Here is a 277,271-nt window from a genome sequence, read left to right on the forward strand (position 1 = left end):
GTGATGCTGTTCCCACTTCTACCTGGATAATGTACATGACTGTAAGTTTAATTCATACAACATACAGTTTTTCAACTATTTCGTCATTTTTTTCAGTTAAGACTTGAGGGATGTATTAATACCAGGACAGAATTGGCTGCAGTGAGGTAATTTCAAGTCTTAAAGTCTAGATGGCAGCTTCAAATTTTATAAACATTGTGATTAAAAAATGATGCAAACTAGTACAGCCACTATGGAGAACAGTGTGGAGATTCCTTAAAAAACTGGAAATAGAACTGCCTTATGATCCAGCAATCCCACTGCTGGGCATACACACTGAGGAAACCAGAAGGGAAAGAGACACGTGTACCCCAATGTTCATCGCAGCACTGTTTATAATAGCCAGGACATGGAAGCAACCTAGATGTCCATCAGCAGATGAATGGATAAGAAAGCTGTTGGTACATATACACAATGGAGTATTCCTCAGCCATTAAAAGAATACATTTGAATCAGTTCTAATGAGGTGGATGAAACTGGAGCCTATTATACAGAGTGAAGTAAGCCAGAAGGAAAAACATAAATACAGTGTAATAACGCATATATATGGAATTTAGAAAGATGGTAACAATAACCCGGTGTACGAGACAACAAAAGAGACACTGATGTATGGAACGGTCTTGTGGACTCTGTGGGAGAGGGAGAGGGTGGGAAGCTTTGGGAGAATGATATTGAGGCGTGTAAAGTATCATGTGGGAGGCGAGTTGCCAGTCCAGGTTCGATGCACGATGCTGGATGCTTGGGGCTGGTGCACTGGGACGACCCAGAGGGATGGTGTGGGGAGGGAGGAGGGAGGGGGTTCGGGATGGGGAGCGCATGTGTACCTGTGGCGGATTCATTTTGATGTTTGGCAAAACTAGTGCAGTTATGTAGAGTTTAAAAATAAAAAATTAAAAAAAAAAAGATTTTATTAAACTTTGAGACACAATAGCACATATAGATGGAGTAAACCAGATACTGTTGTTCCACTGTAATAATTTTCTTATCTGTACACATTAAAAGGTCAGCAGGAATGTAATCTGTTCACATTTCCATCTGTTCCTTTATGCAACTTAATAATGACTCTTCTCTGATATGGTTTCCTTTTTTTTATGTTAGGCATTTCATACGCTTTGTAAAACCATGTCTGCAAACTTTCAGTTCCATTCTCAATGTGAGAGGCAGAAATGTACAATTAGCATCAAAGGTAGAATTGTGATTTTTAATAAGTTTATTAATTTATTAAGTACTAACACATATTTGATTCTTAGCCAGAATACGGAGCTGGAGGGTGTTCTTCCATACTGAAAAATCAACTACATAATATGGTACATTATGTGCAAATGTAAATACTGAAAAACTCTCCAAAAATTTAATCAAAATCTGCTTTGTTTGCTAATGATTTTCCCAGAAAACCACTGATGAGAACACCATGAATCTCTTCAGAATTAATGTTTATAATGGCAGTTTTGATTATGTTGATCCAAGTAATGCAGTGGTGGCAAGTTGGGTAAAGGCAAAGGTTTACTTTTCATTTCCCCAAATGTCGTCTCACTTGATTTAGGAGGGCTTGGGAATACCCAGGAATTATCTTCCAGGGAATTTCTACTGTAAGAGTTGTGTTCCTGAAAGTTTGTGCCATCGTGAGGAATGGATCGCTCGTGATCTGTCCACGACTGGAGAGCTGCCTTCTCTGATAAAACCTTTGCGTCTCCTGGTAAGGGGGAAGGCGTGGCATGACAGAGCGTTTTGCCATTTGGTGAGAGGGGGGCATGTCTTTTGTAAGCTGCAGTAAAATTCGACAAGTGCAGTTTTGTGCTGTCTTTACCCAGGTCTTCCATGCATCCTGCTGGGGCGCAAGCTGAAAAGAAAACACAGGCTAAGCATCAGCTGTCTGGCAGTTAGAATCATAAAATAGTAAACATCTGGTTAATCTGGTCACTCTAGAACTGGAAATGGACATTGCCAAATCAGTGCAATCACCATGGCCCTGGGACTTGAGGGATGACAGATGCCCTCAGTTCAAATTTACCTCTTGGTAAATAGCTCATCTCTCATCTGCAAAATGGACACTGTAATCTTGCCCTGCCCGTATCACAGTGAAGTTGAAGAAATTACTATTTTAAAAAACTGGAAGGTGGTCCAAAAGTAAATTTTCCGAGGAATGATTATACTGTGAATTGTTGAGACCTAAATCAAGTTTATATATATATATATATATATAAATATAGGTATTGTTATATATATATATATAAAGGCTTTTATGAATAAAATAGTTTAAAAGCTATAAAATCATCTTTTTTCTTATAAATGGTAAATGTTAAATCTGCTATGGTCACAATATAGTTCAAGTTAAAAAAAAAGCAAAAAACCCCCTGTGTTTAGTAACATGTCATGGCTTAGAATACAGACCACAGATGGCACAGAGGCAGCGAGGGCCTGCCCCTCTGCCTGCACCTGCCCGGGGACGCAAAGCTGAAGCTCTCCCTGAGCCAAGGGGGCACCATGTGCAATCAGTGCCTGACTCCAGTTTTAAAGAAAAGAAACTCAACCACATGATACGGTAAGCTTGCTACTGCCCTTTCTCATGGGAGGTGACAGTGCTCAGCTTCTGGGCTGTGGTGACACGTGGCTCTAGAGAAAGGTGACCGCAGCTCGTCTCGTCCACTCCGCAGAAGACTGAGTTCTGTGGAGCAGAGTGGTGGCCCCAGGCCTGGCGCTGCTGTTGGAAACGTCCAGCTCAGAAGCGACACGACAGTGAGCCGTTTCCACACAAGAGGACAGCACTGCTCCTTTACTACTTTCTGGAAGTTAGAAGAGTTACAGGAGAACTCACTGAAGAATTACTCTATGAGTCTCTCTCAAGAGAAATGCTATTTCTACCATCAACTTAAAGTTGTCTCCTGTGTAACCCTGGCCGCTGGAAAATCTAAAAACAGAATGAATCATAAATTAAGTTGGAGCCTGCCAAAGCACCTTATTGCTCTGCTGATCTGTAATAACTAACCGTAGAAAGGGAAAGGAATTCTCAACTTCTTTCCTGTCTCATCCTGTCCCACTGTCTCCCGCCCCACAGTAAACATTCCAGAGAACGAGTCATAATTCTCTTGTGCCCTCTTTGTTTCTGAGGTGCAAATAATAATTTTAAATTAACGATTTTTAAAAAAATATCAAGTTACTCTCATGCCTTGAAAGTTTAGGACATTCAAATTTACACTGCACAACTGTACAGAACTACATTATGTAATGAAAGGTACAAATGCACTGATTTTTCTCTGAGGTATAAAAAGTAGCTTTGGCAAAGTACCCACTACTAGTTAACACAAAACTCAAAAGGTTTAGTCAGCTAAGCAGTTAAATATGAAAAAGCAATGAAAATTTTTGTTTGGTTAGAAGGGCTAAATGAATAGCATCTAGTCTCCATTCGAAATTATCGTTTATGGAGAGAAAAATTAAGTTTACAAAAATGGAAATAACCAAACAAGCAATTAGTTATCTTTTTGAAAACAATGTAAAGAGCTAAGTCTTTGGCATATTTTGAAGCACGGGAATGAAAACAGCTTTTGGTGTCTTGCTGTCTTTTTATTTTAATATATGAAGTAGTTGTGGTAAAAGGTCAACTAGAGCAAACTTCACACCTCAGCCTTGAACACATAAGCAACACTCGGCTGCGAAGAAAGCCACAAGGGGAAAAGAATGCAGTGCTGAAGAAACACATCAGCAACACCTTCATGTGTGAAGCTGACCGGTCTGAGGCTGAAGACAGAACAGAGAATGGGAGGCTGTGAACACACTACATAACTTGCGCTTATCAAACCCATTTGATAAGATTTCGATAAGATACGATCAAGAGCTGCTCTTCGGGTAGTTCGGCTGGAATCAGCGGTTTCCGGCAAACACTGACTTGCCTTTCTTGATTGCAGCTGGGGTTTTCAGCTTTCTCAGTAGTTCGGCTTGTACTTGAGTCACCAGATGCAAGTTAGACATTTCTCTCTTCAGTTCCCAGTATGCACTTTGCATATTGTCACTGAAATACAGGGTTTTATTTTTTAATGGTGGTTATTCTATATGGACAGAAGGGAAAAACTTTAACAGAGAAATGAACTTACCTGCATTTCTGCTAAAATTAGTTTTGAAATAACAAAATAAAACCTCCCCATTAAATATTAGTTGAAATATTTAATTAGAGCATTTTATAACAAACGAAAAAGATCTTATTCACAATAATAATGACCTAATTTTTATCAATGAACTGAACTGTGTTAAACAGAATGGTAATATAAAAAGTATTTTAAACGAATTTAATAGTTCTCAGTATTCAGATTTTATGATAGTCTACAAGGTGCAGTGGTGTTTAATAGTAAGGGCTATGTTCTTCATTTCCAAGTCTGACCAAGAATTCAGTGATGTTCATTCATGTATGGATTTTAAGTTTATTAATATAGTTATCTTTTAATTGTTGTTTTGATGTTGTGAATGCTGTTACCAATTGCTGAGTGTATACCCAAGTCCACATTAAAATACAATCGCGGTCTCATGCGTCCCCTTCTCTCTCGTCTGACTGGGCTGTCTCAGATGCCGGCTCTAACCAGCGTGACACGACAGCAGAAGTCACGAAGGGCTGCTGACTCCTGGCCGAGAGGAGGCGCTGCAGAGGCTCGCAGAGACAAGGACTGCACATAGCCCCATTTCTGCCTTTCAAAGCATTTTCTGCAGTTACCTGGGAGGTCATAAATCAGATATTTTAAACCTAATTTTATTGAGTTTTATCTTCCACTAAGCATTCTTATTTGGATAGTCATGATTTTTTTTTTTTAGGTTCTTAGTTGCCAGCTAAATAAATTGAAATCCTCAACACATATTCTTGCTTTGTTGCATGAGAATACATAAAATGTTAACTGTAAGAACAAATGATCTCATATTGTTCAAACAAGCACTACTGCCTCTTAAAGATATTAGTGTGTAATTTTAGCAATCAAATCAAATTAAACAAACATGTCACTTCAGGTTCAGTTTTTGTCTAGCATAAACAAAAACCTTTGAGCAAACTTCAAGGATAACACTCTTGATATCTAAATCTAATATCCTAACTATGAAAACAACAGATATAATAAAAAAGTTATTTTAATTATGTAAGGCTACATACATTTTTGGTCAAAATATTCCCATTCCATTCAGACTATAATTCTTTCAATAGAAGCAGGAGAATAAACTTTACATTGCTTTTGAGAATAATCTACTTACTTGTTTTAATCTGTTGTAAACATCGTTTGTTAACCAGTAGTCTAGTTTTTCAGGTTTTTGACAGGTGTGAGAGAATCACAAAAATTAGTGAACCGCCTCTGCTTCAGCAGTCAGCATCTGAGCTGTGTGCCACTCTGCGTGTCTCACATAGGCACTGTCTTAAGTGTGAAGAGCCGTGGGTTCCTGGCTGCAATTCTGGGCATCACTGTGCTTCCCCAAAAGAGTTACTCAAGTTACACAGCAGCTAAGTGTGTGTAAACACTGTACATGTGCTAATACATGCAGTCATGACATGAATCATACAGCTTACAAACAGCATTTATTATTGACGTGCGATGGTCAATCAGTACCTGACTTGGAGAAAAGCAAACACAGTACTCAAGACAATGTATGGATACTGGAGTATCGGACACCTCATCATTCAACAAGGCTACTTGAATAAAGTAAGAGAAACAAAAATAATGGAGGTGTTGGGGCAGCTCTAATACACATTTTCCAATTCAATTTAGTAAAGACTGCTTATAAACTAGATTAAACTAGAAACTAGGTCACCAAGTTTAACATACGTCTACTAATCTTTTTCTTTTGCCTTGAGTGTCACCTGAATTGAAAACTACAGATATAAAGATCTAATTATTACTAAGTGTAAGCTCTCCCTCTTGTGGATAGCAAAGTAATGGCAGTTACTTTACGCTTTACAGTTAATATTAAAGTCTTCAGCAAAATCCTAATGATATAATTGTCTATAAAGAACTCATAAAAACGACCTTAACAGTGAGATGCAACACCCAAGTATCCTGAACGAGAACCATAAATGACAAAGCAGAAGCGACATGAGACATGAGGGTAACAGTGGCTGGGCAGGTCCCACATGCTGGACAGGCAGTTCACCCCTCACCCCAGCCTGGCGGCCTGGGGGCTCGCTGGACACAAGGAAGCCGGGGCGGGAGAACTTCCCGACTCCGACAAGCTCCAGTCCCGTGACTGACTGCCACCATTTTAGGGTCACATTTTCACACCATCCTCAGCTTCATCTTCATCACACTGACTGCTGACACAACCTTCTTGGTCCCACACCAAGAAGGTATGTAATTCCACACCATAATGAAGCCTGCCTTATCCACATCTCAAGGGGTGGACAGACGTCCAGCTTACATGGTAAAAACGGTAAAAGCTCAATTTTCTTAACTGACACTGTCCATTCAACTCTTTAATACTGAAATGAATGTGCCTTCTACAAGAAAATCTTTTTACTTCAGTCCTATTTTTCTTTAGCTTTTGAAAATTTACTGAACTACGCGATTCCCCAGAGGAATTAAAATACAAGTACGGGAAAGTCTCAGCCCAGAACTCAGGACTTAGGAAAGCACGTTTAGATGACTGATTTCCTCAAAAAAGCTTCTTTCAAATATTTTTAGTTGTAAGGCACAACAGGCAATCATTTTACCCTGCATCCCACACTCTGGTATGTTCTATTCTGTTTTATTCTCTATTTTTAAAATGCTTAACTCATAAAATTTCACGATCATTAAGGCAACACAGCACAGTGTGAAAAACACCAACATATTCCCTATCTTGGAAACCAAGAATGTGCATTGAAGTGACCCCACACCTACATCTGGCTTCAGAATTGAGGGCAATAACCTACAGGTAACCCTAGCCAGCACACTGGCAGGGCAGTGGCCAAGTTTCTGACAGGTAGGGCAATTTTTGTTGAATGACATGTATACAACGAGGACCATAAAAAGGCCTCCAGTAATTCAAAGGTTCACTCAGGAATAATACTGTATCACCTCGTTCACCCTGCAACATGATGAGGACGTGCAAAAAAAAAAAAAAAGTTTTCCAAATAAATGGAAAATAATCCTTAAAAATACCTAAACTGGTAGCTAATGGTTTTATGGAAACATGCTATGTACTTCTCTCTCCTTATATAGTAGACTTATCATCTGAATTATTCCATTTAAAAGTGGATGCCGTAACTTGCAAAGATTAATAAAACAGGACTATAAACTGGACATAGGTATAAATGATAAATTGAAGGAAAAAACAAGACGCAGTTAGGAATGAGACTACATAAAATTTTATGCATGATATTAAGTTTACCAAAGGTAAGTCACAAATCAGGTTATTAATTTTCTAGCTGCTTAACCAGAAGATGGAAAAGCGGTCAGTTTCCACAATCCACACTGCTACAGGTTTGCAAAAAAGCACAAACGGGCCTGGGCATGGGGAGCCATTAGGGCTCGCTTTAATCATACAGTTCTTTATCACAGAAAAACTCTTAGACTGAACTGAATTCTAAACTCTGTTTCTCTTAGTTGATATCCCCTGAATTACTACTGAGCTTTAGAAAACTCAAAACAGTACTCTGAAGCCACAATTATACAGTTCTATAGCCTCAGAAGTCAGACTCACCTCCTGCGGCTGCCTCCCTCTTCCAAAGCCTGCAGAGAGCCTTCTCTGTCTTGTCAGTGCTACGGTGCCTTCAAACACACATCTTTTTGGTGGGTGGGGGGCAGCTTTTCCCGTTATTCTCAAAAGAAGTGACCCCAATCATGTAACATTGCCCATGAACGGATACAGAAGCCTGTTCTATACCATGCACTTCTAAGAAAGTATTTACATAAGCCCCTTTATTTGACCTACTCTGATTCTAACATGCCTCTTTCCAAAAAACGGTTTAAGAAAGCTTGTAAAAATGACAAATACAATAAATTAGTACGGGGAAACCTAGGTTGACAGGAAAAATGGGAAGTCTGACACAGAAGACATCTTTGAAGAATAATTCACAAGGACAGGGTACTAGGCGTGTGTTTTAGAAAGGAAAGGCTTCCTTGCTGTGAGTGTAGACAGAGGTGGAAGGCGTCAAGTGGAGGCAGGGCAGGGCTGAGCAGCTTCCAGCCTACGGCGCCTACAGCACCGCCAGCCCCCACACCTGCAGAGGGGCAGCCCTGCCTCTGGAGAGGGGCTACACGGGCTTTCATTCAGCTCTTTTCCCAACTGAGCGTTTCTCTCCACTGGGTGTTTGATAGGAAGAATAGGTATGAGATCATTCAGTAAATTCTGGAAGCCGAACAATCCAACAATGAAGTCAAATGTGTGTGTTTCATTGGGTGGACGTGTCCATGAAGAGGGGGTGCTAAGACAGCACAAAAAAATCATCAGATAAAACAATGCACTTACGTTGATGAAATTAAAATGAGATAAGTACTTAAGAAACAAATGGCTAAAGTAACATGTATACACCCTGACAGCTACTTTTAGTCTTACCCTAAGAAGATGGCTCTCTTAAAATTCATGTCACAGTAAAGACTAAGGCTGTCCACGTTTGGCCCTAAAACAAAGTGATACTGCCACGTATGGAAATGCATAATCTTCATGTAAAACTCAGAATTTACTACAGAATACTTCTGCACAGCTAGCTCCCTAATATTCTATCTAAAACAGTACTGAATGTTCAAAAATTTTATCTAAGGCATCATAATAATATGCATCCTTCTACTGCTCAAGTTCAAGCCCATTGTTAAGGAACAGTTAAATATTTTCATAAATACACAGTGATCAGAGATTTCATGCAGCACTCAACAGTGTCAACCTGTTTTAAGGTTAAATCGTAACAGAAGCAACCTAACACAGTGCCCGGCAGAACAAGGTGTGGCTTCTAAATGCTGGAGAATGTTCGTACCTTGAAACGCTCAGTCTCTGCAGATCTCTGCAGTTCAGATTGTCATCCAGAGATGGATCCTGTCATTGTTTAAAAAAGTTTAAAAGTTGTCATCATTACCTTCTATTAATTCTCAGTACTTTACTACTCTACACATGCTTCAGCTTTTACAGAATACATCTATAACCGTAGATCTTATATTCAATGTTAATAAAGTAACTCCAAATCTGCCAGATATTTCTAAATCATTTCTAATTATTTAAAGTCATTAATGCTTTAATTTTCTTTAAAAAATACACTTGCTTTCACATAAAAGACCTTTAAGTTGTACAAAATATATTTCTGAAGATACTAACCTGAAATCTATACTAAAAAAATGGTAACATTTATCAAATTACTGTTTGTTCAAGGTATAGCTCAGTGAATTCCATCAGAAAATGGAAGTTTGTTGGTATTTCACTTTTGGTATTATTACAAAAAAGTACTCAAATTTAACAGGTTACTGTTTAAACGATCAGCATAAATGTCCTCTTTCCCTAATAAAATGATAGGGAGAGGATTTTATATAAAGTCCTTATATACTTTCAAGTTTTAGTAATTTAGGTTACAGACGACAAAAAGAACCTATGAAAGGTATTTAAAAGTGAACTTAATACATTTAAGATAATTCTATAACACACTATTTGCAATGCGTTTCAATTTGAGGTCTAGAACAAATGAAAATGACTAGCACAGGCAGCCATTCTATTAGCGGAAGTGGCCCGTATAAACTGAGAGAATAAAACTTCATTTTACCATTTCTTGTATCATTTAATGATATAAGTGGAACACTAAAAAGCACAAAAGGAATTCATGAGTCCTCTGAATCTGGGAGTGTAAATCATCAATATGTATCATAGAAGTTAAAGTGTCTTTGGATCTGACTGTTCAGAAAACAGCAGCTGAACACGGCAAATGATTAGCTGCATCCCAAGGAGTCCTATGGAACGGGGACACAGAACTGGTCCCTGAGTCAGAGGAAGTCTGACCACGAGTAAAGGACATAACCCTGGACCTTTTCCTTTCCATTTCCTCACAGGAAATGAAGGAATCAGATCAAGTCACTTTTAGTTTCTCTGTATAATTAATTAAAAATACATGTTTTACTTACAGTATTAATTACAGTATAGTTATTTGTTCAGTCGCCAAGTTGTGTCTGACTCTTATACATATATGCATAATGGAAACCTTCCTTGTTTTTTAAAACCAATTAAAAAAAACACCAAACACCAAGCAGTTTGGGTTGGTAAAGTATTTCTCCAGCTATCACCTAACAATCCAGAAAAGCCTAATGTAAAGTAACAAAAAGCACAAAGGAATTGTCTCTAACATGCACAGACCCTGTCCTGGCCAGTTCTTCACCGCCATGTTCTAAAAGCAGATCTGCTTCTCCACTCCTGCCATCTGATGTTTGAAGCTTTGCATGAATAGGCTCAGAGCTACAAAATCCTGGGAGACACTGTTCCAGTTAAACAGGTCCCCGTGCTTCAGGACTGCGCAGAACCTCCAATCCACACAGCAAACCGGGACTCTAACGGGGCTGATGCCAGCCACCACAGACGTCTATGCCAACTCCATTCGACCAGGGTTCCCAACACTTTGGCCCTAGTGTCTTCTTCTCAAAGGCCCCACTGTTCTGAATACAAATGGCTTGAAAACCAGAGGATATAAGAAGTAAAGAAGGCCCACAGTGGAACTGACCCAAACCCTGACCCCATTAATATCAAACACTATCTACCAAGCTCATGAAGTACTTAAAAAAAAGTAAGCCCACCAAAGCCCCACTATTCTTTCATGTAGGATGTTATTTCATACTTCAGAGATGTTACTATTTCACAGGAAGTACCATCTTAAAAATATTTTTAAGTATGGCTGCAGAAGATTTAAGATTAGTCATATGAACATAAATTTCTCTCGTTGGCTTGCTCTTTGACTCCCACGTTCAAGAGGACTCTGATAGCAACACCTTTGAAACAAGACTGAAATGTGCACATCCCACAACATCAAGATTTAAACTTGGAACCCTTGATAAATTTCCACTCCATCTCTCTCTGGTTTGTCTTTGGTTGTGAACACTGTTTACTTTAAACTTCCCTTCCCCTAACCATTCTTATGAAGGAAGGATCTTAAATTCCTTTTTCAAAAAATAAAAATTCCTCCCTTATGTCACCTTCAACTCTTAGAGTTTCTTAGTCTCTGAGATTCAATTTCATCAGCAGTAAGACAAGTGATTTCTAACGTTTCTTCTATCTTTAAAGTACGTTAAAAGTCTTTCTGGGATTTGTGAAAGATGAATTAAGCTAAAAGCAAATTTAATCCCCTAGCGCCACCTAGTGGAAAACGTTAAATAGTGAGGATTTAACTGTCTAACACTAGTACACAGTCACACCCCTTTGGACCCCTACAGTGCTGCTTTTCTGGATTAACCTAACTGGATTTTTTGGAAACACACTTCCTTATTGAATAAACTATGTAATAGGCACCATGCTGCTTTATATATTACCTCACTTAACTTTCATAAAAAGTAGCTAGTTAGTGTCATTAGAACAGTTAAATGACTTTGCTAATGTCACAATTAATAAGCAACACAATTAAGAACCAAGTTTTTATGACTCTATGGTACTGCTTTCTACTCTATAAGGAGATATCCATTATTTATTAAAGCTACTGAATTATTTCAAGTAGAATGTATATGCTGACAATTGTAATTCAGAGCTTCAAGGTGCCAATCTTTTCTTGCAAGCACAGAAGCAGAACTGGGCTTGTGGGACAAGATGCTGGAGCTGCTGAAGGAATTGTGTATGCGGTCACAGGTGCAAAGCTAGGAAAACCAATTTCAGATGTCAAGTAGGAAAAATCTTTCTTTTGGTTCTAACAGGAGTTGAGGCTAATTTTTATAGGTGGTATTTTCCCTTTATCAGGCCTGGGGGCTGCAAATCAGGTTCTCCCTGTCCAGTGCAGAGGAATTCACTGGGTAAAGGCCAAGGCAGGATGCTGTATTATTCTTAATGCCCATCTCCTTCTTAACCAGTGGTCACCTTCAGTAAAGACCACAGTACAGAAGGGCCTGTTAGCTCATCTAAGGACACGTGGGCTTGGGGCAGAGTGCCGGCGGGCAGCCAGGCAACATGGGGGAAGCAGTGGCTGCCCAGGAGAGCCGAGGGTGGGGGCCCAGCTACTCAGGAGTGCCAGGTACTCTGATGGGCAGAAAGGCTGACCCTGAGAAACAACTGTCCAAGAGGCTACCTTAGATTGCAATATATGAGTGTACAGAATGTATATAGTGGCCACTGAACTCTAGAGAGTAGTTAACTTTTCAATTTATTGCAATAATTTTTTTAAACTTTGCATCTAGAGCATTGCTCTCACTCTGCTTTGCTTCTCTATCATTCCTTCTTTTTACCCTCAGCCCCTTCTGTCATGACATCTGAAGACACATATCCAAGCTTTTAAGAACTCAATGTAAAGCTGTCCCTCAGTGTCCATGGTGGTCTGGTTCCAAAATTCACAGTGGGTACCAAAACGACTTGGAAGTCCAAGTCCCACGTTCGCCCCTGCATATCTTCAGGTCAGCGCCCATGGACTCAACCAACAACCGGCGGCCCAGTCGGCAGCCACCTCTGGAGGCCTCGATCCACAGATGTGCAACCTGCAGATTTACCAAAGACTGACTGCATGTTTCTTGGAAAAAATCTCTGTAAAGTGGACCTCCACCGGTCACACCCACACTGTCCAGGGGTCACTGTAATAGCAGACAGACCCTGAATGATCTGAGAGGCAACTTGTGTTTCAGTGGGTGACTTCAGGCTACACACACCTTAGCAGCTCAGCAGGGTTTTCTGTTTTGCTTTCCCTGCCCCTAATTCTTGAATTCTCAGTTATCTGCTGAAAACTAAAGTTGTTCTGAAAGTATTAGACTTCTGAGAATTAGTGGATGCTCAAAAGTTTTGTTTTAATAATTATAAAAATCAAGTTTCTTGTATGTCTAAATTAATCAAATTATTAAAGTGGAAAACTTAAAACTTGAATTCTCTTTAAACTTTACAGAGAAAAAAATGATTTAAGGAGATTGAAAGAAAGGAAGCTGAAAGAACAACTTTAATTAACTAATAAGGTTTTTAAAAATTAGCTTTTAAACAACAGAAGCATGTAATTCTGGAATTATGATAAAAGCATACAGTTACCACATTTTAGCAAAAATGATTAAAGAGGAAGATAAAGGTGAATTTTCACAGAATATAATAATTTTCTAAGTAGTTACAATTTACGCTGACTCTGTGGTCTAACACCTAGTTATAAATCCTAAATAGGACGCACGCAGCACGCTGGGCTTCTCAATTCAGTGATTCGGTAGTACCGTTTGTTTGGCTTTCTGCAGCTCTATTCTGAGATCTCTACATTCTTTCCTCAGCAGTTCCAGTTCCTGTTCCAAACCATGGATCTTCAGGTCGCAGCTTAACTTTTCCACCTCCCAGTTTGATGAAGGAGGATTTAAATTTCTTATCACTACAAAAAGGATGGACATTAAAATTGTTATTTCTGACTTCTACATGGGTTGCAGTTCAAAAAAGATTATGTTAGTAAAATGGAGGTAAAAGAAAAACCAATATAAAACACCTACAATTAAAGTGTTTTTGAAAGACAGTAAGTACTTTCAAGTGTCTAAGATATTAGCAATCTTATTTTATACAACACAATAGAACGTGTTCTATTGTGTCATCATCCCTATTTCTGATTTCTGTTTAGATAACAGCAAATCTGTCAGCCTGAAACTTTAAAATACACAGCACATATCAAGCATACGCTGAAATGACAGATCAATTACATATACATGTGAAGGTTAAGACAGTGATTAAGAATGAAATGAAGTGAGTAAGCTGAGGCTCACTCAGCTAATCATCCCACCCAGTCCTTGTAGAGAGGACAAAGCTTGACCATCAGGCCTACAGCATGACTTCTGAACAATTTCATTCATAAACATTCCACTGTACAAATGCAACAGCACTGGACACGGACTAACCCTTCTCCGTATTAAGGGATACCCTTAATAAGGAACCCTTACCCTCATTAAGGAACTAAAGACTTAGTTCCTTAGACTCTGTCCATAGAAAAAGGCCCACTCACCCGCCATGAGAGAGCCCCCCTCAACCTCCCGTCAGGCCTCTCAGAGGCCGCGTCTTGAGCTGTCCCCTCAGAGCCTTCTTGCATGGAGGCAGGCTAGCACCCACCCCCACTCCTAACTTCTCAGAAGCATAGCATCTCAGCGGCACATTTTAACAACCTTCAGAAACTGGATTAAAATAAACAAAAAAGCAACTGTAACTACTCCATGACAGGGTGTCCAATGTGGGCAAGAGGCTTTATAGAATATGGGATTGTATTCCTTTCTTCATCTACTTCATCACAAACCAGCCCTGAATCAACCATCAAATTTTCTCTAGGAAAAGTGCAATTTACATCTAAGGAAAAGTTAAGAAGGATTTGATATTTGGTAAAAGCAGAACACAGAAATTAACATAAGCCCCCAAATTAAAAAGTCAGTCCTTAGCACACAGACAGAGAAAACTGATCATGGCTATAACACATGAATGGAAAACCGTATTGATCGCAGTAGAATATTTGTAACAAATAAGCGGCCTACCCTGCTGAGTTTCCACCTCTGTCCTCAGCTGGAGGAGTTCTACTTCTTTAGATTGTAGCTGCTCATTCAACACTTTCAAAGATTCAGAGTTGTCTTTATTCTAGTTAAGTAGGGAAAATGCCACATTACAGTCAATAAAATCTAAAGATTGGTATTACATTATATATTCATTTTCAGGCAGATTTGAAAAAACAGATTCCAGCCTTTTAAAAGCAAGGTGGGAAACTGAATGCAGTTTTCACCAATCTTTTTCTAACTTAGGACATTTTTTCACTGGCTTAAAAAAAAAAAAAAAAAAAGAAAAGTGATAAACTCTACTACTACTACTACTACTACTAAGTCACTTCAGTCGTGTCCGACTCTGTGCGACCCCATAGACGGCAGCCCACCAGGCTCCCCCGTCCCTGGGATTCTCCAGGCAAGAACACTGGAGTGGGTTGCCATTTCCTTCTCCAGTGCATGAAAGTGAAAAGTGGAAGTGAAGTCGCTCAGTCATGTCTGACTCTTCTCGACCCCATGGACTGCAGCCTACCAGGCTCCTCCGCCCATGGGATTTTCCAGGCAAGAGTACTGGAGTGCGGTGCCATTGCCTTCTCCGGGTGATAAACTCTACTGAGTCACAATTTTTCAAAATAAGTTAGTGGTGTTAGATGTACTTAAGACCTAAACATCATTACAAACCAACTACTTATTTTGTATAGAAGTAAGTAACAAATATTCCTACTAAAAGTTTTCTGCTTTTGCCTTGAGCAGGCAAATTTTTTGTCTAATAAATGTAAATATCTCGTATTTCTAATTTTAAACCTCCTGAAGGAGAAAATTCATTTGCAACACACAGATGCCATTCTTTACAGACCAGCCTACCATTTTATCCAGCTTGCTTTTCAGATTATCTCTATCGATGCAGACCTCTCGGTACGCGTGGTAGGCTTTATTTACTTGTTCCCGTCCCACAGAGCTTGTTTCTTCATCCTTTCGAGCTCCTATAAGCTAAAGGCATAAAATCAGAAGACAAAGCTTAAGAGGATGTTCGACATCAGCGAATAAGTCAGTCTTCTGATGGCTACGCATCTCAGTTTAATTACACTAATGCAGGGAATAAAGCCTGAACTACAATTAAGTGAACATTTCACTTCCATACATTTATGCTTTAGTGATTAAGAAAGTAAAAAGCACAGAATAGATATTTTAAAAAATCTTCGTTTATGCTTTTCCTTAATCAGTATCTTATACTTCGCTGTACCTTTTATAATTCATCATACTAAAATACTATCATTCTTTCATGGTGCTTCTCTGTTTTCCAAGCTAGAACATACTATTTAATTTCTATCATCGGAAAAGTGAATATCAATTTAGTGTGTACTTGACACTTTAAGGAATAGAAGTGTTAGTTCATTAAGTGCTGTATTAATGCAGAACAAATTATTAGGATTGTTGATCACAAAGTAAATACTTCCAATATTACTTATCACATTTTTCTATTGACTTTTAAAATAAAATTAGAGAAGGAAATGGCAACCCACTCCAGTGTTCTTGCCTGGAGAATCCCATGGATGGAGAAGCCAGGTAGGCTGCAGTCCATGGGGTTGCACAGAGTTGGACACGACTGAAGCGACTTAGCAGCAGCAGCAGCAACAACGCCAAACTCCAAAATGTTATCTTGTTTCACTCTATCCCAGTATGTCACAAATTTATTTAATAGTCATTAAAGAAAATTCATATGAATACTAAGAAATCAATTATTTTTACAACCGAGTCCTCCTTTTCTTACTTCCTGCAAATGAGTCAATCTCTACCAAACTCCATCCTCAAGTCTGTACAGTTGGATCATTCCTTCTCATTTTGTGGAAACTGTTGTCTGTAACACACTACACGGAAGAGCTGAGGATCATAAACTATGATCTGAAGAAACGTGAACTGAGTTAAACTTTAAAAGTAAAGGATGAGTGAGGAAGATTTCCCAATACATAAGCAAAGCAGATCTGAGGATTTATAACTGAATTAGCTACCTGGCTTATGTATTCCGTAACATGTAGGATATACAGTTTCTGCGTGAGAAAGGTGCAAACAGAGGACGTTAATTCATCAGATACACACTTTCTTATTAACGTGTGTATGAGAACAAAGAGAATGCTGAGGTAAAGATGTCAGTCCTGGTGAAATTTCAGTCCTGACAAAAACACTATTAAACATATTGGAACAATGTTCCAGGAACTTCTTCCCTTCTTGATACATAATTGTTTGCATAGGTTTAAACATCCTGAATGAAATACACACAGCTAGGAAGGTAAGGCAATCTGAAAGAGGTAAGAAAAACATTTGAACTTTAATCCCTTCATGTTGCTAAATCGTCTTCTGCACACATTCACCAAGCATGATAATATGTGAAACACAGAAGGCCAAGTAAAATGTCCAGGGTTTTGAGATTAGCAGTGACTTGTCTTTGGAAATTTGCTACACTCATGGATGACAGAGCAGAGAAATATTTAAAATTTCAAATACTTTGAGTTATTAAGTCGTAAACATAATGAAGGTGATAGACAAATTACCTTTTCTTCCAAAATTCTGATTCTTTTTTTTAAGAAAGAGTTCTCTTTCTCTGAATCCTTAAGTCGTTTTTTGATGTCTTCATATGCAGTGACGAGGGCAAAATGTGAAGCAACAGATTCATCTCCTGAATATATTGAGACTGGAGTCACTGGGTCTCTCCTGTGGGCTTTTTCATGATTCAGAATACAGATGTCATCTTCCACCAGTGCATCCATGACAGCTGTTTAAAAATAAAGACATAAAATAGCAATGTCTCACTGAATAAATAAGCAGAAAAAAGTATATTGAGAGCATAATACGAACACTGCTGAAACGTTTAAAAACTGCCATTTCTTTTTTCTTACCGAAACACAGTTGATGTATATGTAAGTTTCAGGTGTACAACATAGTGATTCACGGTTTTAAAGGTTATATTCCATTTACAGTTATAATACATTGGGTATATTTCCTGTGTTGTATATGTTCCTTCAGGTCATTTATTTTATACACAGCAGTCTGTATCTCCTGTCCCGGTCTGGCCCATCCCCCGTTCCCTCTCCTCCCTGGTAACCACTAGCTTTCTCTCTCTACCTGTGAGCTTGTTTCTTACCTGTCATATATTCACCAGTTCATTTCTTAGATTCCCCACGTGAGTGACGCCGTACAGATTTCGTCTTTCTCTGACTTATTTCACTAAGCATAACACCCTCCAAGTTCATCAATATTGTTGCAAATGGCAGAATCCCCTTCTTTTCTATGGCTGAGTCGTATCCCATTGTCCACATGCACCATATCTTTTTTCTCCATTGAGTCAATGGACACAGGCTACTCCCGTATCTTGACTATTGTAAATAGCGCTGCTATGAACACTGGGGTGCATGTTATCTTTCTTCATTAGCGCTTTTACCTTTTTGGGATATACACTCAAGAGACTTGCTGGTTCCTATGGTACCTCTATTGTTACTTTTTTGAGAAAGCTTCATACTCTTTTCCACAGTGGCGGCACCAATTTGCATTCCCACCAATGCTGTACAAATGATCTCTTTTCTCTACATCCTCGCCAACATTTGTCATTTGTGGTCTTTTTGATGATGGCCATTCTGACGATGTCAGAATTGTGGTCTCATTCTATCCCACTGTAGTTTGAATTTGCATTTCTCTAATTAATGATGCTGAGCATCTTTCCCCATGTCTGCTGGCCATCTGTGTATCTTCTTTGGAGAACTGTCTATTCAGGTCTTCTGTCCATTTTAAAATAAGGTTGTTTCTTTGATGCTGAGTTGTGCTATTCTGGATGTTATCATTATTGATTTTATCATTTGCAAATATTTTCTCCCATTCAGTACACTGTCTTTTCATTTTGTGAATGATTTCCTTTGCTGTGAAATTAAGTCCCACTTGTTAACTTTTGCTTTTGTTTCCTTTGCTTTAGGAGACAGATCCAAAAAAAAAAGAAAAATTGCTATGGTCTATGTCAAAGACCATTCTGCCTGTTTTCTTCTTTTATAGTTTCAGGTCTTACGTTTAGGTCTTTAATCTATTTTATTTTTTGGATATGATGTTCGAGAATGTTGTAACTTCACTCTTTTACATGAATTGTCCACTTTTCTTAGCACCACTTACTGAAGACACTGTCTTTTCTCCACTGTATAGTTTATTAAAATTTTTTTTACTGAACTATAGTTGATTTACACATGTTCTGTTAGTTTCAGCTATACAACTAAATGATCCAGCCTGTAAAGTTCGTTTTGCTTTATTTCAGACAACATGAGCATTAAGGAAAGGGTGTGTGTGTGTTTTTCTGGGTCTGTTCTGTCATCGTGTATTTGCTTTTCTGATTTTATGATCGAAAGCTTCAAATTGCTCCCAAGTCCGATGCTGTAAAGAGCAATATTGCATAGGAACCTGGAATGTCAGGTCCATGAATCAAGGCAAATTGGAAGTGGTCAAATAAGAGATGGCAAGAGTGAATGCCGACATTCTAGGAATCAGCGAACTCAAATGGACTGGAATGGGTGAATTTAACTCAGATGACCATTGTATCTACTACTATGGACAGGAATCCCTCAGAAGAAATGGAGTAGCCATCAAGGTCAACAAAATAGTCCGAAATGCAGTACTTGGATGCAATCTCAAAAACGACAGAATGGTCTCTGTTCGTTTCCAAGGGAAACCATTCAATATCACAGTAATCCAAGTCAATGCCCCAACCAGTAACGCTGAAGAAGCTGAAGTTGAATGGTTCTACGAAGACCTACAAGACCTTTGAGAACTAACACCCAAAAAAGATGTCCTTTTCATTATAGGGGCCTGGACGCAAAAGTAGGAAGTCAAGAAACACCTGGAAGTAACAGGCAAATTTGGCCTTGGAATATGGAATGAAGCAGGGCAAAGATTAATAGAGTTTTGCCAAGAAAATGCACTGGTCCTAGCAAACACGCTCTTCCAACAGCACAAGAGAAGACTCTACACATGGACATCACCAGATGGTCAACTCCGAAATCAGGCTGATTATATTCTTTGCAACCAAAGATGGAGAAGCTCTATACAGTCAACAAAAACAAGACCAGGAGCTGACTGTGGCTCAGATCATGAACTCCTTATTACCAAATTCAGACTTAAATTGAAGAAAGTAGGGAAAACCACTAGACCATTCAGGTATGACCTAAATCAAATCCCTTATGATTATACAGTGGAAGTGAGAAATAGATTTAAGGGCCTAGATCTGATAGATAGAGTGCCTGATGAACTATGGATGGAGGTTCGTGACACTGTACAGGAGACAGGGATCAAGACCATCCCCATGGAAAAGAAATGCAAAAAAGCAAAATGGCTGTCTGAGGAGGCCTTAGAAATAGCTGTGAAAAGAAGACAAGCAGAAAAGCAAAGGAGAAAAGGAAAGATATAAACATCTGAACGCAGAGTTCCAAAGAATAGCAAAAAGAGATAAGAAAGCCTTCCTCAGCGATCAATGCAAAGAAATAGAGGAAAACAACAGAATGGGAAAGACTAGAGATCTCTTCAAGAAAATTAGAGATACCAAGGGAACATTTCATGCAAAGATGGGCTCGATAAAGGACAGAAATGGCATGGACCTAACAGAAGCAGAAGATATTAAGAAGAGGTGGCAAGAATACACAGAAGAACTATACAAAAAAGATCTTCATGTCCCAGATAATCACAATGGTGTGATCACTCACCTAGAGCCAGACATCCTGGAATGTGAAGTCAAGTGGGCCTTAGAAAGCATCACTACGAACAAAGCTAGTGGAAGTGATGGAATTCCAGTGGAGCTATTTCAAATCCTGAAAGATGATGCTGTGAAAGTGCTGCACTCAATATGCCAGCAAATTTGGGAAACTCAGCAGTGGCCAGAGGACTGGAAAAGGTCAGTTTTCATTCCAATCCCAAAGAAAGGCAATGCCAAAGAATGCTCAAACTACCGCACAATTGCACTCATCTCACACGCTAGTAAAATAATGCTCAAAATTCTCTAAGCCAGGCTTCAGCAATATGTGAACTGTGAACTTCCTGATGTTCAAGCTGGTTTTAGAAAAGGCAGAGGAACCAGAGATCAAATTGCCAACATCTGCTGGATCATGGAAAAAGCAAGAGAGTTCCAGAAAAACATCTATTTCTGCTTTATTGACTATGCCAAAGCCTTTGACTGTGTGGATCATAATAAACTGTGGAAAATTCTGAAAGAGATGGGAATACCAGACCACCTGACCTGCTTCTTGAGAAACCCACATGCAGGTCAGGAAGCAACAGTTAGAACTGGACATGGAACAGACTGGTTCCAAATAGGAAAAGGAGTACATCAAGGCTGTATATTGTCACCCTGTTTATTTAACTTACATGCAGAGTACTTCATGAGAAATGCTGGACTGGAAGAAACACAAGCTGGAATCAAGACTGGTAGGAGAAATATCAATAACCTCAGATATGCAGATGATACCACCCTTATGGCAGAAAGTGAAGAGGAACTCAAAAGCCTCTTGATGAAAGTGAAAGTGGAGAGTGAAAAAGTTGGCTTAAAGCTCAACATTCAGAAAATGAAGATCATGGCATCCGGTCCCATCACTTCATGGGAAATAGATGGGGAAACAGTGGAAACAGTGTCAGACTTTATTTTTGGGGGCTCCAAAATCACTGCAGATGGTGATTGCAGCCATGAAATTAAAAGATGCTTAGTCCTTAGAAGGAAAGTTATGTCCAACCTAGATAGCATATTCAAAAGCAAAGACATTACTTTGCCAACAAAGTCAAGGCTATGGTTTTTCCAGTGGTCATGTATGGATGTGAAAGTTGGACTGTGAAGAAGGCTGAGCACTGAAGAATTGATGCTTTTGAACTGTGGTGTTGGAGAAGACTCTTGAGAGTCCCTTGGACTGCAAGGAGGTCCAACCAGTCCATCCTAAAGGAGATCATTCCTGGGAGTTCATTGGAATTACTGATGCTAAAGCTGAAACTCCAGTACTTTGGCCATCTCATGCGAAGAGCTGACTCACTGGAAAAGATTCTGATGCTGGGAGGGATTGGGGGCAGGAGGAGAAGGGGACGACAGAAGTTGAGATGGCTGGATGGCATCACTGACTCGATGGATGTGAGTCTGAGTGAACTCCGGGAGTTGATGATAGACAGGGAGGCCTGATGTGCTGTGATTCATGGGGTCAAAAAGAGTCGGATACAACTGAGTGACTGAACTGAACTGAAAGTCAGAGTTTGACATGTCCAGTGATTTGTTTATACCAAGGATTATAGGAAAGTTAGGCAAAAATAAATGTGTTTTACTACAAGTCCGAGTAGGTTAAAGCTACTATTCAATCATTCTTCACCAAGACCAATTTAAAAACTTCTAACCATGTAGGGCAACTCCTGTTCTTAAGTTAGATTCTTTCTCAGTTTATTTAAAAAGTTAAGAAGTAAGACCTGCTATATTCCCCCCAACGTGGGAGATCCTCATGACCATAATTAACTCCTGCTGTTTCCAGCGCTAACTGCACTTTCTCCTAATGATGGATAAAGAGGTAAAGTTTTCTTCCCCTGAAGGGTTTACTTTCTTCTCTCTGGATTCAACTCTATTCCAAAATAACAGTAAACATCATTCCAATCACGCTGCTAGTAGTTGAAATCCTCCTATTTCCTGTCGAAAAAGAAATATGATACTGTAACCTCAAGTGGGCATGTACGTTTCCATCTAAGACTCTGTCACACACACGTTATGTCTTAAAAGAGGAACAGCAGAGTAAGAGTAACGGCTAGGTGAGTTGACAGGCTGCAGTCTAGTGTAAGGAGGTGAAACTGTGCTCATCTTAGACATCTGATACACATAATATCTTAACAGCCAACCGAATGGACAGGATTTATTCAACTGCAATATTTTTTTTCCCCGCTAAAGGAGTAAGTCAAATCGCTGTACAGAGTTGAAACAGATGGTGACGCACAGTTTGTGCACCTTGAGGATCCGAGCCTTTATGCCTTTGCTTTGCACAAAGTTCTAATTAGATCAGTGGTGTGATTTCCTACACACGCATTTTTATCACAAAATAATGCTTTACTCAGCAAGGAAAACCCAGTGTGGGAGATAGCTGTGCAGTAAAATAGTTATTATGCCATAAAGGGGAGGAATATAGTTGCAACAATGCAGAATGCTATAGAGACTGAGAGGTGGGGAGGAGGAGGAGTTTCCAAAGGTAATAGGGAATATCCAGTCACTCTCAATCCTGCTATAGGTGAAGAGGGCAGTTATGTTTACTGTACTTACAGCACTTAGACTTTAACCCTTTGCTGCCAGCACTGGTAACAAGGTCAAAGGCTTTAAAGAGTATGGGGAGAAGGGACGAGGGGAGAATAACAGGAGATGAGACTGGAAAAGCAGAACAGAAACCAATGAAGATGGTCCTTTATAATAAAGAGACTGTAGGATTTGATCCTTGTTCTGTGGAATTTAAGAAAAACTTGGAGATGAGCCAAGACTGTGAAGAACACATATACAACAACTATACAACATTCATAATCAAATGAACTACTGAGCACTGCACAACGTCGTTCACAGATGCTATCCCAGTTAATTCTCATGATCACCTATGAGGTAGGAAAATCCTGTTGGACCCATTTCACATCTGGGAAAACGGGGGCCCATAAAGATTATCAAGTTTAACCAAGATGAGCACAAACATATGGATTTTAGAGCCTGAACTATTTAGAGCCTGAAATATTTTCCCTCCCCAATGAACCATTTATACACTAAATTCATCAAGAACTACAAAACTAGTATCTTAAATGGAAGGGAGTGTAACGACTTAACAATGTCACATTCGATAAAGTATGATAACTGGTCATTTTAAAGACAAAATATGTAGTCAGATAGCTTATTTTATATAGTTACATCTGTTGCCTATTTATTATTTATAAATCACCCAAGTTGCATATAGCCTCCCTCTAAATATAAGACAGTATTATTTGCCTAAAAATGATTTTCAAGTTTTGTATCATTATTCTATGTATTTATTCTACGTACTCTAAACATGACTTAGAATCCGCTGTCCTGAGAAACTACTTATCTGTCCTAAAAAGTATGAGAAATAGCCAAGCACAGCAAAGAGAAAATTCACTATTGCCACGCAGTAAGCTTACTGTTCCAGTGACTGCCATTCAAATTTATTATGAATGAAAATGAAAGATTTGATTCCTATCCTTGCCATAATAAATATAAGATCAAGTAAGTATTAGAAACATTAATGCTTATCATTAATGCTTATTAATTGGTGTGACTCCATACACACCCAATTTCTAGAGAGTGAAAGCTGCGGGGCCAGGGAAAAATGAGATCTTAGAAAGACACCAAATAATACAAGGCAGGCATCCCACTGTATTTATCCCCATACTGAAAGGAAAACTGCTTTCAAAGTAACAAAATAGGCCACGTGTGGCCTTTGGCTTTATTGCTTATGCAAGCAGCCTTCCTCGACCTCACTGCGACAGAGAAGTTAAAGGGAGCTTCAGCAGTCCACATACAGCAAAGTCAGATTCAGGTTCACGTACTTTGTGATGTAAAAAGCATTTGTGATAGTCACAAATATCCAAAGTACTGGCCTGGGGAAATCTGATTTTCTGGATAAAGGGTAAAAGCCTAACTGGCTATTATAAACCTAATGAACTAGACTAAGGCAGCTTTAACACTTGTCAAATTTTACCGTATACTGTAATCTAAGTTTATTTATCATAACTTAAATTATCTTAAACAAACCTGTGTTTATTTTAATCTTTACAAAGTGAGTGCCATGAGCAGGATATCATTATCAAACATAAGAAAGATCAACTAAAAAAACTGTCTTGTATAATAACATTCTAAAAAAACTGAGCTGACCTAGAGTAGTGTTTGCAAAGTGATGAATGGACAACTACCTTAGAATCATTTGGGGTTCTCTTCAAAATTACTGATCGCCAGGCTCCAATACAGATCTATGCAAATCAGAATGTTGGAGTAAAAAATGTTAAGCTGAATTGTCAGTAATCAGTCCTTGTAATTTTAAGTCCCATTCCAATTTAAGGAATATACTCTGCAGTATTAAACAATGAAACTCCCAAGAACGATTAAAAGGAGTTCTGGTCACCCAATTCCAATGTGGAGGCAGCGGCATCTCCACACCATCAACTGCCAGTGCTCTGGACACCAGCTGGGGGCCCACAACTCAACTCAGACACTGTTTACTGGACACGGCATCAGACTCCACAGGTAAAGGGCTCAGTCCCACGGTACCTGCCTCCACTTCAGAAGCCAATGGCAAGCCCAGGATGCTACCTGTACTTCTGAGGGACCAGCTACAAGCTAGAGGTTCCACTGGTTCCCTCCAGTTCAGGATGCCAATCACCAAGTCCAGATTGTTACCTGTGCTTCTGACCAACTGGCTATAAAGCAGAGGTGCTCGTGACTTTCTTATATTTGATTACTCAAACCCATTTACTCACTTGATTACTATTAAAATATATGAACCAACAGCAGATGTAGAGACAGACAGGGTGAGGTGCTGAACAAAGGAGCCTCTGCCCTTGTGGGGTTGGCGGCCAGCACCAGGCACTGAAAACATTCTGGTTCACCCACGTGGAAGCTCTCTGACCATATCGTCTTTAGGTTTTTAATAGAGGTCATAAGCACGACCGACTGAATCCCTGGAAACTGACTCAGCCTCTCTGACACCCACCTCAATAGCCCAGGTCAGGGGGACTAAAAGTGCTAACCCGCTAATCAGCTGGTGAGATCCTCTGGCAAACAGCCCCCATCCCTAGGCGGTTTCCAAAAGTCACCTCACTAACATAAATCCAGGCGAGGTGGAAGCTCTGCTCTGCGTAACGAGACCACCATTCGGACAGAAGATGCTCCCAGGAGTCACGGAACCATGGATAAGACCAAACGTACGTGTGAAATATACTTTGGGCATCTGAGTGACTACGTGTGCATTTCTTACAAATCACAGCATCGCCAATGTTAACAGAGAAAGATGGAGACAACTTGCCAGAGGAGGTGGTAGAAAAGAGAGCAGTAGTTTCTAAAGACTACAGGAGAGACATAAAGGGAAAAAAATTCAAGCGTTACTCATCAGAATTATTTTAGGAGACCTTGAATTTCAGTCTTGACTACAGTCAACACCAAGAGGATCCTCAGTTGAGATATGCTATATATAATGAGGTAAGAGACTAGAAAAAATAGAATTATCTTCCGACACCAGATTAGTCTTTTTTCCAGAAAAAAATGATTATCCTGTCATATTTAAACACCCTAATATTTACTATTTATTAATCACTAACCATATGCCGCGTACAAGTGTGTTTCCCCATAGTAGGAAAGCAGAATTTGCCACCAAAATATGTCTCTTTGGTCATTTCCTAAGAAACTGCAGAAGTAGGGGGAAAAACTATGAAAACCAAGTAGTGGTTATCCTTTTGTAAGAAACATTTACATTTATATGGGAAATCTCCATCTGTAAGGCTGCCGCCCTCTCTCTTTGCCCTTCCTCTCTCAGTGAGGGCTTTGGGTACTCTGTCAAGTTACTCAGTTCTCCTGGGTCTCTCCCGTGTATATACGTGTTATTAAATTTTTGTTTGATTTTCTCCTGTTAAACTACCTCGTGTCAATTTAATTCTTAGATCAGCCAGAGAAACCTGGAAGGTGTTAAGGCAAGACAAAAAAATTCAAACATGAACATTTCTTCAGCCCCTCCGGACCTCCTCCCTTCCCTGTGCATGTATATTAGCCAGACCTCCTTAGGAGAGAACTTCCTTCCTAAATTTTCCTAGGGGCCAGCATGACCCACGACCTACTACTCACTCTGCATCTGCAGATTTAGACTGTATGCTGCTGCTAAGTCGCCTCAGTCGTGTCCGACTCTGTGTGACCCCACAGATGGCAGCCCACTAGGCTCCCCCGTCCCTGGGATTCTCCAGGCAAGAACACTGGAGTGGGTCGCCATTTCCTTCTCCAATGCATGAAAGTGAAGAGTGAAAGTGAAGTCGCTCAGTCGTGCCTGACTCTGTGCGACCCCATGGACTGCAGCCTACCAGGCTCCTCCATCCATGGGATTTTCCAGGCAAGACTACTGGAGTGGGGTGCCACTGCCTTTTCCTTAGACTAATACATCACTTAAAGTATAACCTTTTGTTTCAAAAACGTGATCATGCTCTGACCTCTAATAGGTGGAGCAGTCCTTAAAGCGTTCTGAAAGAATGTCTCCCGGTACAAACTCCAGGTTGGCTCAAATAACATTTTCCATTTCTTTCTTAGATAGACTTGCTCATCTTTTCATTGACATGCATATATTACCACTAGAGGACACCTGGAATCTACCTTGAACCAGTGCTCAGAACCAGCATAGGCTCCCTGAGCCCCACTAGCTCAGGTATTCTGGTGAGTTCTCCTGATATATGGGTCTCATCACTTTTAAGTGATGATCTTAAAAATGTTATTCAAGCTGCTTTACGTTATTAAGTCTGAAGGATGACTGTGAATTTCCTAGGCGGGGGACCTAAGGTTTTTGTCAGATTTAAATTTTAAAAAAAAGTCAATATATGGTCTGACCAAACTTTTGCTAGTGAAATGAGAGAATGAATGAATCCCGCTCTGAAGAAGAAGGGTCACCTGCTCCTAAAGACCTAGTGGAAGTATCTGAGGACCAACCATCACGATGCTGCAGTCCTACGAGGTAACCCACTACAACCATTATGGAAGTACAGCTCTTCCAAGGGTGCATGCTGCAAACTCCCATCGTCTTGTGCTTCAGATGCCAAAAACTTGGCTTCTGTGAACTAGTGCTAAATCAAATCTCGGAGACAGGGTTTTGGGTGAAGAATGGGGTTAGTCAAAAAGTAAGTTTGGGTTTTTTCCACAACATCTTACAGAAAAATCTAAATGAACCTCTTGGCCAACCCAACAGAATAGAATAGCTTTACTGCTTTGCCAGGGAAAAGGACACAGAAGGCTCCTGCCCTGAAAACTGTCTGTCTCCCAAACGAAGATTTAATGAGGCACTTCAGGGCAATGGTTCAAGGGCAGAGCTGCTGGTAAGATTAGGGAGTGTGCAGGGCCTGTACTCCACTAATCTGGCCTCAGGTAACTGAGGCTGCTGAGATCCCCCAGTTCTTCCGTGGTCTTTCTCTGGTACGAATGCTGACATCTTGAAGAACTTGAAGACACTGTTACTGTGCCCCCGAGGTGGAACCGGGGCCCTGCTCCAAGGCTGCGCTACTGTTTCTTGGTTGCCCATCCCCTGTCTTTAAACCCATTCCCTTCCGGGATCACTGCATTAGCAACAGTTCAGAATCTGCCCTTTGGAATTCACAGCAGAGGCTGGCATCAAGAAAGCCTTCCTGCCCGGGAGCCCCACAGAGACCTGTTTCATCCTGAGCACTCTCAGAGGATACACTGTAGGAGGGAAAAACCGAGAAATGTTAAGAGTGGAACTGGTCCAAGGATGAACAGCACACGTCGCATCCACAGTCCCATCTTTACAGAGCTGTTCAGAGCATGTCTCACATCTGCACTAAAGCACCAACCTGATAACGGGGAACTTCGCCTTAAAGACCAAACGGCTTCTAGACAGACTGCCATCTATGGGAATACGGCTGGGCTCAGACACGATTACAAGGGCTTCCTTAATTAGGAAATAAAGTAATCCTGCCCATAACAGCCAAGATGGGGCTCTTTTTTGGCATTCCAAACCTGATCTTTGCACGCACAGTTAGAGAGGCCAGCAGAAGGTAAACTTTTACCTTGTCAGTCTGTTGCCTGGAACCCTGCCTGCAAGGTCTACTAGAAACAAGGGTGGTAAGAGTTCTTCTCATTTCTAGAGAGATCAAAGAAAGATGGTGGAGAGAAGGATGTGTGCTCATCTTCTCCTCCAAAGGCACCGAAATCACAACTAGCAGCTGAACCACCATCAACAGAATGACACTGGAAGCCACCAAAGAGCGATACCCACGTCCACAGGCAGAGGAGAAGCCACACCAGGACGGGGGTGGGGGGGGGCACAATCAGATAAAATCACTTCCACGCTTGCCAGATGGGTGACCTACAAACTGCAGAACAGTAACACCAAAGAAGTTCTCCCACTCTTGTAAAGATCTGGAGCCCTATGTCAGGCTTCCCAGCCTGGGGATCCAGCAAAGGAACGTCCACTACAAACTGGCAGTCGCCAAGAGCATTTTCCAGCAAGTAAGCGACAACAAGGGCATCTGGCATCTGCCTCTGCGGAGGCTGAAGCCTGTGCTGCTGCAGCTGCTGACCTGCAACACCCCTTGAATTCAGGGTGGAGAGTGGGGCCCTCTGTGCTCCAGGGAAACTGGTATAACAGGTCTTTAGATACTTATTTTCAGGAACTTCTTTCATGATCCCAAGAGATCCTTAGATCTCTTCCTATCTAGAAAAGCACTCAATCCCTTTGTGGTGACATTAGCTCCTTATATAAAGTAAGAGTTTGATTGCACTGAACTCCCCTTTCACCAAAATCTCTTATATTGACTTTCCCCCACTGCCTCTAACTTTCTCAGAGCTACCTGAGGTGCTGTCTCCCGGGCTGTAGTCCTCATTTTGCCCCAGTTACAACTTACCTTGGAACTCTCATGCTGTGCATCTTTTTAGTCAACAGCGACTAGGAGTCTCAGGGAATCTGACTTTGAAGGCCAGCGGGATTTGATTTCGTGACTTCCGAAGGACGGGGGGAAACAGACACTCCGGTCTCGGAGGGCACAAACAAAATCCTGCATGCACCAGGACCCAGGGGGAAGGAGACTGAACCAGACCCACCTGCTAGTGTTGGAGGGTCTCTTGTGAAGGTGTGCGTCAGCAGTGGCTGCCACAGGGACAGGGGAACTGGCAGCCGCAGTCCTAGGAGGTGCCCCTTGGTAAGTGAGACCTCTTGGAGGTCAATACTGAGCATACCACAGAGCTCATCACCTCAGGCTGAACAATCAACAAGGAGGGAGCACAGCCGCACCCATCAGCAGATCCTGGATTAAGGTTTTACTGAGCATAAGCCTGCCCAGATTTCCCCACCAGGCCCTCCCATCAGCCTCATCCACCAGGGGGCAGACAGAAGAAGCAAGAAGACCTGCAATCCCACAGGTTCCAGACTGAAAACTACAACCACAGAATAATTGAAATGAAAAGGCAGAGGATTAACTCCCAGGAGAAAGAACAGGACAAACTTCCACAAAAAGAACTAAATGAAGGAGAGCTAGGCAACATTCCAGAAAAAGAATTCCAAATAACGATAGTGAAGATGACCCAGGATCTCAGAAAAAGAATGAAGAAGATACAAGAAATGTTTACCACAGACCTAGAAGAATGGAAGAACAAATAGAGATGAACAATACATTCAGTTCAGTTCAGTTGCTCAGTCATGTCCAACTCATTGCGATCCCATGAATCGCAGCACGCCAGGCCTCCCTGTCCATCACCAACTCCCGGAGTTCACTCAAAGTCACATCCATCAAGTTGGTGATGCCATCCAGCCATCTCATCCTCTGTCGTCCCCTTTTCCCCCTTCCCCCAATCCCTCTCAGTATCAGAGTCTTTTCCAATGAGTCAACTCTTCACATGAGGTGGCCAAAGTACTGGAGTTTCAGCTTTAGCATCATTCCTTCCAAACAACACCCAGGACTGATCTCCTTTAGAATGGACTGGCTGGATCTCCTTGCAGTCCAAGGAGTCTTCTCAAACACCACAGTTCAAAAGCATCAATTCTTCAGTGCTCAGCTTTCTTCACAGTCCAACTCACATCCATACATGACCACTGGAAAAACCATAGCTTTGACTAGACGGACCTTTGTTGGCAAATTAATGTCTCTGCTTTTGAATATGCTATCTAGGTTGGCCATGGATGTCTGGGGAGGCCTTACAAATAGCTGTGAAAAGAAGACAAGCAGAAAAGCAAAGAAGAAAAGGAAAGATATAAACATTTGAATGCAGAGTTCCAAAGAACAGCAAGAAGAGATAAGAAAACCTTCTTCAGCGATCAATGCAAAGAAATAGAGGAAAACAACAGAATGGGAAAGACTAGGGATCTCTTCAAGAAAATCAGAGATAGCAAAGGAACATTTCATGCAAAGATAGGCTCAATAAAGGACAGAAATGGTATGGACCTAACAGAAGCAGAAGATATTAAGAAGAGATGGCAAGAATACACAGAAGAATTGTACAAAAAAGATCTTCATGTCCCAGATAATCAAGATGGTGTGATCACTCACCTAGAGCCAGACATCCTGGAATGTGAAGTCAAGTGGGCCTTAGAAAGCATCACTACGAACAAAGCTAGTGGAAGTGATGGAATTCCAGTGGAACTATTTCAAATCCTGAAAGATGATGCTGTGAAAGTGTTGCATTCAATATGCCAGCAAATTTGGGAAACTCAGCAGTGGCCAGAGGACTGGAAAAGGTCAGTTTTCATTCCAATCCCAAAGAAAGGCAATGCCAAAGAATGCTCAAACTATCGCACAATTGCACTCATCTCACACGCTAGTAAAGTAATGCTCAAAATTCTCCAAGCCAGGCTTCAGCAATATGTGAACTGTGAACTTCCTGATGTTCAAGCTGGTTTTAGAAAAGGCAGAGGAACCAGAGATCAAATTGCCAACATCCGCTGGATCATGGAAAAAGCAAGAGAGTTCCAGAAAAACATCTATTTCTGCTTTATTGACTATGCCAAAGCTTTTGACTGTGTGGATCATAATAAACTGTGGAAAATTCTGAAAGAGATGGGAATACCAGACCACCTGATCTGCCTCTTGAGAAATTTGTATGCAGGTCAAGAAGCAACAGTTAGAACTGGACATGGAACAACAGACTGGTTCCAAATAGGAAAAGGAGTACGTCAAGGCTGTATATTGTCACCCTGTTATTTAATTTAACTTATATGCAGAGTACATCATGAGAAACGCTGGGCTGGAAGAAACACAAGCTGGAATCAAGATTGCAGGGAGAAATATCAATAACCTCAGATATGCAGATGACACCACCCTTATGGCAGAAAGTGAAGAGGAACTCAAAAGCCTCTTGATGAAAGTCAAAGTGGAGAGTGAAAAAGTTGGCTTAAAGCTTAACATTCAGAAAACGAAGATCATGGCATCCGGTCCCATCACTTCATGGGAAATAGATGGGGAAACAGTGGAAACAGTGTCAGACTTTATTTTTCTGGGCTCCAAAATCACTGCAGATGGTGACCGCAGCCATGAAATTAAAAGACGCTTACTCCTTAGAAGGAAAGTTATGACCAACCTAGATAGCATATTCAAAAGCAGAGACATTACTTTGCCAACAAAGTACCGTCTAGTCAAGGCTATGGTTTTTCCTGTGGTCATGTATGGATGTGAGAGTTGGACTGTGAAGAAGGCTGAGTGCCAAAGAATTGATGCTTTTGAACTGTGGTGTTGGAGAAGACTCTTGAGAGTCCCTTGGACTGCAAGGAGATCCAACCTGTCCATTCTGAAGGAGATCAGCCCTGGGATTTCTTTGGAAGGAATGATGCTAAAGCTGAAACTCCAGTACTTTAGCCACCTCATGCGAAGAGTTGACTCATTGGAAAAGACCCTGATGCTGGGAGGGATTGGGGGCAGGAGGAGAAGGGGACAACAGAGGATGAGATGGCTGGATGGCATCACTGACTCGATGGACGTGAGTCTCAGTGAACCCTGGGAGTTGGTGATGGACAGGGAGGCCTGGTGTGCTGCGATTCATGGGGTCGCAGAGAGTCGGACACGACTGAACGACTGATCTGATCTGATCTAGGTTGGCCATAACTTTTCTTCCAGGAATTAAGCGTCTTTTAATTTCATGGCTGCAGTCACCACCTGCAGTGATTTTGGAGCCCAAAAAAATAAAGTCTGACACTGTTTCCCCATCTATTTCCCATGAAATGATGGGACCAGATGCCATAATCTTCGTTTTCTGAATGTTGAGCTTTAAGCCAACTTTTCCACTCTCCTCTTTCACTTTCATCAAGAGATTTTTTAGTTCCTCTTCACTTTCTGCCATAAGGGTGGTGTCATCTGCATATCTGAGGTTATTGATATTTCTCCTACCAATCTTGATTCCAGCTTGTGCTTCTTCCAGCCCAGCATTTTTCATGATGTACTCTGCATATAAGTTAAATAAATAACAGGGTGACAATATACAGCCTTGACAAACTCCTTTTCCTGTTTGGAACCAGTCTGTTGTTCCACGTTCAGGTCTAACTGTTGCCTCCTGACCTGCATACAGGTCTCAAGAGGCAGGTCAGGTGGTCTGGTATTCCCATCTCTTTCAGAATTTTCCACAGTTTATTGTGATCCGCACAGTCAAAGGCTTTGGCATAGTCAATAAAGCAGAAATAGATGTTTTTTTGGAACTCTCTTGCTTTTTCCATGATGCAGCGGATGTTGGCAATTTGATCTCTGGTTCCTCTGCCTTTTCTAAAACCAGCTTGAACATCTGGAAGTTCACGGTTCACGTATTGCTGAAGCCTGCTTGGAGAATTTTGAGCATTACTTTACTAGCATGTGAGAGGAGTGCAGTTGTGCGGTAGTTTGAGCATTCTTTGGCATTGCCTTTCTTTGGGATTGGAATGAAAACTGACCTTTTCCAGTCCTGTGGCACTGCTGAGTTTTCCAAATTTGCTGGCATATTGAGTGCAGCACTTTTACAGCATCATCTTAAGGAATCAAGAGCAGAATAACTGAGGCAGCAGACCAGATGAGTGACCCAGAAGACAGAGTGGTGGAAACCACTGCTGCAAAACAGAATATTGAAAAAAGAATGGGGGGAAAAAAATGAAGACAGCCTACGAGTCCTCTGGGAGAACGTTAAATGCAACAACATTCACATTCTAGGGGTCCCAGAAGGGGAAGAGAGAGAGAGAGAGAGAAAGGACCTGAGAAAATATGTGAAGAGATAATAGCTGAAAACTTCTCAAACACGGGAAAGGAAATAGTCAACCCAGCTCAGGAAGTGCAGAGAGTTCCAGGCAAGATAAACCCAAGGAAGACCCCACTAAGACACATAGTAATCAAACTGACAGAAATTTAAGACAAAGATAAAATCTTAGAAGAAACAAGGAAAAACAACAAACAGCAGACAATGGAACTCTCATAAGGTTTTCAGCTGATTTCTCAACACTTTTCAAGCCAGAAGGGAATGGTATGATATATTTAAAGTGATAAAAGTGAAGAACTTAAAACCATGAATACTTTACCCAGCAAGACTCTTGTTCAAATTTGACAGAGAAATCAAAAGGTTTTCAGACAAGCAAAAGTTAAAGAGAATTTAGCACCACCAAACAACCTTTACAACAAAGGCTAAAGGAACTTCTCTAGGCAGGAAACACAAGAGAAGGTAAAGACCTACAAAGAATAAACTCCAAACAATTAAGAAAATGGTAATAGGATCATATAGGTCGATAATTACCTTACATGTAAGTGGATTAAATGTACCAAAGACACACAGTGGCTGTGTGGATGAAAACATATGCATTTATGTACTTCCACTTACATCACTCTACTTAACCCCTCCAATTGTAATTATTTTATACTGTTAGGATAATCATGTTTCCATTATGGTTGGCAATTTTATTTTTTGTGAAAACTGATTAACATCTTTTACTATTGTGATTATATAACTATTGTTCATTTTTAATACCACTGTATCATGATTGATCAACAGAAAATAATAGAATTCTGTATCACAAAAGCTACCATTTAATAGAAAAACCTATAATCACTTTTTAAAATCTGGATGTACATTAGCATTATCTTGGAATTTTTTGAAAAATACAGGTGCCTAGGTATTGTTTTTCCTCCAAAGCTCTAGGTAGGACTCTAATGAGCAGCCATGTTTATGAACAACAGGACTATATGATGATCTTTATTTCTAGTTCTTTCCACTTTGTTTCACTTTTTCTATTTCATATTCAGTGCTCCCATTTCATTTAGTTTATATTTTCCAGTTTCTCCATCTTTTGTTTGTTATTCTTCTTCCTCAAGCCTTTATCAAGTGTAGAAGAAAAGCTTTTGCATACATATATACATACCTATATGTACAGTATAATATATATACTAAAGAATCTTATGAATTTTTGCTTAGCTAAAAAATTTATGATATTTTGATTCCACTTGTTTGACCAAGTATGAACAGAATGATAGATTTGTAACTATATTCACTCAAAATTTTGATAATAGTTCCATTTATTCTGGCATCTAGTATTACTGTTAAAAGTCTAGAATGCTTATTATTTTTAAAAAAACTATTTGAATGAGGCTTGAAACTTCTAATCCAATTCTGAGAATATCAAGAAATGCTATGTCATTAAAAAAAACAACAACAACTATTAACTAAAGTACAGATTCTATTCAAGCCCACAAACTTTATGCGAGTGCCCATCACTGCTTTCCCAGCTTAGTCAAGAGCCCACACTGCACTCAGCTGCACTGAGCACCTTCAGCGGCATACCACAAACTCTGATAAATTCTCTTTTCCTTTTTATTGTTACAAATATTTTCTAATTTTCCTTGTTATGGGTTTTTAGATACATCCATCATTTAAAAGTGGACATCTAATTTCCAAATACCTGAGGTTTTTAAAGTATCTTTCATATCAATTTCTCACTTAAATACTTTATTCTCTGCAATCACCCTCTGTGTTTGTTCAGTCTTTAAACCTTCTTGAGGTTTTCAATGGCTAAGTTAGAGATCTCTCTTGGAAAATGTCACATTGTACTTGAAAACACGTGGTTATTTTAAAATATCTTTTGATACTCATTTCTAACATAATTCCACGTGATAAGAGAACAGACTCTATGATTTAAAAATCTTTAGACCAAGACATTTTGCACCTTGTTTTATGTCCGTGGATATGTTCCAGTGTCTCCTGGGAACTTGAACAGAATTTGTATAAAACCTGTATAAATCTTAATTATGTTGAATTGGTTCATAGGGCTTTTCAGGTCTACTATATCCTTCTACTTTTCTGCCTACTCATTCTATTAATTTTTGAGAGTTTCACATTGAAATTCCAACTAAAAATCTTAGTTTAGCTACTTAAAAAATAATTGTAATATAAAGTGGAACTATATGTAACTTTGTTTTGTATTTTCCAAATCTCCTATAAATGTGTTATCATAATTTCACAATTTAAAAAATAAAAAATTTAAATAAAAGTTTTTCTCATTTCTAAAACTGAATTATAGCAGGAGAAAATATTTGTAGGGCTAGCTCCTTGGTTCCTTTGAATGAAAAAGATTTGAAAGCTGTTAAAATTCAGGAAAGCTCCCATTTCAAACTATTTTATCTATTTTAACTGATATGCAAGAAGCCCCAGAAGGCTTCAACATTCCAAAATAGCCTCACTGAAAGATTTGTTGTAGAGGGCTAATTAAATATTAATGCTATAGACGGTAACTAAAATAAACAACAAAAAAACCTCTTTAAAACTGACAATCCTTGATTGGGAAACCAAGATCCCACGTATGTGGGCAAAGACTGATGTAACTACTGCTCCAGTCTATCCTGCTCTGAGTGCCCACCACAGGTATCCTCTGTCTGAACTGCCTTCCACCTGGGTGGCTCAGATAGTGAAGAATCTGCCTGCAATGTAGGAGACCCGGATTTGATCCCTGGGTTGGGGAAGATCCCCTGCAGAAGGGAATGGCAACCCACTCCAGTATTCTTGCCTGGAGAATCCCATGGACAGAGAAGCCTGGCGGGCTACAGTCCATGGAGTTGCAAAGTCAGAAATAAAATTCAACACAAGTAAGATTTATACATGTGTGCGACTGAGCACACATGCAACCACATCTTTTCTTTCTACCTGATCCCTCCAGGAACTGGAAACTCTTAGGTTTCCAGCACCTTTATCAGGTAAAGAGGTGCATGAACCTTACCTAAGAGGTGCATGAACCTCAGGTATTTTGGGGACCTCAAAGAGAGGAATTCACCCAAATCTATAGATATTGTAGGAAGAATATGTGGCAAACTCTTGGTGTTATTTATCTGGCCTTGAGAGGCCTTTAGAAGGTTTAATCTAAGATTCCTTACGAAAAGTTCTGATATAGCCTACTTATAAGAGGCTGTGTGGTCAATTGGGCTCCCCAGGTAGCTCGATGGTAAAGAATCCACCTGCCATTGCAGGAGATGTGGGTTTGATCCCTGGGTCAGGAAATTCCCTGGAAAAGGAAATGGCAATTCACTCCAGTATTCTTGCCTGAGAAATCCCAAGGACAGAGGAGCCTGACAGGCTACAGTCCAGGGGGTTACAAAGAGTCAGACACCACTGAGCAACTGAGCATGTGATCAATTAACCATACTTACTTCACAAATAAGTCTTAATTTGGCTATATTTGGTTGTTATGAAGGTAATTTCACAGAGAAAAAGATAATGCATCATTGGATATTAAATTCTAGTTTTGTTAACTGAGTTTTTTTTTTTTTTTTAATTTACTGCCTAAGACTTACTTCTTAGATGGCTTCTTGTTATATTACTGTAAAATTGAATCAAATTATTAAAACAACACTCTATGTTTGCTTCTAAAGCCTATCACAATAATCTATTTTTGAATGAAGATCTCACCATGACTTGCAACCAAAGGATTATGCACACTGGAAAAGACGTCAACAAAAGACTCTCTACAGCTATGGAGGACAGGGCCCATAGCAGGCCTCCACTCCTGAATGAACTGTAACGCCTGTTTCTGACACCCGACTTTGACTAACTAGGATCAGCACCACCAGACCAGGATGAGAAAACGACACCTGAAGTGGAGAGCTGACCCAAAGAGCCAGACCGGGCCTTCACACTATTACTTTGACAACTGCTCACACTTTTGCTTATAAACCCAATGGATTTCTTTCTTGGGCTCAATCATTTGCAAGTTTCAAAAATCAACCCAAACAAACCATAGGTTTGTGGACCTTTGTCCAATATTCCTAGGTTTCCTTGGTGGATTTCTCCTCTCCAAGGCTCTAACTGCTGTTAAGTTGCTTCAGTCGTGTCCGACTCTGTGGGACCCCATAGACAGCAGCCGACCAGGCTCCCCTGTCCCTGGGATTCTCCAGGCAAGAACACTGGAGTGGGTCGCCATTTCCTTCTCCAATCCATGAAAGTGAAGAGTGAAAGTGAAGTCGCTCAGTTGTGTCTGACTCTTCGAGACCCCATGGACAGCAGCCTACCAGGATCCTCCATCCATTGGATTTTCCAGGCAAGAGTACTGGAGTGGGGTGCCATTGCCTTCTCCAAGGCTCTAACTGGATGGTCCTTTTTTTATTTTAGAAGTAACCCTAATACTATACAAACTACCCACTGCTTCTAATGCCACTACGTGGGATCTTCTTACCTGGCCAGTTAATGACACGTGTTCTGAACCTGGCCACAAACACTCTTTTTCACTAGATGCTAAGTACTGGGTAGCTCCTAATGAACCTAATGGACTTATGGAACAAGTTTATGGCCCCAGCTCTCTCCAGGTTGGTTAGAGCGCTCACAATTGGTTTCCTCCGGCTTGAAGGTCGTCTATGGGTAGCCTTTGGAAACAAACCTTCCAATTTGCCTTTAATGCTTATATGCGGGGTTTCTATCAGTTTTCCAACGGTAAGACCATTTAGCCAAGATATTTGTTAACCCATCTTACAAAATATTCGAAAAGTCAAATTTCTACTCTGAATGTTCCTCTTCCCGGTTTAGAACCCATACTAGGAAAATGCTTCACTTTAGGGGGATCTTGGCTTAAACATTTACTACTGACACTGTTACTTCTATCGTCAATTCCTGCTCCTCTACATTTTTGGCCATGTAGCATGGTAGGCAGGATCCTGGTTTCCTGGTCAGGAATCCAACGCTGCAGTGGAAACTAGTGTACTAACCACTGGACTGCCAGGAAAGTTCTTCTATTGTCAGTTTGATCACATCGACAGTTTTCTATAGATTAATGAACATGCACAATGCACCTGCAAAAAGTCCTATCAGACACTGGAACTGACCATTAGTTCTTGCCAGACACCTTACTGGTACAACGCCCTAAAATGAGCTATTAAGACCCAACGCCAAAGGACATGATGGACCTAGGGCATGTAAGCACCCGCCCTGGCACCAGGGAACCAAATATTTGATCACCAAATGCTATCAAAAAATTAATGATCAAGCGGGGGGAAACTGATGAAATAACATTCATATTTTATGACAAGACGAGAAAAATTTAAACATAAAAATTTTTTCTACCCTTTTGAGCCTCCTCCCTTCCTTTAATGTGTGCTGTGCATTTGCATTAACCAGAACTCCTTAGGAAATAACTTCCTTCTTAATCTTGTAAAAGGGCACAATGACCCGTGACCACTTATTCACTTTGTACATTTAGATCTGGACTGTGTGAACTGTCAGTAATATGTCATCTGACGTATAATCTTCTGTCTCAAAAACATAGAACTATACTTTGACCTCTCAGAGCTTTCTGAAAGACTGTCTCTTGGATTGCAATCCCTAGTGGGGTCGAATAATATTAGGACAGAGGACTGTTTCTTCTGTGTATGCATTTTCCTATTTCTCAAGTAGGTACTATCATTCTAATACATAAACAAATCTTAGAAAAATTAAATACCTTACTTATACCTACATAAAGAATCAGCAGCGAAGGTCAAATGTGAACCCAAATAAGCCATCTTCCAAATGTGTGCTCTTAATACCACACTCTGAGAGGCAACACAAAATGGATTCTTATTTTCCCAATAAGAATCTGGACAAGGCAGAACTCAGTGGTAGTAAAAACACTGGCCTGAGATTCAGAAGCCCAGACTCTAAGATCTGGCACCTTGATTATTGATTAGTTTACCTATCCAGATCTAATTTTTCCCACTATTTGTGGGAAAATGCCAGGGTTGAAAAATATCACTCAGATGCTGCCTTTCTATATTGTGAAAACAAAGTGTTAATGCAAACATGGTGTGGCAACCTAAAACAGAATTCAGTTTTACTATGAATTGAGTAAAAGAGATACTACACATAATATGTCATGTCATCACCAAACTTGACTGAAAAGGTATTATCACACAAATGAGCACACAGAGCCTTAAAGAAGTGAGGTAAATTTGTCTATAATCACCTGGCAGTATAACAGAGCTAGGGTTTGAGTCAAGGCCTATTTAATAGGCTCTTTCCTCAACTTCAAATTGCCTCCTGAAGTGAATGTTACCTAGAATTTTCATCATCTTTCTAATCCTCAAAAGCCAGACTATCCCTACTTCATAAAATCAGCTCATAAGATCAGTCAATATACTACAGAACAAGGATTAAGTCTTACAGAGGAAAACCAACACTTACTTCTTTTTCTATTTTTAATGAAAGAATTAAGGGAAGGAATGGTCTAACTAGCTTAATAAAGAAGGGATCATCGAGTGCCTTTTTCAAGATACTATCACTCAATCTCAGAGGATGAGATGATTGGATGGCATCACTGACTCAATGGACATGAGTTTGAGCAAGCTCCGGGAGATGGTGAAGGACAGGGAAGCCTGGCCTGCTGCAGTCTATGGGGTCGCAAAGAGTCAGACGCAACTGAGCGACTAAACAATCACCACCACTTAATCTATGTACCTCACCACTCAAAAAGACCCTACAACCCAGTGAAAGCCCAAAAACGTTCTCGACATCAGATACACAGTAGGAAAAACCCCATTATCATTTTTATAACTGCTTTAGTTCAGAAATCAGTTTGTATGGCCAAGGAATCATAAGATTCTTTCTGGGTTAGCATAGGAGTGAAAGGCAGTCTACTTCTTCTCTTTCCTTTCATAAAGTACAATACATCTCAATGCAACTGAGCATATGCTCTCATAGTGATAAGACAACTGTATTTTAATCCAGAATACATGTACCAAAAGAAAGAAAAAACATTGTTTCACTGATTTCATTACTTCAAGGATTATGAAGTACTTCATAACATCATTTTATTTAATAATCATGACAACATTCTGTTTTGGCATGTCAGGCAGTGTGCTTTGACTTTTAGGGGACCTAGCTCATTTGCTTTCCATAACAATTTTTTAAATCTGCATAAGACCTACCAGGTGAGTAAGAATTTCCTTATATAACAGATGGAACGATTTAAACAGTGGAAGCCAGTAATGAAAAACTGCTAGCTGACTTCTACAGCCAGCAAACTCCAGGAAACTGCTTTGATGCCTTGGAGAGGAAGCATTATTCCCATTTCAGAGATAGGGAAAATGGAGAGATTTGGTTTCCTACCCAGTGTCAAGTGAGTAGAAAATTCAGCACTCAGATTTTGAGTTAATGTTCTTACTTAATCCAGTGCATTTCCCATTTCACTATATCTCTTTAACATTAAAACCTTACCTTTGTTTACAACTTCCCATTTTACAAACAACATCGCATTAAAATTTAACAAACCGGGGAAGAATGCACCATTCCCCCACAGGTTGGTGAATTAGATATGACAACTCTAGAGAAATGGAACGTAAACCATGCCTTGAGATCTTGTTCAAGCCAATTTAAAACTCCAAAACATAAAAAAAGCAAACGTCTTTTAGGTTTAAGAGGCATGGATCAATTTCAATCCTAGTAGGTCACTGACTTTGATAATCTCAGAGTATCTCTAACACAGGATGGACCAATCAGTTTTCATCTGTAATTCAGTTTCTGTATTCTCTTTCACTTCCGAGTATCTATCTGAGTTCCCTGTTGGTAGGGATGAGGGACTCAGTCTATCTGGCATGTGGCAGTCACTCAACAAATGATGGAAAACCATCCTGGGTACATAGGTCAGACACTGGAGAACCAACGACTACGGACTCTTAGTCCTGAGTAATGAAATGTACATCGCCCAAGGCAAGACCATCCAAGCCTCTCTTCGGTTTCCAATTTAAATGCGGTCTCACTGGATGACATAAAACTGAAGGGGCCCCTGTACAGCAGAGAACCGGCAGAAGACAAACACTCGGGAGAGGCGAGAACCAAGCGGGCCCGGCCCGGCTCACGCGAGGGGATGAGACTCGGGATGCCAGCTGGGCACCCCTGGTGGGCACCCGAGATGCCCAGCGGCTGGGTACCCCCGCCAAGGTTTGGAGAAACGACGCGTCTCTTTACACCGGCGCCGACAGCGGAGGGTGGTCCCACCATCCGCACCCTCTGCCGGACCAAAGCGGCTCACTCACCCAGAACACAGGCTCCGTGGGGCCGCCCAGTTTCGATTCCCCAGTGTTTGGAAACGGACCGAAAACAAACCGTGTCGCCAGGGGTCACCGCGGGCTTCCGGTTTCCTCGAAGACACAGCCGCTTCCCTGACGAATGCAGCTGCTCCGGGAACGCCGCGGAGGGACTCCCATTTCTCCTGCCTCGGCGGTGCCGGGGCCGGCGCGGCCGGCTAGTGGGCTGCGGCCCGGAGGCTCTGGAACGTGGGCCGAGCCGAGGCCGAATAAGACCTGTTACCCGGCCTCGTCAGCGTCCGCCCCTGCGGCGCGCCGCGCAGGGGAAACGCCGCAAAAGGGCCGGCGGGAGGGCGGGCGGCGCGCGCCGGAAACGCGGCCTCCGGCTGTCCGCAGCTCAGAGCCAGGGCCGAGCGGGCAAACCGGAAGTCAGGCCCGAGGGAGCACCGAGGGCGTTCGCTAAGCCGGTGCCGGGGCGGGGTCGGAGGGGGCGGTGTACTACGTGTCCCGTGAGCGTCCGCGGCGAAGTGGGCGGGGCCGTCGCGGCCGCGCGTCCCGTGAGCCTCTGCGGCGGGGTGGGCGGGGCGCGGCGACGCGGGAAGCGGAGGCGCTGTGGGGTAAGACTCTAGCTGCCGCGACCGCGGTTGAGCCGTAGGCCGCCTTCTGCGTCGTGTGTTTCCTTGAGCGTCCGCTTGGGGGTCCCCGAGCGTCGTGTCGTGTGGTGGCTCCGTAGGGTGACGCTATTTGGGGTTTCGGGCGCTCGCCTCGCCCTGGCCGGGAACGAGTAACCTGTAGCAGTGCACTCCTGTTGAGGAGGCTTTAACACCCCGCCGGGTTTCGGGGCGTTGCTCCGGATACCCTAACTGTTGGGAACGCGGCTCATATTAACTGTGAGGAAGCTGTTAACTTCGGGATGTAGCCTGCTGTGCTAGGGTTGTTTGTAGAACATGGACACATGTGCTCCGTCGCTTAGTCGTGTCTGAGTCTTTGCGACCCCACGGACGGTAGCTCACCAGACTCCTCTGTCCGTGGAATTTTCCAGGCAAGAATATTGGAGCGGGTCACCCTTTCCTTCTGCAGGGAATCTTGATGAATACCTAGGAAACGCTACCTCCGAAGCGTTTATAAACATATACTTGTTACAAAATGGCCATTTTGAACTGAGTTCAGCACTCTTGACACAAGACACTTTTTTCAAAGGTCTTGTTTACAGGCTGTGGTAAATAAAAACAGGTATCCCAAGAGATTCTCCCCCAGCTTTCCCCACCTCTTCCTGTTATCTCGCCAAGGTCATGATGTTCTCCATCAGGAGTTGCCCTTGAAAGCCCCAGAGTGAGGACTGGCTTCAGCGAGGTTTCCTTTGCCCTGGGGTAGAATGGATTTCAGAGCCATATCTGAACAAAGAATACGGTCCTTGGCACAACTCCTGACTGTGGCTCAGCCTGCTCCTCTCGTTTTTAAACAATCTTGCGTCTTTAGAGCTGCTTCAAATCTTTTGTTTAATTAGGCAATATGTTAAAACAGTAAAAAAGATAGTGCTGTTGTGTTTTGTTCTTTCTTAATGGGAGGTATATATATATCTAAGCTGTGAAGAGTAGATACTGATAGAGGAAAGAGAGTATGTCTTTTAAGAAAAATATATAAAGGGTATTTTGGGTTAGTGATTTAACTTTTGTATTATTAAAATCATACCATCCTAGGGATCGTGTTTACTGTGTCTCTGCCCTGTGTTTTGTGACTACTGTGTATGTGTGGCTCTTCAGTGTTAGCAGCATGGAATTAAGATGTCAGAACCTATAAGTTGAAATTGCAGTGTCTCTTCATGTATCAGCTTCAATGTCATTTCATCAGTATTGTCTTAAAACCATTTTTCTTCCCATCCCTCATATCCATCACATGTTCACATCTAGAGCTTTAGGGTAAGGGAGTGGTTTCAGTGGCAGAGATAACAAAGCAGATTCAAAGATACTACCAAAAATGAAAAATCTGGTGTCTGGACCTACATAGTCTGTTTTCCTTCTTTCTTCCCATACCTCATCACTCACCCTGCGCCGCGTCCCCACTCCCGACCCCAGACCTCCCCTCAGAATCAAAGTTCATGACTTCTGTTACACTGTGTGTATCTGAGATTGTGTGTATCCCTGAAACAGCAGTCCTCAGACTGGGCATCATGTAACCCAGACCCTTAACCTTGTAAGATACATGACGGCTTTCCAGGGGGTTACGTGCCTAGTCAGTCCTGTCTGACTCTTTGTGACCCCATAGACTGTAGCCCACCAGGCTCCTCTGTCCATGGGGATTCTCCAGGCAAGAATACTGGAGTGGGTTGCCACGCCCTCCTCCAGGGGATCTTCCTCAACCCAGGGATTGAACCCATGTCTCCCGCATTGCAGGTAGATTCTTTACCGTCTGCAGGTAGATTCTTTACCGTCTGAGCCACCAGGGAAGCCCAAATGATAGCTTTAAGTGTGTTAATTTTCAGGTTGTTAAATTGCATGTTTCTTCCTGAAAATTGATCTGCCTCCGACTGTGCCTGAACTCGAACACTTCTCCCCTTTCCTCTTCGGTAACTGTCTCTCTCCCACTCTATAATTAAAGTAGTACCTTTAATCTGACCTAAATCTGTTTAGAAAGTAAATGATTCTAATAACGGGATAGCTAATTGTTTCCTAAGAATAGTAATTTCCAGTGGTTTTCAAAAATGTTACAGAAGGACACAGTTGTCTGCTGATTAAGAATAATTTTATGGCATACTCCTATGTGATTTTTGGTCCATAGTTTAGTAGTTCAGAAGAGTGATTATTGATATAACCAGGAATCCTTCTTCTCCTAAATATTTGGAATGAAAGAATACAAAATGTAAGACTAGGATCAGCTTGAACCCTGTTTCTATTTAGCAACAAATAATATGATTCTGAAATGAATGACTTCATTGGAGGGAGGAGGAGCTATCCAATTCTAAATGAGATGCATTTCCAATACAAGCTGACTTAGAATATTTTATAATGATCATAATTAGAACTGTTTCTCATTTGATAAGTACTGCTCTAGTAAGTAGTATAACAATACTGATGACAGTTCTTAAATTTATGTTCTCAGGAATTTTTAAATATACTGTTTTATGTAGGGAAATATGACCAAAGTATTTGCAAACATGGAAATGTGTTGGGATAAGCTTATTTTGGGGAAGTGATACATAAATATGAGTTCAAGGAGAAAAGGAACAAGATCAATTTCCTAACTGTAGAAGGAGATCTTGTTCATGTGCTTTTCAAATGAATGGATTGATAGTAGATATCAAATTATTATGGCAGTTACATTCCATTTATAAAAGAAGATATATCCTTCTGTCTCTAGCAGCTAGCCTTGTCCTGAACAGACAGTGTGTACTTCATAATAACTTTTTAACCTGAAGTGCTTTATAGTCAGGAGGAATTAGCTTCTGACAGCTTTCATTAAAAAAAAAATAAACATGAATGTCATAATTATAAATGCAATGACTTTTTCTTTGAAACATATGTAGGTGAAGAAAAATTTAATATCGTAGGAAGTCTTTGATGTAAGGAGTAGGGAGAAGAAGTACGAGAGGAGCTGCCTAACAGAAGAACAGCAGCAGAGGCCCCAGGATGGGCTTGGTGGATTGTACAAAGGAGGGAAAAAGATCCAGTAGGGGGAATTCTGTACTTACAATGAAGTAAAAGCAACCGTTCTCTGAAGCTTGAGACTTAGACTCTTATTATCTGAGATATAAATTCATTAGTTTATTCAATACTTGGTGTTAGTCGCTCAGTCATGTCCGACTCTTTGTGACCCCATGGACTATAGCCCTCCAGGCTCCTCTGTCCATGGAATTCTCCATGCAGGAATACTGGAGTGAGTAGCCGTTTCCTTCTCCAGGGGATCTTCCTAACCCAGGGATTGAACCTGGTCTTCTGCATTGCAGGCAGAGTTTTGGAGGCAAGTTCTTTATCATCTGAGCCACCAGGGAAGCCCATTCAATACTTAACAAATATTTATTCAGAGCATGCTGTGTGTCATTGTTTTAGGCACTGAGATGAAACAGGCAAAGTAGCTTTTTAATTTATCACAGAGAAATCAGTCACATAGACAAGATCTATGAGAAATTTAACATGATAAGAAATTCTCTCCCGTTCAGTTTTGTCATGACAGTTTTTGTAAGTGTCTATGAAGAAAATAATCTTCTTTCCCCTATTTAAAATGGGAAGAGAGGAAGAAATAATTCTGTTTTGTGACTTGCACATATACACTATGAAAATCAGGAAGATTGAGTTTTTCAGAAGAAAGACATTTTTATAAAACTACCAAATAAACAACAGAGAAAGGATGACATTAAGCTTCAGTAAGATCCATAGAAAGATAGATTTTTCATAATCTATTTTTCAAACATTATGTAGCAAAAGAGAGGGAAAATTTCCAAACCCATTTCACAATCCATGATATAAAAGTGAAATCATTGATTTTTTTCATAGTTGCAGAATTAAGATCACAGTTTCCTACTGTAGATTTTTCAATTGTCTATGACTAGTCAGTTGATTATTAAAAGTCCAAAAACAAAATGATGTTTTTTTTTCATTGACTTACGTTCTTTCTTTTGAGAGTCTTTTTATGTCATTCCCTTTGACTTTTATAGCTCCTTCCCTCTCATCCTATAGTCAGTCTGTTCAACTGATTTTGTGTATTTTACCCGTTAGCTCATCTTTTAGATCTGTTTCATAGTCTCTACTGTGCCACGGTTTCCCATCTGTCTATTATAATAGTTTCTTCTAATTCTTTCTTTCTTTTTAGCTTCCAGGTCATTCTTTACAGGATAGCTAAATGATCTTTTAAAAATGTAAATCTTACCATTACTTTTCTCCTCTTAAACTCCTGAAATGACTCCTTTGCATGTTTTAAAAGTCCATTTGTAATCCAGCTCAGCCTGTTTACCACCAACTTCTATAAGCACTGCCAGCTCAGACATTGAAATTGGATATCTTTACTCCTTTATAAAGTTTTCATTCAGTTGACCCTGATTATAATTTTAGAATGTTTACTTTCTTAGATCATCATTTGACATTTTTGTAAATTTAAAAATTCTCAGATGGGAACTTCAGAAAAATTCTTCAACATTAGTTTTAGAATTATGGTTCTACTTTTTACTTGTTCTAAAATGATATCACATTTAAAAGAGGAACTTGTATCTTCAGATAATGGATATCAGCCTCAGAACATACAAAGCAAAACTGGACAGAACTAGGAGACACGCCCCCAGTACTGGAAGATGCTTCCATTTAACATGCTCCCCTCACTAGCTATAAAAAAATACATTAAGGAAATAGACAATTGGAATAAAATTATTAGTATCATACTTATTAGGATGGTTATTATCAGAAATAAAATCAAAATGGAAAATATTCCTCTTAAAATTAATATGGAATCCTAAGGGACCCGAAATAGCCAAAACAATCTTGAGAAAGAACAAAGCTATTTGCTGACCTCAAAATATATTACAAAGCTGTGGAATTAAAACATTATGGTACTGGCATCAAGACATACATTTAGCCCTATGGAATAGAATAAAGGGCACAAAAAATCCTCACATATATGGCCAACTGATTTCCAACGGATATGCTAAGACCCTCCAATGAAGTTGGACCCTATCTGAAACCATAAAAATTAAATGAAAATGGATCAAAGGCCTAAATTTAACAGCTAAAACTATAACACTCGTATAAGAAAATTAGGGAAGAGCTTCATGATACTAGATTTGGCAGTTTCTTGGATGTGACACCAAAAACATAGGCAACAAAACAAAAAACAGGTAAAGTTTTCTAAATCGGTCGCTAATAAAATATTTAAAAATCATTGTCTAGTGACTCCAATATTGAATACTGTGGTCTTTACTTTGAATTTCATTAGAATTGTCTGCATTCGTAAATAAAGTATAATTGTAACTTCAACACTAAAATCATGCCTATGCTTAAATAGTGTAGACATGTAATTATATGGGGAAATGTTCAGAATATATTGTTAAGGAAGCAAATTGTTGAGTTCCATTTGAAATTACAGATTGACTTATTTATATCTTTTCCTTCCATTAAGATTAGAATTAAAGAGTAAAAACTACACACAGAAAGAGTTGGGGAGACATCCAAGGACAAAGAATTTCAACAAATATTCTGAGAAACTTGGTTTGAATCTGTCATGAATTGAAGTGAAGCCCAGGAAGCTTTAGCACAGAATATACTGGACAAGAGACCGCAGTGGAAATAGGAATCACTCCTCCCTGAAAGATCGTGATGAGGCTCTGAAGGTCCTAAATGAAAGATGGAGGATGAATATAACATTTTTGGAAGTCTCTCGTGAAGCTTCTTTGCTTCCTTACACTTCCTGTTTCATCATGCAGAAAGACAATCTGTCCAGGCTTTCCTCTCAGGACAAAGAAGGAGAGGACCCTCTCCAAAGAAATTGAAAAGAAAATTAGAGAAAATGGTGAAAATGTTTGTGTGTTTCTTTCCAGAATAATTTCAACTTATTTCTGTTCTCAGTGTTTCATGCTTACTTTGCAATTTTAGATGTGATATGTGTAGTAGCATATTCTTAGTTTTGCATTATGCAATTTAAATTTAACTCCACATTCTCACTTAAAAACTCTTTATTGATGTATTTCTTAGTATTGGCATAGTGACTTTTGAAACATTATTTATATAGTTACTCGCTAGAACCCTGGACTGCCCTGGTGGCTCTGCTGGTACAGAATCCACCTGCAATGTGGGAGACCTAGGTTCTATCCCTGGGTTGGGAAGATCCCCTGGAGAAGGAAAAGGCTACCCACTCCAGTTTTCTGGCCTGGAGAATTCCAATTGGAATTCCTGTAAATTCCAGTTTACATTGGAGAGAAGATTAAGATTAAATGCATTTTAAAGTCTGGTGGTGTGGTGTGGAGAGGGAGGAGGGAGGAGGGTTCAGGATGGGGAACACATGTATACTAATTAAATAATTTTCTATTAAAGAAAAAAAAAAAAGAGGGAAAAAAAATAAATAAAGTCTGGTGGTGGTTTAGTCACTAAGGTGTGTCTGACTCTTGTGACTCCATGGACTCTAGCCTGCTGGCTCCTCTGTCCGTGGAATTCTTCAGGCAAGAATACTGGAGTGGGTTGCCATTTCCTTCTCCAGGGGATCTTCCTGACCCAGGAATCGAACCCTGGTCTCCTGCATTGCAGGCAGATTCTTTACCAACTGAGCTATGAGGGAAGCCTGGCATTTTAAAGTCTGTATACAAACTAAACAATCGTTTATTAAGTTGAGTGCTTGAGAAAAATCATGAATGAAAGACAATAGAGTGCTCTCATTCTGCACTGGTTTCTTCGTATTTTAATTTTCTTATCTAACTATAAATATTACTGATTTAAAAGCAGTCTAGAAAGAAAGTCAAACATTTATTATATTTAATGTACTAACTCTGAAATGTGTTTTTTCATATGCTGTTTCATTTCATCATTAAAACCATCCTATGAATTCAGTATTATTATTATCAGCATGTACAAATGATAAAATGATAGTCAAATTATTTAACTGACTTGCCTTAATTTTAAAATCTCATATAAAATGGAGTCAGAATTTAAATCCAGAGCTGCAAATGACATTCAGCTGATACACACAGCCATCCTAGTTTTTAAATAATTTGAATATCAGTACTGTCAAAGACAGACCTAACTTTAAAGTTCATACTATTTTCTTTATTGTATAATATAAATATTCTTTCAGTGCTTCTCTTTGGTAAGTATTTCATTAAATGCTAGGGATACAGTGGTTAACAAGATAAAATGACTTGCCATAGGATTTTCCTTGTCTTGTAGAGCACTTCATTTAAGTGTTAAGTGGAGTGTGTTAAGCGGCATGGAGTAGAGTAGAGACTCCTAGGGGCACATAACAGTGGCCTGACTCTACTTAGTAATTTTTCAGGTTGGCTTAAAAATCACCTCTTGGCAGTATCCTGACACTGCCTACCTGGAAGTCTTAGGTGTGCCCTGTATGCTTCCAAATCATTCTGTGTTGGTTTCATGATAGTACTTAATGTTACTTAAGGAGAAGAATCTTGTTTTTCCTTTAGCATTATGACTGGCTCATAGCAAATCCTCAAGAAGTATTTTAGAAGAAAATAGAATTGAGGTCTGAAATGGCAGCAAGGAAGTAAGAGAGCAGTTTCGGATAAGCTTTTTAGGTATTCAGGTGAGAAATGGCAAAGATAATCCTTGTGAAGTAAGAGGAAAGTTTATCTTTTGAGAATGAAGAGGTTGGTCTGAGATTGAGAAAAGTTTAGAATAATCACTGAAGAATTGCAAGAGGAAAGAGATAATACATAAAATGGATAGCCTTAAAGGTATACTGAGGGCTCATCTGAGACTGGAGTCTGAATTTGTAGCGTTACCTATATGCATGACTGTAATTTCCTCCAAGAAATTACCTCCTCCAACATAATGTATATCGCTATCATATCATCCTATGTTGCTCTTTAGCACTTATTATCTGACATTTATTTATTGGTTTGCTTTTATATACTGTCTGTGTCCTCTCTTACTGGAATGTTAACTCATGTATGCTGTATCTGTTTTGATTCACTGGTGTTTCCCTAGCATCTAGAACTTTTGTGCAACACATGACATGTACACAGTAAATATCTGGTTTAAAAAAAAATGAGTGAAGGAACAAATTAATACACAGCTGAAATATTGTCCATATTGCTATATTTAAATAAAACCAGATTTTTCCCCCAAAGGAATATGTTTTTGTAGGTTAAGGGGAATATTGCTTGACACTTCTTACATACATTATAATTACATTCCTAAGGATTAAAATTACTGAACTCTTTATTCATTTTCTAAGATTACTCTAAAATTAGCTATTATTGGGAATTCCCTGGTGGTCTGGTGTTTGGGACTCCACACGTTCACTGCCAGAGGCATGGGTTTGATCCCAGGTCAGGGAACTAAGATCCCACATGACCACAGTGGGACCAAAAAATTAATATTTAAAATGAAATAAAATTAGCCATTTGGGGCATATTTCCTGATACATCTTTACAGTTCTAAAATTTACAAGTCTATAAAACATTTTTACAATGTAATCTTTGCAACAAGAAGTTACAACTTAGCAAAGATTTAGGTACACAAGTGTGTAAATAAAGAGACAATGCAGATTGGAATCATTTTTATTGAAAATTTATACTGTTTAGTGGTTTATTTGGAAACTTGTTTTCATATTTTAAAAGTTCAGAGTTTTCAATAACTGATTTTAACTGAAAGACTGTTATTATGAACAGAATATACAGAAAAATAGTATTAAACCTGATAAATTAGTATTATTCAAAATTTTCTGTAGTTAGTCACCATTTTGATATATGTCAATCTGATACCAAGTATGTTTTTTTAAAAAATGCTTATCTCAAGAATAGGTACTGAGAAATAACTTTTAAATGTTAATTTTGTCCTTTTACATTTATGTTAGCCCTGAATAGACCACAATGAATACTTGTTTACATTATGAGAGCTGAAGCAAGAAGTCAGTGTTACCTTACAAAAGCCCAGCAAATATTGATATCAGAGGTTACAAATGATTTATAATGAGTAGACAGAATTGCAAATATGGTATCTGTAAGTAATGAAGAGTGACCTGTATAGTTATATGAAACTATAATTTTAAAACTTCCATTAAAAATGTTTGGAAGATAGAGGAAAAAACAGTTAATATTCTTCTTACCGTAAGATTTTTATTTTCTATATTTTCTTCCAGTTTTTGTCTCTGGTATGAGTATTTTCAAATAGCGCATGGATACCTACTGTTTTGTCTCCTACCCAGTTTACCTCTTCAAGTCCTCTTCCTCTACTGTATTTTGTCTGGAGCGGTGTCTACCCCTTGCTCCAGTAGTACGCACGTGACCTCTGCCTAAAAATTAGCACATGATATTCACCAGCTGTGGTCACTGACACTGGGAGAGACACATGCCCACTTAGAATCAGTGTGATGCTGTGAGGCTTTTGTGGACCTCTAGGGGAGACACACATGCTCTCAGTGGCCTTGTACTGGCTGCCATCTTCCTTCACATGGAACCTAATGCTTCACCTAATGCAGAAGCAGGCAAAGTAGAGAGACTAAGGGGAGACAAATCCTGATGAAATCAGTTACTCCTGAATTTATTTGTTTTTATAAGAATTGTTTGTATTTAAAATGTATAACAAGATGTTTTTGATGTACGTGTATTAATACATTGTGAAATGATTACTACAGTCACATTTATCAACATATCCATCATCTCCCATAGTTGCTGTACGTGTGTGGTAAGAACACTTAAGATTTACTCTCTTAAAAGACAAATATTTTATATTATCATTTATATGCAGAATCTATACAAATAAAACAAATGAATTACTGTAACAAAACAGAAGCAAACTCACAGATACAGAGAACAAACTGGTGGTTACCAGTGGGGAGAAGGACTGGGGAGGAGCAAGATAGGCATATTAAATTAACACGTACAAACTGCTACTTATAAAATAAATAAGCTGCAAGGATATATTGCATAGCACTGGGAATATAGCCAATATTTTATAATAACTCGAAATGGAGTATATAAAAATATTAAATCTATGTTGTACACCTGAAACTAATATTGTAAATCAACTGTAATTTAATAAAAGTAAAATTAAAATATAGGAGGATTAAAAAGACAAAAAGAATTCTCTGTAAATAAAAAAAAATATTTAGCTTCTATCTGGTATTTGGAGATTGCAAACAGTGCTTCTATCTTTGTTATTTTAGAAAAAGGTTTACTGTCTTATCAGATTTCTGCAGCAGCGTTATTAACTGTAGTCACCACCCTGTACTATAGGTCTAGAACTTAGTCATCCTGCATAACTGAAACTTTGTGCCCTTTGAGGAACAGAACCACGTTTCCTCTCCCCACCCCCACCTCTGGTAACCACAATTCTCTGCGCTTCTGAGTTTGACTTTTTTCAGACTAAGCAAGATCATGTGGTATTTTTCTTTCTATACCTTACTTATTTCATTCAGCCCAGTGCCCTTCTGGGTTCACCTATGTTGTCACATAGGACAAGACTTCCTTTTTTTTTTTTAAGGCTGAAAGATAATTTTTATATATATGTATATATGTGTATATCACTATTTCTTCATCAATTCATCAATCAATAGACACCTAGGTTGTTTTCTAATTCTTGGTTATTGTGACTAATGCTGCGATGAACATGGGAGTGCAGATACCTCAATGTTTTTATTTCCTTTGGATATATATCTAGAAGTGGGATTGTTGGATCATATCATAATTCTATGTTTAAGTTTTTGAAGAACCTTCATAATGTTTTCCACAATGGCTAGACCAATGTACATGTCCACTGACAGTGTGCAAGGATAACCTTATCCTCCATCCTTGTCAATGCTTGATTTGCATTTCCCTGATGGTTAATGACATTGAGCATTTTTTCATACTCTTGCTGGCTGTTTGTATGTCTTCTTTGAAAAAATGTCTATTTGGTCCTTTGCCCATTTCTTGATTGGATTATTTGATTTTTTCCTTTTGAGTTGTAGGAATTCCTAAGATATTTTGGATATTAACCCCTTATCAGATATGGTTTATGAATATTTTCTCTTCTTCAGGATGCCTTTTCACTCTGCTCTTTCCTTTGCTATGCAGAGCCTTTTAGTTTGATGCATTTCTACTTGTCTGTTTTTGCTTTTATTGCCTGTGTTTTTGGTATCATATCCATGAAATCATTCCCAAGACCAGTGTCATGAAGCTTTCCCCCTGTTTCCATCTAGTATCAGGTGTTACATTTTAAGCCTTTAATCCATTTTGAGTTAATTTCTGTGTATTTTGTAAGATAATTGATATTGAGTTTCCAAGCCTCACTTATTGGAGAGATTGTCCTTTCCTCATTATCTGTTCTTGATGCCCTTGTTGAAGATTAGTTGACCATATATTTGTGGATTTATTTCTCTGTTCTGTTTAGTTCAGTTGGTCTGTATGTATTTCTTCAATCAAACAACATAATCTTTTGGTTACTGTAGCTTTGTAACACTGTATTTTTGAAATCAGAAACTGTGATGCCTTCAACTTGTTCTTTCTCAAGATTACTTTCTCTATTTTGGATCTTTTGTGGTTCCATGGGAATTTTATGTTTTTTTCCCTGTGTTTGTGAAAAATACTATAGGGATTTGATAGCAATTGCATTGAATCTGTAGCTCACTTTGCATAGTATGGACATTTTAACAATATTCTTCCAATCCATGAACACTGAATATCTTTTCATTTACTTATGTCATCTTCAGTTTTTTTCACCAATGGTTTTTAAATTTTTTTTTTTAAGTAAATTGTTTTGGTTTTTAGTTGTGGCACTGGGATATTTGATCTTTATCTCAACACCCAGCATCTTTTAGTTGTGTCATGCGGGATCTACTTCCCTGACCGGGGATCATGCCTGGGCCCACTACATTGGGAGCACAGAGTCTTAGCCACTGGACCACCAGGGAAGTCCCTGCATCAGGGTTTTATAGTTTTCATTTAACTGATCTTTCACCTACTTGGTTAGATTTATCTGTAAGTATTTTATTATTTTTGGTGCTATTATAAATGAGAGTATTCTTGATTTCCTTTTTGGGTAGTTCATTGTTGGTGTAAAGAAATGCTGCTGATTTTGCTGTGTTGATTTAGTTCTGAATTTAGCTGTGCCTCATGTTATCTGACATACTTCTCTCTTTAACATATAAACCAATAGTTTTTTCTTTTTTCTTTCCTTTTTAATTTTAATTTTTTGGCTTAAGCCGTCACTTGCAACAAAATGAATTATAGCTGATACAATGTAGTTTCAGTCAGCTTCATATGCATTTATAATATTGCTTTTAACCTTGTAATGTTTTATTTGGATATCTAAATATAAAATTCACACTTTAAAAAATATACATCAATCTCACTTAATACAACAGTCATCAAAAGTAGGACTGGTTTGTGGTTTTTTTTTTTTTTTTGGTGTTTTGGCTGCACACCATGGCTTGTGGGATCTTTGTAAACTTGGGCCCACGGCAGTGAAAGCACCACGTCCTAACCAGGACCACCAGGGACTTCCTTGTTGCCGTTCAGTCACTCACTCATGTCTTGACTCTTTTCGACCCCATCCTTCACCGTGTCCTGCAGCTTGCTCAAATTCAAGTCCATTGAATCGGTGATGCCATCCAATCATCTCGACCTCTGTCGTTCCTTTCTCTTCCTACCATCAATCTTTCCCAGCGTCAGGGTCTTTTCTAAATAAGTCAGGTCTTCTCATCAGATAGCCAACGTATTGGAGCTTCAGCTTCAGCATCAGTCCTTCCAATGAATATTCAGAGTTGACTTCCTTTAGGATTGGCTGGTTTGATCTCCTTGCTGTCCTGGGGACTCTGAAGAGTCTCCAGCATCACAGTTTGAAAGTATCAGTTCTTTGGCACTCAGCCTTCTTTATGGTTCACCTCTCACATCCGTACATGACTACTGGAAAAACCATAGCTTTGACTGTACGGACCTTTGTTGTCAAAATGATGTCTCTGCTTTTTAATACACTGTCTAGGTTGGTCATAGCTTTTCTTCCAAGGAGCAAGCATCTTTTAATTTCATGGCGGAAGTTACCATCACAAGTGGTAAAGTGATTCCCTACACACTTTAATATAATTTAAAAAAATTAAATGTATCAACTTCAAATATATTCTAAGTCTCTATGTTTTCTTAAAAAACATTTCCTTTTTTATTTGACTTGGCTGTGTCTTAGTTGTGGCACGCAGGATCTTTGGTCTTTGTTGCAGCACGCAAGATCCTTTTGTTGTAGCATGCACACTGTTTAGCTGTGGCATGTGGGATCTAGTACCCTGACCCTGAATCCAGGTCCCCTTCATTGGGAGTGTGGAGTCTTAGCCACTGTACCACCAGAGAAGTCCCTAGATCTTTTAGCCTCTTACTGCAATATAAATCTTTTTACAACTTTTCCATTTCATTTTTCAGAGTTCATTTGCTTACTAGAATGCTCAGTGTTTGAAAATACAAGAAAACTGTCTCTTTAAATTTTTTTTTCTTCGATAATGTATCTAGTCAAACTACAAGTAAATGCTTTTGTTTACATGTTTGTGCTGCTCTCTGCTTTCTGGATTCAGCAACTTTTACTTTAGTCATGTCAGGATAAAAGCTGTGAGCCTTTTTTATGTGTCACATTTTCTTTTTGGCGTACCAAAAATAGTTTATATTAAAAATTAGTTATGAATTATTGCAGTTCATTATACAGTAGTAGGCTATTGCTACTATAGACTTTGAAATAATTGGTGTCTCATTTTAATAATTTTTAAAAAAGTTATAGTTTTGGACATAGAGACTATTCAGTTCTTATAGAACAATATTTATAATAATTTCAAATTTAGTAACACTAATTATGGCCATAAGTAATTAGAATACCAGTTAAATCATACCTAAAATTGTAAAGAAGTATTTTAAAACTTGGTATTGTATTGTATTCTTATTTTATCTATTAATCTTCCTATTTCTCTTTAACTTATTCACCATATCTTATGAACATATTAACAACACATATATTCTAACAATATATTGGTTATGACATTCAGTATTTAAAGTTAAGACTCACAAACATTAAATAGCCAGATTACTAGTAAAGTTTCAGTTCAGTTCAGTTCAGTCACTCAGTCGTGTCTGACTCTTTGCGACCCAATGGACTGCAGCATGCCAGGCCTCCCTGTCCATCACCAACTAGTAAGATTTAGTCCACTGTAATTTTTTATTAGTCAAAACTATTTTAAAATTTGTGTCTTTAATGCCAAGTTTCTATAATTGTACAAAATACTTGATAAACATATTTCAAGTATATTCTGCATATAAGAGCAGAAGACTCCATGATAGCTTGACACTGTGATCACATTATCCAGAATATTGAAAAATATAGCTTGGGAAGTATAATTTAAGGCAGATGAACAATTCCATTTTCATCACAAGAGGCTTAAATGTGGAGACAATAGGTTTGTTCTGATATATCTTCACATTAACCTAGCCTGTGAGCTAAGCTTAAGTCTTTGTGTATGTTTGTTTATGTGCTTGTGATTGATCCTAGATGAAAACAATAATCGAATTCATGGAAATATTTCCTAATTAGGGTCATTAGCTAAGGTGGGGAGGCAGAAGAGTATGTTTTCAATAGAGAAATTGTCTAGATGAACAGGAAAGTATACTTAAAGGCAACTATGGTAGAATTAGAGGGATTCCCTGGTGGCTCAGACATTAAAGTGTCTGCCTGCAATGCGGGAGACCCAGGTTCGGTCCCTGGGTCAGGAAGATCCCCTGGAGAAGGAAATGGCAACCCACTCCAGTACTCTTGCCTAGAAAATTCCATGGATGGAGGAGCCTGGTGGGCTACAGTCCATGGGGTCACAAAGAGTTGGACACGACTGAGCGACTTCGCCTAAATTGTTATGGTAGAATTATAAAGAAGTATTGAGTATCCTTTTAAGGTTTGTAATCACAGAATTTAAAATCAAATCCATCTACTCTGATACCAAAATCAGACATGATAAGAATAGACCATTATTTTTTACAAATGTAGAGACAAAAATCCTACACAAACTACTAGCAAACCAAGTCCAGCAACATATTAAAAAATGCCATACATGATGATTAAAGAAATTTGTCTCAGGAATTTAAAGTTAGTTTAACATCTGAAAATTAATTAGTATAGTATACCGTATCAGTATACTGATGATCAACCACATGATCATCTCAGTCAGTCAGTTCAGTTCAGTCGCTCAGTCGTGTCCGACTCTTTGTGAGGGAGCTACAGCACACCAGGCCTCCCTGTCCATTGCCAACTGCTGGAGTGTGCCCAAACCCATGTCCATTGAGTCGGTGATGCCATCCAATCATCTCATCCAATAGATGCAGAAAAAGCATTTAACAAAATTTTTTGGGGCTCCAAAATCACTGCAGGTGGTGATTGCAGCCATGAAATTAAAAGACGCTTACTCCTTGGAAGGAAAGTTATTACCAACTTAGATAGAATATTAAAGAGCAGAGACCTTACTTTGCCAACAAAGGTCTGTCTAGTCAAGGCTATGGTTTTTCCAGTAGTCATGTATGGATGTGGGAGTTGGACTGTGAAGAAGGCTGAGCGCTGAAGAATTAATGCTTTTGAACTGTGGTGTTGGAGAAGACTCTTGAGAGTCCCTTGGATTGCAAGGAGATCCAACCAGTCCATTCTAAAGAAGATCAGTCCTGGGTGTTCTTTGTTTGTTTGTTTTTAATTTAATTTAATTTTATTTTTTAACTTTACAATATTGTATCGGTTTTGCCATATATCAAAATGAATCCGCCACGGGTATACATGTGTTCCTCATCCTGAACCCTCTTCCCTCCTCCCTCCCCATACCATCCCTCTGGGTCGTCCCAGTGCACCAGCCCCAAGCATCCAGTGTCGTGCATCGAACCTGGCCTGGCAACTCGTTTCATATATGATATTATACAAGTTTCAATGCCATTCTCCCAAAACATCTCACCCTCTCCCTCTCCCACAGAGTCCAAAAAACTATTCTATACATCAGTGTCTCTTTTGCTGTCTTGTATACAGGGTTATTGTTACCATCTTTCTAAATTCCATATACGTTAGTATACTGTATTGGTGTTTTTCTTTCTGGCTTACTTCACTCTGTATAATAGGCTCCAGTTTCATCCACCTCATTAGAACTGATTCAAATGATTCTTTTTAATGGCTGAGTAATACTCCATTGTGTATATGTACCATAGCTTTCTTATCCATTCATCTGCTGATTGACTGGGTGTTCTTTGGAAGGACTGATGCTAAAGCTGAAACTCCAGTACTTTGGCCACCTCATGCGAAGAGTTGACTCATTGGAAAAGACTCTGATGCTGGGGGGGATTGGGGGCAGGGAGAAAAGGGGATGACAGAGGATGAGATGGCTGGATGGCATCACTGACTCAATGGACGTGAGTTTGAGTGAACTCCGGGAGTTGGTGATGGACAGGGAGGCCTGGCATGCTGCAGTTCATGGGGTCGCAAAGAGTCAGACAGACTGAGCAACTGAACTGAACACATTTTCCCGATTTAAAAACAAATTTCAACAAACTAGGAATAGAAAGGGCCTTCCTCAATCAGAAAGGGCCTTCCTCAATCAGAAAGGGCACCTGCACAAAACTCATAGACAACACTACACTTTATGATGAAATAAGGAACAAAGCAAGATGCTCAGTCTTCCCAGTTTTAACATTATAGTCCAGGTTCTAACCAGGGCAGTTAGGCAAGAGAATGAAATTAAAAGCATCCAGGTTGAAAGGGAAAGGTAAACTTTTCTATGTTTGTAGATGATTTGGTAAATAGAAAATCCTAAGGAGTCCAGTAAAAAACCACTAGAACTAATAAGCCAGTTCAGCAGAGTTATCAGAGGATCAATATACAAGTGTATATTTGTACACTAGCAATCAGCAATCCAAATGTGAAATTAAGAAAATTCTATCTACAATAGTATGAAAAGAATATAATACTTAGGAATAATTTCTACAAGAAGTGCAGAGCTTATATTCTGCAAATAATAAAACATTTTTGAGGAAGACCTAAATAAATGGAAAGATTTCTCATGTTCATGGATTGGAATACTTGATATTGTTAAGATGACAGTACTCCCTCAATTGATCTATAGATACAATGCAATCCTTGTCAAACCTTCCATTGACTTCTTTGTAGAAATTGGCAAGCTTCCAGATCTCATATGGAAGTTGAGGGACTCAGAAGAGCCAAACAATCTTGAAAAAGAACAAAGGTAGAAGACTCACACTTCCATTTTCAAAAATTACTAGAAAATTACAGTAATCAGGACAGTTCTATTCCATGATGCATTCTTCCGTTCATATGGTACTTTCATGGTATATTCTTATGTTAGTACTGTAAGAATGGAATACATCAGTGGAATAGAATGGTGTGTCCAGAAATAAACTCTTAGAATTAGACTTAATTGATTTTCAACAAGGATGCCAAGACAGTTTAATGGGAAAACAGTCTTCAACAAATGTTATACTGGGACAGCTGGATAGCCACATGAAAAGAATCAAGTTGTAAGAACGTCTTTGTAATATTTTAAATGATTAAATTAAAATGGATCATAGGGCTTAAATATAAAAGCTAAAACTATTAAATTCTTAGAAGAAAATACAGGAGTAAATTTTCCTGACTTCGGCTTGGGCAAAACCTTCTTATGTTGACTTCAAAATCATAGGTAACAAAAGAAAAAACAGAAAAATTGACTTCATCAAATTTAAAAACTCTTGTGCTGCTATCAAGAATGTGAAAAGACAACACACAGAATGAGAGTAAATATTTTCAAATATTTTTGAAAAGATATAACGGTCTAGTATCTAAAATATGTCTTAAAAATTAATAATAAAAAGCAAGTAACCCAATTTTAAACATTGGCAGAGAACAATTCTCTAAAGGTGATATAGCAATGGCCCAAAAGACACATGTAGATATTCAACATTAGATACAAGAAAAACAAATCAAAACTGAAATGAGAAAACACTTCTCACCTTCTAGAATGGCTGTAATAAAAAAGACAGATAGCAAGTGTTGGTGAGGATGCGAAGTGGAAACCCTCATACAGTCACTGCTGGGAATGTGAAATGGTGCAGCCACTGGAGAAGACACTTGGACAGTTCTTCAGAATGTTCAACATAGAGTCAGCCTATGACCAGGCTGTTAAAGTGCTGCACTCAATAAGCCAGCAAATCTGGAAAATTCAGCAGCAGCCACAGGACTGGAAAAGGTCCATTTTCATTCCAATCCCAAAGAGACGCAATGCCAAAGAATGTTCAAATTACCGTACAATTGCACTCATTTCACATGCTAACAAGGTTATGCTCAAAATCTGTCAAGCTAGGCTTCAGCAGTATATGAATCAAGAATTTCCAGATGTACAAGCTGGATTTAGAAAAGGTAGAGGAACCAGAGATCAAATTGCCTACATTCACTGGATCATAGAGAAAGCAAGGAATTCCAGAAAAACTTCTGCTTCACTGACTATGCTAAAACCTTTGACTGTTGATCACAACAGACTGTGGAAAATTCTTAAAAGAGATGGGAATATCCAACCACCTTTCCTGCCTCCTGCGAAACCTGTGTGCAGGACAAGAAGCAACAGTACTGGACGTGGAAGAACAGACTGGCTTAAAATTGGGAATGGAGTACATCAAGGCTGTATATTGTCCCCTGCTTATTTAACTTAAGTGCAGAGCACATCATGTGAAATGCCGGGCTGGATGAATCACAAGCTGGAATCAAGATTGCCAAAAGAAATATCAACAACCTCAGATATGCAAATAATACTACTTTAATGGCAGAAAGTGAAGAGAAACTAAAGAGCCTCTTGATGACAGTGAAAGGGGAGAGTGAAAAAGTTGGCTTAAAACTCGACATTCAAAAAACTAAGATCATGGCATCTTAGTCATGGCAAACAGATAGAGAAAAAGTAGAAACACTGACAGTATATCTTCTTGGGCTCCAAAATCACCATAGACAGTGACTGCAGCGATGAAATTAAAAGATGCTTGCTTCTTGGAAGAAAAGCTGTGAAAAACCTAGACAGTATTAAAAAGCAGAGACATCACTGTACTGACAGAGGCCTGTACAGTCAGAGTCATGGTTTTTCCAGTAATTGTGTATGGATGTGAGAGTTGGACCATAAGGAAGGCTGAGTGCTGAAGAATTGATGCTTTTGAATTGTGGTGCTGGAGAAGACTCTTTAGAGTCCCTTGGACATTAAGGAGATCAAACCAATCAATCCTAAAATATCAACCCTGAATATTCATTAGAAGAACTGATGCTGATGCTGAAGCTCCAGTCCTTTGGCCACCTGATGCAAAGAGCTGATTCACTGGAAAAGACCCTGATGCCAGGAAAGACTGAGAACAAGAGGAGAAGGGGGCAACAGAGGATAAGATGGTCGGATGGCATCACTGACTCAAGGGGCATGAATTTGAGCAAACTCAGGGTGCTAGTGAAGGACAGGGAAGCCTGGCATGCTGCAGTTCATTGAGTCCCAGAGAGTTGGACACTTCTTGACAACTGAACAACAACAATGACCAAGCTATTCCATTCCAAGTACATACCCAGGAGACACAAAAACATTTACACCTTTTTTTTTTTTTTTTCAACTTGACCAATCACTTCCTTACTTCATTCCCTCTCTTCTGCTGTAATCTTTCAAATATAATCTGATAGCACCTCCATGTTTTTTCTTCTACAAGGAGTGTTCTCAGCTCCCCCAGGTCTGCATTGTTAGCTATCTGCTAAAGTTCCCAGGAGGAAAGAAAAACTGAGAAATAGAAACTGAGGAGGGGAAGGTAAACTGTATGTTTAATCTCTGTGTCTTTACATGTATGTCCTGTCAAGTGTTTAGAATGCACTTACATACTAAATGTTCTTTAGCACCTTGGGCGGAGGAGCCTGGTCGGCTGCAGTCCATGGGGTCGCTGAGGGTCGGACATGACTGAGCGACTTCACTTTCACTTTTCACTTTCATGCATTGGAGAAGGAAATGGCAACCCACTCCAGTGTCCTTGCCTGGAGACTCCCAGGGATGGGGGAGCCTGGTGGGCTGCTGTCTATGGGGTCACACAGAGTCGGACACAACTGAAGCGACTTAGCAGCAGCAGCAGCAAATGCCAGTTTACTTCCCCCACAGCCATGGATTCTGCCCCTTCCTTGGGCTTTTGGAGCTTTGCTGTGTGCTGCTGCTTTGTTAAAATCAAAACCAAAAAAGTAGTCTGATGGAGAGCTACGGGAGGCAGTCATCCTAGATAACGCGGTTGAGGAGGGAGGGCCTGGATGTGGGCCGGGGGATGGCCTAGGGCACACGTCACACCACAGGAGCATTACTGAAGATAGGGGTGGAATGGCAGCTTTTGGAAGACTATTTCTAGAAGTAAAGATGTTGAGTTTCACAAGCCAAGGGTGTACTGCACTGTAGAAGGCTGCTATATTTGCAGAGCTCGGTTCTCTGGTTCTCACTTGAGTGGAAGTAAATGCTGAAAGGACTTCTAGAGCTGTCTAAGTTCCAGGAGACTCCTTCAGAACAGGTTTGCAGTGGTGGAGTGCTGCTTGTGAAAAGACAGGAAAAGCTGCCAGTGGGATGAAAAACCAAAATCTAGAGTCAGGTGATAGATATCAGGGCAGGCTGGTCTGAGCTCTGTGTTGAAGCCAAAGACAGTGTAAGCTCTGTCTAGAAAGGGATGAAGAAGCCATGAGATGACTAAACTGCAAGAAGAATCCCAGTGTCACAGTTCTGGTGCCTGCAGTTCCCTCTCAGGTACTGCTCCAGCCCAGGCTTTTGTTCCAGTTACCACTCAGATGATGGCCCTTGTGCAAAGATGGCTTCTGGTTTTAACAAGACAACTGTCTTTAATTTTCAGCCTCACATGTTGGGAAAGGCAGGAAGTATGTTGTGGGTTTATCTTTATAGGCATTTGGGAAAGTCCTCCTTAACACACATCTGTTTAAGCCGCTCTGCAACAGTGAGAAAGCAGTTTCTGAGAAGCTGGAGGAGCAGGGCCAGACCACCACCCTTTTCCACTGAGGAATGATGACTGAGGCTTACAGAAAAAGGGAACAAAAAACTACTTCAGTTTTGGAAAGACAGGAGTGGCTGTATATGTTTTCTGGGTCTGTCATGATAAAGTACTAAAGATAATGCCTTAAACAACAGAAATGTATTTTCTCAGGGTTCTGAAGGCCAGAGGTCTGCAATCAAGGTGTGGCGGGGCTGGCTCCTGAGATCCTGGGGGAAGGTTCTACTCCTTGGCTCCTAGACCTCTGTCTTCTCCTGTGCTCTGTGCTTGTCTGTGTCCAGATCGCCTCTTCTGATAGGGGCACCAGTCAGGCTGGATTAAGACTCACCCGGATGACTTCTTTTTAATTTAATTACCTCTTTAAGGACCTTGTCTCTTTTATTCTGAGATAACTGAAGTTTGCTGCAGCTGCTAAGTCACTTCAGTCGTGTCTGACTCTGTGTGACCCCATAGACAGCAGCTGACCAGGCTCCCCCGTCCCTGGGAATCTCCAGGCAACAACACTGGAGTGGGTTGCCATTTCCTTCTCCAATGCATGAAAGTGAAAAGTGAAAGTAAAGTCGCTCAGTCATGCCCGACTCTTAGCAACCCCATGGACCGCAGCCCAACAGGCTCCTCCATCCATGGGATTTTCCAGGCAAGAGTACTGGAGTGGGGTGCCATTGTCTTCTCCAAACTGAAGTTTAGGACTTCGACATATAAATTGGGGGTGGGAGGAACAGTTTAGGCCCTAGTAGTGCCTATCCTGTTTTTGATTTGTATACTTGATATTCTACCAAAAAATCATTTCTAGAATGATAATAGATGATGATTCTTTTTTTCCATTTCCACAAACTCTGAAGCTGGTATCAAGTTTACTAAGAGAAAACAGTATACATAGTGTTTAAGATAACTGAGTATTTCATAGGAAAGCTGAATGTAGCTATAAAGTGCTCTCACAACTGTAAATCCCCTTCTAATGAATGATACTAGGGAAATTTCAGAGGACAGAGATTATGGCTAATTATGGAGTTTTATCCTTCTATATTGAGTAGCAGTGACTGAGGCATTTTTTTTAAAGATGATTGCTTTCCCTCATAGTAATAAATTTGTAATAATTCCATTGTCTTATCACTAGAAATATTTGTTAACAATTTTTGAATTCTAGTTTTGCCAAGGTTCTGATCACTAAAAATTTTACCACTGAAATATTAATCAGGCCACACTAAGCTTTCCAGTGTAAATACCTCGAAGGAGAAAGTTATTCCTATATATGCAGAGAGGTGACTTGACTGTCTGTATTGTGTCCTGTGTCACCTCCCTCTATGTTAATATTTAATAAGGTGTTTAATTTAGATGAGATTTCTAAAGCAAAACCAAAGCTCCTCTTCTGGAAAACTCACATCATTTAAGATAAGGAATGCTATATGAACAGTATCAAAGCATCATCACCTAGCAGTTAATGTATTCTATTGAATTGTTGCACTATGTGAGCAAATAAGATGCACAGGTCTTCACGGTGGCACGGAACACAGGCTAATGCTGCTTGGGGTGCGTTCCGTGGAGGGCTCACCATGTATCTCTGCAGTTGCCTTTTGTTTGGATTGTATGACTTATGATTTCACTGAAAACTTGCACAATTTAGGTTTAACTCTGGATTTAGGTGACTCTAAGGTATTTATGTGTGTAGGGTGGGCATTTGGCTTGTTTTAACCTATTAAGATTTTATTTTCATTTTATATTAAAGAAAAATTCTACTAAAAGAAAAGAGATATGCATTAATACCAAGTGGTCTGGTTTGGGGAATCAATTTTAGTCAGGATTTCTAAACATTCAGGTGGATGCTGAAAGTCTAGCTCTTCAATTCTAAAATCTTCATTAAAAGTCTCTCATTTGCTCTCAAACAAAAGTATCTCACTGCTGCTTTTCTAAAAGTTCAAGGACAAAAAGTCTCCAGTTCAGACTTTTTCTAATGAGGAAAGAACATTTTGCATACCTTATAAAAATGTGACTCAGTGCTTAATTTTAAAACTGGATTTCAAAATTAGTATAAATAATAATAAGCAGTAAGCCATTTATGGGTGTACTATATAATTTTATAATTCCTAGTCTAAAAATTCGGTACTTTTTCCTTCTGGGAAAACCTACATGTCACAGTGTACACAAACTACATGGTGAGGTGGATGGACTCTCCCGTAACCTTTGAGATAAAGTGTACAAATCTTAAGGGATTTCCTGGTGGCTCAGATGGTAAAGAATTGCCCCACAATGTGGGAGACCTGTATTCGATCCCTGGGATGGAGAGATCCTCTGGAGAAGGAAATGTCAACCTACTCCAGTGTTCTTGCCTGGAGAATTCCATGAACAGAGGAGCCTGGTGGGTTACAGTTTATGGGGTCACGAAGAGTAGGACTTGACTGAGTGACTAACACAATATTTCCATATACAAATCTTAGCCATTATTCTCTCTCTTGAGTCATATTTGAGTTTTATTTTTTACACTTTGGACTTGGTAGAATATAATTGAATGTGGATCATCTCAAGTTTCATATTTATTATTAGATCCAATCACAGTCTTCTTTTCTCTTTTCCCCCTCTTTGCTTGTAGAATGCACTATATATTACATATGGTGATACAGTTTGTAATCATATATTAGAAATAAAAAATCTGTTTTGTGCTTTTTATGTTGTTAGATCCTGACACTCAAACTTTTACTAGGATATCAAATTAATTTAGTCCTTATTACAAAGTTTTAAAAATAATATAAACAGAAAAGCAATCTTGAGGCTTCCCTGCTTTCACGAAGCTCTTCTACCAAGTACACTCACTTTATATTGTGTATAGTCTGAATATTAATCCCTGTGTCTGTGTATTGAAAATATTCAACCTTGTCTTTTTCTTGCTTTTCAACTTATTTTATGGTTTTAATGTTTTTTTAAGTTTTATTTACACAGAACATTTAATCTCTACATTTTCAAAAGTCTTTTCTTTTATGACTTTTTTGTGTTCTGCATACAAATGCATTCTTATTTCAATTCTGTCTATGTTTGATACTTTTTACCTTACTATTTAGTCACCTCAGAATTTGTTTTAGTAAATGATGCTGGGCTGGGATTGAACTTTATTTTTTGCTGTAAAAATCGTGAATCGATGTTAAATTTCTCACTTGTTTGGGGGAGGTAAATATGAAGATGATCATAATGGTTTTCCTTCTCTAATCTGTAACATGGCATGTCATGCAAACAATGCGAGTAGCCCAGCAGCCCATGTGTCAGACTAGCTGGGTCAGTATTACTAGAGAGCCCTCACAAGGACGGAGTCAGTAATTTAATGGTGAGCCTCCCTTGCCTCATTTCACTCTGGAGCAGAATATAGCACAATCTATTCAGTCCATAGGGCAACTTATCATTATAGAGCCTTTGACCATTGAACTGCGGAGCTTCTAATGAATAATTAAAGAAACACATGATTCGCCCTGGCATGATTGGACCAGGATACAGTAGTAATAAAATGTGGCAGAACTTTGATTCTAGCACTGTCCTGACAGCATGGCATTGAGGATTGTTGGGCCATCTAAGACAAGTGGTTACAGTTGTGAGATGCTGCAAGTTAGCAGCAGGATCACCATGCTTAATTCACAGTCGACCACACCAGTATACAGATTGGGTTAGCAGCATCCCCTTCCCTGGCATGAAGGGGTAGAGGTGGCCCTGGTGTGCGCATGTTGTGGTTGATCAGTATTGATTGTTTTGGGCTCTGGGCTATAGCCAGTGTCCATGGAGCTTTGTATGATGCAACATGTGAGGGAAGTCAGGTTGGAGGGGACCAGTGTTGGAATAATTAACTATGACTTCTCACTGCCAATTTAGCCATGATCCCTTTTTCTCAATATTCTAATACATCTGACTTACTTTTCAGATCTGATCTGCTTTAGCTAGGATATTTAAAATCTACTTTCCTAAATGAGATTAACATAGATTTTTCTTTTTTACATTCTTTCTATCTGACTTTTAAACTATGTTAAATATATATAAGATATCCTCTAGGAACTTTTAAATTTTTCTATAGTTTGCAGGTAGGTTTCTAATATGGTTTATTTCTGAATTTTCTCCTTTTAAAGACCCAGCTTTTGTTTTACTGATTATTGTGGACAGAATGTTTTTGTGCTCCTAAATTTATATGGTAAAGCCGTAATCTCCAACTGTGTTTGGAGATCAGGCCTCTAAGGATAGTAGTTAGGGTGAAATGATATCATAAAAGGTACGGACTTGATCTTGTAGAATTGGTTGCTTTATCAGAAGAGACACCAGAAAGCTCGCTCTCTCTGGTCACGGACCAGAGAAAGGCTGTGTGAGAGAAAACACAGTGAGAAGGTAGCCGGTCACAGGCCGGGAGGCTCTCACCAGAAACCAGGTCAGCTAGAGCTTCAGCCACCAAAGCTGTGAGAAAGTCAGCTTGTTTTCTGTTGTTTAAGTCACCAGTCTATTTGTTGTTTGTTTTAATGGCAGCCTACACTGATCATAACCAACTCTGTTGGTTATTTATGTGCTTGTTTTTCACTTGTTTGTTTCCTAGCTTATTCATTTGTCTTATACATCATTTTTAAACTTTGGATTGCATTCTGTGAAAAACCCTTGGCTTTGTCTTGCAGTTTACTGATTTTTATTTGACCATTTTAATAGTGTATCATTTGATTTTTTTTATTTCAGTGGTCAAACTTTAAATTTCCATGATATTCTGTTATTCTTTTAAATAATATCGTTTCAAATATTTCTGAAGTTAGTGGCTATTCTAAAATGCCATCCTATTTAGTTTATTAAACATGCGTTTTTTACGTAATGAATTGTTTGTTTTGTTGGATTTGTATCCTCTCCTTCAGTTTTGGATTTTCTCTTTGCTGTGATTGAATGCTCAACTATATACTTGAGATTATTTATGAATTCTTGGTTTACTTTAGCTTTTCTCCAAATCTGAAAGAGTGGCTGACACAGAGCTCCTGGATGAGGTGAGCCAGCCACTGCTTCTGGGTAGTGAGAACCCTCTGTTTTTCCTGGGTTTTGCTGACCTCCTGAAGCTCTGTTTCCACCTTTACTCCTGGGATTGCCTGTCTCCCCCCATCTGACAATAGACATCTCTGTGGCTTAAAGCCTGACCTGAGCAGAGGTGACCCTGTGTGCTGTACTTAGTACTTCAGCAAGTCATTCTCTTGTCCCAGACTCTCCTGCATTCATTATTTTAGCACACCCTTGAACCAGCTTACATCTTTGTGGGAGTTTTTTTTTTTTTTTTTTCTGTGGGTGTGTTGGGCTGTGGTGTCCCCCTCTTCATTCCGTGTATTTTTTTTTTTTCATTCCATGTATTTTCTTTCTTGAAAGGATTTCTCATAGTTTCTGGAGACCTGAGGATTCTGCTTGTTTATTACTATTATTATATCTTTAAGGAGATATGGAGATCAGTTCAGTTCAGTCGCTCAGTCGTGTCTGACTCTTTGCGACCTCATGGACCTGCAGTACGCCAGGCTACCCTCTCCATCACCAACTCTCGGAGCTTGCTCAAACTCATGTTTGATGCCATCCAACTATCTCATCCTCTGCTATCCCCTTCTCCTCCTGCCTTTAATCCTCCCCAGCATCAGGGTCTTTTCCAGTGAGTCAGTACTTTGCATCAGGTGGCCCAAGTATTGGAGCTTCAGCTTCAGCATCAGTCCTTTTAATGAATATTCAGGACTGATTTTCTTTAGGGTTGGCTGGTTTGATTTTCTTGCAGTTCAGGGGACTCTCAAGAGTCTTCTCCAATACCACAGTTCAAAAGCATCAATTCTTTAGTGCTTAGCCTTCTTTATGGTCCAACTCTCGTATCCATACATGACCACTGGAAAAACCATAGCTTTGACTATACAGACCTTTGTAGGCAATATAATGTCTCTGCTTTCTAATATGCTATTCAGGTTGGTCATAGCTTTTCTTCCAAGGAGCAAGTGTCTTTTAATTTCATGGCTTCAGTCACCATCTGCAGTGATTTTGGAGCCAAAGAAAATGAAGTCTGTCACTGTTTCCATTGTTTCCCCACCTATTTGCCATGAAGTGATGGGCCCAGATGCCATGATCTTAGTTTTCTGAATGTTGAGTTTTAAGCCAACTTTTTCACTCTCTTCTTCATTTTCATCAAGAGGTTCTTTAGTTCCTCTTCACTTTCTGCTATAATGGTGGTGTCATCTGCATATCTGAGGTTATTGATATTTCTCCTGGCAATTTTGATTCCAGCCTGTGCTTCATCCAGCCTGGCATTTTGCATGATGTGCTCTGCATATAAGTTAAATAAGCAAGGTGACAGAAACAGCCTTGACGTACTCCTTTCCCAGTTTGGACCCAGTCTGTTGTTCCGTATCTGGTTCTAAATGTTGCTTCTTGACCTGCGTACAGATTTCTCAGGAGGCAGGTAAGGTGATCTGGAGATAAAATCTTCTTTAATTTCCAGGCACTTTGGGGTGGCGCGAGAAGGCTTTGGCTTGTATTCAGTTGCCCATCTTGAACCAGTCTCTAAAAAGGCTATATTTTAGAAATTGCTTTATTTTGATTTAATTAAAGACTTAGAGAAAAGTTTCAGAAACAGAAGAGAGAATATTTCCCAAATATTCTCAATGTTAACATTTGAAAGTAATGATTCTGGAAAATGTATAATTCACCATATATTTGAGAATCATTTAAGTAAGTTGTAGTGATATTACTGAAAATTGCAGATTAGGGAACTTTAAAAAGATCTGTTCCTCCACTGAAGCAATGATTAAACTAGGGGGAAAATACTGTTAAAATTAGCTCTTTTGGATCTCTGGAGTCTAATTTTGGAATCTGATAAAAACTTGACAATACCCAGAAGATTGCTTACTAAAGAAAGCAGCTGCTATATTTCATTAAGTGAGCTACTTTCCCATGTGTTAGGGTAATTCCTGAGTAACACAACCAACAGTGTGTGTGTGCAGAGAGAAATTTATTTTTAAGGAACTGGCTCATATGATTGTGGTGTCTTAATAAGTCCAATGTGATGGGTTAGGCCAGCAGGCTAGAGATTCAGGAAAGAGTTGCATTTCAAGTCCAAAGGCAGTTAGTTCTGCTACAAAATTCCTTCTTGTTTAGGAGAGGTCAGGTTTTTTTTTCTATTAATGCCTTTGACTGATTAAATGAGACCTGTCCACATTGTGAAGAGTAATCTGCTTTACTTAGAACCTATCAATTTAAAGGTTAATCTCATCTAAAAATAATCACCCTCACACAGCAACATCTAGAATAATACTTGACCAGATATCTAGGTACCCTGACCCAGCCAAGCTGACACATAAAACTAACAATGGTTAGTTTCAGTGCCCACCTGCTGTCGCCCATTCCCAGCTCACAGGTGGCCATGGGAGTGGCAGCTCACCTGTGTGCTGTGTTAGTGTCATGCTATTGCCCACACACAGCAGAGTACAGTCTTTACAAAAACTTGTAGATGCAATCTTTCAACCACTTGATACTTCAGTATGCTGTTTCCAAAAACAGACATTTTTATTCTTACATGACTACAATATAGATACCCAAATCATCAATTTAACTTTGATGAAATACTATTACTATGTGGATACATTTTAAAGGCTTTTGTTATATAGTTCAAAATTTCCTTCCCAAGGTTTCTACCAGTTTATATTTTGGTCAATAGTATGTGAGAATTTCAAATAATTCTTTACAATGTTAGAATTGTAGACTTACATAGTTTTAAACTTTGTAGACTGATACACAGTGTCTTCAGATTCATCCCAGTACAATCCTGTCTCTTTGTTACTATAGTCTTCACCTTCCTTATCTATATTTTGGATTTTCTTCATGGAATTTTCCTAAGAATAAAAAAGAAAAAGTCTACAACTCTGGAAGTGTTGGGGGAACTTCCAGACTTGACTGTCCCTGCCACAAAAGCACTTTTATTACTATAACTGTTCTTTATTACATATACTTATTTTTTAATGTATCTTTATAACCTCTTATAAAATATAATTTTACAGATACAATCATGAGGTTAAATGTCTTTCCCAGTTATACAACTATTAAATTGGTAGATTGTGCACTCCTCTTTGACTGCCTGACTTCAGAGCTGATAACATTATAATTATATTGGGCTGCTTAGGTGGGAAGAACAGTGAAACACTCTGTGAACATTTGCCAAAGAGAATTCATATCTGGTATATTTAATTGTCTTGAAGACAGTTATCAAAGCATCTCTCATGAAAGATGATAGAAGGTATCAGACTTCTATCAGAAGGCTCCAGATGGGGATTGAAAGTGATGAAGAATGTTGGATGTTAAAACTGGGTAAGAAATACAGCTTTTAGGCTTAATATGATTGCCAAATCAAAGGAGATTGTATGTGAACTGGAGACAGAATAAACACTGAAAACCAACACAGTATTAGCTTTACTGCAGAGCTAATAAAGTTTAGCAAGTCTTCAGAGCTGACAAGATTTAACACAGATATTATGAAAGGGTGGCTGGTGAAATTTGACTCTGATATATGGTTAAATACAGGAGACAAGCTGATAATTCAGCAAGGGGGAATAGAAGACTTTTGAGGAATAACAGCCAGAATGGCTAAATTAAGAAATATGGGAGATTGGTTCACAATAGAGGAGTAGAAGGACGTGTGCTCATCTTCTCCTGAAAGAGCACCAAAATCGCAACTAGCTGTTGACCAGCCATTGGCAGGCGGATGCTGGAACCCACCAAAAAGAGAAACCCCACGTCCAGAGAAAAAGGAGAAGCTACAGCAGGACAGTAGGTGGGGCGAAATCATGATAAAGTCGAACCCCATACCCACTGGGATCTCCTGGTGGCTCAGATGGTAAGGTATCTGCCTGGAGTGTGGGAGATCCAGACCTGATCTCTGGATCAAGAAGATCCCCTGGAGAAGGGAACGAATGGCTACCCACTGCAGTATTCTTGCCTGGAGAATCCCATGGACAGAGGAGCCTGGCAGGCTACGGTCCATGGAGTTGCTAAGAGTTGGACACGACTGAGCGACTTCACTTTCATACCCACTGATGGGCAACCCACAAACTGGAGAACAATAATACTAAAGAAGTTCTTCCCCTGTTGTAAAGGTTCTGAGCCTCGCAACAGACTTCCAAGCCTGGGGATCCAACAAAGAGATTGGGAATCCCCAGGGAATGTGACTCTGAAGACTAGCAGCATTTGATTACAGGACTTCCGCAGAACTGGGGAAAACAGAGACTTTACTCTTAGAGAGCACAAATAAAATCTTATGCACACCAGGACCCAGGAGAAAGGAGCGCTGACCCCACATTAAACTGAACCAGACCTACCTGCTAGTGTTAGAGGGTCTGCTGTGGAGGTGTGGGTCGGCAGTGACTTGCTGCAGGGACGGAGTCACTGGCAGCAGCAGTCTGGGAGGTGCCCCTTAGCATAAGCCATCTTGGAGGTTGCCATTAATCTTACCATAGAACGTGTAGACTCCAGGGCTGTGTTCCCTCAGGCTAAACAACTAACAGAGAGGAAGGGAAGCCCCATCCATCAGCAGATAACCAAATTAAAACTTTCCTGAGCAAGGCCCTGTCCACTAGAGCCAGACCTAGGTTTTCAACCAGAGGTCCCTTCCACCAGAAAACTTATACAGGCCTCTTTGCCTCATCCACCAGAGGGCAGACAGAAGAAGCAAGAAGAACCATGACTCCACAGCTGCTAAAATGAAAACCACATCACAGAAAGTTATTAAAAATGAACAGCCAGAAGGTTATATTCCAGATGAAGGGACAAGATAAACCCCAGAGAGACAGCTAAATGAAGAGGAGATAAACAACTTTCCAGAAAAAGAATGCAAAATACTGATAGTGAAGATGATCCAGGATCTTAGAAGAATAGAGAAGATGCAAGAAATGTTTACTAAAGACCTAGAAGAACAGAAGAACAAACAGAGATGAACAATTCACTAGAAGGAATCAATAGCAGAATAACTGAGCTGGAAGAATGGATGAGTGACCTGGAAGATAGGATGGAGGAAATCACTGCCACAAAACAGAATACTGAAAAAAGAATTTAAAAAAATGAAGACAGCCTAAGAGTCCTCTGGGACAACAGTAAATGCACTAACATTCACATTATATGGATCCCAGAAGGAGAAGAGACAGAAAGGACCTGAGAAAGTATTTGAAGAGATATAGTAGCTGAAAACTTCCTTAAATTGGGAAAGGAAATAGTTAACCAAATCCAGGAAGCACAGCGAGCCCCAGGCAGGATAAACTCAAGGAGGAACACACCAACACACACAGTAAACCAACTGACATAAAATATTAAAAGCAACAAGGGAAAAACATACAAGGGAACTCCTATCAGGTTATCAACTGATTTTTCAACAGAAACTCTACGAGCCTTAAGGGAATGGCACGATATATTCAAAGTGATAAAAGGGAAGAACCTACAACCAGGAATACTCTACCCAGCAAGACTCTCATTCAGATTTGACAGAGAAATCAAAAGCTTTCCAGACAAGCAAAAGTTAAGAGAATTCAGCACCACCAAACCAGCTTTACAACTAATGCTAAAGGAACTTCTCTAGGCAGGAAACACAGAGAAGGGAAAGATCTACAGAAAATAAACCCAAAATGATTAAGAAGATGGTAATAGAATCATACATATTGATATTTATCTTAAATGGAAAAAGATTAAATGCATCAGCCAAAAGACATAGACTGGCTAAGTGAATGAAAACACGTGCATGTATGTTATCACATCACTTCTACTTACCATGTCATTCTACCCCTCAGATTCTATGTAATTATTTTATATTGTTAGATTAATCCTCTTCCCATTACGGCTTGCAATTGTAATTATCTTTTTTTTTTGGTCTGGCTATTGCTTGTTAAAACTGATAAACATCTTCTACTATTGTGATTATGTAATTATTATTCATTTGATACCATGTATCATGACTGGTTAACAGAAAATAATAGAATATCACAAAACTAACATTTAATAGTGCCGGGGTCCAGCCCTGGTGGATCCAGGGAATTCGAAGTGGAGACGGCGTCGGTGAGATCAGAAAACAACTGCTTAATTAAACGTTTATTAAAGATATAAAGAGTGGTGAAATAAGGATAGCTCAGCGAAGAAAGTCAGTGAAGAAAAGAGGCTGAATAAAATTCCAAAGCAGGGAATTTATGTCACCTACGAAGGCTGCAGGCATCCTCCCGTTCTCCCGAAGGAGAGGAGACACTAAGGCCTCCCCGGTCAGATCTTAGAAGCCCAGGCAAAATTAGTAGGCTTGACGAGCTTCCCCGCCTCAGAGGAAAAATTCAGCCAGAAGGTGAAAGAATGGCATGGGGAGACCAAATTTCGGTGAATAAAAAGGCGTACTTTATTTTCCAGAGTAGTTTTATACCTTAAGTTGTGCATAGAGGATAATGGGGGAAGGGGTAGAATCATCCAAGGACAGCAGTTCCTGATCCTAATCGAAGCCAGGCTTTCAAACTTATCATATGCAAAAGTTTAGGTGATTTACATCATCTTCTGGCCAGGAGGCCTGTTAACATTTTAAGAAACTTATTTTTCTCTAAAGGTGATTATTCTAAAGTCAGGCACCAGCCTTCAAAAAAGCATTGGATAAAGTTGCATTCCTATAGGGCAAAGGTGAGGTGGGCTCAATCAAGAAAAGAATTAACTCAAGGGTCCAAGGTTACAAACATTGAAGCTACTACGTACATTTCTATACACCCATTATATCAAACAATACACTGCCAAGGACACAGTAGGTAAGGGGTATGGAGACTTAGCAGCAAACATTGGCCCAACAAGTGAAAAACCCTTCACCAATACAATTTCTAATCAATCTTTTAACTACTCAAAGGAATCTGTGTTTAGACAGTTCAGAACATCTCTTGCCTCTCACAGTTGGGAGGCTCTGAGCAATCACATGTGGCCGGAAAAACCTATTCAGGCAGGCTAGAGGACTTCCAAAGGAGTTTGTAGGTTGAAACACTGTCACACCCAGGAATTATTAACTGGAGCTGTAAGCTAACTCTTTTTTCAGAGAGAGGTAGTGGGGGACAGCCCCCCGTAAAGTCAGAGGTGTAGGTGAAAGCACAAAGCAGAAAGTAGGCAGACTCTGGTTTTGGGGGTAGATGCTCGAGAATTTCCAGGGGGACTCCTGAGGCTCGATCCCGCCTTTGTGTATGCTGAGCCTCCTTCCTCATGACCTTTGCCACGGGCAGAGTTCCTCACGCTGGCTCCTGGCAGTGATAGAATTCTAGTTGAGCTATTCCAGATCCTGAAAGATGATGCTGTGGAAAGTGCTGCACTCAATATGCAATATGCACTCAATATGCGGGCTCCCGGCATAATAGAAAAACTTGTAATCGCTTCTTAAAATCCAGATACATATTAGAATTATCTTGGAACTTTTTGAAAAATAAAAATGCCCAGATATTGTTTTCTTTCTCCAAACGTTCAGATACGATTCTTAAGAGCAGCCATGTTTAAGAACAACTGGACTATATGATAATCTTTTAGCTTTATCCAGTTTGTTTTACTTTTTCTATTCATGGTCAGTGCTCCCATTTCATTTAGTTTATGTTTTCTAATTTCTGTCTCTTTTTTTGTTGTTGTTCTTTCTCAAGCCTTTATCAAGTATAGTAGAAAAGCTTTTATATACATATATGTGTATATATATGTATAGTATGTATAATATACACATTTTAGAAAATGTATGAATTTTTGCCTAGATAAAAAATACATTTTGATTCCACTTGTTTGAGTGTGAATAGAATGCTAGATTTCTCATTTATATTCACTTAAAGCTTTGATATAGGTCCATTTATTCTGGCATCTCATATTACTGCTAAAAATCTAGAAAGCTTATAAGCTTAGTGATTTTTAAAAAATGTTGATGAGCCTTGAAACTTTTAATCCAATTCTGAGAATATAAAGAAATACTGTGTTGTAAAAAATAAGAAATTAATATGTGATACAGTATGATTAACTAAAGTACAGATATTGTTCAAATATCACACAATTTTATGCTAGTGTCCATTATTTGTTTCCATACATTGTATTTAGTTGCTTTAGCTTCATGTACCAAATTCTGATAAATTCTCTTTTTTTTATTCTGTTGTTAATATTTTCTAATTTTCCTTGTTATGACTTAGATACATCCATCATTTAAAAATGAACATTTAATTTCCAAATACATGAGATTTTTAAAGTATATTTGATATTAATTTTTCATTTGAATTCTTTCTTCTCTGAAATCACCGTCTGTGTTTTTCTACAGAGAAGGCAATGGTAGCCCACTCCAGTACTCTTGCCTGGAAAATCCCATGGACGGAGGAGCCTGGTAGTCTGCAGTCCATGGGGTCGCTGAGAGTCGGACACGACTGAGCAACTTCCCTTTCACTTTCCACTTACATGCATTGGAGAAGGAAGTGGCAACCCACTCCAGTGTTCTTGCCTGGAGAATCCCAGGGACAGGGAAGCCTGGTAGGCTGCCGTCTTGAGGCTTTCAGTGGCTAAATCAAAGATCTCTCTTGGTGAGTGTCACATTGCACTTGAGAATATGTGGGTTATTTTCAGATATCTTTTAGTATTGATTTCTAATACAATTCTACAGTACTGAGAGTAGACTCTGTATGAGTTCAAAACCTTTAGACCAAGAAATTTTTGCACCTTGTTTTATGTCCCTGGGTAGGTTCCAGAGCTAACGCCTCAAAAAAAACCAAAAAAACAAAAAACAAACAAAAAAAAAACCAATGTCCTTTTCATTATAGGGGACTGGAATGCAAAAGTAGGAAATCAAGAGATACCTAGAGTAATAGGCAAATATGGCCTTGGAGTACAGAATGAAGCAGGGCAAAGGCTAACAAAAGTATTGCCAAGAGAATGCACTGGTCATAGCAAACACCCTCTTCCAACAACACAAGAGAAGACTCTAAACATGGACATTGACCAGATGGTCAATACAGAAATTAGATTGATTATATTCTTTGCAGCCAAAGATGGAGAAACTCTATACAGTCAGCAAAAACAAGATGGGGAGCTGACTGTGGCTCAGATCATGAACACCTTATTGCCAGATTCGGACTTAAAAGTAGGGGAAAAGGTAGGGACTTGAAAAAAGTAGGGAAAGCCACTAGACCATTCAGGTATGACCTAAATCAAATCCCTTACGATTATACAATGAAAGTGACAAATAGATTCAAGGGATTAGATCTGATAGAGTGCCTGAAGAACTATGGGCAAAGGCTTGTGACATTGTACAAGAGGCAGTGATCAAGACCATCCCCAAGTAAAAGAAATGCAAAAAACCCAAAATGGTTGTCTGAGGCGGCCTTACAAATAGCTGAGAAAAGAAGAGAAGGTAAAGGCAAAGGGGAAAAGGAAAGATATAAGCATCTGAATGCAGAGTTCCAAAGAGCAAGGAGAGATAAGAAAGCCTTCCTCAGAGATCAATGCAAAGAAATAGAGGAAAACAACAGAATGGGAAAGACTAGAGATCTCTTCAAGAAAATTAGAGATACCAAGGGAACATTTCATGCAAAGATGGACACAATAAAGGACAGAAATGGTATGGACCTAACAGAAGCAGAAGATATTAACAAGAGGTGGCAAGAATACACAGAAGAACTGTACAAAAATTATCTTCATGATCCAGATAATCACAATGGTGTGATCACTCACCTACAGCCAGACATCCTGGAATGTAAAGTCAAGTGGGTCTTAGGAGGCATCGCTACAAACAAAGCTAGTGGAGGTGATGGAATTCCAGTTGAGCTATTTCAAATCCTAAAAGATGATGCTGCGAAAGTGCTGCACTCAATATGTAAGCAAATTTGGAAAACTCAGCAGTGGCTACAGAATTGGAAAAGGTGAGTTTTCATTCCAATCCCAAAGAAAGGTAATGCCACAGAATGTTCAGACTACTGCACAATTGCACTCATCTCACACGCCAGCAAAGTAATGCTCAAAGTCCTCCAAGCCAGGCTTCAACAGTACATGAACTGTGAACTTCAGATGTTCAAGCTGGATTTCGAAAAGACAGGAACCAGAGATCAAATTGCCAACACCCGTTGCATCATCAAAAAAACAGGAGAGTTCCAAAAAAACATCTACTTCTGCTTTATTGACTATGCCAAAGCCTTTGATTGTGTGGATCACAACAAACTGTGGAAAATTCTTAAAGAAATGGAAATACCAGACCACCTTACCTGCCTCCTGAGAAATCTGTATGCAGGTTAAGAAGCAACAGTTAGAACCAGACATGGAACAACAGACTAATTCCAGATCGGGAAAGGAGTATATTGAGGCTGTATATTGTCACCCTGCTTATTTAATTTATATGCGGAGTACATCATGTAAAATGCTGTGCTGGATGAAGTACAGGCTGGAATCAAGATTGCCAGGAGAAATATCAATAACCTCAGATATGCAGATGACACTACCCTTATGGCAGAAAGTGAGGAGGAACTCAAAAGCCTCTTGATGAAAGTGAAAGAAGAGAGCGAAAGAGTTGGCTTAAAGCTCAACATTCAGAAAACTAATATCATGGCATCCAGTCCCATTACTTCATGGCAAATAGATGAGGAAACAATGGAAACAGAGATAGACTTTATTTTTTGGAACTCTAGAATCACTGCAGATGGTGACGGCAGCCATGAAATTAAGAGACTTGCTCCTTAGAAGAAAAGTTATGGCCAACCTAGACAGCATATTATAAAACAGAGACATTACTTTGCCTACAAAGGTCCATCTAGTCAAAGCTATGGTTTTTCCAGTGGTCATGTATGGATGTGAGAGTTGGACTATAAAGAAAGCTGAGTGCCGAAGAATTGATGCTTTTGAACTGTGGTGTTGGAGAAGACTCTTGAGAGTCCCTTGAATTGCAAGGAGATCCAACCAGTCCGTTCTAAAGGAAATCAGTCCTGAATATTCATTGGAAGGACTGATGCTGAAGCTGAAGCTCCAATACTTGGGCCACCTGATGCAAAGAACTGACTCATTTGAAAAGATCCTGATGCTGGGAAAGATTGAAGCCAAGAGGAGCAGGGGACGAAAGAGGATGAGATAGTTGGATGGCATCACCGACTCGATGGATATGAGTTTGAGCAAGCTCTGGGAGTTGGTGATGGACAAGGAAGCCTGGCAATGCTGCAGCCAATGGGGTCACAAAGGGTCGGACATGACTCAGTGACTGAACTGAACTGAACTGATGTTCCAGTATCTGCTGGTTTATAGTCTGTGGGAACTTGAATAGAATTTGTATCCTACTGTTGTGTGAAAATTATATAAATCTTAATTATGTTGAATTGGTTCATAGTGCTTTTTAAGGTCTACTATATCCTTCTATTTTTCTGTCTATTCTATTACTTTTTGAGAGTTTTATATTGAAACTCCAACTAAAAATTCTTAATTTATCTGCTTAAAAAATAATTTTATGGTGAAACTCTGTGTAACTTTGTTCTCTATTTTCCAAATCTCCTGTAAATGTGTTGTCATACTTTCATAGTTTTAAAAATAAAGAATAAGAAAAAAATATAAAAGCCCAACAAATTTTTAGAGGTCATCCAGTCCTACTTATTTCCCTTATAGTTGAAAACACTGAGTGCTCTTGAGATTATAAATGTAAGAAGTTGCATGGTGACAGAAACTGCATTTTTTGACTCCTAAGTTCTGATGTTTTTTTACTGTCTCTTGAATATTATGAAATTTTAATCTATAGTATTAAAATTATCTTATTTTCTCTTTAAATTCTCTTTGAAAGTAAGCAGATTCGGCATTGTAGTCATACAGTCATTTTTTATGAGTGAGATATCAGGACTTCCCTCGTAGTACAATGGATAAGAATCGCCCTCCCAGTGCAGGGGAAACGGGTTTGGTCTCTGGTCTGGGAAGATTCGACATGATGCAAGGCAACTAAGCCCATGTACCACAACTGCAAAAGCCCTCACACTCTAGAGCCTGTATGCCACACTAATGAGCCCACAAGTTGCAGCTCCTGAAGCCCAAGTGCCTAGAGCTTTTGCTCAGCAACGAGAAACCACCACAGCGAGGAGTCTGCACCACAGCCAAGAGTAGCCCCGCTCACCACAACTAAAGAAAGCCCCCATGAAGCAACGAAACCCATCGCAGCCATTAATTAATCAAAAAGAAGGAGATATCATCTAGAAATGGACAAGACGAAAGTTGAAATTATAATGTTGAAATACCCCAAGTGTAAAGGTTGTGGTACAGATAGTTACTTTGCTCAAACTCAGAAGAGTTGCATCATCTGGGTTAGTCTGTATTTAAAATGTATGTACTTTCTATAACAACAGTGTTGGAGAGCAAAATAATAATGACAACTTTTTTGTTCAGAGGAACAATCATTATTTTTCTCAGTCACATACAAACAATAAAAGCAATTTCTATTATAAGTAGCCATTTGTCTTCATTCCTATTCTGTATGTATTTATTCACACTGTCTCATTAAATTCTGAGATTGTTCAGAACTCCTTGGGTATGTTGTAATTTTACCATCTGGGATACATCAGTCATAAAATACATATACATTGTAATAAAAACTGATGCTTCATAAGAATTCATATTGGCTATACTCCATATCTAAGACCTTTGTTCTGTTGAACAATGGAACTGTGTAATATTTCAATTCAAAAAGAATTGATCTTGTTTTCTAATTTTTTTCAGACTGTGCTATAACACTAAAGTAACATTCATAGAATGCAGAAATCTTTGGAGAATTTATGTAAAATCCATGTTATTTAGCTCATGAGTTTCACTTTAATGCTATAAATATCTATAATAATTGTACTATATTAAGTTATTTAGAACAGTTTAGTGGGGTTCTACAGACCTTGGTGGTCTTATTAAATTCCATGTAACTAGTAATACGTTGTGATGTATTGTGATAGATAAAAAATTGCTCACTAGCCCCTTTTTCATCTGTTAATATATACTCATTCCAGATGCTCCACAGATACAGAGAAGAAATAGAGAAAAATTAGGGAAGTGATACGAATGCTTCCTACATGTAAAATACTATTTGAGTGTTGGGGGATCAACAGACACAGAACAATGTTTCTAATATCAAATCATTTTTTACTGAAGATTGAAAATAATATCCCTATCCTTGGAGAGGATACAGTCAAGTGGTGGGAATTAGGTAGTAAACATCATTGTAATATGTCACACAATATTGTAAATACCAGAAGTTAAGAGGATGTGAATGTCAAGCAGGGAGAAATTGCAACTGGTTGAGGACTTCCAAGAAGACTTCTTGAAAGACATGGTATTTGAGGTGGGTCTTAAAAGTAGGCAGTTTACAGATTATACTAGAGTAAGGAGGATACATGAGCAAAGATAAAGAGAATACATTGGATATTTTGGGGGAATAACAAATAATGTAAATTGATGTTGTTTGGAAGATGAATAGTGATGCTAGCTAGCTACCGTTTAATGAACACATGCATGCTGTGCTTCTTGCCACATACCCTGCACGCATCATTTTATAGAACTTTCTGAATACTTTATGAGGTAGTACTAGTATTATTCCCACTTTCCGGATGGAAAGATATGAAATGATTTACTAAAGGTCATACAGTTATTAAATTGATGTTTTTAGATCTTGGTCTAAGTCTGACTGGTAATAAAATTCATAACCTTAAGTATTTCACTATAGAGTAACATTGTGGAAAATTGAAAGTGGGGACATTATTTCCAACTATGTTAGCAGTGGCAAACTATATATTTTTTAGCAAAAGTACCAATTATTGTGAGTTTCTAAGATTAATCTCTTATTGATGAGTTGAAATAATTAATATGGGGAGAGAGAGAGTAGACAGATTGGTTAGTAGGCTATTTCAGTTCAGTTCAGTTCAGTTCAGTCGCTCAGTCGTGTCTGACTCTTTGTGACCCCATGAATTGCAGCATGCCAGGGCTACCTGTCCATCACCAACTCCCACAGTTTACACAAACTCATGTCCATCAAGTCAGTGATGCCATCCAGCCATCTCATCCTCCGTCGTCCCCTTCTCCTCCTGCCCCCAATCCCTCCCAGCATCAGAGTCTTTTCCAATGAGTCAACTCTTTGCATGAGGTGGCCAGAGTATTGGAGTTTCAGCTTCAGCATCAGTCCTTCCAGTGAACACCCAGGACTGATCTCCTTTAGGATGGACTGGTTGGATCTCCTTGCAGTCCAAGGGACTCTCAAGAGTCTTCTCCAACACCACAGTTCAAAAGCACCAGTTCTTTGGCGCTCAGCTTTCTTCACAGTCCAACTCTCACATCCGTACATGACCACTGGAAAAACCATAGCCTTGACTAGATGGACCTTTGTTGGCAAAGTAATGTCTCTGCTTTTGAATATGCTATCTAGGTTGGTCATAACTTTCCTTCCAAGGAGTAAGCGTCTTGTAATTTCATGGCTGCAGTCACCATCTGGAGTGATTTTGGAACCCCCCAAAATAAAGTCTGCCACAGTTTCCACTGTTTCCTCATCTATTTGCCATGAAGTGATGGGACCAGATGCCATGATCTTAGTTTTCTGAATGTTGAGAAAGTTTAAGCCAACTCTTTCACTTTGCTCTTTCACTTTCATCAAGAGGCTCTTTAGTTTTTCTTGGCTTTCTGCCATAAGGGTGGTGTCATCTGCATATTTGAGGTTATTGATATTTCTCCTGCCAATCTTGATTCCAACTTGTGTTTCTTCCAGCCCAGTGTTTCTCATGATGTACTCTGCATAGAAGTTAAATAAGCAGGGTGACAATATACAGCCTTGACGTACTCCTTTTCCTATTTGGAACCAGTCTGTTGTTCCATGTCCAGTTCTAACTGTTGCTTCCTGACCTACATTAGGTTTCTCAAGAGGCAGGTCAGGTGGTCTGGTATTCCCATCTCTTTCAGCATTTTCCACAGTCTATTGTGATCCACACAGTCAAAGGCTTTGGCATAGTCAATAAAGCAGAAATAGATGTTTTTCTAGGACTCTCTTGCTTTTTCCATGATCCAGCGGATGTTGGCAATTTGATCTCTGGTTCCTCTGTCTTTTCTAAAACCAGCTTGAACATCTGGAAGTTCACAGTTCACGTATTGCTGAAGCCTGGCTTGTAGAATTTTGAGCATTACTTTACTATGTGAAATGAGTGCAATTGTGCGCTAGTTTGCGCATTCTTTGGCATTGCCTGTCTTTGGGATTGGAATGCCAACATAGGCTATTTAGAGCAGTCTAAATGAACTGGTGAGGAACTGAGCTGTGTTTGTAGCAGCAAGATTAGAAAGGGGGAAACACACACTTTTTAAATTTTGTAACTCATAACAAAATGACAACTATTTCAATGGAGGGGATAAGGAGGTAGGCATTTTCAAAGTTGACCCTTGCCGACACCCTTGCTGACATTTGAATCTAGGTAATGGATGGATGGTTGGATGACATTAGCAACGCAGTGGACATGAGTTTGAGTAGACTCTGGGAATTGGTGATGGACACAGGGAAGCCTGGCGTGCTGCAGTCCATGGGGTCGCAAAGAGCTGGACACGACTGAGCAACTGAACTGAACTGAACAGAACAGTAATGTGAAAGAGAAACTTCATATTCAAAACTTTGAAGGAAAAGAAAACTCAATTTGGCCCAAGTTCAGTGTGCTTGAGTAAATCCAGGTGTCAAAATTACATAGAATGTAGGTGTGCTGGTGAGACTTGAGATGGAATTCAGGGATTGAGGTGATTTGTTAGCCATTTGCATGGGAGAGAGAGTGGAAGCTATTTGAATGAAATCTCCAAGGACGAAAATATAAGAGAAGTTTGAAGACAGAGCCTTAGAAAGACTTATTCAGGGCCTTGGGAGAGAAAGAGCAACTGGTCAAGGAATCAGTAGTGGTTAGAGGTTTAAGAGTAAAGCCTTTGGATTAGGTGGTTATAAAACCTTTGGTTTCCTTTAAAAGAAACTTAGCAAAAACCAGGTGGTCAAGCATTTAAGAGTTGAATAGATGTCTAGGATTTATGGTACCTAGTTTATACTCTCACTTTTTGTGACTCTGGAGTTTTCTCTAGAGGAATAGACCCAAATTTCATATTGTGTATCTAGCTAACACACAAGCATTTTAAAATCAAGACCCAAAAGACTGTATTATTTCTGTTCGCTAAACTTCAAGCTTGCGCCATATTTGTGTCCCCCTACTTGGTTATTAACTCCACTTTTCATCCATTTACCCAAATGGATGTCTAAGATTTATGTGCCACTGTCTTCCCTTACCACTAAGACCCTTCCCCTTGCTTTCAAAACATTTTTAAAAATGTTTGACTGATTATTGTTATAGACTGAATGGTTGTGTCCCCCCCTAAAATGTGATGATAATAGGAAGTGTTAGGATGGTAATGGGGAGGTGATAATGTAGTGAGGGCAGAGCTCTCATGAATAGAATTAATTCACTTATAAAAAGAGAACCCCCAAACTACCTTGCCCATTCCTCCAAATGAGGTTACTATAGAAAGCAGCCATTTATGAACCAGCAGTGGGTACTTTCTAGATACCAGATATATCAGTGCCTTGATCTTGGATTTCTCAGCCTCCAGATCTGTGAGAAATAAATTTCTGTTGTTTATAAGTCACGGTCTATTTTTGTTACAGCAGTCCAAAAAGACAAAGACAGATATTGGTACTGAGAAAAGGGGATGCTGCTGTAATAAATACCTAAAAATGTGGAAGTGGCTTTGAAATTGGGTAAAAGGTAGAGGCTGGAAGAGTTTTGAGATTCATTCTAGAAAAAGCCTGTGCTGTGCTGTCTCTTCAGTCATGTCTGACTCTTTGTGACCCTATGGTCATAACCCACCAGGCTCCTTTGTCCATGGCATTCTCTGGGCAAGAAGACTGGAGTGAGTTGCCGTGCCCTCCTCCAGAGAGAAAAAGTCTGCATTGCCAAAAATGAATGGATTGTTAAGGGCAACTGTGATGCAAGCCCAGAAAGAAAAGGTGAGAACTGTAGAGAAAGCTTCAGTCTTTTTGGAGAATACCCAAGTAATTTTGAACAGAATTTTGGTAGAAACGTGGACAGTAAAGGGGGCATTCTGATGAGGTCTCTGATGGAAATGAGGAGCATGTTATTGTGCAATGGAGAAAAAAGGGTCCTTGTGATACAGTGGCAAAAACTTGGCTGATTTGTGTTCATGTGTAGTGTTTCATGAAAGGTAGAATTTGTGAGTAATGAAAGTGAATATGTGGCTGAGGAAATATCTAAGCAAGGCTTTGGAGGTACAGCTTAGCCTCGTTTGACTAAGTAAAATAATAAGTTCCTTTATCTCCACTGCACTGTGGAGCTGTGGGCCAGGGCCACCATCATGAAGCTGACCAGTAAAGCCCAGCTGATCTACAGGCACTTGACTCTAACATATGAGAGCTACTGTGTGGGATGCCTTCAAAGCCATATGGGGACAAGACCAGATACATCCTATAGGGCCCAACCCCTACTGGTAAAACTATGCGGTTACCTACCCTAGTAGGTCTGGAAGGGGTCCACAGCCCCGGTGTGCCTGGAGGGAGAGCATAGAGCCAAAGATTATTACCCCGGATTAATGTTTAGACTTGCTTGGAACCTTTCTTTTTTATTTCTCCCTTTGGAAAAGGGAGTGTCTGTCCTATGCCTGTCCCACCATTGTATTTTGGAAGCAGAGAACACATTTGATTTCACAGGTTCACAGATGGAGAGGAATTTGCCTCAAGATGAATCCTGCATTCAGTCTCACCCATGTCTGATTTAGGTGATATTTAGATGAGACTTTGGACTTCAGATTTTTGGGTTGATGCTGGAAGCAGTTAAAACTTCTGGGAACGGAATAAATGTATTTTTCATGTGAGAGGAATGTGAATTTTGGGGCCAGAGATGGAATGCTATAGACTGAATATTTGTGTCCCCTCAAATTCATATTGAAACCTAATCCTCAACGTGATGTTATTAGAAGGTAGATGCAGTGGGTGGTGATTAAATCTTAAAGACAGAGCCTTTATGAATGGGGATTAGTATCCCTATAAAAGAGGTTCCAGAGTGATAGTACTCTTGTTATCCCTAGAGTAGTGGTTAACTAATTTGCAAATTAAAAAGTGGTAGAGTTGTCTGACTGAAAATTGAGTGTCTGTAATCCCATGGTCGGAGGAGCCTGGTAGGCTGCAGCCCATGGGGTCGCTAAGAGTCAGGCACGACTGAGCGACTTGACTTTCACTTTTCACTTTCATGCACTGGAGAAGGAAATGGCAACCCACTCCAGTATTCTTGCCTGGAGAATCCCAGGGACAGAGGAGCCTAGTGGGCTGCCATCTATGGGGTCGCACAGAGTCGGACATGACTGAAGCGACTTAGCAGCAGCAGCAGCAACCATTCATAACTATTGCATTAAATGAATGAATGAATAAACTAATAGCCCAAACATGACTGCCTAATTTTGAATAGACATTCAATGTTTTCTATTTTCTAAAATGTAATTTTAAAATTTTCTTTTGAATTATCTAGCATAATAGCTAAGTTATGAAATAAAAAGTTAAAAACAGAAGTTGAGTAAGTCAAGTATACTCAGCACAGCTTTGCATTTGTCATCATCTCTTTAAACTGAAGTGTGGACTACTGTTGATTTTATAGGGCATCTCACAGACTCCAGCATTCTCCTCACCACAGTTTCTTTCTCCTCTTCATTTGTACCTTCTGTGCACATAGTAATCATGTTCTACTTTCTTTTATATTCCTTATTAGGTTGGTGAAAAAGTAATTGTGGTATTGAAACATGAATTTTAAATCATTAAAACTAGGCTCAAACACATCTTAATTAATCAAAATAGGAACCATTGCATTCAACACAGTTTTGCCAACAAGAAATAAGTTTGTTTATTCTTGTAGCATAAAAATCCATGCTTTGGAATTCCATGAACTCTTGGAAAGCATTTTCTGCCTCCTGCTGGTTTATGGAAGCATTTTCCCTGCAAAAAGTTGTCAAGATGCTTGAAGAAGTGGTAGTCGCTTGGTGAGAGGTAAGGTGAATATGACAGATGAGGCAAAACTTTGTAGCCCGATTTGTTCAACTTTTGAAGTGTTGGTTGTGCTATGTGTGGTTGGGTGTTGTCATGCAGAAAAACTGGGCCCATTCTATCCACCAATGCCAGCTGCAGTCATTGCAGTTTTTGGTGCATCTCACCAATTTGCTGAGCATACTTCTCAGATATAATGGTTTTGCCTGGATTCAGAAAGCTATAGTGGATCAAATCAGCAGATCACCAAACAGTGACCATGACCTTTTTTTGGGTGCAAGTTTGGCTTTGAAAAGTGCTTTGGAGCTTCTTCTTGGTCCAGCCACTGAGCTAATCATTGCTGATTTTCATATAAAATCCACTTTTCATTTTTTTAATATAAATTTATTTGTTTTAATTGGAAGATAATTTCTTTACAATATTGTATTGGTTTTGCCATACATCAACGTGAATCTGCCACGGGTGTACACGTGTTCCCCATCCTGAACCCCTCTCCCACGTCCCTCCCCATACCATCCCTCTGGGTCATCCCAGTGCACCAGCCCCGATATTCTGTATCATGCATCAAACCTGGACTGGCAATTTGTTTCACATATGATATTGTACATGTTTCAATGCCATTCTCCCATATCATCCCTCCCTCACCTGCTCCCACAGAGTCCAAAAGACTGTTTTATACATCTGTGTCTCTTTTGCTGTCTCACACAGGGTTATCGTTATCATCTTTCTAAATTCCATATATATGCTTTAGTATACTGTATTGGTTTTTATACTGTTTATAAACAGTATAAAACTGTTTTATAAATAAAAAATATTTATAAACAGTATAAAAATATGTTTACTATTTGTATACTGTATTGGTTTTTTTATACTGTTTATAAACAGTATATATTGGTTGCTGCTAAGTCACTTCAGTCGTGTCAGATTCTGTGCGACCCTATAGATGGCAGCCCACCAGGCTCCCATTCTTGGGATTCTCCAGGCAAGAATATGGAGTGGGTTGCCATTTCCTTCTACAGTGCATGAAAGTGAAAAGTGAAAGTGAAGTCACTCAGTCAAGTCTGACTCTTTGCGACCCCATGGACTATAGCCCACCAGGCTCCTCCATCCATGGGATTTCCCAGGCAAGAGTACTGGAGTGGGTTGCCATTGGTTAGTGTACTGTTTTCCTTTCTGGCTTACTTCAGTCTGTATAATAGGCTCCAGTTTCATCCACCTCATTAGAACTGATTCAAATGTATTCTTTTTAATGGCTGAGTAATACTCCATTGTGTATATGTACCACGGCTTTCTTATCCATTCATCTGCTGATGCACATCTAGGTTGCTTCCATGTCCTGGCTATTATAAACAGTGCTGCGATGAACATTGGGGTACATGTGTCTCTTTCAATTCTGCTTTCCTCCGTGTGAATGCTCAGCAGTGGGATTGCTGGGTCATATGGCAGTTCTATTTCCAGTTTTTTAAGGAATCTCCACACTGTTCTCCATAGTGGCTGTACTAGTTTGCATTCCCACCAACAGTGTAAGAGGGTTCCCTTTTCTCCACACCCTCTCCAGCATTTATTGCTTGTAGACTTTTGGATCGCAGCCATTCTGACTGGCGTGAAATGGTACCTCATAGTGGTTTTGATTTGCATTTCTCTGATAATGAGTGATGTTGAGCATCTTTTCATGTGTTTGTTAGCCATCTGTATGTCTTTTTTGGAGAAATGTCTGTTTAGTTCTTTGGCCCTTTTTTTGATTGGGTCGTTTATTTTTCTGGAATTGAGCTGCAGGAATTGCTTGAATATTTTTGAGATTAATTCTTCGTCAGTTGTTTCATTTGCTATTATTTTCTCCCATTCTGAAGGCTGTCTTTTCACCTTGCTTAGAGTTTCCTTTGTTGTGCAGAAGCTTTTAATTTTAGTTAGGTCCCATTTGTTTATTTTTACTTTTATTTCCAATATTCTGGGAGGTGGGTCATAGAGGATCCTGCTGTGAAAATCCACTTTTCATTACACGTCACAATCCAATAAGAAATGGTTCATTGTTGCTACATAGAGTAAAAGAAGATAACACTTCAAAATGACGATTTTTCTTTTTGATCAGCTCACAAGACACCCACTTATCAAGCTTTTTCACCTTTCCAATTTGCTTCAAATGCTGCATGACCATAGAATGGTTGACGCTGAGTTCTTTGGCAACTTCTCATGTTGTTGTAAGAGGATCAGTTTTGATGATCCTCTCAGTTGGTCATTGTCAGCTTCCAATGGCCTGCCACTGCACTCTTTCATCTTCACAGCTCTTATTTGCTCTGCAAAACTTCTCAAATCACCACTGCAGAGTATGTTTGTTAGCAGTCCCTAGGCCAGGTGTGTTGTTGATGTTGCGAGTTGTCTCCATAACATATTGTTTATGACCCATTTTGAACTCAATAAGAAAATCACTCGAATTTGCTTTTTGTCTAACATCGTTTCCTTAGTCTAAAATATATATAAAATAAACAGCAAGTAATACGTCATTAGCAAAAAAAAAAAGCAAAGCAAGAAATGAGCATTAAAGTGATGTATAACGTAATCACATTTATTTGAGAATATATTCCAGTATTGAACAGCAAAATTCAACAATCCAAAACTGCAAATTACTTTTGCATCAGCCTAAATACTTTATTTGTATTATCACTATTCTTTTCAATATGCTGTTTCTTTGTAGAAACATATTTTAATATTCATTTATTTCTTTACTTTTGGCTGAGCTGGGTCTTCATTGCTTCGCGTGGGCTTTCTATAGTTTCAGAGAGTGGGGGCTACTCTCTAGTTGCTGTGTGCAGGCTTCTCATCGCAGTGGCTTCTGTTGTTGCAGAGCATGGGCTGTAAGGCACAGGGACTTCAGTAGTTGCTATGTGCGGACTAAGCTGTTGCAGCTTGCAGGCTCCAGAGTGCAGGCTTAGTAGTTGTGGCCCAAGGACTCAGTTGCCCCGCAGCATGTGGGATCTTCCCAGACCAGGGGTCAAACTGGCATCCCCTGCAGTGCAAGGTGATTCTCAATCACTGGACCACTAGGAAAGCCCTGTAGAAATATTTTAAAGTGGCTTCATTTGTGAGGAAAATTCTGGATAATATAATCTGTATATATGTTTTAACTAGTTAAATATAACTGATGTAGCAATAATTTTTAAAACCAACCAAATGCTGGAGAAAAGGTAATAGAAATAATGAGAATCTGGTTTGAAAAGAGTAAGTATTGCATAACCTATATTATACATTCTATTAGCCTGGATAAACTATCAAATCTAAAATACCAAGAGGTTTAAGTTTGACACAATTGAAAATGAGTATCACTACTTAAATAATAATGACATTTTCTTGGTATTAATTTATCTTCTTAGTATTATCCACTGACTTCCTAAGAAAATCTGAAAACTTTATCTACCATTTAAAAGTAATCTTTTAATCCCCTTAACATATTATAATTGGCTATCATAATGGATTTTCCTAAGCTTTCCACTGATGCAGTGCAGTGAACTTAGAGTGCTTTCTCCAGTGGTTCTAGGATGGACAGGATCCTAGGCAATTGAGTGACAGATACTAATATCATGTTCTGCTTTCTTTTATACCTCTTAACTTTCATTATTTGTTATTAGTATTCTCTTCAATATGCTCTTTCTTTGTAGGAATATTTTAAAGTGACTTCACTTTGTGAGGAATAATCTAGATAATATAGCCTGTAGATCTGTTTAGCTAGTTAAAAATAATGGCAGTATGGTAAAAGTAAATGGATAACTGAAGGGCACCTGATACTCTACATGTGGTACCTCCCATCTTTCCAGCAGGAGGCCTCACATTCCATTTAGAACATATGACCTGCTTTTATATGGTCTGAGTGAGGGTTCTAGTGTCAATTTGATATTAAATACTAAGAAATCCTATTTTTCTTATTAAATAATAAATAGAAGGTTCTTGAATGAACTTGTAATCGATTATTTCACTGTTTGTAGACCTGTTCCCCAACTCCTTACCCTCAGCTTAGTTGTCCCAATACCTGCTTTAGACTTATGAATCTTCCTTGTCTCTCTTCATATTTGAACTTGGGGTTGGTTGACCAGTGTTATCCTACTGTTACCAAATCGCAAATCCGTGTGCCCGACACACAGTGAGGCCCATCAATACTAAAATGTTAAGAGTTTAGAACAGAGAAAGATTTATTACAGATCTATACAAAGAGATGGGTGGCTCATGCCCTAAGAACCCCAAAGTTACTGAAAACTTTCAGCAAACCCCTTTAAAAGCAAAAGGTGAGGGAAGGGCATGGTTAGTTGTTGCAAACTTTTTGGTGTCAAATCCTTTGCTGTTGAGGTCAGGTCATGGTGAGGTAACAGTCAGGTAATGGTATTCTTGTGATTCTCTACCAGACAACTTTTATTCTCGGTCCTGACAAAAAAAGGCAGGGTCTTAAGGCACAACTTTAACCCTCCAAGGTCCCAATCCTGTCTTTGAGAAGGTGGATTGCAGTTGGCTGTTCCTTTAGGGCCAGGTTCCCACATCCTGCCGAGCTGTCATTGCTGAGGAAGCCAGGTGCCCAACTCAGCTGGTCTTCAGTCTCCTCAGGTCACCCAAATGGGACAGACCAGGTCTCAGAGAGTGTGACCATGGCAGTAAGTCGCAGAAACAGGAAAGGGAGAGCGGTTCAATGCTGCCTCAAGGACTGGGACAAGGCTGGTGGAGGGCCTTAGTGAGGTCGCTGGAGCCCTGCGGGATGTAGTCCCCAATCTATTCCCTGGGCACTCCACCTCACCTGTTGGCCCAAGGCTAGGTGAGCTGGAGGGCCTCTAGGAGAAGGCCTGAATCTGCCTCTTACCTCACTCTCCACCTCGCAACCCCCCCCCCCCCCAACCTCTGTTGTCTAAATCCCCTCACTAACTCATTATTTTAACAGTTGGTTGCTTGTGGGCAGGGCCCACTGCTGCACTCTTCAGTGGCTGAGCAGGACCCCTAACAGTCGCTCACTGACAGTTGTTGAATGGGCGGGGCCCACTGAGGCACTGACTAATAGGTGAACGGGACACAGTGCCTGGTGACAGGGTACGAGGTAAAGATGCCTGGCAGTGGCTGCTGTGCTAAGGGCTGAGGTCACTGCGCTCTTTTATAACAAGGTAGAGATATTGCTATTACTGTTTAAAATTTTCTGGAGCTCATTAGAAGTAAAGAAAACAAAACACAAAGGACGCCACCAAGACAGCAGAGTAAATACAAGGCATCAGACTTTTCTTCCTCCCACAGATGCACTGAATGAGCAGCTCCACACAGATCAGTTCCTTTGGAGAGAAATATAGAAACTAGTTTAGTTCCTCCTACACATTGAGGTGACTGAGGAAATAACCACACTGAAATGAGTAGGAAAAGCTAAGATACATTCATGCCATAGACCTTTAGTTTAACCATGGAGGAACCCAGCAGTTTCTCCTGAGAAACAGATGGTTTGGACCACACAGCTAGTTCCTCAACTTTTATGGCTGCTACCCAAGGGACCAGCTCCTAGATCACCTAGCTCTGAGAGCCAATGGGAATCAGCATTTGTGCATCCACCAGGACCATGTTATGGTTTTAAACAGAAGTGCAAACACTTAACCTTGGCTGTATCCTTGGACTCAACACAGACGGACCAGAATAAAACACAAAATTACCATTTTCTCTATGGAAGGAATTTAACTGCATACTTTTCTAGTTGCTGCCCAAGAATTGGGCTTCTAACCAGCTTGCATCTGGAAGCTGATTGTCCTCTTCCAGGAGCCTGAAAGGGCTTGTGAGCAGTTTCCTCTCCCTCTCTCCAGTTATAAAAGTGAGTGTCCAGCTTCTTTCTGGAAGGAGCTTGTCTGTGCATCTAGCACCCCAACTTTTATGACTGCCACTCAAGGAACTGGCTCCCAAATCACCTAGCTTAGAGAACCAAAAGGGCTTCACATTCACAGTCCCCTTTCACCATGGAAAACAAGTAAGCAATTTCTAACAGATCTGTAAGCAGTCCTGCCAGGCTTATCACAGAGAGAGCAGGCAAAAGCACAAGTCTCAGTTTTCCCTAAAAGGGATTTGACTATATACTTTTTCAGCTGCTGCCTAATGGTTCTAATTAATCTGCATATGGGAGCTAATGGGGCACATAATTAGTAGTAGTTCTGTGAGATCCTAAATGGACATGTGGAAACTGGGGTGAGACGAGAGAAGGCAGAAAATCAAACAGAAGAAAGGATCAATGAGCTTGAAGATAGTTCACTGGAAATCATAAAGTCAGAGGAACAAAAAGGACAGAAAAAAGTGAGGAGAGGGAGTGGAATAATATATTGAAAGTTCTAAAAGAACTTATGAAAGAAAGAAAACTGCCAATCAAGAACAGTGTTTCTGGCAAAGTTGTTCTTCAGAATTGGTGGAGAAATAGAGATACTGATAAAAGGTCAAGGAATTCATCACCACTAAACCTGCCTTACAAGAAATGCTAAAGGAATTCTTTAAGCTCAAATGAAAGGATACTAATTAGAATATGAAAACATAAAAGTATAAAACTCACTGATACAGGTAAATATAAAGTTGTATTAAAAATAATATATGATGGCATTATGTAAATCACATATAGCTTTAGTATAAAGGCAAAAAGACAAAAGTATTGAAAATCTCTGTAGCTACAATAATTTGGGGGCTTCTGTAATAGCTCAGGTGGTAAACAATCTGCCTGCAATGAAAGAGATCCTGGTTCAATTCCTGGGTTGGGAAGACCCCCTGGAGAAAGGGATAGGCTACCCACTCCAGTATTCTTGGGCTTCCCTGGTGGCTCAGCTGGTAAAGAATCCTCCTGCAATGCAGGAGATCTGGGTTCAATCCCTGAGTTGGGAAGATCCCCTGGAGAAGGGAACAGCTCTCACTCCAGTATTCTGGCCTGGAGAATTCAATCGACCATATACTCCATGGGGTAGCAAAGAGTTGGACACTTAAATAATTTTTATTGGACACATAATACGGAAAGTTGTAAATTGTGACAACAGAACATAAAATGTAGGGACAAAGAGTAAACACGAGGAGCTTTTGTATGTTATTGAAGTTATCAACTTAAAATGAACTATTATAATTGTAGGATGTTTTAGGCAAGCCTCAAAGCAAAACCCTTTGTTAGATATGCATAAGATAATGCAAAAGGAATCGGAGTATACCACTACAGAAAACCATCAAATCATAAAAGATGAGAGAAAGAAGAGAAAGATCTATAAAACACTTAGAAAAAAATTAACAAAGGGGCAATAATAAGCTTTTACCTGTTAAAAATTACTCCAGATGTAAATGGACTAATTCTCTAATCATAGACTGAAAGTGAAGGGAAGGAAAAAGATACTCCACACAAATGAAAACCGAAAGAGACCCAGAAATAGCTATTCTTATATAAAACAGAAGTAAAAAAAAAAAATGTAAAAAACGTCAGGGTTGCTATACAATGATAAAGAGATCAATTCATCAAGAGAATATAATAACTGAAAATATTTATGCACCCAGTATTGGAGCGTCTAAATATATAAAGCAAATCTCTGAAGAGAGAAATAGACAGCAGTACAACAATACTTAAAATTGAAATTAAAAGATGCATGCTCCTTGAAATAACAGCTGTGACAAACCTAGACAGTGTATTAAAGCAGAGATATCACTTTGCTGACAAAGGTCCATATAGCCAAAGCTATGATTTTTCCAGTAGTCTTGTATGGATGTGAGAGCCGGACCATAAGGAAGGCTAAGTGCTGAGGAATTAATGCTTTTGAACAACAACAATAATAGGGGATTTCATTACCTGACTTTGAACAATGAATAGATCATCCAGACAGAAAATCAGTAAGAAAACTTTGGACTTAAATTACGCTTTAGATGAGGATTCCACAGATATATACAGAACATTCTAACAGCAGCAGAATGGACATTCTTCTCAAATGTACATGGAGCATTTTTCAGGATATATCATATTGCAATACTATCAGGCATCCTTTCTGACCATAATGGTGTGAAACTAGAAATTAATAACAGGAGAAAAACTGGAAAATTGACAAATACATAGAGATTAAACAACATGCTCCTGAAAAACCAGTTGGTCAAAGAAATCAGGAACCTGAAAATGTCATGAGACAAATGAAAATGAAATACAACGTACTGAAATTATGGGATATTGCGAAAGCAATTCTAAGAGGGAAGTTTATAATGATAAATGTTTACATTAAGAAGAAAGACCTCACGCAAACTAACTTTATATAGAAGGAACTAGAAAAAAGAAGAGCTACTAAGCCTAAATTTAGTTGAAGGAGGAAATAACAGAAATCAAAGCAAAAATAAATGAAAGATTAAAAAAATAATAGAAAAAGATCAGTGAAAGTAAGAGTTGGTTTTGTGATAAAAGACACAAAACTTTAGCTAGACTAGCACGAAATAAAAGAAGACTGATAATTAAAAGAGACTTTATAGCTGAGCCACAGAAACACAAAGGATCCTAAGAGACTATGATGAACAATTAGATGCTAACAAATTGAATAATTCAGAAGAATGGATAAATTCCTAGAAGCATATAACCTACCAAGACTGAATCAGAATGAAATAGACTTGAACAGATAACAACAAGTAAGGTGATTGAATCAGTAATCTAAAATTCTCCCAACAAAGAAAAGTTCAGAACCAGATGACTTTATTGGTAAGTTCTATCAAAAATTTAAGAGTAATTAGTGGGAATTCCTTCTCAGCCTCTTTCAAAAAATTGAAGAGAACAACTCCAAATACATTTTAGAAAGCCAGCATTAACTTGATACCAACATCATAAAAGAACACCACTAGAAAAGAGAACATCAGACTAGTATACCCAATGAACATATGTAGAAAAATTCTCAATTTTCTAGCAAACAATTGAGCACATAAAACGGATCATACACCAGGAGCAAGTAGAATTTATTCATAAGATGCATGGATGGTTTAACACTTTGAAATGAATAAACATGATACACCGCAGTGAAGGGAAAGGTAATCATATTGTCATCTCAGTAGATGGAGAGAAAGCATTTGACAAAAGTTAATATCTCTTGATGATGAAAACTCTTGACAGATTGGATGTAGAAGGATTATATTTCAATAAAATGATGACCATATGTAACAAGCTCACAGGTAACATCATGCTCACTAGTGAAAAACTTGAAGCTTTCATCTAAGATCAGCAACAAGACCAGGGTGCCCATTCACACCACTGTTATTCAACATGGTACTAGAGTTTCTAGCCAGGACAGGCAGGCAAGAAAGAGAAATAGAAAGTGTCCATATCTCAAAGGAAGAAGTAAAATTTTCTCTGTTTGTAGAATACACGATCTCATATAAAGAAAACCCTGAGGACTCCACCAAAAAAATTGTTAAAACTAATAAATGAACTCAAGAAAGTTGTAAGATACAAAACCAACCAACAGAAATGACTTGCATTTCTATACACTGACAACAAAGTAGCTGAAAAAGAAATGAAAATAATCTAATTTACAGTTGTGTCCAAAAAATGGGGGAAACAGTGTCAGACTATTTTTTTGGGCTCCAAAATCACTGCAGATGGTGATTGCAGCCATGAAATTAAAAGACGCTTACTCCTTGGAAGGAAAGTTATGACCAACCTAGATTGCATAGTCAAAAGCAGAGACATTACTTTGCCAACAAAGGTCCATCTAGTCAAGGCTATGGTTTTTCCAGTGGTCATGTATGGATGTGTGAGTTGGACTGTGAAGAAAGCTGAGCACTGCAGAATTGATGCTTCTGAACTGTGGTGTTGGAGAAGACTCTTGAGAGTCCCTTGGACTGCAAGGAGATCCAACCAGTCCATCCTAGAGGAGACCAGTCCTGGGTGTTCTTTGGAAGGAATGATGCTAAAGCTGAAACTCCAATATTTTGGCCACCTCATGTGAAGAGTTGACTCATTGGAAAAGACTCTGATGCTGGGAGGGATTGGGGGCAGGAGGAGAAGGGGACGATAGAGGATGAGATGGCTGGATGGCATCACTGGCTTGATGGACATGAGTTTGGGTGAACTCCAGGAGTTGGCGATGGACAGGGAGGACTGGAGTGCTGTGATTCATGGGGTCACAAAGAGTCGGACACAACTGAGTGACTGAACTGAACTGAACTGAAAGTTAATCAAAAAGGTGAAAGATCTATAAACTGAAAACTGTAAAACATAGATGAAAGAAACAGAAGGCAAAAATAAGTGGAAAGATATCCATATTAATAGATTAGAAGAATTTATATTGTTAAAATATCCATACAACCCAAAGTAATCTATAGATTCAGTTCAATCCCTATCAAAATTCCAGTGGCATTTTCACAGAAATAGAAAAAATGCTAAAATTTGTATGTAACCATAAAACTCCAAATAGCTAAGCAATCTTGAACAAGAAGAGAAAAGTTGGAGGCATTCTACTTCCTGGTTTCAAACTATTTTACAGAATTGTAGTAATCAAAGGGGTATAGTATCAGCATTAAAAACAGACACAGATCAGTGAAACAGAGTACATAGCCCAGAAATAAACCCAGGTATATAGAGGTCAACCAGTTTTAAACAAAGGTACTGAATGGGGAAAAGATAGTCCCTTCATTAAATTGTCTTGGAAAACTGGATGTTCGTATGCAAAAGAATGAAATTGGATCCTTAAACTGTACACAAAAATAAACTTGAAATTTATTTTTGGATTAAAGACAAATGTAAAACCAAACTGTAAAACTCCTAGAAGGAAACTTATAGGAAAAGTTTCTTGAGATTGATTTTATCAATGATTCTTTGGATCCGACACCAAAAGCATAGGCAACAAAAGTAAAAATAAAGCAGGACGGCTGCTGCTGCTGCTAAGTCACTTCAGTCGTGTCCGACTCTGTGCTACCCCATAGACGGCCTCCTACCAGGCTCCTCTGTCCCTAGGATTCTCCAGGCGAGAACACTGGAGTGGGTTGCCATTTCCTTCTCCAATGAAAATGAAAAGTGGAAGTGAAGTCGCTCAGTCGTGTCCGACTCTTATGACCTCATGGACTGCAGCCTACCAGGCTCCTCCGTCCATGGGATTTTCCAGGCAAGAGTACTGGAATGGGGTGCCATTGCCTTCTCCAAAAGCAGGAAGGACTACATTAAATTAAACTGTTTCTTTGTAGCAAGAGAGACAATTAGTTAAATGAAAAGTAGCCTACAGAATGGGAGAAAATATTTGTAAACATTTTTAAAAGGGATTAATATCCAAAATATATAAGGAACTCATACAACTGACACAATAAAAACATTTAAAATGGGCCATTTTTCTAAAGAAGCTATATGGCCATTGGGTATATGAAAAGATCCTTCACATCACTAATCATCAAGGAAATGCAAATCAAAATCACAATTAGTTATCATTTCACACCTGTTAGGATGGCTGTTATCAAAAAGTCAAAAGACAATAGAGATTGATGAGGATGTGAATACACTGGAAACTTGTAGGTGGGAATACAAAATGCTGCTGGTGCTATGGAAAACAATATGGAGGTCTCCTCAAAAAATTAAAAATAGAACTACTATATGATTCAGCTACCCCACTTCTGGGTATTTATCTATGATAACTGAAATCAGAATCTCCAAGACATATTAGTACTCCCATGTTTATAGCAGTACTATTTACAGTAGCCAAGATATGGAAACAACCTAAGTGTTAATTGACGGACAAATAAAGAAAACATACAATGGAATGCTGTTCAGCCTTAAATGAGGAGAATGTTCTGCAACATGCAACAACATGGATTAACCTGGGGGACATTATGCTAAATGAAATAAGCCAGTCACAGAAAGACAAATACTGTGTGATTCCACTTATATGTGATATCTAAAATAATCAAATTCATATAATGAAACAGTGCAATGATTTCCACAGGTGAGGAAAGTGGGAAAGTAGGGAGTTCTAAATTAGCAGGCATAAAGTTTTAAGTAAGAAAGATGAGTAAATGATAGAGATCTGCTATACGACATTGTACCCATAGTCAGCAGTACTCTTTAAATGCACTTTAAAATTATTAAAAGGGTAGATCTCATACTAAGAGTACTTACCAAAATATAATAAAATTAATAAAGTTTAAAAAAGACATAAAATGAAGCATCAACTCAAAAAGAGAAAGATAAGCTCAACAAAGAATGCCCAAAGAAAGTAGAAGGAAGGAAAGAATAAAGTACAGCTATTAATTAAAGGTGAAAGAGGAGAGTGAAAAAATCTGGCTTAAAACTCAACATTCAGAAAACTTAAGATCATGGCATCCAGTCATCACTTCATGGCAAATAGATGGGGAAACAGTGGCTGACTTTATTTTTCTGGGCTCCAAAATCACTGTAGATGGTGATTGCAGCCATGAAATTAAAAGATGCTTACTCCTTGGACGAAAAGTTATGACCAACCTAGATAGCATATTAAAAAGCAGAGACATACTTTGTCGATAAAGGTCCATCTAGTCAAAGCTATGGTTTTTCCAGTAGTCACGTATGGATGTGAGAGTTGGACTATAAAGGAAGCTGAGTGCCGAATAATTGATGCTTTTGAACTGTGGTACTAGAGAAGACTCTTGAGAGTCCCTTGGACTGCAAGGAGATCAAACCAGTCTGTCCTAAAGGAAATCAGTCCTGAATATTCATTGAAAGGACTGATGCTGAACCTGAAACTCCAATACTTTGGCCACCTGATGGGAAGAACTGACTCACTGGAGAAGACCGTGATGGTGGGAAAGACTGAAGGCAGGAGGAGGAAGGGACAACAGAGGATGAGATGGTTGGATGGCATCACCAACTCAATGGACATGAGTTTTGCAAGCTCTGGGAGTTGGTGATGGACAGGGAAGCCTGGCAGTGCTGCAGTCCATGGGGGTTGCAAAGAGTCTGACATGACTGAACCACTGAACTTGGTTAGTGTTGGATAGTGGATAATGATAGTGGATAGTGATAGACTGATTATCCATACTTGGATAGTGATGTTCAATGTATGTGTGCTCAGTCATGTCAGACTCTTTGCGACCCCATAGACTGTAGCCTGCCAGGCTCCTCTGTCCATGGAATTTTCCAAGCAAGAATACTGGAGTGGGTTACCATTTCCTACTCTAGGGGATCTTCCCAACCCAAGGATCGATTCTCCGTCTCTTGCATCTCTTTTGTCTCCTGCACTGGCAGCAGATTGTTTACCACTGAGCCACCTAGGAAGCCCCAGTGGTGGTCTACTAATTTATCAATATAGTATATGCAAGTCTTTTTCTAAAAATAGGTTTGTATTTCAAAGTAAGTTACTAATAATTAGTTTTACTTATATTTTACCTATATTATTATTTTAATATACACATAACTTATTATTAAAGCTGGCAGTTAGGGACTTATATAATTCTAATGTCTTGAATTAATAGTAAATAAAATCACTTGAATTAATAATAAAAGGCAAAACAACATAAGCAAAATATTCCTTTAATTTTTAAAAAATTTCACATTTTCATATGGTGAAATATTTTGCTACCTTTAGTTTTCTTCAGAATTAGAAAAAGAAAGGGATCAATTCTACACTGTATACACCATATACCCAAGAGGCAATACTACCTAGTGGATAAGATCGCAGAATTAGGGAACTGCCTGACTTTAAATCCCAACTATATCTTGTACTAGCTGTGGGACCTTGAACAAATAACTTGACTTTCCTTGGCTTTCATTTTCTCTCTAAAAATGGTCACACTGAGGTTGTCGGGAAGGCTATATGAGTGGTGTGCATTGAATAGTATCTGGCCCAGAATCCGCAATGGGTAAGATTTACCTCTTATTATGGTGGCTTAGCAGTAAAGAAGCTGCCTGTGATGCAGGAGATGCAGGTTCAATCCCTAGGTCAGGAAGATCCCCTGGAAAAGGAAATAGCAACCCACTCTAGCATTCTTGCCTGGGAAATCCCATGGGCAGAGGAGCGTGGCGGGCTACAGTCCATGGGGTCGCAAAGAGTCAGACACGACTTAGCGGCTAAACAACAACAACAACAACAACGGCAAAAGTACTGGGTATCTATTAGATGCATACTGAGGAGTAGTGGAATAGATATTATAGTTAACCTGTACCCCTTTTCTGCTCCATCATACTTTCCTTATTTTTAATTTGGGAGCATTTTATGACCAGAATGACTGAGGCTTCTGTTTTCTTCCTTTGTCTCTGGGTGGGTGGAAACACGACATGTTCAACGTTTACAGAGAAGAGGTGCGCAAACAAAGTATACAAAAGCTACTTCTCGGATTTTGGCCTGAGCTTTCTCTCCTTATCCCCTGAAATCTTTATTCTGTTATTTTCCTCTTATTTTCTAGGTTAAATGCACTTACGGAAAAAGGAAAATTTGATAGTAAGATAATAGAATGTTGTAATATGGCAATGGATTCCTCAGTGGAAAACAACATGTATATAAACAAAGTGTGGGTTCAATGTGAGAATGAAAGTTGTTTGAAATGGAGACTGTTATCAAATGAGGATAAAGCCAAAGTCAATCACAGTGAACCATGGTACTGCTTCATGAACACTGACTCAAAGTACAATAAGTGCTCTGTTTCTGAAGAAGACTTTCCTGAAGAGTCTCAGCTTCATCAAAGTGGATATAAGATCGTCTATTCACAGCTGCCTCTTGGAAGCCTGGTTTTGGTAAAGTTAAAGAATTGGCCAAGGTAAGATTTTTGTTGGTGTTTTCTAATAAACTTTTGAGATATAGTCTTGCTAAGTTTATTAACTTTCAAAACTTTTCGAACAATCAACTTCTCTGTTGTTGTCTAACTTATGTATTGTTTTCTGATCTCACTGTTATTCTTTCCCTGACTTGTTTGGGTTTAATTCTTCTTTGTCTAGTTTCTTAAATTGGAGACTTAGATAACTGATTCATATCTTTTTTTCTTCCAGATATGGGCAATTAAAGCTATAAATTTCTCTTTAAGCACTGCTTTAGTTATATCCCACAAATTTTAATATGTTTTGTTTTATTACTATTCAGTTTGTGATTTTTTTCTTTGAAATGAGTTATTAGAATTGTGTTTTTAAATGACCAAATACGGGATTTAAAAAATATTGTTATTGAGTTCTAATTTAAATCTCTTGTAGTCTGTTTGACTGAATCTTGTTTTATGGCCCAATGTGGCCTATCTTGAAAAAAATTTACATTCTTTAATTATTGCCTAGATGCTTAAAAGATCTTTTTTCTTCTGATTTTTGTACATTTACTATTTTATAGCTCCATGTTTCCCATTCTGGGTTGATTTCTCTAGTATGCAATGGGCATTTTCAGTATGCAGTTTCAAGTCTTTTCATCTAGATTACGTTTTTCTTAAATTGTAACTAGTTTATTCAGTTTCATTGCTTTGATTGTATGTTTGGATCCCTGTAGTACTGATGGTGAATCTTCTCTGGTGAGCTTTGGTATTACTTTTTCTTCAGGAGTTTTCATCTTTGAAATTTATGTATTTTCCCTTTCCATATGTTATTTTTCTGAAGGAGTTACCAGTTCTTGTGTTCTTCTAGTTCAGTCTTTATTGAAAAATTTAAAATTTCTTTCAAGAGTTTTGCCCCTTCTCTTTTCAAATCTTCCTTTTCTCCCATCACTTTGTTTTCATTTGTATTCAGTGATTCGCCATGAAAAATGTTAGATGTTTGCTTTCCTAGGGAGACTGTGATGGGCTCATCTAACACACAACACAGAACACACACAAGAGGTCTCCAAGGCAACACCGAGAAGCGTGCTCCTACTCTATCACTTCCTGTTACGGACCGGATTGTGGTTCCCCCTAAAGGCCGTGTGTTAAATCTCTAACCTCAGAATGAGACTGTATTTGGAATGAGAGCCTTTAAAGAGGTGGTTAAGTTAAAAGAGGCCCTCATCCAATCTGACTGGTGTTCCTGTAAGAAGAGAAACTTCAAGTACACAGTAGGCAACCAGGGCCGTGTGCAGAGCACAGCCCTTGAGAAGACAGCATCTGCAACCCTGGGAGAGGCCTCCAGGAAAACCAGCCCAGCTGATACCTTGATCTGCGATTTCTGGCCTTTAAGACTGTGGGAGAATAAATTTCTGTTTGTAAGCTACCCAGTCTGTGGTAATTTTCTATGGCAGCCTTAGCAAACCAATATACTTAATATCTTTCCAGATGTGGAAGTCTCTCAAATATGTACCTTTTGTTACTGAGAGTTTTTCTAGGGATCAAATGTGAAATATTGTTTAAAAATACATGTATGTTAATTGATATGTGCATATATTAATTGATAGATATATAGTTTATACATATATAATTGTTGTTGTTGTTTAGTTGCTAAGTCGTGTCCAACTCTTTGTGACCCCATGGATTGTAGCCTGCCAGAGTCCTATGTCCATGAGATTTTCCAGTCAACAATACTGAAGTGGGTTGCCATTTCATTCTCTAGGGGATCTTCCTGACCTAGAGACTGAATCTGCATCTCTTGCATTGGCGGGCAAGTTTTTTTTACCACTAAGTCACAAGGGAAGCCCATGTAATAATAGGATGGTCTTTAAGAGGAGCTAGAGTTATGTAAGAACAAATGTTTTTAAAGGTGTGAATATGAGCACTTATTTTTGAAGTTACTTATGAAGGTATTTGTAGTCCCATGGTATTTTTCATATCTCTAACATTTTGAAAGCAGAGCATTTATATTTACTAATGGAAATTCTGAAGGTTCAGTAATTCTAATTCAAGAAATGGATTTGAATCTTGTCATTATGTCTGAAATATTACATTAGAAATTTGATTAGGAATTTCTTTTGCAGTTTTGTGCTTATAACTGAGGGTTAGAGTTTGAAATACGAATGAAGCATGTTTTACTCCAGTCCCTAAATTACCTCTAATCTGTGATTAAGACCATCAAAATGCTGCAAAATACAGCTGTACCCACCTTCTTGCTTACTGGAAAGAGTAAAATACATTTTGCTATGTAGACACATAAATTCTTCTTTATAAACTAACTACAAATGAACACAGACTTAAAGTACAGACTAGGAAACTCAAATCTATCGCTTTATTGCTTATTCAGTACCACAAATACATAGAAAGATGATAACAGGATAAATTGCAGTCAGTTCGGTTCAGTTCAGTTCAGTCGCTCAGTCATGTCCGACTCTCTGTGACCCCATGAATCGCAGCACGCCAGGCCTCCCTGTCCATCACCAACTCCTGGAGTTCACTCAGACTCACGTCCATTGAGTCAGTGATGCCATCCAGCCATCTCATCCTCTGTCGTCCCCTTCTCCTCCTGCCCCCAATCCCTCCCAGCATCAGAGTCTTTTCCAGTGAGTCAGCTCTTCGCATGAGGTGGCCAAAGTACTGGAGTTTCAGCTTTAGCATCATTCCTTCCAAAGAAATCCCAGGGCTGATCTCCTTCAGAATGGACTGGTTGGATCTCCTTGCAGTCCAAGGGACTCTCAAGAGTCTTCTCCAACACCGCAGTTCAAAAGCATCAATTCTTCGGCGCTCAGCCTTCTTCACAATCCAACTCTCACATCCATACATGACTACAGGAAAACCATAGCCTTGACTAGATGAACCTTTGTTTGCAAAGTAATGTCTCTGCTTTTGAATATGCTATCTAGGTTGGTCATAACTTTCCTTCCAAGGAGTAAGCGTCTTTTAATTTCATGGCTGTAGTCACCATCTGCAGTGATTTTGGAGCCCAAAAAAGTAAAGTCTGACACTGTTTCCACTGTTTCCGCATCTATTTTCCATGAAGTGATGGGACCGGATGCCATGATCTTCGTTTTCTGAATGTTGAGCTTTAAGCCAACTTTTTCAGTCTCCTCTTTCACTTTCATCAAGAGGCTTTTTAGTTCCTCTTCACATAGCCAAACATCAGTTCTTAATTAAGAAATATAGATACTGAAATTTCAAATGGGAAGACCAGTCAACTGGCTACAGAGACACTTGGCAGTGTAGCATTATGTGTGTTAATTGTTAGCCTTTGCCCTTACCCCTAACTGAAGGCTCAGAACTCAGTCTTATCAACATCTTGGAGTTACTCTTTCTCAGAATAGTTCACACTCTCCTATAAAGCTAAAAAAGCTAAAGAGAAATTGATACAGAATCAAGAAATGCCTGCTTAATCACTGTATAATAAAAGCAAATAATAGTTAGGAGAACATCACTTTCTTTGTCTGTGGTCAAGCTCCATGAAAAATCTAATGGTAATAGTCATATTTGTCGCTACATCATACAGTAACACACACTTATAAAAATACTTATGCAGTCTCTTTCCTCTGAGTTATGCCCACTTCAGCTTGAGGATGGGGCTGTCTTCACTGCTAGGAAGAGAAAGCTATAATGTTTAAGAAATCTTAGAAAGAGCAAAGAAATTAAAGGTTAAAAAGAACTTCATATCTCAGTATAGGAAAATACAATGTCAAGCAGAAGCTAGGCATTTTACACAGACGTTTTGCAAAGATTTCTCATAAATATGAAAATTAAAGAAAATATATTTGCATTCTAAATACTATGGGCTAAACAGTTCAACTCTGTCTGTAAGTTAGCAAGCCAATCCAGTGTTACTTTTTAGATATAGTGTATATTTTAGGGCCTCCCAGGTGGCGCTAGTGGTAAAGAACCTGCCTGCCAGTGCAGCAGATGTAAGAAACCTGAGTTTGATCCCAGGGTTGGGAAGATCCCCTGGAGGAGGGCACAGCAACCCACTACAGTATTCTTGCCTGGAGAGTCCCATGGACAGAGAAGCCTGGTAGGCTATAGTCCGCAGAGTCTGACAAGACTGAAGACTTAGCACACACACATGTATTCATTCATAAATGAGATCTCTATTACATCTTTTTATTAATAGTATTATAAAATATTATTTGATTACTTATTATTTGCATACTTATATACTTTTGTATGTAAACATGTGTGTGTATGTGTAGACATGAGAAATTTCCTTTTCCCATTGGTCCCTGCTGTTAGGTACAGTAAAGAGATTTCTTGGCAAATATAACAGTAAGTTAATGATGATTCCAACTCATCCATTTTGTTTCCTATAGATTAAGGATGAAGCTCAACTAAAATTTGCTGTCTCCTTAAACATCCAGACTACAGTTTGAAAAATGTATTTATTTCTTCTCATTGGTTATAAATATATGGCAGCCAATATCATGCTTAAGCTTCAACTTCTGTTGCAGGCAGTAGCTATCTTAGATCATTTCCACCGGATAAGGAAAGTATAAAACATCAGTTTCTTTGTGATATATTTTCTGTTCTTTTGAAATTTCTTGTGCTGCCTAAGTTTCCCACTTCCTGCTGCAAGTGGATTTCAATACCCAATGTCTGTCTGACCTTGCTGTGTTTGTGTATTTTACCTTCCACCGCCCACAGGCTCTGAGACTGACTGTTCGTTTTCCCTTGTAATTCTGATGTCCTTCCCTTGGGTTGTTGACTCTTACTTTCCCTGTCCACCTTCCAGCCCCCACACAGCACTTCAGAATTTCTTCTTGATATGAACACGAAAAACCAGGAAGCAGAAGTGCACAGTGCACTATCAACATTGACAGTTCTGGAACTCAGATTGAGGTCAGAGTGAGGGTGAAACTGGACATCAGCTTCTTTCTTCAGTCACAGCAAATCAGAGCAGATGATGGATGTAGCAGCTGGAGAGAAGTAATCATGTTTTCTACATCTATTGCCTCTGCTCAGCTTTCCCTGCAGTTCGGTACATTCTGTTTTAGCTGAGATATGCAGACTTGGAGTCAGATAATTCCTTTGCATCACCTGAAAGTGCCCAAGTTATTTGGACGTTTGATAATGCTTTTCATAATTCATCTTCAAATCAGTACTCAGTATTTTCTGTAATATATTTCAAGTAATGAACAGAAGCTTTTCTGTTGGCATCTAATTCTTTTTAGAAGTCATCTCTTTATATTTTATAGAGTAATTAAATTGAATACTCTTGGACCCAATAGATTTCACTTAAAAAATAGTATCAGAATTTGTGTCAGAAAAGTAGCAGCTCATCTAACACATAAAAACTGCCAAATATTTCTTTTTTTAAAAAAAATTTATTTATTTTAATTGGAGGCTAATTATTTTACAATACTGTATTGGTTTTGCCATACATCAACATGAATCCGCCACGGGTGTACACGTGTTCCCCATCCTGAACCCTCTTCCCACCTCCCTCCCTATACCATGCCTCTGGGTCATCCCTTCTTTCATGTGTTAAATATAAGAAATCCATTTCTGAGACTATTTTAAAGTGAATGGAGTAGGTACTGCTTATAATTTTGTATTGGGTTGGTAGTAATCCTTTTTAAAAATTCAGTGAGGTGCAAATCACCTAATATTAAACATGAACCCCTTATGTTTTATAAAGAGTTTATACAAATAGAATGTAACAATCACAGTTGAGTTACTTTTAAAATAGGTATTGATCATGTTGAAGGACCCACTTGTTCCTTGATTTCTTGTAAGTTGGGTGTCTCCATTGCAGCTGTCACTCATTCTCAGTCATTTATCTACCTGTTGAAGTCTTCTTTTGAGTGGACTCCTTCAGAAATGTAGATTTCTAAAATATGTTTAAAATATAAATTGAACTCAAGTTTATCTCTTAAGCACAGTCCAGTACGAGTTGCCAACTACCGGTAAGATGCTGTGATGTGAGCCTGGTGACCCGATGGTCCTCTTCATTTAGGTTCTGAACTCTCACTTGACTTTCCATTATCATTTCCACTTCTTCCCAAGTATTCAACTTCTTTGGATGTCAGGTTGTTGGACTAGTTTTTCATTCTCTGTTGTGTCCGTGTGTCCTCAGTCGTGTCCGACTCTTTGCAACCCTGTTGGCTGTAGCCCACCAGGCTCCTCCGTCCATGGGATTTCCCAGGCAAGAGTACTGGAGTGGGTTGCCATTTCCTTCTCCAAAGGATCTTCCCAACCTGGGGATCGAACCCACATCTCCTGCATTATAGACAGAAGATTCTTTACCACTTGAGCTATCCAAGCCCTTTCATTCTTTAGCCCTTGTTTTCTCACAATTCCAGGGACTAGAAGTCTGAGGTCAGGGTGTCAGCAGGGTTGATTTCTTCTGAGGCTTCTCTTGGCTTGTGGGAGAGTCTCTCTTTTTGTCTTCTTGTGGTCTGTCCTCTGTGTGTGTCTAGATCCTAACCTTCTTTTTTATAAGGAAACTAGTCATGTTGGATTAGGGCCTGCCTTTTAACTTGGTTGCTAGACCCTATCTCTAAATAGAGTCACATTCTGAGATCCTGGGAGTCAGGACTTTGACATGAATTTGGGTTGGTGAAAGGGAAAGTCAGGTCTCTCAGTCATGCCCGACTCTTTGTGACCCCGTGGACTGTAGCCAACCAGGCTTCTTTGTCAGTGGGATTTTTCAGGCAAGAATACTGGAGTGGGTTGCCATATGGGTTGGTAGGATGACATAATTCAGTCCATAATGATGGTACTTTATAATATTTTAATTTGTAAAACCCCAAAATGTGTAAAGTGTATGTTTTTTGAACTTTGAAACAGCACAGTGAGGACCCAGAGTGACAGTAAGGCCTAGTTACCTGCTAGAGGCCTCATGTCTGGTACAAGGCAGAACAAGAAACTGGGCCTTCTAACTTGAACTTCACTGCATTTCTTGCTCTGCAGTACTGCAAACTGAAGTTGAACTTGATAATTGTAGTTTTTGTATGCTTGGGTGTATTAGCCATGCATATTTTGAATCTTGATCTGTAAAGTTTAGTCAGATTGCTACTGTGCATCCCTTAGTCACAGGCTTCCCCAGTGGCTCAGCAGTGAAGAATCTGCCTGCAGTTCAGGAGCCACAGGAAATGTGGGTTCGATCGCTGGGTTGGGAAGATCCCTTGAAGGGAAAGGCTACACATTCCAGTATTCTTGCCTAGAGAATTCCTTGGACAGAGGAGCCTGGCGAGCTACAGTCCATGGGGTCACTAAGAATCAGATACAGTTGAAGTGACTGAGCACACACACATGCATTCCTTAATCACAGCTTGCTGATCTTCCTTCTTTATTCTCTGAGCAGTAGGTCAGAGTCTTCTGTGATTGGTAAAAAGGCTAAAACTTAGTGGATGTATATGCTGTTTTTGCCAAGTGGGAAACTGAAATGTATCAAGGAATTTCTGAAGGTTGTGTCATGAAAGAACACACCCCTAGAGATTTGTTTTTAGTGAAGGATAAATGTTATTCGCAGTCTTCCCTGGTGGTTCAGGCAGTAAAGAATCCACCTGCAATGTGGGAGACATGGGTCTGATCCCTGGGTTGGGAAGATCCCCTGGAGAAGGGAATGGCTGCCCACTCTTGGATTTGCAGTATTGAGGATGTGTACCATTTGGTCACTGCCGATGGAACATATGTGGTGGGGAGGACAACTGCTGTGGTGGGAGGGTAAAAGCAGAACTGCTTTTGTTTCCACTTTTCCCAAAGTTGCTACACCGTCCAGTGTCAGCACAGCCTGAGTCACCAGTCCCCTTTGGCATCCTGGTTCACAGATTGCTAGCTCTCTCCTACCAAGTCAGTGGGTTAACATTTTAGTAGTTAATCATTACAATTGGTGAGAGTTGATTCAAGCCTGCCATGAATCTGATGACTCTTTTTCTCTTAACTTTACTGTTCAGTTCAGTTCAGTTCAGTTCAGTCGCTTAGTCATGTCCAACTCTTTGCGACCCCATGAATCGCAGCACGCCAGGCCTCTGTCCATCACCAACTCCCGGAGTTCACTCCAACTCACATCCATCGAGTCAGTGATGCCATCCAGCCATCTCATCCTCTGTCGTCCCCTTCTCCTCCTGCCCTCAATCCCTCCCAGCATCAGAGTCTTTTCCAATGAGTCAACTCTTCGCATGAGGTGGCCAAAGTACTGGAGTTTCAGCTTCAGCATCATTCCTTCCAAAGAACACTCAGGACTGATCTCCTTCAGAATGGACTGGTTGGATCTCCTTGCAGTCCAAGGGACTCTCATGAGTCTTCCCCAACACCGCAGTTCAAAAGCATCAATTCTTCAGTGCTCAGCTTTCTTCACAGTCCAACTCTCACATCCATACATGACCACTGGAAAAACCATAGCCTTGACTAGACCGAACTTTGTTGGCAAACTTTACTGTTAGCAGTGCCTAAATGTCTCTTAGCGACCCTGGAAATCATTGTTTTGTCTCATGATTCTTTCTTCTCACATCTTATGAATATCTTCAGTATGTGACTGTTTCAAAACTTTCTATATTTACAGAGATACAACTGATTACTTGTATCATTTGAATATTCTACTTAAAAGACTATGAATATGTTTAAAATTTGTAAAAAAGTTATTAAAATTCAAAGGAGGAAGTTTGACAGATGATTGTGATAGATGTATTAATGTCTGCCCTTTTTAAAACATGAAAATAATTAAAAATATTTTCTTTTGAAAGTTGGCCAGGGATACTTTGCCCTGACCCTTTTAAAGGGAAGTATGTGACCTATGACCTGGATGGAGATGTTGAACAATATCACGTAGAATTCCTGGGTGATCCACATTCGAGAACATGGATAGATGCGGACTTTGTCGGACATTATAGTATCACGTTAAAGGTAGGTACAGTAATGTCAAAACTTTCTTCTTCTTCTACTTGTTTTTAATGATGACTATTTTCTCTCATATCCTAAAAGGTATATAGTTTTTTACTTTTATGTTTATATGAACAGAATAGTATGTACTATTTGTTTAAACTTGAATATTGGTATTTTTAAAACAGCCTTTTCAAAGAAAGTATGAATATAAAAATAGCTACGAGGTAGTTTTAAATTTTATTTCTCTAATGGCTATATAGTATAAATCAACAGAGCGCTCTCTATAATTGCCTTTTGAAACAGTTTTAAGATTATCATTCGATAATTTTTCAGTTCTCTTGAGAAAACTCTTAAGTTATAGCCCTAGCTCACAGGAAAATTAATTATGGAATGCAACCAGATTTTTTCAAATTTCAAACAGAATATTTCATTATACTAACTCCTTCAGTATTTTTTTATTCTTTTTAAACTTTTTAAAACACAGTCTGCAATTAATAAATAGACTGAATTCTCAAGTTGATGAGAGTAAGTGAATTGAACCTATTTTCATGGGTTTGGTTTAGTTATTATAAATTAATTCAGTTATCTATATCTGTATTCTAATACTGAAACTTTTCATCTGCAAACTGTGCTTTCATTAGAAATCTGATTAAAAAGTAGATGTCAAAAATGTGAATGCCTTTGATTCAATTTGGATGGTTCCTATTGTAGAGTGGGAAGTATATATATATTCAGATATACATATAAATGTATGTACATTTATGACATGCCATTTAGTCCACAGTATATGTAAATCTGTGGAAATTTGAGGTACTTGCTGAGGGACTTTACTGAATCTCTGACCATACTGTATCTTTGTTCCTTTCAGCTTAAAAGCAGTGGGTAGGGAAGGCTGACTTAGTAGAAATGTTTGTGTGGAATAACACCACATGCATTCCTTTTTGGTGGCTGTGAGCCAGTCATGTTGTATGAGGCACCTCTCCACTCACTTGTTGCCTGGGCACTTCTGCGGACACCCTCAGGAGACAGAGGGGAATGTTCTCCCTCTGTGCCCCTCCCCTTTTCTAAAAGACACAGAAGCCTTCCAGCTTCTCATGGAGCAGAACTTAGAGTCCCAAATGTTTGACAAGTGTGATAAAGAGCAGAGCATTCTTCAAAAATTATATTTAAACGTATGTAAAAAATCAAAGTGTAGACAGAAAACAACAAAATTCTGTAAAGCAGCTAACCTTCCTTAAAAAAATGAATAAATTAAAAAAAAATCAATGTGTATTTTTAGTTGTCTGAACTAGTGTTACTCTCAGGATTTGAGTTCTGTCAGGATAAATTTAAGTAGTTGGATTCCAGTGAGCATACCATTGGTCCCTGGGACAAGGAAAAAATCTGCTGCAAAACAAAACTAAACTCAAGAATAAGAACCCATAATAAGGTCTGAAAACATTAAAGCAAACTTAAAAAATTTTGCAAATACCAGGAATTCAGGGTGCTTAAATTTAACAGGTTCCTAAAGCAAGAATGAGGACAGAAAAAAATAAAGCATTTGTTTCATGTCTCTGGTGCCTGGGTGAATAACTCCCTGGGTACCCATGGACTCTGGGAAGGCTCTTGCCTCTGCTGTGATTCACAGTACCTACCTATAGGCTCTTATCTCTTACTCTCTTCTTGTTTGTGTCTTCTTCTTCCTGTCCTTTCTTGGAGCTGATAAAATGAGAATGCCTTCTTCTGTGAGTCTCTTCTTTCAAGACTGAAATTTTAGTTTCCCTTTACCTCAGTTGGCACATGCCCGGCTGTCCTGATGTGCTCAGATCCCCTACTCCTGGCTACCTAAGGATCTCCACTTGCCAGAAAGGAGACTCACAGATGATTGACACCTCATTATTCCAATGAAAAATCAGGGAGCAGAAAGGAAAGAGGTCAGCTCAGGAAATGCTGACAACCATGATAGGAAAATGGTCAAAAGTCATCCATATAAGAAATCATTTCAAAATTAATAACATCAAACTACGTAATACCCAGGGGTGACTGAGATATCCCTGTCCCTTGGAGATGGAGATAGTACTGACTCCAACCTGCACTTCAGTTGCCTAGACTTTCCAGGAATTTAATGCATTATGTCCTCTCTTTACTGGGGCTCCTTCCTCCCCAGATACTGTGTCTGCACTGTACTCCATTGATCCAGATACTAAATTCACACTTGTGCCCCCATAAAAATATCACTCACATGAAAATAACATGTATTAAACAATATAGACCTTCTTCAGGATTTTTGTAGAAGAGATGGAGAATGGTTGCACATTACACTTACCATCTCAGCTCCTTTTCTAAAAGCAGACAAACAATGATAAGTATGTATAGCTCTCACTGCTCAAATTGACTACATCTTACTTCATATATTATTTCAACATTAATTTCTCCTTATTTGTATCAGCTTAGTTTAACAAGTGATTAAATACTATTTCAGAGTTTTCACTGATTGTGGATTATATCTATTTTGTGTGTGTTTTATGGTTGGAGAGTCTCTTCTAGAAAGACACTATATGCATTTATGAGAAAATAGAATATTTTTTCATTTTAGATTCTGAAAATGTTAACTATTCTCCTTTACTTCATGTTTGTCTAGGCTTTTGCTTTTTTTTTTTTTTTTTTTTCTTGGTAGTCACTAGAAAGTTGTTACGTTTATGGGACCACTGACATTAATTTCATTGTTGAAAGCACAACAGAGCTCTGTTGCTGTGAATGAATATGTATATGAATGTAAGGTTGATAAACTTTTCCCCATTAAATAAAATTACTCATCGATATACTGCGATATATTTTAGAAAAAAAGTTGAAGGCCATATTTAGATTCTGTATTTGTAACTTATGTTAGTTTAGTCATACATTTTATTTTTTAACTTACTAGAAAATCAGTAAAGATAGGTGAAATCCCCTTCCCCCTTTTTAAAAAAACATTGATTCCCTTATGGTATATATGCAGAATACATGTCACTCTGGTAATTACTCAGAGAATATAGACATGACATGTGCTAGGTAACTATTAGAGTTAATGCATGGAGTACAATTCATTCCCCAATTAGCACAAATGTTTTTTCTTTTATATTTAGTAGGTCCATGTCTGCAGAACCTACTACTTGCAAATTTATTCTTTTGCTCGATAGACTACATGACTTAGTTTAGCATTTCTTAAGCCTGGCTTTGCATTAGAAGGCTTTATAAAGTGATAACAACAACAAAAATAACAGCAAAACACAGCAGTGCTAGCACTGTGTTCTACTGGATCACTTAAATTAGAAGGTCTTGGATTAAGGCCAGGTCCCTCAGATGAATCTGATGTGGGTTTCAGAGGGAGACAGAGAGAGAGAGAGAGAAGCACTAAGTTTTCTCAACTTGAGGCATCAGAGTTTTGTTGGTTTATTTCTGTGTGCACGCTTAGTCATTCAGTCGTGTCTGACTCTTTGCGACTCCATGGACTATGGCCCTTCAGGCTCCTCTGTCCGTGGGATTTTCCAAGCAAGAATATTGGAGTGGGTTGCCATTTCTTCCTCCAGGAGATCTTGACTTAGGGATCGAACCTGCATCTCCTACTTCTGCATTGGCTGATTTCTTTACCCCTGAGCCACCTGAGAAGTCCTTGGTTTATCTCTGCTAGTGCAGTGATATAACTGTGGTCATGGCTCACTGTTTCAGGACGCCTTTCTCCTACTTCGTTTGTTAGTCTTTCACTTTGGTTTTCCTGGAGATGATGCCGACTGCCATAGCCTCACATGTCTAACCCAGAAATCAGAGTTTTTCTGAACAAAGCTTTAAGTCATACTGGTTATTCAACACTATACATAATTTATAGATATTGCTGATAAAACTGATGTATAATTTAAATGTAATATTTATAGCATGTTTTAGTTGATCATCTATCTTATAGGTTATTACTGGACATAAATAATGTACTCTAACCATGCCTGTTTGTTTTTTTTTTAATTTTATTTTTAAACTTTACAATATTGTATTAGTTTTGCCAAATATCGAAATGAATCTTCCACAGGTATACATGTGTTCCCCATCCTGAACCCTCCTCCCTCCTCCCTCCCCATACCATCCCTCTGGGTCATTCCAGTGCACCAGCCCCAAGCATCCAGTATCGTGCATCGAACCTGGACTGGCAACTCGTTTCATACATGATATTATACATGTTTCAATGCCATTCTCCCAAATCTTCCCACCCTCTCCCTCTCCAACAGAGTCCATAAGACTGTTCTATACATCAGTGTCTCTTTTGCTGTCTCGTACACAGGGTTATTGTTACCATTTTTCTAAATTCCATATATATGCATTAGTATACTGTATTGGTGTTTTTCTTTCTGGCTTACTTCATTCTGTATAATAGGCTCCAGTTTCATCCACCTCATTAGAACTGCTTCAAATGTATTCTTTTTAATGGCTGAGTAATACTCTATCGTGTATATGTGTCATAGCTTTCTTATCCATTCTTCTGCTGATGGACATCTAGGTTGCTTCCACGTCCTGGCTATTATAAACAGTGCAATGCCTGTTTGGATTACACTTTTCTAGTTCTTTATATTGCCAAGAAAATTAAGTATTGCACTCCTGGTGCTGGGAGGCTCTTGTGGTAAAATTTAACTTTTTTCGTCCATGATGTGAGTGGATTTTTTTTTTTGGCTATGTATTTCAACAGTCTGCTGTCTTCTCTGTGGAGGATATACCTGTAGATGTGCAAGCACTTCTTTGGGTATTAGATGCCATTTGGTAGTGTGGAGCTGCCTGTGTTTTGCAGGGAAATGAAAAGGGAGCAATGTGGTATTGCTAAACATGCGCTCCACAACTCCTAGAATTTTGCTTCCTGATTGGGGTGGTCATTAATACTGTTCACCAAAGTGTTCCAGGTTTCTGCCTCCCTGTTATAAAGTAGAGATGCACGTCTGATACTCTTGTGCAGGGTGAGGCCAAAGAGTTATGAGTGAGTGAGGAATATCTGAGCATATGATTGTGTCCAGTGCAACGTCCTGTAGACTTCTGTCTTGTGGCTCCATGACTGATAATGTTTGAAATTTTGGTTTGCTGCTCTCTCAGCCTGGATCCCTGGACTACTCTTAGCAAAGGCCTCCACTGCCAACAAATAACAGATGTGCAGTGTGAAGAAGAAATAAACTGGCCTATGTTAAGTCCCTAGGATTGTTCTGACAGATAATTAATGATAGCAGAGAGGATGTTACAGTTCTTTGTAACCTGTATCTTTAGAAGAAGCATTCCTGAAGCTTCAGTACTCTTCAGAATATGGCCAGATGACTGAGGTCACATTACTCTTAATTTCTCCCAGTCTGTAAATAGAAATAACACAACCTATAGTAATTTAGGGGCTTCGCCAATGACTCAGTGGTAAAGAATCCACCTGCAGTGAAGGAGCTGCAGGAAATGCGAGTTTGATCCCTGCGTTGGGAAGATCCCCAGGTGGAGAGCTTGGCCACCCACTCCATTATTCTTGCCTGGAGAATCCCATGGACAGAAGAGGCTAGTGGGCTACAGTTCATAGGGTTGCAAAGAGTCAGTCACAGCCGTAGCAACTTAGCACGTATGGTAATTTATCAAATACTTTGGTTTATTTCCTGTATTATGATAAACATATGGATAGAAATTACCACCAGTGATGATACACTGAATGTAAATTTGGTCCAGTAAATGTCCCCCAGTGGAGGGCTCTGATTGTCAGCATGTACTGCAGTGACTCCAAAAACCAAACAGGCCCATGAATAGCAGTTATGGATCTGAATCCATACCGTAGGTCAGGGACTGGGTGGATCCTTGTATAATAATATAATGCAATAATGTATCATATGTATATGTAATACACTTAGATATACATATTATAATAAAACACTGCATTTGTTATAATAAATGTAGTATTTAAAGGCTCACGGCACCCCGTGAAGCAGGCATCATCACTGTTGCCGTATGCAGAAGCTGAGTCAGGCTGCGTGTCTGACCCAAGGCCAGGCAGCTGCTGGGGGACGGGGCAGTGCCTGGTGCCAGTGTGTCTAACCCCAAAGTCCATTCTTCTGTTTTACGCCTTACCAGCTTGCACATGCATAAGCATCAGCCTAATTTATTGTTGAATGTTTTCCACATTTGCACCTAATAAATGAGGAACATTTTCACCTTTTAATCCTAATATGCGTGTTGAATGATGGCAGTTTCTGGTCGACTTGTTTTTTATTTGCTGCTTGATGTTCCCCTTTGCAGGACTAGTGGCCAAGCAGAACTCTTGCTGTTTTCAAATTACAATTGCAATAGTCATTTGACATGTCTAGATTAGCATCTATTTGAGCAAGTGTTTTGCTTCTCAGATTTTATTAGGATTCAAACTCTAAGAATGTAGTCTTTAAAAAGGATTAGCAAATTAGTTTATAACTAGATCATCAGGCAGCATTTTGCTCTTAGAGTAATGAAGTAAAACAGGATACAAATTTATTTAGCTTGCTGTCTGTGGAAAGCCACATTTGCCAGAAAAAAAGTGTACATATGTGTGTGTGTGTTTGCACCATGTTCCTGTTGGCAAATAAGCTGTTATAGCTACCAAACTCTCAGTAAATTTTTATCATTCTGATTCCATATTTAGTATAAAATATGTTGTAATTTTGGTATTATTGGATTAAGATTTTTGTTTGTTTGCTTGTTTTCTAAGCATCCTTTAATTTTTGACCTGAAGAAAGTTTAAGGGAATTAGAACATGTTTTTATAGGTATGAATTATTTGTGAATAATCTGCCAAGAAAACTCATTGAAATGTATTAGGAGAAGAATGAAGTTGTCATAGTGATTAAAAGGCAGGCTCTAGAACCCAGTCCTTTGGGTTTGAAGGTTGGCTGTCTGCTTACTAGATGTTTTTCCTGAAGCAAGTCATTCCTGAAGCAAGTCATTTACCTTTTACCAGTCCCACACACCTCATCTTAAAATGGAAGTTATAATAGTAGATGCTTCATAGAGTTGTCATAGGGTTAACTGAGGTTACATGTGTAAAGCACTTAGCATGGTGCATATCATATAGTAGGCTTTTAATAAACATTAGTTCATGCTGTCATTGGAAGTACAGGTGAAATACAGGTTACATTATTTATTTCTTCTTCCTGGAAACCCACATCTACAGGAGAGAGTACCAAAAAAAATTTTTTTACCAAGAATAGTAAGGTGGAGAATAATATCTTTTCTTCTGACTAAGATTTTATGTGAAAAATAACATGATTTTAGTGTTTTTTTTATCAGCCAATACCTTCCTCCCCAAAATTGACAGAGATAGGGGGAGGCCTGGCGTGCTGCAATTCATGGGGTTGCAAAGAGTCGGACACGACTGAGCAACTGAACTGAACTGAGGGCTAAGTGATCATGTTATTCTTTGGTTTTTCAGCACATGACTGGAAGTGGTCATTGCTGTGGTGCTTTTCTACTTTAGTGTGAAAAAAGTGGTGAGACTTCTTGAGAGCAGGACATAGGTTAGAGCCTTCTTAATCTGACTTCTTGGTGAATGAATTGTCCCCAGTATCAGCAATGCCTCAAGAATACTTTGGTTTTCTCTGATGGAATTTGGAAGGAGACTAGGAAATATTATCTTTTATGTTCTTTGCAACTGAATAAAACCAGTTTTTTTTTCCCCTGTATCTCTATTCTGTCTCTTTGATTCAGTCATATTTGTATATGCTGACTTTGCTGCTCCAAATAAATTCTTGAATTCACTTCTGTCATCTCTCAACTTCATCTCTTATGAATTTAGAGAGCTGTGAACTTGTACTGAAGTTAAAAGTCCAAGTGCACATAATATGACCAACTTTACTCAGTTGATAAAGGAAGGAACAGAGGGGCTACCTTTCCCATCATCAAATGCAGGAAAAATGTATTAAACAACAGCCAGCTTTCTCATGTTCTTCAGCAGACAGCAATAATCTTTCCTAAGGAATTCTCAACTTTCTAGAAGTGCTTATTTTCTGTTAAAGAAACCAGCGTCAGATTATTGTTTTTAAACCAAAATATAAGTCTCACTAAATTGTCTTCAAGGTAATTTAATCCCTTATGAGTAATTTAATCCCTTATGAAATAAAGCTGCCGTATAATGAGATGTTTCTGTTGAGCTTGTTAAATTAGTAAAAGGTTGCAGAGTAACTGTTTGATGCTTCAAGGAATGGTGATGTCCAAAACTCAAAACCATGGAACTGAAAGTCTACAATTTATGTATTAACTTCTCTTTTCTTTAATTTGTCCACTTTAAAAAAAGTATCTTCTGACCAGTTACTAGGAACAGTCTGTGACTCAGGCAAAACCCTAAACAGTGCAGATTAAACTAACTTTGAAAATAAATTCCAGAACTACCACTTCCTTCCCATTTTGTTCAGCTCACAGTATATGAGCTGATTGTGTCACATATTTAACCATCCTCTTCTCCTGGCTCTCCCACCTGCTTGTGTGATTCTATTTTTAAATAGAATCTGAGCATCTGTCTGTAATAAATACAACATTTGTTTTCCCACAAACACATATTCCCTAAAAAACAAGCAAATGTGGAGTAGAAAACAGCAGCCAAGAATGTTAACTCTTTTAGGCTCATGTCTTGAGATCCTTTAAACCAAGCCTGACTGTTTTAGGTATCAGAGCAAATGAACACATGATTTAAACCCTTTCTCCCTCTTGTATTTAACATCCCAGCTGCAGCAGGCAACCTGGCCAGAACCCTAGGAGACAGTGGCCCTGGAGATTTCACAGACCTTAAAAGTTATCAGTTGACCCAACACTCACTTCCTGTGGTTTGTTTATCAATATATTACGGCTACTTCACTGTCATTTTTATTGTTGTAATATTGGAGTGGGTTACTGTTTCCTTCTTCAGGGGATCTTTCTGACCAAGGGATCAAACCCACGACTCCTGCTTGGCAGGAGGACTCTTTGCCACTGAGCCACCTGGGATGCCCATTATCAGTTTAGCAGTGAAATGTATGTATGCCCATTTGCTGTGGACTTAAGGATACATTCACTTTTGTGAAATAAAAATTCTACAGCTTGAGATAAAAGTATGTGAGATACTTTAAATTGTACACAATAAATTAAGGTTTTTATTTTTTAATTGTGATAAAATACATGTAACGTAAAATTTACCATTTTAACTGTGTATCTAGTGGTGATTTAAGTTTGTAACTCCTGATTAATAATCCTAGAAAAAAATTTTCCTAAGCAATGTAAATATGACCCAATACAGAAAATGCCAGATGGTAGTTTCCTATCATTTTCAACACAATTTATTTCTTATGATAATGACCTACAAGCTCTTCATAACATCATCTTTGAGGTTTGTGCGACGATATCGCCTTCTAGTGAAATATCATTTTATAGTCACTGAGCCCATGAATTCTGGAGCCAGACTGCCTGTGTGTGAATGCCAGCTCTCTCGCTCACTGGCTCTGTGAACTTGTGTCGAAACTAAGTGCCTCCATTCCCTTATGTGTAAAATGAGAAAAGTACCTACCTTGCAAGCTAGTTGGGAAGTTAAAAAAAAAAAAAAGAAACTTGTTTGTGAAGTGCTTCAGATTGTACCTGACACTTCGTACTACATAAGCAGCCCTGGATATATTAGTGGATACAAACAACAATGGACTCATTAATAGTAGAACTGCTCTGGACATAAAGTACACAGTCAGCTCCTCCCTGTTGTTGATAACAGTTTCTGTCTTGTTTTCTTGGACTTCAGAGACCATATGATAAATGTTTACATTCTGATCATTTATGACATTGATAACCAACATTTAAAAACTGCTTTACAATTTATAAAGTACCTTTTAATGTATGCTGTCTCATGGGATTTTCGTTTATTGTTAAGGAAGTTAGGTCTCACGTTAGGTGACTTGCCTGAGGTCAAACAGCAGCAGAACTGGGACTCAAGCCCAGGTCTTCTGACTGCGAGTTCCAGGTTTTTGCATTATGTGACAGCCTGCTTGGTTTACATTGGACCATCTGTTTCTAATCTTTACAAGCATACCAAATTCGTAATAAGCTATCATCTATAAACTGGAAAATCACAAAGCCCTTCTTATTGGTCTCCTGGTGTTAATTCAGCCAACTTGATTAATTAACTTAATCTTTAGCCAGGGCTTTTCAAAGTTGGACAAAGATGTGACGGATCTCTTCACCTTTAGTGCACTGATTCTTAGCCAAGGATCTTGGGCCTCTGCATGGCTGTCACTAAAACTTAGTATTTATTTCATTCCCTTGTAACCTTAGAAGTAATTGGTTATTATTAATGCAAACTTTGGTATCCTGATACCAGGGTTTGTTTTTTGTTGTTGTTTGTTTGTTTTACTCTAGTTTTGTTTGCCAAACTTACTCATCATCACATTCTCCTATAGAATTCTTTAAAAGTGTATATTCCTGAGGGATTTCCTTGGTGGTCCAGTGATTAAGAATCAGCCTTCCAATGCTGAGGACACAGGTTTGATCATTGGTCAGGGAACTAAGATCCCAAAGGCTGTGGAGCAGCTAAGCCTCTGTGCTGCAGCTACTGAGCCATGCTGTCTAGATCCTCAGGAGCCTCAACAGGAGAAGCTTGCAAGCTGCAGCGAAGACCCACTGTAGTCTATATATGTATTCCTGAACCTGCATCCTGGGGAGTGTCTGAGGAACCACTCTGTAGCAGATTGTCTCCCCATATACCTATGCTCTGCTTTACTACAATTAGCTAAAGAAGAGATACATAAAAACATGTGTTATTTTTATTGTGTTTACCTTGTGGAATATAAGTCTTCTCAGGTGGCACAGTGGTAAAGAATCTGTCTGCCAATGCAGGAGATGCAAGAGATGCAGGTTCAATCCCTGGGTCGGAATATCCCCTGGGATAGGAAATGGCAACCCACTCCAATATTCTTTCCTGGAAAATCCCATGGAGAGAGGAACCTGGTGTGCTTTATTAATGTTTTTGAGTCCATGTGCTAAAGAAGCAAGGCAAAGCTTCAGCAAAACTGTGGTATTGGATACCCTGTCCCTTTAAATAGTTTCTCTCTTGGTGGTGACTGATTTTTTCATTGCTGTAGTAGCTGGAGGCCTCTTTCTTTCTCTCGTCTCTCAAAATCTGGTCTACACATTAAATGACAGAAGTATTCGCTGTATGAAAAGGGATATCAGTCCAGATAACAGACCAGCCTGAAATGTTAGTCTGTGTGTGTATGTATGTGCATGTGCTCAGTCAGTCAGCTGTGTCCGACTGTAGCCTGCCAGGCTCCTCTGTCCATGGGATGTCCCAGGCAGGAATACTGGGGTGGGTTGCCATTTCCTACTGCAGGGCATCTTCCTGATCTAGGGATCGAACTCACATCTCTTGTGTCTCTTGCATTGGCTGGTGGATTCTTTACCACTGCGCCACCAGGGAAGCCCCAAAATGTTAGACTAGGGCTCCTTTAAAAACAACATACAGTGGTTGTTTATCCATCTTGTTAGGAAAAAAAACTTAGATATTCAAAATACTTAGAAAACACATGTTAAAGTCCAGATGAATGAAGAGCTTAGCTGGAAGCCTGTGGGTTTTCTAATTTGTCCATTGGGGCTGTTTTACCTAAAGCTGCTTGACTTCCTTCCCCTCCCCCTCACCAAAGTTCAGGACCTGCTCAGGCATGTGTCAAACCAAGTAATGGAATCACCTTAAAGGTTTGACTGTCACATTTTCTTATTCTTTCCTTTCTGCCTAATTTCTCCCCTAGTACTCATAGCATTCTTGGTATTATCTTTGAAGTTGATGTAAGGGATCAGACTAAACAGAGCTGGAACTTTGTTGGGGGGAAGGGAGATAAACTGGCTCATACTTTTCAGTTTTTTTGGATGTGGGAGACCTAAGTTATTTTGATCTTAAAATCTGGCTGAATTAGAGTAAGCAAATTCCTATTTATGATTTTGAAACCATTATTGCTTCCAGAACTCAATAATTTGAATGGGCTGTCTAAATCATCCAGAACCTGTATTAAAGATGGCAGGTAACAGAGGAGGCAGGTGTTACGAAGCCCAGGCATGTGAAGTGCACAGAGGTTCCTGTGACTATCTTCTAGTTGGCATCAAAGGAATGAGAATGTTCTTACTGTTAAGATTGCTGGTTGCTATTGCAGAAATCCAATTTAAGGAAGACAAGACATCCGTATGATTAACTTCCTACTGAACTTCTTTGAAAGTTGCTTCAGTAGCTTCTTGAAAGCTACTGTAAACAGTAGCTTTGGCCTGATAGGAAATGGGTGTTGCATCACGGGTTGAGTCATTGAGGTACACTGGAAGTTTGAGTGTATAAACAGCAACAGTCAACAGAAATCCTTAAGCAGAGGACTTTACTGGGTGGTGGTGTTGGTCCCCAAACGTTTAGGAGAGATGCCTTTCAAAGGAAAATTATTTTGTATTTCTTTAGGTTACAAAGTCTGTGAATTATCCCCCCATGCTTCTAAAGACATATTATAACTTAAAGTAATAAAATAGTAAGGTAATGGTCAGTATTTAAAGCTGTTTCAATGAATTTATGAAATCTAATACAACAGTCTCAGTACTTACGATTCCAGTTTTCCAGATTTTTAATATATTCTCAACACTGTGTCTGAAAGATACATTTCATAAATTATAAATACTTATATTTGCAGCTAACTTTGTTATTAATATCATCAAAATTTGAATCGACAGTGTTGGATAGTAGCTGCTCTGTGGTATCTATAGGGTTTTAGTGAGGCTCTGCCATCCCCTCAAATAGGTCATATTAAGATGATTTGCTTGAATTTAATTTTAAAATTAGGTAGTATTTTTTTGCATAACACTTAAAGTACTTGAAATTAGACACTATTTTTTTCAAGAAAAAATGCTATTAACATCATAGGATAAATCAGTGGTTCATGAAATACTATACAGATCTGACTTCTTACAAGAAAATGAAGTTTAACATCATCTTAGAAATAATATCAGGGACTTTCCTGGTAGTTCAGTGGTTAAAACTTCGAGCTTTCAATGCAGGAGCTGCAGGTTCAATCCTTGGTCAGAGAGCTAAGATCCCACATGCTGGGCAGTGCAGCCAATAAATAAATAAATAAACTTTAAAAAAAAAAGTAATATCACCATATTATAATGCCAGATAGTCATCATGTTTATACATTTTTCTTTTACTGTTCTAGGGATAATCACATAATTCAGGATTAAAATGTAGCAACCTTTTATTTTCATCTCCAATTTTCTGTCTGGGCTCTGCTCATACCACCATAAACAAAAAATGTCTATTTATAATACTCAAAATAGTTACTGAGCTCCTATTACTTGCACTGATTCTAGGCTCAAAATTTATCAAAACAGACAAAATTTAAATGCCATCAGATGACTTAAATTAGTGGAGTGAGACATGCAGTTAACAAAGTTTTTAAAGACAGATACACTGTGTTAGCTGTTGATGAGTGCCATAGGGAGAAATTAAGGGAGAGCAGTAGACAGGCAGAATGAAGGAGCAGAGCGCCCAGCCAGCGGGGAGAGGAAAGACCACCCGGAGAATCCTGCACTAGGAGATCCTTCGCCACAGCCAACCAGATACCAGGTTGATAATAATTCTTGTTTCGATTATATTTTTCCCTTTAATTTATTCCAAAAAGTGGTCATATTTCTTTTATTCTCATCTCTCAGGGATGTTTTCTGTTGGGATCAAAAGCAGAGCTGACCTGTCTCTTTGACCTGAGCTCCCTGAATCTGGGCATGGGGCAGGCAAGAGCATGCAGGCAGAGAAAATCCTTTCAGACCTGGAAGATGACAAGGGTCCGCCATTACCCTGGGGAATGGAGTACCTCACAAAAGAAGAGCGCAAGGTGCGCTGGGAGGTTGATGGTTTCCAGCCTCAGAAAGGACCCTTTGGGCCTGAAGAAGTTGTGATTGCCTGACTCGAGGGATTTGAATAGAAATGTTATTCATGGAAGCCTTATGGGTTGAGGAGTAATGATCTCTCCTCACTCTTCAGGCACCATCTTTCCCTCCCAATTTACAGGAACCTAGAGAAAGTAAGGGGTGGCCCCAAAATGAGCAAGATCAAATTTCTTATCCTTGTTGGACAAGGACTGGCACATTCAATTTTATTTAGCAAAAATAAGGTCATGTGACATTGTGCACACATTCAAGTTTGAGAAGTGAGATTTATCTTGCTACAACTCCAAGTAATTATTGAGTTGTCCAAAAAATTCATTGAGTTTTTTCTATAAGAGAGAGTATGGAAAGAGAGTATGGAAAAACCCAAATGAACTTTTTGGCCAACCCAATATCTTGATTAATTTTTATGGGGAGAAGCAATCTTAAATACAAAACACAGAAGATACGAATTTCTGCCTGACTGCAGATTTCTCTTCACTGGCCCTATTGGGTAGACAGACACATAGGTATTCTTTGCTTTGAATGTGCTACCTCGTGATATAGAGATAGCACGCATCTTTCTCAGAGAGTCAGAAGTTACTTGGAACAAGATCATATGGGACAGTAGTTAGTTTCAGATGTAACAGCAGAGTGATTTAATTATACATGTATCTATTCTTTTTCAAATTCTTTTCCCATTTAGGTTATTACAGAGTATTGAGCAGAGTTCCCTGTGCTGTACAATATGTCAGTCTCAAACTCCCAACCTGTCCCTCCCCTTTCTCCTACCTAGTAACCATAAATTCATTCTCAAAGTGTTTGAGTCTGTTCCTGTTTTGTGAATAAGTTCATACCACTTTTTTAGATTCTGCATATAAATGATGTCATCTGTGTGTCTGTATGGGACTTACTTCACTTAGTGTGATCATCTCTGGGTCCATCCATGCTGCTGTCCATGGCATTCCTTTTAATGCTGCTAAGTCACTTTAGTGGTGTCCAACTCTGTGCAACCCCATAGACGGCAGCCCACCAGCCTCTGCTGTCCCTGGGATTCTCCAGGCAAGAACCCTGGAGTGGGATTCCTTTTAATAGCTGAGTAGTATTCCATTACAGAGAAGGCAATGGCACCCCACTCCAGTACCCTTGCCTGGAAAATCCCATGGATGGAGGAGCCTGTTAGGCTGCAGTCCATGGGGTCGCTAAGAGTCGGACACGACTGAGCGACTTCACTTGCACTTTTCACTTTCACGCATTGGAGAAGGAAATGGCAACCCACTCCAGTGTTCTTGCCTGGAGAATCACAGGGACTGGGGAGCCTGACAGGCTGCTGTCTATGGGGTCGTACAGAGTCGGACACGACTGAATCAACTTAGCAGCAGCAGTATTCCATTATATGTATGTACTACATCTTCTTTATCATTAAAAAGAACTTTAAAAAACCCCTACAGTTGACCCATGAAAAACTCGAGAGCCAGGGGCATCAACCCTCTGCAGTTGAAAATCTACCTGTAACTTCACAGTGGTCATTGACTAAAGTGACTTAGTACACACGCATGCACCGTGATCATCAAAGTTCACCAGTTCTGCACCCGCAGATTCAACCAACCTTGGGTCATGTAGTATAGCAGGACATATTGAATGAAAACTCTACATAAAAATGCGATTGCAAAGTTCAGACCTGTGCTGTTCAAGGGTCAATTTCTAAAATTTGTAGGAAAATAAAACGTGGAAGAGGGATCGGATCTGTGTCTCCTGAGTCTCCTGCCTTGCAGGCAGATTCTTTACCACTGAGCCAAAAAGAATCTAGGGTAAGCCCAGATATGGGAGAGGGAGTTGGGCCTATAAAATATAGAATTATAATAACTCTCTAGTAGTTAAAGCAGTTTGATTTTAACAGTTATTTGATAGATTAATAGAACAACGTAAAGTTCAAAAGTACTTGAAAATACTTAATGGTAAGGTTGTATTCAAGTAGTTTTTTAAAGGTTGTTATTCATTAATAAATTATATATGTACAGATGGCTAAATTAGTTCTAGAAGGATGAAAAATTTAAGTGAAAAAGAAAACACAATTATACTAACACATAAACTAAAACTAGGAGAAGATATTTGTAGTACATATAGCAAAGGGCTACTTCTTTAACACATAAAAATCTCTTACAAATCAATGAGAATGCAACCAATATAAATATTAACAGGATTTGAACAGTTATTCCATAGAAAGGAAAATATAACTGGCTTTTAGCCTATTATACGGAATGAAGTAAGTCAGAGAAAGACAAATATCAAATATTAATGCCTGTCTATGGAATCTAGAAAGACGGTACTGATGATCCTATTCGTGGGGCAGCAAAGGAGACACAGACATAAAGAACAGACTTTTGAACACAGTAAGGGAAGAAAAGGGCAGGACGATTTGAGGAAATAGCACTGAAATGCAGACATGACCATATGTGAAATGGATAGCCAGTGGGAGGTTTAATGTATGAGGCAGGGAACCCAAAGCCCCTGCCCTGTGACAACCTCAAGGGGTGGCATGGGCAGGGAGATGGGAGGGGGGTTCAAGAGGGAGGGGACATATGTATACTTATGGTTGATTCATGTTGATATATGGCAAAAACCATCATAATATTATAAAGTAATTATCCTTCAATTAAAATTTTAAAAAAGAAAAAATATGAAAAACTGATGAATAAGGTCTGGGAATCTAATGTATAACATGGTGACTATCATTATTAATAATGTTGCTGTGTTATATACTTGACAGTTGCTGAGAGCAGATCTTAAATGTTCTCACCGTACACACAGATAAAGGCTATTATGTGAGTTGATGATATATGTTAACAAACCCTACATGGTAATCATTTCCATATATATATATATATATATATATATACACACACACACACACACATATATATATATATATATCAAATCATTGTGTAGTACTCCTTAAATTTATACAGTTGTCAATTATATATCAATAAAACTGGAAAATGTAAAAAATTACTCAAAATTAAAGAATTTTAGAAATGAAAATTCTAATAGAAAGGAAATACCATTTTTTCCTTAAAAATATTGGCAGAGATCTGAGTTTGGTTACAAGAGTGTTCTCCAGAGTGTGACAAAGCATAATATTCATGGCATTGTAAATTGTGATCACCTCATTCAAGAGTGATTTCACAGTAGCTCCAAAATTTAACTTAAGTTCAATGTCTTAGGAATGTATGCTTCAGTACACTTTAACATGGGTAAGGAGACATACGGACAAAACTTTTTTTTGCAGCATTGTTTCATCTTGCAAAATACTGGAAAAAACCCAAATGTCCATCACAAGGGCATTTGTAAAATAAATAACGGTACGTGTGTACTACCTATTTGGATATACATACATCTACTTCCTCATTCCCTTGGTTATCTATTTTAATTTCTTGGCTTTAAATATGGTGTATGTGTATGTTTCCTCCATTTTATCTGCAGTTCAATTCTCTCTACTGAATTCCCGTATGAGAGTGCTCCTCAGGTATTGTAATGTGTATTCAAAATGTGTGAACTCTTGATCTCTACACCACCCCTATCTCACTTCTTTGACAGCTCCCCTATCTCAGTGGATAGCAAATCCATCCTCTACTTACTTGGTCCCAGAGCCTTAGAGTCATCCTCTCTGTCTCTCTTAACCAATTTCCAGTTGGTTAAGAAGTTAATTATTTTTGGTCTACCTCCAGATTATACCTGGAATCCTACCTCTTGTCACCACAGTGGCTGCTATGACCTGGACTGTACCACATCATGTCTTGCCTGGATGACTGTAGTAGCCAGTCATCCACTCTACACTTGCTTCTGTGGTCTGTTCTCATTAAAGCAAGCAGGATGATCGATTGTTTTAAAGCATTCAATCAAAACAAATTTTATTTTTCTGCTCAGAACTGTGCAGTGACTCCGATTTCACTCAGAGTAAAAGCCAGGAACTCATTGGAGAGTTCCTGCAGTGGCCTGCAAGGACCTCCATGACCTGGTCCCTGTTAATTCTTTGGACATCATTCCCAGTTACTCATTTTCTTTCTCATTCACTCATAACCAGCTTACCTTCCTTGATGCCCCTTGAGTACACTTATATTCTCCTGTCTTAGAGCATCTTTTGTCCGCCCACAGTGCTCTTTCTCAGGATATCTCTGGTAGCTGCTCGACCTCCTTCAGATCCTTGCTTAAATGTCACTTTTTCAATGAGAGTTACCCTGAACCACTTTATTGCCTCACCTTTTCTTTATTACAGAATACTTACAGCCTCTTAAACTAGAGCCTTTATGTATTTGTTATGCTTACTTCACCGGTTAGATTGTAAGCTTCATTTGTTTTCTTCAGTGATAGATCCTGAGGGTCTGAAATACATTGAATAAATCTATAAAGAGATTAAAAATAAAAGATTACAAGCATTTAAAAAAAATCTGCAAGGTACAAATAGAAAAACTCAAAGTATATAGCTATTCATAGCATTCTGTAAAAATAGATATTTAAGTGATGTAAATGCTTGTAGGTGGATACAGTGTCTCTGGAAGACTGTGAAAGAAACTGGTAATTTGGGGTGCCTTTGGGAAAAACAGTACGGGGGTGGACAGGAGGGCACATTCTACACTTTTAGAATCGCTTCTTCAATCAAAGAACAAACTAACTGAAAATACATTGCATATCTGAGCCTTATTCTGAAATTCAAAATTCTTTGTACAAGAGTTTGAGTTCTTTGGAAGATGTGTAATTGTAATATTACCACTAGGTGGCACATACTTACTGATAAATTCTTAAAGATTCTCAGACACAGGATTAAAAATTGCTTTTTAGTTCCCCAGACTCACCAGGGTTTAATTTTGGAATATTTTGCATCGGTTTTCTTGAGAAATTTCCTTAACTTTAGTTGTTTAGTGCTGTAACAGCTTCCCAGGTGGCTCAGTGGTAAAGAATCCTCCTGCAGGAGATCGGGGGTTCAGTCCTTGGGTCAGGAAGATCCCCTGGAAGACGGCATGGCAACCCACTCTAGTATTCTTGCCCGGAGAGTCCCATGGACAGAGGAGCCTGGCGGGCTGCAGTGCATGGGGTCTCAAAGAGTTGGACCTGACTGAGCAACTGAGCGTACACACACGTAACAGCTTATAGGTGATTTTTCATTATCTATAAATTATTTTTAAAATCTTTTAAATTAATTTATTTTTGGCTGGACTGGGTCTTCGCTGCTTTGCACAGGCTTTCTATAGTTGTGGTGAGCAAAGGCTACTCTTCGCTGAGTTGTGGGGCCTTCTCATTGAGGTGGCTTTTCTTTCTGCGCAGCACAGGCTCTAGACGCAGCCTTCAGCGGTTGCGGCACACAGGCTCGGTGGTTGCCTCACAGGCTCAGTAGTTGCCTTTGTGGGGTTAGTTGCTCTGTGGCAAGTGGAATCGTCCCAAACCAGGGATTAAAACCGTGTCCCCTACACTGGCAGGTGAGTTCTTATCCATTGCACCTCCAGAAAGTTACCATGAAAGTGAAAGTCACCGTCATGTCCGACTCTTTGCGACCCCATGGACTATGCAGTCCATGGAATTCTCTAGGAATTCTCTAGGCCAGAATACTCCAGGGAAGCCCAAGAATACTGGAGTGGGTAGCCCATCCCTTCTCCAGCAGATCTTCCAGACCCAAGAATCCAACCAGGGTCTCCTGCATTGCAGGCAGATTCTTTACCCACTGAGCTATCAGGAAGGCACCACCAGGCAAGTCCTATAAATGTTTAACTTAGCATCTTTATAACATTTGAAAAGCAAAAATGTTTTAAATCTGCAAATGTTGTTATAGCTTATTCTTAAATTAGTTTAAATTATCTGATATTTTTTGAATTGTATCTGTCTGTCTTTTCTTTTTTCCTATGAAATAACCTAATAAGTGAAATTCAGGTATTCTGTGTACAAAAATCTATTGTTTGATTTACAAAAATAGATTTTTGTTTGATTGTATTTTTTCACTACTTTTATGGCAAATAGTGTCCAGTACCACATGCAATTTAACACCTGTGTTCTTTTTGGAGCTGAAGTTTGCAAAAATAAAATGATGGCATGCATTTTATAAATTGTAAATTTTTTAAGCATCATAAAAACCTTTTAGGGACAAGCTCTAAAATAACATTGGCAAAATTACTAGGCCATATAATTTTTACAGTCATTTTTAACCTAAAGATTCTTTTATTCCATTTTTCTTTTCAAATTAAAATTTCCAGCTGTTATTTTTTTAAATATTTCAGCTATGCTACATGGCATGTGGGATCTTAGTTCCCAAACCATGATCAAACCCATCCCCCCTGTTTTGGCAGCATGGTGTCTTAACCACTGGACCACCAGGGAAGTCTCTCAAGTTATATTTTTTAAAAATTGAATATATATTTAGAAAAAGAACTGTATTCAAGTAGAATAACATATATTGATCACTTATTATGCCAGAAAACTCTCTCATCTATTATTCCTTTAATACTTACTGAATTTAATACTTATTGTTTCCTTTAATACTAAATGGTGATTGCATTAGCCACGCTTTACAGGTGAAGAAATTGGGCATAGAAAGTTTCAAAAAATTGTATGAATATGCCAGCTATCTGCTGTAACACCAAAACTGGATGTGAATGGAATTAGTTTTACTACAGTAAGAAACTATGCCTTTCAGTTTTTATCATTACATTACCATTGCCTTGTTACTTAAAGAGGAATCAAAATTATTCTTATAAAATGTATTAATATTCACTACTTTGTTACACTGGTGGTCTTAGCTATCTGTAACTAAGTCTGAGATAAATCATATTAAAATATCTTAGTGAATTGAGACTCTGACCCTTTTGGCTATTAACATACAAAATTTCCCCAACTTTGCTATATTCTAAAATATACCAAAAAATAATAATCAAAGTCTAGAGTATTGTGCAGTGCTTAGTTTTAGTTCAAGCTCAACAGCTGAACCTGTTAAAAAAAATACACTTAAAGATGAATCTTACTATTTTTCTGTCTTTCTTTAGCCAGAAAAATGTAAGAAAAATAAGTGGTATAAGAGTGCCCTACAAGAAGCATACCTCCTGTATGGATGTTCTCACGAGCAAAGGCTGGAAAGATGCTACCTATCAAAACAGGGTACGTGCACTGTTTATTCTTCACCACCACAAAACAAGGATGTATTCAAGAGTGTCTTTCCAAAACATGTTTGCACATTTTAAAATCTCTCTTTCCGTTTCACAGGAGAATAGTATATCTTTGTCCAATGAAAATTTATTCTTATATGGATTAATAGTATTTATTTTTTGCCCTCTGAAACTGTTTTCCCAGACTAAACATGCAATCCATTTTTTAAAATTAATTTCTGTTGGCGCATAGCTGCTTTACAATGTTGTATTATTTTCTGCTGTGCAGCAAAGTGAATCAGCTATATATATACATATATTCCCTCTTTTTCAGATTTCTTTCCCATTTAAGTCACCACAGAGGACTGAGAAGAGTTCCGTGTGCTAGATTCTCATTAGTTGTCTATTTTATGCACAGTATCAATAGTGTATATACGTCAACCCCAATCTCCCAATTCATCCCACCCCCAGCATCTCCCCTCGGTAACTGTAAATTTGTTTTCTACATCTGTAGTTTCTGTTTCTACTTTGCAAATAAGTTCATCTCTACCATTTTTCTAGATCCATGTAAAGCGATATCAATATAATATTTGTTTTTCTCTTTCTGACTTACTTCACTCTGTATTATAGTCTCTAGATCCATCCATGTCTCTGCAAATGTCACTTTTTCATTCCTTTTTATGGCTGAGTAGTATTCTTTTGTCTCTTCTTTATCTATTCCTCTGTTGATGGACATTTAGGTTGTTGACTTCCCTGGTGGCTCAGCTGGTAAAGTGTCTGCCTACAATGTGGGAGACCTGGGTTCAATCCCTGGGTCGGGAAGATCTCCTGGAGAAGGAAATGGCAACCCACTCCAGTATTCTTGCCTTGAAAATCCCATGGGCAGAGGAGCCTGCTTTAAGTTCTAAAGCAGACCATGGAGTCACAAAGAGTCGGACATGACTGAGTGACTTCACGTTCATGTCTTGGCTCATGTAAATAGTGCTACAAAGAACACTGAGGTGCATGCTTCTTTTCAGATTATAGTTTTCTCTAGATATATGTCCAGAATGGGATTGCTGGATCATATGGTAGCTCTATTTTTAGTTTTATAAGGAGCTTCCAATCCTGTTCTCCATAGTGGCTGCACTAATTTACATTCCCACCAAAAGTATAGGAGGGTTCCCTTTTCTCTACACCCTGTCCAACATTTATTATTTGTAGACTTGCTGATGATGGCCATTCTTACCAGTGTGAGGTGATAATTCATGGTAGTTTTGATTTGTGTTTCTAAGTCGCTCTGTGTCCCAGTCATGTCTGACTCTTTGCAACCCCGTGGACTGTAGCCTACTAGGCTTCTCCGTCCATGGGATTCTCCAGGCAAGAATACTGGAGTGGGTTACCATTTCCTTCTCCAGGGGATCTTCCCGACCCAGGGATTGAACCCAGGTCTCCTGCATTGGAGGCAGACGCTTTAACCTCTGAGCCACCAGGGGAGCCCAATAATTAGTTATGCTGAGCATCTTTTCATGTGTTGTTTGGCTATCTGTATGTCCTTTTGGAGTAGTGTCTATTTAGCGAGCACTCTATTTAAATGTAGGTGTTTTAATTAGTGCTTCTGTCATCTATATTCTTAACCTTTCTACATAGATTCTCTTATGTATTTCAAAGCATTTATTTCAAAATTAGAAGCTATGGCTTTAAAATATATTCCTTGAGTGAAACTTTTATTTGGATATGCTATATTATTTTAGAACAAAGTATTTTTCAAAATGTTTTTTTTTTTTTAAATTCAAGGCAAAGATAAAAAGTGATCTTTAACTTCTTTAATTAGGTAAAAAAGTATAATATTTCAAAGCATCCTCAAAGTTCTCTTGAATCGTAAATATTGTGGTTTATGGGTAGCTTTTTAAATGAATTCATAGGGTTTGTAGCAGCTATAATATATTTTTAACTCTAAAAAGAATTTAATATTTGCATGGAAATGATTTTTCAATAAATAAATACATTAAATTTTTTTCTGCTTAGTGATCATAAAAAGGATATTTTTTTTTTTCCTTACAAGGTACCTTCTGATTTTCTCCACCTTAAGTTCTAAAGCAGATTTTTCTAAGGGAGGATCTGGTCTTTTGTGCTTACTGAATTTTAAAGTAAGACTGATATTTTTTCTCCTGTAGAAAAGTTTAAAACATGTATAAAAACATTTTATTTGAGAAAAAGTTTAAATATTAACCTAGCCACCTAAGTTTAGATTTTAAAGCATATAAATAGATTTGAAAAGAATGGAAAAAGAATGATAAGCAAACTCCTGTGGTCAAGACTTTTATTACCACAAATGTGATTTTATTCCTTGAGCTGAAAATATAATGTCTCTGTTTATTAGCAATAAAGGTTGAACTCACTTTAGTGTCACAAATACAATTTTATGCTTTGCATGGGCTATACATTTGTTTGTGTAACCAGAATAAACTGAAATATTTAGTTTTTTAAACATTAATATTTTGTAGTAATGTATAGTCTTTTACTTTTGAAAGTTGTATTGCAGCCATTTCCCACTAGAGTGACCTGGTCTCGGTAAGTTATTTTGCCTTTGCTGTTGTTGTGTGTGCCAGGGTGTTGATGTCTGCATCCTTTGGCATTCTTACTCGTCCGGAGACCTGGAACGGGGTTATTTCTGATTGATTTTGCAGCAACAAACCATTTTCTTGATGAAAGTCTGATGGTTTTTACATGCAGAATTTGTATAATTCAGCCTGATTATAGACAGCCATGTGCCTAAGGACTCTCATTTTGTGCCTGAAGTATCCCAAATTGACGGGCGTGAACAGACTTCTAGGAGTTAAGTCTTTGCGTCACAGGCTCACTCCCTCTTTACTGCCTCCAAAAGAGAATTTAGTCCTGTGCCTGCTTGGCTTCTAGAGTGGATTCTAGGAGGTATACAGCTTCTTACTGTATTCAAAGTAGGTTTGAGAGATAATTAACCATTATTCAAATATTTTACAGGAGGTCAGTTACTTAAAAGGTTAGTTGCTTAGAGGCAAACCATTTATTTCATTCCAGTAGCTGTGAGGATTTCTCTACTACCAATTATATTCCATTGTTTGTGTGTACCAGTTTATTTATCCACTCACCCATTGAAAACATCCTGGTTGCTTCCAGGTTTTCAGTTCAGTTCAGTCGCTCAGTCGTGTCTGACTCTTTGTGACCCCATGAATCACAGCATGCCAGGCCTCCCTGTCGATCACCAACTCCCAGGGTTCACCCAAACTCATGCCTATCGAGTCGGTGATGCCATCCAGCCATCTCATCCTCTGTTGTCCCCTTTCCTCCTGCCCCTAATCCCTCCCAGCATCAGAGTCTTTTCCAGTGAGTCAACTCTTCACATGAGGTGGCCAAAGTATTGGAGTTTCAGCTTCAGCATCAGTCCTTCCAGTGAACACCCAGGACCTTTAGAATGGACTGGTTGGATCTCCTTGCAGTCCAAGGGACTCTCAAGAGTCTTCTCCAACACCACAGTTCAAAAGCATCAATTCTTTGGCGCTCAGCTTTCTTTCTAACCCTAACTTCCCTCTCATATGGTTGTAAATAAAAATTTTAACATCTCTTACGATTCATGGTGCATAACCACCTCTACTCATTTGGAACATTTTTATTTTCTACCTGAAGCTCCTCTTTTATACTTTAAAAATATGATGTGGATATAGTTCAGAAGAGAAGTAAAGGTCCTTTTAATTATCCAAATCTACATTTCCTGTTAACTGCTTTTCACTCTGTATGTCAGGGTTCTTACATGCAGAGATTTCTGAAGGGAGGAAATTAAACTTTCTCACTAGGGAGAATTCAGCTCTTAGAAAATAGTAAATGCTGCTGAAGTTGAACACAGACTTACTGTTATTAACAGAGAAATCACTAGTGATTGCTATGTTTGAAAGTATTACATCAGCACTTTCCTTTGACATTGAATTAGAGTTCTATTGCACTGGGAGACAGCTCCACAACGTTTGAATGTGAAGAGTTCTTGAACAGCAGTTTGGATGTTTCTGTTCCCAATTCATCTCCCTGCTGGATGTTTTACTTAAGAATTGCTTACGTTTTGAGAAGAAACATGAGTTCTGTTCTATTCTCATTAACTCTCAATATATGATCAGGGTCCTTTGGATCCAATTTTAGTCTTTTTGTGCAGTTTTAGCTATTTGTACAGATTAGCATTTCATTGTGATTTTTATTATTGTCAGAGGTCTTCAAAAGAACAGGGAAATTTTTTTTGATTCAACAAAGCATGTTCTATATTGTAACTACTACCAGGTCTCACTGGGCCCTTAAATCTGAAATGCATTGTGGAATTTCAACCATCTTATTTTTCCCTCTCGGAATATTTTGCTATTTTATCATTGCTCATCAATTATTCCCAACTGTTTGAAAGACAAATAATTATTTAAATGGAAGAATGATGAAATCACTTGAAAAGATGAGACAATAGTGAAATATATCATTGACAAACTATTTTTCCTAGTATTACAAGGCTTAAGATCTCTCCCTCACTCTCTCTCTAACACACACACACACACACACACATGCACACACACACACACACACATCAATTAGCTAAAATGGAAGAGAACATTGTTATCTAAAATCTACCAGACATTGTTTTAGGAACTTTATTTTATGTAGATTATATTATTTAAATCACAGTATACCAATATATTACTCCTGCTTTATCAGTTAAGAAACTAAAGATCTGAGTGACAACATGTAATATTTTATATTTTACATTGTCTAGTATAGTGACTTATGCCATGTAAATATTCTGTGTGTTTCAGTTAATTATATTAATTTGTTTGGGTACAATGTATATTTCAGATCCATATAATATTTTGCATAAAATCCATATACATTTATTAAATGTAAAAAAATTGAGCACCTGCTGCATTGAAAAGTGGTCCCTGCCTCAAGGCACATCCTAGCCTTGCAGAGTGCTTAGATATATATCGAAGAAGCTGTAAGACAAGGGAAAAAGTTCTGTGACCTAAGATGACTATGAATTTGCAAAAGAGGTGGGTATTTCTCCTAGCTGAAGAATCGTCTATGGTGGTGGGTCATCTTGTACGTTCATCAGGAAGGAAACATATATTCCAGAAGAAGGGGTTATTTCAAGCACCAGCTGAACATAGGAAAAAGGGAAATTTACACATGGCAGCCAGTTGTAGGTATAAATACAATAACCTACTCCTCTAATTTTCTGTTTTGTGAAAATAATTTTTTACTGCAAAATTGGCTTTTAGATGGCAAAAATTTATTTACTCTTATCCTTTTTGTTTTACATGCTCATTGTGATTATATTCCCGTATTGATAAATCTTTTTCGTTTCTTTCTTAAATTTTAATTTTAATTGAAGGATAACTGCTTTACCACTAGTGTTATGTTGGTTTCTACCGTACAGCAACATGAATCAGCTGTATGTGTGTGCTTAGTCACTTAGTCGTATTTGACTCTTTGCAACTTCATGGGCTGTAGCCTGCCAGGCTCCTCTGTTCATGGTATTCTCCAGGCAAGAATACTGGGGTGGGTAGCCATTCCCTTCTCTAGGACATCTTCCTGACCCAGGGATTGAACCCAGGTCTCCTGCATTGCAGGAGGATTCTTTACCGTTTGAGGCACCAGGGAAGCTCTAGGTATACACATATCCCCTCCCTCTTGAGCCTCCCTCCCAGCCCACCATCTCACCTTTCTAGGTCTTAACAGAGCACCAGGCTGAGCTCCCTGTGTTATATAGCAACTTCTCTCTGGCTGTGTATTTACGTGTGGTAAAGTATATATTTCAAAGCTACTCTCTCATCTTATCCTTGCCTTCTGCCACTGTGTCCACAAGTCTGTCTCTACATCTCTGTCTATTCCTGCCATGCAAATAGGTTAATCAGTACCATTTTTCTAGATTTCATATATATGCATTAATATATGACAATTGTTTTTCTCTTTCTGACTTATTTCACACTGTATAACAGGCTCTAGGTTCATCTACGTCAGTTCAACTGACTCAAATTCATTCCTTTTTATGGCTGAGTAATATTCCATTGTATATATCTACCACAATTTCTTTATCCATTCATCTGTTGATGGACATCTAGATTGCTTCCATGTCCTGTCTATTGTTAGTAGTGCTGCAGTGAACATTGGGTACAAGTGCCTTTTTGAATTATTATTTTCTCAGGGTATATGCCCAGTAGTGGGATCACAGGTTCATATTGTTGTTGTTGTTGTTCAGGCACTAAGTCCTGTTTGACTCTTTGCAACCCCATGGACCACAAAACACCAGGCTTCCTTGTCCTTCATTATGTCCCAGAGCTTGCTCAAACTCATGTCCATTGAGTCAGTGATGCCATCCAACCATCTCATCTTCTGTCGCCCCCTTTTCCTCCTGCCCTCAATCTTTCCTAGCATCAGGGTCTTCACATCAGTTGACCAAAGTATTAGAGGTTCAGCTTCAGCATCAGTCCTTCCAATGAATATTCAGGGTTGATTTCTTTTAGGATTGACTGGTTTGATCTCCTTGATGTCCATGGGATTCTCATGAGTCTTCTCTTGCACCACAATTCAAAAGCATTAATTCTTTGATGCTCAGCCTTGATGGTCCAGCTGTCACATTGACACATGACTACTGAAAGAAACATATGTTTGTCTGTACAGTTCCTTTGACTGTACAGACCTTTGTTAGAAAAGTGATGTCTCTGCTTTTAATACACTGTCTAGGTTTGTCATAGCTTTTCTTCCAAGGAGCTAGCATCTTTTAATTTCAGAGGTCATATGGTAGCTTCATTCCTAGTTTTCTAAGAAATTTCTGTACTGTTCTCCATAATGGCTGTATCAATTTACATTCCCACCAACAGTGCAGGAAGGTTCTCTTTTCTCCACATCCTCTCCAGTATTTATTGTTTGTTAGCCGTCTGTATGTCTTCTTTGGAGAAATGTCGGTTTAGGTCTTCTGCCCATTTTTTAATTGGGTTGTTTGCTTTTCTGATATTGAGCTGCATGAGCTGCTTGTATATTCTGGAATTTAATCCTTTGTCAGTTGCTTCTTTTGCAGTTATTTTCTTCCATTCTGAGGGTTGTCTTTTCATCTTGTTTATAGATTCTTTACTGTGCAAAAGCTTTTAAGTTTAATTAGGTCCCATTTGTTTATTTCTGTTCTTATTTCCATTATTCTTGGAGGTGAGTCAAAGAGGATCTTGCTGTGATTTATGTCAAAAAGTGTTCTGCCTACATTTTCTTTTTAAGAGTTATATAGTTTGGGCTTATATTAGGGTCTTTAATCCATTTTGAGTTTATTTTTGTGTATGGTGTTATGAAGTGTTCTAATTTCATTCTTTTACACATAGCTGCCCAGTTTTCCCATACCACTTGTTAAAAAAGCTATCTTTCCATTGTATATTCTTGCCTGCTTTGTCAAAGATAAGGTGCCCATAGGTGTGTGTGTTTTATTGTAGGCTTTCTGTCTTGTTCCAGTGATTCATATTTCTGTTTTTGTGCCAGTACCATACTATCTTGATTACTATAGCTTTGTTGTACAGTCTGAAATCAGGACCATCGATTCTTCCAGCTCCATTTTTCTTTCTCAAGATTGCTTTGGCTATTTGGGGTCTTTAGTGTTTTCATACAAATTGTCAAATATTTTGTTCTAGTTCTGTGAAAAATGCCGTTGGTAATTTGATAGGGATTGTATTGAGTTTGTAGATTGCTTTGGCTAGTATAGTCATTTTCACAATGTTAATTCTTCCAATCCTAGAATGTGATATATCTCTCCATCTGTTTGTGTCATCTTTGATTTCTTTCATCACTATCATAGTTTTCTGTATACAGGTCTTTTGCAGGTTTTTATCCCAGGAATAAACCTACGTAAGGAGAGAAATTAAGGAAATAATCCCATTCGCCATTGCAACAAACAGAATAAAATACCTAGGAATATTTCTTTAAATTTCAAAGGTCGTATGGTAACTTCATTCTTAGTTTTCTAAGGAATTTCCATATTGTTCTCCATAGTGGCTGTATCAATTTACATTCCCACCAACAGTGCAAGAAGGTTCTCTTTTCTCCACATCCTCTCCAGCATTTATTGTTTGTAGATTTTTTGATGATTACCATTCTGACCAATGTGAGGTGATACCTCATTGTAGTTTTGATTTGCGTTTCTCTCATGATGAGTGATGTAGAGCATCTTTTGGTGTGTCTTTTAGCCATCTGTGTGTCTTTTTTGGAGAAATGTCAGTTTAGGTCTTCTGTCCATTTTCTGATTGGGTTGTTTGCTTTTCTGATATTGAACTACTTGTGTCTGCTGGAGATTATTCCTTCATCAGTTGGAATATTCCTGGGTATTTTATTCTGTGTGTTGCAATGACGAATGGGATTGTTTCCTTAATTTCTCTTTCTGATTTTTCATTATTAGTGTATAGGAATGCAAACAATTTCTATGTATTAATTTTGTATCCTGAGACTTTACTAAATTCATTGATAAGCTCTAGTAATTTTCTGGTGGCATCTTTAGGATTTTCTGTGTGCATACATTATCTTGTCATCTGTAGACAGTAAGAGTTTTACTTCTTTTCCAATCCAGATTCCTTTTATTTGTTTTTCTTCTCTGATTGCCGTGACTAGGACTTCCAAAACTATGTTGAATAACAGTGGTGAGAGTGGGCCCTCTTTCTTGTTCCTGATCTTAGAGGAAATGCTTTCAGTTTTTCACCAAAAGAAATAATGTTTGCTGTGGGTTTGTTGTACTTGGCCCTTGTTATGTTGAGGTAGGTTCCTTCTCTTTCATTTTCTGGAGAGATTTTTTTTTTTTTAACATAAATGGGTATTGAATTTTGTTGAAAGATTTTTCTAAATCTATTGAGATTATCATGTGATTTTTATCTTTTATCAGAAGCCTTTTATCTTTTAATTTGTTAATATGGTGTATCACACTGATTTGCATATGTTGAAGTATCCTTGCATCCCATGGATAAACCCCACTTGATCATGGTGTATGATCCTTTTAACATGTTGTTAGATTCTTTTTGCTAGTATTTTGTTGAGGATTTTTACATCTATATTCATGGATGATATTGGCCTGAAGTTTTCTTTTTTTGTGATTTCCTTGTCTGGTTTTGGTACCAGGGTGATGGTGGCCTCGTAAAATGAGTTTGGGAGTATTTGCTTCCCTCTGCAATTTTTGGGAAGAATTTGAACAGGATAGAATTCACCTATGAAGCCTTCTGGCGCTGGTCTTTTGTTTGTTGGAAGATTTTTGATCAATTTCATTTTCAGTGCTTGTCATAGTTTTTGTCATCTCATGTTTTTTTTTTTTTTTTTTTGATGGGTGGGTCTGTGTTCCTTTCTTACTAGTTGTTTGGCCTGAGGTTTCTAGCAGTGGAGTTTGTGGGCACTTGGGTGAAGTGGGGTGTTGGTGTTGAGATGTGGACCTCTGGGATACCTCATCCTGATTAATATTCCCTGGGGCCTGATATTCTGTGTTAGTCTAGCAGTTTGGAATCACTGCTCCCACCACAGGAGCTCAGGCCTGTTTCCTGGCCTTTGAGCTGGGATCCTGCAAGATGCAAGGTGCAGCAAAAGAAGAAAAAAAGAAAATAGAAAAGTAAAAAGGGAGCAGATCAATAACAAATAATAAAATAAAAAATAAATTTAAAATACTAACAGATATGTTAGAAAAGATATAAATCTATATGAAACAGGCTCTGGAGGGTAAAACCAAACTTCAGTAGCAAAGAAGAAAATAATAATAAAAAATAAAAAGGAGCAGAACAATAACAAAGAATAAAAAATAAAACGGATTTAGAAAACTAACAGATATATCAGAAAAAATAAGAGTATATATGAAACAACCCCTGGAGGGTAAAACCAGACTCCAGTAGCAAAGAAAGAAAAAGTATATGTGTGTGTGTGTGTGTGTGTGTGTGTGTGTGTATACAAATAGCTGTGAAAAGAAGAGAAGCGAAAAGCAAAGGAGAAAAGGAATGATATAAACATCTGAATGCAGAGTTCCAAAGAATAGCAAGAAGAGATAAGAAAGCCTTCTTCAGCGATCAATGCAAAGAAATAGAGGAAAACAACAGAATGGGAAAGACTCGAGATCTCTTCAAGAAAATCAGAGATACCAAAGGAACATTTCATGCAAAGATGGGCTCGATAAAGGACAGAAATGGTATGGACTTAACAGAAGCAGAAGATATTAAGAAGAGATGGCAAGAATACACAGAAGAATTGTACAAAAAAGATCTTCACGACCCAGATGATCATGATGGTGTGATCACTGATATAGAGCCAGGCATCCTGCAATATGAAGTCAAGTGGGCCTTAGAAAGCATCACTACAAACAAAGCTAGTGGAGGTGATAGAATTCCAGTTGAGCTATTCCAAATCCTGAAAGATGATGCTGTGAAAGTGCTGCACTCAATATGCCAGCAAATTTGGAAAACTCAGCAGTGGCCACAGGACTGGAAAAGGTGAGTTTTCATTCCAATCTGAAAGAAAGGCAATGCCGAAGAATGCTCGAATTACCGCACAATTGCACTCGTCTCACATGCTAGTAAAGTAATGCTTAAAATTCTCCAAGGCAGGCTTCAGCAATTTGTGAACCGTGAACTTCCTGATGTTCAAGCTGGTTTTAGAAAAGGCAGAGGAACCAGAGATCAAATTGCCAACATCCGCTGGATCATGGAAAAAGCAAGAGAGTTCCAGAAAAACATCTATTTCTGCTTTATTGACTATGCCAAAGCCTTTGACTGTGTGGATCACAATAAACTGGAAAATTCGGAAAGAGATGGGAATACCAGACCACCTGATCTGCCTCTTGAGAAATTTGTATGCAGGTCAGGAAGCAACAGTTAGAACTGGGCATGGAACAACAGACTGGTTCCAAATAGGAAAAGGAATACGTCAAGGCTGTATATTGTCACCCTGTTTATTTAACTTATATGCAGAGTACATCATGAGAAACGCTGGACTGGAAGAAACACAAGCTGGAATCAAGATTGCTGGGAGAAATATCAATAACCTCAGATATGCAGGTGACACCACCCTTATGGCAGAAAGTGAAGAGGAACTCAAAAGCCTCTTGATGAAGGTGAAAGTAGAGAGTGAAAAAGTTGGCTTAAAGTTCAACATTCAGAAAACGAAGATCATGGCATCCGGTCCCATCACTTCATGGGAAATAGATGGGGAAACAGTGGAAACAGTGTCAGACTTTATTTTTCTGGGCTCCAAAATCACTGCAGATGGTGACTGCAGCCATGAAATTAAAAGACACTTAGTCCTTGGAAGGAAAGTTATGACCAACCTAGATAGCATATTCAAAAGCAGAGACATTACTTTGCCAACAAAGGTTTGTCTAGTCAAGGCTATGGTTTTTCCTGTGGTCATGTATGGATGTGAGAGTTGGACTGTGAAGAAGGCTGAGCGCCGAAGAATTGATGGTTTTGAACTGTGGTGTTGGAGAAGACTCTTGAGAGTCCCTTGGACTGCAAGGAGATCCAACCAGTCCCTTCTGAAGGAGATCAGCCCTGGGATTTCTTTGGAAGGAATGATGCTAAAGCTGAAACTCCAGTACTTTGGCCACCTCATGCAAAGAGTTGACTCATTGGAAAAGACTCTGATGCTGGGAGGGGTTGGGGGCAAGAGGACAAGGGGACGACAGAGGATGAGATGGCTGGATGGCATCACTGACTTGATGGACGTGAGTCTGAGTGAACTCCAGGAGTTGGTGATGGACAGGGAGGCCTGGCGTGCTGCGATTCATGGGGCAAAGAGTCCGACACGACTGAGCGACTGATCTGATCTGATCTGATGTGTATATATATATCTATGTATATATGTTTATATGTATATATATGTGTGTATATATGTTTATATGTATATATATATAATACTAAATAAAAATAAAAGGGAGCAGAACAATAACAAAGAATAAAATAGATTTAGAAACTAACAAACAGTAGAAAAATTAAGACTATATATAAAATAGCTACAGGTTGTAAAACTGAGGGTAAAACTGAACTCCACTGGCCAAGAGTAAAAAACAAAAAAATCTAACAAAACAATAAGAGCAACAAAGAAAGGCAGAAAAAAACCTTGGCTTTAGGGGGTCATGGTCCTTAGGTAGGTAAGGGCTTAGGTGGTTGTAGAGTTTAGGTAGAGGCAGGGTTTAGGTGGGGCATGGGGTCTTGGTTCAGGACCATGCCTCCAGAAAAGACCTTGGATTGGAGTAGGAGGTAAGGCCTGGGCTCAGCCCAGCTGAGAGGGCCTCCAGAGTGCATCAGGCTTCCAAGTACAGAGGATCGGGCTTGGCACCCCAGGAGGCTCCCCCAGGCTGAGTGGATGGTAGAACACCAGGCTGTTTCCCACTCTTCCACACCCGAGGGACATACCCCCAGCCAGCACAGCTCTTTCTCCTCTTTCTTTCCTGTGCCTGCAGGGCTTACATGGGCAATACATGTGCTTGGAAGGGACTCTAGAGGACAGAAGGGGCTCCAGAAGACAGAGGGAGACTTGACTTCTTGACTGCCCCTCCCCTTCTGCTCCCCCATGGGAGCTGGTCACCCAGGGGCTCCTCCCGTTGGCCTGGTTGTTGGGGATTCCCCACCAGTGTCTAGTGAGTGTCCTAGGCATGGGGAGACAGGGACTCTGTTTCTTCTCTCTCCACCATCTTGATTCTGCCTTTCTGCATAAATGCAGCCCTGAAACCTTACAGTTAATATCCATAGCCCTTCCCATTTTTCATTACCACAGTATTAAGGTTTCTAAAACATATCTATGGATAAATATTTACATAGAATCTATTCAATTATGGAATTCCAGATTGAACATTTTTTAAAAAAAGACCAGTTGTGCCAATGATTTTTACTAATATACACACATACATACTTTTGCACATATCAAAATGATCTTTAAATACTTTTCTATACAATTGACCCATGAACAACATGAGTTGAAACTGAGCAGGTTCACTTATACACAGATTTCAGTGAATTCACTTAATAAATATATGAAAAATGTGGGGAGATTGGTGACAATTTGAAAAAATTTACAGATGAACTGCATAGCCTAAAAAATTTGAGAAAAGTGTATATCATGAGTGATTAAATTATATATAGATAGCAGTCTATTTTAATCATTTACTACCATGAAATACACACAAATATATTATAAAAATTAAAACTTATTAAAATGTACATAAACACAGATTGTATATGGTGCCATTTGTAGTCGGGTGAAATGTAAACAAACATAAAAATGCAGTATTAAACCATGATTGCATAAAGGTAAGTGCACACACTGTGCACACACTGTGCCATGGTAATACTTTCCCAGCTACCTCCTGCTGCTGTCACAGTGAGCACAGATGTAGTGCACACTTGTGCAAATGCTGTGACACGGGTCACCTCTGCAGGAGCACTTCATCTCTCCACTAAAGTTGCGTATCACAGTGGAAAGTGTTCTCTTGCAGTTCTCACATATTTCTATGCAATACCATAAGCCCTGAACAATACCATAGAACCCACGAAGTGCCACTAATAATGCTGAAAGTGCACGCAGGAAATAAGTCACGACGTTCCAAGGAAAAACAGAGTTACTTGATATGGACTATAGACTGAGGTCTGCAACTGAAGTTGCCACCATTTCAAGATGAATGAATCCAACCATTGTAAAAAAGTGAAACAAGGAAATTTGTGAAGCTATCACTTTGGCTACACTGCTGCTGCTGGTAAGTCACTTCAGTCCTGTCCGACTCTGTGTGACCCCATAGATGGCAGCCCACCAGGCTCCCCTGTCCCTGGGATTCTCCAGGCAAGAACACTGGAGTGGGTTGCCATTTCCTTCTCCAGTGCATGGAAGTGAAAAGTGAAAGTGAAGTCGCTCAGTTGTGTCTGACTCTTTAGTGACCCCATGGACTGCAGCCTACCAGGCTCCTCCGTCCATGGGATTTTCCAGGCAAGAGTATTGGAGTGGGGTGCCATTGCTACACTAGCATGCACCAAAACCTTTCACTTTAGTGCAATACACTTTTTACCTTGCATTGAAATTGCAGCCTTAGTGTGAGTATAGGTTTGCTATCAAAAAGACATACCTTAGACTCTAGTATGATTCAAGAAAAAGTGAGGTTATAATATGACAACTTAAAGCAAAAGGAAGGTGAGGGATCTAAATTAGAGAATTTACTGCCTGCAAAGGATGATTTGATAATTTTAGAAAGAGGTTGGGCTTAAGAAATGTCAAGATAACAAGAGAAGCAGCTTCTGCTGACCAAAAGGCAGGAGATGAGTTCCCAGATGCCATTAAAAAAGTCACTGAGGAGAAAGGATGCCTACCTGAACAGATTTTTAATGCAGATGAAAGTGTCCTATTCTGGAAAAAAAATGCTGCAAAAGATATTTGTTAGTAAAGAAAAGAAGCAAGTACCAGGATTTAAGGCAGGAAGGGCTAGGCTAACTGTTTGATTTTGTGCAAATGCAGCTGGATGTATGATCAGGACTGCCCTTATCCATAAAGCTGCTAACCCACAAGCTTTGAAGGGAGAAGATAAACAGCAGCTGCCAGTCTTTTGGTTGTACTATACGAAGAAGGCCTGGACAGCAAGAATTCTTTTACTGGATTGGTTTCATCAGTGCTTTGTCCTTGGAGTCAGGAAGTACTCCACCAGCAAGGGGACTGTCTTTTAAAGTTCTTCTGATATCAGAAATGCCCTGGCCCCCAGAATGCCACGAGTTCAGCACTGAAGGTGTCAAAGTGATCTGCTTGCCTTTCGAACATATATTCTCTAATTCAGTCTCTGAATTGCTGGGAGAAACATCAGTAACCTCAGATATGCAGACGACACCACCCTTATGGCAGAAAATGAAGAGGAACTGAAGAGCCTCATGATGAAGGTGAAAGAAGAGACTGAAAAAGCTGGCTTAAAGCTCAACATAGAAAACAAAGATCATGGCATGCAGTCCCATCACTTCATGGCAAATAGATGGGGAAACAGTAGAAACAGTGACAGACTGTATTTTCTTAGACTCCAAAATCACTGCAGATGGTGACTGCAGCCATGAAATTAAAAGACACTTGCTCCTTGGAAGAAAAGCTATGACCAACTGGAACAGAATATTAAATAGCAGAGACATTACTTTGCCTACAAAGGTCCGTCTAGTCAAAGCTATGGTTTTTCCAATAGTCATGTCTGGATGTGAGAGTTGGATCATAAAGAAAACTGAGCAGCATTGAATTGATGCTTCTGAACTGTGGTGTTGGAGAAGACTCTTGAGATTCCCTTGGAAATCAACACTGAATATTCATTGGAAGGACTGACACTGAAGCTGAAGCTCCAGTCTTTTGGCCACATGATGTAAAAATCTGACTCACTAGAAAAGACCCTGATGCTGGGAAAGATTGAAGGCAGGATGAGAAGGGGATGACAGAGGATGAGATGGTTGGATGGCATCACCAACTCAATGGAGTTTAAGCATGAGTTTAAGCAAACTCCAGGAGTTGGTGATGGATAGGGAGGCTTGGTGTGCTGCAGTCCATGGGGTTGCAAAGAGTCGAACACGACTGAGTGACTGAACTGAACTGAATTCAGTCTGTAGATCAGGGATCATAGAACTTTTAACGCGCGTTACACATGGAAAGGATTGTCAGTGCTCTAGAAGAGAACCCTAATAGAACATTGTGAAAGTCTGGAAGGTTGATTACACCATTGCAGATGCCATTGTTGTTACAGAAAAATCCATGAAGTCCATCAAGCCTGAAATAATAAATCCCTGCTGGAGAAAACTGTGACCAGATGTGCATGACTTCACAGGACTTACAATGGATCCAGTTGAGGACATCATGAAAGAGGTTGTGGGTATGACAAAAAGGGTAGCAGGTGATGAGTTTCCAGACTTTGGAGAAATTCAAGACAGCACACCAGAGGAATTAACAGATAACTGCTTCTGAATCATGGCCAGATGATGAGGAAGAAGATGTAGAAGAAGCAGTGCCAGAAAACAAATTGACATCAGACAATCTGGCAGAAGGTTTCAGATTACTCAAGCCTGGTTTTAACTTTTTACATCATGAACTCTTCTATGATATGGGCACTGAAACGGAAGCAAATGGTGGAAGAAGTGTTAGTATCATTTTGGAGAAATGAGGATGCAAAAAAGTCATACAAAAATGAAGATGCATTCCTATAAAGTGACATCAAGTGAGCCTGCCTATCCTGTCTCCCCTTCCACCTCCTCCACCTCCTCTGCCTCTGCCACCCATAAGAAAGTCCAACCCTTTCTCCTCCTCCTGCACAGCCTTGTCAAAGTGAAGCTAATGAGGATGAAAACCTTAATGATGACCTACTTCTACTCAATGAATAGTAAATAATCCTCATGCCATACGGTCCATAAATGTATTTGTTGTGCACTATGTGGGTATCCTCGCGTGCCAGTCTAACACTTGCAGTAGAGTCTGTATGACACTGTGTGTCCTCCGCATTAGTGCCCAGGCATTCATCATGTAGAGCATTGTGTGCAAGACTTATACTTGAAGTGAATAGACTAGCCTTACATAGGCAAAAGCTGAGTGATAGTTAACACAAGATTAATAATGTGTTGGTTTTCTTACTGTCTTGTAACTTTGCTTTCAAAGAATTATATTACATACAGTACCTCTCTCTCTCATAATTGGGGAAACTGCATATCAGCCTATCATCACAGGTAAGGGGTTTTAAAAAATATAACAGGTGTCCCATTCTGTCTTATGAATGTGACCATAATATTGTCTGCCATAAAAATGTTATAATGATTTATCCATTAACATAGAGGCTGGGCTACTGTGAGCAATCATATCTATTACACTGGGCAGCCATGTCACTGTTTCCTCATGAAACATGAATTTTGTTTTCACATTGTCTTTTCATATTTGATGTCTAGTGTTAGTAATACATGTGACATCTACAGTATTTTGTATCATAGAAGACAAAATTGCTATAGGTAGTGACAGACGGATGATTCATCTTAAAAACAAATCACAGACTTACAGCATTGATATATATATATACAGTACAGTACTGTAAATATTTTTTCCTTTCATGATTTGCTTAAAGACATTTTCTTTTCTCTGGCGCACTGTATTGTAAGAATATAGTATATAATACATAATAACATACATGATATGTGTTAGTCAACTGTTTACATTATCAGTAAGGCTTCCAGTTAACAGTAGGCTACAAGTCATTAAATTTTAGGGAGTCAAAAGTTATATGTGGATTTTTGACTGCACAAGGGGTTGGCGCTCTAAACCGCCATGTTGTTCAAGGTCAGCTGTACTCTTGTTTGATTAGCCTCCTCACTCTTGCTGTATCTTTCTTGGCGGCACTGTTGGCAGCCCCATTTGGGGCCCCGAATGGAGGCAGCAGGCATAGAGACCAGGGACTTGTGGTCGGATGTATCTGCCCCATTGCAGAACCTCAGGCTGTGGAGTGGAGACGGGGATGCACCTTTAAAAACTATCAGGAGGATTAAATAAGATGTCTCTTTGAAGTCTTTATTCCTTGTCTGGCATGTAGTAAGACATGCATGTAGAAGTAACTGGGATTTAATTCCAGATCCTACATACCCCAGGGCACTTGGGCTGACCGGAACCTAGAAATGAAATGCACTGGATGCTCGCTGGAGGGCATCCAGCCAGCCAGTCAGATTTAGGGGCAGAGATTTGTCAAATAAGTATAGGAATGCTCTTACTTTTGGATTACTTTGTTTTATAATCAACTCTGGGAGCTGAGTTTGTTAGCATTTTTATCAAAAAGGACCACAGAAAACACATATCATGGTATGAGAAAGAAAATTCTGTGTAATGTTGCATTTATTCGAACAGGAGTGTAGGCACTTTTCTGAAGCAGCCATTCTTTATTATCTTACAGACAAATCCAAAGCAGCTGGCAAAGTTACTGTGGTGGCCAAGAAAAGGGTAAGATCATATTTTATTAAATATACAGATTTGAAATTCAATCTGATTAATACACTTTTAAAAGAGAATAGTATTTATATTTAATATTAATGGTTAATATTTTAATTTTTATGGTTAATTTAATACTTATGTTACTTATATCAGTGTAATAGAATTATCAGATATTAGAATAATAGAAAATTTTAAGTTAAAAAATAAACAATTGCTTTTATTTGTGCATACTCATATTTTAATATTTCTCATACTAAAATATTTTATGTCATGTTATTATGTGTGCAATCTTCATAGAAAATTGAAATAATTAAAATTCACAGCTTATTGTGGACTTTACCTTAAAGTTAAGTAGAGAACAACATCAGACATTTTTTTGAATCTTTTTAATAAAAATTCGTAAAGTTAATAGCATTTTAAAGCAATTTTTAAAATTTAATGTTATTCTGTACATTGTGTGCAGAGAGATATTTAACTCTACTTACTGTCAAAGCTATGGTTAGGATAGGAGAAGCTTTGACAGTGTTCTCATGTGACAATATTCTCAATAGGACACCACTGAAAAAGAAAAGGAGTCAATGCTTTTAAACAAATTCTTCTGGACAAGTAATGTATTAGTGTCATAAGTAAGTGGACCGTGATTGAAAGCAAAGCCTACCCTTGTGGTCCTTCTGTGTTGAGTGATGGGGCGAGCACAGGGTGAACTCTCAGAAGGTCAAGTGTGACGTGGGGAAACAGGAAAGGCTGATGGGCAGGAACCTCCAGGTGGACAGGCAATAAGAGTAGCATCATTCTTGTGTTCCATGTATGTATATTTTTATGAGTCCTTTTAAAATAAAATTTTGTTTTTATCCTTTTGCTTTTTGCTTGTAAAAGGAATCTGGACTTTTCACTATGTAAATAGTGTAGATGCACCTTTGCAAAGGGAAATTCAACATCAGAAGACAAGGTTGCCCTTTAAAAAAGAAATGAACTAGGACTTGTGTGCGTGTCTGAAGGTTTAGACAGGAGCATGTGAAGTAGTGCAGGGTTGTTTATGAGGATGGTATTGTTTATTTCAGTCTCTACTAGAGGATATTTAGCATAAAAATTATAAAGGTAATATTAACTACCATTCTTATGTATTGCTTTATTTTTACTAGTGATTTTCAACAAAGGTGGTACTGTCTCTAGGTCAGTGCTATTCAAAATGTGGCCCACGAACCAGAACTGGTCTGTGAACTGTTTATTGGCCTGCAATGAGATAAGAGGAAAAACTGACAGTAACCATTTAGACACTTGCATGGTAATTTTTGTCTGTCAAATGCAATAAAATGGAATTTATATTCTGTATGTTTTAATTTATTGTTTTGTTTTCCCCTAGTGACTTTTTTTTTTTTAATAAAAGTATAGATATTGGACAGATTATGGAGTTGGGGAAGGTAACAACTGGCTTTTTACTACAGATAGTTTGTGAGACACTGCCCTAACAGATATTTTAGGAATCTGTGGAGGTGTTTGGGAGTATAGTACTTGAGGGAATACAAGACATTCTGCTTCCCTTGTTGCTCAGCTGGTAAAGAATCCGCCTGCAATGCGGGAGACCTGGATTCTGTCCCTGGGTTGGGAAGATCCCAACCCCACTCCAGTATTCTGACCTGGAGAATTCCATGGACTATACAGTCCATGGAGTCGCAAAGAATTGGACACGACTGAGCAACGTTCACTTTCACAAGATGTTCTACTGAGCAAAGATTCAGGACAGTAGATATCTTGCAGTGCATTAAACAAGACTGTGTAATGTCTGTCCAACATTTGGTATGACTTTTGAATGTCCTGCTGAACTCAACAAACTACCAATATAATTGCAGAGTGATTTAATATAAAATAATACTGAAATATTATAAATTAGACCAAAAGCCATGAAATTTCAAAGACTTATGGAGAGGAAAATGGAAATAAACACATTGTTATTGAAATTATTGGATAATTTATTTATTTTCTACCCTACATACTGTAACATTTTCAACCATATATTTATTTGTAAAGGGGATAGAGGTCCTGGTCTGTCACCTACCACTGCTATGATCTTCAATTTGGCTGCTAAACTCTCTATGCTCTCAGTTTCCTCCTGTTAAATGAGAAGAATGAAAGTCTTATATAAAAATTACTCTTGACAATTTATATAAAGTACATAGCACAGTGCTTAGAAAATAGGACACATTTCATAAATGTTAGCTATTGTTGTGGGAATATGGATTTATTTTTACATGTGGTACAAGGATAGAGTATAAAAAATTGCAGCAGCCTTATAGTGATAAGACTCAGGATGTGCTGCCCCAGAATACAGCACCTTGGTGTATTGAGTATTCTCAGATGAAGGAATTTGTGAAACACCAGGTAGGAAGGAGTTTCTGACCTTCCCCTGAAGCAGGTCATAAAGGCCTCATGAGGGAGTTGTCCTCCCTGTCCGTGGAGGACAGGAGCCTCCTGTCTCCAAAGACAGAGGGCACAGAGAGTTCTCAGAAGCAGGCTCCACATGTAGCCCATGCGCCTTCCTGTCCTGCCACATCCCTGTGACTTTCCACTCCTCGTCACACCCGGAGTCACAACCCTGAGGCTGAGTTGCTTCTCTGGGTCTTCATTTCCTATGGAGGCACCCCAGTCACATAAAACTTATATTAGATAATTTTGCATGCTTTCACTTTTTCATCTGTCTTTTGCTGTAGGGGCCCCAAATGAAAACTTAGAAGGGTGGTGGAAAAAGACATGTTTTCTCCCCGCACTCACTGTTGGTTATCCCAACACCATTTATACTAATAAATAATCTTTCCCTACTTCGCTGCTCTTCTTTTGTTTTCTTCTCTATAATAGATAGTATGGGGTTTCCCAGGTGCATCAGTAAAGGACCCACCTACCAATGCAGGAGACAAGAGTTTGATCCCTGGGTTGGGAAGATCGAGGAGGAAATAGCAACCCACTCCAGTATTCTTGCCTGGAGAATCCCATGAACAGAGGAGCCTGGTGGACTATAGCCCATGGGGTTGCAAAAAGTCAGATGCGACTGAGCAACTGAGCCACATGCTAGAATATATAGTATACCTTGTCCATAATATAACATGCAGCGTTTTACATGTCAAAATATCCGTATCTATATCTATTTACGTCTGTAGTCTTAAAATGAATTCCAAATTGCTGTAATTATTATCTTTTCTTTAATGTGTGGGTTAGTGATCCTTCATTACTTTACTTTTTCAAAAAATTTTTTTTCATAGTCATTTTTCCTTTCTCAGACTCTATGTATATATGTATATCGTGATGATTTGACATTTTAAAAAACCTTTTTGTCTGGGGAGGGACTAACGCTCCCAAGCCTAGCCAGTGCTTCAAGATGCACACGGTACCTCTTTGATATGCACTAACCAATTCCAATTCCACATCTCCCAACTGTCTTCTTATCCTATTCTAAAATACTGAGCCAGCATTGCTCCTGCCCTAAATTATCCCCAGGCAAGGTTCCAGCCAAATGGAGACTCTTCCTCCAGGCCAGAGCATTCTGGAATTATTCAGAGTAGCCAAAGGTCTAACTTCTTTACTCTATCCTGTCTTGTGGCAAGGGGAAACCCCAATAATGCCGTAATTTACATCCTGGAATGTGAAGTCAAGTGGTCCTTAGAAAGCATCACTATGAAAAAAGCTAGGGGAGGTGATGGAAATCCAGTCAAGCTATTTCAAATCCTGAAAGATGATGCCGTGAAAGTGCTGCACTCAGTATGCCAGCAAATTTGGAAAACTCAGCAGTGGCCACAGGACTGGAAAAGGTCAGTTTTCATTCCAATCCGAAAGAAAGGCAATGCCAAAGAATGCTCGAACTACCGCACAATTGAACTTATCTCACACGCTAGTAAAGTAATGCTCAAAATTCTCCAAGTCAGGATTCAGCAGTATGTGAACTGTGAACTTCCAAATGTTCAACCTGGTTTTAGAAAAGGCAGAGGAACCAGAGATCAAATTGCCAACATCTGCTGGATCATGGAAAAAGCAAGAGAGTTCCAGAAAAACATCTATTTCTGCTTTATTAACTATGCAAAAGCCTTTGACTGTGTGGATCCCAATAAACTGTGGAAAATTCGGAAAGAGGTGGGAATACCAGACCACCTGACCTGCCTCTTGAGAAACCTGTATGCAGGTCAGGAAGCAACAGTTAGAACTGGACATGGAACAATAGACTGGCTCCAAATAGGAAAAGGAGTACATCAAGTCTGTATATTATCACCCTGCTTATTTAACTTATATGCAGAGTATATCATGATAAACGCTGGACTGGAAGAAACACAAGCTGGAATCAAGATTGCCGGGAGAAATATCAATAACCTCAGATATGCAGATGACACCACCCTTATGGCAGAAAGTGAAGAGGAACTCAAAAGCCTCTTGATGAAAGTGAAAGTGGAGAGTGAAAAAGTTGGCTTAAAGCTCAACATTCAGAAAATGAAGATCATGGATGGCATCTGGTCTCATCACTTCATGGGAAATAGATGAGGAAACAGTGGAAACAGTGTCAGACTTTATTTTTCTGGGCTCCAAAATCACTGCAGATGGTGACTGCAGCCATGAAATTAAAAGACACTTACTCCTTGGAAGGAAAGTTATGACCAACCTCAGTTTAGTTCAGTTCAGTTCAGTCACTCAGTCGTGTCTGACTCTTTGCGACCCATGAATCGCAGCACGCCAGGCCTCCCTGTACATCACCAACTCCTGGAGTTCACTCAAACTCAAATACATCAAGTCGATGATGACATCCAGCCATCTCATCCTCTGTCGTCCCCTTCTCTTCCTGCCCCCAATCCCTCCCAGCATCTGAGTCTTTTCTAATGAGTCAACTCTTCGCATGAGGTGACCAAAGTACTGGAGTTTCAGCTATAGCAGCATTCCTTCCAAAGAACACCCAGGGCTGATTTCCTTTAGAATGGACTGGTTGGATCTCCTTGCAATTCAAGGGACTCTCAACAGTCTTCTCCAACACCACAGTTCAAAAGCATCAGTTCTTTGGCACTCAGCTTTCTTCACAGTCTAACTCTCAGCTTTCCATACATGACCACTGGAAAAACCATAGCCTTGACTAGACGGACCTTTGTTGGCAAAGTAATGTTTCTGCCTTTGAATATGCTGTCTAGGTTGGTAATAACTTTCCTTCCGAGGAGTAAGCATCTTTTAATTTCATGGCTGCAGTCACCATCTGCAGTGATTTTGGAGCCCCCCAAAAATAAAGTCTAACACTCTTTCCACTGTTTCCCCATCTATTTCCCATGAAGTGATGGGACCAGATCCCCATCTATTTCCCATGAAGTGATGGGACCAGATGCCATGATCTTCATTTTCTGAATATTGAGCTTTAAGCCAACTTTTTCACTCTCCTCTTTCACTTGCATCAAGAGGCTTTTTAGTTCCTCTTCAGTTTCTGCCATAAGAGTGGTGTCATCTGCATATCTGAGGTTATTGATATTTCTCCCAGCCATCTTGATTCCAGCTTGTGCTTCTTCCAGCTCAGCGTTTTTCATGATGTACTCTGCATATAAGTTAAATAAGCAGAATGACAATATACAGCCTTGACATATTCCGTTTCCTATTTGGAATCAGTCTGTTTTTCCATGTGCAGTTCTAACTGTTGCTTCCTGACCTGCATATAGGTTTCTCAAGAGGCAGGTCAGGTGGTCTGGTATTCCCATCTCTTTCCGAATTTTCCACAGTTTATTGGGATCCACATAGTCAAAGGCTTTTGCATAGTCAATAAGGCAGAAATAGATGTTTTTCTGGAACTCTCTTGCTTTTTCCATGATCCAGCGGATGTTGGCAATTTGATCTCTGGTTCCTCTGCCTTTTCTAAAACCAACTTGAACATCTGGAAGTTCACAGTTCACATACTGCTGAATCCTGGCTTGGAGAATTTTGAGCATTACTTTACTAGCGTGTGAGATGAGTGCAACTGTGCGGTAGTTTGACCAACCTAGATAGCATATTCAAAAGCAGAGACATTACTTTGCCAACAAAGGTCCGTCTAGTCAAGGCTGTGGTTTTTCCGGTGGTCATGTATGGATGTGAAAGTTTGACTGTGAAGAAAGCTGAGTGCCGAAGAATTGATGCTTTTGAACTGTGGTGTTGGAGAAGACTCTTGAGAGTCCCTTGAATTGCAAGGAGATCCAACCAGTCCGTTCTAAAGGAGATCAGTCCTGGGTGTTCATTGGAAGGACTGATGCTGAAGCTGAAACTCCAATACTTTGGCCACCTCATGCGAAGAGTTGACTCATTGGAAAAGACTCTGATGCTGGGAGGCATTGGGGGCAGGAGGAGAAGGGGACGACAGAGGATGAGATGGTTGGAATCGCAGCACCAACTTGATGGGCATGAGTTTGGGTAAACTCTGGGAGTTGGTGATGGACAGGGAGGCCTGGCGTGCTGTGAATCATGGGGTCACAAAGAGTCGGACACAACTGAGCGACTGAACTGAACTGAACATCACACAATAATATATTTAGAAATATTTAGTCAAGTCTTCAAAGAAAAACTCTGTTGAGGTTATGGTTGGTATTGACAAAAATCTGTGTACTAATCTGGAGAGAAATCCCATGTTTATTGAATATTGCTGCATACCTGTAGAAATGTAACTTGTCCCTTTATCATTTTTTCTTTACTGTTTTTTCAGTGTGGAATTTTACATCTCTCTAATTAAGGCCATCCCACATTGTTGTTACTAATGAGAAAAGGATCTCTTTTTAAATTTTGTTTTCTAAATTTTTTAGCTTACATATGAAAATATGTACACATGGGTATCTTTTCTTCTAGCACTTTATTTTTATTAATGCCAAGAGTTTAATTGACACCACCTTAAAAAAACAAAAAGTAATGACCACTCTCTTGATTTTTACATGTAGGTATGAGGAATTCAAGCCATTATATTTTTTGATGAAAAATATAAAAAAATTCTCTCCCAAATTATTGTGAAAATTCTTCATAATATGCAGGAAACTTTCATTAGCACAATTACAAAAGTTGCTTATATTTTATGACTGGTTGTCTGAATATTGTGCTAATTATTATTATTTTTTAATGTATATTTATTTATTTTATTTGGAGGCTAATTACTTTACAATATTGTATTGGTTTTGCCATACATCAACATGAATCCGCCACAGGTGTACACGTGTTCCCCATCCTGAACCCCCTCCCACCTCCCTCCCCATATCATCCCTCTGGGTCATCCCAGTGCACCAGCCCCGAGCGTCCTGTATCATGCATTGAACCTGGACTGGCGATTCGTTTCACATGATATTGTATATGTTTCAGTGCCATTCTCCCAAATCATCCCACCTTTGCCCTCTCCCACAGAGTCCAAAAGACTGTTCTATTCATCTGTGTCTCTTTTGCTGTCTCGCACAGAGGGTTATTGTTACCATCTTTCTAAATGCCATATATATGCATTAGTATACTGTATTGGTGTTTTTCTTTCTGGCTTACTTCAGTCTGTATAATAGGCTCCAGTTTCATCCACCTCATTAGAACTGACTCAAATGTATTCTTTTTAATGGCTGAGTAATACTCCATTGTGTATATGTACCACAGCTTTCTTATCCATTCATCTGCTGATGGACATCTAAGTTGCTTCCATGTCCTGGCTATTATAAACAGTGCTGCAATGAACATTGCGGTACACGTGTCTCTTTCAATTCTGGTTTCCTCAGTGTGTATGCCCAATAGTGGGATTGCTGGGTGATATGGCAGTTCTATTTCTAGTTTTTTAATGAATCTCCACACTGTTCTCCATAGTAGCTGTAGTAGTTTGCATTCCCACCAACAGTGTAAGAGGGTTCCCTTTTCTCCATACCCTCTCCACCATTTATTGCTTGTAGACTTTTGGATAGCAGCCATTCTGACTGGCATGAAATGGTACTTCACTGTGGATTTGATTTGCATTTCTCTGATAATGATCAAATTGCCAACATCTGCTGGATCATGGAAAAAGGAAGATAGTTCCAGAAAAACATCTATTTCTGCTTTATTGACTATGCCAAAGCCTTTGACTATGTGGATCACAATAAACTGTGGAAAATTCTGAAAGAGATGGGAATACCAGACCACCTAACCTGCCTCTTGAGAAACCTGGATGCAGGTCAGGAAGCAACAGTTAGAACTGGACATGGAACAATAGACTGGTTCCAAATAGGAAAAGGAGTACATCAAGGCTGTATACTGTCACCCTGCTTATTTAACTTATATGCAGAGTACATCATGAGAAACACTGGGCTGGAAGAAGCACAAGTTGGAATCAAGATGGCTGGGAGAAATATCAGTAACCTCAGATATGCAGATGACACCACCCTTATGGCAGAAAGTGAGGAGGAACTAAAAAGCCTCTTGATGAAAGGGAAAGAGGAGAGTGAAAAAGTTGGCTTAAAGCTCAACATTCAGAAAACGAAGATCATGGCATCTGGTCCCATCACTTCATGGGAAATAGATGGAGAAACAGTGGAAACAGTGTCAGACTTTTTTGGGGGGCTCTAAAATCACTGTAGATGGTGATTGCAGCCATGAAATTAAAAGACACTTAGTCCTTGGAAGGAAAGTTATGACTAACCTAGATAGCATATTCAAAGGCAGAGATTACTTTGCCAACAAAGGTCCATCTAGTCAAGGCTATGGTTTTTCCAGTGGTCATGTATGGATGTGAGAGTTGGACTGTGAAGAAAGCTGAGTGCCAAAGAATTGATGCTTTTGAACTGTGGTGTTGGAGAAGACTGTTGAGAGTCCCTTGAATTGCAAGGAGATCCAACCAGTCCGTTCTAAAGGAAATCAGTCCTGAATGTTCATTGGAAGGACTGATGCTGAAGCTGAAACTGCAGTACTTTGACCACCTCATGCGAAGAGTTGACTCATTGGAAAAGACTCTGATGCTGTGAGGGATTGGGGGCAGGAGGAGAAAGGGACGACAGAGGATGAGATGGCTGGATGGCATCACTGACTCGATGGATGTGATTTGAGTGAACTCCGGGAGTTGGTGATGGACAGGGAGGCCTGGTGTGCTGCAATTCATGGGGTCGCAAAGAGTCAGACACGACTGAGTGACTGAACTGAACTGATTGATAATGAGTGATGTTGAGCATCTTTTCATGTATATGTTAGCCATCTGTATATCTTCTTTGGAGAAATGTCTGTTTACTTCTTTGGCTCATTTTTTGGTTGGGTTGTTTATTTTTCTGGAATTGAGCTGCAGGAGATGCTTGTATATTTTTGAGATTCATTCTTCGTCAGTTGCTTCATTTCCTATTATTTTCTCCCATTTGAAGGCTGTATTTTCACCTTGCTTAGAGTTTCCTTTGTTGTGCAGAAGCTTTTAATTTTAATTAGGTCCCATTTGTTTATTTTTGCTTTTATTTCCAATATTCTGGGAGGTGGGTCATAGAGGATCCTTCTGTGATTTATGTCAGAGAGTGTTTTGCCTATGTTCTCCTCTAGGAGTTTTATAGTTTCTGGTCTTACATTTAGATCTTTAATCCTTTTTGAGTTTATTTTTGTGTATGGTGTTAGAAAGTGTTCTAGTTTCATTCTTTTACAAGTGGTTGACCAGTTTTCCCAGCACCACTTGTTAAAGAGATTGTCTTTTCTCCATTGTATATTCTTGCCTCCTTTGTCAAAGATAAGGTGTCCATAGGTGTGTGGATTTATTACTGGGCTTTCTATTTTGTTTCATTGATCAATATTTCTGTCTTTGTGCCAGTACCATACTGTTATTTGTGCTAATTAATAAGCTTCTTATAATATAGAATTCATGTACAGCACCTCACTGAATTCACTTAGTTTTATATGCATCTTTCCACAAAGATAAATATTGTAATTGATCTTTACAGCTGGCTTATAGCCCCAGGCAAAGAGATATCTCAAGAAAGAATGGTAAGAGAGGAATCCCTTGGGAAGAGTCACTGTCAGGCTTCAAAACTCACTTAATTTCCTTTGGATGTTACTTTTTTTCAACCTTCTCATAAGCCAGTGTTTCCAAAACTTGAATCAATTCAGATATTCTGTCAAAATTTGCCGTTTTCTATACTGTTAGTTTTTATAGCTTTCTTGCTTTTGATTTACCTTTTTGGTAATTTAGTTTTTTAAATTGATGTGAAACTTAAACACAATGAAATGCACAGATCTTAAGTGTAGAGTTTGATGAGTTTTTCTTAAGCATATAGACCCATGTAACTACCATTCCAGATTAAAATAGAAAACATTTTCATTACTGCCTAAAATTTTCCTAATCAAAGTTTTTAGATATAAATGTATTCTTTTGATGTGAGCTGCATTTTCAAATATAAATAAAATATATATTAATATATAAATTTGTCCATTTATCATTTTAAGTCATCAGTGGAAACCTTCATATAGAAAGTTCTGTTTGTGCTAATTTTAGTTTCCCTGAAAAACTCTGGGTCACTCTAAGGCAATGTTATCAAACTTCCTTCCAGGGGAGTGATTTTAAACAAGATATTCTGTAGTAAGTTAAAAACTAAGCCTGCCCTTTAGGTTTCAAGCTTTACCTCTTTTATCTTAAATTAAAATCTATAGGAATTCTGTGGGATAACTATTAGTAGAAAGTATTAAAATCAGACAAAATGGATTAGTTGTTGATATCCAGAACCTTTTATATATTTGTAAGAACAAGGAGTACTCTTGACTTAGAGTACCTCTTTTCTGATGTGGATGATTCTGTTTGTTTCTTAAATAGAAAAGCCTACTTTGGGACTTGTATATTTGCTTAACCCTTTTTCTGACTTGACTTTCAGTTTATGGATCTGATTTCAGCCAAACTGATCTCCTGGTAGTTTCCTTAAGGTGGTTGATGGGAGTGAGAGGAGTGGGGAATAGAGGGTAAGTGGGCATCAGAGTGCGTGTAGCAGAGCGAACACCTCTTTGTTTTTGTTCCCTGGACAGAAGCTGACCACTTCCTAGAGTGAGGTACTGTTCTCCAAGCGGGCAGGTTGTCATTTAGCAGGCAGCTTACACAGGGCCGGTTTTCCGCCACGGGGCTGTGGGGTGCCTCTTGTTGCCATTTGGGGGTTGCAGGTCCCAAGAGTGCTTTGGGAGGTGGGAGTGGCAGGGTTTTCCTAAACTAGTGACCTGTCCCGGTGTACTGATTTACCTGAGAAGATTTAAAATCTAGTTAGGCAGTAAACAGAAATTCATCTCTATCAGTAATATCCTCTCAACTTCTGAGAATTGTTTTCATCCTAATTATTTTAAAATGTCTTCATTTATAATAATAGAAGATTGGCTTAATTTTTCTTTCTCTACATATGATGCCCATTTGAAAATTCACTCAAGGTATGTATTCACTTGGAATTCAAGTTTAGTAATACTTAAAATCCGGTGTCATAGATTCCAGAAATCCAAAACTTTTCAACCATTAACTCTCCACATTTTCTATTCTGTAATTTAACTTTGAACCAGAAAGCAAAAAAAAAAAAAAAGCTACAAAATGTGATTGCTCTTTTGTTAAGAAACATAAAGCTGTTCAAGTTGAGTCCTACTAATCACACGAAGAGCAAGTGTTGTCCTTTGCTATTTGGGACTGAAGGTTGTTATGCAGCTGTCTTCAGTTTTATTGGTTATATTCATTGCCAGAATAGTTCTTTCTCTTATCCAGAGACACATCTCCAACATCAAGCTACACACACACAATGAGTCTGGGTTTCTTCTCACCATCACCTTCCTCATCCCATTCCATTAAAACCAAAAACCAGTATTACTAATCCATAGAAGTGTGGTTATTGATATACAATAGGAGTTTGAATAATTAGTATATTTTATAGATTCTAGCTATTGCCCTGAATATTAAAAATTATCTTTCTATGCCTAATGAAATAACTACTATTTTCTAATTGGCAAAGGAAAATTGTTATCACTGGAAGAAAATATGCCAGTGAAAATCAGTAAAGTTTACATATAACTTATTAGAATTAATCTATAATTTCAAATTTATAAACATTTGACCTCTGTCCACAGATCTTCAAATTTTATATTTATTTATATTTTGTTCATAGGTCTTTAAAAACCTATAAATTACTACTTTAAAATTCTTTAAAATATTACTAATTTGGGGGTGATATTTTTATTTTTGTTTATGTATTAATGCTTTCCATGCTTAGTTTCTCAGTCGTGTCCAACTCTTTGTGACCCCATGGACTGTAGCCTGAAAGTTCCTCTGTCCATGGGGATTTTCCTGGCAAGAATTCTAGAGTGGGTTGTCATGCGCCCTTCCTGGGGATCTTCCCAACTCAGGGATCAAAGCCAGGTCTCCCACATTGCAGGCAGATTCTTTACTGTCTGAGCCATCAGGGAAGCCAATGAATACTGGAGTGGGTAGCCTGTCCCTTCTCCAAGGGATCTTCCCGACCCAGGGATCGAACTGGGATCTCCTGCATTACAGGCGGCTTCTTTACCACCTGAGCTACCAGGGAAGCCCAAATGGAGATGATAATATCAATCTCAAGAAGGTACTGTAATACTGGAATGGGTAACCATTCCCTTCTCCAGGGGATCTTCCCAACCCAGGGATCAAACCCAGGTCTCTCAAATTTCAGGCAGATCCTTTACTGTCTGAGCTGCCAGGAAAGCCCAAATACTTTCACTTTGCTTCAAAAATAATTTTCTCTGTTATGAAATATGTATTTTAGGTACACATCTTAAATCTGTACTCCCCTACATGCTGGAAGCATGTCACCCAGATCAAACAAAAGGAGTTGTAGCTTCTACATTCTTCTATGAATCTAGGTGCAAGAATGTCTTTTGTTTCAAACTCTGGAATCCTCAGAGATCTGATTTAAAGACTTGGATCCAGACAAAATATTTTAAATAATCTTTTTTTAAAAATTATGCTACTCTGCAGTCTGTCTGTCCCTGTATAGGAGAGAGACAATCTTCCTTTGCATGTTGCTGAGGATAAAATGTTCAGAACACTTGACAGTGATCATGGGTCAGAGAATCAGACCACCTATCCTCACTAATCAAGTTAATGGAGAGAAAAATGGCAAAACCACTAATGAAGGTCTCAACATTTGTTCTTTAGTCCAGAAAAAAATGTAATATGTGTCCTATAATCATTGAATGTTCTCAGAACATCTGCTTTTTTGAATTTAATTGAAATAGGTAGATTCTAGAAAGTATTCCTGAGAAACCTTATCTTTTCCCAACATTCCTCTTGCTGAAATACCTAATGACTTAGAAAAAACTGTATAGAAATAGGAATTGTTTTCAACAGACTTGGATTTTTAGGCAGTGTCCAATTGCAGGGCAAATAGTCTAACTTACCAGCTTCATTCAGTCAGATTAACAGCTGACATAAGTTCTGCTTTCTTCTGATTTCCATGGGACTCTTTCCTCCATGTTCCTATTAATCCTTCATTTTTTGAAGCTCTCTATAGATACAGTGCAATTTGTGTTGTTTTTTAAAAAAAAACTTCCTGAATTGCTATGTTCTACCTGTGGTATAGATAGATGGTCAAAGATTGTTTAAAAAAAAATAATCGAGTGCAAGACTTGAAAATTTATCAGTGATGTATATAACCATTGGAGTTCCCTTGAGGTGTCTGGTACTTCTGTCCTCAACCAGGACTGGGAGGTGTTAACAGCAGGACTTTTCTTGACTTCTGTCTAAGGTGGTCTAGCAGTCAACTTCTATTTTAGGGGGAAACATTGTCCCATGAATGCCAAAGAATTGATACTTTTGAACTGTGGTGTTGGAGAAGACTCTTGAGAGTCCCTTGGACTGCAAGGAAATCCAACCAGTCCATCCTAAAGGAAATCAGTCCTGAGCATTCATTGGAAGAACTGATGCTGAAGCTGAAACTCCAATACTTTGGCCACCTGATGTGAAGAACTGACTCATCTGAAGAGACCCTGATGCTGGGAAAGATTGAGGGCAGGAGAAGGGGACGACAGAGGATGAGATAGTTGGATGGCATCACTGACTCAGTGGACATGAGTTTGAGTTAACTCCAGGAGTTGGTGATGGACAGGGAGGCCTGGCGTGCTGCAGTCCATGGGGTCTCAAAGAGTCGGACATGACTGAGTGACTGAACTGAACTGAACTGATTCTCCCATGCCTCAGGTCACTGCTTGAGCATACACTCCAGTGTTTTCTCTGGTAAGCTCTTCATGCAGAGAAATCCACAGACCAGTAGTATGAACTTACACATGGCTGAAGAGAGTGCAAGGGACAGCTAGAGGTTGATAAATCATGTTGCCAAGGACTGGTCTCTGATACTGTCCAAACCTCACAGGAATACCCCTCTGCTGAAGACTGACCTGACTGAAGCATTGGTCATTGGCTGCCATCTATGTAAGAAACACCGATTTGTAGATGATCTGTTGAAATCATGCTTAAAATAAGACTAGAAAATGATCATTTCAACCTTCCCTTCTTTTCGAAGAAGTGTTAAAAACAAATATTCTCTGGGCCCGAAGACTTAACTTTATTATTTGTTCTCCCAAGGTACTCAGATTAAGTAATAACCATCATTTACAATGTTTCATGAAACCAGTTTTCATCCTATTCCAAGCATATATTTCCCAGAAGATTTACCAAAGGGGAATGAGAATATTGGCTTTTCCTTCTATATAATGACTTTTGACAGGAGTTTATGTACATTATTCAAGGTACAGATTCATTCTTCTGTCAAAATAGGCAGCTCTTTAGTGATTATTGACTGACAATTATTCTCAGAAGATTACAAAATGTATTTATGTATTCAGTGAGCATAAAATGCTGATCAAAACTTTACGCCCTCAGATTTAATACAGCTAACAAACTTGTTCTTCTCACTAAAGAGATTTTTAATTTCAGGACTTCCTTGGCAGGCCAGTGTTTACCACTTCATGCTCCCACTGCTCGTTCAATTGCTGATCATGGAACTAAGATCCCACATGCCATGTGGCCAAAAAAAAAAAAAAGATATTTAATTTAGATGAGGAAATGGGCAATGTCAAGTCAGTTTTGCAGATTACATGAATCCGATATAAATAAACTTCTTATAGATTTTTTGTCCTTTGCAATTAAAGGCAATTCTATCATTTGCCATTCTAGTTTGCAATCCTAATTATCATTAAATATATATTTTCCTTTTCAGTAAATGGCATATGTTCTGTATATATACACTTCTTTGTTTTACATCCAACAAGAAAAGAATTAATACTTGCTTTGTTTTTGTTAAAATCCATGATACTTACCTAGTAATATATTTGTTTGGATGGTATTAAAATCAATGATACTTACCTAGCAATATATTTGTTTGGATGGTGCCGGCTAGGTCAGTCACCTGAAGAGCTTATTTAAGTACGGATTCTGGGCTCCACCCCCAGACTATCTGATTTGGGGTGGGTATATTTGCATTTCTAACAAGCTCTCAGGTGTTACTGATTCTGTCCTGTCATGGCTCTAGTTCTGAATAGCATTGGCTGGACAACATAGGTCAGTCAGCTTTGCAACACAGGAAGAGAAGGAGAAGACATGGAGTAGATAAAGTAGATCTTTCATATCTACTTGTAGTGGGTTGGATGGTAGCCTCCAAAAGATAGGTCCACCAGGATCCTCAGAATGTGACCTTATTTGGAATAAGGATCCTTGCACATCCATTGGGTAAGGATTTTGAGATGAATTCATCTTGGTTAATGTGGGCCCTCCATCCAATGACAAGTGTTCCTATAAGAGACACACATCTATCCTTCAGAATAGTAAGAAAATAAACTTTTGGTACTTCACCAAATTTGTGGTAACTTGTTATGGCAGATTTGGAAAACTGATCTATGACCAAAGTCCAACCATATCAAAGTGCCAAGTACCCTCTGTCATATGGTTTAATGAAAAAGGAGACTCCTGACCAGGTAGACTAGTATAACAGTGAAATAGTGACTGCACATCACCTAATTTCTAAGCACTGTTGGATACTTTCTGGCATGTTATTTAATTTAATCTCCCCTCATATGCCTTGAGGTAGAAGGCTCATTTAGTTAGAAAATATTTAATAAATATTTTTATTTATTAAAAACAAAGGAAATAAAAATATCCTTATGCCAAGCTCTTGCTGGATGTTAAGAGAGGTCAGTGACTCACTGAAGGTGACCTTGCTGGTAGGTGCCAGGGTCTAGATGAATCCTTTCAGATTCAATGCTTATCCCCATCCACTATACATCATCAAAGGCTAGAGGAAGAGGCACACTTCGGTTCAGTTCAGTTGCTCAGTCGTGTCTGACTCTTTGAGACCCCATGGACTGCAGTATGCCAGGCCCCCCGTCCATCACCAACTCCTGGAGTTAACTCAAACTCATGTCCATCAAGTCAGTGATGCCATCCAACCATCTCATCCTCTGTCGCCCCCTTCTCCTCCTGCCTTCAATCTTTTCCAGCATCAGGTCTTTCCAAATGAGTCAGTTCTTCTCATCAGGTGGCCAGAGTATTGGAGTTTCAGCTTCAGCATCAGTCCTTCCAATGAATGCTTAGGATTGATTTCCTTTAGGATGGACTGGTTGGATCTCCTTGCAGTCCAAGGGACTCTCAAGAGTCTTCTCCAACACCACAGTTCAAAAGCATCAATTCTTCAGTGCTCAGCTTTCTTTATGGTCCAAATCTCACAGCTATACATGACTACTGGAAAAACCAAAGAGGCAAGGGCATCTGAGGAGTGTTAAACAAAGTAGAGAGGAATTTATTATCACCAACACAACTCACCCTCATTTATGGAAGTTGTCTAATAGTATTTCTCTCTACTAATACCTATAAAACACTTTTCACTTTGTTACCTATGGTTTTTCCAGTAGTCATATATGAATGTCACAGTTGGATCATAAAGAAAGTTGAGCACCAAAAAACGGATGCTTTTGCATTGTGATGCTGGAGAAGACTCTTGAAAATCCCTTTGAAAGTAAGGAGATCAAACCAGTCAATCCTAAAGGAAATTAACACTGAATATTCATTGGAAGGACTGATGCTACAGCTGAAGCTCCAATACTTTGGCCACTTGATGCACAGAACCAATTCATTGGGAAAGACTCTGATGCTGGGAAAGATTGAAGGCAGGAGGAGAAGGGGACAACAGAGGATGAGATGGTTGGATAGCATCACTGACTGAATGGACATGAGTTTGAGCAAACTCTGGGAGATAGTGGAGGACAGCGGAGCCTGGTGTGCTACAGTTCATGAGGTTACAAAGACTTTGCGGCTGAACAACAACCTTGTTACCTGAATTTCACTTCCACTTGTGACCACCACCCTTTTGCTTCATATTCAAATATGCGTATAATGTGAGCTGATCCTAAATAGCAAGGTAGAAATAAAGTGTTACAATGTCTTTGTGGATGTAGACCATTGATTTAAACAATAGTATTTTTATATGCTTTTTTTTTTTACCATATAAATATGTAAAGCAGTCTTGGAAAAGCTATATGAATATCATGTGTGAAAGTTGCCCAGTCATATTGGACTCTGCAACCCCGTGGGCTATATACAGTCCATGGAATTCTCCGGGCCAGAATACTGGAGTGGGTAGCCATTCCCTTCTCCAGGGGATCTTTCCAACCCAGGAATCGAATCTAGGTCTTCTGCATTGCAGGCAGATTCTTTACTGTTTGAGCCACCAGGGACCTTGAGGTTAAGATCACAAAAAGAAGACCACTTAAATCTCTAGTATCATAATAATATGAACTTCCTGAATGTTTCATACAAACTTCCTTTGAGAGATTATTAAGATATAACTTTTTAATGAGAAATAAATTTAAATTATCCCATTTTACCTGTAAATTCTTCATCAGGTTTCTCTTTGTAATTCTGTTTCTCTGTGTATATTTTAAGGCTAAGAGTTTGGTATACACAGGTTAAGGACTGTTATATTTAGATGGTAGATTGTTTCTTTTAGCATTAAGGAATAACCCTTTTTATCTTTGATTATGCTTTTTGCCTTAACATCTGCTTTTTTCTAACAGTAGTATTGCTATACCAGGTTCCTTTTGTTATTAATCATTAATATATTCTGTCTCCTTTCTTTCAATTTTTCCAAGTCACTGCATTAAAAAAATTTTTTTACCTTTATTCTTGCCAGGAAGGTGTAACTTAATTTTAAACTATAAAACTCAGTGGTTTTTAATATACTAACAGTTGTACAAGCATTACTACTATCTGATTTCAGAACATTTTTTCATACTACCAAAAGAAAACCTGATATTTGTTAGAAATCACTACTCATTTCCACATCCCATGGTCCTTGGCTATCAGTAATGTACTTCTGTGTCTGTAGAATTTGCCTTTTCTGGGCATTTCAAATAAGTGAAATCATTGAACATGTGGCCTTTTGTGTCTGACTTTTTTAACTTTTTACTTTGCATAATGGTCTCAGGATTCATCCATGTTGTAGTATGTGTCAGTGGTTCATTATTTATAAAAGCAACATCATATGTCATTATATGGATAACCTGGCTTCCCCAGTGACTCAATGGTAAAGAATCTGCCTGCAATTCAGGAGATGCAGGAGATGAAGGTTCAATCTCTGTGTCAGGAAGATCCCCTAGAGGAGGACAGGGCAACCCGATCCAGTATTCTTGCCAGGAAGATCCCATGGCCAGAACAGCCTGGAAGGCTATGGTCCTTGGGGTCACAAAGAGTCAGACACGACTGAAGTGACTGAGTACACATATGGATATACCACATATTCAGTTCAGTTCAGTCACTCAGTCACGTCCAACTCTTTGCGACCCCATGAATTGCAGCACGCCAGGCCTCCCTGTCCATCACCAACTCCTGGAGTTCACTCAGACTCATGTCCATCAAGTCAGTGATGCCATCCAGCCATCTCATCCTCTGTCGTCCCCTTCTCCTCCTGCCCCCAATCCCTCCCAGCATCAGAGTCTTTTCCAATGAGTCAACTCTTCGCATGAGGTGGCCAAAGTACTGGAGTTTCAGCTTTAGCATCATTCCTTCCAAAGAAATCCCAGGGCTGATCTTCAGAATGGACTGGTTGGATCTCCTTGCAGTCCAAGGGACTCTCAAGAGTCTTCTCCAACACCACAGTTCAAAAGCATATGGACATTTAAATTCTTTCTCCTTTTGGACTATCATGAATAATGCTGTTATTCACATTTATAGTTTCATAGTTATGACCAGACACAATCTTTTACATGTGTATATGATTCATTTATGTTGGGTATATACCTAGGAGTGGAATTGCTGGATCATAGGGTAACTCTACACTTAACATATTGAGGAATTATCACACTGTATTCCACAATGGCTCCCCCATTCCACATTCCCACCAGCAGTGTATGAGGGTTCCCATTTTCCCACCACCTTCTTGTCTTTGCTGAGACATTAAGACCCCATCCCAAGTCCCTTTGGCCCTTTCCTGATACAGATTCCCTGGAGGCCTTCCACATGTCAGTTCCTAACATACAGATTTACATTCCACATGTTTCTGGCCTTTGAATATTTCTTTCTTTCTTTAAAGATCATAAGTGTATTAAAATTTAAAAGTTGTCTTACTTAATGTTTTTGTATGTTTGTGAAGTGAGGAAGGGAGAGTCTATATAAGGGTAGACATTTGTATAGGATCAGTCAACTGTTCCCGGAAGTTGAGCAGGTGAGTGCAATTACAGCAATTGTTGACTTGGAATTACAGGTGTGTTTACAGCTGGGAGCCAGAGTTTCTCTTCGGGGCTAAATTACTCAGACTGTATGCTGCTGCTGCTGCTGCTCTTAAGTCACTTCAGTCATGTCCGACTCTGTGCAGCCTCATGGACTGCAGCCTACCAGGCTCCTCCGTCCATGGGATTTTCCAGGCAAGAGTACTGGAGTGGGGTGCCATTGCCTTCTCCGACTCAGACCGTGTAGGATCCATTATTATGCTGAGCTCATCATATCCCACGTGAACTAACACATCTTTTTGTTAACGGTTATCTTTTTACAGGTGCAAATTTCCAAAAATAACACTGAAAAGAAAAATCCCAAATTTAGAAAAAGGAAAAGGTATGTTTTTTTAATGAAAAATTATTATGATAAAATATATATATGGTTTAATTTTTATATGACATTTCCCCTGATTCTTTTTTTTTAATTTATTTATTTTAATTGGAGGCTAATTACTTTACAATATTGTAGTGGTTTTGCCATACATTGACATGAATCAGCCATGGGTGTACATGTGTTCCCCATCCTGAACCCCCCTCCCACCTCCCTCCCCATCCCATCCCTCAGGGTCATCCCAGTGCACCAGCCCTGAGCACCCTGTCTCACTCATTGAACCTGGACTGGTGATCGATTTCACATATAATATACATGTTTTGATGCTATTCTCTCAAATCATCCCATCCTCGCCTTCTCCCACAGAGTCCAAAAGTCTGTTCTTTATGTCTGTATCTCTTGCTGTCTCGCATATAGGGTCATCATTACCATCTTTCTAAATTCCATATATATGCATTAATATACAGTATTGGTGTTTTTATTTCTGACTGACTTCACTCTGTATAATAGGCTCCAGTTTCACCCACCTCATTAGAACTGATTCAAATGCATTCTTTTATGTACCACAGCCTTCTTATCCATTTGTCTCCCGATGGACATCTAGGTTGCTTCCATGTCCTGGCTATTATAAACTGTGCTGCGATGAACATTGGGGTACACGTGTCTCTTTCAATTCTGGTTTCCTCGGTGTGTATGCCCAGCAGAGAGATTGCTGGGTCGTATGGCAGTTCTATTTCCAGTTTTTTGAGGAATCCCCACACTGTTCTCCATGGTGGCTGTACTAGTTTGCATTCCCACCAACAGTGTAAGAGGGTTCCCTTTTCTCCACACCCTCTCCATCATTTATTGCTTGTAGACTTTTGGATCACAGCCATTCTGACGGGCCTGAGATGGTACCTCATTGTGGTTTTGATTTGCATTTCTCTGATAATGAGTGATGTTGAGCATCTTTTCATGTGTCTGTTAGCCATCTGTATGTCTTCTTTGGAGAAATGTCAGTTTAGTTCTTTGGCCCATTTTTTGATTGGGTCATTTATTTTTCTGGAATTGAGCTGCAGGAGATGCTTATATATTTTTGAGATTAATTCTTTGTCAGTTGCTTCATTTGCTATTATTTTCTCCCATTCTGAAGGCTGTCTTTTCACCTTGCTTAGAGTTTCCTTTGTTGTGCAAAAGGTTTTAAGTTTACTTAGGTCCCATTTGTTTATTTTTGCTTTTATTTCCATTACTCTGGGAGGTGGGTCATAGAGGATCCTGCTGTGATTTATGTCAGACAGTGTTTTGCCTGTGTTTTCCTCTAGGAGTTTTATAGTTTCTGGTCTTTTTTTTTTTTTTTTTTTTAGTTTCTGGTCTTACATTTAGATCTTTAATCCATTTTGAGTTTATTTTTGTGTATGGTGTTAGAAGGTGTTCTAGTTTCATTCTTTTACAAGTGGTTGACCAGTTTTCCCAGCACCACTTGTTAAAGAGATTGTCTTTTCTCCGTTGTATATTCTTGCCTCCTTTGTCAAAGATAAGGTGTCCATAGGTGCATGGATTTATCTCTGGGCTTTCTATTTTGTTCCATTGATCTATTTTTCTGTCTTTGTGCCAATACTGTACTATTTTGATGACTGTAGCTTTGTAGTATAGTCTGAAATCAGGAAGGTTGATTCCTCCAGTTCCATTCTTTTTTCTCAAGATTATTTTGGCTATTCAAGGTTTTTTGTATTTCCATACAAATTGTGAAATTATTTGTTCTAGTTCTCTGAAAAATACCATTGGTAGCTTGATAGGGATTGCATTGAATCTATAGATTGCTTTGAGTAGTATACTCATTTTCACTGTATTGATTCTTCCAATCCATGAACATGGTATATTTCTCCATCTATTAGTGTCCTCTTTGATTTCTTTCACCAGTGTTTTATAGTTTTCTATATATAGGTCTTTTGTTTCTTTAGGTAGATTTATCCCTAAGTATTTTATTCTTTTCATTGCAATGGTGAATGGAATTGTTTCCTTAATTTCTCTTTCTTTGCTCTCATTGTTAGTATATAGGAATGCAAGGGATTTCTGTGTGTTAATTTTATATCCTGCAACTTTACTATATTCATTGATTAGCTCTAGTAATTTTCTGGTGGAGTCTAGGGTTTTCTATGTAGAGGATCATGTCATCTGCAAACAGTGAGAGTTTTACTTCTTCTTTTCCAATCTGGATTCTTTTAGTTTCTTTTTCTTTTCTAATTGCTGTGGCCCAAACTTCCAAAACTATGTTGAATAGTAGTGGTGAGAATGGGCACCCTTGTCTTGTTCCTGACTTTGGGAGAAGTGCCTTCAAATTTTCGCCATTGAGAATAATGTTTGCTGTGGGTTTATCATATATGGCTTTTATTATGTTGAGGTATGTTCCTTCTATGCCTGCTTTCTGGAGGGTTTTTATCATAAATAGATGTTGAATTTTTTCAAAGACTTTCTCTGCATCTATTGAGATAATCATATGGTTTTTATCTTTCAATTCATTAATGTGGTGCATCACATTGATTGATTTGCAAATGTTGAAGAATCCTTGCATCCCTGGGATAAAGCCCACTTGGTCATGATGTGTGATTTTTTTAATAAGTTGTTGGATTCTGTTTGCTAAAATTTTGTTAAGGATTTTTGCATCTATGTTCATCAGTGATATTGGCCTGTAGTTTTCTTTTTTTGTGGCATCTTTGTCAGGTTTTGGTATTAGGGTGATGGTGGCCTCATAGAATGAGTTTGGAAGTTTACCTTCCTCTTCCCCTGATTCTTGATTCTGTTTCTCTAGGGAACTATGTTCTAAATTTTCTAAAAGAATTAATAATATAAGTAGTATTCTTAGAAGTATGGAGAAAGTTTTATGTTTGTACAGATGTATTGAACTGTAAGTTTCAAAGATTAATATCATGTGAGTGACCAGATGAGAAACAGGTTTTAAATTTAAACATAGGTAGTACAAACCAGAAACAAGGGTGTATAATAAGTCATGGATAACAAGTTTTAGTGTTTATCATTGAACCAATTGCATAGGTTTTTTATTTTTTTATTGAATGGTAAGCAGTGCTTTGTGAAAAGGAGTCCTACTTAAAGACTGGCTTGATATGATAGTCCTTCTTTTCTTTTTTGTCCTTTTTCTGAAGATGAATAATTGCATTTTATAAAGGACTTTCACTTCCTAATCTCAGTTACCCTTCACAGTAACCCTATAAAATAAGTATGAAGTGTATCATAATTATGTCCATTTAAAAGATAAAGAATTTATGGCTTAAAGAAGTTATGTGACTTTCTTAGGATCTTCTGGTTAGAGAAGATGTGCCTGAACAAATGTTTTCTGACTCTAAATCATCAGTACAGTATACTGGGAAAAGCATGGATTTTGCAGTTTGACAGAATTCATTTCTGTCATTTTCAACCATTTTCCTATGTTGTCAAATTTCTCAATTTCTCAGGGCCTCAGTTTCTTCATAAAATGAGAGTAACAATAACTTAGTAGGTTTTTGGAGGGAGGATTATATGAAATAGGCTATGTAAAGTGCTGGGTAGCTTGTTAGTACGGAGAAGGCAATGGCACCCCACTCCAGTACTCTTGCCTGGAAAATCCCATGGATGGAGGAGCCTGGTAGGCTGCAGTCCATGGGGTCACTGAGGGTCAAACATGACTGAGCGACTTCACTTTCACTTTTCACTTTCATGCATTGGAGAAGGAAATGGCAACCCACTCCAGTGTTCTTGCCTGGAGAATCCCAGGGACAAGGCATCCTGGTGGGCTGCCGTCTATGGGGTCGCACAGAGTCAGACACGACTGAAGTGACTCAGCAGCAGCAGCAGCAGCTTGTTAGTACTTCTCACCTAGTGAGAGCTCAAATCAATATTATTCCCCTTTGGGTTTTCACTGCCCTTCTTACTGTGTAAAACAACCCTAAAAAAAGATACTTCAAGGTAAGAAATGTATATTCATAATTTACTGTTACCAGTATTCATGAATGATCATTTAAATATCCATGCTTGTTCTTAAAAAGTAAATCTGTCAAATTCTTTTTCCAGGAAAGCTGTTTTAAAATCCTCTTTTGAAAATGTTTGTTCAGATGATGCCTTATCAAAGGAAAACATGGGTATGTGAAGGCCTGTCTTGCTTTTAGTTCTTTTACCTATATTTAATTCCACCAAACGTGATTGTAGTCCTTTGAAGAAAACAAAATGTACATGTATATGTATATGAGAAACATTAGTGGCGTTCTGGTATTAATTTACATACTAGGGCTTTTCCATTGTCTTTAAATTTCTATCCTCTCAAATTAAATTTTGTCTGGCTTTGTCATATGTTTGATTTTTTTTTTTTAAATAAAGCACTAGCAGTTATAGGAGGAAATACCAACATCAGTACATTTCAGTCTAGAATTCTCTGTTCCACATTTAGTCAGGGCTGCCAAAGGAGGGAAGAAAAGCAGAGCCTGGTGCTCCCATCTCAACTTGTCATGGGTGCTAGAGCACTGTAAGGAGAAGGTGGCCTGTAGGGGAAAAGCTTTTCTTTTAGAAGCACTTTACTCTTTCTACATTTTCCTTGGTCTTGAAAAGAGGCACGTGCTTGTTTGCAAGGTGGAACTTCGGCAGCCACACAAAGAGGTTTCATAGCCGATTAAACCCAGAGAAGCTTTTGGTCCTCACTTCCTCTCCTGTAGCCACTCCCACATCCTATGGGGCTAAATGCGCCATTTGTACAGTCTCATGGAACGGAAGGAAGGACAGAGTGGTTATTTTATATCTTCCTTTTCTCTCCTAAACCACTATAGAATTCTGTTGCTCTCCTCTTAAACTTACTGCTCCTGCTTTCCTGCTAATTAAGGTACCTCCTTTTTTGCAGAGGGAGTGCAGCTCTGTTCCTTTGCCTCACATGGTCAGCTCACATATTCCTGTGGAAACAAAAGTCATTTTATCCCTAGAGTGAGTTCCCAGTAGGTGACCCTGACACCACAGCTGGATCATCCTCCCCTCCAACTGGCACAGGATCCTTCAGGAGAGATCCTAGGGCACCAGGGATCCAGGGACCAGAAGTGACTGCCCAGTCAGTAGTTTCCCTGCTGCCTGGCTCTGAAAGCCTCAGTAGCTCACTGGTCTGTGTCTCACTCCTCCAGTGCCATTTGAACTGAAGAGCAGAGCCATCTCATCTTCTATGTTCTCTGTCCACTTCCTGAAAGAGTGGTGCTTTTTCAGTAGTTTGCATCCTCTTCAAATTCTTTATTCACTACTCATATTTCTGTGGCTTCCTTGATCCAGGTCTCTGATGTCTCTCATTTCTTCTTAGCTTAAGGTAGGATCAGTCCTAGATCAGACAACAGAGAAAAATGATAGCATCTGACTCTTGAGTCTCAGCTCCACTTTGAGGCCCTCCTTTACACTCTGGGTGCTCACGTCTCCCCTTTGTCCTCTGCCCCAGCTGTGATGTGCCCTCTTGGCTTCATGCTCTGCAGTTGCTTCTCTCTCCCTTAGTTCGAGATCTCAGGGAGAGTCAAGTACATGCAACTACCCTACCTTTTCAGACATCAGTTTCTTCATCTGAAATAAAGAAAATGCAAGAGAAACTGTCTTATCCAAGAGAGAGAGGACTGTTTCTGGAAAACAACAGAAAAAGTTGAGGAATCATTAAATAAATGATTAAACTGTGTGTTCATGGGTGTGTAAAGATTTAATCTAATGCTGGGGTGGGAGATAAATTATGAGTTGGGGTTAACATATATACACTACTGTATCTGAAATAGATAAACAAGGGCCTACTGTATAGCACAGGGAACTGTACTCAATATTTTGTAATATTTTCTAATAACTTATAATGGAAAAGAATCTGAGAAAGTATATATATGTGTATGTGTGTATAACTGAATCACTGCTGTACACCTGAAACTAACACAACATTGTAAATGTACTACAATTTTGAAAATGGTTATAAAAAAGGATTTGATCTAAGAAATAACTATTTGTGAAGTATGTCTGTATTTTTGGGGAAATTGCTACCAGAAATATCTTGTATTATGTTTGATTGTCCCTGTAACCCATTTTCTTTCAGTGTTTAGGGACCAAAAACATCCATCTATGATGGTGAAATAATAATAGAATAATAATGATGATAATGATAAACTACACCTGTAACAGTTACTGTGTCTTCACTTTTCTAAACATTTCATATATATTAGTTTAATCCTCACAAGATCTGTATGAGATGAATAAGGTATATTTTATTATAATTCCTATGGTATCAGTGGAGAAACAGAAGCACTTATTAGGTTATATGCCTTTTCTAAGGTCACATAGCTTCTTAAAATTAATCAAAGTTTGCAGCTATTTCCTTGGTTGCTTTAGCAGAAGCTTAAAGCTAAATTTATGGTTTTTCAGTGTGGCTCAGTGGTAAAGAATCCGCCTGCCAATGCAGGAGACACGAGTTGGATCCCTGGGTCAGGAAGATTCCCTGGAGTAGGAAATGGCAACTTACTCCTGTATTCTTGCCTGGAATTTCCCATGGACAGAGGAGGATGACAGGCTGCAGTCCATGGGGTCACAAAGAGTCAGACATGACTGACCACACATGCAGTCACAGTCACATACAGCACTGCTAGTTTGTCAAAGCGTCTTTTTAAAATGTAATTATTGCCCTTCATATCCCCCTTAATGAAGAGATTTTTTTACTTCTCTTATTTTTAGTCTTTGAGCTTTGTCACTTGTTTTATTGTATCAGTGTTGTCTGTTGGTAAATACCTCATTTCTCTTTGTGGAGTAGGCAGTCTATAATAAAAGATTAACATATCATCAGTATCAGTTGAGTCACTCAGTTGTGTTTGACTCTTTGCAACCCCATGGACTGCAGCAGGCCAGGCTTCCTTGTCCATCACCAACTCCTGGAGCTTGATTAAACTCATGTCAGTTGAGTCGGTGATGCCATCCAACCATCTCATCCTCTGTCGTCCCCTTCTCCTCCTATATTGACATATAACCCTGGATTAGTTAACAGTCTACTAACATTCATGAGTAAATTAGCAAGGGATGTGTTCATCATCCACCTGGGACAGGTGAGCATGGCAGAGAATGGCTGATACAGAAAAGGTCTGGATGATGTCTGGATGAGCCAGGCAGGAGGTGAAGGCCTTAGGCCTGGGTGGGGGCAGAAGGCTGACAGGGGAGAAGGGTGCTGTCTTGCTATTGAAGGCAGACTTGGCCTGCCTGGTCTGGGTTGGAAGTTATCTTTATCCTCTGGGCCCTCCTGCCCGCCATGTCTGTTTGTTCTAGGTAGGCACCTTCTTCTTCATTCACTTGAGCCTGTAGTTCCCTCATCTCTACATTTACATCCTAAGCTGATAGAAGAGGCTTTGTGGTTCAGTTCGGTTCAGTTCAGTCACTTAGTCGTGTCCGACTCTCCGCGACCAAACAAATCAAAACCAAGTGCTTTTTCCTCCTCTTCACCTTCCTCCTCTAGAAGAATGGCTTCAATATTTCAACATTGAAATGGCCCTGAAAATTTAAGATGCTGTTTTTCAGTGCCAAGTTTGAAGTAACTGAACCAGTGGCCTCTTTATATAAAAGAGGAAATAGCTTCTTTAAACGTTTAATAGAGAAGTAGAGAATAAAGAAAACTTCCTAAATATATATTGAAGGATTTTTCTAAAATAGTGACTGATTTATTGAGATAAACAGTAAGTTATTTCTTACCAGGAATGAAAAACCAGCACTAATTTATTTTATAAAAATTCATTTTAAAAAGCCAGATTCATACTTCAGTGGGAGAGATACCTTTTTTCTTTTTTCTTTATTTTTTTTCTCCCACTTTCTCTGAGTGATAGAGCAACTGTAATGGTACCACTTTACTCTCGACAACAAATTGAAGCAAGTCAGGAAAACTACCAGATAATCAGGATTGATAGAAGATGATTGGTCATGCAGTCAGCACAGACCTGCATTCTGTCTGTATCTTTGGAGATCATTGACCAATTTTGATAACCTTGTTTGCAGATTACAGTAACTGCAATTTCTGAGAATTATTTTTGGACTCTCTGTGTTTGCAGTATTAGGAATACCTTTTAGAAAAGCAAGCCTCGTGTTCTGAAAGCAGAATTTGACATCAGTCAAGTTGGTGTTATGAACCCTACTTGATTTACGAAGCCATCCATTACTTTGTCTACCCTTTGATCGAAAGGCAGTATACATGTTTTTCCAGATCACTTGAAAACAGAGAGCCTGCAATGGCACTCGGCAGTGACATTCATTATCATAAATTGACTGTATTTTAGTCTAGCCTTAGAAATACAAGGGCTTCCCTGGCCGCTCAGCTGGTAAAGAACCCAGCTGCAATGCAGGAGACCTGGGTTTGATCTCTGGGTTGGGAAGATCCTCTGGAGGAGGGCACAGCAACCCACTTCAGTATTCTTGCCTGGAGAATTTCATGGACAGAGGGGCCTGGCAGGCTGCAGTCCATGGGGTCCCAAAGAGCTGGACACAGCTAAGCGACTTTCACACACAACTTAGATAGATGTTTGTGTGCCATTTTTCCTTCACAGCAGAGCTCAAAATTCGTCTTCTCAACAGTGCATTAAATGTCACTATCAATTTCCATAGACTCAGACTGTAAAATAGGAAAACACAACATCCATGAGTGGGACTGGGGAACTGATGTGAAGATAGTCACACTCTTGTTGTTAAGTGACAAGTTACTAAGTAAGTAATCTGTCACAGAAAGAGGTGACTCTCAACAAAACTGCTTCCATGAAAATGGACTTACCTGTAGAAAATTCTAATTCAGAAGCCATGGTGTTGCATTCGTATTTTTTGATCATCTGCAGGTGATTCTTATGCCCCAGATTTGGAATACTGTTGTTCTAGGATGTGATAGCTTATACTCTGTGTTCTTACGTGTTCGCAGTTACCACAGAACACAGATCTATATGCTCACAATGCACATGTAAGTCGTGGTTTTTTGTTTGTGTTGTTTCTGAACATAGGAACTGATTCTGAGGTGTAGAATGGCTTATCAGAAAACTACTTTCAAAGTGTTTTGGGAGTTTTCCACAGAGGAGACCTGAGACTGGCTGGGTGGAGGTGGTGACAAGGATGGCTCGCTGGTCTGTAGCTCTTCTCTCAGATCCTTGACCCTTAGAAGGCACAAAATAAACATTTGTCAGTTGAATAAAAGAAAATGATAATGAAAATGGCTTTTTTTGAACTGGAACGTTTTACATTAATAATCTCTATTTATTAACTGTATAACACACCTAATTTATAAGAATACCTGTGCAAACTCACACACACACAAATGGATATGTATATCATATTACACAAATTAAAATTAATGTTATTGCTGGGAACACCTTGCTTCCATATTCACTGATGATATTTTAGCCCTGAAGGGTGTGTCCTGCTTGGGTTTCCATGAACTTTCAGCTGCTCTACGTCTGTGATGTGGTTTTTGGTGACCTGCCAATGTATAGTGGATGATGGGGTGTATGTCAGATTTGTATAACCAGAGTGGAAGATGATGGGGTGTGTGTCTTTCTCTCTGAGTCATGCTGCCCTTGGAAGACTTTTCAGGGCCCCATCTGTCTGCTGTGCAGGAGCAGGTCACTAGCCTCCTCCCTTGATCTTTACTTCAGAAAGATTCGATATCAATTGAAAATGTTTGTTTTATTTAAATAGGGAACTCCATTGATATTGTTAATCAGCAATCGGGTCTATAGAGTTATAATAGGTATTTATATCTTTGTTGGGAATATTATATCAGCAAGTTCAACAAATTACCAGATATTTTGCTTACTTACATATTTCTGTCACAGTAGCAGAAAAATCACACAGCCTTTATAAGTATGTGAATTAAAAAAAAAAAAAACTAGATTAGGCAGTTAAGATGCATTGATATTTTGATTAAGAATAAACTAGGGCTTCCTGGGCAGCTGAGATGGTAAAGAATCTGCCTGCAGTGCAGGAGAACTGGATTTGATCTCCTGGAGAAGGGAATGGCTACCCACTCCAGTATTCATGCCTGGAGAATTCCATGGACAGAGGAGCCTCTCGAGCTACAGTCCCTGGGGTCGCAAAGAGTTGGACACGACTGAGCAACTAACACTTTCACTTTACATATTCAGCCTGGATTTAGTCTTGACACTTAATTACTGGCTTCCCCTTTTAAACAGTAGTTTTAATAGTTTATTGCAGGGCTTAACAAATTGTGGCTCACGATTATCAGTTGTTGCTTGTTCTCGTAAATAAAGTTTTATTGGGACACAGCCACTCCCATTTGGTTGAAGGTGGCGCTGTGGCAAAGAATCTGCCTACCAATATAGGAGGCGCAAGAGACACAGGTTCAATCCCTGGGTTGGGAAGTTTCCCTGAAGAGGAAATGGCAGTCCACTCCAGTAGCTTTCCCTGGAAAATCCCATAGATAGAAGAGCATGGTGGGCTACAGTATGTGGGGTTGCAAAGAGTTAGAAATGACTGAGCATGCACTCACATATGCTTTCTAACAGCAGAGTTGAGTAGTTGTGATGCAGACCATCTGGCCCACAAAGCCTGAAATATTTACTCTCTTGTCCTTCCTAGAAAAAAAGTTGCTGATCCCTGGTCTTTAAGTAACAACTTAATTTGATGCCCTTGGCTTCTTATTTTAAAAATACACATGTATACCCATGGCTGATTCATGTGAATATATGGCAAAAACCACTACAATATTGTAAAGTAATTAGCCTCCAATTAAAATAAATTAATTAATTTTTTAAAAAATAAATAAAAATAATTTAGTGTCTGGGATACTTATAGTCTACATATAGCAAGAATGTCACTTGCATTTGTCAAGGAATAATTATAAAAGATTCACCTGGAAATCCACAGTAATTTTGCATCAAGCAGAGGCTAAAACTGAAAGTTACACAAAATACTTTTTACCTTGTTCAGTTCAGTCACTCAGTCGTGACCGACTCTTTGAGACCCCATGAACTGCAGCATGCCAGTCTTCCCAGTCCATCACCAACTCCTGGAGCTTGCTCAAACTCGTGTCCATCAAGTTGGTGATGCCATCCAACCATCTCATCCTCTGTCGTCCCCTTCTCCTCCTGCCTCATAACATTTAGAAAATGTCCTCTTTGAGGGTGGTTAAGATTATGAATTAGATAGAATTAATTAAGGTGTAGGTTTCTTTGGTTTTTTTTGTTTGTTTGTTTTTTACTATATTAACAACGTTTCTTTAGTTGTCTCTGAGACAGAATTTTTACTGAAAGAGCTGGAGCAAATGCTAGAGCAAGCCCTGGAGCACACAACCACCCAAAGGCAGTTTGAAGAGGAGTGCGGAGAGGAAGTGAATACAGGAGAAAAGGTAGGATCCATAATGACCATCAGGCCTAAAGAGCAACCTCAGATCCTTAAATGGCAGAAGTTGTTCCCGGATATTCATTTTCATTATATGGGAAATTCATTTCACTTCTGAAATGTGAGCCCTTGGTTATCATGAGGTGAACAAGAAACTAATAGCCTGTGGAAAAATCAGAATGCATCTGTCAGTCTTTGAAAAAAATATACTTGAGCCAAGGAGCTGTTTTATTTTGGGTCTTTGGGGCTGGAATGAAGAGAGATAGTGAGACTCACTGACGCCAGGGAGGTACTGATCTTCGCATTCAGGAGAAGCACCAGAACAAGAGGCCCCCCGGAAACCTGCCCTGCCTGGTCGTGCACAGGGCTGACCTCCATGGGGCATTTTTCACCAGATTCTATTTCACTACTCTTAACTGGGTAGTTTTTTCTTTTTCCTTTTGGCCAGCCATGTTGGGCTGAGAAAGGCCATGTGTGTTTCCTGTATTCAATACTTATCAATGACAGCAGAAATTTTAAGTTGGTTGACACATTGCTCAGCACAACAGCAAGCCCAGGTCATTAACACAGAGCAGCAAGGTAGCAGGTGTGAAAGAAGTCAGCCGTGAGGCAGACGCTTACACAGGTGGCCCAGCTGTTCCCTGTGTGGTTAGGAGGGAAATGGCAGTGAGGAGCTCTGGGTCCTTCCAGTTTCATTCCTTTTCTCATTTCTTGTTTGGCTGTCCACTGTGCCTGGAGTCAGGAAACAGGGGATGGGAGACGGGCTCGGGATACTGTCCTTGTGTCCCCTTCCTGGTCCAGGCAGTGAGGACTCAGGACTGGCTAAGGTTGCCTGTCACTTGCCTCAGAGGATTGTTAAATGAGGCAAACCAGAAAAAGTGCTTTGCAGAGTAACTGACTCCTAAGACTGGCCATTATTACAGACGAGAATTGGCAGTGGCAGCCTCTGGAGGGAATAGGAGCTAAGAATTCCTCACCTGGTCTCTGTTACCACATCCTCACTTTGCAAAACTACCCATCCCCAAGTCTTCTGTGCTGAGGTGCAGAAAAGGTGGCTTCGTAAATGGACAAGATTGTTCATCCACTTTGGCTGATTTCATTCATAACTTCAGCAAGAACAAAGATGATTCTTAAAGACTTCCTAGATTAAGTTACAAATCATGAAAATGCACAAAATTTGCTGTTGAGATCAAACTGTAAAGGAAAATAAAATTTAAATAAATAAAATTATTGGTAAAAACACTGAGTTGAAAAACATAATTGTTTTCTTGGTCAGCGATCTCAACTTGTTCTTGAATTGCCATGAATTGTGAATACTATTTCTCTGATTAGACTCCCTTTAAAAAAAAAAAAATCTTGTTCTCTCTGTAGATCTTACCCCTCGTAGAACAAGAGCTATAGATTGGTGACATTTATTGTATACATGTAGTTAATATATAAATTATTCTTTTCTGGCAAATGTGTATTTTGTTTGAGCACCATATGGTTTTGTGCAGTGTTTTTTTTTCCGTCTTAGCAGTTTGTCTATTCAAAAATACAGGCAGGTTGATTTTTATAGAAATGTCCTGGAGCTTTTATAGCCACAAAATTGGCTTCTATTTTGCCATTATAACTAGTAACTTGATAGAACAGAAAATTACTTCTGATTTTTATGTCTTAAGGTAAAATACATAGTTTTAATACATCACCAGGCAGGAGCTTGCTCTTTGTTTTAGATTCCTGTAATGTTTTATGCTTTCAAAAGGCATTTAGGAATTATAAAAATTAACTGTTTTAACTTGCTGGCAGGCAGGTGAGTGCTGCCTGCTGACTGGCTCTAAGCCTCTCTCCACACAGAGCTTTAGAAGCCTGGAATTCATGCCAGGTTGGGGTACTTACTGCCTTGTTCACTTTTAAATGAGGAGAATAGCAATGAGACCAGCTGTCAGAGCTGGAGCAATTTCCAGCTTATAGGTAAAGAAATGATCACCTAAGGGATTTCTTTTCTCCTTTCTTTTCTTCCTTCCTTCCTTTTTTTTTTTTTTGTGTGTGTGTTAGTAGGAAAAATTAATATGGCTTCCAAAGGTAATACTGTTTAACACTGAAGATGTGTTTTGTTTTTAGAAAGTGGTTAAGTGTTTTGGTAAAGAAAGTGGTCTTTTATAAGCTAACACACCAGAAGAGGATACACCTGATAATTTTGAAGTTCTGAGCATGTTTATTCTCTGGGCAGATATTGTTTGAGCTGTTTTCAAAGTTGTGAATGTGATGTTTTCATCATGCATTTCATGTGTGAGGTTTCAAGTTGATTACTCTCAAGCATTTATACTAATGAATTGAGAATAGCACCATGAACAAAAGCATACACACATGGATAATCAAAATCCATTTTTGTTTGTCATTCAAGTACTCAGAGATTGTTTTCCTCAGTAGACTCACCTTTCTAATTATGTTCTTAGCTAACATTAACACTGGTTGACATGCCCTGACTTTGAAAAAAATGGAAGGGAATTAATTTCAGACTGTTATAAAATCCACCTAAATAATTCACAAACTAGATAATCCATATACAAATAAGACAGAGTTTACGGAATACCTCTCTGTGTTAAAAGGTACACTTTTGATACATGAAAGTAGAAAGTACTTGTATAAACTGCATGAGTTTTGTTTTGTTTTGTTTTTTTTCCACATTGTGTGGGAAGTTGCCTTTGCCTTTAACGAACCTTGAAGTTGTAAATCTCGTGTGTGCATGTGTGTGTTTGCCTTGTTTTTACCTGTGTCCTTTCCAACTAAACCAGCGCACACACTTACTATTTGTAAGGAATGCAGGTGCTTATGAGAAGACGGTCATCGGAAGTGTGACTAAAACAGTTTTCACTTGTATTCTCCATAATGGTCAATTTAAAAATAAAAAACATAGAAAACTTGCAGAATTTTAATTTTAATGATCACATTTTTCCAATTCAAAAAGTTAAAGCTAAAAATGTATGATGTCGAGGAGCAGAGATAGGACTAAATATTCAGTTACTTTTACACTGACACTTACTGTATATTATATTTTATGTGGGGATCATTATTTGACCACCAGCATAACAGAACACCTTGTTAAGGAGTTACTGACACTTTTATATTTTGTTCAGATAATTAAGCCTGGTCTTCAAGTAAATTTGATGACTTCTGTGGTTATTTTTACAGTTACCTAAATGTGGCCCTGAAGTTCCTGCAGGCAGCTCTCTTGAAAACCACTGTGAAGAGGACTGTCTTATAATTGATGGGCGAAGGTTAAAGGCTGGAGAATGTATTGAAAATATAACTAAGAAGTTTAAAGAAATAGATGCTTTGATGTCTGAATTATAAGGCATTATAATGCCCTATCTTATATAGGGCATTATAAGATATTTTCAAAAGTTAATTATAAAAACATTTACATCTTTACATTTGCCCAAAGTTAAAACTTAAAAATGTTTTATGAAACATTTTACCAAAGTTGTTATTTATAATAACTTTCTACTTTGTATTTTGAGAATATCCATTGTTTTGAGAGAGAATCAGGTGGTATTTAAATTAATGTTGTAATTTTAGAATCTGAGAACCCTGATATTTATATTTGTAGATTTTTTTCTTGTTTGCCTTAATTTTAAAATAGTTTATGAAACTTACTTCACAAATACATGCTTTATAATGATTTAATTTAGATCCTTTGTTCAAGTGTGGCTAACTTAAAATGACTGCTAATGCTATTATAATTCTTACAAATAATTCAGATCCAATATTCTTAGAGAATGTATATTTGTAGTAGAAATAAGCTACTGCAAAATAAAAGGAAATAATAAAAAATAATTGTGTAATAGAATTGGAGCTTTTCTAAAAAAACAAAAATGTTAATTGCCTTATTATTTTGGAAACAGTCGTTTCAACTACAGTTCCCAAACTGACAATTTAGTTGAGTCTGTGAAGGGTCTTTGGAAGATCAGAATCCTGGACCCTTCCCTGCTGAGTCAGAATCTCTGGAGGCAAGGATGGGAAATGCAATTTAAAATATAGAGATAAGTTAAACATCTTCACTGTAGAAAAATCTAAACAATATAGAAAAGTAAAAGGTACATCCTGCAATACCACTCCCCTAACATCCCCCTGGGAGCCCCGTTCCTTAGGGGTCCCTGTGAACGCTCTGGTGGGTGTCCTCGATCAGGTCCTTTGCTCATCAGATGGTGTGTGTGCACAACCACCTCCAACTCTACACTCTAGCTTTGGCTCCTTCTCTAAATCACTCCTTGTCCCTGGGGGCTTGGGTGGGAGAAAGGGCATTCCACGCACTTGAAAACGTGGAAACAAAGACCAAAGCTTGAGGAGAGAGGAAGAGGGAGCATCCAGGACTTGCTGGTGGTTGAAGTGGCTGGAGTGGCATGTGATGGGAGAAGGTGAGCATCAGAGCTGAGCCAGGCTTCTCTCCATCAGTAGAGTGGAGATTGCCGTGAAAGGAAAGGTGATAATCTGCAGAGAGTGAGGAAGCAGTCTGAAGATGTGGAAACTATGCAGCTTATGATGGTGACTGGCATTGTCTCAGAGCTTCTCTCTTCTGGCCACCCTGCCATGCCTCTCCAGGGCCTCATGGACCAGCATGTTCCTTCCAGCAGAACCAGCGGGGACACACTTGCTCCTATGGGCCTGGGACCAGGGCTTCTGTGTGATTATCTGCCTCTAGGGCAGGCCGCACCCTACATGTAGAGCTAGAGCTTCTTGCTGTGCCCAAACGAAAGCTTTGTAAGGAAATTGTGTCTGCCTCCCAGGGGAAGTTACACTCTTAAGTACCCTAGTTACACTATACCAAGTTTAATATATGAGGTGTAAAGCAATATGTCAAGGCCTTCCGCTCAAGCATTTGGGTTGGAATAAGAGCCTGCCTTTGTCCAGTTTGAAGAGGCTAACTGCTCCTTTTGGAATGAGTTGGGCCACACCATCCTAGTCTACAGCCTCTGTGAACTTACGGAGAGTCTGCCTCCACTGGAAGCTGAGTCCCCGGTTAGATCTGCAGACCCTGGAGAGCTGAGCACCAAAGCCAGCCTGTTGCCCATGTTCCAGGAAGACCTGGTCCATTTGCCCCAAGAAGCTGAATTTGTGATTTCCATTGGTAAGAGGCTTGCTGCTGTTTCGTTCCTAAGCTAAGTCCTACTCTTTGAGACTCCATGGACTGTACCCCGCCAGGCTTCTCTGTCCATGGAATTTTCCAGGCAAGAATACTGGAGTGGTTTGCCATTTCCTTCTCCAGGGGATCTTCTCAACATAGGAATCGAACCCAAGGCACCTGCTTGGCAGGCAGATTCTTTACTGTCTGAACCACCTGGGAAGCCCAGTAAGAGGCTTAGCTCTATCTTTATTGGAGACAAACTGTACTTTTAATGGATTCATCTCTTTTGCCTCCAGTGCATGTATGTATTTGCAGAAATCTGTGGTGTCTATAGCCTTGGCCTTACTGGCTCTGCAGTGGCAGGTGATGGCCCACGGACAGTTAATCCATCCACTGTAGACCTAGGTGCTGTCATAAACTTTCTAAATCAGTCTAGTTTTTGTAGAAAGAATTGGCAGTTCACTCTTTCTAGAGGAAACTTGCATTCAGGTACCTGAGGTGACCCTATGTAAGTGTTCCAGTTAGACCATTCTGCCATCTACTACCTCTATCAAATAGCTGGTAATCCATGTCTCCACCGTACACTGGGGCTGACAGGTGGTAGACTTCTGTTCCAGATACTCCCAGGCCAGTAGAATTTGCACCTGTGGCCCTTCCAAGGAACAGAGGTAACATTTTGAAAATTCTCAAAATAATGAAGTCCTGCTCTGTCATTTCTCTCTGTTGGGTCCCAACAGGAGACACAGTACAATTTAAGAATTCTCATATTTCTTTAGGGCTGAACCAATTCTTGATGCCTTTCCATAGAGTTCTAGAAGAGTTGGTCAGTACAGATAAACTTTATCTTAAGGTCCAAGTGGGACATTTGCCCAAGTGGGCAAATCTGAATATTAGGATTTTTCCATCTCGTGATTTGTTGCATGGTAAAAACACTCGAAGTGGTGAGCAACATAAAGAGAAAAATTTTGAAAAAATGAGTTGTTTGCTTTAAAATTCATATAGCAAGTTACTATAAGCAAGAGACATGCTCAAAACAAAAACTAAACAAAACAGTAAAAGAAAACCAAATACTGTATACTGATGCATACATGTGGAATCTGAAAAAATTGATATACATAACCTTATTTACAAAGCAAAAATAGAGACACAGGCATAGAGAACAAACATATGGAAAAGAAGGGGCGATGAATTGGGAAATTGGGTTTGACATATCTACAATATTGATACTATTAATATGGGTAAAGCAGATCACTAATGAGAACCTACTGTACAGCACAGGGGACTCTATTCACTGCTCTGTGGTGACCGAAACGGGGAGGAAATCCAAAAAAGGGGGTATATATGTATATGTGTGGCTGATTCACTTTGCTGCACAGCATAAACTAATACAACATTGTAAATAATTATACCCCAATTAAAAAAAAAATTGTAAGCAGCCCAAAAATTGCTACTTAGAAAATAAAATTGTTATCTTCAGCCAATCCAGGCAGGAAAAGATTTTTAAATTAAGATATAGCATGGGGAGAAAGGTTAAATCCAGGAAATGATTGTTGAATGGTATAGCAAGAGAGACAAAAGACCAAATTCAGGTGACTTGCCAGAAAACATGGCTTCAGGGCAAAGACCCACACGGGTGTGGCTGTAACACTGCAAAATATGACAGAATGACATTTAGTAGATCTGCCAGTTGGACAGAGGCCTGGGTCCACTGCCACAGGATGTACTCAAAGTGCTAGTGATTCAGTCTGGAGAGAAGCATGTCTTGGAAAAAAAATAACAATGTGATTTTCACACATGGGGTGAACCGCAATTGAATACATAGAAAATCCATTAAGTTGTAGAGAAAGTGACGCTATCAAAATCCTACCAGCCTGAACTAAGAGAAACTGAAATGTTTGAGAAGGAACAAGACCTCTGAGCCCCCGATTTTCTTCAGGTGGGAAGCAAGCAGGGCAAACTTAGCTACCCCAAACAGGTGTAAGTTTCAATGTCCTCTTAGGAAGCAACAAGAAACATGAAGACAAGGTATCTCAGAGGACAGAGCATGGACTGGGGTCTCACCCCTCCCCCTGACCCCACTGTTCCTCCCCTTCCTTGAAAGAGAACCAAGAATCAAGAACCAAGAACCAAGAACCACTTTCTGTAATGGTGTATATAGGAAAACAATCTAAAAGGAGTGGCTATTTTCTGGGCTCCAAAATCACTGTGGATGGTGACTGCAGCCATGAAATTAAAAGATACTTACTCCTTGGAAGGAAAGTTATGACCAACCTAGATAGCATATTCAAAAGCAGAGACGTTACTTTGCCAACAAAGGTTCGTCTAGTCAAGCCTATGATTTTTCCTGTGGTCATGTATGGATGTGAGAGTTGGACTGTGAAGAAGGCTGAGTGCCGAAGAATTGATGCTTTTGAACTGTGGTGTTGGAGAAGACTCTTGAGAGTCCCTTGGACTGCAAGGAGATCCAACCAGTCCATTCTGAAGGAGATCAGCCCTGGGATTTCTTTGGAAGGAATGATGCTAAAGCTGAAACTCCAGTACTTTGGCCACCTCATGCAAAGAGTTGACTCATTGGAAAAGACTCTGATGCTGGGAGGGATTGGGGGCAGGAGGAGAAGGGGACAACAGAGGATGAGATGGCTGGATGGCATCACTGACTTGCTGGACATGAGTCTGAGTGAACTCCAGGAGTTGGTGATGGACAGGGAGGCCTGGCGTGCTGCGATTCATGGGGTCGCAAAATGTTGGACACGACTGAGCGACTGATCTGATCTGATCTGGTACGTACAATTGATTCCTTTTCCTGTACACCTGAAACTAATATAGTGTTGTAAATCAACTATATTTCAATAAAAATATATATATAAAAATTTTTAAAGCCACTTCCTACTTCCATGGCAGGGAAATTGGTCTACTTTGCCTAGAAGGATTTCGGGTTTGCTGAAGATCAGGTTTCTGCTCTTTGAATGGGAATGGCTATTGTGATTATCTGTCCCCATTGCACTGTTGCTTGTTGCGTGGGTGTGGGAGGGGGTGGCCAGCAACTTGTATTTTAGTTCCCAGGTCCAGCCCAAACCTGTACCGTGTGTTTTTCATGGAGTCCTGAATGTTGCGCCTGACGCCATGACTGGGTGAGACTTCTGCGTGCCCTTGGGTGGAGGTGGGGATGTTTTTCACGTTGTAGGGATATGAATAACGTGGCCATGGAGGTGGGCAGAAGCTGACTGGGTTATTGGCCCAGTTCTTTGCGTCTTCTTGCATCATGGCCTCGTTACGGGCAGCATGTACTTCCCTGCCTTGTGACATTAGGCTCGGTCTTCTGCTTTGACTCCATGAAATAGGGCTGAAGGGACAGTGCCAGTTTTATCAAGGGATGGCCTTTTGAAGCTTTGCATGTTTCTTCTTTTCCTCTTGTGCTCCTGCCATTACCCTGAGAGGAACAGGTCCATTACCCACAGAGGAACAAGCCCTCTGGGAGGGGAGAGACCAAAGTGAGGACTCAGACCCGAAGACCTGCAGAAGGAAGCAAAGCTGCCCCAGGGGACCTCAAGAGCCACGGGATAAAGGGTTATTGCTTTCGGCCACTGAGTTTGGGGTCGTTTACCGCACAGCATTATTGTGGCCGTAGTTCTCTGACACACTTGGCTTCTTGGTCCCAGCAACAGTCTCACAGGCCAGCTGTGGAGTCTGCCTCCCAACTGTACCCGCAGCATTTTCTCCTTAGGCGGGAACTACTGTCAAAATAGTCCTGCCTCCTGGGTGGACCCGGAATGCTGGCCTGAGGCCTCCTGCCCGTGACCTTCCAGCAATACCCGGACCTGGCCCAGACTGGCCCCTCAACTGGGAGGGCTCAGCCTACCCCCCGCACTGCCCACGGTGCTTGTCATAGCCACGCGTTCCAGGAAACAACTCACTCAGAAGGACAATGCAGATAGTGGAGTGCAGTTTATTATACGACAGGCCCAAGGCAGAGTCTCCTCATAGCCAAGGACGCCGACCAGTTTTTGTGAAAACCATATGTACCCTAAGTGTATGTGCCCAAACCCACCTCCCCAAATTCCCTGAAACTAGTCAGAACAAAGGAAAGATACAGTCAAAGTTAACCCGTGATTTGTATGCCTAGGTAGTTAACAGTGGACAATTATCAATAGGCCTGTGGTCATACCCCAATAAGCATAATAGAATGTATGATTCTATTCAGTTACACAGATTATTAGGGTATTCTTTTAGGCTATGGAGAGTCTAGGTACGAGCCCTAGGGCTTTTCCATCCGGAGGGCCTGGTTTTCCAGTTGGTATGTCTTTTCCATAGATACTGGGCATATAGCTCAAAGTCCACAGTCTGGCCCAATATGGAATCCTGCTTTCAACATGGAGCCTGTTCTGTCTGTTTCCTCCTTCATGCTGAGTTGTGCTGGTTTATTAAGGAGGCAGGATAAATATATAGATATTATCAATAAATAGGATACTACCACCACCAGCATATCACTAAGGGCCAAAAGAGTGAGTCACTTATTCCGTGTAAGTAGTTTTAGATGCTACAATAATCCCATAGAGTGGATATATGCCCATAATGTTGCAGTGTCTCATTTGACAAACATTTGTGTGCTTTTTCCTCCCCCTTGCCTTTGCCCATGTCTTCCTTCTACTTTGGCATTGTGTCACAGGATTGTGAGTAGCAAAATCTGTTTCGGTCCAGATTTTACCTACTAACTTGTCTAAGTCATATAGCCAGTAAGTGGAAAGGGCAGAATTTGAGTACATTTCTCTCTGGTTCCAGATCCCTTGCCCTAAATTACTGTCTATATTATTTAATAGCCTGCTTATTAGCTGGGTAGTCGAATGATCATCTAATGTCCTCTTATGCAAAAAGGGGTGGGACTTTCTAAAGCAAAGCATTATTATGAGGAATAAGTGAAAAATTTTATGTGAAAGTGCTCTGTAAATCAATTTTATCTTTTCTGCTGAAGGAAACCAAATATGTATTTAAGGATATTGCAGTTATAATTATTGAGATTAAATATAACTATACATTTGAAATGATCACTTGTCTTGGTTTTGAATTACTCCATCTGCTAGTCATCAATATCAGATTTCCTTGTTTCTCTATTTTAAATTAATCTTTAGCAGCACTGCAATCTTCTCTCTGATGGGTATGTGAACAGCAGTGTCCGTCTTTTAAGAGGCATCTTAACTGTTTAACTTTAGCAATGGGTTTAAATCACCTTACCTTCCTCACAGACATTCAGTTGAATAAAGAAAAGAGGTGGGGATGGATCTTAACACTGACGAGTAGTGGCAGGATTCTGTATGACCTCGGATGCGTTCATGCCTTTCACATAGAGCCAACGTGTGTTTTATCACATTCCAGCAAGGTGGAATTTGGACTCTGCCTCTGAAATCCTTTTGAAAGCCAGGAGGCTAACCAAAGTATTTGATCAGAATTAGTCTGTTTTAGCAGTGACACTTGCTTATTGTGACAGGCAATTAACATCAGTTCAGTTCAGTCGCTCAGTCGTGTCCGACTCTTTGCGACCCCATGAATTGCAGCATGCCAGGCCTCCCTGTCCATCACCAACTCCCAGAGTTTACTCAGACTCATGTCCATCGAGTCAGTGATGCCATCCAGCCATCTCATCCTCTGTCGTCCCCTTCTCCTCCTGCCCCCAATCCCTCCCAGCATCAGAGTCTTTTCCAATTAACATATATACATTTAAATTTTGTAAAACAACCCTCTTGCAATTTACAGAGGAAAAGGAGCCAGCAGGAGAGACACGTGTGGCTCCGCCCTCCAGTCTGGAGTCTTCCACTTAGGGATGGGGAAGTGGAAACAAATAGAGGAGGTCCTTGGAGCAGAAAGTACATGTGAAAACTGAACATCTCAATGCAGAAAGGAGTTCTCTTCTCGATAGCTACAAAACCCCTTATTGTAACTCCTTCCTCCTTCTGTGTGTCCCTGAGAAGCTGCACCTCACCGACCCTGAGGTCAGCAGACAGCTTTGGACTTGGGCTGTCAGTAGCTGTTCATGGAGGGAGTTTAGCCAAAACTAGGCTACCCTCTTAAACTCCCTTACAAAAAGTGGTAAGTTTTAGTCGCTCAGTCGTGTCTGACTCTTTGCAACCCCATGGACTGTAGCCTGTCAGGCTCCTCTGTCCATGGGATTTTCCCAGCAAGAATACTGGAGTGGATTGCCATTTCCTTCTCCAGGGGATCTTCCCAACCCAGGGATCGAACCCGGGTCTTCCACATTGCAGGCAGATTCTTTACTGTCTGAGCCACCAGGGAAGCCCTTATACCCCATTATAGTTCCTACTGAATTGCAGAGAAGACCAGTGGCAGTGACACCTGATATTTATACCCACTAGGTCTTGTCCTGAGGGGACTCAGTGCTTCCACCACACAACTGGCTCAGACTCTAGGGGCTCCAGAAGACTACTGTGTCCTCTCTCTACTTAATGCCCAGCTGCCTGCCTGCGCCGCATAACCCCCTGTTCCTGCATAACCTCTGCAGCCACACTTCCCACTGTGGTTGAAGCTGAGATGGGGGAGGCACAGGAGGGGAGGCTGGCAGGGGACCCGTATCTTGGACAGTGGTTCTCTAAGTGAGCCAGTGAGCTCTTGGAGCCCTTCACCGGGGGTGGGGGGGGCAAGGCTGTGTTTCTTCACGGTGGGGGCTGCCCACACCCTCCTGCCCCCCTTGTCCATGGACTTCCAGGCCTGTCCAGCAGCCACTGCTGTCGGCTGTGCCAGAGTTGGAGGATACCTGGTCTATGCAAGCCTGACCTTGTCCCAGCAAAGGAGCGCTAGACGGTGAAGGCACAGCAGTGCCTGACGGCAGGTTATATGGAAATTGAGCTCCAGTTTTATGAGGTGGAACATGTTGAGGCGGAGATTTGAAAGCAAAGGAGGGTGTGATTAATTCTGCTTGCAGGAACAGCCTCCTGGAGAGGTTTCATTCATTCCTCCATTCAGTGACACAGGCGTTGGTAATATACTAGAACACGTGACCCACTTGCTGGTGCTGGTGCTCCCGACAAGTTGCCTCAGCCTCTCTGAGCCTCACTGTCCTTATCTGAAAACTGGGATACACAATCATGCTAATGATACTAATAGTAATGATGCTAATCTCCTAGATTGTAGAACAGGATAAGATGACCTAAGACCGGCAGAGCACCCAACAAAGTGGCTTGTTGCGTATTATCTAACGATCATTTTTACAGTCTGCTTGGGGAGCAAATCCTAGGAAGTGAAGCCCAATTTGGAAAGTAGAAGGGGGAGAGCTGGAGAGAATGAGAGCCACAGAAAAGGAGAAGAGAGAAGGAGCAGAGAGCTGAGAAAAGCGGGTACAGCAGATACTTAACCTGAGTGAGCAGAGTGCAGGGGCAGAGGGGAGAATCCTGGGAGTTAAGGCTGGCCAGGCAGGCTCGCATCTGCTCGAGGAAGGCTGTGTCTGTCGCACCAAGGGCAGCACTTTGTTCTACAGGACAACCAGGCTTGGCAACACCCCCAGCATCTCCAGGATGAACACACATGGGTGCTGGGTGCTGGGTGGGCTTGGGATATAGACTATTCTGTGATATGCAGGCATCAGGGGCAGGAAGGGACCCGTGGGCGGACATCGCTGCAGAGCCTGTGCCCCGTGTCTGAGCATCTCCATGCCCCGACGTTCACTCAGGTTGTCAGCTTCCAAAGTGAGCACCTTGGGACTGGCAGCAGGTGGCCTGGGACTGGAAGATTCCGTGTCTCCACTACGTCTTGTTAAACTCTCGGCTGCATGGGAATGATGCTCCCCAGCCGTGGAGTATTCAGTGGCAATGTGTCTCTGGCTGTCAGAAAGGTTACAGGCAGATACAGCTCATTTATCCTCCATGAAAACTTGAGATTGTTTGGTCCCCAACTGTACTGTGTGTTCCAGGAGGGAGATGGTGTATGTCCTTGGTGACCTTCCCACCATGGCACAGTGCCTTGCAGAAGTTAGGACATTGGTTCCATTTTTATACTGATGTTAAACTTTCTGCCAACCTAGCCTATTCAGAGGTATTTTCTGGCAAGTTCTATACTACACCTTTGGTTTGAACTTGAGCTGGTTGTTGATTTTTCTTCCAACTCCCCTCACGCTCTCCCGGTTGCCTATGGCTACATGAACTCAAGCAGCCAATGACCTTGAAATGCCAGGAGCAGACTGCAAAGCACGTGGCTGAGTGAGGAAACCCACAAGGCTCGGGGCATGGCTGCTTCCCGTTGGTGTCAGCGCTGGCCAGAGGTTGGCAGGTCAGCCTGTCCAAGACTCTGCTGATCTCTCTGGGCTCACTCAGGATTGGGGGACCAGCTGACCCTCAGGGGAGCTCATACAATCTTGGGGGGAAATGGGGCATCTCAGCTCTGCTTCATGCACCAACTTTCATTTGCCAATGGGCATGGGCTCATGGAGACAGCAGAGGGGTGAGATCAAGAGTAAGTTGGTCATGCCAGAGCTTCCAAACCTCTGTGTGCACCACGCCTGCTAACATCCAGCTGGCCAACCAAGTCACGCACAGACCCAGAGCTAGTCAGTGAGTTTAGGGAGGACGCATCTGCTACAGGGTCTCGTGGACAAAGGAGAAAATCTCAATAAGAAAATGCAAATTGGGAATTCCCTGGCAGTCCAGCAGTTAGGACTCTGTACTTCCAGGGTACTAGGATCCCACAAGCCTCACAGCATGGGCAACAAAAAAAGAAAAAGCAAATGTAGATTATCTACAATCCTACCGATTACAGCTAAATCATTGCTGACACCTAAAAAATCCTTCCAAGCTCATTTCCAAGTAAGTATGTACTTTGAAAAGCACATATGTAATATCGATCACACAATTGTTCCCATTGCTCTTTTATGCTTTTTATGTATTTAGGTATTTACATGCACACCATGAAATGCTCTCTTGATGGGCATTGAATTTGTTTCCGTTTTCACAAATATAAATCATTCTGCCATGAACATCCTTATCCTCCCATCCTTGGGGCCTTTCACATTTTCATCCTTCCTAGAATAAGAGGTAGTAAGTCAGAGTGTCTGCACTACCATCATGCTCTTACGTCTGTGCCTGACTCCGCCAAAGGTGTGTGAGAGTCTTTTGCTATGCTGGGGTTTGGTTTTCTTTTCTTTTCTTTTTTTCATGTTTTTAAATTTATTGATTGATTTATTTATTTTTGAACTTTCAATCCTGTAACTGTTTGGGGTTTGGTTTCTGCTTGAATTTTATATTACTTGTAACAGTGCATTGGGCTCATCTCTATCTTAAAGCACATTGACCAAATGACTGTGAGATGGTAGTTTCTCCCTAATAAGAGAGTGAAGAAAACTAGCATTAACCTGGGCCTGAAAGTGAGATAAGAATAACAAATCAAGCAATAGACAGGGAGAAGAGAAAACATTAAAAGAATCAGTGGTCACTTGATTTAGATGCTAAATGTCCCTTTGGGCAATCCTTGCTGTGACAAATACCAGTGGAGAATCGTTGGTCTGGAATATGGTTCGATGGCCTAAGAAGTTGAACCCATAAAAACAGGTTATTTTCCCATGTGGGCAGGGCAAGGGAAGTAGAGGTGCTCTAGAGAATAGGATCAGTTTCTACTGATTCCTTGTGTTAAGACAGTCTTGGGGCTCCCCTTCACATTTTGTAGTCCTGTTTGGTGATGTTTTTTAGTTTTTGATTACTTAACTGATTATTTCCAAAATCCGCCTTTCTTCTGTTAAACTGAAATTGCTTATAAAGAGAGGAAGATGACTATTGTATTCACATGTGAATATGAAGCAGAGCAGGACCCTGTGGTCCTTCCCTGCTATGACCTCAGCCTACCTTTTGTCTGTGGAAAAGCTTTAGCCAAAGAATAAGTTTAATCAGAGAAACAAGAAAATGCAGAAACAAAGGGAAACAGCCTAAAAAGATTAAATAATACAAATTCAGTCATTAAGGCAAGGACTTTCAGTTCCTTCTCAAGGACTATAGAAAATATTCTGAACCATATCCTGGGAGCTGTCTTATAGATACTGAAATGCTCACCAGGTGGAAGAAGTTAACTACATGATGACCAGATGGTAGCCATTATGTAAGCTGCCGCAATTCTGAGAAATGGCCTCAAAAGAAACGGAACAAAATGAGCCTGGAACTAAAGATTAACTGTACATAAAACAGTTAAGATAACACTGGTCAGTTGACTAATGACCAATTTCAAGATGACTGTCAGAGCTGACCATGCTGTTTCTGCATGTAGCTTGCTCCCTCACCCTATAAAGACTCTTGGCCATTGACTGATAGCTGGGAGTGGGCCTTCGGACAGGAGTCTGCCCTCCCACCTAGATTGCCAGACTTTAAAATAAAGCAAACTTTCTTTCCCACCAACCTTGTCTTTTCATTGGTGTTTGAGATTTTTGCTAACCCATTTGGGTGCCCACGTGAGGCTGTCGGGATATCCAGCTCCAGGGTTGGGCAGAGCCACCGCCATGAAGACTCGCAGGAAAGGCTGTGAGGAGCCACTGCTCGCGGCTCACTGGCCCCAGGAGGGTTTGAGGGGATATTTCTAACTGCTGCTGAAACCATTTGTTCCGGGGATTCTCCCTGTTTTTTACCCCTGCTTGGCACTGACTGCCAACCTATGCTTTTCCTTGGTGGAATGGAAAGACACCTCTGGACAAACTGACCAACTCCAAGACCCAGTAGTCCGACTGGCGTTGGTGCACCCGGCTAACTTCTCTTTCTAGCACCAAGTGCTACTTGAGCATTTTTGCCAGTGGGTTCTGATGTGCATCTGCTGTCAAGGCCCATTTGTGTTGGAAAATGTTGGTTTGGGACTCTGCATCCTCTGGTTGTTTGTGACAGGGTTTTGTGACAGTTGTGTCTTCTGGTGTGTGTATGTTTCATTTGTATGATTGGTATTCTTGTTGCCTTTTCTACAGTGGGGAATTCAGGTTCAATTCATTAGAAAAACTTAAGCTGTGACACTATGACTATGAAAAAAGAAAGATGATTTTTTTCAAGCACTGTGTGGCCACCAACATTATTCTTCAGGGATTCCCTGGTGGCTCAGTGGTTAAGAATCTGCCTGCCCGGATCCTCTATGACCCACCTCCCAGGATATTGGAAATAAAAACAAAAATAAACAAATGGGACCTAATTAACCTTAAAAGCTTCTGCCCATCAAAGGAAACTATTAGCAAGGTGAAAAGACAGCCTTCAGAATGGGAGAAAATAATAGCAAATGAAGCAACTGACAAACAACTAATCTCAAAAATATACAAGCAACTCCTACAGCTCAACTCCAGAAAGATAAATGACCCAATCAAAAAATGGGCCAAAGAACTAAATAGACATTTCTCCAAAGAAGACATACAGATGGCTAACAAACACATGAAAAGATGCTCAACATCACTCATTATCAGAGAAATGCAAATCAAAACCACTATGAGGTACCATTTCACACCAGTCAGAATGGCTGCAATCCAAAAGTCTACAAGTAATAAATGCTGGAGAGGGTGTGGAGAAAAGGGAACCCTCTTACACTGTTGGTGGGAATGCAAACTAGTACAGCCACTATGGAGAACAGTGTGGAGATTCCTTAAAAAACTGGAGATAGAACTGCCTTATGATCCAGCAATCCCACTGCTGGGCATACACACTGAGGAAACCAGAAGGGAAAGAGACACGTGTACCCCAATGTTCATCGCAGCACTGTTTAGAATAGCCAGGACATGGAAGCAACCTAGATGTCCATCAGCAGATGAATGGATAAGAAAGTGATGGTACATATACACAATGAAGTATTACTCAGCCATTAAAAACAATACATTTGAATCAGTTCTAATGAGGTGGATGAAACTGGAGCCTATTATACAGAGTGAAGTAAGCCAGAAAGAAAAACACCAATACAGTATACTAAAGCATATATATGGAATTTAGAAAGATGGTAACAATAACCCTGTATACGAGACAGCAAAAGAGACACTGATGTATAGAACAGTCTTATGGACTCTGTGGGAGAGGGAGAGGGTGGGAAGCTTTGGGAGAATGGCATTGAAACATGTAAAATATCATGTATGAAATGAGTTGCCAGTCCAGGTTCAATGCATGATACTGGATGCTTGGGGCTAGTGCACTGGGACGACCCAGAGGGATGGTATGGGGAGGGAGGAGGGAGGAGGGTTCAGGATGGGGAACACATGTATACCTGTGGTGGATTCATTTTGATATTTGGCAAAACTAATACAATTTTGTAAAGTTTAAAAAAAAAAAAAAGAATCTGCCTGCCAGTGTAGGAGACATGGGTTCAATCCCTAGTCTGGGAAGATCCCATATAGTGTGGGGCAACTCAGCCCGTGCACCACAGCTACTGAGTGCATGCTGTCTAGAGTCCATGCTCCACAAGAAGAGAAATCCCTGCAATGAGGAGTCCGTGCTCCACAACCAGAGAGAGCTCCTGCTCACAGCAGCTAGAGAATGGCCCGGGCACCAGTGAAGAACCGGCACAGCCACTAATAAATAAAGTGAAAGCGTAATTTAAAAAATGTGATTCTTCAAGCTCTGGAGAAAACTGGTTAAAGAGAAACTCTTTTGAAACTCAAAAACTGGTTCTTTTTGCATATGTAGAGAAAACTAGCTTGATGACATAATACTTCCTTCAAAATTCTAACTCTAAGAGAACAAAAATATACTTAGGAGAAAGTCTGAAGTTAACTCTTACCATGTCCTTGAAACAAACACAGCCCACTTTGCCTGACGCTTCAACTTTAATAGTAAAACTTCAAGCCAAGGCAGGTAGGAGGGAGAAAAGATTTGAGTTTATTAATAAACACCCATCTTGTTCCACATTAAAGGAAATTGTGTTATGAGAAAAGTGTAGGTTTTCAGAAGTTACAGAATATGTTCTCAAGTTTGCCAGTCAGAAAATGGTATATAATAAATAGTTCAATTACTTGTTTCTTATTTTAAGATATTCAAGGGTTAAAAATTGTAATATTTAAAAATGATGAGGGAAGCATTTTAGTGTGTAAAGCAAGTAGGATATGCATTGCTGGTGAGAAATAAAGACTGGAGATATTTTTGTTGAAAAAAGAACAATACTTTTATCCTCGGCTGGTTGCTTGTGTATGGGGGAAAATAAGAGACAAATTAATATGGATCCAGAAAATGATTTGTGAAAATAAAGAAATTCTGTTAAAAGAATTTTGTATACTCTCAGAATTAAAATGGGATTAAATTTAATTAGATAAGTGAATTTTGTTATTAACAGTAAACTGATGCAAGACTGATTTTGGTTTTCTGTCTCTGTTAAGAAAACAGTTTTCCTGGAATATTGAGTTACTTTTGATAACGGATTGTAGGTTTTTTTTCTCTATGAGTATTCCAGAGGGTCCGTGAGGCATTTCAGAGAAAAATATTAGTAAAAAGTTTTATAAACTCTAATGAAAAGCTATTGTTTTACTTCTAACTACACTTTTGATTCCAATGTTCAGGATAAAAAAAAAATTGATAGATCAATTTCTAGTGAAGTTGTCATAGAGTGTAATTACTTACGATGTGTATCACTGCTGGCTTTAAGTTTTCTACTTGAAGCACATGTCAGAGCTGACTGTGCTGTCTCTGCATGCAGCTCCCTCCATCGGTAAAATCTCTTGCCCACATCACACATCATCAGTGTGATGGCATGGCATCAATGCATGTTGTTAGATCAACATGTCATGATCTAAAATGCCATGTTAGATCGAGATGTCGAGATCATGGCATGGCTAAGATCTCACATGCCATGGGGCCAAAAGGGTTGTGGGAATCAGCCTTTCAACATGAGTCTGTGCACCCACTGCCCCTAGCCTTCCTGCCTTGGTTGCTGGCATCCAAAATAAAGCAAGCTTTCCCTTTTTATTAGCTTTTGAGCAGTGAGCAGCCAGACCCCAGCTTCAGTAAAAAAGTATTTTGTGTACTTGTAATTTCTGTATTTAGTGTCCAGAGAAAAACTGGCTTTCAATGATGGTCCTTGCCCTCCTGCATGAAGAATTTAAATTCACTTAAAACCATATGGCTCCAAAGTTTGGACCTTTACACTATGCAGTTTGAGTTCCCTCTTCCCAGAGTCTGGGCTCTAGTCATAATCCTGGACCTAGCACAGCCAGCAAGGGCTTAATAAATATTATTTATAAATATTTAATGAATCATTATTTAATAAATACTTACTGAATAAGTAAATGGGGTTTATGTTATGAAAATATCTGGAACCTTTGCCCAGATGAGGATTAAACTTGTCATCTAACTAAGCCTTACCAACTACTAAATCCAAGCCTTCAAAACAGACGACTCTAGATTGTTTTTACAGTTCAGTACTCAATCATGCGTGGGCATAGATGTTTCATTATTGATTCCATGTGTGTGGTTGCTAGTCTCCAAAGTGATTCTCCCCTCCTGGTATTTGCATGCTCGTGTGGATAGGGCTCACCCGTATGACCATCAGGGAGTCACAAACATGGTGGAAAGTGGCCTCCAAGGCGAGTCAAAAAAGACACTGAGGCTTCCACTTGGCTCTCTTCTGGGCCATTCGTCTGAGAGAATCCCACCACTGGCCATGAGGACATTCAGGTAGCTTCCTGGACAGGTCCACGTGGTGAGCAACTGAAGCCTCCTGCCAACAACCAGCTCTCACTTGACAGCTGAGAGCTGTGGCTGAGATCACTTGTAAGTGGCCCTTTAGCCCTAGGCAACCTTCAGATGCCCAGCGCCGGTCAGTGTCTTGGCTGTGACCCCATGAGATGCCATGAGCCAGGACCAAGTCACTGATAGATTCGGATCCACAGAGACTGTGTGTGATAATAAATGTTCATTGTTTGAAAGTGAAAGTGAAGTTGCTCAGTCGTGTCTGACTCTTTGCAACCCCATGGGCTGTAGCCTACCAGGCTCCTCTGTCCATGGGATTTTCTAAGCAATAGTCCTGAAGTGGATTGCCATTTCCTTCTCCAGGGGATCTTCCCAACCCAGGGATCGAACCCGGGTCTCCCGCATTGTAGACAGACACGACGCTTTACTGTCTGAGCCACCAGGGAAGTCATTGTTTTAAGTTACTGATATTTGATGTGTGACGGGCTTGTCTCACTAAATAGATTATAAGCATCTCACAGAAAAGAGTAATGGGACTTCCCTGGAGGTCCAGTGGTTAACACTTCACCTTCCAGTGCAGGGGGTGCAAGTTTGATTTCCTGGTCAGGGCGCTAAGATCTCACATGCCATGGGGCCAAAACAAAACAAAGCATAATATGGAAGGAATACCGTAACAAATTCAATACAGACTTAAAGTAAAAATGGTCCACATCAAAAAAAGAGAAAAGTTCCATGTCTTATTTGTCACAGTGACTGGCATGATATTAGGATGATACTAGACAAGGTAAACGATATTAATGCTTTACAATTACCTTCTAGTCAAGTCAACAAGTATTTAATACCTGCCAGATGCTCTTCCAGGAGCCAAGAAAATCAGTAAACAAAAAGGCATAAATTCAAGTGGATAAAACATATGTAATAAAACTAAAATTATGTACCAGGGCAATGAAGATAGGAAGCTAAGAAGAAAAATAGAATGAAGACAAAGGATGCTATTTTGTATATTTGACTTAGGCTGTCAGGAAAGCCTTCTCTAGAGACTCATGTGTGCATCTGGGAACCACAAGCTCAGATCATCGAGATGGATAGTGGGGCACAGCAAGCATGGCTGAGGCCAAGATATCTGTTGTAGACTTCACTGTTCAGTTGCTTGAGTGTCTCATGGCCCATCTTCACATTTAAATCTTTCTCTCAGAGGCTTGGACCCCTCTTTCCTTGGTTCTTGAATTTTAACAGGACACTGGATAGTGGTTTATTTTACAAAGATCTGCTCATGTAATTGAATCACCATGTAAGCCTATCAATATGGCTAATGAGTCAAAATAGGCTAATGTTAGTCAGAAGAATTAGAGAGTTCACAGATCACAGACTCTCTTTCATGACTTCTGTTACTTGAAGCTTTCCGACTTCACTGAAGCCGTCAGCACCCTTAAATAAATTATATAGGTAGTAACACAAATATGTCTGTGTGTTTCTGACCCAGAGGGAAATGATCTGCTCAATCAATATACATTTATCAAGACATAAGTTTTCAAATTGACATGTAATTGGCTCTCCCAAGAGAAGAACAAAAGTGTTTCTGAAATGTTCTGTCTGCTGTAGATTTCACCCCCTCTCCCTCTCTCTGGAAGAAGCAAAGTGACTGGAAGGATCCCTGGGCGATGGGTTCCGCCCAGGTCTCAGGGCGGTGCTGGTGTCTGTCGTTCAGAGCCCAGTCAGGCACTCTCACATCTTAGCCATCTCACTTCGGAGAGATAAGCATGTCCTTATTTAATAAGCTGCCACTCCTCAGAGAGGCATGATGCCCAACTGCAACTTGCATCTGATATTAAAATGTTCAGTCATGGAGCGCCTGCTGTGTGGTGGCAGCAGCTGGCGTTCTTCTTTGTAAAACTGATTGATTCGCTTGCTTTTTATCATTTGCTATCATTATTTATTATCCGCTCCCTTTTAGCAACATATTCTTGGCAAATTAATTTATTTGTGCTTTAAATTCCTAAATGTCCCTAGAATACTGGAGTGGGTAGCCATTTCCATCTCTCAAGGATCTTCCTAACCCAGGGATCAAACCTGGGTGTCCTTCATTGTGGGTAGATTCTTTACCATCTGAGCCACCAAGGAAGCCCTCAATTTTTGCTTTAATTCTGCAGAGCAAGTTTCACTGAGAGGTTCACATAGAGGAAGTGAGAAGCAGGGTAGACAGAAAGAATGGAGGAGAGGAAGCCAGAGAGAGAGACACAGAGACAGAAGAATCCCCAGGTGCGTATGTGCAGTGGGTGGTGTGGTATTTGGTGTGTGTGGGCATGTGTGCAGTGTGATATGTGTGGCTGTGGTGTGAGGATGTTCATGTGTCTGTATGCATGGGTGTGCAGGAGCAAGAGACTGGAGGTCACCACTGAAATGTAACCAGAGGAAAAAAGACAACTATTTATAGACTAGGATCTGTTTGTGAAAAGGAGGAAGAGTACTTTTTAAAAATACATATATATATATAAATTAAGGAAGTAATCACTGTATGTGTTTTTTCTTCTTAAAAATAATAGGGCATTCAAATTACAAGAGGCAAAATATTAGAGATACATAAGAGGAAATGCTCTTGGTGAATAGGTTACCCAGAAACCCACTACTACACATCTTTATTAAAGCAAGTTAATTTAAAATATTTGAGGACCAGGCATGAGCTGCATCATGTATAATTAATTTTTCTCATCTCTGACTGCATCTACTATATATCACAGATTATAAAAACAAGGAGTTTTTTAGGAATCTCCACAGAATTTTGTATTAGCCTAGTCATACCTAGACAAAAGTATTTTTAAAAAATCTTTCTTTGATGTATATTTAATTATGATGAAGTGTTTAAAACATGGAGACATTTGGATATGATAATAATTTACCCCAAAATTTATTTTTAACATTGATGGAAAGCAAGAAAATGAATTTGGAAATGTAAAGAAATTTCAATCTTTCTTAAAAATTGTTTTTCATGAGATATAATACTGATACTTTATGAATTTGGCATAAATGTAAACATATGCTGAAGTCTGTTCATGTTAGATTGCCCAGTCCTAAAAGATATTTGATTTTAGGACATTAAAACAATTTTCTTTTGGATTGACAGAACCTTTAGAATTTTGTTGTATAAGTAATAAGAAATTAAAATAGTTATTGCCCATTGAAATGATTGTCTCTTAACAGCAATTTTAAGAGGATTCAAGGGTACTTTGAAGAAAAAAATTTCAAAAGTCCTTCAAATGTTTAACAAAATGATACAACAAACAAACAAAACAAATCTCTAAATCCTTTTAAGTATTTTCTCCCAAGGATTCCTTTCTTTTGAAAACTCTCTATTTCAAAGGAAACTTATACTAAAAATTTTACTGCAGGCATTAGTGTAAGATATCCAAAAATTGATATAAAAATCATTTTAAAATTAAAAAATTCAGAAAAGGAATATAAAATTTGAAATATGATATTATAATCAAATTTTATGAAGGATAATTTTAACAATCCTTTTATCCTTTGATAAATCTGTGGTGATGTTTCCTTATTTTCTTCATATTTTCCTTATTTTTTTATCCCATTGGTTAAATACCAATTTTCTGTGTCCTGTAGATTTAGTCCATTTACCTCAGATAAGTGCAACCAATCACTTGGCTTTCTGATCAAAAAAGACTACAGAGATAAGAACTGTGACTTTACATTAGTAAGTTCAAAAGATTATACAGATGCCCATCAGCAGATGAATGGATAAGAAAGCTGTGGTAGGGTATTATGTTATCTCCAATATACAGATATTACAAATAAGTCTGCAATAAACATCTTTGTCAATATTTTTCTGTATTTATTTTAGGAGAGGATCTGAAAACTGGAACTACAGTGAATCAAAATATCAGCATTGTAGAGGACTTTTGTTTTCTAGCATGATCATAATAATAAATATTTGCCATAGTAATATTATACATAAGGATGCTTTGGGGGAGGAGGGATAAATTGGGAGTATGAGATTAACAGATGAACATTTCCATACATGGAATAGATAAAAAACAATGGTTTTATGTATAGTAAAGGAAACTGTACTCTACTTTATAATAAACTATAATGGAATGAAATTTAAAAAAAAAAAAAAAAAAAAAAACAAAGGAAACTTAATCTGTGTGTTCCTGATTCATTTATACACCTCAGAGTCATTGCAAACACCAACGCATCTTATGAACCTTTTTATAAACCTTTTCAAAGATATTTTTATTTGAACCAAAAAGTCATGTTTTGTTGGCGTTAAATGGAGCTTGGGGTACTGGAGAGAAAGTTAGCTCGGAGCCCAAGGGTTCAGATGACTCTAAAAAAGGTCAAAGTCACTCTTCTAGTCTCAAGTGAGATCGGAGTAAAGAATAGAATGTTCACCATGTAGATCATTTGTGAGCCAAAGATTTTTAAAAAGAAGTAAAGTTCTCTTGAAGCCTTTAAATATCTAAAGCTCCAAACAAATTCTACACAAAGTAGAAAATAAGTTGGAGTTGAATTCGATTGGTGTGTGTCTTAGTAATTTTTAAATTTGGAGACAAATATGTTTAAAGCCCATTTTTGCTAGCTTGTGTATTTATGTTGCTGACTCTCTGAGCTGGGGTTTTCCCCAGAATCAGACAGGGTTTGGGCTCGAGTAGTTTATTTGGATGGTGTCTCCAGACAGCATGCTCAGGCGGCTGTGGGAGCAGCCTGGGTGTTGTCAGCGGTCCCCACGGTGGGCAGCTGGAGCTCAGTTTTGCTGGGGGACTCTGGGAGCCTCTGTGCCCCACAAGGATGACAAGGCTGGGGCTTTCTACACCAGTTGCCCTGGTCATTGGTTGAGGGCCACTTCTGGGGCTGGCATCCCCAAACCCTTGGCCCACCCGGCACCAGAATGGAATGGTTGGTGTGGACCATGGAGATGTGGGCGTGCAGATAACATCTGTTCCTCTGACACACCTTCTGTTTGTTTCAGAGTAAGTTCACCGTGGGAAATCAAGGAAAGCTTTATCTAGGTCATTTTCCTTCCTTTCTTTTTTTAAATTTTATTTGGCCATGCTATACAGTATGTGGGATCTTAGTTCTCCAATCAGGAATCAAACCCAGGCCCCCTGAATTGGGAGCACAGAGTCTCAACCTCTGAACCATCAGGGAAGTCCCTAAGCCATTTTTCAAGCAGAAGACAGTTTGTGATTGATGGATGTCATTTGAGGACCTTAATTATGTAGAATTTAAAAACAAAACTCAATGTGTATTTACTTTGACACTCCACTGTCCTTTACATGAGTAATGATGGCTAACATTTATTATGCTCTTAGTATGTGCTTGGCACCATGCTAGGTGTCTAAGATCGTAGCATAATACGAAATCCTCATGGGCACTCAGTGGGGTGTCTACTTAAAGGTTGTGATGAGGCTTTGCCATGACCCTGTGAAGGGTGCAGAGCCCCTGAGATGAGGCTCGAGTCCAAGGGAACAGCGGCTGCCTTTCCAGGCAGAAGGTTCAGCTCCCAGCTTACCCCTGGAAGATACCTTTTACAAGGGGATGCAAGTGTTCTGTGATCAATGGGTGGTAAACATTTGTGCTAAGATGAAAAAGTGGTTAATAAGAAGTCCCAAGAATGGGTCAGTGGGCGCCAGAGATGACAACAGATTCTGGTCTCGTCATCATTTACTTTTCTTGATGCCAACAGTGTATTTGAAACTGAGTGGGTGTTTACTGATCAGCAGTACAAGGAGGTGGGCTTCTCAGGTGGTAGAGTGGCATAGAGTCTGCCTGCCAACGCATGAGATGCAGGAGACGTGGGTCTAATCTGAGTTGGGAAGATCCCCTGGAAAAGGAATTAGCAACCCACTCCATGGATAGAGGAGCTTGGCAGGGTACCATCCATGGGCTGGAAAAAGAGTTGGACATGACCTAATGACTTAAACAACAAGTACACAGAGCTACAGGCTGAAGGAAGATCACTCACTGTGTGTCCCCCGAGGCTCTGCTACCTGCCCCTGGCTGTTTGTTCCTGATGAGGATGGCTTTATCCACCCAGAGGAATGGGACTGTCTCTAATTCACACACAGGTGTCACTGAAGTTAACAGTAGCCCTGACTTTCTTAATTCTCCTCTGGCCATAATCCTAATGCTGAGTGCTTTTCTTCAAGATCAGGACAAAATCAGAGATGCCTTTGTGGTTCAAATTATTCAAAGAAACAACTTTACCTTCTAGGATAGCTTGTAGGCCCCAGTTCTTCTTACACTTACCTTTTTTTTTTTTTCTTCTGACTCTCCTCGTGTTTTGGTGCAACCCTGTTTTCCCTCAGAATGTTACCTCTACTTATTCCTCAGGTACTTGAGAAATACGCTTGAACTTGAGGATACTAATGGATGTTACCTTCAGTTTTACTGTCCGTCTCTCACTGTGACCAAGTCTGGTTGCTTACAGCAAAAGGACCTTAACTAAACCATTAGCCTAAGATGTTGTGCAAAGAAACACCAGGATCTCTTAATCAACATGGCAGCTCCAGCTGCAAAAGTTTTTTTTTTTTTTAAAAAAAAAGAAAACACCAAAGTAGTCTTGGCGGTATTAGCAGCATCAGGCAATTACAGAATCCGCTGCAATAAATGGCCAAGGTTATGGCACCCATAAAGTTTAATTTGCATTCTGAATATTATGATGTGTTCACCGAGAATGCAAAGCAGGCTCCGCAGGACGTGAGCAGCTAGATTACAGAGCATTTCAGAATGTCTGTGATTCACACGAAGGAATGAGGGGGGCTTGGTGATGCAAGGTTGGCCTCAACCCTCAGCTCCTTCAGCAGGACACAAGGAACAGATGGCCCCCATGGGCTGCTCCTGGGGGAGACCTGTCACCAGATGGTCAGATGCAAACTGGGCCTGGGTCGCACCGCCACCAAGTGGATTATCTGGGTCACTTGGGGGGTTTATGTAGAGGGCCGGGAGGTTGATCAGGTTGCTGTGCCTGGAACCCGCTGGCAAGAGGATGGAAATGATCTAGCCAACTGCACCAAGTACGTGTGATTCCAAGTCACCCTGTGAGAAAGCGAGTGGGTGTCACGGAGAGACTCTGAAACTGGATGAGGGCCTCATTGGCAGAGAGAGAAAGCACGTGGGATACTGCATTCCCAGATGAACAGGATGTACCGGACTCACGCTCTTACACAGGGGAGGGGGGTCCAAGCCCATTGCAATTCCGTGCACCCCCAGAGTGGCCCTGGCACATTTGCATTGTTGGGCTGTGGAGGGGTGGAGGCCAGGGCCTGACTGATGCTAAGAAGCTTCTCTACCTGACTGCGTGGTGGGTTCCTGCTCTTGTCTCCCCGCTCCTGGACACCCTCAATGTGTCAGGGGCTACAGACAGCACCCTTGAGGGGTGTCCTTCCAAGATGTCTTAGTTCCATGTCTCTTGGCTCTATAATGGCCACAAGCACAGTGGGTGTCAGGTTGAGAAAATCAGCCGGAATTATTCTGTAGTGAAACAGGGTGGAGTTTCAGGACTTTAGGGGAGAGCAAGAGTGAGAATGGCTAGAAGTATTCCTCCTTTCCTCCCTGGAGACGTGACCCAGGGGCAGGTGAGGCTCCTCAGTTGACTAAGGATTCCCAAGTGTGGTCCGCTTATCCCTGCAGGTAAGTGGGGGCGGGAGAGGGTGGAGAGCAGGGCCCTTCACCCGAGTCTGCAGCTCTGAGCGCATGACTGGCCGTTCACTCCAGAGGGACTGTCCTGGAGCCTTCCACAGATGGCATCCCTGAAGGGGAGACCAGGGCGCCAGCTTCAATTTCCTAGTAGTTCCTCCATCTCACTGAGATGAAAACTGTCCCCTCACATCTTTAACAAGTGCGTTGGCATAACATTATTTTAACAGAGGATTTTTTAACAGAAAAGAACCAGACTCACAGATACAGAGAAGAGGCTAGTGGTTACCAGTGGGGAGAGGGAAGTGGGGAGGGGCTGATGTGGTGGGGACTGGGAGGTGCAAAAAGCGTGTGTAGAGCCGGCTCCAGGGCTGTCCTGCTGCGTGGGGAATACAGCCAGTCTAGGGCTTTGCAGTGGCTGGGGGCAGGGTGTCACCTGTGGGAACTGTGGATCCCTGTGCTGTGTGCCTGTAACTTGTATGGGATTGTGCAGCACCAATACATCAATAATAAATACATACATTAATCAATTATTTTAAGAAGAGGACTTTTTGGGGCAGGAATTTTAATTGTAGGTAACTTCTGTAATAAGACAGAACACACTGCACTCAAGTCTGTGCCAACTAGTTGTTCCCCTGTGCTTGAACAAACTATTGCATCATCCCATTATCTTAGGAAAAGGTTCTAATAATCTTATAACTTAGTTTTCACTCCTCAGTGAAGCAGTCACGGGCCGTTCCTTGTTGATCCCTTTCTACCCCTGATACAGGGCTAGGTATTCGTGTAGGTTAGGACTGTGGTGGGCTGCACATAACAGAAGCTGAGTGAAGCTGACCGAAACGAACAGCGCTCTCCCTTCCATCATGGGTGGAGAGGCTCCGAGATGGGCTGCTGCTCTTTCTGGTTCGGGGGCGGGACGGCAGGCAGGGATGGGGCAGTGTGTGCTTTGCTGTGAAGTTCTTTGTTGCAGCACATGTCACATAGTACCAGGGTTACTTTCGAGGCAGGAATAGGGCAGTTACATCTACAACATTTTATCAGGAAAATAGAGGCTTTTCCAGAAGGTTTCCATCTGCTTTTCAGGTTTTTTTGTTTGTTTGTTTTTTATGGTGTTGTTGCATGCATGCTCAGTCGCTTCAGTCGTCTCCAACTCTTTTGTGACCCTATGGACTGTAGCCCAACAGGTTCCTCTGTCCGTGGGATTCTCCAGGCAAGAATACTGGAGTGGATTGCCATGCCCTCCTCCAGGGGAGCTTCCCCACCCAGGGACTGAAACTGTATCTCCTGAGTCTTCTGCATTGCAAGTAGATCCTTCACCTCTGAGCCACTGGGGAAGCCCTTCCATCTGCTTTACACTTATGTCTCATTGGCTAAGGTGATCACCCTCTCCCCTTGCGGTTCAAGATTGGCTAGGAAATCTGAAAATGAGACTGTCCTGTTTGACGTATTCCAGTAACAATCCACGTTCTGGGGCTAGGCTTACTCCCCCTCCCCCAAGTATTATGGTTCTGCTTTTTCAGGAAGAAAGACAAAAAAAAAAAAAGGGTGTTGGGAGGACTGCGTCACAGGCTGTGTTCCTCCAGAGGGCGATCATGAGATAAGGTCACCAGAGCAAAGGGCTTACTTGGAAGGTGATCCCGGGAAGCACTGACAGGAGATGGGCAGGTGAGAAGTGAAGGCCAGGAAGGCAAATGTGCACGAGTGAGCAGGTCAGTGCTGCAGGCAGCTGGGGCTCAGGCCAACTGAGGATGGCTGTGGACTACAGTTGTTCCCCCAGGAGTGGGGGCCACAGAAGCTAGGGCGCTTCTTCCTGTGCCCACACATCACTGGTGGGGGGCTGCAGACAGGGACAGGGACCACCTGGCACCTCCAGCCGCCACATGTGCAGACTGAGCACCGCCCTGAGCACACAGATGCTCGTAATCCCAGGAGCCAGGCTCAAGAGCGTGGACGCCCAGGGCCCAACGACCACCCGCACCCGTCACCATGCTCAGGAGGTGCTCAGTAGCACTTTAATTTGATGAGCATTTATTGCGGACCTACTACTTGCCAAGTACTCTGCAAGATATTTACTAACTGATTTGTTCTTAGGTAGACTTCCTTGACACTAACAAAACAAGTGGTATCTGCACTGAGTTCTGTCACAATAAATAACAGATATTGGAGTATAGTTGATTAACAATATTGTGTTAGTTTCAGGTGGACAGCAAAGTGATTCAGGTATTGCTTATATGTAGAATCTAAAAAAAAAAATACAAATGAACTTATTTACAAAACATTGGAAGGACTGATGTTGAAGCTGAAACTCCAGTACTTTGGCCACCTCATGCGAAGAGTTGACTCATTGGAAAAGACTCTGATGCTGGGAGGGATTGGGGGCAGGAGAGGAAGGGGACGGCAGAGGATGAGATGGCTGGATGGCATCACCGACTCAGTGGACGTGAGTTTGGGTGAACTCTGGGAGTTGGTGATGGACAGGGAGGCCTGGCGTGCTGCGGTTCATGGGATCGCAAAGAGCTGGACACGACTGAGCGACTGAACTGAACTGACTGATTTATAAAACAGAAACAGACTCACAGACTTAGAGAATGAATTTATGGTTACCAGGGAGGGGGGCAGCATGGCGAGAGGGATGGGTTGGGAGATTGGGATGGACAAGCCCACACTGCTGTAGATAAAACAGATTACCAAACCTACTGATAGGACCAACCCACTCCAGTGTTCTTGCCTGGAGAATCCCAGGGACGGCGGAGCCTGGTGGGCTGCTGTCTACGGGGTTGCACAGAGTCAGAAGCGACTTAGCAGCAGCAGCAGCAGCAGTCCAGCACAGGGAACTCCGCTGCTCCCTACTCTGTCCTCAGATCTTGACACCCTGTAAAGTGCACCTTGCAGGCTGTGACCCTGACCCTCCTTGACGCGACACTGTGTATGCTTCCTGTTCCCGTGGTGAAGGATCAGTCTTGGAGCACTCTGTCCATGTACATTGTGTGGCTCTTTGGAAACAAGCTGTTTTATTTAATGAAATATTCAGTGTTTCAGAATTCTGCTTTGTCCTGAAGAGCAGACATTTACTAAATAGTCCATTAGATGCTTGCAAGGATGAATGCCTCTCTTTCTTATTCTAGAGCAGTGATTTACTGCAGCGAGCTCTCTGGCATTATAACCGTCATTGTTCTTTTCTTAATAATTAAAACCGGGAAGTGACTATGGTGAATAGAGGTCTTAGCGGCAATCCTCCCTAAGGTGTTGTCCTCAGGCACCTGCAGCAGCAGAAGAATGCAATCAACCCCCGTCCCTCTTGGTTTTGCTCCGGGATGAGGGTCTCTGGTTTTGCTCCGGATGAGGGTCTCTGGTTTTGCTCCGGGATGAGGGTCTCTGGTTTTGCTCCGGATGAGGGTCTCTGGTTTTGCTCCGGGATGAGGGTCTCTGGTGGGCTGATTCTGGTGCTGCTGCAGCGACTGTTGCGCTTTGCTCCCCTCCTCCTGGGTTCACCTCCTGCTCTTGCGCTCAGTGATCAAGGATTCCTGTCCTGCATTCAGCCCACCCCTCTTCTGCTGTGGCAGGCATGTGGTTGGGTGGAATGGACCCCCAGCCCAGATCCAGGGCAGGACTCGATTGGCTTACATCACTCAGATTATCATACTTTGTTGGCTGTGGTGATTCATTCCTGGGAGGGTGTGTGACATAATCGAGTCTAATCATTGTGGAGCCAGGATGAGGACAAAGATGTTACAGCAGATAAGATGGATCTAGGAGATCAGAAGTAAAATAAGCAGTGCCCGCCTGAGTCTGTGCCAGGAAACTATATTAATGCCAGACATTCTAGTTCCATGGACCAATAAATGCCTTTTGTGTTAAGATAGTGGAATTGTGTTTTTGTTACTTGCAGCCCAAAACATGTTTACTGAAACTGATAGCTCATATTCCTCTCTGGTTTCAGCCCTGAACTGGCTCCAGCTTTCCCTCCTAATCTCCTTTGCTGTTTCACTGGGTTGCAACTCCAGATTTCCGTCACCTGATACCCACAGCACAGCCTGCCAAAGGTCTTCTCAAAACGTGGCCTATGCTTGACCATGGACAGGGCTACTCATCCACTCCCTAAGACCTCTTTAAACTCGGCAAATTAAAACAAAAGGTAATTGTGTCCTGTAATAGTGTCTTTTAATCATATAATTCAAAATGGTTGCCTTATCCTGATTCTATATACAAACTGTAAGGCCAGAGAATGGTGAAGATAAGTCTTCTAGAATTGGTGTTCAGGGTCATTATTTCTCCCACTGCAAACCAAAGTTCATTTATTAATTTATGAATGGCAGATGATTAGATTTGGAACCTGGGAAGCATAATCTTTAGCAAATTATATTTAGTATAGTTCACCTTGCTTTGGCCTCTGAGAGAGAAGTTGTCTCCATCTGTACAGTCCTGTGCATGTCCATGCCTTTGGTACAAGAGCTGTTCTGCCATGCTCACCACATAACATGAGTGAGGGGCTCCGCTGGTCACAGGAGTGAGTCACATGATTATGAGCATGGTTTGCATCCCGGAAAGGGTTTTAAGAACTGGTGCGGGTTATTCTAGGAGGTTAGGGAACATTTCATTTGGCCCATTGCTTGGACATGGTTAAGTGCAGAGTTGCTTGAAGACAGTGGAAAACAGAGTCTTGGATGTTTGAGGTTTGACACAGAAAATTATACTTAGTTTCACGACAAAGGACTCTAGAGAAGCTTCAGAATGAGCAACACTGTAAACACAGAAGCAAAACTGTGCCCCACATTGAAAGTTAGTTGCTCAATAGTGTGTGACCCTTTGTGACCCCGTGAACTATAGCCCAGCAGGCTCCTCTGTCTGTGGAATTCTCCAGGCAAGAATATTGGAGTGGGTTGCCATTTCTTCCTCCAGGGGATTGCCCCAACCCAGGGATCTAACCCAGGTCTCCTGCCTTGCAGGCAGATTCTTAACCATCTGAGCCACCAGGGAAGCCCCATGTTGAAGGAATGGGTTTTTCTTTTTTCTCCTCAACAGTGAATTTATTGGTCTCCTATATTCCAACGCATAGCTGATGGCACAGCAAGTCAGCTTTGGTTGAAATCTGACAGTGGGCACACAGATTTTGCCCCTACTTTGACCAGCTTTTGAAATCTTGCCTGGTGTCTTCACAGGTGGCCCAGGCATATTTGTAATTTGCTCAGTGACCTTGGAACTCTTAATTTAGAAGAAACAAGTACATCTAATGATTTACCCAGTCCTGTTGGTCATAGTTTCTAATTCTGATTCATGATCCAATGCTTTTCCTTTATTTCTGTAGCCACTTGACTTACTTAGAATCTTATTTCTTGTTTCTGTAACTCCTGTGGTGTGTTAGTTGGTTTCTCTGCCTTTTGGTCTTCCCTTCTCCACAGAGTGGGCATAGAAACTCCTGACTCTTCTGAGTTCCAGCTGAAAACACCACCATGTCCCCCGACCTCAGCAGGCATGGCCTACTGTGTGGACTCGTTACCTGGCACGGGCATGCCTTCATGATCTGGATGCAGCCGGCCTTGGTGTCCACCCCCTGTTCCTCCTGCACACGTGTGGGCACCTGCAGTGTGCCCTGTCACTCTCGCCATCCATGCCCTCTGTCCTCTTGGAAAGCACACCCCCTCCATGTTATTCCTCCTTGTTAAGGCCTTCTCAGCCTTCCTGCGTTGGCCCAGCCATCACTTCCTCGCTGACCCCCAGGTTCCCCCTATGTCTTGGGCGGGTGGTCAGTCTCCCTAGCTCCTGGAGGGCTAGAGCTGTGTCTTGCGTTTCTGTATCTCTGGTATCTTTATTTAGTGCCTGGACAGGCCTCAGAAGGTTTTTCGGGATGGATGAATGAAGGCATAAGGTAGATATTGTGCTTTGGTCTCCTGCTCAGAGAAGAAGTGAATGAGGCAGGCTCACTGTACACTCCTGGGGGTTTTGGACAGTGATTGAGCAAAAGGGCTGCCCTTGAAGAAGACTGCTGTTGGCTCTGTAGTGGGTTGTTAGTCAAAGTCTAGACTTCTGACTACACAAAAAGCAACACCCCGTGCAGTCCCACCAGCCGGGCACAGTGAGGGTAGAGCAGGCCTCTGCAGCTGGCCCCGCCCACACCGACAGGCCACCCGACTTGACACCACATTACACGCACCCTGGACTTTGGGAAGGGCAGGTGGGAGTGGCAGATTGGGGCAAAAGCATCATTTATCGATGGGTCTTAATATCCCTGCACCAGCATCCTCTCTATGGGATGAAAAATTTCAAGGGCTCTTTCAAGAATGGGTCCATTAAGATTTTAAATTTTCAATTAAAATGGAGCCTGAATATTCCTAATGTACATTTATCAATTTGAAAAGTAAGAGCTTGATGTAATTTTTTAATTTCATCCCCACAACCACCCAGAGGTATAGGAGGTATTTTTATGCCCATGTTACAGATAGGGAACTTGAGGCCCAGAGAAATGTAATAACTTATGTAACTTTCTAAAGGCACACATTTACTGGTGGTGGAGTTAAGATTTGAAATTATATTGTCAGGCGTCAGGGACTTGTACTCTTAATTAATCACCTCTCTGCAGCTCTGCCACCAGGGAAAGCCATGTGCATATTTTCAGTTCTTTTTATCAATACTGTGTCAACAAAAGCATATGAAGTTTAAACTATCTAAACAAGCTACCAAGATATGAAGCATCAAATATTTAAAACTAAGAATATGGAATAAAAGTAAATATGTAGGGAAAATATAATTCTTGGAGCTGTGCAAAGGCAGGGGTTATGATTCACAATGGTGACGAAACTGAGATGGGAGAGAAACCAGGCTGAGTTGCCCAAGGTCACAGAGTGGCCAACGTGGAATTGGAGAAGAGCCGTCTCACACTGAAACCCTCCCAGGGCTTCGGCTGCTGGACGCTGGCAAGTTTCTTATTTAAACTTGTAATGAAAACTAGAGGATCAGTAGGCTTAATGCAGAAATCCTACTTATTACTCAGTATAGGATTAGAGGACAAGGTTGAGTCAATGATTTCTGCCACTGAAAGCCAGTTGCTCTGATATTCAGATGAGCACCATGAGATAACATTGCACACCCGTTGGGATGGAGACTCTCAAAGAGCAGAAGACATTAATACCAACTGTTGGCGAGGACGCGGAGAAACTAGACCACGGCATGCTGTCCGTGAGAATGTGGCACGGTGCAGCCACCGTGGAAAACAATCCGGTGGTTCTTCAAAAAATAAGGATTACCATATGATCCAGCAATGCTGCTCCTGGGTATAGGCCCAGAAGAACTGGAATCAGGCACTCAGGTATTTGTATATGTGTGTTCTGAGCAGCATTAGCCAAGTATCCATCTGCAGATGAATGGAGAAACAAAATGTGGTCTGCACACGCAGCAGGATAGTGTTTATTCTAAAAAGGTAGGAAATTCAGCACCTGCTATAGCACGGATGCCTTTGCTTTGATGGCTCAGACGGTAAAGAGTCTGTTTGCAATGCAGGAGACCCGGGTTCAATCCCTGGGTTGGGAAGATCCCATGGAGAAGGAAATGGCAGCACACTCCAGTACTCTTGCCTGGAAAATCCCATGGACCGCGGAGCCTGGTAGGCTACCATCCATGGGGTCGCAAAGAGTTGGACACAGCTGAGCAACTTCACTTTCACTTTCATAGAACAGATGAAACTTTAGGAAGTTTCAACATGGGTGAAACTTTCACTGTGTTAAGAGAAATATACCATTCGCAGAAGGACAAATATTGTACGGTTCTGCTTACCTGAGGGACCCAGCATGGTCAGATTCATACAGAGTAGAGTGGTGGCTGTCGGGGCTGGGGAGAGGAAAGGAGGGGTCAGTGTTTAGTGGGGACAGAGTTTAAGTTTTGCAAATAAGAAGAGTTCTGGAGAGGGTTGGGATAAATGCCAGACAGCCATGTGAACGTACCCAGCATCAGCACTGCGCACGTAACTGATTCAGGCAGCCAGTTTTGAGGTATGTGCATTGCGCCACAATGGAAAAGGAGCTTTTGAAATCAGCTAGCTTGGTTCCTCAGTCAGGGTCCAGTTGGGAAAGCTGACACCACCCCCACCTTTCAGATATGAGGGGCTGTGGGAGAAGGTGTCAGTTATGGGTGGTGACCAGGGTTGCTGAGGTTGGCAAGGGCAGGAGGCAGTTGCAGCCTAGGGCTGCAGGCCCCGGCTGAGGGCATTACCTACTCCAGAAGTGGGCTACACGGAGGCAGTCAAAGCCCCTGGGAGGAGGTGCACCCCATTGGATGGCCGGGGGCTGGGGAGGAGGAGAGGCAGAGAGCCCAAAGCCCACCTCCTGCACCACTTGCTCTCCACAGCCTACCACAGCTTACGCTAAGATGGTGTGTGGGGAGTCCAGACACATCACCTCCTGTGACATGGGCAGAGCAGGGGCTGCGGCAGACACAGTGAGGGACACGTGTGAGAGGGAGCCGGCAAAGCTCGAGCACGTACCCCGCGTGAAGCGTCTCTCCCCATCACTGAAAAAACACTTCACATTTCCATAAAAAAAAATGTTTAAAATCTCCCTACACGATTTTCCAACATGACAATGCTCAGTGATGCTGGTTAATCTCAATTACATTAATTCACCTTCTGCAGGTTGGACACATTCAAGTAGAGTCCAGAGAGAGATACATTTGATCAGAGGGTTGACTTTGGGTGTCATTCAAGGCTTCAGAGACTGTCTCTTGCAATCAACTTAAAGTCATCCTGAGCTGAATGGCAGTCTGTTTCATTTTGTTTTGATTTCTGTTTGTAATTGTGAGCTCACATGGACCACAATTCCTACTATTCCTTCAAGCTATTCCTCAAGACTCCCACTGTTCCGTCAGAACTTGATCCCTTTTCCTTTCCCTCACCCAAGTCCAGGTCAGCATGCATTTTCTTTGCAGCCTCAGCCTCCAAGCTTACTTGGTATGTAAGGCGTGTAGTAACTGTGATTTGTTGATTTGTCTATTTTTTCTGCATAAGCCTCTAAACTATTTGAAAGCAAAGACAGTATACGATATATGTATATGAAAGTGAAAGTCAATCAGTCGTGTCCAACTCTTTTCGACCCATGGACTATACAGCCCATGGAATTCTCCAGGCCAGAGTACTGGAGTGGGTAGCCTTTCCCTTCTCCAGGGGATCTTCCCAACCCTTTGGTCCCTGGGTTGGGAAGATTCCCTGGAGGAGGAAACCTACTGTGTGTGTGTACACTGGTGAATCTCTACCACTAACTGACAATAACCAAGGCAAGGCCAGGTCCATGCTGCTGCTGTTGAATCTGATCTGACTGTTTGCGACCCCATGGACTGTAGCCCGCAGACTCCTCTGTCCATGGACTTCCCAGGCAAGAATATGGCAGTGGGTTGCCCTTTTCTTAATGAAAAGCTATTTGATGAGTAGGAGAAATAGGACCAAGCACGTACCTGTCAGGAGCCGGAAACAGAGGAGGTAGAGCTTCAGGGGAGCTGGTCAGTGCTGGTGATGAGGAAGAACAGAGCTGCTCACGCAAATTGTGAACAACAACTAAGAGCTGGTTTTAACAAAGTACTTTGTGAATTTTTATTTTGAAAAATTCCAGTAGACAATCTTAACTCTGGAACTGGCTCCAGCAGAGATGTCGGGGCTTGGAGATAAAAGTCTAAATGAATAGGTGGGCTTTGTACAGGAATCCTGATGCAGCAGCTTGTTTTCCCCACTGACAGCTGCCACAGGGTCTCCATCTGTCTTATAGTCTCTCCTCACGCCTTGACACTTCCTCACTGACAGCTGGTGTCTCTGCAGCCTCCCCCTGGAGCTGGGTGGGGCTTTGTGTTTGCTGGACCAGCAGAACACTGCAGGAGTTACACTGTGACCCACTCATAAAGATGCCCTGTGCCCCGCTCCTTCCAGGAGGCTCCTGGAAGCCGGGCTCCATGCTGTGAGGAAGCCCAGGCAGCTCCCGGTGAGGTCCCAGTCATGGCCACTGCCCCCGCGTGCCCAGCCAAGGTCCATGGAGTGTCACTGCCGCCCAGCTCTGTGTGCACTGCAGGTGTGAGAGTGACACAAGGGACTATTCCCCTATGGAGCACCGAGCTCACTGATCGTGGACATGCACAGGTGTATGGAAGGACCGTGACGCGAGTCGGGCAGGCCTGGGTTCAAGCTCTTATTCTGCCCCACCTTGGTGGTGCTTTCGTCCTGCTACCCATTCTGTCAGAACCCGAGTCCCCCTGGGCACCACGTGGGGCTCAACAGAGAGATGGCATGACCATTAAAAGAGATGCTGCCTATTGATGCCTGATGCTCTGCTGGGTCTTTCTGGTGATTGACCGTGATGCCGTTCCCCAAAATAAGGACGTTTTGTGAGCTCTCTGAAGAAAGGTCACGTGGAGAACAGGCCTCTTGATGATGGGGAGGGAAAGGAGAGTGAAAAGGACAGTTGTGATGGGACAGTCAGAGGACACGGAGGGAATGAAGACCGAGGAGCTTCCTGCGACGTTTGGCGTGAAACACAGGGCAGCTCAGATCAGAAGCCAGAAAGGCATTGGTTTAGGCAGGGGCTGGGCGGGGGCAGTGAGCCGTGACATGTAACACAACTGTGCCCACAGAGCAGAGGGCTGGCAGCCTGCGTCCTGAAAGAGAAGACAGAAGAAGCAGTTTGTGTTCATTTAAGGCCTTCATTTCTAAGCTATAGGGTGTTCTTAAGAGACGTGTGCACTGTTGTAAAGGTGTACATCACCCAGCGAGATTTCAATTCCCTCTCTGTGAGTGGTCCTTCTCTTTTCTCTGGAGATACATTAAGGTGAATGTTGCTGGTCACCACCCACACAATACTGGCTTTCCCTGTGAACTCGCTTATTCTGTTTATTGCTGTCTCTGTGGATTCTTTCCTGTGTTTCATATTTGCATTTAAACTCCTGATTCCCCAAACGTCTTACCTGATTATTACTGTAGGTGCACATGTTACTTATACTCTGGTTCTGAAACGAAAAGCAACAGTACAGATAAAGGACATGATGACTCAGAGACCAACCACCATGCCTAGAAATAAGGGAAGAGGTTTGCTATTTTAAAAAAACTTTTTATTTTATATTGGAGTAGAGTTGATTTACACTGTTGTGTTAGTTTCAGGTGTACTGCAAAGGGATTTAGTTATACGAGACCAGCTACTTAACAGATGAAAGTGAACGTGTATCATTACAAACTACAGAGGGATTCCCCATCCCTGGGTTAGTGGATCCAGTCAGCATGCAATTAATTGGTCGGAAAATATCTACTGCTGTTATCTCAGAGTCTTCCGGCTGAAAGGGATGTCTAGTTCCTCAATTCATAAAAAATGGAGATGGAGGCTCAGACAAGGTCCCTGTGAAAAGTTACTTACCTGCTTGCAATGGTTCAGTGACATTGACACAGACATGACCATGGGAAGCCCACGGTGAAAGCACAGTTTCCAACTGTCTCTTGTCTTACTTTTCTGAAGACTAAATTTTCCAAGATGAGATGCAAAGTCATTTTTAAGCCTTCACGTACAAGGTTTTTAATATTCATTCTCAAACATTTATTTAGTCCTCACCATGTGCAGGGCACTGCATTAGGTGCGTCTTCTAAAATAAGCCATGTGAGGGAATGAAATATAATTTCTGATTTAAAAAGCCAAATTATGAAAATGTAATATTTATTAGGCACTTGTAAGATAAAAGGCACTTGCTAGAACATCACCTCTGCCAGCTTTACACCTCTGTGAAATTTCTGGTTTGCTCAAGTTGATATGGGTCTGATGCTAATGGGGACGAGGGCAGGAGTGTAATTCCTGAGAGCCTGGTGTGACGAATGTTAATTCTGACCAATCATGTCTAACACTCAGTAAATGAGTTCTACAGTTGAGGGGAGTGGGGCTGGCAGAGCTGATGGTGGTCTGGGGACCCCCAGGACCAGTGAGGGATGTAAGAGGCGGGAAGAAGAGCTGTGCAGAGTGGGCTCCCAGAGCTCTCCCACCTGGGCACCAGGCAGGGAGGGGGCCGGGACACAGGACATGGAGGTGAGAGTGAGGCTGAGTTCATTTGGGGAAATTAACACTTCTCTTTTTCTGAGGGTTCTTTCCAGGCATAGGGAGTTTATAATGCACTCCTGCGGCCTCTACGCTCCTCCTCTCTCTGCTCCAGTAGAGGTGTCTGGGTGGATGTATCCTGCCTGGTCCAGATATCCAGAAATACTATCAGTTCAGTTAAGTCACTCAGCCATGTCTGACTCTTTGAGACCCCATGGACTGCAGCACACCAGGCCTCCCTGTCCATCACCAACTCCTGGAGCTTGCTGAAACTCATATGCATCAAGTCAGTGATGCCATCCAACCATCTCATCCTCTGTTGTCCCCTTCTCCTCCTGCCTTCAATCTTTCCCAGGATCAGGGTCTTTCCCAATGAGTCAGTTCTTCGCATCAGGTGGCCAAAGTATTGGAGCTTCAGCTTCTGCATCAGTCCTTCCAATGAATATTCAGGACTGATCTCCTTTAGGATGGACTGGTTGAATTTCCTTGCAGTCCAAGAGACTCTCAAGAGTCTTCTCCAGCACCACAGTTCAAAAGCATCAATATGATCACCTGCCTACAAACACCAGTTCCCTCCTCCCACCCAGATTCATCAGTAGTAAAGGAGTATTCTGGCACTGGTCAAGTTTAGAACCAATTCAGCAAAGCTGTCATTCTGTACAAGAGACAGGAAGACACACAGACCCTCTTCTCAGCAGACTTGCCTCCATATTGCTGGGCCTTTGCTATTAGTTACACTCTTTTTTTTTTGTCTGCATGGGTCTTTGTTGCAGCATGCAGGCTTTCTCTAGCTGTGGTGCCTGGGCTCTCTAGATGCCATGCGTGGGCCCTCTAAGTTGACCTGAGTAGTTACAGCACCTGGGTTTCTCTAGTTGCAGTGTGGAGGCTTAGTTGCTCTGAACCATGCAGGATCTTAGTTCCCCAGTCAGGGATCAAACCTGCATCCCCTGCATCTGAAGGTGGATTCTTAACCACTGGACCAGCAGGGAAGTCCCTGGGCCTCTGCTCTAAATACTGCAATCTCCTGGAATATTTTCAGGTGAATATTTTCAGGTCAAAGTCCCAAATCCCTGGGATCCCTTATGTTCATAAACTAAACCTGTGAATTTAGCCAAGAAAAATGCGTGTGTTTGGGCAAGTGAAGGATATAGAATCCTCCAATCATTGCCTAAAACAACAACTGGGGCTTGTGGCTTAATTTTAATTCACTATGTTGTTAGGCAGGGTCTCTGTGAAGCTCTGTGAACACAGGATTTTAGGCCACCAACGAGGGGAGTGAATATTTTCTTCTTCTTTCACTGTCACTCTCGCCACTGTCTTCTGAGCTGGATTGATGTGGATAATGAAGAAACTCACCCTCCGTTTGTGAAGGCATGGAGAGCCTGGGTGAGGGCAGGGGTCTTAGGTGCCTGAATGAGGGTCAGGGCGAGTGCTGAATGGCCTCTGAGCCAAACTTCCAAAAGCCTGTTGTCTAGAGTCCCCTGGAGTTTCTCTATTTGTTGGTTTCGGTTGCTAAGAAGTGACCATCCTCAGCACGGAGGCTGTTGCCCTTGGCTACACGTTTCTTTGTGGCCATAATCTTACATCACATGGTACCAAACCGGTAGCTGGCAAGGCAGAGATAATGAAATGTCTTCCTGGTGTTGGCCTCCTGGTATGAGGCAGCTTGTGTTAACTCCCTTTCTCAATCAAAGGGAAGAGCTGACTTTAGTTTAACAACACCCCCCTCCCTGTTAAGTAGGGATTTGCTATTTGTTCTCTGAGATGTGTCAGTTAAAATCATGTCCCCCGAATTATCTCTTTCTTGATCACTGCCCCTTTCATGGGGTTCCTGGGAGCCTGCTTGGAGGTGGTGCTGTTATGGATGCGGGTGGTGGTGCTGATCTAAGCCTGGAGAAAGAAATACTCCGTGCAGCTGGTGCCTGTTTCAAACCACGTGTATTTTTGTCCCCTCACCGCCCCTCCCGTCTCCCTGCCCATTGATTCCACAGATTAGATATTCACATTTAAGGTAACTGTTGAGTGCATTTGTTTTCCTTTTTAAACAAAATCTTTTAATGAGTTTGTACAATATTGCTTCTGTTTTATGTCTTGGTTTTTCTGCATGTGGGATCTTAGTTTCCTGACTAGGGATCAAACCTGCACTCCCCGCATTGGAAGGTGAAGTCTTAACCACTGGGCTGCCGGGGTCATCCCTGAGTGCATTTCTAGTTTGAATTCCATTCGCCATCCTCTGGCTCCTTGACTCCTTGATCCTTCCTTTGTTTGTATCTCATCGTCCATTGCAAGAGGAATCTTCAGGTTTCGGTATTTATTTTCAATACAGACACTCGCCGAATTTAAGGAACTCCCTATAGTGCACCAATAAAATGCTGGGGGAAGGGTGTCTTTCTGTGTCTTATACCCTGAATCCATTTGCAACTTTTTGTCTCTTTTTCTCAAGGCAGTTCTAAACGCGCCCCATGTCTGCTGCTGTTTGAAAAGGCTGTAAAATTCAAGCTACATGATTATGAATACTATGAAAAAGGTTTTGACAACTTTTGATGGCATTTAATTCAAGTTAAACTCCTCTCATTCAAAATAATAAGCATAATGTTACTTATTATGCAGATGAGGCAGCGAGGCAGATGTTTGTCATCTCAGCACATTCACTGGGGATTAATAAGTACACAAGCTGCGGGGTTGGGGGGGCCTGGGTTCAACCCGGGAATTTGAAAAAGGGCTGAGGAAGGGTGATTACTCTGGAGCTGCTCTGTCCAGTAAAGGGAGTGGAGCGGTGGGTGGGCAGCAACCACAGGAGGCCATTTACATTTAGAGCAATCGAATGAACTCCAGTGAAAATGGAAAGCTGCCCGGTCACAAGGGCTGTCCTGGAGCCACAGTGACCAGTGGCAGCTTATTGAAGAGCACAGACACAGCACATGTCTGTCGTTGTTGGAAGTCCTACTAACAGCACTGCTAATCACAGCGTTGTTAGAACAGCCAGGGACGCTTGCAGATGTCTCTCCTCAACGGGAACTTTACCTGAAAGCTTCTGGGAACATGTGAAGATCTATGAAGAGCCAAGTGGGAAGGAATTACCATCAGTTTGTAGTTATTGGCGTGCCATCCCCATGGCCTATGGGCTACACTAGAGCTGTGCTTCGCAAACCTGAGATGTGCGGGTGCACCACTTGGAGTGCAGAGACTGACCCAGTTGGGCTGGAGTGGTGCCCGAGAGTCAGCGTTTGTATCCACCCCCTGGAGATGCTGCTGCTTTGGTCTTGGAAATGACAGTTGAAGAAGCGCATATCAACAGCATTGATTCCCAGTCCTGGCTGCATGTCATAATCAGCTGGGGTCCAAACACCCCTGAGACCTAGAACTCAACCCCAGAGGTTCTATTTTAACTTTTCTGGGGTGTAATCTAGTCACTGAAGACTTCTAAACAGCTCGCCAACTGATTAAAATTTGAGAACCGTTGATGGAGGTAAAGCAAGTCTATTAGGTCTGAGGACCAGAGACACTGGCCCCATCTGGAAGTTTGTTAGAGACACAGATTCTTAGGCTCCCATCCTGCTGAGTTCTAATCTGCCTTCCAGGGACATCTGCCTGGTGATTTCATGTACATTACAGGTGAGAACAGGGTTCCAGGTAGCCTTTAAAAGTAACCATTTATTGATCTGTGCACATGTGCTTTTAAAAAAGTGTTTTTAAAGCAATAAGCTGTTAATGATGCTAAAGCTGAAACTCCAGTACTTTGGGCACCTCATGCGAAGAGTTGACTCATTGGAAAAGACTCTGATGCTGGGAGGGATTGGGGGCAGGAGGAGAAGGGGACGACAGAGGATGAGATGGCTGGATGGCATCACTGACTCGATGGATGTGAGTCTGAGTGAACTCCGGGAGTTGGTGATGGACAGGGAGGCCTGGTGTGCTGCTATTCATGGGGTTGCAAAGAGTCGGACACGACTGAGCGACTGATCTGATCTGATATAATTTAGTCCATTTGCACACCTAATTATTGTAGCTTTGACTGTCATGGCACAGGCACCAACGGTGGTTTCTGCTTGCATTGTAACAGAAGGTATCAGTCAATAATACCAGCAGGGTGGACACTGGACTTCCATGTCTGAAGTCAAGAATTAACCAAGTTTTTAAGGACTAAGTTCCACAAGTTTGCATTTAATTGTTATTCAAGGTAAAGTATAAGTCCCCTTTCAGGTTAGTTCATTTTTTGATTTTAGAAAAGTATACACTTCTAATTCATTACCAGAGATATACAGCATAGGTTCATTTTTATTTGATGTAATTTTTCATCATGAAACATGCAGGTCTCAGATCCTCGGTGGCGAGGGGAGAGTAGGAAGGGACTGTCATGTCTTGACCAAAACAAAAATGTGTCCAACAGTGTGTTTTTCTTTCCAAGTGGTATTTTAGAGGAACTGTGCCAAAGAATTATAAAGGAGAAAGGCCAACTATGCTGTGTTAGATCAGCACTTCTCAGACTTGATTGGTAGGGACTGTGGTAGGGATCACTTGAAGAACTTGTGTTAAAATGTCGACCCTGATGCTGTCAGCCTAGGACCGGGCCTGAGACCCAGTATTTCACAGGTGGTGGGACGCTGCTTGTCTGTTGATGACATTTTGAGTAACAAGAGACTAGATGACTCTTCAGGACACCTTCTTGTAAATCTCATTGCAGTGATTCAAAAAATCAAGTGGTCTGGTATAAACGATAATAATGGTGATTTTGTTGAAAGTGCTGATTTGCTCACTTGAATCATCCAAAAGAAAGATACCAAAAGGTCGGAATTATTCATAGCCCCATCATTAATGGAAAGCTTATGGGGAAGTGAAGTCATTTAAGGCAAAAGCAAAATAGTAACATAAATACCTCAGATGACTACCAGGGCAAAATTTTCAAAATGTTGCAAGCTGTCTGCAAGCTTGAAGTAGCAATTTACATGCATAATTAGGTGCAATCAACAGTTTTGAAATGTAATATATTTTCTGAGCCCGTATTTACTTATGACAGACGCAAAAAAAAAAAAATCTGTGTCCCCCAAAAAATAGAAGGGCAGAGAAAGGAAAAATATTTGCCTTTAACAATGGAAGCCTGTACAAGCACTTGCCTAAATCTAGAACAAATTCAGTCGAAGTATTGTATCTTTGTTTTGATTTGCTCTTCATTGAAGTTCACAAACACATTTTGGAAGTAACAAGCATGGAAGAATAATAACCTTCCAGCCAGTTATTCCAGCTCTTGTTGGAACTGACATATAAATTTTTATTTCTACAACATAAAATGAAAATCTGTCAAATTTAGAACTTTGTTGCACAGAACACCACTGACTTTCTTCCTGCCTTCAGAAGGGGCTTCATTCTTTGAAGATCCCACATATCTTTTAGAATAATTTATAGAAAAAAGATTAATTAAACTGGCAATTTCTTCTTCCTAAATCAAGGTCCTCAGAGCATTGCTCGTGGTGAATTTCTATCATCTTACTATTTTCAGTAAAACAGGCATCGAGTGTTCCCTATGCCCTAAGGCACTCTACTAAGCACTTTACACAGATCATCTAATTTACCATTATAAAAATACTATAAGGATTGATTGATTACAATGTACTGGGGAAGAAAGGGAGAGTTAAGTGACTTCTTTAAAGGCAGAAGCTCTATATTTTCTTGGCTGGCATATTACCACATGAGAGGTCATAATGTCACTTAAAAAGTATAGCGAATGTCAGACTTAAGCAAGCTTGTGTTATTTTGAACAAACTCCCAATTTAGAAAATGAGCTTGAAATATAATTTTTCATAATTCTGAAGAAAAAGAATAATTTCACCCCTAAACTTTTCTTTTCAAAAGCATGTTCACATTGCATTATCCAGATTGACTGTGCCCTGATTAAAGGGGCAGTTAACTTCTATTATATATATATTTTTTTTTTTTTTTAATTTTTTTAAGCAGCAGCAGCCACATGGTGCTGCTAGGAGTCTTACTAACTACTCTTCTGGTCCTACACTTCCTTTCCCCTCTATTATATTTAGAGTCAGAGATGAATCAGTTGCACTGAGAGATAAGACATAATGACATGTCCTCGTGAAACTGCCACTATTTGGACGGTGTGTTTTGAAATTGTCAAAGTTGTCTTTAAGTAATGCAAAGCAGTCACAAGACGACTTTGCAGTTTCAGGAGGTGAGCATAGTCTGTGATACATCACATAAGGGGTGAGGGGTGGTGGGGGAAGCTAAGCTCTATTTAGAAATGCACGGAGAGTTCATTTATCTGCTGATCCATGTGGGGGCATTATGGAACTCAAAGCCCAGAACAATGGGCTCTATTTACTATTAAACAGCTTCTTAATAATCCTCTACTTCTCTCCACAGCTGCTGGAAGGTTCCTTTGGGGCGTGCGGAGTCGCCTTGGCCTTGGCACTTCCTGTGGAGTTGTAAAGTGCTCCCCAGGACCAAGGAGTGTTCAGTGTAGAAGTCATCCTAATCAGCTGCCTGTTGGTGAGCCCCGCTCTAAGAATTCCCAAGAATATCCTCGTCCTCCCCATCTGTCTCTCTAGATTTACAGACGCAGCTCACCTCCAGGCCCGGGGTCCCCGCCCCTCGGCAGATCCCTGCCTGGGGACGGGCGCCCTTCCAGCGCAGAGGGGTGACTGGAAGCTGGCGCCCACGGGGGCACCTGACGGCCAATGCCCGGCCGCGACCCCTCTCCTCTCTCTCCGCACACCCCCCGCCCCCACTACCCTCCCATCGCCCACCCCTCCGCTGCAGACCTTTACGTGGAACTCAGGCTAGCCGCCAGACTCGCGTCCTCGCCCTGGGCGCGGGACCTCACCCCTTGCGGGTGCCGCCCGCGACCCGGTCGAGGCGAGGGTAGGTGGACTGCCGCCTGGCCTCTGCCACCGCCTGCCGGTCCTCGCCCTCCGGCGCTGAGGGCGGCTTGGGGCCACGGGAGCGCGGGGATGCTCTGTGCGCGCGGGAGGGGTGACCCTGGGGACACGCGCGGCCGCGGGAGGGAGCGAGGGAGGGGCCCAGGCCGCTGTGGCGGCGGGGGTCACCCGGGGTTGGGGTGGGGGCCCTGGCCGTCAGCCCCCCGCCGGCTCCCCTCCTCCCAGGGCTCTGCCGTCGCCCGGCACAGGTCGCCAAGCCCTGCCTGCCTCGCCCGGAGAGGGCGGGGTGAGGGGTCGGAGCCTGGTCAGCGGGCGGGGGTGGTGGGTTTCACTTACACCTGACCGGCCCCTCTCCTGTCAGTTTCGCCCGCAGGTCCCGGAGACGCGATTGTTCTTCCAGTAACTTTGTTGCGAGGCGGAGGGGAGGGGAGACGCCGAGGGGCCCCCGGAGAGGCTGGAAAGCGCCGAGGATCTGGAGGCCGGGCTGGGGACCGAGTCCCCGGGCGGCCTCGCGCTGGGCGCGCGGCTGGGAGGTGTCGCCACCGCCGGGATGCGCTCGGCTTAGCGGGACTGCCGGGGGCGCCAGAAGGCCACCACTCCGAGGACGCGCAGCCCCCGCTGCTCGCGCTCCCCGGGCCGGCGCTGCCGGTGCCCGAGCCAAGCAGCGAGCAGAGCTGCGGGGCGCGCTGGCGAAGGCTGGCGGGAGGGAGGGCGCGCAAGAGGCGGCCCCTCCTCGGCGAGCCATGCGTGCCGCGGGCAGCTAAGCCGCCGCCGGGCGCCGCTGCCAAGTCTGCGCTCCGCTTTTGTCTTGCCCTCCAGTGAATGGGAAGATGGAGATGGATGTGGAGGGAGTTTCTCCGCGCCCGGAGCCCATCCCCCGCTCCCAGGGGGCTGGAGGAGCCTGCCAGGCGCCGTCACAGCCGCCCCAGCCCCAACCCCAGCCCCCGCTGCTGCCTCCGCAGCATCCGGCTCCGGATGAACCGCCCGGCGAGAGTGCCGGCGCAGAGGACAGCGACGATCCCGAGGCGAGACCCAGCGGCGACAAGGGCGAGAGCAAGGTAGGTCCCCGCGTTGGCGCTGTGACACCTTGTGAACAAAACCAAGACGCTCTGGTAATAGCTGTCACTTTAACCTCTCCACTCCCCCACCCCCTCTCTCGTCCAGGTGGGGGTGGCAGTGGGGGTTGCAGATGTGGGGAAGGCATGAGATGATGTGGGATCGCTGGGTGAGAGTGACTTTCTGACCTGGAAGGCGTGTGCAAAGTCCGTCCTGGTTTTTGTAGTCAAGTGTTTGTGCAGAGAAAAGTCTCCTGGTCCAGGCGATGTGATGCCAGGCAGGGCGCAGCATCCCGGGAAAGCGGGGTTGAGGACCGGTGCTCGCCCACACCGTGTAGCCAAGGCTTGTGCGGATGATCTAGGTCAAAGCGAAGCGTGTTTTCTGGAGCTGCCAAGTGCTTCTGAGACTCCTTGTAGGGAGGTGACATCAACCTAAAGATGACAACGGTGGGAGCAAAGTTTGGCTCTTCTGCAGAAAGGAGAGCTCTGCCTCACCCAGCTCCAAGCTGGAGGTCCTGCTCTGCTCCTTCCCTGGCATCCTCGTGCCTGGGAAGGGCAGGGAACAGGGGCCTGGCGGCAGGTGAGCCCTGGACACCTTTTGTAGCCCTGCTGTGTCATTGTAGACCCGGGGATAGAGGCTACTGACTGTGGCAGAGGAGCTCCTCAGGTAATTGGGTTCCAGGAAGAAATGGCTCAAATGCTCTTCTCTGGTGCTGATGTTTTTTCCTGTTGAGAAAATTGTAAAGGAGAGAAAGTGGCATAGAAAATAATGCCTTGGGGGAACGTTCTTAGAGTGTAGTTCCAACTTGGTCCCTGAGCAGGGTGTTCTTTCTCCATGCACACTTGGGGTTGAGTTTTGTGAATGCTGGTGTCGGCCAGTCGTGTCTTGGCAAAGTCTGTACATGTGTTTCTTAATACATTTTGAAAGTGGCTGCGAATGTTGGGGAAAAGTTGGTTCAACAAATTAGAATATTGGAACCAAAGAGGAGTCAGTGGAAATACTTTCTAACTGTGGCTCACTTGAGGAAGTGTTCAAGAAAACAGTCCCTGTTTCTGGTGAGAAAAGAACTCAAGCATGATGTGTTCCTCCTTGGAGATTGCCTGGGCTTCGGTGGCACCTTTCCGAAGGTGTGAGTGGACTAAACAACATCCAAAATATGCTGGGATCACATTGGATGATGCCTCTCTGTACTTGGAGACTGGCTCCCCTTAACAGGATTTTATTCACACATCTTCAAAATTTTGCTTTGCATTTGGATTACTGAGCTAAGGCTTGAGATTGTGGTTTATCTAGCAAAATCTATATTGTAACTTAACATGACATTCTACCAAGGAACTGGCATCTGAACACACTCTAGATGGGCTGGGGTGATGCGTATAGGAGTTACATTGCTGAACTATGAGGAATTTTAATATTCTAATGTCCTCAGCTTTTCAGTCACATTTGATTTGATGAATATCTAGTTCTGTCATGACTGCATATTTACCACATGAAATGACTGTGCTCAGTTTCATGAAATAACCATAACTGAGCAGCGTGTTATCTAATTGAACTGCAAGTCTCTTTTGCAAAATAGGTGTGGGCAATCATTAAAATATACAGCCTGTGTTGCCATTTCCACGTTGCTGGTTCATATGCCCTGAGCATGGAAATTCCTGCCATCAGCAAAAAATTTGTTCTTATTTGTTTCCCTCTGATGCACCACGCAAGCTGTATGATGTTCTGCGGGTTGTGGGGAGTGAGGAAGCCCGTGCATGATATATGCTCAAGTAGGTGAAGAGAGGACGGAAAGTGGGTTGATTACATTTCGCTAATTAGCATGTGCAGAAATTTGAGTATTCCACTGATGTGACTGACTTTCTGTATGTCTGCAATTTCTTGTGGTGGAAACAAATACTCCTTTTTTTTTTTTTTTTGCCTCCAGGTGTTTGTCTCAAAAAATCATGTTGCCATCCTTCTCTTTACCCAGAAATCAGCTGAGTTAACCCTTTGCTATTATCTGCTACTCTCCTACCAGTCCTAAGATCTGAGGATGGTGGCTGTGTCTCAGACTTCAATAACTAACTCTTTCTGTCTTTGATGTCTACTAAGGCAGGTTATACATTGATTTTTCTCAGCAAATCCTGGTTTCATTAGCAGGAAGCATTTTTGGGTGTCTGATCAAATTATTCTGCTAAGATATAAATGGAAGACAAACTAGGATAAAGTGGAATGTGGTAGCTGCTTGGGGTGAAACTGGGGAGATAATCACAGCAGGATTTAAACACAGTAATGTACAAATATAATGTATTGGATGGTTATTTTTGCTTCTTGTTCATGAGTGTAATAAGAAATGAATTTTGAACACTGTATTATTTATTTTAAATGTCCCCTCACCCCCAGAGTGCAAGGCATTTATTTCAAGATTCTGGTTTGGGGCCATGCTTTTATTTTCTCCTGACTTTACCCCAGTTGTCTTCTTGGAAAAGAAATTGGAGCTTCATGCCAGACCCGCTTGTCTCTGAAATTGCAGGTTCAGGTCATACGTCCTCTGAAAGTCTCTGAAATAGGAAGGAAGGTTAGAAAACTGGATCAGTCAAGGGATTTTTTGCACCAGAGTTCATGACGTGACGGGTGCTTTCTGCTTCTAGAATAACAAGGCCTGATTCCTCTCTAGCAGCTGCTGTTCAGGGAGATGCTGTGGCAGCTGCATGCTGTGTATGCTCTGACTCCACAAATTGGGGAAGACCCTAAATCAACCAGTCCCCTGGGCTTGAAGGCAGGCTTACCTTGAGGTAAGGCAGTCTCCTGTTCTGGTGATGACGTCCAGAGATAAACTGGCGAGCCCTGTGGGCACCTGGTGAGAAGTTTCCTCAGTCATCACCTCAAGAACTTCTTCCTTTCTGAAAGGAGTTTCCCTCACCTGGGCAAGCTCTTTTCTTCCAGTCTTGCAGACGAAGATTAAGCAGTCCCTCCCCTTGAGTCAGAGACCTCCAGGTCCTTGAAAGTGTTCTCAACTCTGGATGGGACCATTCTCAAAACCGTCTTGCAGAGTTTCCTTAGGCTATCATGTTCCATTCCTTTAGTGGTTTTTAAAATCATTCTGAAATGCTTTGCTTGTGCTCAGTAACTTTTGGATAGGTATTTCCCAAACTTTGTTTGGAAATTTTTTTTATAAAGTTCCTTGTGTTGAGGACTAACCCCCCGGGTTTCTTAACTCCATTCGTGTTACCAAGTTGCTTTCACAAATGTGTGGGTTCTTCCACTGGCCCCTGGTGAGTGGTATAAATGATCCTTTCTTGTCTGCTTTGGCTTCATGCATTCTCCCTTGTCCTTCCTCTCTCACCTCACTTCTCTCTCTTCCACACACACACAAACCGTTTACTGTGATGTTCTGCATAGAAGTGTGTATTTATGGCACTGCTATGAGATATCCGGACCAAACTCTTTTGTGTTCAGCTCTCATTAAAAGTTTGGTCTGCAGGAAATGTTATTCTCGTAATTTGGACTGGAGAGATCCATGCTATTGCTCCCAGTGATACTTCACTGATGGACATAACCCAAGATGCTCACCTTCTTGCATCCCATCAGTAACACTGACCTAAATCGTCAGTCTCACAGAGGATGCTGTCAGGAGTCTGTGATCCAGTCCATTTTTTAGAGCCTTTTGTTCTGAAATAATTTATAGGAAAGTTGCAAAGATAAGACCGGGAGTTCCCTGTACCAACCTTCCCCTAATGTCCATATCCTACTTAATCATGACCTGTTTATTACAATAAAGAAATTAACACGAGTGCGATACTGTTAGCTAATCTCGTCCAGTTTTATTGAATGAATGTGTGTAACATGTCGGTGTTTTTCATTCTATCCTCCTAGGACTTGAGACTTTTTTTAACAGTTGAAAATTTCTATGAAGGGGTATTCAAGAGCTAGATTTAGCCTCAGGCTAACTGTTTGCTGTGTTGCCGGCAGGGAGGATCAGCTCCTAGAGTCCTAGACTGAGGTCCCTGGGCTCTGCACCGCATTGCCCTGAGCCCTGTGGGAGTTACAACTTTGGCAAAGCTCTTGAGTGCTGTGAACTTGTCTGCTTCTCTATTTTGTCCTGAAAAGCATTCCTGCTCCTGGTAAGACAGGGTTTGTCAGTACAGAGAGGACAGCAGAGTCTCAAGTGGCAAGTCGAGAAGAGGCAATTGATAAAATCAGGACAGTTCACTCTGATGTTTAACCCCGTGGGTGTTTGCTCCTGGCAAGAAAAGTAGTGGAAGCCTTCTCCTTTCTGCCTTGTGCCCGCCAGGAGAACTCTGATTTCAAGCACAGAAGCAGAAACCTGCCCATATTAGGCAGGATGTCACTGTGATCATTGTGGGCTTTCTGATGAAGATTGAAATCACAAAGACCACATTTGGTCTTGGCTCTTGTCTTTCACTAGCTAACTAACCTTAGAGAAGATCCTACTTTTTAAACATTTTTTAAAAAAATATATATTTATTTTTTTATTTTGGCTGCATTGGGTCTTAAGTTGTGACATGTGGAATCGAGTTCCCTTACCAGGGATGGGCCTGCAACCTCTGGCATTGGGAACATGTAGTCTTAGCTACTGGAGCACCAGGGAAGCTCTCAATCCTACCCTTTTTAAATCTGTTTCTTCATCTTTAAAATAGGGTAATAATAGTGACCGCACTTATGGTTACTGTATGGGTTAAGTGAGATAAAACATGTAAAGTTCTTGATTCAGTGCTTCATAGCTACTGATTGCTCAGCTGTTATTATTAGTAATAATCGTGATGATTATTATTGCTGTTGTGGTCCATGGATCTGAAGAGGAGAAGGAGTTGGGGCCAAGTTCATCTAGAGTTTTCAGTTTCCCAAAGGGTTGTGGGACTCAAAATGATGCAGACATGCTGTTCTACAATCACACCAGTTTCTGACTTTGTGGATCTTGAGGTATTCCCCAGTCTTTTCCTGGTGGGCAGGACTTTGGAAAGAAACATCCATTATCCTGTCTTGTCAACACACTGTGCATCTCTCATCAGGAAAGCCAAGGAGGACCAGGAGGGATGATCCCAGCTCCTAGCCCAGGTCCCAGGGGTACACGCAAGACAATAATAGAGCAAGTGGGTTGCCCGGCTTTTACACATTACACTTGTGGTTTCTTAGAAGAAGTAGGTGGCAAATTTTAAGGCTTAAAGAAATAATTGAGATGAAAAGTTGTACCTTTTAGGACTCTTTGATTGCAAGCAACAGAAACTGACTTTCATTTGAGCAAAAAGGTATTTTATGGTAAGATTGCAAGATAATCATGGGATCAAAGAAAAAGTGATAAAACTGATTTTGGGGAAATCCTGAAGCCAGGGACTCTCAGAAGCGCCGAGTAATAGAGAATGATGAATGGTCTCCTGAGGGCACAGACATAAGAAGAGTGAATTCCAACTTTTTTTTTTTTTTTTTCCTTTCTGTCACTCTGATGAGCAGAATCCATGGAAAGTTGTCTAACAGGCCTTCCTCAGGTCAGATATCAGCTTCTCGGGGACAGTGGGTATCCATATAAGAGGTTCTGGCAAATTGTGTTCTTTGGAAGGGGTAGAGTTCATGGGGTAAAAATCAAGGTACTGTTACCTGACCCAGAGGAATGGACATGAGGGGAAAGACAACCTGTGTAACTTCTCTTTGGGCAGAGAGTTGGGGAGAGGAAAAGGGTTAAGAAGAGAAGGTCAAAAAAAAAAAAAAAAAGAGAGAAATAGAGGGAAAGAGAAAAAGAGAGCCAGACAGTGAACTTATCCAAGAACCTGGAATTGTTTTTTGCACTGATTTCCTAAACTCCAATACTTCGGCCAACTGATGCAAAGAACTGACTCATTTTAAAAGACCCTGATGCTGGGAAAGATTGAGGGCGGGAGGAGAAGGGGGTGACAGAAGATGAGATGGTTGGATGGCATCACCCACTCAACGGACATGAATTGGAGCAAACTCTGGAAGATAGTGAAGGACAGGGAAGCCTGGCGGGCTGCAGTCTGTGGGGTCACAAAGAGTTGGACACGACTTAGTGACTGAACAAGAACAATTTGAAAAGAAAATACAGAGAAAATGTTGCAATCTGTAGCTTACATACAGGAAGAGGGGGGCAGAGGACTTGCCCCTTATTCTGATTTGCCATGTGAGACCCCCAGAATTAGGAGACTGGATCGCAGTGGGTGGCCTCCCACGTGTTTCCAGGTGGAAATTTGGGGCCCGTAACAAGTGACTTGCGCAAACACAGAGCTGGAACTTGAAGACCCTTTAGTCTAAGACACGGCATCTGCTTCTGAAATTCAGAATTCTTAGTTTTCCCCACTAATAAAATGAAATTAATGATGCATTTCCCATCTGCTGAGCAGATAATCTGAGGATGAATGTGATGCAGCCCAGATGTTTTAAAACATAGACCTGCCATGAACTCTCATCTCTACTATCGTGTTTTCGTCTGCCCTCAAGTGAAAGCAGGTTGGTTTCCTGCTCAAATCCCTGCAGCTTTCTCTTTGACTTAGAATCTATGTGTCCCGGTCTCTCTGTCCTCACATCGGGACCTTAGTTCCTGCAGGAGGAGGCACCCCAGACTGTGTGTGTCTCACTGTTGTGGCAGATGTGGGGGAAAGCTGTTCACTCCTGGGCGCACTCACTGTTCCAGCACCAGGCCTGGCACACAGTGGGTACCCAGTGAATAGCCATCTGTGACTCCTGACTGGGCGTGTCCATTCAGCACAGCAAGCCCTTCCTTAGACGCTGGGATTGCAAAACTGAAAGAGAGAAACCCATAGCTGCACGAAGGCCACACACCTGTCCCCAGCCCCTGATGCTCCGAGGAGCTGAGCGCCAGCAGAAAGCCGAGAACAGGAGCCTCCGTGACAGGCTGTGTGGAGCGGAGTCTCGGGGGAGAAGGAGTGCAGGAAATGTAGGAATGGTGTCCACTGTCAGGAGGGCTGAGAAAGGTTCAGAAACTCTGCACAGGATCTGTGGAGGCATAGCTAGAGGTGTGTTTCTCGTGGAGGCCCATGATGGCAGCAGAACGTTGGGATGCCCTCTGGTTAAGAGTGAGTTGAGAGTGCATGCTTGACCCTGTCTCCTTCCTCGAGGTGGGAATTTAATGGATCCATACATTAGAAGGAATTGAGGAGACAGAATTAACTCCAGTTTATTGCTTGACAAGGGCTTCCCTGGTGGCTCAGACAATAAAGAATCTGCTTGCAGTGTGGGAGGCCTGGATTTGATCCCCGGGTTGGGAAGAATCCACCTGGAGAAGGGAACAGCTACACACTCCAGTATTCTGGCCTGGAGAATTCCATGGACTGTATAGTCCATGGGGTCACAAAAAGTTGGACATGACTAAGCAGCTTTCACTAAGGAGAGGACATTGCATCATTGCCTGAATAGAAGACATAAGCACAAGAGCTATTAATAATAAATGGAACTTATTTCAGAACAGAGTAGCCTTTCTTGGGAAGGAATACATAGAGGCTTCCCCCAGCACAGTCCCCAGCCCACCAGCCTTGGCTGTCGGGTCCGTGCCCTCCTGCCCCGCCCCCTGGCCTTACTGTCGGGTCCGTGCCCTCCTGCCCCGCCCCCTGGCCTTACTGTGGGGTCCGTGCCCTCCTGCCCCGCCCCTTGGCCTTATTGTGGGGTCCGTGCCCTCCTGCCCTGCCCCCTGGCCTTACTGTCGGGTCCGTGCCCTCCTGCCCCGCCCCCTGGCCTTACGGTCTGCACGCTTTGTGGCCCTCTGTGCCCTGGTGCTCGGGGTCTGGGCACTGCTGGCATGCACGGGTGGTGGCCTGTGCTCGCGGAGGAGGTACTTTTACTGAGATACCCTTCCTTTTCTCCCGGTGCAGTTTTGGTTCAGTTAAATCGGTGGGAAGGGGGTCCGTCTTCTTAGAGTAGGACATTGTCTTATGCGTTTTTAAAGGTTTCTTGAGCCGAGGTAGAAACATTCCTGAGGGCATGGTTGGTGCAGCCACTCTACCAGCTCCTTTTTCACAAGTGAGGTCCTTCCACACATCATTAAGATAGCATGTTGCCCTATCTGACCAAGTAGCTGGATGGAAGGAGACTGTGAGACACCAACCAGTGAGTGACCTGTTTTCTTGGTTTGCTGTCCCAGTAACTGAAGGCCCAGGTCATGTCCCTTCACCAAAACTGGTGGCAGGTCAGTCCACCCGTCCTTCCCAGGCTCCCATCTCACCCTTTCCCCAGGCTTGTATTCTCCCGCCCCAGGTCAGATGCCCTATATTTCATAATCCACTTTTTTTCCTAAAGAAATATTTATTTTTGTATTATTTTTCTGAAAGCGATCAACTGGTGTTTTAAACATGGATCTACTTTTGGGTCCCCTGGGTCTGCATTGCTGTGTGTAGGTTTTGCTAGTTGCCATGAGTCAGGGCTGTTCCCTGGTTGTGGTGTGCAGGCTTCTCATTGCGGCGGCTCCTCTTGCTGTGGAACGCAGGCTCTTGAGCACGTGGCCTTCAGTACTTGTAGCTCATGGGCTCAGTAGCTGTGGTGCATGAGCTCAGTTGCCACACAACACGTGGAATCTTCCTGGCCCAGGGATCAGACCCATGTCCCTTGCATTGGCAGGCAGATTCTTAACCACTGGACCACCAGAGAAGTCCTGGCTTAATTTATAGACAGTAAAATTCACCCTTTTAAAGTGCACAGCTCAATGAGTTTTGACAAACGTTACATCCGTGAGGGGCTTCCCAGGTGGCACTGGTGGTAAAGAACCCACCTGTCAATGCGAGAGACTCGAGAGACTTGGGTTTGATCCCGGGGTCGGGAAGACCCCTTGGGGTAGGAAATGGCAACCCACTCTAGTATTCTTGCCTAGAAAATTTCATAGTCAGAGGAGTCTGGCAGGCTATAGTCCATGGGGTCACAACGAGTCAGACACGACTGAGCAACTGAGTGCGTATGCGTGCATACACACACACGCACACACACACACACACACACACCCCTATGAAGCCACCTCCCCAAATGGGATGTGGAAGGTTTTTGTTGCCCTCAAAGGGTTCCTGTGTGTCTCTCAACAGATAATTCCTTCACCCCATAACATTATGAAAATTATGACATTTTCTATAATTTCATGTGAAGTCAAAGAGTATGTAGTGTTTTCATCAGGCTTCTTTTGCTTCACAAAACGTATTTGATCGTCACTCACCTTGATGTGTATCAGCGGTTGCTTTTGCTTACCGGGTCTTATTTTGTTGTATAGATGTATATTGTTTATCCATTCACTTGTTGATGGATATTTGGGTTCTTTACAGAATTTTGGCCTTTATGAATAAAGCTCCTATAATTTTTTTTATGGGCCATTGATTTTCATTTCTCTTGCATGTATTCCCAGGAGTGAGACTGCCGAGTCGTGCGTTAAGGGTGTTTATAGGAAGCTGCCAGTCTCTTTTCATGAGCAGCTGTTCAAAATGTGCTGAGACGGTGTGTTGCCACCATCCGGTTGGGATGAGTGAGAATTCCAGTTGCTTCACATAACTGCCAACACTTGCCTTTGTCAGTATCTTTAATCTTTGTCCTTCCAGTAGGTGTGTGATCTCACTGTGGCCTCAGTGGGTATTCCCCTATTAACTGATGATGTTGAACAGCTACTGAGCCGACTTGTCATCTGTAGGTTTCTTCGGGGAAAAGTTTGTTCCAACCTTTGGCCTGTTTTTTTAAAAAATAGGTTGTTTGTATTCTTAATTATTGATAACAATCTATTGTTTTCACATAGGTTTAGGCTTCAGAAACCCTGGTAGAAGTCTGAGGAACTTACAAAGCAAGGGACATTTTTGAGTTTCTTGAGGGTTATTGGTGAGCTAACGTTTACTGGGCATTTATCCAGTGCCAGTCACGGAGGAGGGTGGGCTCACATCGGGTCATCTCATTCCAGACGCCATAGCAATCCTGTGAAATAACTGTTATTAGCCCTGAGGTCACACAGCTAGGACATGGCAGAGGAAGACCTTAAATGTAAGTCTACTGACTCAGTCGTTCCACCTCACCAGGCGCGACTCCAGGCTTTCTCCGCAGTTTCCCGCTAGTTTGCTAGCCCTGTCTGCCTGCACTGCTCTAGATGCTGTAAAAGCAGCCCTCGGGTGAAATGGCAGTCACCACTGACATGCAAATCAGGACGTTGAGTTGAGGGCAAAAGAGCTCCAGGTCCTGAAAAAGTCCTTTCACGTCTGCATCTCCATTGCTTGCCATGGATGGCAGAAATGAAGCCAATATTGTAAAGCAGTTATCCTTCAATTAAAAATAAAAAAATTTTTTAAAACAGTAAAAAAAAAAGAAAAAAGTCCAAAAAATAAATAAATTTTTAAAAATAGTAAAAAAAGAAAAGAAAAAAAGTCCTATCCACTTCATAAGGTGGAAGAATGAGAGTTCTCCAGAGATGTGGAAAGTTTGGGATATCCTCTACCTGTCAAGACCCAAGGATGCCTGTCTCTGTCAGCTGTACGCACCCAGGGGGCCAGGGTAGGGCTAATCCCTGGGATATCAGAGCTTATTGCAAACTCCAGTTTTGTTTCTTGGGCAAACCCTGCGAAGGCCCTAGTTCGGATTCTCTTATCAGTAAAGATGATGGAGAAGCCCCCTTACCACACAGCTGAGTGTTGTGAGGATTGAATCAACCAGAACAGAACAATTTGCTCCATTCCAGGAAACCCCGGGTTCCAACTGAACTGGGATGGTTGGTCACCCCGATTACACACACCTTGTAGAGTATGCGGGTCCTTACAGGCTCTTGGAGATGTCACTGTTGAAAGGGCTTTTGGGCATCCTCTCCGTGACTATGAAAATGACTCATGGCATTTTGCAAGTAAGGAGGCCTGTGAAGGATTCCAGGTTCTCCACATGGGCTGAAACAATAGTTCAAAGCGAGGCTGTGGGTTTGAATTGGATGAACAGCATCACCTTTCTGAGTAAGTGGCTTTAGGACTTTGCAGGGAAGCTCCCCAAGGCCTCCAACCAGGAAGTCAGTGTGCTTTGGAAAGTGAGCCCAGAGGTCTTCCTGGCTGGAGGACTGAAGGCTTTTTCAAGGTTTACCTTCTCCAGCAGGAAAAAAAAATCACCCCAACAAATGATTTCTAAAAAAACTGCGTGGCTGCAAGGGTTTGTGTTGCAAAGCATCCGACATGGTTTCCCCGACGTGGTGTTTCCCCAAAGGGCCTCAGTAGGAAGGCGCTGCCCTGCTTCGGGAGACCTGGGACTTGGCTGGTGTGGCCCCGGGCCTTGCCTCCGCCCTTCTAAGTGAGCTCTCAAACACTCACGTTTCCTTTGCGCCTCAGGGTCCCCAGCTGTGAGGGGGGGATAAGAGTTTTACTTTTCTAAGAACTGTCTGAACTAGAAACTCCAATTTGATAGTACTGGGGCAAAACCTTCTGTAAACTCTTACACAAGTCTGAGGGTGAGTGTGTATGTGTGTGTCTCTGGTTTTGTGGGACAAACGAGTTTCCCCCGTGATTTTCTGGGACCCTATTTAAAGAACTGAGCAAAAAGGTATCCCGTTAGAGTCATAGGTGCTGGGAGTCGGGGTCCTGGGGAGTATGTGGTCTTCCTCGGGGGGCACCTCAGGTGGCACCGGATGCTCAGGTGACGGGGGTCCTTGGGGCTGGGTTCAGGCTGCAATGTTCCTCTGGGACTTCACCGACTGACCCAGACAGTTGTCTCCACTCTGCTTATTCTCTGGATGACAGTAGAGCTGACCTGTGGCCAAGACGCTTCCTGTGGCCGCCTGTCCCCCCACCGTCACTTGATTCCTACTCATCCTGCAAAATTCAGTTCAAGGATGTGCTCCCTTATTACTACCTTCCCTGTTGACTCCATCAGTCAGGTCCCTGCTGATAGGGTACGGACATTCCTTAGGAAAATTTAAAAAAATATTTATGAAAGTATAGTCGATTTACAGTGTTGTGTTCATTCATTATGTACAGCAGAGTGACTCAGTTATACCTGCTGTGCTTAGTTGCTCAGTTGTATCCAACTCTTTGTGACCCCATGGACTGTAGCCTGCCAGGCTCCTCTGTCCATGGGATTCTCCAGGCAAGAATACTGGAGTGGGCTGCCATTCCCTTCTCCAGGGGATCTTTCCAACCCAGGGATTGAACCCAAGTCTTCTGCATTGCAGGTGGATTCTTTACTGTCTGAGCCACCAGGTAAGCCCCAGTTATACACATATATATATTTTTTTCATAGTCTTCATATTTTTATTATGGCTTATCACAGGATATAAACCGTGGTTGGTATGCTATATAGCGTAGGGATATAGTTCCCTGTGCTGTACAGTAGGATCTTGTTGTGTATTCACTTTATATATAATAGTTTACATCTGCTAATCCCAAACTCCAGTCCTGTTCTCCCCTCCCCGCCCCCGTCTCCTGGCAGTCACAGTCCGTTCTCTGTCTGTGAGTCTGTATCTGTTGTGTAGATAGGTTCGCTTGTGTTGTATTTCAAATTCCACATTTAAGTGATATGATACGGTTTTTGTCTTTGTCTGACTTCGCTTAGGATGATGATCTCTAGTTGTGTGCGTGTAGCTGCAAAGGGCGTTACTTCATTCCTTTTGCTGGCTGAGTATTATTCTGTTGTGTATGCTTCCCGCATCTTCTTTATCCGCTCATCTGTCAGGCATTTAGCTTGCTTCCATGTCTTGGCTGTTTTGAATAGTGCTGTGCACATAGGAGGGCATATATCTTTTCAAATCACAGTTTTGTCAGGATACATGCCCTGGAGTGGGATTGCTGGATCACATGGCAACTCTATGTTTAGTTTTTTGAGGAATTGCCATACTATTGGGTTGGCCAAAAAGTTCATTCAGGTTTTCCTGTAAATCTTATGACAATCCTGAATGATTTTTTTTTGCTAACCCAGTATTTTGAATGTGCCAGTCCATAGTGGCTATACCAGTCAACATTGCCACCAGTATGTAGGATGGGTCTCTTTACTCCACAACCATCTCCAGCTTTCATTATCTGTAGACTTTAAATGGTAGCCATTCTGAGTGGTGTGAGGTGGGACCTCATTGTGGTTTTGATTTGTATTTCTCATAATTAGCAATGTTGATCATACATTCTTAGTTGTATCATTAGCTATTTAACGTAAGCTATGAAGGCAGATGACGCCTGTCTTTTTCATAGCTATTTCTCCAACCCTAACATAGTACATTCCATAGTACACTTTCTGAATGATGTCAGCCTTGCCTTGGGAGCAGGCACTCAGTAATGGCTAGCTGTGGTGGCTGGCAAGATGGAGCTGGTGTGGTCCTTGTCCTGGGCTGACAGCTTTCCTCCAGAAGCCTCCTCACTGTCCCCACCAGACACTCAGTCCTCAACACAGCACCCTTACCCTTATTTTCTAGACCTGCATTATCCTATATGGCTGTCATTAGACTGCCTGTGGCTATTTCCACGTGAGTGTAACTAGAATAAAAAATTCAGTTCTTTATCTGTTTAGCACACTTCAGATGCTCAATGGCTACAGCATTGGGCAGTGGAGACAGAGGGCATTTCTGTCCTTGCAGGAAGATCTGCTGAACAGCAGTGTGGTAGAGGACGACTGTACCTCTTCTGCCCTGGCCTGTTTGACTGAAATCCCTCTGAAATGCTCTGAAAGCACTCTTTCAACGGGGATGCAGATTTTACATACAACTTCCTGGGGTTTGCTTTAAGTGCTTGGTGAATTGCTTGCAAATTGTTTCTGAACTACTTATATTATTGTGTATAGAGGCTGCTCAAAGCCAGATCTCATTCAAAACCTTTGACTCATGGTTTACAATTTTTACTCAGGTGTTCCAGTAAATCTTGGTATTTGTCCCCAGCCATTATAGCAAACCGTCTCTGGTAAAGTGGCTCCAAGAAATGGCTTTTTCTATTACCCAAGTTCAGAGCCATTATTAGTGGGCAGTTGAACCACACTAACACTTCCTTTTTGCCATTTACTGATGACTATTCTCACACTATGGGCTTATTGCGGTGGTACTTGTTAGAACACACAGGCAGGGAAACCCAGTGTCATTACAGAGCTCCTATGTTTGCAACAACCATTCAGGGAATAATCTCCAAATTATGTAATGGATTAAGAGTGCTCATCTTTGCTTCCCTTGTGGCTCAGCTGGTAAAGAATCTGCCTGCAATGCAGGAGACCTGGGTTTGATCCCTGGGTTGGGAAGATCCCCTGGAGAAGGAAAAGGCTACCCACTCCAGTATTCTGGCCTGGAGAGTTCCATGAACTGTATAGCTCATGGGGTCGCAAACAGTTGGACATAACTGGTGACTTTCACTTCACAAGAGTGCGGAGTTCCAAAGTTACACCCTTACGGTGTCCTGTTCTTCTTCTGTCTCACTCAGCAAAATTCCAAGTACATTTTGATTACCAGTGGCTTTAAGGATGGGTAAATAAGGAAAAGAGGACATGAATTTTGAAAATCGGATGAAGGCTACCTTTTTAGCTGCTTTTGTATTGCTGTTTCTTTTTTCATTCTAGAGTGAGAAAAGGGGTCTTTTTGAGGTTGGAGGACGGACTGGGGAATTGTTTCTAAAGACTCAAACACGGGGCTGCACATCCAAGGAGTATCAGCAGTAAGTGAGTTGGGAAGAGGCCTCAGAGAGGACTTGGTGCTTCTGCTCCTTGTGAGCCAGGATGACAATTTGAATGAGCCCTGGAAGTGATTTAGAGCTCTTCTTATTTACACATGCAGTTCGCTGGGAGGTCCCCGGGCTCCACAGTCAGGAGGTGGCAGAGCCTAGAAACAGGGTGAGGATGTGAGTGCTCCCCTCTGTCCAAGGGCCAGTGTGCGAGGGTATAGCTGAGAACAGAAGTGCAGGAAGAAAAAGGCACAGGTCTGTCAGTAATAGCAGCACCTTTTCAGTATTTTTAGGTATTATTTAAGCAAGTAGTAAAATCACAGAGGTATAGGAGGATTGATACATTTGCCAAAAGTTGGGAGTCGTAGCCAAGGCAACGACAATCGCTTGTTAGCTGTTACCTTCTTCCTCCTGTTTGCACTGAGGATGGGAGACCAGCTGAATCCGGAGGCCTGAGTATTGGGAGGCTCACGTCTTACCCCCAGGATGCTGAGGGTGCAAAGATGGGATCGTGGTGGCAGTGATGTCAACAGCTTCAAACCCCTTGGAACCTAACAAGGTGCACAAACGGTAAAATCAAGTCACGACTGGATTTTCGGTCCCTGGAGCCTCCTTGCTATAAGCACAGAGCCTTCTCACACACACCACTCATAGTGTGTAGAGTTACCTGTGCGTTGCTCTAACAAAGGCCCTCAGCTGGGAGTCACAGCCTAAATGCTGGGCAGGCACCTGTCCATTTTTTCTCCTATTTAAATTTTCAGACAATTTTGGAATTCCAAGAAACCCCCTCATTCGTGGCACGGGCCTTGGATTCTACAGGATGTGGTCTCTGCATCAGTGTCAACATGTCAGATGTCACCTTGCTGGTGTGGATCCCTCTGGTGAGGAGGGTAGAGGGAAAGAGAAAGAGCTTCCAGAGGGGAAAACGATCCTGAGGACCCAGCATCTCACAGCTGCTGTGATGTTTGAAAATATCTAAGAGATTCTTATTTTGATGCATCAGTTTTCCTGTGGCCTGGATTGGAGATCTGCATCTCTACGGCGTCGAATATAGAGGCAACAGTGTAGTAGCCACACGGCTGCTCTGTTGTTTGTCGCGTTTTTCCCTTTTCATTTTCTCTTCAGCTGTGTAAGAGACACTGCAGATTCTCGACAGGGCTAACCTTCAGGGCCAGACTAAGTGTCTGTTCAGTGCCAAGTAGGTAAAACAGAGTCGAACAGAAATGATGTTTCAGCTGAGGGTCACAGCGCTCTCTAAAAGACAGCCTGGTTTTCTGCTGATGATTCATCAGAAAAATGAGCCTGGTAATTGAATTGGGGATTTAAAAGGATCATAAGGAAAACAGCCACATCCAACTGTTGGCGCTGTCATAAGAAATTCTGTTAATGTCAGTGTGCGAGGCACCCCTTCATTGCAGTGGGCTCTCCAGCTTATGCAGGCTGCTTAGTCTTTGGCCCTGATCAGTTAAAAGAGACTGTTCCTCACCGCTGCGGAGTCAGGGCAGGCTGGGAAGACCCCGAGCTGAAAGAGGGTCTCTGTAGATGCCTGTGGTGCCTTCTCCATGTTGATCAGACTTAGGAGGAAATCTGGGTGCTGCAGTGGAAGATGACAACCAGAGAAACTAAGTTGGAGGAGTTTTCTGAGCAAAGTATTCTCCTTTTTAGCACAGTTATGATGAAAACTGGGAAAAGATACGTAGCCGCTTTCTCTTAAAAGGGAATAGGTTTGCTGCTAACTGTATGGATAAGTTGGTTTGTATAGGTAAACCAAATAACCATCTTTGGGAAAGTTAAAGGTATAATCTTGGACTTTTCCTGGTGGTCCAGAGGTTAAGAGTCTGCCAGTGCAGGGGACATGGGTTCAATCCCTGGTCGGGGAAGATTCCACCTGCCACTGGGCAGCTAAGCTCACACGCACAGCTGCTGAAGCCCGTGCACCTAGAGCGCATGCTCCACAGCAGAAGCGCCCGCGGTGAGAAGCTCAGGCGCTACAGTCCCGGCTTGCCACAGCTGGAGGAGTCCGAGCCCAGCAAGGAAGACCCAGCGTGGCCATCAATCAATCAATCAATCAATTAAATAATAACAAAAATAAAGGTCTAACCTTCTCTTAAGGAATGATTCTCAAGCAGGGGCTATTCTGTCTTCCCTCTGCCCCCTGAAATATCAGCAATACCTGCAGATATTTGTGGTTCTCAGTCAGGGATGGGATGCTCCTGGCATCTTGTGGGTAAAAGCCATGGATCCTGCCACATTTCCTGTGATGTCCAGGCCTCCCACAGCTGTAAATCATCAGACCCCAAAGGTCAGCAGTGCCAAGGCTGGACGCCCTTGGCAGAGAATGTTCTAGATTTTTGGACTATGCCTTTGTATATACTTCATGAGGAGAATATTTTGAGGGGAAGGTTTAAACAGAGACTGTCTAAGACTTGTCCTTGTTACAGGGTTGTCAGGAACCCCAAATCTGCTAATTCATCCTTTTGTCAGATCTAATTCTAAGCAGCAAGTCTGCTGCAAAGGAGAAAGTTCTTTAAGCCAAAAATTCTAAGCACTGTCTTTGCTGTTAACAAACTGATACCCACTGTGACTCCCTCTGTTGCTTCGAAGGTGGATGATGGGAATTGTCCCCCCTAAAAACAATTTTCTTAGACTGTAACAAAGATTCTCTGTCTCACTGACAAAATATATATGCTTCCTGTTTCCAAACCAGTGAATTCAAATCCTGTAGCCGTTATACTTGTATTAAATTTTGCTACAAGCATTTTCCTATCTTGTACAATGTGGATTAATTCATGCTTATGACTTCAAATCAAGAAAAACATGGTATCCCAAATAGTTTACATGGTTTCTTTCTAGAAACACACCAGAAGGCTAAGAACAGTTAACCCTGTAAAATATTGGTGGCCAGCTAAGTAAGTCATGTTGGAAAAAAGACAGTGCTTAACCTTATTCAATGGATATGAAAAGTGTTAAAAACTTACAAGCAATCCAGATTCCATTTTTAATTTTGGGAGCGACTGAACTGAACTGAACTGAAGCACAAGTAAGGAAATTCTTGGTTAACAGGGAAGATTCTGCTGACTCCACTCAAAATCTTGAAAGGTTTGATGTATAACATTTGCTACATTGACTTTACTAGGCCAAAAAATGAACTCTCAGTCTGTGAGAGGTGTGGAGAAGGGCCCCCACCAGTTAATACATTCAGACCCCAGAGTGAGAGGTATGGGGTCATGCTTTATTTCCGAGGTTGGCAGACTTTTTCTGCAAAGGGCCAGATAGTAAACATCTTTGGCTGGTGAGCTATAGACTCTCTGCCTCAGCCACTCACTCACACTGTTGTAGTGTGGGAGCTGCTATAGACAACCTATAGATAAATGGATGTGGTTGTATTCCAATAAAATTTTGTTCAAAAGAAACAAAATGTGGCCTCAGACCCTAATGTGCCCACCTTTGTATAACTTACCCCAGGCAGCTTTATCATGGGCAAGTGCAGAGTTCTTGTGATTTTTTTTTTTTTTGGCAATGACGAGGATTATTTATGGAACAACAGGACCATCTTCAAAGACTCCAGGTGGGGGATCATTGCAGGATGCACTTAAGTGCTGGTGTGCAGACCATCACCAAGCTAACAGGGAGAGGGTACCCTACCTATACTATGTATTAAGACGTGATGCAGTGTTCATGAAAATGATATCATAGGGTCTGTTAGGTTCCTATGAGAATACCAAGTAACTCTTTAATATTTTCTAGATTTCAGGTTTGGTTGGTGAAGAATTTAGATTGGGAAAAAAAGAAATCAGCCATTTCAGAGGAGGATTGGTTCCCTGGAATCAGACCAGTGTTGTGTGGTGGCCTGCTGGTCAGAATGGTCCTCAGATAATCTGACCTCTGACCCCGGTAGCACCTGACGAGGTGTGGCATGGTCTTGTTCAGTAGGTTCTGGCCCTTCCTGTTGTAGCTTTCCCGTGTGGGGCTCTGTTACTAGGCCTGATGTGAGGTCAGAATGAGTGATGGTTCCTGCAAATGGAGAGAGAGAAATGATTAGGGATCATGCCAGCATGACCAGACTCTGTGACACTTCCAACCAGCCTGCCAGTCGTCCTCAGTCAAGAAAGATAAACCTACAGGAGTCTTGTGGGCAGGTTCTCAGTTGGGACGGGAGAAGGGCCACATGCCGTGAGGAGCTCAAGAATGAAGGTGACTTGAGCGCATCTCACGGGACGTGTGAGGCTCTAAAGACAGTCTCAGATTCCCTGAATGAAGTTTCTGCTGTGATCAGTTAGCCATGTTTTCTTCAGTTCCAAAAACCAACACACATGCACACACACATTCACACATACACACACACAGAAAGAAACTTTCACACATACACACACACAGAAAGAAACTTTCACATTTGCCTTTCATACGAACAAGGGTCATATGAAAGAGTTTACGAGTAAACCCTCTGCTGCCCTGATACAAAGAGCCTGATTTCATCATGGGACTAGGTTGAAGAAAACTCAGTGTAATACTTACATGATGTCTGGCATGGCCTACTCCTCTATTTCCAGGAAGCATTAAAAAGAATTAAAGACAGACAAAGTTTTTCAGCTGCAGTGGAGCCAGCTCTCTATTCATCTGTAAAAGAGGCTAGTGAGCTAGTACCTATTGCTGCATAAAAAAATCACTCGCAAACTTAACAAACAATACAGACCTCTTATTGCACACAATTTCCGCAGGTCAGGAAGGCAGGCAGCTCCTCTGGGTGGTTCTGCAAGTGTCCCTCATAAAGTTGCAGCTCACAGAGCTCACCTAGGACTGCAGGGAGAAATGCAGCCGCTGAGTCCATTTTCTCTGGAAGGGGTGGAGGTTGGAGCTGAGGGTGGATTTTGATAGAAAGATAAACAGCCCTACCAGAGGCCCCAGACTTCAGAACTTGGCTTGCTCCCATTTTATGAAATCATGCAGATGTGAAAGTTTGTGATACAAGTTGTTATTGCTTTACTTGATGAGTAAAATTTAAAGCAGTGTGAACCCAATCCCATAGTAAAAATTTTAGCAAGAATGACAATTTCAAGCTTGGGGGCTAAGTGCATTGTAAACCGTTCATACTGTTGGTAAATGGGACGGGCGTAGGAGGGTACCACTTTTGAAAACGAGAAACACCCACCATTCTTTCTCAGGATTATTCTAAAATATGTAAGGTCTTCAAGACACACTCGCCCCTCCCTAGGAAGCAGTCATTCCTGTTTATCCCAAGTGTCCATGGACTTCTTTCTCGTGGCACAGCCAGCAGTAGTACTCCAACTTGCATCCTAAGGCACCTCTTTTGTCCCCAGCGTGGACATGGTCACCCTTCAGTTGAGGTACTTCTCAGCCATTGTTGTTGTCATTTATTACTATTATACCACTTATCCAGCACTTACTGGGGCCAGGCATTGACCTGAATGTTTTGCTTCTCTGTTATCTCATTTAATTATCCTCACAAAATTTTATAAGGTATCACCTCATTTGCCCATTAAGCTAATTGAGTTTCAGAGCTAATACAGTTTGTGGTGGACCTGAGATTAAAATACATTCTAACCACTAGAAAGCCCTCCCCTTTCTTCCGAAGTATGGGGTCCATCAGATTTAGAGAAGTAGAATGAATATCTTTGGCTTTTGGTCTCATATTTCTAGGTTAAATTAAATCATGTGTTTCTTGATCCTTACATCATGCTATGGAGGTGTTTTTCTGCTGCTTTAAAAATCATTCTTAAACCCAGACATGGCCTCCTCACTTCTGGACACAGACATTTCCTGTCCTGTAATGCCTTTGCACTCACATAAACGCCCAGCCTTTCTCTGAACATGGGTCGCCTTTGAGAATGAATTCACAAATATCTCAAAGAATGGATCTCTGGACAGTAAGTGACCATTTTAGTTTTACAGAGGAGAGTCCAGTCTCCTGTAACAAAGAGAAGTAGGACTGATAATTCTTGTGAAGGCAGTTTAGAAGGAACGCATCCATTGCCAACTCTGTTCTACCCTCCAATACTGACTCCTCGGTAAACTGGTAAATGGTTTCAGCCGATATGGATTTTCTCATTTGCTGGGCTTACAAACCCACGTCAGTCTTCAACATGGCCCTCTTCTTGGTCTCGCCTCATTGAATCAGTCTTCAAAAGTGCCAGAAAGAACAAGCTTTTAAATCAGACCACACTGAGTTGGAATCCTGGCTCAGAAACTCCATAGCTGTGTGTGCTGGTTGAGAAGTTACTTACATTTTCAGTACAGGAGTCTCCAACTCTGTATATAGAAGTGGTGCTGCCTAAAGGTTAAATAAAGCGAACAGAAATACTCAGTGTAGTGTCAGGAGACTGGTAGATCCCCAGTAGTTATTGCTGCATTAATTTGCTCATAAAAATATCAGTTAGGGATACAGCAAGCATCAGACAATGTGAAAAATAGCTATAAAGCTAGAGTTGACTTTTCTCACCTTTTAAGTCTGAAGATTGGTGGCTGTATGTGTTGTTCAAGGACTCCAGGGGGTCAGGCTGTAGATTCTGTGACGCTCTAGGCTTTTCCCTCATGTTGGCAAGATAGCTTCTGAAGTCCAAGGTGTCACATTCATGTGCCAGGTGAGAGCAAGAGGAAGTGTCAGCTGTTTGCCATTATCAGGAAAACAGAAAAATTATGCAGACATTTCCCAGTGGTTTTGCCCTGGTGTCTCCTCAGCCAGGGTGTTTCATACAGCTATTCCTGGCTGTAAGAGATACCAGAGAAGTGACTACCTTGCTTTCCCCGCTGCAACAGAAGACGTGGGAAAGGACCCCGCATCGTCTCACTGGGGATGAGAGCAGCATGGGAGTGAAGGTGTGGGAAGCGTAAGACAGGGCGGCCCTGATGTTGTCACTGCACAGTGGGAAGAAGTAACTGCTCGGGGTGGGTCTGTGGCTGTGATCAGAGGAGACTCGGTGTCTGAGAAAGACGCTAAAGAGCAGACGAGAAGAGCGAAAGGACAGGGGGTTTCAGGCAGTAGAAATGGATGCAGGGAATGATGTTTGGGACTTGGTGGGTCCTGCGTGTGTTTATGGTGGGGCATGATGTCGTTGGTGGCAGTCAAGAGTGTTGAGACCGGAAAGATCCATTTTAAAGGGCCTCATGCTTGGGAGAAAGCCATTTGGACTTGATCTTGCAGGCGAGTGGGTACCAGGTGGCTCTGCTCAGGGAAGAGATAGCACGCTTAGGTGTTGACCTGGAGGGAAGATGCGTCTGCTGCAGGTCACGGATAATGGGGGGGTGGGGCTGAGGCCGGGAGGAGGTTAAGAGGAGACCAGAGACATTCAGGTAGTGAGCATGGCATCCTGTGTCCTGAGCTGCTTGAAGAGTAACAGGGAAGAGTTTAAAGTAAGCCTGATATGTTGGCTTGGGTGCTGGTGATGCCATTGCATAGAGAAGGAATCCCTGGAAGGAGCAGGCTGGTGGGGAGGGAGTGACGGCTGTGGTTTTAGATACGCAGAACTGCGTGGGTCAGGACGACTTCTGGAGGTTGGGTCTCAGTCCGCAGGTCACAAGAGAGTGTGGTGAAGATGCAGGTACAGCGCAATAGCTGAGATCAGCCCAGGGCCACGGAGGGAGGTGTGGAGCCAGAATGCAGGGCTTAGACGGGGGGCAGCCGGCAGGGTGGGGTGTCCCCAGGAGCTTCAGACTGGGGGACCCACTGGTTCTCCCCCTTTTAACTTCTCATTTGCTCTTTCTCTAACGTGTCCCCCCTCTAGACCCCTAATTTATTTATTTGTTGGTTTTTATTTATTTTTGATGTGGACTGTTTTTAAAGTCTTCATTAAATTTGTCACAACATTACTTCTGTTCTTCTGTTTTGGTTTTCTGGCTGTGGGGCATGTGGGATCCTAGGTCCCTGACCAGGGATCAAACCCACATCCCCTGCACAGGAAAGCAGAGTCCTAACCACCGGACCTCCAGGGGAATCTCTAGACCCTGATTTATTCATCTGATGTTAATAGGTTTATCTAATTTATTTATCTGAACTGTTCCACTTTTCTACTTAGTTTTGTACAAAATAGCAAGTCATCTTCCCTATGAAAGTTTTTCAAATATAAAAGAACTACTAGATTTTTTCTGACTGCTGCTGCTGCTAAGTCACTTCAGTCATGTTCAACTCTGTGCGACCCCATAGATGGCAGCCCACCAGGCTCCCCCATCCCTGGGAGTCTCCAGGCAAGAACACTGGAGTGGGTTGCCATTTCCTTCTCCAATGCATGAAGGTGAAAAGTGAAAGTGAAGTCGCTCAGTCGTGTCCGACTCTTAGCGACCCCATGGACTGCAGCCCACCAGGCTCCTCCATCCATGGGATTTTCCAAAAAGCAATATGCTCACTGTAAGAAAAATCAGAACATTCTCATAGGTAAGAACAAGAAGAGCAAAACCCTCATAACCCTACCAACCCAGCAATCACGGCTCCCAGTGTCCTGGGGTGTATTTTTCTAGGCCAGTATTTTTAGACACACACACACAAACACATATACAGTGAAACAAACAGAATGCTCTGTGTGTGCAGTATTGCAGCTTACTCTCATAAGTAACACAATATAAAGCATTTCTGTGTTAATGCACACCCAACAGCAGTGCTTTTCATGGATGACTGTTCTTCTCAATGTCCATATAAGTGTAAGCAGCTATTTACTTAATGTTGGACGTTGGGTTGCTTCTAATTTCCCCCTATTATAAACAGGGCTGTGGTGAACTCACTTGTAGATAAATGTTAGTAGGAAATGTTAGTAGGTGAAGAATCCACCTGCCAATGCAAGAGATGTGTGTTCAATCCCTGGGTCAGGAAGATTCCCCCAGAAAGGAAATGGCAACCTGCTTCAGTTCTTGCCTTGGAAATCCCATGGACAGAGGAGCCTGGCAGGCTACAGTCCTTAGGGTTGCAAAGAGTCGGACACGACTGAGTGCACGCATGGACACACACACACGCACAAATGTCAGCGTTAAGAAGTGTCTTTGGGATGAAGGTTAGAAAGGAATGATTTGTCTCCCTGCATCCTTTGCAGAGTTGTCCTTGGCTTCCCCACCCCACAGTGGCATCTCGGAGACCCAACTGTGGATGTCTCCTCCTACATGAAGGACCTCTTCACTCTCTTCTGTACTTTACTTTTTTTCCTGAGCCAGAGGATTTCTTTGGGAGCCTCCAAGTTGTTTGGAGTGTTGTGAAGGAAGAACCAGAAGCAGGGGTCAAACAGGACGGTGGCTTATCCCCAGGGACAAGCTGATGATACGTTCCCAGTAAGGGACCAGCTTATCACTGGAGGAGCATCCGTGTCTGAATCAACAAGGGAAGAGACAGGTGGAATTGCTGAGGTGGGAGGTTTCAGCTCCCTGCCCAAGATCATCTCCTGTTAGTGGAGGATGTTAAGCTTTGGCTGTGACCCAGCAGTCTTATCTGGAGACCTTCAGCATTTTTAGGTTCTCCTTTGGCAGGAGTGGTTAAGGGAGCTCGTGTTAGAATGAGAGGTTCCTCCCAGTGACCTCCAGGCTGTTGGTAAGTGTACGAATCCACTCTTCAACCCCAGAGTGGTCTACTACGAAAGTGTATTGTACGGTGTTCAGGTGATTACCATTTAAGGCCATTTTCTGTGTATATTTGTGCGAATCACTCCACAGAGTAGATTGAAATCTGAAGTTATTTTTCCACTTCAGTTCCTTTGTCCACGAATAGCGCTTTGGTGAGAAAAGACATCAGTGTTGTTGATTGTTGCTACTTTTGTTTTCTTAGAGCTGGGAGCTCTTTCTATCACTACAAATTCCACTTCTTTATGAAAAATCGGAGTGAGTCACATGTCGCCTGTGTATCCAGGCTTACTCCAAATGACACCATGGTCTACCTCCTGCAGAAATTGCTTCAATTGTAATCTATTTCCTCATTTCTTATATTTTGGACTTTCTTTAAATATATTTTCCTGTTTCCTCTTTCTTTGGGGCTAAATGCCTTAAGGAGAAAGTACAGGCAGACAGCTGAATAATTTTTCCCTCTAAATAAAAGATTACAGAAGATGCCCGAGGAGACGTGGACCCCGGCAAAACTAAAATGAATGCTTTAATTCAGTCTTCTGGGACTATTTTACATTTTGGGGAGTGGTTTGAGCCTCTTCTTTCTTCCCTTTAAGTATTTTGTCAGTGAGAACTAATTTAATTTTCTAAAGCTACCACGATGGCAGAATGTGATTAATGAATGAAGAATGTAGGGGTTTTGATTCAGGGGAATATGACTGTATCATGTTGGGTTTTTCAGCATGAAGCTTTTATTCAACTGTGGGAAAATATTTAAAAGGAAACCAAGTTTGCTTTTTTGGATTTCATGTGAAAAATATGAACGTATGGAGCTGCCCACTCCCCTCAGTGGTCCCTGGTGGTTTTGTACCCTTGACTGTCTTTCTCCAGCACTGGTATGTGAGCTTGTGGCCCTCTGTCCCTGACAGTTAGCAGTAGGCATCAAAGAGCTATACATCCTTCCTTCAAACTGTATTGGTTTCACCAGATAGAGAGCGTTGTGGGCAACACCTAGTCAGTAGGAATCAATGCAGACATGCACAGTGAAGAGAGAAAGCTCCTGGACCTGGGACTTCAGAGACGCATGAGTCTGGAACTAGTGCAGAGGCTCTGGGCAGCACTGGTCAGCCTGGGCTTTACCCTGATAGCAGAGGAGCTAGTCTGAGAGGCAAGGCTGCTGACTTTTGATGTACAACCTGCTGCTAATTTAGTGGACTTATTTGTTTAATATAAGCAAAATTTTCTCATATGTATGATATAATAGTAGGAAATACATGCTCCCAGATTAGACACATTCAAATAAGCATTTAGTATCAAGCATTATAAATGCTCTGAGTGTAATGAAGTGTCACTTAAAAAAAAATTGAAATACAGTTGATTTACGATGTTGTGTTATTTTCTGCTGTAGCTCAAAGTGACTCAGTTATATATGTGTACAGGCCTCTTTTAATATTCTTTTTCATTATGGTTTATCATTGGAAGTTGAATATATCTGTGCTGTACAGTAGGATCTTGTTATTTATTGATTCTATGTATAAAGGCTTATGTCTGTTAACCCCAACCTCCTTCTCCATGCATCCCCTAACTACCCCCTGCTTGGCGACCACCAGTGTTCTCTATGTCCCTGGTTCTGTTTCTGTTTCATAGGCTCAATTATGTCATAGATTTTTCAATTGAAGTATAATTGTTTTACAATGTTAGTTCTGCAGCCGTATGTATACATATATCCTCTCTCCCTTGTGTGTCATGTTTTAGACTCCACATATAAGTGGTATCATATGGTAATTGTATTTCTCTTTCTGACTTACTTCACTCAGTATGATGATCTCTAGGCCCATCCAATGTTGCTACAAATGGCCTTATTTCATTCTTTATTATGGCTGAGTACTATTCCATTGTATATGTACCACATCTTCTTTACCCATTCCTCTGTTGATGGACATTTAGGTTGCTTCCATGTCTTGGCTGTTGTGAATAGTGCTGCAGCGAACACTGGGGTGCATGAATTTTTTCAAATTATGGTTTTCTCCAGTCACATGCCTAAGAGTGGAATTGCAGGATCATATGGTAACTCTATTTGTAATTTTTTTTTCCATACTGTTCTCCAAAATGCCTGTACCAATTTACACTTCCACCAACAGTATTACAGGGTTCCCTTTTCACTACACTGTCTCCAGCATTTATTGTTTGTAGATTTCTTGATGATGGCCATTCTGACTGGTGTGAGGTGATATCATGTAGTTTTGATTTGAAGCTGCCCTAATTCTTAATAGCTTCCTTGCATCTGAAGGCATCAACTGTTAATCTCATTAATAACTTAGTAAAGGCAAAGGATTAGTAGGATCTCTCTTCTCCATCCCCACCCACACCAGCTAGAGTTAAAGGCTTTGTAACCACCAGTTTCTAACAGGAAAAGTTCCAGGCATGGCGTTGGAGGTAAGTATGACCCTATTAGTAGAAGTGTTAGTCTGATAAACAGAGACTCTAAACTCTCATATGACCTGCTGCTAATTTACTGAATAAATCTGTTTAAGACTTCTCCCTTCATTTTGTAATTTAAAAAATTAATAGGAGTAGATACTTCCAACAGTTCAGTCGCTCAGTCATGTCCGACTTTGTGATGCCCCATGGACTGCAGCACGCCAGACTTCCCTGTCCTTCACCAACTCCCAGAGCTTGCTCAAAACTCATGTCCATCAAGTCAGTGATGCCATCCAACCACCTCATCCCTTGTCATCCCCTTCTCCTCCTGCCCTCAAGCTTTTGCAGCATCAAGGTCTTCAATGATTCAGTTCTTTGCATCAGGTGGCCAAAGTATTGGAGCTTCAGCATGAGTCCTTCCAATGAATATTCAGGACTGATTTCCTTTAGGATGGACTAGTTGGATTTCCTTGCAGTCCAAGGGACTCTCAAGAGTCTTTCCAACACCACAGTTCAAAAGCATGAATAGTATGAAAAGGCAAAAAGATACTTCCAAACACAGACACATTTCAAATAAGCAGTCTGTACTAAGAGTTATAAAATTTCCCTTTTTCCTGTTCTGATAAGTAAGGAGCTTGGATGTCTTCTCTGCCATCTACATAATAAGAAAAAAGATGAACAAATGGAAAATCAACAACTCCTCTTAGATCCAGCAGAGAACCCAGGTCACAGGGCAAACTGCTGCCCCTCAAACAGGAGAGGCAAGCAGACACAGTATCATAACTTACCTGGAGCAGACGTCTCTGCAGGAACCAGTGCCAGAGCGGGAAAGCCTGCACCACAGCTCGGGTGAATCACTGGAGACTCAGTTCAGGCAAGCTTGAGGGCTGAGAGCTGCAGTGGCGCCTGGTCTTTGGGGATCCCTGCACTTGGGTTTTGCCTCCAGGAGCACCAGGTTCTCACAGTGAAGATGGGAGAGAAATCACCATGTGCTTCCAACATGGAGAGGGGTAAGGTGACCAGTCTGAAAATATGCCGGAGCGTTCTGTTCTTCTTAACAAGGCTTGCTTTCAAGGTAGACTAGCTCACCAGAGCCCAGTGGACTGGTGTTTTATCAGAACCTACCTTGAGGAAGGCCCCCTCCTGCCATCCTGTCTCACCTAAGACAGGTGAGGTGGGGACTGATAAGCATGTGCAAAGGTCACAGCCTGGGGCACAGGCTCAGGGGAGACGCAGTTGCTGGACGGGGACTGCTTCCCCTCCCCACACTCACGTCACTAAGGGCCTGCTTACTATGCTGGAGTGCCTTTTACCCGGTCCATCACGTCCACCTTGCAACACAAAATTACAAGGCATACTATAAGGCACTTGGCAGAGCCAGTTTGCAGAGACAGAGTGAGCATCAGAATTAGACTTAAATATGGTGGGGATGTTGGAATAGTCAGAGTGAGTGATCCTCTAAGGACTCTAATGGATAATGTAGACAACATGCAAGAACAAATGGGCAATATAAGCAGAAAGATGCAGATTCTAAGAAAGAATAAAAAAATGCTCTAAATCAAAACCACTGTGACAGAAATACAGAATGACTTTGATGGGCTTATTAGTGAAACTTGCTTAAGCACTTCTAGCTGCAGTGAGTGTATTCATATGTCACATTTGAAATTGTAAAACAAGCCTAAGCTTTATTGTTTCTATCTATGAAAAATTTTGCTTTTCACCTAAAAATTCCAGTCCTGGCTCTGCTGTTCTTTACTTTGACACGTTCAAAGAAGGGGAAAGAGAGTTTGTGGAGAAAGAGAAAGGAAAGAGAACAGTACACAGAGCCTCTGTGGACGTGGCACACCACTGGAAACTGATTCAGCAAGTTGTCACACAGACATTGGTGAAAATATTTTTGCCTTAATGAAGATGCATTCAGATTTTGGCGTGAAGGATGCTGACATTAGCTACAGAATTTGCATACCTAAAATTTGGGAGGTGTGACTATGAAAATGATAGGTAATTAAATGTTTCTAAACACTCACATGTTTTACTTATGATTTACAACACTTTTTTGGTCAGTATATTGTATGAGTACTTTATTTTTTCAGAGAAATCTTGCATTTCATGCATTCTTATTGCTTGATTTTAATTGTCAGTATCCATTAACTGTGGGCCTGGTTTACACAGAGATTGCAAATGAAAAAGGAGAAGCAGGGAAAAGAAATATATTAGAAGCATTTTATAATATGTCAGGATGTGCAAGGCACATCTTAAATATCCACTGTTTAATTTTATTATATTAAGATGCGTCATCAAAAACACACGCTTGTGTGACTTGCTACTGTTAATCATATATCTTGGGTGTCTTTCAAAGCTGTCACAAACAGATCACACTCCTTCTTTACCCATCTTATGGATGTGCAGTCTTGTTCAATCATTGCCCTGTGTATGCCTTCAACTGCATATTTGCTTTTGGGTAGAGTGCTTTGGTAAACACAATCCCACAATATATCATTGACAGTCACGCTAGTGTTTCTGTAGAGTAGATTATAAATACGCTATTACAAAAAATCAGGAATTATGGACATTTAATATGTTGATGGTGACTGTCACATTCCCTCCAAGAAGGCTATCCCAGCCTCCTTTGCTCTGCGGGAAATTTCTCACCATTTCTCACACATTTGCCATCTTGCAGTGTTACCAGCCATTTAAATTTTTGTCAATCCAGTAGGATTTAATTGGTGCCCAGAGGCTTCTGACTCAAAATGGTAGTCTGATGATATGCATCTCACTCTTCTCCCTTCCATTAAAATTAGAAAAAAAAAATTTTTTTTTAAAGATTTAAAGTACAAGGAGAACAATTGAAGGTACTGTTCACTCTGTTGGTGGGCAGAGCTTTTGCCGAGTGTGTGGAAGGTGGAAAACCGGGGGGATTGGCCTGATGAGGCAAGCTCAGGTAGAAACAGAAGTCCAGAGCATCTTCCAGCCTGGAGTCAACATCAGCACCAGGGTGGAGGGGCCATGGAACAACCACCAGAGCTGTTCACTGTGTAGACAGTGCTGCTGATGGCTCATCCCTTATGTATCCAAACGGCTTGTCGGAGCGGGCTTTGTCCCTGAGCTAAGGCAAAAGGACTTTCCTAAGAGAGCGATCCGTCCTGGGACACACCCCAGTGAGACTGCTGGAGTCTGTGAGTGAGGTGGGGTTGTGTGTGCAGGAATCCCCATCTCCACAACAGACATGATGAGGAAAACAGAAGACAGGGCTGTGCCCAGGAAGGAAATGTCTAGTCTGTCGCTGCAGTAGCTGTGCGGCTCTCTGTCTGTGGCATGCCCGTGCCTGGGTGTTTTTGGGGTGTGTGCCGATTGACACCCTCCATGCTTGACTGTCCTGTCTGGAACCTGCACTCAGCCTCTCCTCAAGGCTCAGGTGCTGGTAAAAAAAGTTTTACAGCTTTAAAGAAGATCCACACTGACTCTCCTAAACCATATGTGACTGAAAAATATCGCCTGCCACACCAGTAAACAAAGGATGTTGCAGCCGTAAAGCTGTCAGAGTACAGCTGCCCCCAGGGGACTCAGGATGGGAGTAAGATGCCTGCCAGCAAGTCATCAGCCACTGCAGCCAGCCCCAGGGGTGAACCCCGAGGACACTCAGGATGAGAAAGCACAGGATGCTGGTCTGCAGAGCTGAGGTTCATATCAAAGAAATTATTGCAGTGAGTCCAGCTTCTTGCATCTTCCCCCACATGGAGAAGCACTAAATTCCTTAACTTGAGATGTCTGGTTTTCTTTAATAGTAATCTTTTGATGTTCCAATTACCTGATCTTTGTTGCAAACACTCCTGTATATCCTGGCTCCTCCCTTACCTCTGTGGAGCTGCCTCTTAGAGTAATCTGAGATGCTGTGTCCTGGACTGAAGTCCTTAGAATGTCTGCCAAATAAAACATCATTCTCAACCTTTATGTTGTGCTTTTTTTTTCCAGTCGACATGTAATTCAAAAATAGGAACAAGTAAACAGGTATTTGGTGAAAATCGTCAGGAAAAGAACAAGAGCACAAAGATGAACAGAATGACTCATCTAAATGAAATAGAAATGATTCAAATAATGGAAAACCATTTACACCAGTGTTCCCAGAGTAAATAGCTTTCATCCAGAAAATGGGCAAGAGTTTCTGAAAATCAAAACATCGATTGCTGATATTACAGATATCATGGCTAGGTAAGGAGCTGAATGGGGATGAGATATTTTGAAGACAGAGCCCAGGAAACCCCCAACACTGACCAGTGAGGATGATAGGGTTGGGAGACTGGGAAAGAGCATTGAGGCAGGAAGCAGAGGTCTAGACGTCCAGCTTGATTCTAACATGAGCTCCAGAAAAAGAATAAAAGGAAGAGAGAACCTAGCTAAGAAACAATAGAGGGAAATTTTCTTCAGTAGAAGGAATACAAGTTCTTAGACGGGGAAAGGTTCCAGCAAGTGCCAAGCAGGAAGAGGGAAAAGGAAGCCCACTGCTCACTTGGTAGACTTGTGTTGTCTGCTCCGCTTTTTTCTCTTGGTAACTAAGAGCTCCTCTGCTGTGTTCTAGAACTGCCCAATTAGTGCTTCTTTAGGGAGCTGTGCAGAAAACGAGAGACTGGCTCCTGCCTTTCCTGAGGTTCCCAGCACTTACAGATCTGTTAATTGTGAAACCAGAAGTGGCTGTTGTGAAGGACCATGTCAGCCAGAGAAAACCCAACACACAGGAGACCACCTCTGCGAGATGGGAGGAAAAGACCCAAACTGATAATATTGTTTACAGCAGCCCTGTGGCCGTAGCTGATTTCACACTACCCCTTGGGCTTCCTACCCAGTACAGAAGAGTCTGACGAGGGTTTCTGTCTCAAAAGTCATGATAATACAGTTAATATATCCTTAAGGGAATTCCAATACTCTGGATAGAGAGAGGATCCCAGAAGCTTCTAGAGACGGGAGGAAGAGAATTGTTTACCCAGGCATCTGGATTAGAGTGATAGATAGCCTGCCTGTTTCCACAGAAGATAAGGAAGCAGTGTCTTCACTCTGCAGGCAAGGGTATTGACTGTGGATGGCAGTTCTCTGTTCTCGTCCTTCCGAGGGAAAGAATTCACTTGAGACATAGAGTGGCTTCAAGCACCGGGAGTTTTATTAAGCTAAGTGAAAAGTATACCCTCGAGAAAAGTAGGCGAGTGGGCTGTCTCAGAACCAGAAGCGGTCCCACAACTGGGGTAGGTTGGTTTCTCAGTGATGTAGAGTCCCTCTCTGTGTTCTACATTGTTTGATTGATGAGACTGTTGACCACTGTAAATGCGAATTTATTTTTAAAAGGGCAGAGTGAACCCTGGATTACTCTGGGTCATCTGTTAGGTCCTGGCCTGCGAACTGGTACTGGCAGTTTGGAAAGCCCATTGGGTGTTTGATATCTGGTTTGGTGCTGATAAGTCTGGAAGCTGAGCAGTCCTTAACCACAAAGGGGAGGGTCACTGGAGGTCTCTGGTCACCAGTGTCCAGGTGACAGAGGGAAGGATGACCCCTTCCAGGATGGCGGGGGACCTGCTCATGTCTGACTAGTTACCTAACAAGAGAGTCTTTTGCTGTTGTTATTTTAAATAATTTTCTGCTTTTACTGAGACAATCAAATGGTATTTTTTTTGCCATTCCATGAAGCATATGGGATCTTAGTTCCCCAACCAGGGATTGAACCCACACCTCCTGAGCAGAAATGTGGAGTCTTAACCACTGGACCACCAGGGAGGTTCTGAACAGGGGAGGTTTTGAAGCTAGGATTCTATTCTCAGTCACGTTATCAATCTACAAGTATGAAGGCAAAATAAAAATATTTTTGGATGAGTAAAAATTTAGTCAGTTCATGAAAAGACTGTAATAAGTATATCAGCAGCATGAATGAGGGATGAGTCAGGAGAACAGAAGTTGGGTAGAAGGCAGAGGTCTGCTGTTGTGGATGCCTGGAAGCATCTCCAGTTGGAAGGGATTTATGTTTCACATTTCTTATGTATCATTCTTGTTTGTTCTAAAGTGAGTGATACCTACACATTTATGAAAACGACAGATATTCTGTTGGTTTTCTGTTCCTGGAATTGATCTAGCAGGCCAAAGCCCAGAAGTCTAACTTTATAGTCTAAAGGCAAAATGTGTTTGTTTTATAATGCAGTTGTTGGAACTGGGGGCACAGTGATTGGCTTCAAATAACGATGAGATGAATATAACTCTTCTGAGCAAAACCTGGTGGAGCTGGCCTATGAATGGAGCAAGGACTGTAAGTGCTTGTTACTAGAAATAGGGTGAAGGGTGGAGGCTGGTGGGAGTGGACACTGGTGCAGCCACTGTGAAGACCAGAATGGAGGGTCCTCAAAAAATTATAAAACAGAACTCCCATGTGCTCTAGCGGTTCCACTCCTGGACATATACCCAGACAAAAATTCTAATTAAAAAAGATACGTGTACTCCTGTGTTCACTGGAACACTATTCACAATACCCAAGACATGGAATCAACCTCAATGTCTATCAACAGATGAATGTATAAAGAGGATTTGGGACATACATATAATGGAATATTACTCAGCCATAAAAAGAATGAAATAATGCCCTTTGCAGCAACATGGATGGATGTGGAGATGACCAAACTTAGTGAAGTAGATCAGAAGGAGAAAGACAAATACATATGATATCACTGGTATGTGGAACCTAATCTAGGGCACAATGAACCTGCCTATGAAACACAGACTCACGGACATAGAGAACAGACTTGTGCTTAACCAAGGGGGAGGGTTGGGGAGGGATGGGGTGGGAGCTTAGGGTTATCAGGAATAAGCTATTACATATAGAATGGATAAACAAGGCCCCACTAACTCTACTCAGCATCCTGTGATACACCATAATGGAAAAGAATATGAAAAAGAATGTGTATATGTATGTGTGACTGAGTCACTTTGCTGTTCAACAGAAATTACCATGATGTTGTAAATCAACTCTAGTAAAATTAAGGAAAGGAAATGAGGGGAGAAAAGATGGGGGAAGAGCAGTTGGGAGCTTAGTTTTGTAGGGCCTCAGCACCCTTGGGAGACAGGCTGGGGGGCAAGTCGCCTAGCTGTAACCAGTGTTTGTGCTCTGGGAAAGCATTCAGTCCATTAGAGCTTCCTTGCTTCAGGTGTTACCCAGAGCTGAATGTGCAGTCTCATCGTTGAGGTGGTTCTGGTTAGAAGATGCGTGATACACTCTCATTTCTGGGAGGGGTAGAAAGATGCTTTTTTAGTGGACTAGTGCTTGTGTCTTAAATATTTAAAAAGAGAAAGGGAGGGAGAAAACCAAAATGTTCTACTTTCTTTTTTCTCATTAAAATCGGTGGGAAAGGCTTGGCCTCATTTCAGAGCAATGAACCTAACTCACAAAATACATAAACAACAGAGGAGAGAAACCAAAAAAATGCTAATTGGTGATTCCAGGAGAGAAGTTCAATGTCTTTTGGCTATATGGCAAAAGCTTACATTCTCAAGAGTCAACATTTCTAATGAAGTTCAAAGACTATAGGGCAAAAAGAAAATGGACTAGTGAAGACTTTTTAATAATCCACAATAGCTGGGGAGAAACAAAGATGGTTTTAAGCCTTGACGTATGCCATGCTGACTCCACTGGTTGAAAAATGAAAAATTCAGCCTAAATGTTAGATTGTTCTTTCTGCTCCAGAGCAAATACCTTTCTTTAAATGATGCTTTTCTGCTCAACAGTCAGTATACAGCTGTAGTTTAGTCTCTCTAAATTCAGTTATTATCAGGGAGAGGAAATCTGAAATCTCCAGGACATGAGATGGACTTCACTGCAGGCCACAGTTGGACAAAGGAGGAGGAATGGGGTCATGTTCGTGGGTGGAACTGGAGATCGTGGAGCTCTGATGCTCAGAGCAGACACTTAGTGTCCCCAGACCCATCGAGGGACCGCTGGCTGCCATGGTGTGGCTGCGATTAGATTAGGACAGGAGGAAGCAGCACAGAACATGTGCTAGAAATCAGGGTATTAAAAAAGGAGAATGACTCAGGGACCCACTTCTAGAAAGGAGTTGATTAAAAAGAACAAAATGCTTGCTGAAGGGATATAGGAAGGAACATGGGAAGACAGAAAAGCCTGCCTGGCTCCTGTGTGTAGTTTTAGTACTGCTGGGGCCATGATGGTGAATGGGAGGAGGAGCAAAAATATCCTGGAGGTTGGATGAATGATGCCTCCCAGCAGTGCTGGAAACCTGTTAGTGTGTGAGCCCCCAAATGACAGACATATCAACAGGCACATTTGATTTTACACAAGAAGAGCTGGAGTCTACGAGAGAAGGAGCCATCCCCAAAACAACGGCTGACATTTAGAGAGTCCGTACTCTCTGCCAGGCACCTGTTCAGTGCTTTTGATGTATCATCTCTTGTAATTCTCACTACAGTCTTATGAAGTAGGGGATGTGGTACAGATGTTACCTTTAAGAGGTTCATCAGTTTGCCTGTGACCTCACCAGTAAGAAGCAGACTTGGTGTTTGCTGTCTGCAGACACCACAGACTGAGCAGCATGAACTATAGACATTTATGTCTCAGTTCTGGAGCTGAGACATCCAAGACCAAGGTCCCTGGTGGGGGCTCCATCCTGACTTCTGGACAGCTGCCTTCTTGCTGCGTCCTCATACTACCGTCCTCAGTGTGTGCACACAGGAAGAGGTTTCTCTCTTCCTCTTCATTATAAGGACACTAATCTCCTTACAAGGGCCCCACCCTCATGACCTTGTCCAAACCTAATCACCTCCCACAGGCCCACCACAGCGGGAGTTAGGACTTCAGCACACAGATTTGGGGAACACAAGCACTCAGTCCATGACACTTCTGAGCTTGGAGCCATGCCCTGAATTCCTCTGTTACTATTATGCATTATTGCTGCTGCTGTTATAATACTATAAGTAAATTTTCCATTCTATAAACAGGGATTTTACCCAGGCAAGGAGGAAGGATCTACATTTCTTTTTCACTTCAACAAAATAAACTAATAAATAAAAATTAAAATAAGCCCCGTAATTTCTGAGTACTTAATGAAGGCTCGGTAGTGTGCTTTACATGTATCATCTCACTAAATTTTATTAGCCACCTTGGGTGGTATGAAGTAAAATGATTAAGGAGACAAGTCAGCATCCGACAGGCTGGGTCTCGGTCCCAGCCCTGTTGTTGACTGTCTGGGTGTCCTTGGCAAATCTTTTAATTTCACTGAAACTCAAGTTTCCCAGCTGTAGAATGGCAAGAGTAAACCACCATCATTAAGTGGTGATGCTGAAATTGCGAATCAGAACGTGTCTGGAACTAGTCACTGCTTAAATGTTAACATCTAAAATTATTCCAATTATTCCCATCTCTAAGTGATTGAGATTACCTCTCTGAGATTCTGGTAACTTCTCTGAGAAGTTAAATAACTTGCCGGGGGAGCAGTGCGTCTGTAGTGGAGCTGGGATTTTAATCTCTGTATGTTTCCATCTTTGGTCTTCAGCCTCCACCGTAACACTCTCCCTGGGGTTGAGGCTCATGGCTCTGTTTTCTAAGTATTGTTCAGGGAGCTTTTCCCCCGAAGTTCAACTTCAGCTTGGACTATTTGTCAACAGGTTGCCTGGAGGGTCTGGGCAGGTGAAGGTTAAGACAACGAATAAAGTAGAAGATCGACAGAGTTGCCAGTGACCCATTTTAAAAGACCGAATTCCAAAGCCCTTTGCCTTCAAAGGAAACTGGATTAAGTGGAACTGCCCTGTTTCGCTAAAACACAATCTATTTGAAGGAGCATGTAGACTATTTTCTTCCTAATGGTGGCTTGTTTGTAAATGTGTAACTTTAAAGAAGGGAGCAGAGCTTTTAGTTTTATTGACTTTGAAATTAAAGCAGCACAATGCCATAATCTATATCCAAAGTGCTGAGTAGCATGAAGGTACACATTAGGCGGGTCTTGACCGCCTTAAGAGGGGAATCTCTTTATAAGGTACAATTAAAAGGTGATGTAATGAGCTCATTATAGGTTAACTGTATCACCTTAGGCTTATATTATTTGCACTTAAAAAAAATGTTGTGGAAAACCAGGGGCTTTCAGGACCTTGAGCTGTGTAATTGTGCGCATTTAACTCAGAGGAAAAAATCTAGCTTGACCAATAGCAGTGTCCCAGTTTCCAGCCCCAGACCTGCTGAAGAGCTCATTGCAGGATGGCACGAATGTGAATTTGGCACCTTCTGGACCCACTCCCAGTGCTCAGCACATCCATTTGTCTGGGCATTGTCTGTTTGTTCTCTGGGCTGGGCTTTCACAGACTTGGACCCTAATATGTAAAACCAGAGCACCAGCTGATGAATGGACAGTGAGCCCCACCTGTCAGAGGGGTTGATGCATGCCAACCACCAGCCCACCAAATCCCTGAAGGAGCAGACAGCAAACTGTAATCAGCTGGTTGCCCAGGAAACTGCACCAGCCAAGATGAATGAACTGCATGATTTAAATATTCAGTTGATTACATCAATTCCACGAAAGAGTGGGACCTGCCACCAGGACCAGATACTTTAAATGGTGCTTATGTGGGCGCTGCCTGCTGGGATTGCTCCCTGTGACCCCGTGCTTGCCTCGCTGTGCTCCACATTTCCTACAAATGAAAAAGGATGAGTGGATGGCTTAGCAAAGCTTCTGGCCTGTGCGAAGCCCTTGCCATTCGTATCATCCAGGCTTCAGTTGTCCAGGAGCTTGCTTCTTCACAGAAAAGTCATCCTGTTCCTTTAAAGTGATTTCACTCATCTCTGGTTTTCAGTTTTACTTGCTGAGGAAAACATTCTCCTCAATTTCTAAGTTCTCGCTGGTTCCAAGTAGAGCAAGCAACGATAATGGGACTTTTTGTTTGTTTTTAAAGATGTCTATGTAACCCAGTTAAAAATCATTTCAACTCTGTTGATGTTGATAAAGCATATAGCATTTTGCCAATGACCGTAGAAAGGGGCCCTGTGAATGTAAACCATCTGTTTAACTTCCACAGCACTGGAGTAGCCTCTGACGTTGTGGGTTGATTTTTCTTTACCTTAAATATTTGTATGAAGGTAAAAACCATCACTTTTTTTTTTTTTTTTTAAACCATCACCTTTCATTGAGTCTGCCACAAATAGATGTCACTTTCCTATGGAACGGACGGTGGGACGAGCTGGCTGCTCTTCCAGCATAAATATCAGGGAACACAGTGTTCTTGCCTGGAGAATCCCAGGGACAGGGGAGCCTGGTGGGCTGCCGTCTATGGGGTCGCACAGAGTCGGACACGACTGAAGTGACTTAGCAGCAGCAGCACAGGAGGAGGAGCTTCCCAGGTGGCTCAGTGGTAAAGAATCCTCCTGCCAATGCAGGAGACGCAGGGAATGCAGGTTCGATCACCAGGTCAGGGAGATCCCCTGGAGGAGGGCATGGCAACCTGCTCCAGTATTCTTGCCTGGAGAATCCCCATGGACAGAGGAGCCTGGTGGGTGACAGTCCATGGGGTCACAGAGAGTCAGACACGACTGAGTGACTGACTGAGCACGCACACGCAGTGTGTGGTCAGCTGGCCTTGGTGGCACAGGAGCATTGATGCATGGTAACCACACCTGCCGGAGAAGGTCCCCCGACAGGCGCTGTTTAAAGTAGCTGCCTCTTGGCTTTAGCTTTTTATTAGAAAACATCCTTTGCATCTCTCTGTAAATCTTCTTCCTCTTTTCCCTCTTGGTTTCTGCCTTAGCATCCCTTATCCCCTATTTGGGGTCAGACGTTAGTTGGAGAAGCCTGTGATCTTATCTTTGAGGAACAGAAAAGCTGTTACCTACCCTGCTGTGGAGTTGGACTCAGAGTTTAGAATTTTAGTTTCTGAACCTTTGGCTGTCATTTCCTCGTTTTCATTCAAATCGAGGCGTTTGAGTTTCAAAGGAAATAATTTTCCTGTTATGTGTCTAGACTTCCCAGTGTTTCCCAGGACGTTTCTGGAAATGTGTTATCCTGGATTAGTACAGAGTCAGGCGCCGGTGCCTTGGTATTAAATATCACACAGCTGTATTCCCTTTTTATGAGCTGAAGCTGAGCTGCAAATCATCATGCGTGGATTTGGAGAGGATTGTTTCTGATGGGTGGGTTCTGATGACCGGCTTTTTATCTACTTTCCTAGAGTTGGGCTGATCGGATTATGTGTTTTAGGCCTATAAACCTGAATTATAAAGAAGAGAAATGTTTTCTCATTGCCAGCAGTTCTTTGTCGGTGATGGTGTACCTGGGTGAGTTTTTAAGCTATTGAAATATGCCCTGGATAATCAGGAAGGGGGTCTCTTTCTCGAGTCCCTGGGATGCTGATATACATATCTCTAGGAAGAAATGGAATAGAATGGCCTTGCCAGGGCTGTCCGTAGTCGATGGAACGGCCAGTGCCATCAAATCTCAGCTGCATTGAATGTGATTAGGAGTTGTCACAATACATTTAGCCCTCATCGGTTAGAGAGGGAATCTGGGTCAAAGGTCACCTCCACAGCAAAGTGGGCATTTAGTGCTTTGATTGGCACTAATGGTAAATGATAGTTAATGAAAATCATTTATAAACCTTGTCCAAACCAGTGTTTCTCTACTGAAAATGCTAGCTGGCTGCCTCTCCAAAGAGCTGTAATTGCAATACAGTTGGTGCCCCAGGGTGGTAATTGGGCTTACTGCTTAATGAACTTCATGTCGGTGACTCATTTCCCCACAGCTGGACGCCCCCCCCCCCCACCACGACCCCGCCACGGGAATGCTCCTCCCGCTCAGGTGCCCTCTTCACTTTGCACTTGGAGGTGAAATAGCACCACCTTTGAGATTCTGTGCCCCTTGTGAGGCCTTAGAGTTTTGGATCATGGTTGACACAGACCCTAATGATGAGAAATAGCCTTTTCAAGTCTACTCATTGTTTTAAAGGTCATTTAATCTTCATGCAGCAGCTTAATTGAAATTTTACCCTTCTTATACACCTGACATTCATTTTGAGGGGAAAAGATAGTCATGGTGAGTTGATGAGAAATGATTTATTTGGCATTTCTTGTCTTTCCTCAGATTTCCATTTGACTCTTAAATTTTCTACTTACATACTTCTTTCCCAATAGTGATGGTGAAATTTCTTCAGGTGAAACCCAGTGTTTGAAGTTTCTTGGGCTGATTCCATGTCATTGGTCAACTCTTGGGAAGCCGTGCCTGGCCACTCATTCTTACTTTCCTTTAAATCACGGTTGACTGAGCTAGAGAACTGTTACCTACCTGAAGGATGGTGTTAGAATGAAAACACCTCTGTGGAAGACTCAAAATTCTGAACAATTTATATAGAACCACCAATAGTAACTGCTAGTTGTGTCCGACTGTGCGACCCCATAGACGGTAGCCCACTAGGCTTCTCTGTCCCTGGGATTCTCCAGACAAGAACACTGGAGTGGGTTGCCATTTCCTTCTCCGATGCATGAAAATGAAAAGTGAAAGTGAAGTTGCTCAGTCGTGCCTGACTCTTAGCAACCCCATGGACTGCAGCCTACCAGGCTCCTCCATCCATGGGATTTTCCAGGCAAGAGTACTGGAGTGGGTTGCTATTGCCTTCTAACATTTATTAAATACTTACTATGTGCCAAACCAGGGCCCAGGTCTTGGACATTAATGAACTCATTTAACTTTTGCAAAAGTCCTGTAAGGTCCAGAGGGTTGCCCTATGCTGCAGATGAGGGAAATGGAAAGAAAGTGAATTCACTCACCCAGAGATGGGGAGCTGATAAGCCTGGGCTGCCCCCGCCTATGTGACTCTGGGCACACATCAGTGAAAGGCTCCCATTCTTGCGATGGCTTGGCTGCCAGGACGCAGCATGTATTTCAGCCTCTGCTGGGGTTCCCTGCCAGGAGTCCTTGCGTTTCGCACAATCCACGCAGGCTGTGTGACACCCGGCTGGTCAATGACAGATCTTCTGTGGCAAAGGAGCAGTGCTTTCTGAAGGAAATACGATGCAATTTTAACTTTCCTGGTAGCCATGCTTAAAAAGAAACGGGCAAAAACATTTTTAAGAATGTACTTTATTTAACCTGATAAATCCAAAAATTATTTTAACGTGTAATCAGTAGCAACATTATGGAGCTATTTTACATTCTTTGAGTTTTTTGTTACCTAATCCCTGAGACCCGCCAAGCATCTGGCACTCCTGGTACTTCTCACGTGGACTTGGCCATGGTCTAAGTCCTCAGTGACCACACATGGCTGGTGGTTTGGACAGCGCAGTTCTAGAGTCCCCGTTCATAACCGCCTCCCCCTGTATGGGTTCTGAAAGGGTAGACTGAATTCTCTCAGATCATCCTTGATTAAGAAAACCTCACTGGAAACAATCAGGTGGATTAGAAATTCCAAACATGGTTCTGTCTGGCTGCTCTCAGAGTAATTATGAAAGCTTTGCTTCTGCATACAAAGGGCATGTCAGCATGATTACTGATATGGCCGCATTTTGGTGATGCAGAGGCTGAATGTGTATATTAACAGATTATCAAAATCTGTGGAGTATTTAGTTGTCTTTTCACTGTTGTTGCTTCTGTCCTTAGAATTTCAGCCAAGGATGGACAAAGACCTCGAGAGGCAATAAGACCCAAAGAACTTTTAGAAACAGCTTCTTTGGTTGCGTTGGGTCTCAGCTGCAGCACGTGAGATCTTGGCTGCAGCATGCAGACTTCTCAGCACACAGGCTTGGTTGCTCCACGGCATGTGGGATCTTAGTTCCCCTTCTAGGGAACGAATCTGTGGCCCCTGCGTTGGAAGGCAGATTCTTAACCACTGGACCACCAGAGAAGTCCTGCAAACCAAATACATTTTAAACTTCTCATCAATTCTGGATAAGAGTCATGCAGTCCAGAAGCTTAGAGACATTTGTGGGTGACTGGTTCAAGGCTTTTCAATAATGTTTATGCTCTGCAGAGTTAGACAAGTTACCAGAGGCACAAAAACACAGGCTGAGCCCAGTTTCTCATCTTCTTGCAGTGCCTGCTAGCATGCGTTAATGAATTCAATTTAATTTATAGAAGTTTTTCTTAAATAATCCACTTCGTTCTTTTTGGTAATAAGGTATGAATCACACTGAATGTCATCAGTCTATAACTGGTCATATCATTTTGGAGAACATTCAAGGTTCTTTTGAAACTCTCCGGGAAGTGATGACATCACTTGAAAGGGTTTGTAGAGCTTTAATTACCAGCTGATTATGACAATTGCCATCTGGGCAACCTGCCATGTGATTCTGCTTGGGGGGTGTGGTCTGGTTTCCTTGGCACCGGGCAGCTGTGAGTGGTACCGTGTTTGAGGAAGAAGACAGGCCCTCTTTAGCTCTGACTTCTCTTAGTTTTCTCATCAGTAACTTCGGCGAGTGGCCCCTGCTCTCTGTGATTATCATGGGAACTGCTGACAACTTGGGTGAAGCAGCCTGCTTTCTGCCTGGCAGAGAGGAGAGGATCCATACATTGCAGCCATCAGCATTAGAGATACAACGGGTTGGCATATCTTTTTGAGTTGGATCTACTTTTTTTTCTCTATCAGAATATAGCTATTAACATTTATGGTTTACTGTTAACAAAATTTAACCTGACTGCTAGTTGCTCAGTCATGTCTGATTCTTGGTGACCCCATAGAACTGTAGCCCACCAGGCTCCTCTGTCCATGGAATTCTCCAGGCAGAAATACTGGAGCAGGTTGCCATGCCCTCTTCCAGAGGATCTTTCTGATCTGGTGATCAAACCCGCCTCCCATGTGTCTCCTGCATTGGCAGGAGGGTTCTTTACCACTGAGCCACCTGGGAAGCTGCCAAAACTAAGGCTGCCCTCTTAAACTCCCTTACAATAAGTGAAAAGTGTTAGTCACTCAGTCGTGTCTGACTCTTTTTCGACCCCATGTTCTGTAGCCTGCCAGGCTCCTCTGTCCACGGGATTTTCCAGGCAAGAATACTGGAGTGGGTTGCCATTTCCTTCTCCAGGGGATCTTCCTGACTCAGGATTGAATGGTGGTCTTCTGCATTGCAGGCAGATTCTTTACTGTCTGAGCCACCAGGGAAGCCCGTTAACAAAAGCTCTCTTTTAGTACTTGTAGTCATGATCCACTATATAGTTTGTGCCATTAGGAACCTAATAGTGTCTTTCCCAGGAAAAAAAAAGAATTGAGAAGTTACCAGGATAAATGAAGATAAAGGAGACATTAATTAGTAGAATTATTTGGATAAAAAGTAGAACTTTTTGATATCATAGGACTGAAAGATTGCTAAAAATAATCAAGAACATGTATACATTTGCTCTGCAAAATAGTATTAAAAGATATTATGATCCCTTTCCTTTCTTCCCTACTCCTTTCCCTTTTCTGCTCTTTTTCCCTTCCCTTCCCTCTCTTCCCTTCTTTCATTTGTCTTTCCTTCTTAGAAGGAAATGGGTTAGGTTGGTTGGAGGTTTGGGCTTGAGGTTTTGTGATTATAAAAGTAACTCACAGATCATGGTGATATGTGTGGATCATGGCTATGGGCATATTTTTAGTCAAAAAACCAATTACTCTGAGCCACTAAAATCTGGATAATGGGTCCATACACTACAAATGTTCCTAATTTTGATTGTATCTGTTATTGAGCTGGTAGCAACTGTTTGGTTTGGCTACCAATTACCTTTAAAAGAATGCCTCACATCTTAGAGTAAGAGTCGAAGAAATGCAAACCCTGAGGTGCAGGTGGACACTTCATCAGTTAAGAAACTTTTCAGTAAGCAACAGATCCAATTCTATCCAAGGTAAAATTTGAAAAGGGCATTTAGGGGCGGGATACTGAGTGGACGGCAGAATGGATGGTAGACGTGAGGGATGCTGCTTGGTGACAGGTGAGGAACAGGCAGCTGCGGGCATCCAGAGGCAGGGTCTACCTGACTGATCCGTCATTTACCATCTTGGGCCACGTTGCTGAGATTGAGTCACAGTAAAGTGTGCAGTAGCTCAGCCATCCCCAGCCTTTCTTGGACCAGGAGCCAGTTTCGTAGAAGACAGTTTTTCCATGGTTGGAGGTAGGTGATGGTTTGGGAATGATTCAAGTGCGGTAGGGGTTTGAACTCTGTGAGAATCTTAACCCTGCTGCTGACCTGACAGGAGGCAGAGCTCAGGCAGGAGTGTGAGCACGATGGGGAGCAGCTGTAAATACACATGAAGCTTTGCTTGGTTCCTCTCACCCCTGCTGTGCAGGATGGTTCCTAACAGGCCGCGGCCCAGGACTGGCTCATGGACTCGGGGTTGGGAACACGCTGCAATAGCTGAAGCTTGATTACCTGACTGGCTTTTGGGATGAGTTGGGGTGTGCCTGGCTTTGTCATTCTACCAAGATGGAAGAGTGTGTCTGGGTGCTCAGTGGCCAAAGTGTCCACCGCAGATGCAGTTTTCACTTAGAAAAACAGCTGCTAACAGCTGCTTCCAGTTGTCCTGATTTTCTTTGGATTCTCAGTAATCCTGATAGTCTCATTCAACGGGCTTCCGTCCATGGGGTTGGAACTTCCTCAGTGACACAGCCAACCGCCATGTCTCTGGTGCTTTGGTGTCCCAAAGCCTTGACCTCCTTGTGGTGGGCTATAATCTCAGCAGCTGTTGAAAATTTCTCAGTGGAACGGTGATCTTTTTCCTTATAGTGTTTCTGTTCTCTGCCTCTTATATGCCCCCAAAGCAAGAAGAGAGACAAGAAAGAACAAATTACAGTCATTCCTAGGTATCTGCAGGGCCGATACTAACATCCAAGGACCCTGGGTAGGTACTAACATCCAAAGATGCTCAAGTGTCGTGTTAAATGGTGTAGGATTTGCGTACAACCTGTGCAGATCCGCCTAAACGTGTTAAATCATCTACAGGTTACTTATAACACCTAACACAATGTAAGTGTAATGTAAACAGCTGCTGGTGCACAGCATGGTCAAGTTTTGCTTTCTGAAACTTTCTGGAATTATTCTTTTCAAATATTTTCAATCTGCACTTGGTTGAATCTGCAGATGGAGCACCAGTGGGTATGGAGGATTGACTGGATGCTGCAGTTTAAGTCTAAATCTGTCAAACAGAATAAAACATGATTCATAATGGTCTGTATACACTGTTAGTACCTTAATCTTAGCCCTCTTTTGTTATTTTTTTGCATTTGAGAGTTACACACAGTGACACAATTATAAAACTGTCACTGTTATTCAGTCGCTAAGTCGTGGTCCACTCTTTGAGCCCCCATGGACAGCAGCATACCAGGCTTCCCTGTCCTTCACTATCTCCTGGAGTTTACCCAAGTTAATGTCCATTGAGTCGGTGATGCTATCCAGCCACCGCATCCTTTGTCATCCCCTTCTCCTCCTGCCCTCAATATTTCCCAGCATCAGGGTCTTTTCCAGTCAATCAACTCTTTGCATTAGCTGGCCAAAGTACTGGAGCTTCAGCTTCAGCATCAGTCCTTGCAATGAATGTTCAGGGTTGATTTTCTTTAGGATGGAGTGGTTGGATCTCCTTGCAGTCCAGGGGACTCCCAAGAGTCCTCTCCAGCGCCACAATTTGAAGGCATCAGTTCTTCGGCGCTCAGCCTTATGGTCCAACTCTCACATCCATACCTGACTACTGGAAAAGCCATAGCTTTGGCTGTAAAGCTGTCATGGAGGTGATGTCTTTCCTTCTAGCAATGGAATCTGATTGCTGCCTGTGTAAGTCAGTGCCCACGGCTGGTGTTGCACACGATTGTGCGGTTGGTGGACACGGTGGGGGCTGGCATGGTTTCCCACACGTCGTTTTGGGCTGCAGAGATAGCTTTGACATTTCAGCACAGTGTCAATACACTTGATAATTCAGAGAGCACTTTGCATGATGCTAGGCATAAACTAGAAGGTCAGTAAATCTGTGTTGCCAATGGATGGGTGAGGCGCCTTAGAGTATAATTATTCAGCCTTCAAGGCAGTGATTGGGCTCCAGTTGGCCACAGGAGCTTTGAAATCCCTTAATGTGGTGAGAGCTGTTCCTTTGTTTCTTCTCCTCTGGAAGAGAGTGCCATTTTTAGACTCATTTAGCCAGAGCTGTGGGCATAGGAGAGTCTGAGGAGAATATGAGGCAAACCTGTGTCTTCTGACACAGGTTCTGTTACACAGTAGGGTCCAAACAGTACCACCGTTCGAGGAAAACAGGCCAGACCCTCCACTACAGCAGGAATTCGTGCGCTCATTCCCAGACTTTGGTTAGGAACTGTGGAGCATTACTGTGGTTTTCTAGTCCGTCAGCTGTTTACCTTTCCTCGTGACTTTTCTTCAGGAACTCTTGTGCTAATTTTCAGGCAATACTGTGTGAATCCATATCTCCAGAAATGGGTCCCTCATAGGTTCAAGCTAAGAAAATGGAAACTACTGGTGAAAAAGAGATATTGATTGTTGGAAACCTAACTTCATGGAGGTTATTTTTAATTTTTTAAAATCTATTTTTATTGAAGTGGAGTTGACTTACCATCTTGTGTCAATTTCAGGTATATAGCAAAGTGATTAATAATTATAATCAATTATTGATATTAATTAATATTATATTAATAACTGCTATATAATTATAATTATATATGATTATATACATATATCGGAGAAGGCAATGGCACCCCACTCCAGTACTTTGCCTGGAAAATCCCATGAATGGAGGAGTCTGGTAGGCTGCAGTCCACAGGGTCGCCAAGAGTAGGGCACGACTGAGGGACTTCCCTTTCACTTTTCATTTGCATGCATTGGAGAAGGAAATGGCAACCCACTCCAGTGTTCTTGCCTGGAGAATCCCAGGGATGGGGGAGCCCCGTGGCTGCCGTCTGTGGGATCACACAGAGTCGGACATGACTGAAGTGACTTAGCAGCATACACATATATAATCTTATATAAATATAATCTTATTAATAGAGAGTCCCTTGGACTGCAAGGAGATCCAACCAGTCCATCCTAAAGGAGATCAGTCCTGGGTGTTCATTGGAAGGACTGATGCTGAAGCTGAAACTCCAGTACTTTGGCTACCTCATGTGAAGAGTTGAGTTATTGGAAAAGACCCTGATGCTGGGAGGGATTGGGGGCAGGAGGAGAAGGGGATGACAGAGGATGAAATGGCTGGATGGCATCACCGACTCAATGGACATGGGTTTGGGTGGACTCCGGGAGTTGGTGATGGACATGGAGGCCTGGCGTGCTGCGGTTCATGGGATCGCAAAGAGTCGGACACGACTGAGTGACTGAACTGAACTGAACTGAATCCTTTATATGTATATATAACCTTGTTCAGATTCTTTTCCCCTATAGGTTATCACAAGGCATTGAGTGTAGTTTCCTGTGCTATACAGCAGGACCTTGTTGTATATCTACTTTATATATAGTGGTGTGTATCTGTTAATCCCCAATTCCTAATTTATCCCTCTACCCCACTGTCCCCTTTGGTAACCATAAGTTTGTTTTTGAAGTCTGTGACTCTGTTTCTGTTTTAAAAATAAGTTCATTTTCATCACTTTTTTAGATTCCACATATGTGGTATCATATAACATTTGTCTTTCTCTTTCTAACTTCCTTCACTCTCTGTGATAATCTCCAAGTCCCGCAAATGGCATTATTTCCTTCTTTTTATGGCTGAGTGATATTCCATTGTGTATCTGTGCCACATCTTCTTTATCCACTCATCTGTTGATGGGCATTGAGGTTGCGTCCATGTCTTGGTTATTGTGTATGGGGCTGCTGTGAACACTGGGGTGCATGTATCTTTTCACATTATGGTTTTATCTGCATATATGCCCAGGAGTGGGATTGCTGGATCGTGTGGTAGCTCTATTTTTAGTTTTTAAGGAACATCCAAACTGTTCTCCATAGTGGCTGTTACCAATTTACTTTCCCACCAGCCCTGTAGGAGGGTTCCCTTTTCTTCATGGAGGTTATTTTCATCCCTTGCCCACAAACGAATCTGGGAGTGCTTTCGGATGCTAATGTTGGAAAACCCAACATGATCAATTCAAGAGGAATGAAGTACATTGGCTCACATAGCTCGGCACTTCTGGGGCAAGACTGGCTTCAGGCTCGATTGGCTTCAGGCTCAAATTAGAATTGAGTTTCTCCTTATTTCTTGGCTCTGCTTCTAGCGCCTCTGCTCTGTTCTCACAGAGTCTCCCTTTCTGGCCACGGATGGCTGCCAAGTGTGGCCCTGAGCCAGTCAGGAGGAGTGAGCTTCCGTTTTTGGAAGTCCCGGCAGTCTAACTGGCTCTGCATGGGCCATGTGCCCTTCCCTGGGTGATTTGCTGTGGCCACGGAGCAGGTCAGATTAATTGTCTTGGATCTACGTTGTGTGCCTCATGCCTGGGCCCTAGGGGTGTATTCACTCTCAGACTTCCCAGAGCATATTCCTATTGGCCCCGTGTACATACAGTATTCTTTTTTTAAAAAAAGATAGTTGTTTTGATTTTTTATTGAAGTATAGTTGATACATAATATTGTGCTTGTTTCAGGAAGTATAGCAAAATGATATAGCATTTTTTTGCGTATTATATTCCATTAAAGGTTATTAGAAGATCATGGGTATAATTCTTTGTGCTGTATAGTATATCCTTGTTGCTTATCTATTTTGTATATGGCAGTTTGTATCTCTTAATCTTATACCCATAATTTGTCCCTCTCTTTTTAATATAAAATATTAAATAGATAAATAAAGGACATAAGAAAACATGAATGGTGGCCATCTCTGGCATTGGCATTGTAGGTGATTTCAGCATTTTTCCTTTTGTTTTTACTCCTTTTGTGTCTTCTGAATTTTTAGATGTGAGGGTGTAAAATTTTTATAAGTAGAAAAATTATCTTAATTGCATTTATACCCGAGTCCTAAAAGAACTTTAGAACCACATTCTTTAAGAAAATAATTTAAGATGTTTTTCCTCCTACCTTTTCCTTTGTGTATTTTCTCAGAAAATCTTTCTCTGAAATAAGTTAAATATTTGCCTATGCTTTATCATTTATACA

General features: G+C 41.1%; 2 protein-coding genes and 1 long non-coding RNA gene across 11 annotated transcripts; 1 reads left to right on the plus strand and 2 right to left on the minus strand.

Annotated features, from left to right (window-relative positions):
- Window positions 1-1,228: 1,228 nt before the first annotated feature.
- AZI2 (5-azacytidine induced 2) lies at window positions 1,229-42,231 on the minus strand. 4 transcript variants are annotated; one of them, NM_001077005.2, is given in 8 exon segments: window positions 1,229-1,879; window positions 3,927-4,045; window positions 8,951-9,009; window positions 13,326-13,474; window positions 14,610-14,709; window positions 15,474-15,599; window positions 17,159-17,379; window positions 41,817-42,208. In NM_001077005.2, coding segments are annotated over 7 exon segments (1,182 nt in total). In that variant the 5' UTR covers window positions 17,375-17,379; window positions 41,817-42,208; the 3' UTR covers window positions 1,229-1,466.
- On the plus strand, window positions 37,103-191,490 carry ZCWPW2 (zinc finger CW-type and PWWP domain containing 2). Of its 5 annotated transcripts, XM_059879963.1 has the most exons (10): window positions 42,317-42,424; window positions 76,757-77,012; window positions 101,828-102,178; window positions 110,899-111,058; window positions 131,946-132,057; window positions 149,950-149,996; window positions 169,955-170,013; window positions 174,052-174,119; window positions 181,224-181,348; window positions 184,516-191,490. In XM_059879963.1, the coding sequence occupies exons 3-10, from the start codon at window positions 101,886-101,888 to the stop codon at window positions 184,675-184,677; spliced, it is 1,026 nt and encodes a 341-aa protein (XP_059735946.1). In that variant the 5' UTR covers window positions 42,317-42,424; window positions 76,757-77,012; window positions 101,828-101,885; the 3' UTR covers window positions 184,678-191,490. The 5 variants fall into 5 exon arrangements, with proteins under 5 accessions (XP_059735948.1, XP_059735946.1, XP_002696942.3 ...); XM_002696896.7 differs by lacking the exon at window positions 76,757-77,012; XM_059879964.1 differs by lacking the exons at window positions 42,317-42,424; window positions 76,757-77,012 and adding an exon at window positions 87,333-87,484.
- A 65,765-nt stretch (window positions 191,491-257,255) lies between these two features.
- On the minus strand, window positions 257,256-259,791 carry LOC112443466 (uncharacterized). 2 transcript variants are annotated; one of them, XR_009492317.1, is made up of 4 exons: window positions 259,733-259,791; window positions 259,034-259,145; window positions 257,878-258,010; window positions 257,256-257,384 (listed from the first exon to the last, which is right to left on the minus strand). It is a non-coding gene; the product is annotated as an uncharacterized lncRNA (long non-coding RNA). The 2 variants fall into 2 exon arrangements; XR_003031846.2 differs by lacking the exon at window positions 257,256-257,384 and having other exon boundaries at window positions 257,414-258,010.
- Window positions 259,792-277,271: the final 17,480 nt, after the last annotated feature.

The sequence above is a fragment of the Bos taurus genome, chromosome 22 (genome assembly GCF_002263795.3).
Source record: "Bos taurus isolate L1 Dominette 01449 registration number 42190680 breed Hereford chromosome 22, ARS-UCD2.0, whole genome shotgun sequence".
Taxonomy (NCBI): Eukaryota; Metazoa; Chordata; class Mammalia; order Artiodactyla; family Bovidae; genus Bos; species Bos taurus.

What these genes read in the sequence shown, in the direction of transcription:
- AZI2 (XM_010817537.4), bottom strand. Translation starts at nt 17,374, where the DNA reads ATGGATGCACTGGTGGAAGATGACATCTGTATTCTGAATCATGAAAAA. An exon ending in TGCAGAAAGCCAAACAAACG is followed by an intron (nt 9,010 to 13,325) that starts GTACTACCGAAT and finishes AAACAATGACAG; the next exon opens with GATCCATCTCTGGATGACAA. An exon ending in CAGAGACTGAGCGTTTCAAG is followed by an intron (nt 4,046 to 8,950) that starts GTACGAACATTC and finishes CCTGTATTTCAG; the next exon opens with TGACAATATGCAAAGTGCAT.
- ZCWPW2 (XM_059879963.1), top strand. Translation starts at nt 101,886, where the DNA reads ATGGCAATGGATTCCTCAGTGGAAAACAACATGTATATAAACAAAGTG. An exon ending in AAATTTAGAAAAAGGAAAAG is followed by an intron (nt 170,014 to 174,051) that starts GTATGTTTTTTT and finishes TTCTTTTTCCAG; the next exon opens with GAAAGCTGTTTTAAAATCCT. An exon ending in CTTATCAAAGGAAAACATGG is followed by an intron (nt 174,120 to 181,223) that starts GTATGTGAAGGC and finishes ACGTTTCTTTAG; the next exon opens with TTGTCTCTGAGACAGAATTT.